This window comes from Strigops habroptila, chromosome 3 (genome assembly GCF_004027225.2).
Source record: "Strigops habroptila isolate Jane chromosome 3, bStrHab1.2.pri, whole genome shotgun sequence".
Classification (NCBI taxonomy): Eukaryota; Metazoa; Chordata; class Aves; order Psittaciformes; family Psittacidae; genus Strigops; species Strigops habroptila.
In genome coordinates this window covers 15,834,171-16,122,528 of record NC_044279.2, presented here as the reverse complement: position 1 = coordinate 16,122,528, position 288,358 = coordinate 15,834,171, and the positions used below count along the sequence as shown (strand labels likewise).

Below are 288,358 nucleotides of genomic sequence, written 5' to 3'. Positions count from 1 at the left end.
TAAATAAGCAAGACTTATTTAAGGAGCAGGGAGGAGAAAGAATAACCACAGACTCACACCAATTTTGGAAGCATGAATTATCCCCCAAAGTAACCACATCTCTAATAGCTGCTAGTGTTTCCAGAGGGAGGCAGCCACTAGCCCCTCTCTCTGCTTGAATTCCAGTCTTGTGCTGGCTCAGAGAAGGTGGGAAATTGGCTTAGGAGCTTCAAAGACGTGCTGGCTGGAAAGGATTTCTGGAGGCATCCAGCCCAGCCTCAAGAACAAGTGGGACAAGACACAGTCAGGCTTGCCAACTCTTTGTCTACCTGAATCTTGAGAACCTCCAGGGACAGTGTTTCCATAGCCTCACTGGGCAGCCACTCCATCACTCTTCTGTTGAGGAGAGTCCAGCCTTAACCACGGGTCATGTGCTGGGCAGTGGGGCTTGGTGTGTTGTCTGCTACCAGCGAGCAGCTTGTGCTGTTGCCAGGGTGGAGGTGGGGATTACTGCATGGAAGGACTTTGCTCCACTGCTTTCAATAGCAAACCACAGTTGGGTTTGATTGCTAAAAGCATTCTGCAAGGCTTTGAGAAGCACAGCTCCCAGAGATGGTCCAGAGATACTGCCTTTTTCCTTCTTAAAATCAGTAGAAGCTAAAGCTACAGTTATTACCATTAATTATCTGAATGTATCTCTTGTGCAGGTAGTTTAAGTTTTAATTTACCTCCTGCTGTGTCACTGAAATGTCAAGAAGAGAAAGTACATTATGAAGCATCACATAGAGCCAAGGTAGATATGGGAGGTCAGTTAGCAGTCCAGGTCCTTTTGCAATCTCTTAGGTTCCCTTTTCATAATTCAAATTAATATGGCTATTTCCATGGCTGCTTTTATTTTGTTTCAAATTAATATGGCTGTTTTCATAGCTGCTTTTATTATGTTGTTGTTTCCCTCCTAGAGTTCTTAAAGCATCATCGCTATGCAGCTAATAGGCTGATGTTAACTACTAGGGGACAGATTATTAAGTGTAACAATTCAGAAATAGAAAGTGGGACAACCAAACAAATAGAATTAAGTCCATTAGCTTCCAGAAACAGGTTTCAGTAACCAAAGAGAATAGATAGTAGTTTGTGAAAAAATAGTTTAAAAAGAAGAAATAGTTGAGGAGAATTGCCAGTTCCTTGTAGAAAATGATACTATGATACAACTGGAAACTCTACCGGCATGTAGGCAGCAGGAGATTGCAGCAGGAGACCACGTTCAATAAATTCCAGCTTTCAGTGAACTCATATAAGAAAGAAGGACAGAGAAAATGGGCATGAGGTCAAGTGACTAAGGATGAATATCAAAGGACAGCACACGCTGGAAGGGAGAAAATCAAATTCAAGTGAAAAAGAAATAAAAAATAGCAAAAAACACAGTCTATGGAGGCATTAGTGGAAAAAGAAATACCAGAGGACACTTTGGTCCACTACTCGCTGCAGAAGGAAAGCTAATGGCAAGTGATATCGAGGAGGTTGAACTTCAGAATGCTTTTTCTGACTCAGTTTTCCTAAAGGCATCAGTAGTGATCACACAGCTGATGTAACACTGGGGAAACAGTACAAATTCAGGCTAAAAGGAAAGAACAGGGTAATGAAAGATGTTAGAAAGTACAGCAATACATAAAATACTTTGAAATTGTTGGAGCCTGATTAAATTTGAAAGTTGGATGCTCTCCAAGGATACTTCAAGAACTTGCTGTACAATTTCAGAGTAGAAGTGAGGAACCAAAAAAGGTTCATAAAAGAAAATTGTATCTCTTGCTACAGAGAGGCAGAAGGAGACTCTGGTAAATGAACATCATTCAACTTAATTTTGATTCGCAGAAAAGTACTGGAACAAACAAGCATCCCATTTGTAAGTACTTCAAAAATAACAAACATACAAGTAATAGTCACTGTAGAATTGTCATATGCTAATAATGTGTATTGATGGCGTCGATAACATCTCACATGGGATTTTCATTAGTAAGATGGGTGGATAATACCTAGAAAAAGCTCAGGGTGAGCACAAGCCATCCAGACAAAGGGAAGGCATTTGAAAGGGCCAGTCAAATCTGGCAAATCAACAAATGGTTACAGGACTTGTGCCACAGCCAAGGGTTTGGCTACTTAGACCATGGGAAGAGCAACTGGCGTAATCTACCTGGATTTGTGCAAAGCATTTTACACTCTCCCACATGACATCCTTGTCTCTAAACTGGAGAGGCATGTATCTGATGGATACACCACCCAGTGAGTAAGGAATTGGCTGATCGCACTCATAATGTTGTGGTCAACAGCTTGATGTCCAAGTGGAGACCAGCAATAAATGGTGTTCCTCACAGTCGGTGTTGGGACCAGTATGGTTCAACATCTTTGTTGGTGATAAAGACAGTGGGATCAAGTGCACCCTCAACAAGTTTGCTGACAACACCAAGCTATGTGGTGTGGTTGACACCCTGGAGGGCAGTGATGCCATCCAGAGGGACCTGGACAGGCTTGAGAGGTGGGCCCATGCCAACCTCATGAAGTGCAACAAGGCCCAGTGCACATACATCCAAAGCACACATACAGGCTGGGAGAAGAAAGTCCCAGTTTCAGAGGAGTCCTGCTGGGACTGGGGTCTCCCATCAGCATTTTCACCCACAATTGGGCTCAATAAAGGGCTCATGTACTAGGTTTTCAAAATTTCATGGAGGCGGACATGCTACTGAAAGAAGGGAGTTGGGATTAGTGTTATGTGGACAGACTGTGAAAGTGACCTGAAATTTTGAATTCAGTTCAACAAAAGGGAAGAGGGAAGTCCAATGTCCAGATAGATCCAGTCAGCTGCACAAATAGATGGGGCATGATCGCAGGTATGTGGCCGTCCTTCAGAACACGCTGTAGGGTTTCACTGGAACAAGTGGAGCAAGGGCCAGCCTCAGCGTTCTGTCTGGGAAGGCTGCAGGGAAGTGGAGCCACCACTGTGTGAGGAGGGCAGTGGGAATGGGTCAGACCAACATCCCACCCTACTGCATACCCCAGCCTTCCCCAAGAGAGAGTGGGAAAGGTGCTTCCCTGCTAATGAGCCTGTGACAACCCAGATTCAGCTCCAGGCACCTCTCCTGCCCTATGGAGTGGGTATTACCAGGAGAGCAGCAAGGCCTGGTGGCAGCTCTTTGATGTCTTCGCCAGCTGATGCAGGATCAACTTCAAAGCGGTCAGTGCTGGTTCCCTGCTTGTGCTCTCTCTGCATGCGTATCCACAGGGATCCCCCTGCCCCAGTCTTGGCCACAGCAGGCATCCACCAGTTGTACCACCCCCTGCTCCAGCAGCCAAAGGACCTGCTTCCCCTCTCTGGTGTGGGGATGAATGGGATCACAGTTGCAGGTGACCTGAGCAGTTTTGTTCCTGGAGACACTAAAAAATCAGACAAGTAAAATAGGAGCAGTTCACTGTGGAAGTAGCTGACACTGAGCCAAAAGCTGTTGCAGGACATACAGGAATTAATTCAGATTATTGTCAAAAAATGTTGATAAAATGATGGAGGAGAAAATGGGTTACATGCATCCTGCTCTTACAGGTCCTAACACCTTGGCCTTTCCTTTCTAGCTGATTTTTTGAGACACACGCAAGTGATTTTAACCCTAGCTGGAGAGTACTAAACAATGTCCTTGAATTGATCTTAATTATCTTAAACACTGTCAGTGTTTTCCAAGTTTCATTACTCTGATGCAACAAGCAAAGACCGCTCCACAAAAAATCAGACTGCGCAATGTGAAAATTAATTCATGATCACTGTCACGGAACTTGGATATCATTAAGGAGGAAGAAAGTGTTTCTTGTAAACCTTTCTTTGCCTAATATTAAAACATGGTTCTTTTCTTCTGCAAAGAACGCTTTAATGGGACTCTGTAGGTGAAAAATGCATTCAAAGCAATTGTGTCTGCAATTACTATCTTGCTTCTCTTGACCTAAGAAAACACAACCTTGTGCTCACTGTTAGGGAATTATTCCTGGGGTAGATGCCCATGTAAATGGGATCAGATATGTGAGACATTTAAGACCAGTGGTTATCAGGAAAGCAGAGCAATCGGCATCAATGTGCATTTTTCCTCGCAGAGGAGTTGCGTGGAGGCTGAGCTCGCAGCATTTCTCACCCCTGCTGCTCTAAGCACTAACATAATCACCGTGTCTCTGGCTCTGAACGGCCAATATTGAGGCTATCTGATTGCAGCAGTATTCTGAACTGCTTCCAAACACTACATTATTTGCTTATGTTCCCACATACGATGATACCTGGCGCTTGGTAAAAAAATCCTGGCAATGGCCTTTGTGTCACAAGACAGATGACGAATCTCACCCCAGATTTGGTGTGCAAGCTGCACATTTCAATGGGAAACATATTTACAAAAGAAAAATATAGTTTCAGCCCACCTTATAAGTATAACAGGTTAACATTTGTGGTAATTGGCTAGTGGATTCAGGATTCATTCTCTAAACTGTCCTGTGCTGCTGGGGAAGGGCTCCCCAGTACATGGAAATGAGCCAGTTGAGTTAAAATGAAGGCTAGTAGCAGGGCTTCTCAAAAACCTATTCTTTCTCTGCCTTTGCACTGGGAAGTTAGGAAGTATCATCACGTTTATTTTATTTCCAGCCTTCTGGCCAGATGGCTTTCAGTGATGCTCAGCCACCCCATGATGCATCCCTGCTGCCTGCCACCTGCAGCAAGGTGGGGAGAGCCAGTGCTTGTGCAACTCCTCAGTGCACCCCTGAGTGTGTCAGGGCAGACGTGGCTCTGGTTGGGCTCGCTCAGCTGAAGCTGTCACAGCTGTCACACAGCCTGACACGAGTGTCAAGGGGTTGGTGGGAGCTGAGGAGGCTCCAGCACCATGCGGCTGTTGGAAGGGTGCAGCTGCTCAAATGCTCAGACCTAGAAGTTAGCATGAGCTATCCCCATCACAGCTGCAATTTTTAATCACTTCTACCGTTGCAATCAATTCAACAAGAGGGCCTATCCCATCATGCTCAGCTGTGGAATCTGGGCATGAAAAGCCACTTTTTTTCCCTGATAAAAAAATGTGGCTTGGGGAATCTCTTCCCACGTTTTTGCATAAGACAAATCATGTTTCTAGATCTTCTTTGTCATCAAGGCAAATACGGAGTACTCTGGAAAACATGCCATTGTTCCCCTTGAGTCTGCAGATAGCCAGAAGCACCAGCCTGGGGCTGTCCATCAGCCTAGGGGGTGTCCACCAGCCTGGGGCAGTGTTTACCACAATCACCTAGGTGGGACACTAAGTAAGTGTTAGGTTTTGTCATGTCACAAATTGCTAAGCTGAGTGAGCTGGAGAGGCTGTCCTGATCCTTCCTTAGAGGTAAGGGTATTAAACTGTTCCTAAAGTGCTGCAGCAGGCAAGACGGGGCACCTTGGGGAGAATTACAGCCCATTACACATGAGAAACCAGGGAACATGCAGGGAAAGAGGCATTCTTGGATTTATTTTTGACTTAAACTGAGGACAGATGATTGAAAACAGGATGTGCAGCAGGGTTTGTCTATAGGTATGATAGCTACCTGCAAGTAGATCTGTACTAGTGTGTCAGCCCAACACTACACAGTTACAGCAGTCTCCTCTCCATATAGCCAAGAGAAACTGCAAAGGAAATTATATACCTCCACAGATAACCTTGTTGTAAGCATCTCTTGGCAGGAGTTAATTTTAGCCTTGTCAGAGGGAAACTCCTGCTGCTGCTCCTCCTCAGGAGAAACCAGCTCCCAGCAGTGCCTGTGCTGCCTCTGGGTGATTCTCCTACTCCCAGGCAGGAGGGAATTAGGTGACCAAAGTTACTATTCCTGGGTCACAGCTGCAGAGAAGCTGCTCCGGATGGTGTCAAGGGAGTTTGCCAGCAACACAAAATGCAGATTTGAGATCAGAGTAAAAAATTCCCTCACTTGCTTCATCTGCTTAATCCATTTCTTTTGTCCTTGGTGACTCTTCCAGCTATCAGCAAGGACACAGGTTCTCTGGCATGCTGGATGCTGGAGCTGGAGACAGCATTCTCAGTTTTATTGGGTTGGTCTCACTCCTGAAAAACTCAAAAGGAACTATTATTTCATTTCTGGTTGCACTTTCAATGCCTCTTGAATCTAGAAATGTTTTTTCCTTCTCTCTGCTTGGCAGTGAAATAATCAGAATCTTTTTCACAGGCCCCTTTATACATTGAAATTGGTTTTACTAGCAGGTACCTTGCCAGTTATTCTGTTCTCTTGGAAAAGGATCAGACATATTTATTGTCCTTGTATTTGTAACCATGGCAAAGTATCTTACCTTATCTGTTCTGACGCTTGTGTGGCAATGCTGCAGTTTTCTACTGGAAGTATGTCAAATTGCCTCCCAGTGCTTTTAAGTGTATTAACATTTTCATAGGCCTCTTTCTTACAGATTTATAGGAGTCGAACTGTACAACATGCTCAGCAGATTTTGGGTTTTGTGTTTTGTAATGACATACATCCTGTGCTTGCATGATCAGGACTGGAGATCAGTGGTTTCGCTTGTGGATATAGAAGAGAAGGAGGAGTAACATTCACTTGCCCCAGAAATGTGAATGCCCCCAAGCAATGCTAAATCCCTGGGGCCCTTCTGCTGCAGAGAAAGACACGGTATCTTCTACAGAGACTTGCTAATCAAAAAGCAGAGCTTTTGGGGCTGAAAAACAACATCAAAGCACAGAAACATAGGGAAGTCCAGGTGCAAGGAAACTGTGTGAAAGACTGGGTAAGTCAAAGGATCATACGAGGAAAACAAAGTTCATAAGAAAAAGAGGAAACATTCCAGATTCATTGTCAGGCAGCAAGGACTAAAAGGAAATATATTGGAGGAATATTGCAAACTTCTGCCTCCTGTATTAAACAATTATATCCTATTAAAATCTTCCACACAGCCTATTTTCTTGCTTAATTTTGTGACCTCACTTTATTACAATTGATTAAACACAACTAAATCAATTAGGACATCTTTAAAGCTGGCCTGAAAAGGAAAGAAGCCATACCATTTCTGCTTTGTTACCAAGTAAGGGTCTTTTTTTAACGTCACACACAAGGGTATAATACTTCCTGTTGGTTTTGTTGTTAGTTCTTCATTGTCCTTTGGAGATTTCTAATTGATTTTCACAAGGCATTTGTTACTCTTAGGTGTGTACACGTAAAATCAGACCATACAATTTATTTTTCTGCAAGACTGGAGCGCAAATGAGTAGGTAATACAAAGAGAATGACGTTCGGACAACTGGGAGAGTTCTGTTATACTATTAAAAAGTTCTTATTTTTTTTTCAGTGCTTACTACCTCCAGATTCCCACAGAGCTGTTTGTATCAGCAATAGTGTGGCCAGCAGGACTAGGGCAATGACCATCCCCCTGTACTTGGCACTGGTGACACAGCACCTTGAATATCGTGTCCAGTTCTGGGCCCCTGAAAATGAACTGGGGTTGTTTAGCCTGGAGAAGAGAAGGCTCAGGGGGGACATTATCGCTCTCTATAACTACCTGAAAGGGGGTTGTAGCAAGGTGGGTGTCAGTCTCTTCTCCAAGTAATAAGCTACAGGACAAGAAGAAATGGCCTCAAGTTGCACCATGACAGATTTAGGTTGGATATTGGGAAAGACTTCTTCACAGAAAGGGTTGTCAAGCACTAGAACGGGCTGCCCAGGGAAGTGGCTGAGTCACTATCCCTGAAGGTATTAAAAAGACGTGTAGACATGGCCCCTAGGGACATGGTTTAGTGGTGGACTTGGCAATGCTCACTTACAGGTTGAACTTGATGATCTTAAGGGTCTTTTCCTTTATGGTTCTATGATTCTATAATACCACTGCCTTCAGGCAGAGGTAGAGCCCAGTGAGCTGTGCTATTAAAAGGTCCAGCATTGCAGGCAAAGGCAGCATCTCACTTTGTCCTGGGCCTTTTACCCTGCAACAGACCCCAAATCCTCATACACCTGTAGCAATGTTCAAGCCTGCCTTATCAGGATGATGGGTTTAGGAGTCACCATTTATTAACTAAAACTGGGGATGAAAGAGAATGACACAGGCTGTCTCAACTGGGATGAAAGTTCTGGAGGTGTCAAAGGGCAACCACCATCTGCATGTGCAAAAACCCACATCTGAGCTTGCCTTCCTTCATAATCACTAGAGAGAAACATGCACAGCCTGCGTGCAAACTCACTTCATCCTAATGAAGCTGCCTGAAATAGGCAGCTTAGCTGCCAGCTAAGTTGTACCCCGTAAGAGCCCATCTCTCACTCTTCACTAGAAAGGGAGCTCAGGGTGATAGGCTCATCTATAGATATTTGCACCACAGACATCTAACATTAAGGCAGATGAATTCTTTGATTCCTCTATAGCTGGCTTCAGTTCCAATGCCTCCTGCCTCTATGTGTATTTTTTCCTGTCTTCAGAAGTATTTCATGTCTTATAAGATAACCTTCCTCAGGAAAAGAACAAACAAAATTGATCAAAAATGAACCATACCCTCTTGACATAGCAAATAGACTTGGATAAAAACCTGACAATCTTTAAAGGCTTTGTAAATGGATAATTTTGACATGGTTGTGCTAATTTGCAGCCTGTGTGCTGCTGTAGAGCCCAGAAGTGCCCCCTTGCTCCTGTTATTAGCAGTCATTGATTTCTACCACGCTGCAGACATGCAAATTGCTTTGCCAAAGAAATTGATCTTTGGAGGAGTGCAAAGCCCAGAAAACCAGTTGACTGCCCTGAAAATTGAGGCTGCTCAAGCAGACGCTGAAGCAGGCTCCCGGTTTTGGTATTCAGAGCTCTCCTGGCAACATCCTTTCCCTGGAGGTTTGAGCTTCATGAACACTCGGGCTGGTATTAATCTTTTAAAAGTGCTCGCGCTCTGAATATTCGAGTCAACAGCTTATGTTTAAAAAGACAGTGGGCCAATACAGCAGAAAACCCTGTTCATACAAACTCTCCCCTATACTATTATTTTCTTCCACTGTCTGTTGGAGTTCATCTTTGTCCAGAAGCATGTGAGTTAAGGGCTTTGGTGGCCCTCCAGCAGCTCTGAGCTCTTTTCTCCCTGGATACTGGGCTGTTGGTGAGATTAGTTTGACATGATAGTACTGAGAGCTGAGAGAGTGAAAAAATATGTGGTGTGTGATCCAAGGTCTTTAGAAAACAGCTTAGCAGTTACTACTGAGAAGAAGTGGTCTGTGTTCCTTGGTCTGCTACAATCAGAAAGAAATCGGGCAGGGCTTTGGGATCACAGAAGACAGAATCAAAACATATTCAATCAGTAATTTAAAGACAGGCTTGAGAGATAGAAGAAAAGCCATGCTACCCATGGCTGACCACAAGATTGAAAACTGTGTTCAAAGTTGACTGGTGGCACAAAGGACAGGAATAGATCATTTAATGCAACACTCAGAGCCTGGCAGGATGCAGAATCTGAAAAAAAGTCCAAAAATTGCAGCCTGAAAAAAAGTCCAAGGTTAATGGAGTCCTCACACCAAAAGACCCCCATGCTTGGTGCCAGTGGCAGCTGGCAGGGCCTGAGGGACCATTGCCTGCTCCTGCAGTGGGGCCACGTGTGGTGGTGAGGGGGCAAGCAGGCATTACCCTGCTGGGGACAGCAGGGCTCCCAGGCTGCAGACAAAGTCTCGATAGCACTTTGGAACAGTGAGCAGCAAAGATTTATTTTCTAGCCTGTATGGCCTGTTTTCTGTTATCAGTTTTAATTTGGAGAGGGTTTGCTTTGTGCTCTTTCACCATATTGCCCTGTTCTTTAGCAAGAAGGCTCAGAGAAGCACCTGATTTATCTTCCTTCTAGCACTTATTGCTCTGTGCTTAGTGCTGCGTCACCTTCTCTGCGTAGCTAAAGCCTAATAGGTCCAACCTTCCTGGTGCCTTCACACAGCAGTCCCAAGATATTGCTAATGAGAATAAATTATATTTTGGCATTAAAATTTTTGAGATCCAGAGGGAGGCCTAAGGTACAGTAATCTAGAAGGCGTGTAATATCAATTTGTGCAATGACATTAAAATGGCGCTCTAGTGACTGGAAACTGATCCCAGATAAATTTAAGCTAGCAGCAAAATAAGGACTTTCTGCAGAGTAATTCGTCAGTAAAACGGCTGGGTTGGGATGATGGAATAAGATTCTGTCTATCGAAGATCAGATGTCCCCTTCCAGGGGTGTGAAATACTGGAATCTCTTTTCTGGTCTTTAAATCTATGCAGGAATTCTCCTTTACTGGTTTGGTTTTTTTTTCTTTTTCTCCAGGTTTGCATACTTTGGAAATGTTTTCTTATAGTTGAAACAGCAATTAGCACAGGGACATCCACAGGGAAGTACTGTGATGTGGGCCATGCTAAGGGGGTGACCAGCTACTGCCGTCCCAGACTTGTAGGGCTGATTTTGAGTCTATGCTCTTCTCTGCATCCACCCTGCTGTTCTGTTTGCAACCTCCTAGTGTTCCAAGTAATATCACAACTTCATGGCCTGGGTAAACTAGAGCTGGTACCTTGTGTTTCAGCAACTCCAGGGGCTTTAGGGAGTGTGTGATGAACCTGTAGCAGGCCTGGCTGATGGACATTTCTCACGCACTCTACCAAAGGACTCCTCCTCAAGCCTAAGGACCTGCTCTGTGCAAGGCACAGACAGGAAAGCAGAACAGCAGAGGGCTCTGCTCACTGTCAGAGGGAGCTGGACCAGCGTTTGGAAAGCTCTGGCCCTGAGCTGAAAACGCATGTAACATTGGGTGTCAGGATTTCAGGAGGCCATTGCTATACTTGGGAAGAGTGATGGAGCTCCTCTTCTTCATGCAAAGATTTTTAATCAGTCTTCTGAAGAATACAGCACACATCAGCCTTCACCTGTGAGATTGTTTTAGGCACCGCTATGAGAAGTTCCCTGGCCTATGCTAAAAAGAAATGAGGATCATGCAGGACATGTAGTGACAGGACAAGGAGTAATGGCCTCAAGCTGAAAGAAGGTAGGTTTAGTTTAAACATTAGGAAAAAATTCTTCTCTGTGAGGGTGCTGAGGCACTGGCACAGGGTCCCCAGAGGAGCTGTGGCTGCCCCATCCCTGGCAGTGTTCAAGGCCAGGTTGGACACAGGGGCTTGGAGCAGCCTGGTCTAGTGGAAGGTGTCCCTGCCTATGGCAGGGGGCTGGAACTGGATGAGCTTTATGTTCCCTTCCAGCTAAAATCATTCTATGATTTTATGATTCTATGATCATAAAGTCTCTTTTTCTTTTAAAAATGACATTACTATAGCTTAGAGCAGCTCCCGGAAGATGATTCTTTGGGTGGAAAAAAGATAAGAAAAGGCACCCTGTTCCAGCCAGGGTATTGGCAAACATCCATCAGGAGCCACTCTCTGTACAGTTGTGTCTGCAGCTGGGAGCTGGGGAAGGTCTCTCAGACACCACTCCCCAAGGCAGCCAAGCTGAGCAAGGTGCCCTTTCAGTGCCTAATATCACTGGTGAAGAAAAGTTAGCTTCCAGGTCCTTCCTAGCTGTCAGTGAGATTAAACCTGGCCTGGCACACAAGGCTCAGCAGCAAATGAGCCAAGAACCAACTGTCACCCAAAATGTATGGTGATGGCCAAAACCAATGCAACAAAGCGCAGTGTCTCACCTGAAATCTTTCCACTCCTGGCCAGCTCCTCGATCTCCAGACAGAGCCATGAGCTCTTGCACCTCCAGGAAATTGTTGGAAATTCAACATGGTTTATTACTCTTTGTTGCCTATTATGGCATTTATAAGCAAGGGGAAGGCCTATTCTTCTCTGACAGTAAATCTATGCCACAGAACAGAAGAAAAAGCTTGTTTTGACTTGTAATCTGAGTAAACCTGACAAGGAGGGAACAGAAAGGTGAAAGAACAAAAGGCCATTTTTATAGCATTAAAAAAAAAAAAGCAAGAACAAAGCTGAAGTAAGGCAGCTGAAACGTTTGACGTGCTGCTGTCAGAGAAGTTCCCTCTCTCAGTTTTTTTCCAAAGTCACTTTCTAAATAACTAATGCAACTATCATCTCTGTAACCATGTCAAAAACACTTTCACATTCCTCTGGAGGGTTATTGGCTTCAAACAAAGGGGTCAGAACAATGCTACCTATGCAGCACCAATAGCCAACATCCTCGTTATTTGCTTTGTTTACACCACCGGTGCTCAGATGCAAATGGTGCCTGAGACAAGCTCACTTTCCTGTCTCTGACTCGCGCTATGGAATGTAAGCGGTGTTTGAGAGAAGCTCAATGTCCAGGTTCTCACACGATCCTAGAAAGGGAGATCCTGACTCAGAACAAAAGAGAGAGAAATCAAGGGATGGCAGAGCTGTGAGCTGAAATAGGACATGACAGCAAGATGAAGCACAAGAGGGACAAGTACAAGAAGTGAAGGCAACATGGACAGTGAAGGTCACTCAAAGGACATTTATTTTCTTTCAACAACTATTTTAGGAGTGATAGAAGTTGTATGGACAAGGAGGACTTCGTTTGTACAGAAAGCTCTTGCAGAGTTACCTGAACAAGTCTTTGTCCTTGTTCCTCCAAACAGAAAGGGCTCTGCCTCCCCACACCAGGGAGAGACATGCTACAAAGGAGTAGACCTAAGTGGACATGGCAGCAGTGCTTCCTCCAGTGCTTCACTGAGGATGAAGAGGAAACTCTGAGACACAAAGAGCAGCCACAGACGTGTGAGGGATGTGGTTGTTATCAGTAACGTCTTCACAGCCATGTCTGAACCCTGCATCGACCTGCTCACAGCAGGGATTGCCCTGTTGTCCTTTTCTCTGAACAGGGAGGTCAGCTCAGCAGGAGGCAGGCAGTGAGTTACGGTGCTGCCCTTGCTGCTCCCATCCCTTCCGAAGAGCAGCCCCTGTGGCATGGAGGCCTCACTCCTGCCTAGAAGAGACAATTGCAAGTCCAAGTTTACGAGCAGATGCTTCACAGCCTTTTTGAGTGAAAAATCAAACAGAGCAGACTAAATCAATTACACTAATTAAGAGGTGCAATATCCAGAGAAGAATAAGACAGTATCTTCTTTGGGGGATATTAGCTGTTGCCCAGGTGAAAAATGAAGTTTTTCTTACTGATCTGTCCTGGCTAATGTCCTTGCAGACATGCTTTGGAATAAATTAAGCAATAGCAATAAATTGGCTAGGGTTTGTGTCCGCTCAGTTATCCCACACCTCCAAGGGTTTTCCTATTTAAGTTCAGACATTTAAAGAATGAACAAAAAATACACTTAGTAGCTGAAAGGAAGACTATTTTCCCAGCAGTTGGAAACACACGGCATGTCATGCATTCAGCTAGGTGAGAGCTAAGCCTTGTGTAATCGTAGTTGAGGAGGCTTTGTTCTGCACCCCTCTGGGTAGGAGGCTGCTGTGGCTGCCTTCAAATTCATCACTGTCCAATGTGATTCCTGCACTGCTGGCACAGACTGGGATTCAGCCCATCAGTCCTGAGCCTCTTGGTGCTGCAAAAGCCGACAGCTCTATCTGGAAGGTGACTGCTGGTAACAGTAACATCTGCCACCTCTTGTGCTTAAAAATGGAACAGCAGGACCCGAAAGCAGGGCAGGGATGGGAACCAGAGCTGGAAAATGAAACAGCACTATCAGGAACAGGGCGAAGGGCTTGCTTATTTGTCACTTCTGGGTGAATGGCAATGCAGTGTGTTGTGAGTGGGTAAAAATTACAGAGATCTTTGGTTTCTAAGGTTTAGTGCTTCTCTCCGGTGTGCTGTAAATCCCACTGCACTTGCCACAAACAAACACTACGCTAAGAGACAAATTAGCAGTGGAGGTCTCTTTTCTGACTGAAATCCAAATGAGTTTTATTGCTGTCATGTGAACTTCTCCAAACATTGCAAAACCAGACTTGGCCTTGGCAGATCATCCCTGTGGTGAAGGGCAGACGGACGTTGCTGTTGGCAGTCTCACTGCATGACTGTGAAGATGCAGAGTCTTCCCAAGTAGTGGTAGATTTTTGGCTACTTAGTAGATGTAGCCAGATGTAGCTACTAAACAAATGAGTCCTTTGTTTCTATGTTCACATTTTCTTCAGCCTGTTTGTTCAGCATCCAAGTGTTTAGTCAGTGATGGTGCTTAAGGAGAGGTTGCATTTTTATTACTTACTTAATCAGATGAAAGAAGGCTTTTTTCTCTTATTTATTCTCAATTAAGAAAATGCCTAGACTTGTTGCATAGAAGGAGCGCAGTCTTGCACCTCCTAGGCAGGAGCAAGCAATGCTACCAGGGAAAATGCTTTGTACACACTCTTCCTTTCAGATCTGGTTAAAAAAGATAACTGGCACTGACATGGTCGATATGATAAACACCAACTGCTGACCTAACTAAGCCCTCCACCAACCTTGGACAGCTGAAAATGTGCTTGCTAGAACAGCTTATCCCCATTTATTTTGATAGGTGAATATATAAACTAATATATGTAATTAATACATGGAGGCTTCTTTTCTTTGAGGCTAGTATTGATTTCAGCAAAGCATGAATATGCTGAAAGAGAGAGAGAGAGAGAGAAATAAAAATAAATATATGGTTAATTGAAATTTAAAATCCCTTTGAACAGTTCTCTGCTCTTCCCAAGCCATCTGCTTCTCAGCTGGTTGTCTCCTGCCCTTGCAGCAGGAACACATCCCTGGCCAGACACCAGGCACCTTAAGAAGGACCCAATTTTACAGCAGCTTCCCCCCCACTGGTTTTAGGTCAGCAGCAACTCATCAGTTTTCTCCCTTTAATATTCGCTTCACAGCTTTCTGTGTCATTGCTATTCCTTTTGGGAACTGGGGCTGTGCTCAATTCTTTTCCTTATTGCTACAAAGAATTAGACAGTAATACCTCCACTGGTTCCCCTCTCCCCTAAGGGAGCCCCCCTTAGCTGCTTGCTTTCCCGCCGGCTGGGGTCACTGGGCAATGGCATCACCAATGCTGGTCTCTGCAGGATCTGCTGTCACTGATGTTGTAGTGCCCACCTCCGATTGCAGTGGTGGGGCTGCTTCACTCTCCTTGTGCTGTGCTTGTTCCTGTATCTCCTACATCCCTGCCACAGCGCCCACCACCCTCCGACCATGTACCTGCCACTGCTCCAGCAGCTGGTCCTACCCAATGCCTGCCCGCTGGCTGTGGGGTTGCCTTCTGGTCTGGGAAAGGAGTGATGGGAGTGTTTGGGTCCCTTTGGAGGTGTGACTGTGTTTGCAAGTCCTCTTGTCCTCCTCTAAGCCCAAGACGGATTCTCATGTACACAGAAGTGCTAACACCTCTGCTCTGTTCTGCTTCTTCCACTGGAGCCCATGACAACAGCTGAACCGCTCTAAGACAACCCTTGCTTGCATTGCAGCCAACACTTCAGAAGGGATTTTCATCAGCTGCACAGAGCACTATTACAACATTACTTCAAGAGCCAAGTGCTTCTACTGAATTTAAACCTGGAGGCCTCCTTGGAGAGGCTCCTTGCAGGCCAGGGTCCCCTGTGCAATCACTCCTGCATCCTCCAGTGACAGTCGGATGTCAGTCTAGGCTCCAGGCAGAGACTCCTGTCACGGCCAGTGAAGAACATGGCTGCTGCTGAAATGCCCCAGAGCACCTCGCCCGGGGTGCAGAGCTCGGAGGTCCTGTCACTTGGCACAGGCTACCTTCACTCTTCCTGCCCCATCTCCTGCTCCAGGAACACAGGAATCACCTGTTCATGATTGTGGGAAGAGCTACCCAGGTATATTTGTCTCACTACTCACCCCAGCAAGCATGCCCATGCTTACATGGGATCAGCGCAGAGGTAGCTTTGATGTATGTCAGGATCCCAAAGGTCTCACCACATACCTGGAAGAGTCCAGGCATGGAGCAGCACCATGAGGGCCCAAGCCAAAAGGAAAATATGCATAAAACCTTGAGCTCACTGCCTTTTTGCACAGACCTTTGTGACAAAGTTGGCCACCTATTTTAATAATAAAAGAACAAATACTAAAGCAGTGATCCTACAGCAATGTGAAAATTAGTGGTGGAGAGGAGACAAGAAAATGTTATGGTCTTCAGGCACAATCCCATCAAAGATGGCTCAGTACAAGACAGTTTCCCACAGCTATTGTTACTATGTGCAGCCTCCTAATTGCAAGCATCTAATTGGTTAATCCCTTCCTTTTGGGGTGTTTGGTTTTTTTCCCTGTTTCCTTGTGAGGGCAAATGCCAGCCCCAGTGCTTTCTGGCAGCAGCTAAGACTTACCTTGCTGAATTTTACCAATTTCATGTCTTTGATCCTTGTGAAATTTGCCTCCCCCACTTTGACATGTCAGGACTGGGGGTTATTCTTGCTTCTCCTCCTACCTCCCACCAGCAGCTGGGAAAATGGTGATGTCCTTGTGAGAAAAGACCATCAAGGTTGTGATTCTGCCTTCATTCTGTTCAGGTTGTGCTTGGGTTTAGCTGAAGATTTGTCAGCAGCTGCACAGGTGTAAATCAGAAACAGCCTCATGCCTGACTCATTCGATACTCTGCCACATCTTATCCCATCCAGCAAGAGCTCCCGTTTGGCTGCTTCAATGCAGATGTCTTGCTCCCAGGATGCAGAGGCAGGGCCGGGGGGGCTGGGAGGTCAGAGACCCTTCAAAACCAAAATCTGAGAGGTTACTGCTCCTACTCCCTTATTTCCTGGGCTGCCTGCACCCACAGCTGAAGCAGACCTGCCCCATTCCCCTGGCTGATGAGGCTGTCCCAGCCACCCGGCTCACAGATATTCAGGTGTCAGCTTTCCTGCCTCTGCCAGATGGAAATAATGGAGGAAACAAATGTTTTCCCCAAAATAGTGCCTCCCTTTGTGGCTTTGAACAGCCGTGTGTCACTCATGCTCCTGCTGAGTCTGGCTTTAGGTACAGCTGGCTGCTCTGGGTAAAGAGGGCTATTACTTCTTCCCAGAACAGACTGTTCATGCGATGGGCAGATTTTGTATATAGTGACTTTTGCTATATATGTATAGTGACTCAATTGTCATAAAAACACCCCAGACCCAGGAAGGAGCTATTGAACCAACCTGCTGGGCTGGGGCAGAGGCAGCAGCATGAGGCTGCACCAGTCGGATGGAGTCCAGGATGGGGTCCCCACCCGCCGCACTCCCCTTGCCTGGAGCCCACCAAGCCCCCACTGGGGCTTGCTCCATGGAGTGCCTGCATGTGGGGAGATGCACTGAAGGGTGGTTGTCACAGCGATGTCCCCACGCTCCAGCCCTGCGCATGGGAGAAGGTGCTGGATGAGCCATGAGGGTGGAGGGATGGAAACCACAGCAGGGGGAAGTGTCACTGCTCTGAGTCTCCACTGAAGCTCTGATTTGAGGTTAAACACAGCACACAAAACAAGCAGGCGGGAGTTTTCAAATCATGCAGAGACTTTTCCCTCCTGCTTCACTCCTGTGAGATGTGCCCATGGACAGTGGGCATGGGCATGAACCCGTGTGGAAGGTGAAGCAGCGCATCCCCCCAGCCCTGCACTCCAGCTCCCAATGAAAGTGATGGAGATGCCTGTAGCTTCCTCCACCTGTCACTGGCTTGTTTCTAGTGGAAGCTGTAATGAGGTGCCTGGAAGACAGGATCATTTAGTTTTCTTTACAGTAATCACAATTTAGATGCTCTGTAATGTAATGAGAGCAAGAAGGGAATGGCAACTGGAGCGGCTCATCAGCTTCTCAGGCCTGACGAGCTGAACACAGCAGCCAGGCAAGCCTTGTCCTGCCATGGTGGGAATACAGCTTCGCAGTCCTATCTTGCAATAAAACCCTCCCATTGGAGCAAAAGAATATATTTAAGCTCCTACCGACTCAGCTGGGCCTCTCTGAGGACCCTCTGTTGCCTGAGTGTGTGTCCAGCACGGCCTGAGCATCCCCACAGCGCTGAAGCCGGAGTGCAGAGGCACATCTGCCCTTGGAAAGCCCTGACCTGCACCGCAGAGCGCTGCCTTCAAGCTGGAAATTTTACCTGCAGATTTTACAGTGAACATAGAGCTTGGTGCACCTGCTTATATAGTTCATACGTAGATTTACCTGCAGCTATGCCTGTGAAACAACTACTCCTGCGCTGTGCTGACCAGTGAGAACTCATTCAACTTCCATTACATCTGGGCAGGGCTGGTGTTCGTCACATGGGCAAGAGCTGCAGGCCAGATGCTGGCTCTCAGGGGTCACCACCATGGGGAGGTTTGGTGTCCATTGCCCCTCTGCTCCAGGGATGCACATCAGGTTGGAGGCTCATTGCCTCCAGCCCTGCAGGAAGTGAATCAGCTCAAGCACCAACACTGCTACCAGCTGTTCCTGGCAGGGGTTGTCACTGAACTGGTTTCACCTTCCCCTAATCCTCACATGTTTACAGCTTCACCAAAGAAGGGGGTTCAGTACCCTTTGACTCTGACTTCGGTTCCTCCAGGAGTAACTTCTAGTTCTGTACATGATTGAAAGCTAAAGGACTGTTACCAGGGATATCCTAAACTCTCGCCTATGACCATCTGCTGTCTCCAGAGGCTCCAAGTGTCCTTGGTGCAAGTTCAGCAGCATCCCTTGCCACACGCTGGCTGCGCAGGAGCTGCACAGGGCTGAGGAGCAGCTCTCCCTCCTTCCCATTGAAGCCTGTACCTCTCACAGCATGCTGCCCTGCCAGTCTCAGCCATTTCCTAAGAATCCGGTTATCATTTTGCAGGGTGGAACTCCAGCCAGCTGTGAAGCACAGCAGGAGCCAGGCTGCATACATCTAGCAGCATGCATGCGTGAAGGAAGAAGTGTGTCCGTTGATGAGAACATCCTGTGCTGGGAGATGTCCTGCAGGAGGATTAAGGCAAAGAGGCCCCTGCCTGGACATGAGCAGCCGTGGCCTTGGTGGCTCTGCAGCGGGTGGCTGTGGGGCTCTTGTCTGGGGTGTCAGCTCCACCAGCGGCATTGCAAAGGGAGACACTGCTCTCTGATGATACAAACATCACAAATACTTCTTTTGCTGTGTTCTCTTCAGCAGCTTTCTCAACTGCTATTCACATCCCTCTCCCCTATCACCCCAACAGCTCTCCATCGTCTCTCATCTGCCAGACACATTCAAGGTGCCTGCCAACAATCTCTTTCCATCCCTCAGTCCCTCCTGTGCTGTCCACAGCCCAGCACTGCTGCAGAGGATAGCTGGGCTCATGGCCTGTGGTCTCCGTTGCTGCCTCTAGAGCTGGGGCAGATGGTACCACAGGGCCTCAGCTCTGGTGTCTTTGATGCAATCAAGTTGCATTGGTTTCACGTGTCACTGCCCTCAGCTGCCCACACTCCCGGAGAAATGAACTTTCCATTACCTTTTCCCTCACTCCATTTTCTCTCTTTACAAACCTCAGGGACTACTTCATTCTCGGGTAATCACAGCTAGTCACTCTCATTTAGCTTCCACCCACAATACAAAAGCAAACCCTAAGTGCCGTATTTATCACCAAGATGTGCTTGCTGGTGATGGTGGATATTTTCCCTTTGCTTCCCAAAGCTTTCTTGATTCACTGGTGTCCCTGCTGCTCCCAGCTGGCCTTACAGGGCACTATTCCACAAGAAAATGATCCTAAATGGTTGGCTTTTACCTTATTTGCTGTGATGCTCATGCGAGTATCCTCAGGCCTGAGCACCATCCTCCCCTTCCCACAGCAGAGCTAGGGGAGCATCCAATCCCAGGGCACTGCAGAGCACAGCCGGCATGGGGTGCTCAGGGCATGTGTAGCGCGGGGCAAATGCTGTTCTTAACTTGACATCCAGCTTTTAGGACTCAACCTGGTGGCTCTGCTAGATGCAGCATGGTGTCGCCTGGGTGTCCGAGCTCATTTAGCCCCTCTCTGCCCATCTCTGCTTGGGCTGTGTGTTTTTCTGCCTTCACTGCTGGGCAAGTGGTGGAGAGCAGCTCCTGCCTCATGCCCTTGACCGCATGCAGCACTTCTGCAGCATCAGGAGTCCAACATCCATCTCGTGCTTTCTTCTTACCATCCCCAGGCACTGGTGTGAGGGGTGTCTGTGTGGGACCCCTGACTGGTGTGGGAAGGGGTAAATGCCCACACAGGGCAGGGGGGAAGGAGCTCACCTCTGCAGAACAGGCTTGGGGTGGAAGAGAAGGGAGGAAAGGGAGGGACAGAAGGGAGTACCTGCCCACAGAGTTCAGCAATGCTTTAAGTATCTTGGGGTTTATTTCCTATTTCAGACTAACAGGTTTTAAATAAAGCAACATTTCAGCTGGTTTTGAGGTTGTTAAAAAGAGGTTTTGGAAGTCTGGCACTTCTTGCATAGACAAGTAATAGACCGATCTATTGATAATGACACCATGCACATGTGAACGAGTATTTAAAATCTCTCTATAGTGTGAGGTATCTAACAGTGCCAGGAAAAAAACCCTGGGTGTGTGCTGAAATGTGTGTTTCTTTTCTTGCTAATTCTTCCAGGTCAGTGGGAAATGCTGCAGTGCTGCCGACAGCATCTCTCAAGTAATGAAACGCTGCAACTCAATGGTTTTCCACACTCACGATGGCATCACCTTCTTCCCATTCGTATTCCTCCAAGAGGGTTAGCAAGACGAGAAAAGCTACTTCAGAAGCAATTGCAGCGTGTCTGCAATTGATTTGTGGGTTTGGGGCTTTCTTTTGTTTTAGTGCTTTATCTGCTGTAACACCTCTTCTTATACTGGAGGGAATTTAGAAGGGCCAAGTAGCTAATTTCATTAGCAGATGTAATTTCTCCACAATCTGAGTTCTACTGATTGAATCACAGAGTGAAATGCTAAAAGGAGTTTCATTCTAAGCTTTTTGAAGGGCTACCAAAGTGGCACTTGCAGAGGAGATTTGTATAGGTCTGAGTTACAGATAGGTAAGAAGTTTTGAGGAGGTCTAGGTAGGAGAAAATGAGGATGACTCAGGTTCAAAAGCAGTGAGGTTTCTTTTATCAAATACTTGTCATAGTTGCAACAAAAGTGTCTGCAACTCCATCTGGAGGAGCAAACCATTAGCTCAACAGAAGGTCAGTGGAGGAGAGCATCATTAAACGACAGCTTGCATTGTAAAATGGTTTTCCCTCCCTACCAAGGAGGCATTTGTCTCTGAATTCTTACATGAAGAACATGCAAGCACAGATTTAAGGGCATCTGATAATATTAATCCAATTATAGTTCTATTCCAACATCCCTTAAACGTTTCTTCAATTCTTTTATCAGAGACTTAATCCTCTATTACGAGTGAGGGAACTAAAGATGTGAGGAAAATATCAGTTCTTGTTACTGAAGAAACAGTGTTTCAGTACATCCTGGTGCTATGAATCCCGAGGATCCAACAGCATATTCCAGGTCCCTCCCTGTAAAGGAATTGTAAGGAATATTTCTGTTGGGGTTTTTTTGTTTACCAGCCCACATGCTTAAAACGTGAGTTCTAGCTCCCAGGCTACTATGCATCAGCCACAGTCACACGTGTAATGTTCATTTACTAAATGACAAGGCTGACTGAGCACATCAAGCCAAGGCATCATGATTGTGGAATTGACTGTACTTAATTAGTGGGATTTGAGGGTCAGAGACATCAAGAGCTGAAGTACACAGAGACTTCCATGCCCAGTGTGCGATGCCAGTGACCTGGATTTCTGGACTGCCCAGCACTCTGGTGTAGCCCACACTAGACACAGAAATCCTTCTGGCTCCAGTCCTTCAAGCTCATTCCTGAGACGCCTTGAACTCTGTGGTCCCTCCTGAGCACGTGCTTTCGCATCCAGCTGGAGGCACTGGTGACAGCAGCGAGCTGGCCATGTGCTTGCCTTCTCCACTGCCCCTGCTCCGTGAGGCTCCGTGAACAGTCTGGTGCAGGGGAGATGTCTCGTGCTGCAGGTGAGTGAGGAAAACGGAACACCACAGAACTGAATTCACAGATATTGCAGAAAATAACCTGGTGTTGGCTCTTCATAAACTCATTTTCTCTTGGAAACAAGCCAGAATTACCACTGTGCCAACGCCTCATCTCGGTTGTTCATAGACACCTCAGCTGTGAAGGCAATGACTCCCATCTTGCTGTCCTCTTGTACCAACTCACTTGGCATGTCTTGCTCGCTACCTGATGTTCACCATCCTGGTGTGACCACCGTGACACTTTTCCCTACTCATAGCCTTTGCTCACATACAGGGGCTGGCCATCTCACCTGTCCACATAGCGGATATCTCCAAAGATCCTCTCCCTTCACCAGCCCATGGAGTCCATCACTTTGAAAACTGCTGACTGGAAGCATACCTGTATTCCAGATGAAATCTTACCAGAGCCTTCCCAGCCCTTCCTACCCATCCACTCCAGTCCTCCTCTTTTAGTGTTATTATCCTTGCCTCTATCTTATTTACATTTGCAGCACTGACAAATGGGTCTTTGGGAGGATATTTAACTATTTAATGTATTATTTCCCTGCTCGGAGGGAGGCCACACAACTAGACCATCCTTATCAGCTGTCCAGCCTGTCCTGAACAATTTCTAAGACAAAGATGATGCAATTTCCCCGAGATGCACTAGAAAGGGCCTCCAGTTAGTTAGGGAGGTTTGTCTATCAGCTCATATAAGCTTTCCTTGCTGCCAAAGATGATAACATCACCTGTCATCGCTGACCTTTGAGAATAGCTCATTACAGCACCCCTTTGCACAGACACAGAGTTAGCACACTCCCTCTGGTCTTTTGCATACAAAACATACCCAAGTGCTTCATCTGTTTGCTCACAGGTTAAAAACCATCTGCTTTTTTTTCTCTCCTGGGCTCTCTCAAAATTGTTTACTTCGCTTAAAGTGTGGCCCCATGGTCCAGATACAGTGCCCAGCTAAGGCTGTGCCTGCAGCAAGGATTGTCTCCCTGCCCATAAGAATACAACTGCTGTTTAACATCTTCCAGGGTGATCTTTGTTTTTTATGCAGCAGCATCACAATGTGATTCATATTCTGTTTGGAGCCCAGCTGTAATCTGCAGATTATTAAGTCCAGAAGTGCTGCTTAGCCAGGTATTTTTCATTTTCATTTCATTTGTGCTTATTTATTTCCCTGCTGAATGCAGTATTTTCCACTTTTTATTTTTCACAGCAGTTTATCTCACTGATTCCTGACATGTCCTCCAATTAATCTACACCAATTTTGCATTCTCATCAGGCTTCCCAGTCTGCAACCCTGGCAAGCCAATACATTCATTGGTTTTATATACATTAACTCTAATCTCTTTGTTAATTGCATTAATGACAATATTTGCCAGAAACAGCCATGAGAGACCTCTGCTGGGCTCCTTTCCTCCAGGTTTGACAACCTATTGGTATTTTCCGTCCCCCCCTGCTCACAGAAAGCAATCAATCAGGGCTGCGTGCTCACTCCTGTTCTTTCAGTGGTTGCCAGTGCCAGTGGAAGTATTTAATGACATTGTGAGGGGATTATTCACTCCCTTCTTCTCCACAGAGAAGTTCCCCGCTCTACAGCACTCCTGTGCTCAGGGAAACTGGCCAATTCACTTCCTTCTGAATTCCCTTTGGCTGGTGATTGCATCTTGATGGCCCACTCAGCTGAAGACACAGCGTTCAGCACTGATCACTTTGCACATGCAGTCAATTGCTTGATTTCATGACCAGCTGAAGCAAACCCAACTACAGCCTGCAGCATGGGCCATCCAGTTATTATGACAATCATGTTCCTCTCGAGGCTGGCCAGAGATTTTGCTCCCTAGGGAATGGACCAGTGCAGAAGTGATGGAATGGCTCAGTGCAGAGCCGCAGCCCACCACAGTGTGGGAAGGCTGTCCCACCACTGGTGGCACACGTGGTGCTAGAACCACGCCGCGTGTCTGTGGGGCAGATATCTCACAGCAGTCGTACACCTTCTGTAGTGTGGAATAGCTATAAGAAACCTCAGTCACTTCAATGCAAAATAAAACCATCAAACAAGAATCCTAATGATGGATTTGATTACTGTAAAATGTTTGGCTGTAGGCACACATTCAGGAATGTGGTACTCTATACACTTTGTTTAGTTGGCCAACTTGAAAATACCTGTCATCTGCAGTCATTTGCACTCTAATGGCAATGAACATAAATGCACAGTGCTGGCCTGAAATAAAACCTGAAATCATACCGTATCAGTTCAGTGGCAAAGAAGCAATAACGCACCATGAAGTGATGGAGAAAATTTGTACTATTGCCATAAAGCAGTTTGAAAGAAAGTAAGAGCGTATTTTCTATGGAAATAGTGAGCAGTACGGAACAACAACCTTACAATATGAACAGACATGGTCAGGCCTTCCTGAAAGTATTTCTGCCACGATGGCATCGACCTGTTTCCCCCCTGCATTCACATCAGCAGGGCTTTGTCTGATCTCAGACAGTGACTCCTGTTGTAGTAGCTCACTGTGGTCATCAGAAAGAGTTAGAGACAACCTCTGGCAGGGAGGCCAGCCCCACAGACACCTTCCCTAAACATCTGCCCAATTTATTCCACCAGTCCTAGGTGACCTAATAGTCCTCTGTCATTTCTTCCTGTTGACTCACATGTTATTTGAAGTCTCAAAACGACCTGGTACTCTAGCTAAAGCCTTATTATTGTGAGAACAATGAAAGGATTATTTCAGGTGGCTTACATTCAAAACTTTGACTTAGACACCTTCCCCTCAATGCCATTTTGTGATCCACTAGAACCTCAGACACTATTCTGCAGAACTGATATATAGCCAGAAACTACCTCAACCATGTGGTAGGTTTTTGTTACTTAAGTACTCTTACGTATTTGCCCTGATTTAATTTACTCTTCTTATAGGTATTTTTTCTAATTCATCAAAATAATTTAAGTTTTACCATCTTTGGAAGTGATTATCTCCAGTTGATATAATGCACTAATTTAATAACCATCTTTTGTATATTGCATCATCAATGGAAGTGACCAAATAATAGCAAAAGCAAGACAGATCCCTATGGAACATCAACTGCTGTATTTTTCCAGCTTGATAATGAAATACTGAAAGCATTTTTCTGAACAGTCTAACCAGTTTTGTAGTATTTCGTAACACTTCAAATGAGGCCACTAACTCCTGCTTTGCTTTTAAAATGCTTTTAAAGCAGCTGTTTCTCTCTTTTATCCTGAAGCTCATTATATTGCTTTTCAACATAATTGTTTCAAAAGCATGTATTATGAAAAAAAATTAGTCATAGATGTAAACCTAGGCCTAGGTTTATTTTTTAATTGACTATTTAATTCAATAATTATCCCTTTTCTGTAAAGTGTGAAGGAAAAAGACATCGAGCATTTCATTTTTCCCTAGATTTACTATTTGCTCGTTCTTTTGTTAAATAACAGACTCACCTTTCCTTCCCTTTACAGCATGGGTTTTACGAGGCTTTAGCAGTCACAACGGTTTAATGGTTTCATTGTTTAGCGGTGGACTGGGCAGTCCTGGGGTAATGGCTGGACTTGGTCTTAAAGGTCTTCCCCAACCTAGTTGATTCTATAATCTGCTTTGTGGTTTTCTGTCCTTTTTCACACATAGCTGTGCTATCTCTTACATTTATCCATAGCAACATACTCTTCCTTTCTATTCTTGTTGATTTTTCTGTTTAAAGAACTTCTGATACAGTCATAATAGCCTCTTACTAAGCTCCCTGGTTTCCCACTGCATTGGCATAATTTGTCACTGTGTGTCCTTTTATTAGTTCTCAAAGATGATAATCACTTATCATTCTGATTGTTTCAGCCATTTTATAAAGTATTCTGGAATGAATTTCATTCGTCCCTACTTAGGTGAGAATTTCCAGCTTTTCAGAATGTGTCTTTTCAGAGAATACCTGCTCTCCTGCACTCCATTCCTCTCCTTCAGATACCTCCATGGGTGTCCCCACTTAGCAATCCTTTTTGTGTACAGAGGCGAGCTGATTTGAAATCCATATAAATTCTGTTGTATAGGTTGCCATCTTTGCCTAGAATAACAAAATACTATTTCTCAACTAAGATCAAACCAGTTTCTTCTTCCAGATTAGCAAACAATTCCTCAGTAGTCAGAAACAAACCTAAACTAGTCACTCTCAAGTTATATTCTCCATGAGACCATGTCCTTCCTCATTTGTAGCAATATTTGGACAGCTTGCAAACTTTTTCTGCCTGTGCTACAGAGAAAACATCTATTCCAAGGTGGATACCAAATGAAGAGAGCTTTCATCAAGGCCAACAGCTTCCCTTTCTGGGCAACTCATCTGCCACCTTGTACATCACATTTTACTTTTCTTAAACATAAATACTCCCTGCTGCAATTCAGTCCCAGAAAATGAACAAATTTTGGTAGCAACTAGCATTTCTTGGGAAGGAATATGAGGTTTGTGTTCCATTATTCTTGCAAATAAAGCCAGAAGTAAAAATGGCTGCATTTGGTATTCTTGAGAAATTCAAGTTCTGACCATTTACTCTTGTCTCTAATACTGGAATGCCTGAGACTACTACATGAGTCTACTTAATGATTCTCATTCACATTACAGAATAAAGATGTCAAACATATATGGAATGTCACAGGTCTGGAAGAAGTCTCCTTTACCCATGAGAATACTTAGTCCACTGAACACATCTATTTCTTTCCAATTAAATAGGTTAGATTTAGAATTCAACCATAGAATCATAGAATAGTTTGGGTTGGAAAGGACCTTAAGATCATCTAATTCCAACCTGCAGCCATGGGCAGGGATGCCTCACACCAGACCATGTCGCCCAAAGCTCTGTCCAGCCTGACCTTGAACACTGCCAGGGATGGAGCATTTACCACTTCTTTGGGCAACCTGTTCCAGTGCCTCACCACCCTCACAGTAAAGAACTTCTTCCTTGTATCTAACCTGAACTTCCCCAAGTTTGAGCCCATCACCCCTTGTCCTATCACTACAGTCCCTGATGAAGAGTCCCTCTCCAGAATCCTTGTAGGCCCCCTTCAGATAGTGGAAGGCTGCTATGAGGCCTCCATGCAGCTTCTCTTCTCCAGGCTGAACAGCCCCAATACCAAACAGAAGAAAAAACAGCGGTGCAGAATATGCTGGATAGAAAAAATAATTTTGATTAAATAACATCAATTTTTAAAAGTTCCTTCACTTCTTAAATCAGTTGTCAAATTAGTTTTGAGACCGACCTTTGGAGTAATAAAAGGTGCTGGTTAAATGAGAGCTAATAAATTACCGTAAGCTGAATAAAAGACTTTTGTAGTTTTGGCCTTAGAATGAAAACCTGTTAAATGGATGGACTACTAGAAACCAATATAAAAGCTAGCATAAAATTTGTCTAACCAAATGAAACATCAGAAATCCAATATTATTTCAGTTATTTCTAAAGTGCCAACACAGTAAGTATGAAAAATAAATGCAGAAGATAGAACACCACCACCACCATCCAGTAGATTTAAAGTTATTCTTTATGATGCACTTTCATCAAAATTTGCAGTTGCAAGTATCAAATTTCATTCATGCAACATTAATCCACTAAGAAAGAAATACATATTTTGGTGAGAAAATTAAAGTCCATATTTATGTAAAAACTGTTTTGAAATAAAAATAAAACAAGATTTATCTAAAAAAAATCTTTTTTTGTTCATTTTTTTCTTTTTTCTTTACTAACAGAATAATTATCTGGAAAAAGTAATTTCCCACATGAGATACTTAAAGGAAGTTAAATATATTTAAAAATGGAAGAGTCTGCATTTACATAGTTATATGCCATTAATATTGAAGATATGCTTTCTGGCAAAAAACTTCTCATGCTTAAAAAATGCACCTCAATTTTATACTGTACATTACAACATACAGTAGTAAGAAACAGAAGTAGTAAACAGGTTATATGCAAAGGAGAAAAGTTACATTACAAGACACAACTGTGACACAAAAAAAGAAAAAAAGTTCCATTTTAACAGTATTTGAAGGCAATTCACAATCATTTCAGGAGTTTTGTGAAATTTAAGGCCATTAGTTCTAAATAAAACGTATTTGACACAAATTCACAAAACTGTATTTTGTAAAAACTATACATGCAAAACCATTTTATAAGTATATATGAACAGGCATATAATAAAAATCTTGGGTAGTTCAGTACACAAAATAGTGCACAAAGTAACACGGTTGTGCAATCTTTAAACCAGTTTATTAACATTATCATTCATGCATCCTGAATGGCAATGTGATTAAATGACAATATTAAACCCCAATATTAAGAGTCAGCATCACTTTGAATGGGCAATCTAGACAAAAAAGTTAAAATTTTAAATTAAAAGTTTAAAGCAGTCCATTATAAAACATCTGCTGTAATCACTCCAACAGACTTTTCTGATGCAGAATTTCCAGTGCTTTAAGGGATGCATGATAAGATTTAATGAGCTCAGTGAGTCAACTATAATACTCTGATAGTTCTGATTTGAGGTAATTTTCTTTAATTACTTATAGCAAGTAACTCTTTTAATTTGCTTCAGCAACTAGTTTAAAAAAAAACTAAGCTGAGATAAACTTAGAAATTGGAGAATCTGTGAAAAAATACACATACCTCCCCCTCAAAGTTTGGAGTTAGTCATAAGTCATATGCAATTATGTTATGCACATTTTAGAGGTTTATTCTCAAACTGGGAGATGAATGGATTACTGAGCACTGATTGAAGCAATTCAGGTGTTGGAAAACACAAACTTATTTGTCCTTAGCTTTCATTTGTATTTGTCTGGACAAACATTCAAAGAGATATTGCTTCCCTTGTTATCTTGTGACAAACTATTGCAAGCTAGAAGACACGTGAGTCAATATTCCAAACTTTTATTCTTAAGAATAGTTATAAAAGTACAGAAATTTAAAAATAGTAACATGTAAACATTGATATAGAGGAATAGCATTCCTATACACTTATATACACACAGTATTCAGAGAGGACAATATCTTCTGAGTTGAAATCCTGACTTGTGCTTTCCCCTCCAATAAATACATCAAAAAGTAGGGAGTTTTTGTAAAAAATAAAATAAAATAAAATAAGATCTAGAGAGAACTTCAGCATTTTGCTCCTAGCATTTAAAAGCTTTCCAGTTGCTTATGCAACCATAACAGAATTTTGGTATGTGAAGAGAATCTTTCTAGCTCCAAAAAGTTATCAGAAGCTACTGCTGTATCCAGAGACTCTTGACTTGTGAGAAATGCTAAGCACTTTGGAGCAGTCAAATCTGAGTTTGCAACACGTGACTCGGGGGTGTATAGGGTGGTGGTGCAGGTGATGGCTTTATTCCTCTGACTCTCATGTAGGACAGAAACTGCTCTGGGATCTCTGCTAAAACATCTTTAGCAAGCCTCGCCATGCTTAGCACATGGTTTCCACTTCGGTCAATGTAATCTCGGAATGGCACAAACTACAAAACAAAAGAGAGGTTCACACAGGTCATTATGCAGGCACAGAATATAACTTACAACACAAAAGTAAGACAATTTATCTAGGGAGAAAGAGTACATGCTTTATATATAATTTCTGTGTTTCACACTTTATATATATACACACACACATATTTTGTATTTTCTATTATATAATTGTTTTTATACATTTATATCTGTATTTCTATATGTAAAATATGTAGAAATACATTTTTTAAAGTACCAAAACATATTGCATATGTTTATTTTCATTTACATATAGAGTATTTTATATTTTTACATATAATAACACACACATGTGTTGAGAATTTAATTTAAAAGGCAAATATACAAAATTTTCAAGAGACACAAGAGATACGTTACTATGAGTAACTATTTTCCTAAAACGTCGTCAATAGAAAAAGGACAAAAAGGGAGCAGAAATTAAATAAACTGAGGTAGAATTGGTACAGACGTAACACAGAGTCCCTTCAGTACGTATGTATACTAGTGAGGAGGGAATAATGAGGGTCATGTCTTTACATGAATTGCAGTCAGCAGTGAATATAACAGATGCAGTGATGCACTACTAGCAGGCAAATATTTTTTTACCAATTTTACTGGAATGTTTTGCAATACTGCCTGTTATACTTAACAGTGAATTTCACTAGCTAATTTTAACTAACACACAAAAAAGATAAAACTTTTTCTATTTGAGTAGTTAATTTCATAAAAGCAAATCAGTTTTATCCTGCCAGATATAAAATACAGGTCACACCAAACCTAAAGGATTTGATGTTATCCCTTTTTATTTATTTAGCTAGCCTATAATGTATAGCTAGTTAATTTTATTTGATCAAGAAAATAATTATGAAATAAAGTCTGTCCAGTGGTGTAGGTATTCAGGAGGCAAGATGGGGTGCCTGGAGCATGGATGAAGTACATACATACTTTGAACAGTGTGTGGAGATCTAGAAATCTGCAGCTCTGAGGGGAAAGGAGATTATGGTGGGTGTGTATGTGCACACAAAACTGCTATACCATTCTGACAGTGATTGCATAGGTCTGAATGAAAACTATGAGGCTGACTGAATGACCATAGAGAGCAGGAACAGAACAAGAGTACTCTTGCAGTGAAATGGCAGTGGAATGCAGATGAGAGTAGCACTCTTAGGGCTTGGTTCAGTCACATAAACACAGATCATAGAATCACAGAATAGCTGCAGTGAGCAGGGACATCTTCAATTAGATCAGGTTGCTCAGAGTCCCAACCTGACCTTCAGTGCTTCCAGGGATGGGGCTTCTACCGCTTGTCTGGGCAACCTGTTCCAACTATCATCTGAGGTTCCTTAAAGCATGGGACATCTGCACGGTCATATGTGGCAGACACAACGTAAAAACTAGGAGACGCTCATGGTCTCCTGGACTGGCAGTTAGAGGCAAGACAAGATACCACAGGCAAATGCACTTGTCAGAAGTCTAGGTATTGCTGACTTCCACAAAAGTTGTAGTTTTTCTTTATGGAATCACAGTGAGATTGCAGTAGAGTCAACTAAATCTTTTCCCATGCCTCTATAGCCCTAACACTTTATAACAGTGTCCTGTCAGTTAGGGGTCATTTCCTAATGAATGCAAATCCACTGCTATGAGTTATATAAAGGCTTATAGGTATCACAGAGATTTTCTGAGCTTATTAGGAACACCCCAAAGTAAAGTATGTCAATGCTAAGGTAAAATGAAATCCAGTAATACAGATCGAGACAACAATTCAAAACAAATGGATCAGTAAAATCTAACTATTAAATTTTCTCTCCCACCTGCACAATGTCTCTTTCTGCAAACTTTCCTCTTGAAGAAATCCTCACTACATCACCATCCAGTTCTTCCATAGCTTAAAAAAAATTAAATAAACAAAATGAATTAATCTGTCAGTTTAGCTACAGAACAAAAACAATCTTACTGAGACAAACTGTAGTCAATTTACACTTTAGGGCAACAAACCCAACAATTGTTATTTAGGTAGCTCTTTAAGATCATTTGCATCATAAAATACATAATGTTTTGTAGTTATTTTGCACTTTTTCATGCGGACAATACATATTTTTTTGCCTTTATTGTAATCTTCAGGAAAAAAACATACCACGATAAAGTCCTTTCCCTTCCAGCTCTCAAACCAGTATGTGTACGTGTTTTAGTAAGGCTATACTTAATATGTTCATAAGTAGAGAAGAATTCATCTTCAGCAGTTAATCTTACAGAAGATATCATAGGATACAGCACAAAAAGGTAATAACTCACATTCATACTGGAAAAGTAATGACTGTTAATATATAGGAATGAGGAGTTCTTAAAAAAAATATTAAATTTACTGGGCAACTCTTCTTGTATCTTTCTGAGCAGGATCCAGGAGAACTTTAAAATTGTCCAGATACACAGAAGCCATTCTAGATAGAAAGGTATATCTGCTGTCAGTGTTGAAATGGATGGACTTGGCATCACAGATTACTGCCCAGCCGTTGGATCTGCAGTCCTACAATCCTTCTTTCAGCATATGCTATGAAAATCAAAGCCCTGCATCACTGAGCTTCTCAGGGGTTTACAAACTGGGCTGAGTTCACTGAAAGCAGCATTTCAAAACCTAGTTCTTTTCATGCAAGAACTACAAAGCATAAATTATGCTAGCAGGAGCCAAGTTCAAGCCAAACAAAAGAGCATGTTTGTTGAAAGAAAAAGCTAGTAGGTCTGCAAAGCACATTGCCAGATGATGCTGTTCATGCAAAAAAAAAGTGTACATGTGTTCAAACAGGAGACTGAACGAGAGACCCACTGAAAATTTCCAAAATAGACATAAAGCACATCCTCCACAGGAAATTCAAATCTAAAAGCTATATTCAGGGAAGTATCATGTTTGCTTATTCTGTTCTTCATGTTCTCCAGATAACCACCCCATGTCCACGTCAGATACAGAATACTGGGCAAAACGGACCCCTGACCTGACCTCCTGTACTCATCTGCACATCCTTAAATAAAAATCTGTCAAATGTATGTGCCATCTGTCTGAGCTCCAAACTTTTAGAAACCCCCCTGGTAACCCCCAGGGGCTGGGAGATCTAGTGGCAGTGATATAAAGAGAGGAGTAGCTTAGTCTCTCTATAGCAGAACTGAGGCTTGACTGGCATCTGAATTGTAAGTGTGCCTGGAAAACACACTCTCCTACGCACACACCTCTTCAGCATCCACATCAGATATAGAGTCTGTTGTTTTTTCCAGAAGAAATTTCTGCAGATGGAATAGTTATCTCTCTGCCCTCTTAGGCACTGAGGGACTACAGGTTGTGCATATATCTAACAGGTGAATTTCACTGAGGCAGCATACTCAATGAGTATGGGTCCAAAGATGGAAACTGTACCCTGCAGTACAAACAGAATCCTGCCTTAAGAAAAGCGACAGGGATGACACCCCAAGAACTCTGCAAAGACAACCTCCAGAAGTAAAAAGAAGGCAGAATCTACATGTCCTGACTGAATTAAGGGGAGTCCGGGCAAACCCAAGGACTGACAAACAGGGTGAAAGGGAAAAGGCAAAGGAGGGGTGGGAGAAAAGTAAGTAATGCACAACTAAAGTTGGAATTCTCAGGGGTAAAAATGAAGTTTGCACATTTCTCTCATGTACATTTATGAACATAAACTGTCTTTTCTCATTGATTGTGGCAAACAATCACCTGCAGTGTATGTATCCACCTGGACAACCTCTTCAAGGAATAAGATACTTAGGATTATCGCTAACACACCACTTGCCAAAAAGCCTAAGAAAGTCAACAGCCAATAATTTATTTTGTGTTATTTTTACCTCGTTTTCATGCTCTTGGAATATTTGTACAAAAATTAAAATGTACAGTCATTAGTGACTATTTACATTATACATCTGTGGTAGTACTAAGTATGTTTCATGTACAAAAGAAGCCATACTGTCTAACAAGAAGTACTAGAATTAAAAACAAAGTAAGTAGGACTTTGAGGAATAGATATACAAGGAATGTCTATACTCCATAATGCAGTGATATACATGATGGCACTTAATAAATTAGTCCAAATAATGGTGGCAACTCAGTGCTCAGTTATTGCAATAGAGAATGATGTTCCAGAAAATCACATGAAAGAGTATGCAAATATTCCTGGTAATTTCTCTCCTGCTGTAATATTCTCTTAATGCTGTTACACAGTAAGACTTGCTCCCACTATCTAGTGAAACCCAGTTTAACCTGGATCACCTCCTCAAATGTATTTATTTTTCTCAGTATTTTATTACTGCGGTAAGAACAAATGATCAATATTTCCAGTCAACTGACACTTCACGAGGCAACTACATATCCTCATTGAAGAAATTCAACATTACTTGAGCGTACTTACTTTACTGTGGGGGTTTTTTTCCACTCATCTTCTGGAGCTCTGTAAATGCTGAGCCCCCATATGGTTCTGTGACTTGAACAGAGAGCCTGAGGGGCTACACAGCTCCACATGGTAGCTTGTAATCACACTAAGTTATCAATCAATCCAGCTGGAAATGTCAACAGTGCTTACTGCTGGTTCCATATTATGCTCTTTTAAAGAACAATATTTGCTTGAAAAGCCACATATTACTAAAATGTAAACAAATCTAAAAAGTTCCAGGAAAAACACAGGAACACTTACCATCAAACTCTGCTGGTCCTACTCCCACTATAATTATTGACATTGGAAGCCTTGAAGCCTTCAAAAGAAGTAGAAAAAGAGGTTTAATGCATTACATAACCTCTGCCAAAATATGTGAGAACTGAGGACTCCGAATAAAACCATGCAGAGGTTATGTTTTAAAAAACATCTTTTTTCCACCTAAAAAGTTGAGGGGTGTGAACTGTCTGCTTAAGTGGTACAAAACATCTGGGATGAAGAGAGAAAGACAAATTATTATTTTATTTTTTCCTTATAAAGTCCTTGAATCATACAGGATTATAATTAAACACAACAAACTACATTAGGATTTAATACTGATACGACTACTAAGATGACGAATCTACCTTAGAAAATTCCGTAAGCTGACAATAATTGCAAATATGTACCTAATGACAGTTTGACATTTATTTAAATGTTCTTTGCTTTTCCTTGATATTATATAGCTTCTTGGAACTGTGTGACACTATCTTTTACATAGATCTTATGCCAGTTTTTCTCAAGAGAATAAATCACCTATTTGAGCAGTATGTATCTTATATTTCTTCCATGAATAAAATTTTATTCAAGTCAGTCATTTATGCTACAAATCTGACCAGCTTATGGTCAGATTTTTAATTTTACTTAATCATTTTCATTCAATGGAACAAGGCAAAGATGACATCTGGCTTTTCCTGAATAAACTCTCCGTAAAACCTTTGACATTATGAAGTCAGTATTATAAATATTGGATTCTCCTGCCCTGACAGTAGCACCAGATATCTGATAGTTGCCAGAAGTAATCTGCAACTGCCTCTGTTGAGGAGGCTAACAACAGAAAAAAAACCATCTGCCAAATGTCAGGGATGACAACCATTTTTTATTGAGATATTCTGATGAATTGTGAAATGTCTACGGGCATTTTAAACAGGAGTATACTCTGGCCAAAAATCATAGAGGTACACTGTCTGATAAACTAAACTCTGCTTCTCTGAAGTCAGGTGGTTTTATAACATAGTATTCTATTTTTATTTTTGAATGTAAAAAGTGTTTTTCTCCCTCATTTAAAAGATATTCTCATTTTAGATACATCATCACCATTTCCCATTTCTCATCTGTCACAATACTTCATCTAAAACTAACTTTAAGCAGAAGATTTACAGTTAATTATTGTAAACATGCTATTTAAAACAATGAAAATACACTAATGTGTCACTATTTAATGCTCTACACATACATTATACGCTATACACTATACTTTGACTGCAAATTCATCACAAATTGTTACTAGTCAATCTTCCAGTTAAAATTTTGTAACAGAGTAAAGAAAAATTAATAAACTCTTGTTAGTGAAATACTAATATGCTACTGAAGATAACAGTGAAAGCTGCCTGGCCATGGCCCTGGGCACTAGGTAGCCCTCTCGAGCATGAGGTTGGACAAGGTGTCATCCACAAGTCCCTTCTAACTTCAACCAGACTGTGATTCTGTGATTAAGGGCCATATATACAGTGTAACTCTAACTGAATTACAGTGCCCTGCATAAGTCAGTGAGTACAGAATATTTTCAAGACATGAAGGCATTTCTTGGAACAGAACACCTTCTGTTTTTCAGGTATTTTCTAGAATCTTATTGCTTGATTGTAAAGAAAACATTCTTTAAAGAGATTCCTTCTCACACAGACATGGTATTACGTGATATAATGTATATGAAACAGTAAATGTCAAGGACAGCATAAAGACAAAGAGTTAAATTTCTGCATGTAAGTGTTGGCATTTCCCAAATGACAGCATAACCTTTAAACAGTTTGGTAAAACAGAATGTGTCTGACATATATGTAATGAGATAGATGCCTAAAACCACAATTAGTGTTAAAAAATGAAATATAGTCTTCCTGAGTTTTATACATATCAGGCTGCATTGAACATCATTGCCCTTTTTATTATTTGGATATTATTAAGACTGAAAAAACTGAAATAACATTTAATTAGTTCTGTCATGGTATACTGTGCTCCCACTTCAAGAAGTACACAGAAAGACAAATGCATCTTCATAAAAAGACAGCAAATATTCCCAAACTTCAACTCATTCCAAGTTAACAACATATCTACTGTATTTCCAGACAGTTGCAGACTAATAGGTATTATTCCTGGAAATGAACTATTACTGGAAACATGTTTTTTCTGTATGCCTTAGTGGCAAATTACTTAACCTTACAAGATACCAGCAACCTGACTTGCTGGTCTCCTACTTAACAGACTTTGAATTGAGGGGGGAGTTAATTTAAGAGCTGCACTTTTTTCACCATGGAGCCTTTTTGTCACCTAACAGAAGCTCATCTAAAAGAAGCTATGTTCTAAACTTCTAGGCTAGACAAGAAGATGCACTTCTAAGCTTATCTCCTTCAAAAATGAAAGTCGGTTTATCCTATTTTAATACTGAAGGCTGGAAGAGAAGAGGAAGTAAACTGGTATTTTCAAACATAGTTATAGCTTTGGATGTGTGTATTTCCCAGGTGGGCTGCCAGAGCCCTTATTAACACGCAGACTGTCTGTGTGCTGCTGGCAAGAACCTGAGGGCATCTTGCTTGCCAGTGGAAGACAGAACATTTCAGTAATATTTTCACGTGCACTCTACAAACTGGAATGTATTGAATCTCTACAGGAGGTATGAAAGTGGGCCTTGAAAAATATGCTGCCTAATTCTACACTACTAATTTTGACATGATGCTTCATTATTTTAATGTAGGCTTTTCACCCACCACTTTTAACTAGATGCACTGCGGTATGTACCAAATTAATGGTAAAGATCTTTTCAAACCCTGTCTGGAAGTTTCTGTGCGTACTTCCATCTGACATTTCCCAGGGGCAAAAGCAAAATGGAACCTATTCATAATACAGAGTATTACTTATATAATTACATCCATAGCAGTTTTGAAGAGAAAAATATTTAAAATAATGCAGAAACTGAAAAACAATTAAGAATTAAGAAAATTCTAGGGGACTATTTAGAAGGAAATCATATTAGTGGTATGTTTGCCATTTGGGGTCAGAAAGTTTGGGGCAGTTTTTACAAAGTGGGGGGATCAAAGCTGTCTGCAGTTACTAGAAAGATAAAGAACAGTTCACTATGAAAAACTGCATGGTGGGGTTTGCATTAGGAAGGAGGGGCAAGAAGCAGACAAACATACAGTACTGGAGAGAATAGTATCATTTCCCACAGAATACTATTTAATTAAGCTGAGATTCAAGTTCTTTTTCTTTTTGTCTTTATGCATAATAAACTTCTGGTGTTTGGAAAAAAAATATTTATGGAACAAAGGTAGTGCCTGAAATATTAAATTATTTAGTTTATTTCCTGAAATATTAATTCATAGAAAAATAATCCTTTAAAATGTTAATACTTTTAGCATAACTTACGTTCACTATGGATTCTTTTGTCTGAGCCATATCAGAAATAACTCCATCTGTAATAATGAGAAGAACAAAATACTGGGAGCCATCTTTTACTGAAGCAGCATATCTAAGGGAAGAAAAACAACATTATAATAGTAAAAAAACCTTTATGCAAAGGAAATAAAATGAAAAGTAGCTGTATTTTAAAAATTTGACTACTAAGGACTAATAAGAAACTCCATGATACAGTGGATTTCACAAGTGAAGACATTCATGATTAAGATGGACATTGCACTTTTAAATAAGAACATTAGAAAAATGTAACTAATACAATATCGAAATTGATAATGTGCAAGCGTTGTATCAGTGAAAAGTGGCAACTTTATCACTACCAACAGAAGCATGGACAGAATGTCCTTTACAGAATCATGAGTCATTAGAAAGTCTAAGTTATTTAATAGTTATTACCTCTGGGGAGCATAGTTGGTATGAAAGGCATACATTAATACTGAAAGCTTGGTTTTACAGCACAAAAAAAATTTATCAGGAATCAGCACACTGCATAAATATTTCTTGTTTTGTTGTTGTTATAGAAAACCAGGTAATTTACTGTTGAGCATGCTTGCAGATATATAGTTCACATTTATGTGCGCACTTGTAAAATGGCTGAACATGCACCCTGCAACCCTGGCTTAGATATCCATATCTTTGCACTAGCCACAGATGTCCTTTCAAGACTCAAGCTTGTGTTTGTGCTGTACACAAATACAAGACAAAACACACCCAGTGCCTTCCAGTCCCACTTCAGCCAAAGGACCCAAGAAGCAACTGATCTTTGAAAAAGAGCAGCTTTTGAAGATTTGCAAAGTTCTGAAAACAGAGTCTGTAGCAGCCCCGCTGAACTCATTGGCCTTCAGACCAGAAACTAAGACTTCAGTTCACATATTTTCAACTCCCAAGGGTCAAAGCATCCTATATAGTTAGAGAAGAACTTTTTTTGTGTGTGGAGCAGGCTGCTCCACTCATTGCTTCACTTGACAGTAGCCAATACTCCTACATGTAGCCAATGTTCCTACATTCCATGGAGGCTCTTAGGGCTGTGATGGAGTCAGACAACACAACCTTGCAATAAAAGTAGCAATAAGTAGTATGGAGAGCAGTACAAAACCAAAAGCTTGTCTCTGTATGAATGCTGTGGAATATATGTCCAAGTTCAGAATAGGAGTGTCAAAGAACTCACTGCCTTATTGGTTGCTGAACATGAAAGGCCTGGGTCACTGAACAGGATATTTTCTAATGATGCTCATGATGACTGCATGTGCTTAAGAAAATTCTGCTGTGATGTTACATAATACATTTCCAAGCCAGTACTGCCAATAAATGATGTGGTAACCACAATATTTACAATAGTTTAGAGGAATCTGTGTGAAATGGAATCTACAACTCACAGAAAGACACATTTTTCTCCCTCCCTCCCGAAGATACAAATGGGTGGAGAAGCCACAAAGACAATGAACCTGTTCAACATTATCTATGCGCATGCTGGCAGTAGGGACTGATAGTTAAATATCTAGATTAGCAAGACCTACTGTGGAATACGTTTTCGCTACCAGGCAGACTCTTCTATCTTACTTTTTTCCACAATGCTTCCAATGATGACTGCAGTGACAAGGAATGATGAGAGTAAAATAAAAATTCATTATGCTTTCTGAGCACTTAACACTGTCTACATACCTACACTGAAGAAATGGAACAGAAATTTGGTTATTTCAAATCTTCCACAGAATAAAATATTCTAAAGTCTTTTGCAAGAAAGATCTATGCAGAGAGGAGATGACAGAAGACACAAGGTTGAATCTGGTGTAGTTTAGGTAACTTCCTAGCCAGGGAAAGGATAATATTATCTGCTTAAAGAGCTTCTGAAATGTTCTGAGATCACAACAGGATAGTAATATCTGACATTGTTTCCAGAGATATTATTAGAGGCGTATTTTTAAATAGGAGGGATGTGGGAAGAAGAAATTTCTTTGAAGCTGAAGGTAGGTTCAAAGAATAACTCCAGGCTAGATCATAATTTCTAGTACCATGTCCATGAGAGTCAATAGAATAGCCAAAAAACTACACCTTGAAGGAAAATGATGTTATTGAGAACTGGACTGGTACATGGATTGTATTAAGGATGATCACGCAGTAGAAACCCTCATGAAGATATTTAGCTTTTCACTATAATATAGTGTGATTTGCTACCAGGAGTTGTTCCCAAAGTTTGCAACAACTTGATATTCAGACAAACGTTCAGTGTAAGAACTACAGACGTGGGTGATAGGCTTCTGCAATTCTGCCAGAGTTGACAAATATTCCTGAGAAACAACTGGTGAGAAAAGGAACTCAATTTATGCCAATGCTTTGATGGTACTAGATCAAGATTTTCAATTTTAGCAATGAACAGGTGGCTTGAGGTTAATTGCTAAATTCCGAACCAGCTCAGCTGGTATGACCAGTTCTAGAGAAGAAGAAAGAGCCAGAAAAGCCAGGGGGTTAGATTTCCAGTTAACACTGCTAATGACAACACTCAGTGCCACATATATGGAATCCAGCTGTCATAACAATTGGCATATATCCTCACAGTCTGAAAACTGCTACTGGAGAGAGCCTGTCAAAGGAAAGATTAAAAGGAGAGAGCTTGTTGCTAAAGACAAGCAATGGAATATACATCTACATAATTTGAATGGTGTGATTCAAAGATGGAACAACTAATCCTAATGATAAACAACTTAAATGAGCTATCTGGCCATGCTGGGGTGCACAGAAAATTCTTTGCGCCATAGGATTTGCAAATTAGTTTTCATTGGGCTGTAGAATTAACAATTAATTTTATTTATGTTTTGGCCATTTGAGATTAAGGGAATCATACATGCCTAAAAAAAAATGCATTTTAAAATTTTTTGACAGATTTATGTCTTTTCTGTGAAGCAAAAATTCTGTGCCCCAAAAGGCAAAAATGGAACATGGCAGAGTGATCTCACAAAAATGGTCTTTCATTTTGATTTTAACATAGGGTGGATCAACTGGATCACTTGTATTTACTTTTAATCAGTGACGAAATTCTGCAAAACACTAGCACATGGTCTTCAAAGCTACTTAAAGATACAAGTTGATCATGTTAGACTGAACAAACAAAACAACTGTAAACACCTTTTTAAATGTTTAGCATCATGTAGCTGTTGTTAGCCTTTTATATGTGATAGTTAAACTGACAATAAAAAGTTTCTGCAAAGTACCTGTTGTAATGCTTACCTGGCTACATGATTAATGACAGGAGCAAAGTTTGTTGGTCCATAAAGCTGTACAGATTTTAGACTCCTGTAATATGCCTCCATTACACCATCAATTCCATGGCAGTACGGATTTTGAGGGTTTCCATTCTAATGAAAATAAGAGATGATTAATCACTAAAAGTAATTATGAAGCAAAAATTATGTAGGTTAGCGAACACTACCCAGTGTACCTTTTTAAAAGGCAAAGACCTAAGCATTCTAGGATCTATTCAGAGATTTTACTACAAATACCCAATATCACTGTCACGGGTGGTTGGGAGAGTTAACTGCCTAGGGAAGGAGGTTTTAGCAGCCTCATGTTATATGCAGTCTGAATCACTGGAACTGGTTCCTAGGCAGAAATACCATCTTAAGTGGAATTAAACAGTCTTTCTTACATGCAACAATGACAGGCATTTCCCTGTGCGCATTGAAGGTATGAATTACAGGGCAGATGTAAAACTGGAATATTGTTTAGAAACACAGTTCAGGCTCAAAGATTTCTTACTTCAAAAACGTCAAAAAAAAAAAAAAAAAAAAAGAAAAAAGAAAAAAGGTAGCCAGATCCTGATGTTCATACACTATGTGAGTATAAGTAAATGTCCTGGTTTCAGGTGGGATAGACTTAATTTTCTTCCTAGCTATAAACTCTTCATTGTTTTGGTACAATGTTTCTGCATTGGAAAATTGATTTTCGAGCTGGTATAAACAGATGAAGAAAGGAACTTATTCTTTGGGAACCCACTGACATGGCTGTAACTGTAAATTCTTGAGGTAGGCATTTTATTATCTATCTCCATAATGAATCTATAATGGGATACCTATTTACAGATGACAATACAAACATATAAACTAAATCCCAGATTAACAACCTATCTTGGGCCATAAAAATGATCCATGTAAGGCTTCAAAATCCTGACCTTCATGTGCCAACACCTCATTGGCTTAATGTGCCACTATCTTATTCTGAGGTACAGTATACCTCCCTGAGAATCTAGAAAAGCACAGGGGGATTTTCACTGAATTGATCTAAAACGTTAAAAGAGAGTACTGAGAACACTGCTTAGCATTAAATGTGAGACACCTATATATGTTTTTATATGAAGGAAGGAAATAAAGACTTTTTCCTCTGTAAAAGCACCACAATGCCTCATGAATTAATTAATTTTAGAAACACTTTTAAAAACTGCAAGTAGCCAGAAATAAGCCTGCTGTTTTAATAGCCTTAAGATTATATGGATCGATGTATTTGAAGTTGCTACACGAAAGTCCAAACAAAGTCTGTGAGTCAAATGAATGTCTGCAATTACACCTGTTTTAAATTGTTATCCATGTGGAAAATTACTATCCGCTGTTTTCTAGCACAGGCTGACTGAAGAAATACACATCTACAATCACCAGTCTTCTGCCATGTCTTTGCTGCTATCTAATTAAAACTTACCTGATATACCTACACTTGCTGTACTTCTGGCAACTTTATCCTACTCAGAGAAGAACAAAAACCTCAGAACAAGCAAGTAGATAAACTTCCACACTAATCACAAGCATCAGTTATAACACACTAACCTTTCTGGCAAATCCTGTTAAGATTTTAGCTTTGTAATTTAACTGGCACATGGACCAGTCTCAGATTTGTTCTTGTATCTCAGCTTATAGTCCACTTAGTTATCTCTATGCCTCTAAACTAGCAGTCTGTAAAAGATACAGAGATCCCAGAAAATTATAGAGAACAATAACAATAATAATGAAGGATTATCTTGGATCATGATTCGCTTGCTTCTTAAAATAGATTAGCTTCAATCTGAAGTCTTTCAAGCATCTGTTTCTCATGCTGCTACAGCTGAGGTTAAAGATGATTACTTTTCTTTATGACTATTTTTGGCCTACAGGGACTTCTTGGCTCTGGATTTCTCTCGGTATCTTCACCATGGTGAAAAATTTTGAAAGTCTTTTATACAGAAGAATTAGCACATTATCTGTTCTTTACTTGCCCAGTAACTGCTTAAGACTCCAACCTTAACTCCCAAAATTTTGTTGTAGTAAAGAAATTCAAACAATATATAGATATTTATTTACTTACCAGTGCAAATTCATGTGATACTCTTCCATCAGGAGGCAGTCTAGCTCCAAAACCTAGAGCTGGGAACATTTTATCACTGTCGTAGTCCTGAATTATTTCTCCTACTGCTTTCAGTGCCATGCCATAAGCATTCAGCTGATAAGGATTCATGTAGTGCAGTGAAGTAGGCTGTGAAGGGTTACCTGTCGGAGCAAGGACAAGATTTACTTTAAAACTGAATCACTTCAAAATTTTCTCTTTCAAAAATGATAGAAACCTAAGAAAGCAGAGACTGAAAAGATCATGAAAAGAAAATGAACTTATTTCGTATATGCATAACTGTGGTTGTTTAAGGTAAAAATGCAATGTTCTGAATGCATTTTTAATAGGTTAACAGTAGTATCTGTAAACTTTTTCAGCATGGAAAGGGCAGCAAGAAATTGTGATTAGATTCATAAATTTGTGTCTTTTTATAATATGATATACACTTTTAAGATGAAATTTACAAAAGTATTATCACATTCTGAAAGCAGCTTTGGAGGAAGGTCAAAACTTATCTCTGCTTCACCCCACTTCAGCCTCACTCCACCTGAAACTCTTTTCTTTTGCCCTCTCAATGGGGTCTGCTAAGTTAGACAGTTTTCTCCAAGCAAATAATAATAAAGAAAAAAAAACAACCAGAAAATACACAAAAGTTTTCAAACTGCTCCTACTTATTTAATTTTATATGTAGCAATAATACAACAAAGCAGAATACTGATATAGATACATATGCCTGCACATATGTACACTTAAAACTGAACACAGCACATATATACACAAGGTATTTCTTTTTACTCTTACCATTTGAGGCTGTGAAATCAATAGCTACTGTGAAATTGATTTGGGTTCTGTAGAAAAAGCAAATACAAATCTTATTAATAGTTGTACTGTTATGTGGAAAAATAAACAAGAGATCATAAGGTTGTTTGTGGACAAACTGTAGGACACTGACTTTCTAATACAGGAAATAAACACTGAGAAATCTCTTTTATAAGGTTCCAGCCAAGAGCTACACAACACTACTTTATTAGCACACTGAAAACAGTTACTTTATTCCACGCTTCCTTTTTCTTCACTGTTTGTGAAAAATCCTAAATCCTTAATAAGGTTATGAATGTCCATAAACATTATTAATTCAGTTTCAATAGAAATACTAATTATTCCTTGGACATATTTTAGCCCTAGTGATGGAAGAATTTGTCAAGGGAAGTAGGTTTTTACTAACCTGCTCCTTTTAGCATTAAGAAAACCTTGTCTTCAACCAGAACATTTTTCAAATCATGCTATGCATAAAATCTTTGGATATCATAGGTTTTGGCAGTGGATTTCTTCCATGTAAACATAGTCACTACGTCAGGTAAAGGTATCAAGGTAATTCTTGGAAGACAAAAGTAAAATCTGGAAGCAGGAATACAAAGATCTGTAGTTGGAGCAGTAGCTAAAACAAAGCCATTATTGTGGATGGATCAGTTGTTAGCATGGATTTATCGTCCAAAAAAAATAAATTATTAATGGACTTTTACAGAATGACAATACAATTAAACACAGTTCGGTTCTGCATCTTCCTTCAGGACAAAATACTGTCATTCTGGGGCTAATCTCTCAGCTAGTAAGATTCTGTCAGGAAAAAGTTTGCAGGCATTTGCTCAGACTGAATCTTTTACATCTTCCTTCAAATTTCTGCCTCTCAGTGTGTGCAACAATGAACTTAATGAGCAAAAATTAAAGCTCTTTGAAAGTTACTGAAGAGATTTAACTTCTGCACGTTTAGATTAAACAGCAACAGTCTGACACCTGGCCCTGCAGTCGTGGTTTTGCTGCTCAAATAACCCGACATGCCCAGAGAAAATACTGTTTATTTCAAAAAAAGCTGGGTATGAAAAAAGCAACTAACATGGAATCATTTTATCATACTGATCAAGGCTAAAACAAACTAAGCTAGGTTATGGGTGGACTGTCTCCTAAAAGTAGTAAAAGCCTACTAATGCTCACAGTATCAACATGGTCAGCCTGGAATATTTCTAAAAATGCTGTGGCCTCAATATGGACAATGGCAGAAGCTGCTGCAATCTCTGAGAAGACCTAAGGTTTATAAGAGAAGTTTACTGTCAATATTTCTGCATTATGCTTCATGCAGCTTCACCAAAAATTTTTTAATGGCATGACAAGTCAGATTTAATTTGTTCCATTCCCAAATGTCAGGCCCTGTGGCTTGTTAATCACAATATCTTTCTGCGCTGTCAGTTAGTTGTAAGAATAAAGATCCTAAGAAATGCACATCAACTAGTTTTCTACCACCATCACTATAGTGTGCAGAAAAATTGCCCTTGTTGGGTAAGAAGAGGTTAGGAAAAACAACAACAACAAAGTCTAATACAATACCACTTCTATATTTATGCTTAGACTCCCTGTTGGTACTGCTAAGCAAAACTGCTTTTGGGCCATAATCTGGCTGAACTTAAATTTTAAGGGCTTTGGTGTGGTGCAATGTTTGAAGAGTAAAACAAGACTCCTCCAAGCATTATATGTTAGGTACCTCAAGTACAAATATCTTCAGTGTGCTGAAGATTGTGCCAATGAGGAAAAAAACCCCCTCAAACAGCTTTTCCTCAGCGTAAGAACAGCAAAACTTATCTGTAAGCTCATTTCTTGGATCAGCTATTCTGATCCAATTGGTAAGAAGAAATAGAAAAAGATGAAAAGGAAAATAGCTAACAAAAGAAAAATGTTAAAACCACATCTAATGGCAAAAAAAGAAAAAAGTCCTGTGACCACAGGTAATAACAACATCAGTTTCTGAAGTATTTCTCAAAGTGGTATATCTGTATTATATTGCTCCAGATAACAGAAACCCTATTGGTAAACTAGAAAAACTCCCATTTACAACCCACTGTAATCTGGATGATTTTTGTCTAAGCAGAAGAATATATATATCACACTATCTGCAAGTTTGACAACTATAAAGATCATGATATAAAATAAGATCAAAACAGATGTCTACATCTCTAGAATTTGTTTCCATCTGCATGTACATCGATGATACCGCTACAGAAAAACATGCGAGAACTTCAACCAATTACTTGATGTCAACAATTTATAGATGACTGTACATAGATTAGATTTCAGTTTCCCAAATATAGCTTCCTAATGCTATTTTAAAGCCCCCAGTGTATTTACTACACCATGGAAATTTTTGGGAGTTTAAAATGGCATTAAATGCCTATATAGCTCAGGGAACCGGATCCCACTCTTAACAAAGCTGTCACTTTGCATTATGGACTCATGACCACAGAGAACATCATTTGTGCCTTACAGAGAACTATGAAATCCAGAACAAAACTCTGTCAGGGCAAATCTGCAAACCATGATCACCCTATGTTTTTAATGACCACTTTGCTTCATGTATCACACAACATATGCATGGAGAAAAGAAGGATCAAGGAAGACCTTATCGCTCTCTGTAACTACCTGAAAGGAGGTTGTAGCAAGGTGGGTGTCAGTCTCTTCTCCAAGTAACATGCCATAGGACAAGAGGAAATGGCCTCAAGTTGCACCGTGACAGATTTAGGTTATATATTAGCAAAAATTTCTTCACAGAAAGGGTTGTCAAGCACTAGAACAGGCTGCCCAGGGAAGTGGCTGAGTCACCATCCCTGGAGGTGTTTATAAGATGTGTAGACATGGCCCTTAGGGACAAGGTTTAGTGGTGGACTTGGCAGTGCTAGGTTAGTGTTGGACTTGATCATCTTAAGAGTCTTTTCCAACTTAAAGAATTCTGATTCTATATCAGAAACATCCCTCTGAACATGATCTCATGGAAAAGACACATGGAATCCTAAGTTACACAAGGCACCAGTGTCCTCTGAGGAAAGGAATAATAAATTGCAAAAAGGTATAAAACATAGGCCAACCCTTGTAGTCAAAATTATCAAAATGCAATTAAATCTTTTTTCAACACAAACCTGGGTCTTTCAAACAAACAATTTAACTTCAAATTAATACCACTAGAAAAATATTTTCAAAAGCAGCTGCCCCTCTACTCTGCTCTTGTGAGACCTCACTTGGAGTACTGCGTACAGTTCTGGTGTCCTCAACATAAAAAGGACATGGAGCTGTTGGAGCGAGTCCAGAGGAGGGCCACGAGGATGATAAGAGGGCTGGAGCACCTCCCGTATGAAGACAGGCTGAGAAAGTTGGGGCTGTTCAGCCTGGAGAAGAGAAGACTGCGTGGAGACCTCATAGCAGCCTTCCAGTATCTGAAGGGCATTTATAACGATGCTGGGGAGGGACTCTTCCTTAGGGACTGTAGTGGTAGGACAAGGGGTGATGGGTTCAAACTTAAACAGGTGAAGTTTACATTAGATATAAGGAAGAAGTTCTTTACAGTGAGGGTGGTGAAGCACTGGAATGGGTTGCCCAGAGAGGTTGTGGATGCTCCATCCCTGGCGGTGTTCAAGGCCAGGTTGGACAGAGCCTTGGACCACATGGTTTAGGGCAAGGTGTCCCTGCCCATGGCAGGGGGGTTGGAACTAGATGATCTTAAGGTCCTTTCCAACCCTTACTATTCTATGATTCTATAATATTGTGAATGTGTGTTTTATGTTAAAGATTAGTAAGAAAAGCTATTAATTTCTTTACCATTTCACCAGGACTGAAACAATTAACCAGCCATAATGAAAAAATTAATCCAGGAAGAGTAATTTAAAAGCTGCGTGTCATGAAAACCTCAGATACAACTACAATGGAAGCCAAATGGGATGGCTAGGAAATTAATCTGGATGACATTCCTAAAAGTGTTTTCATGGTAACACATATTATTCTAGAACCAAACTAAATGTAATGAATACAGCTGAAAGTTCACTGTCCTGTTTTTATTTCTACTAGATGTTCTATTTCGTTTTAATACACTAATTGTTAGGTTGTATCAACTACATATTATTAGGTTACTGTTATTATTAACCTGTTACCCTTCACCAACAATTACCTATATTTTAAATAGGATTCTTGATTACTGTATTTTGTTGAAGGGACATTAGCTGAAAAATCCTTAATTCAGAAAAAGACATTCAAAATTTAAAAAAGCTTGTAAAATTGAAGTCCTTGACACAAATTTCAGTGCCCGATTTAATGACACAGATATAAAAACACATCAAGAGAACAAAACTTCTGATGAGGAAAATACTTCGTCTAAGGCTGTGTCCTTGCTTTTCTAGCTGTGTAGTTCTCCAAGGAGCTACACTAAAAGCTCATGATACCTGTTACATAAGTGATATTGCGAGATCATGAGGTTTTGCACAAAAGCTGCTAAAACACTGACACCTGGCCAGGCAGGCTGAGCTGCTCAGTGTCCCATCCCAAAGGAGAACTTCGGTAGAATATCCAAGCAGAGCAATGTGCCTTATGGATTCAGAACCTGATAGAGCACCACTGCTCTGACAGCATTTAGTTAGTATAGAAAGACATGATCTATTTGCTACCTGAACAGGTGATTTTACGCTATACTACCATGAAAAATGAAGAAAGTATCTTAAAAGGAACAGTAATCTTCACCTCACAGTGACAGAGCAGCCATTTTGTGTGTTTCTTTGGGACAGCGAGACAAAACCTATCGTCTTTTAGTAAGAACTTTACCATTACTGATTTACATAAGGGAACAAACTAAGCCTGGATGTAGCTTTTGATTAGTCTTGATAACATTTGTAACAATTAGGGGTTTTTAAACAGTACATTGGAAGGAAATATGAATTTCCTCCTGTGGCTTCGGAGTGACATCCAGCTGGTCTGTTAGCAGCGGGAGCTGTTGAAGGTTTGAGGACCATTTACTGCGCAGACCTCTACAATGGAGCTAATGGAGTAACTAACACTACCAAGGGACTGCATCCTCTCCATGGCATTTAAGTCCCCAGTGACAGTTATTTTATGATTTCTCCTTTGCAGATGCTTGTTTGGCCAAATGCTGTATCAACTTAGGGAACATTTTTCTGGCAAAGGCTCTGCAAGACCTTGCTCTTATATAGTCTTATTACTCCTTACTATTCTCCAAGGATACAAGAATACATGGTAAAGCCTCCAAAATGTGTAGTTATGGCAGCCATTGCTTCATAACTGTATCTCACACCAGGTCTCCTCTGAACATCAAATATGCATGCCATTACATTATATGGTGTACTGGTTGGATGAAAATAGCTGCCATGAAAGGAGTTCTAAATTTCCATTTGATCATTAATGATTAAATACAGTTCAGTTAAAAATGTATGTCCAAAGCCCTTAGAATCCAAACAATGTGTGAGTGTCCATTTCCAAACACCTGGATGAAGGAAAGACTTTTAACAGGATGGGAAGAAAACATTTCTTCTTACCTTCCACTAATCTGGGACAGAAGAGATGACAATATTTTTGAGTTGTACAAGGATTCAGCTTATTGAATTTTATTGATTTAGAGATGCCTAGAGTAACTTGGTAATACACACCATATTCTAAGTCAAAGAGGCTAGGAACTTCTGCACAGAAATATCCTTTCTGTCTAATGAGTCTTGCAGCTTTTTGCCTCCTGGTTTCTCTTCCAGACAAAACCAGAGCAGACTATGAACTAACTGTTTGACAGTCATTCCTGTAAACCAGGATAATTTCAATTGCATTCCTCCCCAAGGCCTTACACCTTGCATTCCTGAGCTTATCCATATATTTGGAGGTATTTTGATAGGAATATGTTTTTCACTGGTAAGTGGCAGGAGAAATCAGATTTTGAAATATACATTAATTTTTAGCACAATGTACCAATTTTAAATGTGGGAAGGTCAGTGTGGCAAAATATGTGATTAAGTATCAAGATGTAAGCAAAAGCCAGCTACTAAGATGTAAGATTCTTAAGGTGTAAGGTGGATGCAAAAGAGACATAGAATCATAGAATAGTTAGGGTTGGAAAGGACCTTAAGATCATCTAGTTCTCACCTCTTTCCTGCTACACTGCTATAAAATCCAGTGTTATGTAGTAAAATGGAATTAGAATTTATGGACAAACTTCTATTTCATTCTTCAGAGCTTTTAAAAAAAACACCAACCAAGTCATATTTATGATACTGATAATGGAATATCCCAATTAAACAGATGCAGACTCAAACCATAAATGAAATTCAGACTATAGTCCCAATTTATCGCGGTGAAAGCTGTCAAGATTTCCATTAAATCAGTATTACTTCTAGACACCTCAAATCAATTACAATGAAAGTTCTGAACATGAAGTATTTCATAAGCGTCCATTTATTGAAGAGTCAATATTGTGCCTGTTGGAGAATCAGTGTTTTCTTACCCTTGCCTAACTAAATGTTAGAAAACCAGGGAACTAAAAAAAACAATTTTGAAGGACATGATGGGAAAACAGACTGATTAATGATGAAATCTTCTCTTCCCCCCTCCTTCATAATCTGCCAACTGGACTGCAACTGATATGTAGTAGTATTAAATGAGATAAATGAAGGAAGAGAGAAGCCAAGAGAATAAGTCTGAGTCTCAGCCTCCTGGTCATGTTTATAAAACTGTATAGGTTGCAGAAAGGCAACATTTTATACAAGTACTTCTACAGTATTCACTGGCATGTACATAGAAATAATGGTATGAACAACTAAACAAGATTCCGGATGAAACAATTAAACAATAAGTATTAATGCTCTGCTCATACTTTTAAGCACAGAATATTATGCTGAATTATACTCTATTTATATAAAAGAGCAGAAAAAATCTTAAACGGTAATTATCATCACAGCTCTTCTTTGACTTGCAGTTACAGAGATATATACAAAATATCAGTAAGAACAATAAAATATTATTTGTAATCAAAATTTCTATTATTTGTCTACAGAATGTAGATAATTAGGTTGATTAACTTGTATTGTAACATCTCAGTGAGAAATGTGTTAAACCACTCTAAAAAGATTACAAATGCACCCACCACATATTTTTCTTTCCAAATTTAGATATAAAACTTAATTCCTCAGTTCCTTATGCATACTCTTCTTATAGAGATGAATTTTGAATGAATGGGGATAAGATGGTTGCAGCATATATGTACAGCATGCTTCACAGAGCAGTAGGGGTAAAACTGTTTCTTCATGCATTTGTGCATACCTATACTTCATTCAATACAAACTTCGGGCAAACATGGATGGATGGCCATTTTCTGCTTCTGTTAAAGTCCACAACAGGAACATAGGATTGCCACTGTTGGGAACAAAGTCAAAGCCCTATATTGCTACTGTCAAAATACAACACAGAGTTCTTTTTCATTTCATTTGAAGCCTGGTTGAAGACTGGCACAAAAAATTAACTTCTTTCTTCACAGGTAATCAGTGCTCTAAAATAAATGTGGGATGTGTATTCAGACGGTACGCCTCAAAAATCCACAGTAAGTTCCTAGGAAAATGTAACAAAGTATTTTCATTTATCATAGAGAAGAATTGTGTTCTGGCAGGGAGGTTAAGAGCCTGAGGAATTCCTGAGATTCAGTCTAGGCATGTTCTAGGATAAACCTTGTGATGCTTCTGTCTCTACTTCCCTTTTGGGAAAATGACAATAAATGAGAAATTGAACATGTTACAAATTTTACATAATTAGTATTGAAAAAATGCCTTTGAAAGCGAAAGGCTCTAAATAAATGCCAATATTAAATACACCAAAGGTCAGTGTAATCAGAAGAAATAAACCAGCATTTTACTAATTTTATGGTATCTCAGTAATTCCCTTTCAGTTAACCCAACTTTCACTGGCTGATCAGAGGTCATTACTCAATCTCAGTTTTTTAGTACCAACACTGATTCCATTTTAAGCGAAGTTCCATAACTTAACTTACATCAGTAACTGTCTGCAGGTTTTATGTAGGCAAGGACAGCCTCTAAAATGAGGAAACAATACATCTCTTTACAGATACTACTCAGAGTCATCATATGCAAAGTACATACACAAATTGTTAGTGAATTACATTGAGATTGTGAAAACAAGAAAGGTTTGTTGCCAATCACATACCCGCCTTTAATATAGTCAAGGAATGAAACTTCTGTTTCAATTAGGAAGGAAAGCAATGTTACCTGAAAGCAAATAAAAGAGAGTCAGACATGAATTGTCATTTCCCAGTTGAACAAGTAGAGACATAAGCTTTGGAGCTCTGTCCTTAAGACAAAATTTCCTACAGTATTAGGGAAAAAAGAAGATTAAAAAAAATGAAACCATTTCAATAGGTAGTTCTTGAAAGACAAATTTGGAAGTCTACTACAATTGTTTGTTAGGGCGTTTTCAAGCAAAAGTTAAGGGACAGAAGATTGCATTCCAGGGCAGGTTACCACATGCACACCTTCTGATAACACGGACAGTAGGCTAAATGTGTTACTGGCATTTTCAGCACTTGAGTCCCAGAAGTATAAACTCAAGTGGAAAAGATCCAGCATTTAAGATCTTCATATACCGCACATCATTTATGAAGCAAAGAATTAAATCCAAATTATTTTTGTTTTATTTACAAAGTGACACAAAACTCACAACATAAACTCATCAGGCAGCCAGTGGAAACTGCCTAAGTAACTACTCAAAGCAAATTCACTGATAATGATACAAAGAATAAAAGGGGGTGGAAGTTTGTAATGAAATTTGATTTGCCTTCAACTACAGCAAAATACAAAGCCTGAAAATATTCCTATCTCGTAAACTTGGACTCAGAATGAGGTTACAGGTAGCAATTTTGCCTTGTGTTCTACTTCGTCACAGGTTCTCTGGAGTCTTAAACTGACTTCCAAAGTTTAAAACCATCAAACTACCCTTCTAGCTGAGAACAGACAACCATATATAGTTTTATATATATATATATATATATATAGTTCTACCAGACTATCAGTAGCATAGTCTTGTGTATAAGATTGAAATTTTTATGTGATTTCCCACTGGACACAGTCATTTTAATGGTTCATCTGTTATTACAGTTGGTCATCTTGTTTCTAACTAGTTAAAGCAAATGTTTTCAGTCAATCTGATTTTAAAAGGTAAAAAATGGAAACAGACAACACCCTTTCAAAGTGGCCAAAGTGTTTACTTCCATACAGACAATACCAATGTTCCAAGTTTTATATGGTGAATTTTACATTACACTACTTGGCATTGTTCAAAACTAATCATGTATTCTGAAACATTTCTGCTCAGTATGTCGTTCGGCTGTCTGAATTTAAAATGACCCCTTAAGTAATAATGAATTGATATGGCTACTGTATATATGTACACTGTCCTTAAAAGCAGCAGTGAGATAGCAGTCAATGATAGATATCCACTTTACTTAAAGTTCTCCAAAAGCCAACTCCTAATAGGGAGAATGATAATGATGGTCTTGGTGCCTGGTTCGAAAATTTAGAAAACTGTAGGATGAAGAATATATTGGGTTAATGACGGGGAGAAAAAAAACCCTGCAAGCAAATACATAGGAAAGTGACAATTTGGAGAAGCATAAGGGAAGCCTGAAGGACTAACAGAAGGAAGGGCAAATGGATGCAGAGAGGACTTGATAAAGAAAAGAAATTACAAAACCAATAGAACACTGATAGAGAAGAAAAGAGCAAAGAAAATTGCTAGTAACTGTTTATTGGAAATTTCCATGTAATTTGAGACAAAGGCTAACAAGACACAGTTGATTCTGTCTGTTCAAATGTGACTTAAAGATGTTCTTTCAAATGCAGGTACATGTGAAGGTGTTAAAATATTTCAAACCAAATTCAACAGGACAATTGAACATGTGAATGCATTTTTTGCTTTATTATACCCTAAGCCAGATTTCATACCATTTTGAGTACACTTACTTTTAGTATTGATTTAAAATAGTAATTTTTCATAAGTTTCTGACTCACTGATTTAGTGTAACAGAACTTTTACAAATTAAATTGTAGTAAAAGGAATATGGAAGAAAAAGTTTTCTAATGAATCAGATCTTGAATGGCAAATGTTCAAGGACAAGCTGCTTCTGCTTATTTTTTACAATTTAAAGCAGAGGTACAAAATAAGTGTTTATTTTCCTACTGATGAACAGACTTACACAAGAATGTGAGAGTGACAAAACATTCCTTCAAGGCTAGAGTTCAGAGTTAAAGTAGCCCTACTGACTTCAGCGGAACTGTTCATGTGGAAAAAACCCCACATGCTGGATGTTTCAAAAAACATATCTTACATCTGATTAGTTTTGCAATATACAATTCTTCAACATTCATCTTCATTTTTTTTTTTAAATGTTATTTTGAACATCATGGATGCCAGAACACGGAAGCTGAGAAATTGCTGAAGGAAATTATTTGTATTGCTAGCAAATGGTTCATAAAACAGACTATGCAATATGAACAACAGGACATTAAACTCTCATCCCAAACTGAAATAACAGATTTTTTAACATCAATCTACAAAAAACTGTTGGTAATAAAAAATGTGGACTCATTTTCGTTTAGCCATGATAAGTACACTAGCTTTTAATCATGCTAACTCAGCAGTTAAATTTAAGAAGAAAATTGACTTCTAAAAGTCCATCTATGTTTCAGATAAATAAAACATATTTATTGGACTATTATTAATAGTTCAATAATTTTAGTCCAATAATAGTCCAATAATTTCAGTAATTTGACTGAAATTTTGGTATAAATTCTTTTGGAATTCATTGCACACCTGGACAGAGCTTTTATCAGACTCTTCAATTTAAAAAAATCTGAAATGAATGCTGTATAACAGTAAATAATTTATTGTCGTGGCCTTCACAGAAGCTTTTGTTCTAATCCTGTTAAATTACAAGCCAATTACATTCTATTTCAAGATAAAAGCATCCAGTAACATAAAATATATTTACTTACTGTTCCAGAATTAACATATTTTTTCTTTTTTCCTTTTTTCTTTGGATTTATTACCTAGAAACACAGATACAAATATTAAAGCAGTATGATTTATGATTTAACATAAAGGTAAGTGTTAAGATACTTTCAAAGCAGAAAGCAGCCTATTTTTAGAGCATTCTAAATTCATTCAGCATACTGTTTACTTATGCACCTCAGTGCTGGGACACAGGCATATCTGAAAACCAGTGAATTTATCTTCATGGTACCTGCTGGGTAAGCCAGTGCTGTTATTGACAAATAGGGGACCTGCGAAACAGAGGTAAGAGTGTTCATTAAATCTGAGTACTCAGTGAAATACTTCTTTGAATTTTCACAAGATTCTGCATTTTTCTGCACTCCTGATTCCAGTGTTTCAGTGTACTGTGTCACAACTTCTTCATCTCACAATGCACCTCTTCACATTCCAGTTAATCTGCTTCCATCTTCTCAGTATTATCTGAGAAACACGAGAGTTGTTCTACTCCTTGTTTCTGTATTTGCTGTAACAGGATTTGGCTGACAGAAAGGGCAATTGCAGGGACAGATCATACTGTGCCTGAATGAAAACTAGTCAGTAAGTTCATGGAAACAGCACAGACTACCACATGACTGGTGTACAGGAGTTGTGGGGGCTCTGTGCACCCCCCATGCTCAAGCATCTTCACAGAACCCACACCTAAAAGATTTCTCACTGTAGCCACCAACAAAAAATTGTTTCCCTTCTGAACACCTACCCATTCAAAGGCAAGTCTCAGTCAGTTTTATTATATACATATTAAAATGTACTCCTGCTTTTTTCAAAATAGCACATGGAATTTGGAAGCAAAACATTATTTTGTTAATTACGTCGATCCATGATCTGCTATGAGATTTGAGGAAACTCAAATCCTTGTGGCTTACTGCCGAGTTTTGATGTAAGCTGCTCACAGATGTTCTGAGAATGACAAGGAATGAAAACATTCCCAACTGAAATTTCAGTCATTTAACTGCTATATTTCAAGAATTTGGCCTGAAAATGGGAAAAACTGTAATATATGTCTTCCAAAAATTCTCTCCCTCAAAGCAAAATGAAGTTACATTTAAAGATCATGTTCCCTGTGCAACACAGAACAGCTGTGAAACTTAAGGCAGAAAGAGGTAACTACCATTTGAGGTCTTCCCAAACAGGCTAAATGAAAGTGTCTCTCTCTTCCCCTCCAGTATGCCACACAGTTATCTATTAAGTGTTCATCACAGCTTTTACTGCCTTACATATACATAAACCCTTTAACACTTAAAAAAACCCCAGATAACCCTTGTTTCTCTTATTAACAGTATGACTGGTAAGCAATGGATTAAATCTATCTAATGGTGGTTTATTAACAATGCAGCAATTCTTGTTGAACCACAATCTTAGCCAGAAAGTGACTCCTGCTGACAACTGCCCAGCAGAGGAAGATGAAGGTAACAGACAGCCTGCCTGCCCTGTGGCCCTTCATTCACAGCTCTCCAGAAACCAGTGGTCAGGCCTAAATTAGCAGCATATTTCTTGCCAGCAGTCGGTAAATGCCAAAAGAAGATTCATCTGAACTTTCTACTTCGAGTAACTTGATAATTGGCTGCTTAGGAATTGCTAGGAAATGCACTAGAGCTTGGAGTGAAATATCATGGGAAACAAGGCATCTATTTGATCCAAGATGAATTAAATGACAGCTGATCTCTCTCATGTACTTCCAGGTACTATAATTACTATAATATTTATGTGGGGTTTGTGTGTTGTTTGGGGGTTTTTTATATATTTTATTTGTTTTGTTTTGTTTTCTCAAATTTCAGGTAACTATAAATAAACCAAAGTCTCACAACCCTGCAGTAACCTAGGAAGATACGTGAACTCTTACCTTTTAAAAAAAGGTCAATTGAAGAAAGCTTGTTATAGCAATGTTTCTTTTCTGAAAATATGGGATTCCCACAAATTTCTCTACCTTCCTTGGGTCAGTTTGTAAATGCAAAACAATTAAGAAAGAATTTTTCCAGTCTCTTTTGTTCTCATATTGCAAAGACAGATCAAGTAGAAGCAGTACCAAAGTACAGAGGATTGCAGTGTGGTGAGGCAAACATAAGATGCTCAAGAAATGGATGCTATTCATGGGAGTGAGATACTGATTCTATATTCAAGAAACTGCAAAATTAATTAAGATGTTATGACAGAATATTCCTGGTAGGGTAGATGTCATGTCAGAGATACAACAGGAGAGGACATTTTCACTGCACAGTAATCTGTGTTGTGACACTATCCATAGGAAACCACTGTAAATTACTGTAACTCTGGGTTGATCTTGGATCTAAATATGAAAAAACCCTGTGGCTTTCAGTTACCTTTGTCCTGCTTTGCACAGCAGCACCTCTGCTCATTTTTAAAATATAAGTGCAGTACATAATTGGAGCACCCTATTTCCCTATCTTGCGTTAGTGCTTGCCTAAACCACATCCTATGTGTGATCACCTGTATTAGGAACATGAAATTCTACAAAATACTGATGTTTAATGGCAGTAGTCCGAAACCAATTAAAGGATAGCTTAAGGACTAACAAAGATCTGTACACCATACAGGAAACACCCCCCCCAGGCTACAGCCATATAGGCTTGCCTTCTCATTGTTAGCAAGAATATCATTCCATGAGGAATAAAAACTATATTTCAGTTCAGAGAGGCACTGTGCATGCAAACTGAGTGATAATGGAACTCACGGTGCAAATAGAGAAGCTGACCTAAAACCTTCAAAAAGCATATTCAAAACCCAGAAGAAGGTCTGAAGTATTTATTCCAAGGGACATAAGAGGTCTTGAAATTAAGCTGTCTACCATGATGACCATGACTAATTAGCTGGATTTGTCCTACATCTGAATCACCCTTGGGAGAAGCAGAACTTGAAAGAAGTTCTGATCATGGGATTATGATTGTACTAATGAAGATCTTGCAGCCAGGTGGGTCAGGAGTTTCACCAACCTGGACACACATACGAGTCTAAGTTCAGGAATAGGCTCTCCTACCAGAATGGACGAAGAGGGAATAGAAGTACAGTCCTCAAGACAGCTAGTCATGGAACCACCCCAAAAGCAACTATAGCCCATATGAATCCACAAGTCACCAGGTGGCATCACATAGCAGAAGCACCTGTATAATTCGAAGGCAAATGAACTGCTAATTTGAAAGAGGAGTTGCTCATACTAACAAGACTATGTTAATGGGAGATTTGGTGCAAAAAGCTATTCCTGTTTTTTTGGACAGCACATATGACCATTGTTCATCTTGAGGAGCCTTAGATATTACTTTCTTCTGAGGAAGGTAGGGGTGAGAGGGATACGATCAAAATCTTCACCTCTGGTAACACTGGAGATCAAGGATAGAGTCACTAGAGAAATACCAAGAAAAATATCCCACACAATGTCCCAGGTAGAAGCTGGGAAGGAATACAAGAAAGAAGAAACACTTTTAGAGACTTCCTAAACAACAGTGGAAAAAAATACTAGGTGCCTTATTTTTTTCCTCAAGTACTATGTTTGGTCTGCATTACATAAGCCAAGGGTTGAAACTGCTGATGCAGTAAGAGGACCCGTTTCATGCTATCAGAACTCCTAGGGAGCAGGAGGGCTCTGTGTATGACGACATTTTTCAAGAGAGGGCTGCTTTTGACTAGAATAATCCTTCTGGTAATCAGACCTAGGAAGGAATGGGCATTTGTACTGTGGTATGATGACAGCAATCTGTTGCATGAGGATAAGAGTCAGGGTCTAAACCCAAAAGAGCGAGGTTCCAATAACCAAGGCAAAATGAAGGCAATTTCTAGTAGGATGCACTGTCACCTTTCCTATCTTTCCCTTAGGCACTCTGGCAGATGCTGTGTTTTCCTGGGTTATGTTCATTACTCAACTGATGTAAACATCTTACAAGTTCATTAGAGGAGACTATAACGTCTTCAAAGTGAAAGAAAGGAAAACCCATCTAAACTCCAAACGGACCATTCCTGTGTTTAATACTATTTATAAACTCTGAAAGGGACAAAAGAGCTCATCAAAGGATCTGTCAAACAGTTATGAGACAGATATACTGTCTGGAAATGGTAAAAAAAAAAAAAGCACATCACAATAGTCTACCTATAACACAGTTCTTTGGGTTCATGACTCTCTGATCTGAAGCACTGAATGTGAACTTCATACTCGGACTCTTCTGAAGTTCCCCTCTTCCTAGTAGGACAAGAAATAAAGCACAGACTGTACCTTGCCTGCACAGTAGTTTTCTTGTGTTGTATGAATGCTCATATCCAGAAATGAAAGACAGCAAAAATGAGAACAGAATTGATACGCTGGAGGGAAGGGATGCCATCCAGAGGGACCTTAACATGCTTGTGAGGTGGGCCGGTGCCAGCCCTATGAAGTTTAACCAAGACAAGTGTAAGGTCCTACACCTGGGTCGGGGCAATCCCAGGCACTGCTACAGGTTGGGCAGAGAAGAGATTCAGAGCAGCCCTGCAGAAAAGGACTTGGGGGTGTTGGTTGACGAGAAGCTTAACATGAGCCGGCAGTGTGCGCTTGCAGCCCAGAAAGCCAACCGTATCCTGGGCTGCATCAAAAGAAGCGTGACCAGCAGCTCGAAGGAGGTGGTCCTGCCCCTCTACTCTGCTCTCGTGAGACCTCACTTGGAGTACTGCGTACAGTTCTGGTGTCCTCAACATAAAAAGGACATGGAGCTGTTGGAGTGAGTCCAGAGGAGGGCCACGAGGATGATAAGAGGGCTGGAGCACCTCCCGTATGCAGATAGGCTAAGAAAGTTGGGGCTGTTCAGCCTGGAGAAGAGAATGCTGCGTGGAGACCTCATAGCAGCCTTCCAGTATCTGAAGGGGGTCTATAAGGACGCTGGGGAGGGACTCTTCCTTAGGGACTGTAGTAGTAGGACAAGGGGTAATGGCTTCAAACTTAAACAGGCGAAGTTTACATTAGATATAAGGAAGAAGTTCTTTACAGTGAGGGTGGTGAAGCACTGGAATGGGTTGCCCAGGGAGGTTGTGGATGCTCCATCCCTGGCGGTGTCCAAGGCCAGGTTGGACAGAGCCTTGGGCGACACGGTTTAGTGCGAGGTGTCCCTGCCCATGGCAGGGGGGTTGGAACTAGACGATCTTAAGGTCCTTTCCAACCCTTACTATTCTATGATTCTATGATTGAGAGATACAACAGAACAGTGAAGTTAAAAATAAAGACGACTCTTTGCAAATCTCAGTAAGTGAGGCTATAAAAGGCCTACAGAGCAAAACCTACAGATACAGCACTTCACCTTAGAGAAGTTGAAAGTATCTGGCACAATTCATACACTTTGTCTAGGAGCATGTGTGAGATGGAGGGTGCTAAAAACCTTTAACACACATGGCTGGACATGTGCAAATGCAATAGCAAGTATTTTCACACAGGGGAATAGAAAGGTTCCTGGAATACACACATTATGTCCATGTGAAATTGCTACTCATGAGCCCTTGCAGGGACTATCTCTTTATGGTGACACTGCTCTAATTAAGCAGACCACTGCTCCCAAACACCACCACTACATTGGTATGATGAGACAGCTGAGGGGTTTTGTGTAAATACATCAAGAATGTCTATCGTCAGAATGGTGAATTAGATGCTTAGATACTAAGCACTAGGTGTGTGCTAAGCACTAGGCTACTGCTGGGTGAAAAAGCAACAGTAAAGGGAAACACAGGGTTTTGTACACACACACAAAAAAGAGGTTCAACTTGAAATAATGCACATTGTTTTACCATGGGAAAGAAACCAATTCCTTTTACAGGAATTCTGGAAGATAACTCCAACTACACAATGCAATACAGTGCAGACGCTTGACACAGACCTAGATGAGCCAGTATGTGTACACAGCACAGTGTAGGTAGACTTCCTATCCTGGTCCTAAAAGAAGGCTAACCATTTCATGTCAGCACCAGAACTGATCATTAGTAAGACATTCTAGGCAGAACTTACTAGCTCAGATGTAGCATAACTCCAACTCACCTGTACTGCTTCTAGCTGGGGAGCACATTCACAGTATTTGAAGTTACAGTACTACACACTGCTACCTACTGAAGATATCGCTGAAGTTATGCATAAAAATAATGGGGACTCAAAGTGAAAATGAAATGTCTTGGATCTATAAAAACCATAAACTGGAGTTTAACACTGCAGAATGTAAATTGACACTTCTCAGCAACAAAATAAATTTTAAATCTCTTCTTCCTATTAGCTCTCCTTATTTAACACATTTTGAAAATTCATAACACTTTCTCATTCTAGACTAAGATTCTTGTGCAATATTAATTTAAAAATTAAGTTTTTAATGCAGGAGTCTTAATGGGGGTTTTTCAGTCAATTTTTTTGTGTCCAAATCTGGTGTATTTTTTAAAGGGATCTGTCCAAAAAAGAAAGATGCCAAAAATGAGTCCCTTTATGACACTTCAAGTTTATGCATCTCAATTTCTGTTTCCACAAACTCAGTGATTGCTTCTGAGAGTAAATTATAGCACATTTTGATGATTCGATAAGGTTTGATGTTGGAAAGTTTACTTTTTTGCAAAATCCCAATAATCTCAAATTAAGAAATCAGTCTTAAACTAGGGATTTATTAGATCCAAAATAAACAAGCCTACACAATAAAACTCTGTAACTGAATTGACAACTGCCCATCAATCCCAGTAGCTGGCAGATATATGAATCCTAAACCAGAAGAGTGATGCAAAGATGGTAACTGACCACAAGAAAAACGCTGCCAATAAATAAGATAAATTCTCTGTCACTTGTAAGCCCTGCATCAAAACTCTAAAGATTCTAAAGTCTGCACTTAAGATGAACGGCATGTGACTCTGCATCAGATGTAGGAATCACCAGATATTGCTTGTATAGGATAAAACAGCGTACAACACATGTAACAGTTGGCAAAAGAAATAAATGATGAATTGTTCATACACAAGTGGAGGTAACCCAGTATTTGCTCCAAGTGTACCAGTCCAGCTGCTTGAAGTGCTCTTCTTGCCCTATCACAGCCCAGTGTGCATACACACATATGCACATACCTACTTGTTTCTAAATCTTTTTATGAAGCAACACTTTTAGACTCTCTGTTCTTGTTTATAAAAAGGGAAATGTGAAAACACTTCAAAGTTTGATTTTTACCAGATTGTGCAGATTTAATCAGTTTGCCATGAAAACATTGGGAGTGTTCTCATTTATTTCCCGATGCTCACAATACTTACCTCATACACGTTGAACTGAGATTGCCCCCTCGACAATTCTCTGTAACTTGTTGTGAATTCTCCGATGAAATCATGGCTGTATAAAGAAAAAGTTTTCAAATCAAATGCACTGTAAAAATCGTGTATTACAGTTATTTACAAAAAAGAGAAGGACAGTCAATATGAACTGGCACCCAAGAAAGGAGCAATGGCAAAAGATACAATTTGCCTAAAAATCTTTATTTCTTCCTCTGTTGTGTGTTCACTCTGTTAGTAATAAAAATTTAGAGATGAAAAGCTTAAATCTTTCTGATGGCTTCTGCTTAACTTAGATGCACAATGAGGACTAGGTTGTAAATTAGTTACCTGACTCCAATACAAGCTTGCAGAATCTGAAAAACCAGAGCAGGCTATTGAAAACTATCACCATTTTCTCACTGGATGATCACTGGCACCACAGACTCTGAACTGCGTGTAAGACTATGTGAGAGAAAGGGAGGTATTAAGAATGTGAAAGGAGTAACCTGAACCAGGAAAGACCACCTCTACCAATCTGTGCAACGTGACACTCAATGGTACTTTTAAGGGGAAGACCCAAAGCTTATTTCAGCTGCTATGTCTTCCCATCTGGGAGGAGAAAAGCAATCCGCTGAGGCTCATCAACTTACAGCATTAGACACCATTGGAAAGCAGATCTTAAACTAAAGCAGTGGTTACTAAACTTCTCCTTTTTAAATTCTATTCCTTCTCCAAGAATACATTCAACACTCCTGTGCTGTCACCTGTATTTTGAAAACTGGTTTGTCAGCTCTTAATGAGGGGATGTCATGCTGCCAAAGACCCACAGTGAGCAGGGTGGCCAGGGCAAGTGTAGTGGATGAAGCATTGCTGAGTAAGGTGGCTGAGTAAGGGGTCAGGAAGCTGGGGCACAGAAACTACAGGGCTGCCAGAAGTGACTGAACTCTTATCTCAGACAGGTCCCTGGAATGGAAGCGACCGCAGGGGTGAGTGCCTAACAGATGGCTACACAACTCCCAGCAGTCACAAGACCTGTTCTCATTCTCCACTCTTCCAGATGAACTTTCCTCACTGCTGCTCCAACTCTCATTTCCCTCAATCCCATCTTACAATTTTATTACTTGTAAAATTTGTTTTTAGAAGTACACCACACTTCCAATTAAGCTAAAAATACTAGAAGCAAAATTAAATAAAAAAAGTATGCACAGACTGACAAGAACTGGTAGAAAGATGTAATTCCTCTGACTAATCATGGTAAAAAGGTATGGGCATATATAACCAGTCTCAGAGTTCTCTGCACTTCAAAGATCATCAACCTGGATCTTAACACTCAGTATTCAGGTAAATGTATGCCCCTGCACTAGGTTGGTGCTGAAAGATGGGTGCCTGTTAGACAGCATTTGCCTTTGCCAGAAGTGTAACTCATTAAGAGAAAAAGGCACCAACCCCTCCTGATAGTCATAATCACACTTCCCCAGATGGATCTCCTTATTAGTCTCTGGATTGAGAATCCAAAGAAGTTGTTCTCTTTGCCTTTCTAACACCAAATATTCCTAGACTTGAAGACTTTTGTCCATGAGTGGCATATCAGAATACTGAACCAGAGACTCTTCGCACATAAAATAATCACTTGAACCCCATCTCCCTAAATCTTCACATTTGACGCTGTGCTTTGAAGTGCTGAAAATCACTTTCAGAATTGCATTAACTTTTTTTTTTTTAATCATCTAAAAGAAAAGAAACAATGGAAGAAAGGCCAATAATCACCAAAAAGATGTCAATGAGTAGGGGAAAACTGTAATAATTTAAAAATTAACTATCTAGGTGGAGAACGAGGATCAAGAAAGTGAACAAGAAATAAGGTGAGAAAGCCTAGAATCTGAGATTTACAATCTCTCCTGCAGTGTTTAGATTCTCAGATGGATGTTTCGGTGGCCCCAGTTACACACTTCTGTGTAACAGATCATACACATCAAGTCTGCGACACGGCTTTTGCACCATGTATGTAAGTAGCAATTTCTCTGAAATTAAGTGAAAAAGCCTTCAGAGAGAAATAAAAACATCAGAGTACTGCCGACGTGCTGATGCAAAGTTGCACATCATCCTATTCTTTCCTTCTGCAAGACTTGACTGCAAGTACTTTCCTGATAAGTACACAAAAAAAAAGTCCCTCTGTTTCACACAAGTGGACTTGTCCAAAGTAACAGAAACAACTTTTGTGATTTCTTACAGCATCAAATATTTTGGGGCTTGTCACACCTCTTTGAAGCAATGAAAGGGATCATTTAGAACAAGTGGTTCACATTTTGACAATTTTTGTGCAAAAACTGTTTTGAGGCAAAGAAATGTTTACTAATTGTGTTAATGTTACAAAGGCCCTATATTACTATTACTCAAGAAAATTTTAGTGATGTTTGAATAAATGAGAGCTAGGAATATACAATTATTCTTAAAAATGTAATTCATGAACATGACAGTAAGAAGCTCAACACAAAGCACCCTGGCATCATTTTTTCAAAGCACAGATACCACAGAATGGGGAAAGAGCAAAAAACTCCTGCAAGTCAGGACTCGAGGTCAGAGTCAAGTCAAGATTCAGAAATCAAGTATATGCACAGTAATGTTGTCTTACTGATTGCAGAATAACCTGCAATACTCAGTATAAATTGCTTTGCTATCTAGCAGGCTCTCTGATGACTTTTCAAAGGTTGTTCCTGCCCACTCTGAACATCTCTGGAGCAAACAGATTCAGCATAACAAGATGATAAGCTAGTGCAACAACTGCTTATAAACAGTCCATCAAAAATGGAAATTAATATAAACTAAGTAACAGCAGCATTGTACAAAAAATTGATAGACTAATTCTTGAGAGGGATTCACTTCAGATACATTTGACAATGTCAAAGTTAAATTAGGCACTTAGGTTCTTGCTACGATCACTAGTAAGTCAGAGGCACCATGAACTGGCAATTTATTCCAGTTAGGATGGATTCAATCACACCATTTTTCCCTGTAAGCTACTGAAGTAGCTTAAATGATTAGTCCAGTCTAGTTGTCTGATTTTTACATTGTCTGAAGTTACATGAGACGAGTGCTGTCTCATCTTTCTGAGGAATTGAACATGTAAGATGTCAGTGCCCTGCCTGCTTCTAAATTCAAATAGGTAGAAAGAAAAAGGCAAAAAACCCCGCACAATTAGAATAAGGAGTACATGTGAATAAGTATCCTTCACTTTTTGTGTTTTTTTAGATATTAATGTTATAGGTATTCAGAGTGGGCTGTAAGCAAAAGCAGATAATACTTCAAACTGTTTGGGAGAGTGTAGAGGCTAACGGTTGCCTAAATTGCACAATATGTTGAAGATTTCACTAGAATTGCAGCTATACAACATTATTTGTCAGATTTCTTCATTTTCTTTTTAATCATACCTCAGATTGTGATTTTGGATGAAATGGGACAGCACATGGGATTTGATACCTTAATAATAAATAATGTTTGCTTTTTATTAAATTGGTAATATAATTTTTTATTGTTACGTTATTTTAAAAAAACATTGCAGTTTATACATAACAGTGTAAATATATCACATTTTTGAAGGATTTGGCAAATCTAAGTGAGGAATGAAGGATGTTAATAGAAATTCATCATTTTAATGATGCAGTGATTTTTTGCTAATATGGCTTTGTTAATTTAAATCCTTGTGTTTTTAATTGCCAAATACGTTATTTGTCTCTCCAGGGAATATCTAATCAAGAAGGATGAACTTGAACTAGAGGTATTTATAGAAAGTATAAATGTGAGAAGAATGCTTATAAATCAACAGGCTTCATGATGGAACCAAGAAGAGGAAGGTATAAGCTGAGAAGCCTGAAACTGGTTTTCGACCTTGTCAGCAAGGAAATATATGGCAGCACAGGATAAATTTGCCTATTATGATTACGAGATCTGTTGGGCCACAGAAGCACAATATCATTAGCTGTAACACAAGAAGCAAATTGCATTAGCAATAGTAAAGACATTACTGTATAATAAATAATATACTCTGAAAAATACAAACAGAAGTGCATATCCATATATTAAAAAATGTAAATTAAGATTAATAGGAAATATTTAAGACAGGCCAACTGAAAGATAAATAGAAATCAACATTTTCTTTTATTGCATACAAGTTCTAGTACCATGATTTACGAGTAAAGTTTCTAACCAAAGTATTAAGATACAAGCTCAAACATTTTTAAAAGAACAAATGGTATCAATCCAGTCTGATAAAAAAATAATTCTATCCAGTTTGTCAAAATAAAGGCAATTTGAAAGCCTAATTTCTTCAGAAAAAAAGGTATACTCAGTACAGATAGCAAGCTTGAATAACAGAGTGCCTTTCTTGAATTTAGCAACAGAAATGCCAAGTATATTCTACCATCCTCTTTCTAGCAATGGAGTGATTTAAAACCCAGGTCTTTCAACTTGAAAGTTTAGAACCACATTTTGATGAAGACAGGCATGGAAATGAACATTCAAACCCAATCTGAAATGATTATAATTAATAGGTAGTTTCCACATTGCAATATCTAGGCAACCATGAGAAGAGCAATTGCAGGCTTATGCATTTTATCATATTTTAAAAGCAATGCTTTATGAAGCACTGGTTTAAGCAAAAGAAAATAGATTATAAAATAGATTTTGCCTCTCTTCATATGCATGCATTAACTGATAACATGAGATTCACAAAACTGATTTTACAGATCACAAAGCATTCCATCTTGCTTGTTTCATGTATGAAGGGGGCCTATAAGAATGCTGGGGAGGGACTCTTCATTAGGGACTGTAGTGGTAGGACAAGGCGTAATGGCTTCAAACTTAAACAGGGGAAGTTGAGATTAGATATAAGGAAGAAGTTCTTTACAGTGAGGGTGGTGAGACACTGGAATGGGTTGCCCAGGGAGGTTGTGGATGCTCCATCCCTGGCGGTGTTCAAGGCCAGGTTGGACAGAGCCTTGGGCAACATGGTTTAGTGTGAGGTGTCCCTGCCCATGGCAGGGGGGTTGGAACTAGATGACGTTAAGGTCGTTTCCAACTCTAACTATTCTATGATTCTATATATCATGTTTGAAATAGGCTTACCACAACTGTAAAACAAAACAGAACTGTAGCACAGCAAAACTTTTTATCCAGTTCCTGTACCTCTAAATATCGATAAATACATTCTCTAGTCCTGTTCTGGCCACTATGTATTTATACATTTTAAAACATGTATAAATGTATAAATTTATACAGGCTAACCTTTTTATTAAGCATGGCTAATTCTACAGTTTAACAATAGAATTAATGTCTTACCTTCCATCTCTATCCCAATCATACACTTCTACTTTAATTGTCCTAAAAAAAAAAAATAAAAACCACAACCAATTAAAACATATATTAAAATATACCAGGATTATCTTTAATACTTGTACTTTAATAGCATACGGGTGTATCAACTGTGCCAAATCCAGAAGGCATAATTTTCTAGTCATTTCTCATGGGGTAGAAAATAGCAAATCACTCAGCTTACCCAACGTATCTTCATAAATTAACAGTAAAATACAGGGGAAACTAAAGGAACAATTCAAGTTTAACCAATATATTTTTACCTCCAGAAGCTCTGAATTTTCTGTGGGCTTGTTTTTTGGTTTTTTTTAAATAAATGATTCTTTAAACCTAAAGTATTATCAATGTCTTTAAGAACAGTAAAAATCTGGAACTTATTGTGAAGGTTTTTTTGGTATATGCTATTGCCTGGAAAAGGGATATCTACTGTGGGGTAATAACATCTTACAAAAAAAAGTAATATATCCACATCTGAGAAGTGTGCAGAGCTTGAGAGGGCTTTTATAACACAAAATCATTAAGCAGCAAAGTACAGATGAAAAGCAATGTTCACAATACAAAGTAAAGCACTTTAAAGCAAAAAGGAATTCTAATCTATATATTTTGGTTCCTAAATGAAAATAACTACTCCAGAACACAATAAAACTTCAATCTTGTAGACAGTATTAACCTCTTCTGAACACTGTGCAGTGATGGAAAACGAAAGCTGGTGAGATCCACCCAAACTTTTGTGAAGGCCTTGTCTGTCTGTGGCTGCAGATGAAAGAATTCATAGTTCTTTACAGACTGCACTTTTCCCCTCTTAAACTCCCCTCTAGCTCTCAATAGAGGAGGAGGCTGCTTGGCCAGCTGACCAAAGAGGACAGAAAAGCGCAGCATAATTTTCTTTTTTAATTCCTATAAATCCAACAGGATAGTTGTTTAGTTCTTTCATTGGACTACACTAGTTAACCATCAGATTATACGACATAACCATGACTCTGGCTCCTTAGAATGAAACGGGACAGGCAGACTGTGGGATGTGGGGAGAACACAACAGACACTGGGCACCAGTTCTTCCCAAACTGACAGATCACCCTGAACAGTGTGGGAATACTCATCCTCCTCTTAGTGAGTAAGGAACAGGCGGGCAAGCTGCAAATGGAAGATGAATGTGGAGATGAACTCTTTCCTTATGAGTGAAGTGAACCTCTGAGGACAGCTCTAACTATTTTTGCTTCAGGGATGACTGGGAAACACACAAAACGTAGAAAATGAAAATTTCCCATGTAAAGGATCAATTTTATTTTACAGACTTACTTGCAGAGCGGATTTCTTAAAATGCAAATACTATAGAGGATATTATCATCAACATCAGTAATGAAACAGGAAGCATATCAGGATGGAGACAGTTTATAGTTTTATTTATTTCCCTTTACTAGAGAAAGAGTATATATAAATTCAGCAATTAGAACTAATGAATCCTATCTGGCCTGAAGTGAACTGAACATGGGATAGAAAAATAACACCTCCAGACTTTCTATATTTTAAGCAACAGCTTGCTTACTTCTATTCTTCAGAACAGTTTCACATGAAGTGATTAGGTCTGTGGTATTAATAGATGGGACAGGAATCAAAGCAGTGACATTATAATTTGCTTCCACGGAAGCTGCTCCTCATTCTTCCTATGAAATACAGTTGAATACATGTTGAGTAATTTTCTTCACAAGGAAGGGACACTTTTGGGAAAAGGTTGTTCAACAGCTGATACTACGTGCACCAACAAATTCATGCCTAGATGTTTTTCACATTTTTTTATGATATTCCAGAAAAGGCAAAGGAGTTGCTCTGTCTGGATGTTCGTCTTTTGAATGCAAATTTAATGGTTCTGACCACACCATTTGCTACATTTTATCTCTCTTGTGGAATTTCAGTTTGGGGTTAAGTCACCTTAGAATGAAAACTGATTATTCTGTGGAATGAAGTCAAGATCAGCTCCAAACCTTCTCTATCCCACCAAGTATTTGACCCTTCAAAGGAAACTGTATTCAGAGAATACACATGCACAGGGACACCTAAATTCCAAATTAAAGGCACACTCATAGGAAAATTATCAATTTAAGCAAAGTCTTACTTAAATTCCCTACATACAGTAATATCTTTCAACAAAAGATTTGGCTTCTGCTGCTTGAAACATTAGTTCATGTTTGAAAGAATGCAATACTGAACCTCTTTTTATTCCAATCAAGAAGATAACATACCTTTTGCCTTTGAAGTACCCGGGCAAGTGCATTCTGTATCTCTCGTATCTTTCACACAGTCTACATAAAGGTGAATTGAACCTTAGCACACCTATCCATCTATCTACTACATTCAGCTTATGTATTATGCATAATTTTATTCTAGTCTTCAAACATTTTCTTCATGATTTTAAATTAAATATTACACTGTGGACTGCTAAAAGCATTATGACTAATTGATAAATTTGTACTTCCTCAAAGTCTTACTCAAAATAATTCCAGTATTCCAGATTTCCAGTAGCAGAGATAGATAAACCACCAGAAATTTAACTGAGTACTTACTAACAACACCAATATCTAAATTCATTTCAAAAATACGAATGGTGACAACAGAGCAAGAAGTCATCAACAGGCAGCTAAACATTTTTCTTGCTGATATTGCTATAAGTTAGCACGTCCACCTTTTAAAGAGCCTAAAAATATCCACCATTTCTCAGTTTAAATAATTTGCTTGTTACTGTTAGTAAAGGATTGATTAAAAACATGGTATTCTTATGATTATAACCATCCAAAAGTGGATCCTTTTGCATGGGATCACAGAAAACTTCAAATCTGAAGATGATGATTACCTTCTGTGTTTCTCATCTACTTACCTTATATATTTTAAAGGCTTTCATTTATCAGCATCCTCTGATATTACAATGTCACCGAAGGAAGACAGATCATCATTTTTCATTGAAACATTATTAAAAATACCGTGCACACTAGGAACAGTGGCCATTCTTCAAATTAGTCTTTTCTTTCTAACTCTTAATCACACCATAGAGAGCAAAGCATTTTTTTCCAGAAATCACGACTAACATTTCCTACAGAGTTACCATACTGGCTTTATTTTACTAAATTCTTTAATGTGATGAATGGCTTTAAACACATATTAGCCTTTCAAACTGTTGATTAAATAATCTTAATAGCATCAGGAACTGAATTGCATAGAAAAACTTACATATTAAAAAATACATGAGGTGGAGGGGTGGGAGGGGCTGGAAGAATTGTGTATGCTAAGAAAGTTTAACCTGTAGCTTACCGGTCATAGTCTCCATTACACAGTGCTCTGACAGAAATCTTGAATGCCTGCCACACGGGATTTAATGTATTTTTTATGACTTCTGTTTTGTGGCAGATTGTAAAACTGTAATAAATAATAAAAAAAGACATATTTTCTATTTATTTACTTCTTCTTTTGTGTCATCAAACATGGAATCTGTATTCATTTGTACAATATCCACATAGAATTTAAGATAAGAAAAAAAGAAATGCAGTGAAATCGGAGAGAAGGGAAAACTGAAGAGGACAGACACATCTGAGAGAGATTACACACCAGGGTGCTCAAGAACTCTAAACCTAAAATATTTTTACCCAAAACTTCAATGAGATTTACAACCATTCAGTGAGTTATTTCAGGGAAAATCAGCCTCCATCCCACCTGTTTAAACAGGCCTTGTACAGCCAGGAATCAGTCACAGATCCAGAAAGAAAGCGGCCTGGTACAGATTAAGAAACAGAGCCAAGGGAGTCATGGCTTTCTGATTCTTGTTCCCCGTTTTATGTCTATGATTTTTTAACCAGGGCTGTCTCAGGTAAAACCTATAAGGCTCTGTGAGAACCTATGATCACCTTCTCTCAGGTGAAATACAATTAATTGTTTTAATGTATTCAGCTTTCTTTAAATAATGCAAAATTAAAATATTTGTTTTAAATCCTTCTCTTGGGACTGAATTGTTCAAAAGAAAACAGGAGGCAAGATCACTGGTGAAATCACTACTGAAATTCTACATACAGATGTGACTAAAATTGTCCCTTAAGGGAATATCTTCCTTATGTTCCAAAGGCCTATGTTCTTATCCTGGCTATGGCTCGGAAGGCATGCCTGAAGTTGAGACAGAAAAGTGAGCATCCTTCTGACCACTGCTGGATTCAGGAGACCAATAAAGAATCAGTGGGTCAACACTCACCTCTTGGAAGGAAGTGGAGAAGCATGGCACTCAGGGCCCAGAGAAACTGCATATATCAGCACTTTCAGTGAATGCCCAGAGAAATTCCACTAATGACCTTAATGTCACTCACAAAAGAGCCCTAACCCCTCCAGGCTGGCAATTTAAGATATTCAGTGCTTATTAAGGAAGCTGTTCCCATAATCTGCCTCCAAGAGGGAAAGAGCAGGGAAAAGACACTCACGGACCCATACATATGTTAACATAGGTTTATGCTAACACCTGTTCCAGTTAAACTACTGAAATACATTAATATCTTATATGTCTAGCCTATGGTTTGATATGAGGTTATATGTGAGGACTATCAGCTTCCAAGAAAACTTAAACTGCCAGTAACCTCCCACGTAAGTAGTATGTTGACCAGAAGTTAGCACGTCAAGTCTTCGCAGCAGAACAAGAGACATTAACCTACTTTAACAAATTAAAGCATGAATGCAGCAGACAGCCACTTACTTGATAAAAAAAACCCCAAACAAATAAATATCTATTTAAGGTATTTTTGAATTCTATTTCATAGAAGTCTGTCAAAAGAGAAAAGATATTCCCAAATTTGCAATACAAAATGTTTTTATCTAAAACAATTTCTAAGGATTAGCATATTCTGCAGCTACAATTTTCTTTGAGAATTCTATTTAACTTAAAGGCATACTTTTCTTAGCAAAAGTAACGCTATTTTACTATTTTTATTATAATTAATTTTCATAGTGTTCTCTATTTATCGTACATTTAACTCTTAAAACCCTGAGCTGCAATATTTGATCTATTTGTAACAATACTTTTGTTCCTGTACTGCATAACACAATATACTTAAATCCAACAAACATGATAAAAGAAACAGCTTAATCTGACACATAAAAAATTAAAACTATATTACCATCTGCAAGTAAGTGACTTGCCTACTGTTTAGCAGCAGAAACACTTAACAGGCATGTACCTGCCATCTTCATTGCTTCGATGAAATACGAGAAAAGGATCAGATTTGCCAAAGAAGTCCTTCTTGTCTAGTTTGTTTGCACAAAACTGCATTAAAACTGAATCCTGAAATGGGTAACATAGAAAAATTACATACAGCATGCAGTTTATTACACTAAAATAAAATAGTAAAATTCACTAATGATCATGCAAAAAGAAAACAAAATAATGAGGGTATCTGTCTTCTAGATGTCCTCTACATATTTGCATTCCTGCCACATCCTTTTAGCGCAATTTGAACTGCTGGAACCAAGAATTCTTCTGTAGGGGCTGCAGAGGATGGGTAGATTTCGGTGCTAAATGCCTCAGGATTTTTCCATTATTTTCTGACATGCAAAATTGCAGTCTCAAGGAAATAGATGCATAGGCAAGGAAGGCACAGTAGAATTAACTTTAAAAACTCCAGTGAGACATGAGTAAGCCTTATTCCTTCAGTGATTGAAACCTGAAGTTGCCCGCTCCTGCTGCTTGTAAAGTAAGTGGTTTAGTAGCTTGCTATTAAGAGTTTAGAAGCTTCCAGAAAATGAGACTGGAACATACCAAATACATCCATTCTGATGACAAACAGGGAGAAAAGTTTCTTTGCTGTGGTCAGGCTAAGTGATAGTCACACATAGTTCATTTCTTTGGGCAGTCAAGAACGCGAGGATTATAAATGCAAAGATAAACCTGCAGGCTCACCAGCTAGCTGGAGCAGGGTCTGCTGGAAGACTGGTCTACAGGTGTAGCAGCAGCCAGAGGAAGTCTAGTGAAAATGTGGGATCAGCACTGAGTGTGGCAGGGGACTAGGTGACAAAGGACATGGAAAAGTACATGTTTCTCATAGCCTTTACGCCTTAGCCAGAAAAACAAACCAACTTGAACCTCACAGGGTTCCACAGAGGGAAATGCCAAGTACTGCACTTGGAGACGAATAACCCCATGCACCAGCACAGGCTGTAGGCCAAACAGCTGGAAAGCAGCTTTACAGGAAAGGACTGGGGAGGTCTTGGTGGACACCAAGTTGACCAATATGCCTTTGGCAACAAAAGCGGCAAATAGGCTCCTGGACTGCATTGGGAAGAGTGCCAACAGAAAGCTGAAGGAAGTGACATAGCACTGGTGAGGCCACTCTAAGGTGTTGGACTATCTTTCATATGGCGAGAGGCTGAGAGACCTAGAATTATTTAGCTTGAAAAAGAGAAGGGATCTTATCAATCTGTATAAACAGCTGATGGAAAGGAGTAAACAGACTCTGCTTAGCAATATCAAGCGGAAGAACAAGTGCTAATAAGTACAAATTGAAATACAGGAAATTCCATTTAAATACAAGAAAAAACGTTTTTGCTGTGAATGTGGCAAAACACTGAAACAGAGAGACTATGGAGCCTGTTTGGACACACTCAAACCTGACTGCACAGAGCCCGGAGTAACCTGCTCTACAAAGCGCAGGAAGGCTGGACTAAGCAATCTCCCAAGGTTTCTTCCAATTTCAGCAATTCAGTGATTCTAAAAATCTTTGCTATTCTGAATATGAGCTATAAATGTTCGGTAAAAAAACTCAGAAGATCAGATAAGAATTATTCCAAATACTGAATAAACCTAGGTAGGAAAATATCTCAGAGAAAGTATATGACAGATGGTGAGACGGTGCAAGAGATTGCATGAGAGGGTGTGCACATGAAGGAGCATGACAGAGAATGCAAAAGAGACTGCAAGAGAGGGAGACTGAGTCCCAAATTCTTTGCAAGTTCACTTCAGTGATTTTGAACTAGTCATCATGTATGTAAAATTTGAGTGGGGTGAATCTGGAAGAACATGAGGGCTTTGGAAGGCACCTAGTATTTGTCTTCATTAAAAGGGAAAGAAAAAAAAACCCTGTTCTGATTAGGGATTTTATGACATATTTGTGATTTTTAAATAGTTTGTTATAACTGGCATAAAAATGCTCATCTTGGAGGATAAACCCAGAATGTCAGGAAAAAAGTGCCTCACCATGTCTGTCCCCTTAACCAGCCAAATTTCCCACTGCCTTTTAATTATAAGGTTAAAAATCCCAAATTTTACTTTGATGTTCATGTAATGTCAATATTCCATAATGGAAAAATAATTCCATGGCTGAAACAAATAGATCTTTGTTAAAAATTGGACACTAAGAGATTAAAATGTGACTGATTACTTGGGGAAATAAAGATTCATCTAAGAATCAAAACCTTGATGCTGCTTCTTTTTTCTGCTGCTTCCATCTAAAACTAAGAGTAACTCATAGGAAAAAAGTACTCTAAATTCCGTATGTCATATAATGCAAATTTCTACATCATACCTTTGAGAATCTGGTACTGTGTAAATCACAAAACCATTATCATTTAATTTTTCAAAAAGGAATGAACACACACTTACTCGGCAACAGCCTAGTTCCTCTGCTGTTACTATGACTGTCCCACATTTCTTCCCAGGAATTCCTCTGCAAGAAAACACAACTACATCACCTCAGTTCCTTGATATCATTTATGAAAGTTACAGCTGACACAGATAAACACAAGGGAAGCTTTCAAGTCACAAAACTGCTGACATCCTATACAATTTCCCTTTTTGTCACTTGTCTTGTGTAAAAAAGTTGATTTATCCTAAGTGAATTGGTACATGAGTTGCATATTTATTCTAACTAGCAAGAAACAAATCACTTTCATTTTTAAAGGAAACAGCATAAAAAGCTTAATGTGATGAAATGACAATATCAGAATTCTATTTTCTGCCCTCTCACTGATAATTTATTTAAAGATGATTCTACAGCTTACTGATTTGTGAAAAGCATCCTTTTGCAAATTTTCTTTAAACAAAATACCTAAAATATATTTAAAACTATACACCAGCCCAAAATGTTTGTGAAGACACATAATAATCTCACCATCATATCAGATATAGTACTTGCAACATAAATTATAATTCACCCAGCCAGCCATTAAAAACATGCTGCTGCAACACCAGAAAGCACAAAACAGATCCTTACCATAAAGAACAATACAGGAAAAGCCTCACATAATCTGATAATATTCAGTGCCAGCAGCCTTTTTTAGAGGAGGGAGGGGAGTGACAGTGGGAAATACAAATATTGAGATGCAACTTTTTGCATGACGCTCTATTATAAATGAGAAGTTTGCAATATCCTAATGTCTATTAGTGAGTCCGTTAGCACACACATTGGGGATTATTTGTAGATCATTTTTTTCGAAGCTAATGCTATTTCTTATGCTCATTTTTAGTTCTGAGTTTTAGTTTAGATCTTGAACGTAATTAATGATTTGAATAAAATTACTTTCCAAGAAGACATTAAGGTAAAATTATATTTTAAAATTGATTGTATTTCTTTTTTTCTAAAAGAACTAGAGGGCACTCCTGTTCTTCTTTTATGACAAAACATTAATACAAACATTTATTATTGTTCTTATTTTGCTTATTATTTTCTTTAATCCTTTTGAAATTTTGTACAATGCTTTACAACTCTGAGTTAGGCTTAGTTAGACTTACCATGACTGTGGTATAAAATAGAACTGGTGGGAAAATAGTTCTTAGAAGCAGATAAAAGTTTAGAAATTATGAATACAGCAGCAAATCCTGATGCAAATTTCCGCAAGCTCACTGAAACTTGCGTTTAGAAGTTGATGTTCAAGCCTATAAGGAACACACAAGGGAATGCTGCTCCTTTACTGCTGCAATCATTTGCCAGTAATGAGAGGTACACATGACTGCTCTCCTGGACCTCCTCAGTGCTACATGGTAAGTCTGAATTTCACACAGAAAACAGCGAATAGGGAAACTATTCACAGTTTTGTTGTGAAATTTTAAATGACTATTCATATACATACTAAACTTATGGCACTCTTCTATTTAATGCGGTATGACGTAGAGTACAATGCTTTCAGACCAAATCAGAGAACTTTCTTCAAATAACAGGAAAAATAATCTGGTCATTCCAAATGTTACACGGTACAATTCACAGTTTTATCAGCTTCTTCAAGTCATAAAGTTTTATATCTGCCACTCTTCCACAGCTCAAGAGTGAAAATTACCCATTTTAGCCTCTGTAAAAATAGGATATTGAAACTGAAATCTCAGATTTTCAAAAGATGAAAAAGCTGCCGCTTTTCTTTTGAACAGTATTGCTTGAAGCTTCAAAAACTTCTGAAATGTTGTAGTAACAGCAGTATAGAAACCACTTAATTGGTGATATTGCCCAACCACAAGAGATACATATGTCTGGAATTATCACTCTGAAGGACTAGGGAAACTGGAGAGCCAATCCCCTGAAGATATTTGGATGGGTACGGGTATGTAAAAAAAAAAAAGAAATTTTTGGTTGTTGAGTAGATGTGAAAAGTAAACACAGTATAGTAGTATCTAAAAGTACCTGGGGTAAGCTTTGGCTTCATGTATCACCAAGGTTCTTAAGGACACATGCCTTATAAAGGAAGGATAATACTACCATGATGGCTGGCACAGAGGTGAAATGCTTAATTGAGATTAGCACAGAATTTCTCTACAGAACAAAAAGTTCTCATTATTCAGGAACTAAAAACTACCAAATGACCTCTACAGATTATGACACCATTAAGTATGATCTTGAATGCTTGTCTCGAGACTACAAGCATAAAAAAAGTGCTGGACCATTTGCAGACACTAAAGAGTTTGTTCTCTTATGAATTCCCTTACAAACCATTCATTAAGGAAAAAATCCTTAAGTACAAAGTCAGAACCCAGAAAAAACCTTCACTGGTCACAGATCAGCCAAATGGCAAGACCTTTAAATAGCAATAATGCCTTCTGAGAAAATAACAAAATAATTTTAAACTGGTCTTATCACTGTATGAAAATACATTGCTTAGAGATTCAGCATTACAGAATCTCTAAGCACGGAAATACTGACTAGTATTGCCTTGAAAATGAGCATGTAAGAGTTCTACCTGTTTAAATCAAGAATGCAGTGCCACTGCCTGTCTTCTTTCACTTTAAGGAATAACTGATACTGAGCTGCCATGGAATTGGTTCTACAGCACAGAAGTGACAATACAGAATTTATGTTTAGGCAACCAGTTTCTCGGGGTAAATTTCTGTGGAAATCCTGAGGGTTTGTGGGGTAATAGCAAGGCAATTTGTATTGCATAACCACTGTCAACTCCAATACTCAGTGTTAGTTATCTGACACTCAGATGTAGAAAATGTGCCAGTCTAAGTGTGAATAGGGTGCAAACTGAATAAAAGAAGGTAAAATGTGAGGAAAATCTACCTGTCAGTGGATCCTACTGGTTTGAGAGCTAGAACCTGCAGGTGTTCTACAATAATCACCTCTTTTTGGACAGTATTTGAAGGAGCAAGTAATTTGACTGTTAGAGAAACCAAACAGAAAACCATCAAATGAAAAGTCCTCATCAATACATGCATGTCTCTAGATAAGATACAGTCTTGAGAGTAATTATTGTCTTAGAACAAATGATTCCACAATTGAGACTCCACACCTGCAGCACCTAGTGAAGTTTGAAAGGACACTCTGAAGACCATTTGGGCTTTAACAAGGATGGAAAGGAATTGGTGATAAAGTTGGAGAAAGATGAGAACTTACCTAGGAATTCAAACCTGAGAGGTTAAACAGAGCCTCCAATTTTGCAAGCTGAAATGGCAATGAGGCAGAGGAAGGAACATCTTTCAGATCATTAAAACATTTAGTCTTATCCCTGAATTTACAGAACCTAGCCCGCTGGCAGTCACAACCACAGATAAGAGGACAGGACAAATGTACAGGAAGTCCCAGTTTCAGGGTTCAAATTTTTTTCTATCAATTATGTTCACAGGAAGATGACAGGAAAATGAACTTCCCAAAATAGGCCAGCTGGCTCCAGTACAGCCTCATTAGCAGGCAATAGCACTCAGATGTGAATAACTAGCAAGAATGCTCATTAAGCTTTGCAATGTCTCTGCCTCCTCATTAAAGGGAATCCCTACAGGAATGCACTTAGTAGATCCTGAAAGAAGCATTGCTCAGAGTTACAAATGTGGCTAGTACCTTCTCTCTAGGAAGACAGAACATGAAAATATCTAATTCTGAATAATGCCTGGGAAGATGATGCTTTATTGGGAGAAAAATAACACTGTGTCATTTCTGGAAGTAGATACATCTGTACCTTGTCCTTCCATGCTAACACAACTGAGGCATACAAGGCCAGGCTGAATAAATCTTACACATGGAGTTTGTCTTGCGAACCCATTTAATGAATCTAGTAACCCAATAGGTAAAGAGAGTAAACATTACTGTTAAAATGTCAGGTTCTCCATTTCACCTGCTTTGTATGACTGGATTTATTTTCCAAGTGAAATAATCCCAAGCAAACGTTCATCTCTGTACCTGGCCAGTCTTTAAAATAAAGTGCAATGCTGAAGTATGTTCTTGAACAAAACCGCTCATAGTCACAAGGATAACAGGCCAGCACACTTTTATTCTGGGAACAAGAGTCTTCTGTGGGAGACTGCATTGAATTCAAAGCCCTTAACAGTGTCAGAAACAAAGGGATATCCAGGACACATCTGCATACCTGCCAAGACCAAATAATATTAGGTTCATGCCCCAGAGGCGTAATCTGCTGGTGCTTGCAAGACCAATGAAACTGCAAGTCACGGTCATGAAGGCAAAGAAGAAAAATGTGTGTGCACATCTTCACTTCTGTACTCACCATGAAGGTTAGTAGCAAGGTATTTTTCAGTCTGCCTGACAGACCACTGGCAAACCCTCTAGGCTTGAGATGACTTACCTTTGTTTTAATGAAGAACAAGAGCATCCTAAGGGAATTTTACCTGGTGATATACAATCTGACTTAGAGTTGGCCAGCTCATGGCAGCCATGGAGCCTTGAAACTCATGAGTCTTTTGTAAATGTCCAAAGTGGATAGATCTGAAGTTAAAACTTTGAGTCTTTATAATTTTCATTTTCAAGGAACATCACAGCTTTCTTGAATGACAATCAGAGAATGGAATTCAAGCTTCTCAAGCTGCTTAAGTACAAAAAGTGCTACTTCAGTAGAGTAGCTGATTGGGACTAAAACAGCACTGGGCATTCTCCATACATCCGCTGGCAGAGAATAGAAAAGGCAGGATGATAATGAACTTCAGAAATACTGTGAAGAGAAAAAGCTCTCTGATCTCAAGTCTCAAACATCGAAATCATGTGAATGTGGACTTGACTTTGTAAAAAGAAGGGTAAATTCAAAGTAGGAAACATCCTTAAGAACAGAGGACATGCAATATTGTCAATTGAATTATTGTTATATGAATATTAAGAGACATTAAACACATGCCTATAAGCACACAATACTGAAATGCAATGCAATGGTTTACTGAATAAAGTAAGACAACAAACGTCTCCTAGTCACCAAGGTATCCAGACCTCAGAGTGAACAGTCAACCAGGCACAGTTGTCTAGCCACAGCACTGTCATGGACAGTGGACAAGCATCAATGACAAAACAAAACCTGACAAAATAAAACTGGAAAGAGCTGATAAAAAGTCATGAACACTTTCTCATTAACGTTAACAAATACCTACCCACATCACATATACAAAAAGGAAGTCATATTTCAAAATCTTTCAGGAGGACAACTGATTTGGGTCCATTTAGTAACTGCCATAAAACATATCAGAAGCCAGACCTGAACAATGGTTGTTTACCCCCCCAAAAAAATGTATCAGACAGGCCCACACAACCGTGAAATAATTATAAGACCTTTTTTCCATAGAATCTTCACTGATATCTTTTCCTTTCCTGTTACTCACGTCAGACTTCACTTAACCTGTACCAAGTGATAACAAACTGCTCAATGGATGATATTTAATTCATACATTTAAAACAAATTTCAGGAATTTTCTCAGAAAAAAAAAAAAGTGTAGTATGCTGAATAATTTACCACTTTTCAGAAAGAAAAAAACTATAAAAGACCTTTAAGAAGTCAGCAAGATTCGTCTTACTAAATATGACTGGCTAAGAAAATTGGGGCTGTTCAGCCTGGAGAAGAGAAGGCTGCGTGGAGACCCCATAGCAGCCTTCCAGTACCTGAAGGGGGACTACAAGGATGCCAGAGATGGATTATTCATCAGGGACTGTATTGATAGGACAAGGGGTAATGGGTTCAAACTGAAACAAGGGAAATTTAGGTTGGATATAAGGAAGAAATTCTTTACTGTAAGAGTGGTGAGGCACTGGAACAGGCTGCCCAAGAAAGTTGTGAATGCTTCATCCCTGGCAGCATTCAAGACCAGGTTGGACAGAGCCTTGGGCAACATGGTCTAGTGTGAGGATCCCCTGCTCATGGCAGGGGGGTTGGAACTAGATGATCTTAAGGTCCTTTCCAACCCAAACCATTCTATGATTCTAAGATTCTGTAATATGGGTGTCTTTAAAGTTGGCACCTTTCTCTGAGCAATTTACCACAGGCTTCCAGCAGAGTCACCTGACAACTAATCAAAACAGCCAGTGTAGTTGCAGTTCACTGTGCGGTTAGCCTACATTAGGCCTAGACAGTGAAAAGTTAGTGAACTTTTGTTTTAGTAGAAGTAAAAAAAATAGGGCCAACCTCTTGTCCCAGTCGATGGGATAGCGTTTGTGTGCTGAATAGACAAACTATGCAACTAACCTGCTTACCATCAAAAAACTAAAAATATATCCAGAACAAGCAGAGAGTGTGTCCCCCATCCCATGGTGCTGAGGTTCTCCCAGGAGTGGGAGGGGCTGCTTCTCTAATTAGGTTACCAAAGTCCCACCTGCTTTGTACCTCTATGCTCCTTTATGGGTGTGGAGATGGGACATCAATGAGTTGATGGCTCTCCTGGGATGGGAAGTAGCAAGGGCAAGGTATTATTTGGGCTCCCCCACCTGCCATTGTGCCTCTCTTCTCCTTTGTTTGCAGAAAAGCTTTTTAGTCACGTAATCTAAAACACTTCTTCTATTATACCACTCAACTATACTTATCCTCAAGGCTATTTCCTAGACAGGCTTTTAAAAGTTTAATATGCAGAATGGAATTAAGAGGAGAATTGCAAAATACTGTTGTCCAATAACCACACTATTTTCAGAAGTTAACCATTTTGTATAATTGTATGAGAAATATGATCAGCTGAGTCTTCATCGTTTGTTTGTGTGGGGATTATTGCAGGAGCTAGATTACAATTAGAAGTTTCATACGGTTCCACAGTAGCCATAATCTATTAAACAGTAATTTAACACTAATAAAACTGATGCAATCAATCTTAGGGTTTTAGAGGGTTGTTGTGGTTTGAGTTTTGGGGGTTTGGTTTTTGGGGGGGAGGTGTTGCCTTTTTTTAGTGTTGAGTTTTATACAATATTTATTTTATTGCAGACAACTTGTCATTAGCTATTGAAACTGAAGGACATTTTAAAAGTTAAAGTTCATCTGCAAACCTTGATGACAACAAGAAAATTACAGAATTTTAAAGTACCTTTTTTGGGTAGCTTTTCATGTTATTTAAGGAAGTGATACGGTGAAGCAGTATTACTTCTCAGATATGTTAATGTGTGCATAGACGTGTTTTTAAGTTTAAATAGTGTGTTTCTAAGAGTTTTCCTGAATTATGCTACAGATACTGAAACCTGCCTCATCTGAAGAGTGAAATACCCTTAAAATGAAGCAGTTCCCAGGGTGCACAGTCCCACCAAATACAGAGAAGGGAACATGTAGCGATATTAATAGACCTGTTTATATATAGGACAATTAAGCCCCAAAAGGTACTGGTGTGGCCCTTGGGAAGAGAGGGTGAGCAGGGCAGGAAAGGTTGTGGAGGGGGCAGGGAGCATTACTAAGGAATTGCCATGAAGACCGAGTCTGTAAATACAGTGATCAGGTGACTGAACTATATTTGGAACTCGCACAAATTCAGCAAAAATGCTTTTATTACCAACTTCAATTATGAATACAAAGAGCATATGAATCATATTGTTAAAGGATATCACGGCAGTAATGATCACAGCCCTGTACTGGTTCTGCATGGCAAGGTTTTGGTAGCACAAGGGTTGCTTCCGTGAGCAGCTGCTAGAAGCTTCCCCCTTGTCCCATAGAACCAATGCAGCTGGCTCCAAGACAGACCTGCCCCATGGCAAGGCTGAGCCCATCAGCAATGGTGGTAGCGCCTCTGGGATAGCAAAGTTAAAAAGGGGAAAATGTTACTGGGCAGGAGCAATTGCAGCTGGAGAGAGGAGTGAGAATACGTGAAACAGCCCAACAGACACCAAAGTCAGTGCAGAAGGAGGGCAGGAGGTGCTCCAGGCACCGGAGCAGAGATTCCCCTGCAGCCCATGGCGCAGCCCACGGTGAGGCAGGCTGTGCCCCTGCAGCCCATAGAGGTCCAAGCTGGAGCAGATCTACACCTGCAGCCCATGGAGGACCCCAAGCTGGACCAGGGGGATGCCTGAAGGAGGCTGTAACCCCGTGGGAAGCTCACGCTGGAGCAGGCTCCTGGCAGGAGCTGTGGCCCCATGGAGAGAGAAGCCCGCGCTGGAGCAGGTTTGCTGCAGGACTTGTGACCCTGAGGGGGATCCACACTGGAGCAGGCTGTTCCTGAAGGACTGCACCCCATGGAAAGGACCCACGCTGGAGCAGTTCATGAAGAACTGCAGACTGTGGGAAGGACTCATATTGGAGAAGTCCATGGAGGACTGTCTGCTGTTGGAGGAACCCCACACTGGAGCAGGGAAGAGTGTGAGGAGTCCTCCCTCCTGAGGAGGAAGGAGCGTCAGAGACAACATGTGATGAACTGACCACAACCTCCACTCCCCGTCCCTCTGTGCTGCTGGTGGGAGGAAGTAGAGAAATCAGAAGTTAAGCCCAGGAAGAAGGGACGAGGAGGAGGAAGCTGTTTTTAAGATTTGGTTTTATTTCTCATTACTCTACTCTGATTTGATTGGTAATAAATTAAATTATTTTTTCCCTTGAGTTGTCTGTTTTGCCCATGACAGTATTTGCTGAGTGATCTCTCCCTGTCCTCATCTCAACCCATGACCCTTTTGTTATATTTTCTCTCCTGTGTCCAGTTGAGGAGGGGAAGTGATAGAGCAGCTCTGGTGGGACCCTGGTGTTCAGCCAGGGTCAACCCACCACAAGCACCCATGGAATTCAGCAAGAGAGCTAACAGCTTAGATTTGTTACAAATCAATATGGATCATCTGCTGTTGGCTGTAAATTCAGAAAACTAAATCAAAGGCTTATTTTGATAAAACACCATGTGAAAATGTTTTGCAAAGACTTTTCAAGTTTTTCATGTTACTCTATTTTTCAGCATGAACTGTACAATAAATGAGTCCTGCTGAATAGCTGAAATGCGCCTTTGTACAAAACCCAAACAACTGGAAGACATTTACAGATAGAATTTAGTCAAGGCTAATGGACTGGAAGGGCATAATTACATGAATGCCTCCCCACAAAGCAGTGCTAGCCAACTCCTGATATTTATGATTCAAAAGGATTTGTTTCAGGTATGCACAAGTCTCAAATTCAAGTAGATTAAATCCCATTAAAATATTTTCTAAACTTAAAATATAATTAAAGTTTGCCATAATTTTTGTAAGGGAAATATTTCTTTTACTTTATAAGTTTTTATTTCATAAGGATCCTTAGATTAAAGGAAAACCATGTAAATTCTCTTTTAGTTTATCAATTTAAATGGTGTGTTCTGAACTGCTGTTTCATCCAGAAAGAGTTCTAGAGACAACCTGAAATTACTTTTGGCATGGAAATAAGAAATTTCAGACGCTTTTCCAAGCTTATGCTTGCATAGGAATTATAAAAATTTACAAATTTAATTGAATTCAAGTATTGAGTTTTTAGCATTTTGTCTGAAAAACAACAAAAATTCCAAATCAAAAGTTGTTACCATCACATGAAATGTCCAGCTGAACCTTTAAATGTTTGCTTTTAATGTCATAGGTGAATTTGTAGCATACGTTTAGATAAAAATTGTAAAATATTTTCAAATACTCAAACATTCAGGAATAGAAAATGAAGATTGTTCAAGTAATTCTTATTTTAAATGCCTGTACATCCCTATAAACAATGGCTTGTAAACATCAAAATACTCCCAGTGGGAGAAAAATCCATTGATTCTAGGAAAGTTTTTGATAAATTTAGGAGGATAAATAGAAAACATTTGATACTCTACACTGCCTCATTGTTTGGGAATTGTATTATTGGGAACAATAGAAATACATGTTTGGATTTGAAACACTGAGGGGTTTCTTCCTTGATGCTTGAACAAAAGGCAATAAAGATTTATGATGTGCTAATTTGCAAGCTAGGAAGAAAAAACATTTTTAAGATTAGTTTACTCAAACTATTCCTAATGCAAGTTGTAATGAAGTTGACAAAAATCTTAGATGAGTCGATTCTTCTGCTAATTGTCTAAATTGAAACTTAAATTATCTTAGTCTATAAAGAAAGATTTCTATTGCACCCAACAATTTATTCTCTCTTAGAAGCCATATCTGTTGATTCCAAGTATCTAGATACCTCACAGTAAAAAACCCCCGCAACTCTCACCCCATGAAGCAGTACATATTCATTCACGTTCAACAATGACATACTTACACAATTGATTTTTCCAATCTGCTCCCCTGTGATCCAACTATTTCTCCCAGCGTACAAAACATTTGTCCCAAAAAATCCTGAAAAGCAGTAACAGAAAACTCAGAATTCATATTTCACATTGAAACAAATTTGGTTTCCCATTTATCTGGGCTGTTCATTACTGCAGAACACATTCTGCTGAACATCACATCTAAATAATAAATATGCAATAATGAATCATAAAACAGACCCGCTATTATATATTTCACATAACATTGGTTTATATTTACAGAAGTAACTCTAATGCACTTCACTTACTGTTTTTTTATTGCCTGTTTCATCGACAAAAATTAAATTGAGATGGAAAAAATTAAAAGCATTAGAAACATAACTATTTCTTTACCTTTTTTAACTGAAGCTTTTTAATAAATTTGTCTTTTATGAAGAGATTCAACACTGATTCTATGAATTTCTTCGAAGTTAATTATGTTGGCAAGATTCAAGCCTGTGCAGGATCTGTATGAGCATCCTGGATTGCCAATTATACACAAACACTGCTTTAATGACAGACTTTATTTTCCTGTTTTATACTTTACTACTAAAAATTTTCATATTATGTTTCCCTGTAACATAAGTAGTATAAAAATATGAATGGATTTTCAAACTGTTGTATACAATGATTTTGTGATTTTATGCTGCAGACCCACTCCTTATGTTTCAAGTGAAAAGAGCTTGCTAGCTCTGTTTTTTCCAGCATCCCTGGCAGTAGTGGTAGCAGTAGCTTGTAAGATTTGTTCATCAACAGTAATGACCGAGACACTATGACATCTATACAGCAAACCATAACTTTATTATACTGTGTATAGTAGTTCTTACTCTTCTCTCAGCCTAGGTCATTCATTACCATCTCTGAGCTGTGTTAGTTATGGCTCCATATAGTGAATTGGTTCTGAGAACTAATGCCACCAAAGAAGACAACAACTGCAAAAAATACTTTTTTTAACTATATCCTTTAACTGATCTGACAACTCAACACTGTTTCCACAAACATTAAGTCTTTTAACATGGCTAAAATTAACCCAAAAAGCCTCATCTCCTCATTAATTTTTAAAAACATCTGGCATGACATATTCTAAAATAACACCATTTTCTACACTGAAACCACAATTTTCTCCCCCCCGCCTTTTTTTTTTTTGTGTGTGTGGCATTTCAATTATTAATTCCTATTAGTTCCACAGTCTGTTATTAATGACAATTGTCCATTACTCTGTTCTTTCCTTAAATCAGGAAGTTACCGTTAACATAAAAGTCTAATTTCAGGTAGCCAGTTTTATAAACATTATTACAGACAGCTAAAATGGCAGCACTGTCTGGTCTGGTTACTTCATACATCCATTATAAAACTTGGCCAAATGAGAAGCAAATGAAGCAAAACTCAGTCGCTGAAATTGAAATTCTTCAAGTTGACTTTTTCATCTCCCAAACTGTTCAACTAGGAAATGACACTTCCCAAAGGAATGGGTCTACAGCTATTTTTAGGAAAAAGGAAGATTTTACTCCACGAGGTGACTACAACATATAAGCAGTCTAGCTATGCAAATGCTATTGACAGACTTCAGAAACTCTGCCAGTGCATGGATATGAGCAAAGCTCTGCTCACTTACTACCTACTCACTGCCTAAATTCTTAAGAGCTACTGGAAAGAGACACAGGAACCTGGCAGCAAAAAGAACAATCCAGACCAACCTTGAGCACTTCAGAAATGATAGAAATTATTAGCTGCGGTTAAGAAACACGTTTCTAGCTACCATATTTCATAGCGTTCTCAGAACCATCTTCTTTGTGTGCATGTATTCTCTAGCATAGTTTGGATGTCTTCAGCACAAGTCTACACCAGCTTATGCAGATTTCCTCTTGAAGACAGTGGAGGAAAATAGATATTTCTGATATTAATGTTAATGTGCAAAGAATAAAGTTTCCCTCCATAACTGAAGATTCCAGGAAATTGGCTCTGTTTAAAAAACAGGACCTAATGCATCCCAATATGCTTAGCCTATACTAACTGAAACGTTGCAGGCACATATGTAATTCAGGAGCTACTTGAACAGTCTTCAGAAGAACAGTGATTTGTTTTCTCATTGTTTTGTTCTGTTTTTCCATGGGCTCAGCAAGATATTCAAAGCTGAGTTCCAATTCTAGTAATCAAACAAACAATGAAATCTAGGCTGTATATATCTTTGCTTGCACTTCATTAGTGACTAACTTATATTGTGTCTTATCTTTTTCTTAGAGCCTAATTACAAGTTTTTTTGTACAGTTTTTTCCCTTGTTAGTTTCAGGGAAAAAAAGAAAAGAATTCAGATAAACAAGGTATCACAGAAGCGCAAACAATCTTGAGCAGAAGCCCAGGATGAGCCTTTATCTTTGCTGAAGACAGTATAGGGAAGACTTTTCTGCATCTTCCCAGCTAGCACTGCAGTTATTCAGGCCACCTTTCCAAGATGACAGATGAAAAACAGTTTGCCAGGATCTTTAAATCATTACACAGGGGATCTAACCAGAGATCAATGGATGAAAATCTTATATTTTCACTGTGAAGCACACACACACAACATTGCTTCCATTTTCTTTTCCTTTGCTCTAGATTCTAAAAGGTTCACTTATCGAAGCTATCCTGTACTTATTTAAAAAAAGTCACTCAGAAGCCTCTGAATTCTACTACTACATCTCTAAATTTTAAAGTTACTATTTAATCCTTTCCACTTCAGGATGACATGAGCATAAAAGGTTTCTACTAATATTAATTGGGACACAATCAAAACATGTTTACACTTTTTAGGACCCAGAAAAGTAACAACAAAATGCAGCATGTCACATATCTGAAAAGGTATATATGGGTGCTTAAATATTCTCTCTCCAGGATGAATGTCCCATTAACCTTATAACACAGAACAATCACTGTATTTTTCTCTATGCATCTGGTATGACTTACAGTCAAAACAAAATAAACATATTTAGGAAAGCATAAGCATTTCAGCAGGAGAAAGCATAAATGATGAAAAACTTACATGTTTTGATAGGTTCGGGCTCTTTGAGTCAACATCGTAGCTTAAAAAGAAAAAAAAAGTTATATCAGAGTTGCCAGATGACAGATCCGAGATAAATGTAAAGAGACAGAACCCAAACAATTCTTCCACCTATTTCAGTGTGTGGAATTTACACAGATACATGAATGGAAGTCTCACCAGTAAGAATGGCAAACTGAATCATCACAGATTATAGGATTAGGTTCATTAGCTATTTTAAATGAAACAGTTTTCAACAAAGTGCAGCCTTCTAAGAGAAATTATTTTGATATTCTTGTTTGAAAAATGAAATCTGCCAAAGAACAGAACAAAAATTAAAAAATAATCTCAGAAAACAAACTTGTGGATTATTTTCTTAGATAATTCTTCAGTCATTTGACTACTTAAATAGAAATAACTGACAATAAACTGAATTGCTTCTAAAGAGTTTGACTCGTTCTTTTCAGTTTATCAAGAGATATACTTAGGGCTTTCTTCCTGTTGCAAAAAATATGAATCATATGTGGAGTTTATTTCTTTGAAAAATAACATTAAAAACAGATACTCAGTTTCGAGTTCAGAATAGATTTGTGTCCAGTGGAAAAGGCAGCCAAATCAACATTCCTACAGAGCCCCACCTGTGTCTTTATTTCAGCAATGCCTTACCTACTTGGAAGAGAATCCTTTATTTCACAAAGTGACTGTTAGTTAAAGTTATTTTAAATAGCATGCAATAGTTATACTCAGCAGATTTAATGGCATTAAATCCAACTTCTAAAATAAAAAAATAGACTCTGCACCAGGCTTCCATGGTGAAGATGAGAGAATTTGTACCTGGCCATCTAGAAGCACCCTGTAGTCTATCTTGGCATTGATTATTTCCCTTCACTCCTTGAAACAGTTGAAGTCTAGATGGAAACAGCTGGCTGCTACTTATGTTTTGAACACAATGGAACCTTTTTCCTCATTTATCCCTCTAATACTTCTGTTAACCTTAGGAAGCATTCTGACCTGCTATAAAAAGACATTTACAGCTAAAGAAAAATCAGACATTTTTTGTTTGTTTGTTTCCACGGTACAGGAAATGCGGCCATTCAAAAGTATTTCAGTACACCAAAAGCATTTCAGTAAAACTTGATTATCACGAAGACTGAAGTGATAAGAACGGGATGAAATGTAACAGATGACATGCAAGGTGGCCTGGTGACTAGAATCTTAATTCTATTTTCCAAAGAATAAAGTGAAATTCAAACCAATCCCACAAGTGGAACTGAATTAGTACATCCAGAATAACGTCAAAAGCCATCTACTTCTAGAACGACGGCTGTCATTTTAAAATCTTACAATTTAGCATACTTAGATGCATACGCATTTATTTCAGTAAAGAAAATTTTGGCTGTGTACTACCTGTACAATAGTATATTTCTGGACAGTATGTCCATACCTGTCTTTTTGGCTATGCTGCAAGAATATTTTAACATTTGGACATCCTTAGCTTTTTAACTATTTCTAAAAGTAACAATTGTGAGTAGGATTGTACATCGACCAGTTAACACCAGCCAATTTCTTAAAAGTTGGTGATTGTTATGTTACACATTTATTTCTGAGGAAGCAATACTAAATCAATCATGTTTATTAATGTATTCCATGTCAATAGATACTAGCTCAAGTTAATTTTATGGTTCACAAAACTTAGTATGTTTACAGAGCCTGCAACATTAGAATCAGAGATTTTAAACTTACAAATCAAATCGCAGATTCTCTCTTTCTTCAAAGAAGTAGTCCATTATAAATTTTCTTACAAAATCTGGATTTAAAGTATTATCAATTACTTCTGTTCTTCCAAACTGTAAAAGAAAAGTGGAATTTTAAGCCACATACTATAATGAAGTATAATTAAGTAGACTGCCAATACCAGCAATATGTGAGATGTGAGAGTGCCTGTAAAAATTCTTTGGAACAGATGCCATGAAAGAAAATGACTCTGTTTACATGAACAGATCAGTTATCTGTGGATAAAGATAAACTGGCAGAAGACCTCATATTTCAATATAAAGCGGTGCATACCTTCTATTGTATGACCTAAAGTTTATAAACATCAGGTCCCAAAGCCAAGCAGAATCCACAAAATTTTGTGGAAGAAATTCAGTAACATAAAAATCCACTGTTTCCTAAAAAAAAAAAAAACCAAAACCCCAAAAAAACAGCAAGCAAAAGTTTGCATATATTGCTTATTTCAGATAGCTTTAAATATTAGGAAACACAGCCCTTCTGTTAGAAGTGTGTAAGTTTTGCATCACCTAGCTCCTACGTCACCTCAGTTCAGCTCTCTCTTTCTCTCTCCTCTCTAATGTTTCTGCAAAACGCCTTTTCTTTCTTGGTGTTTACAGGAAGAGCCTTGGCTCTTGTCAACATGAAAATATTTTAAATAAATAAATAAAACCCCAACCCACCAGAACCAAAAGACTTCAGTTCCTATACATCACAAATATAAATGACTGATCATAAAATATCAATGTGATACTTTCATTCTTGTTTTAGCTGTTCTTTCAAGATACTCAGGAAACAAAATAAAAAAGTGGCTACTGAAATGAGCATTTCATTTTGTCCTACATATTGTACGTACCAAGACATGTTTGAATATAGCCTACTGAAAAGCTTCTTGACAATCTGCTGAAAGATCATCATTAAGGAGTCCTCAAAACTGCAATTTGGGACTAGAAACTTCTGAATGACTCAAAGACTGCCAACCTCTTCATTGATAGGACTTAGCTAAATCAATAAACATGGATAAAGAAAGAATAAACCTGATTGCAACTGAAGGTTTTCGAGATGAATTTCCTAAAAAGGTTTTCACATCACGGAAGTGAATCTAACCACTATAACCTGCACAGAGCCCCTCAGCCTCCAAGAGGAGCCTCTGTATCCCGGCCCCTGCATACTTAACATATATGTGGTATGAAAGCACAGAGCATACTCCACTTTCTTCTCCTCTCAAAATAAAGCAATTTCTTTCATTGCTTTATTCTTCTTAAAATAAAACAGTAAAGAACTCCAGCCACATTATTTGAGTGCTTTAAAGAAACTCCATTACAGTCAGCAATTCTTTTTTCTCCTTTGAATGACCAAGCATGCATGCATTCAAATGGCAGGGGACTGACTGCAAGCCCTTCATTCACACAGGTCATCTAGACAAGTGGGCCTATAGCTAAGAGGATGACTGATTTGCAAAAAGCAACTACCCATCCAAAGGTCTCAGGTACAATAAAATGCTCAAAAAAAGTTAATACATCTTCAAGACACAGCTCTATAAAGTCTCAGGAAAAGGAACAATCCTCAGGAGTGACACAGCGGTGATTTGTGTCTTTACAGAGTGTGCTTGAATGCTGTTAGGTACCTTCTGCTTTTGCTATGCTGCGAGATGTTCAACTGGGACAGTCTTATTCAGAGATGTCCATATTCCAGCACTTCCTATAAAAGACAGAGAAGCAAAACTACCTTCCCAATGAACAATACCATCTCCAAATAAAAAGGCAAAGAATATTTAACATATAGTGTCAGTTAGCATACTCCTTTGCCAAGACTTTACACCATTTCTTAAAACCTAGGTGGAATGATTTCCTGGTGTCATTGGAACCTTGATACTCCCTGCAAGAAGGCTTCTGAGTATGTCCTAAGACACAAATTATTTAGAAAGCAAGCTTACTCATTAGCAATCACTGTGTTTCTTCAACTCTCTTAAGCCAAAGCAGTAACTATGAAAGGGGTAAGCATTATACAGACACAGGCAGGAGAAATCTCCAGAAGCTCTCCAGAGTGATGAAGATACTCATTCAAAATGAGATCCCGGACTCTCTTAAGAGAGGAGTAGCACAGGATGCATGTGATCCTGGAAAGAGATCAGAACAACAACAAATAGTTTGATCCTTACTGCTTGTTTTAGATGAAAAAAGTCAGTCTCTTGAGAAATGATTCAAGGTATTCTCTGAAACGTTGTGGTAAATTTGACAGGTGTACTGCTGTAAAAAACACTTTCTTGAACCAACACTGGTGACTACGATGGCCAAATAGTCATCAATGAGAAACAATAGTAGTAGTAGTAGTAAGTTGGCATTTCTAAGACAATAAGTATGGCTGGAACATTTGCCTGGGCTAAAGGGCCCTTCTTTCCCCTGTGAACACTAAGGCTCAAATTCTATGTACATTCAAAGTCTCCAATCAGTTTTCAGGTCAAATAAATCTCAGTGTTTAAAAATAAAATCTTCCCCTGTCAGCTGCATGCTTTATACATTCAACAGTATTGGATCCAGGAAAAAATGAAAGCTGGAATGGCCGATAAAATGAAATATGCAGCAATATCTAAACATTTAGTAGTGTGTGAAGGTATGCACTGAAAATGAGAAGCTGCTTTCTGACACAAGCCAGTAAACAGCAGTTCATCACACCAGGGATGAGAAGTGAAAACAGTGGGGTCATAAGGACCATTCATTTTGCAGTTCTGAACAGGAATATATCTCCTGTATTTTCCCCCCCCTCAAGGGTCCTGTTTCTTCCATTTGCACTCTTACAGCAAACTGTCCAAATTCTCTCAAAGCTGCATAAAGACAAGATTTATTCTTAGTACTGAAATCCAATAAATCCTGGCCTACTCTAGAAGCAAAAGACTCCAGGCCTTCAAAAAAGAAGATCCAAGGATGACTGCATTGCAACTGGCAAAGCTACCAGAGGCAGAGCAAGTAAGCAAAGAACACATACTAAGTTCTAGTCTTTCATGCTATATCCAACAGAATCAGACAGACATATACAAAGATATAAATGAAAATATCTCCCAGCCTTGTCCAGATTCAAGTAGCAAATTGTCCTGGGAGACTCCTTAATCACCAGGCAGGAAAACAAAGGTTACTGAAGTTCTTAAAATCCTCGAATTAGGACAAGCTTGAAAGAGAGCAAGAGGATCTTCAATCATGTGGAACCTACAGTTATATATACATGGAAGACAGAGGGAAACAAAGAACATGGAGCTGTAGCCTAAGAAAGTTTACTTTCTGCTGCCAAAGCCATTGTCTAAATTCAAAGGCACAAACCCAAAATAACTGAGTGAGCTCAGAGGATAACTTGTCAAAAGAGTCCATTTAGGTGCACTAATACCTCTCAACAAACCTCTGGCTTGACACCTTCATAAACAGATCATTTTGTGACAGTATGATCCTTCTTGAAATAGTAAAGGCAGTTTGCACAACAGGAGGATACCCTCGACTTTGGAAAAGACATTCAGAGGAAAATAAAGTTTGTGGCTAAGGAAAACAGACAAGAATCATAGAATACTTGAGGTTGGAAGGGGTCTCAGGAGATTCTCCAGTTCCACCTTCCTGCTCAAAACAGGATTAGCTAGAACAGGTTGCCCAGTCAGGTTTTGAGTATGTTCAAGGACAAAGACTCCACAATGTCTCTGGGCAACCTGTTCCAGTGCAAGATCACCTTCACAGTGAAAAGGGTTTTTTCTAATGTTTAAATAGAATTTTCTGTATTTCAATGTTTACCCATTGACTCCTGTCCTTCCACTGGATACAGCTGAGAATAGTCTGCCTCTGCCTTCTGTACTGCCTCACATCAGGTATTTATAAACATGGAAAACATACAAGCCTCCTCTTCTTCAGACTGAACAATCTCAGCTCTCTCTGCCCCTCCTCATATGAGAGATGCTCCAGTATCTTTAACATCTTAGTGGCCCTTTGCCAGGCCCGCTCTAGTATGCCCATATCTTTCTCATAGAGAGAAGCTCAACGCTGGACACAGCACTCCAGCTATGGTCTCACAGGTGCTGAGGGCAAGGATCACCTCCTTGCACACTCAGAAACTCTCTCCATTTCACTCAGATGGAAGGTACTAAGGGACTGGGAGCATGACAACCTCTACAAGTACATGAAAAAGCAAGACGCAGGCACATAGCAAGGTAAAGGAAAGCACTGTTTCCTTTTGTTACTACATACCATAAAATGACTGTGACTGGAGGGGGTCACAAACACTCAGACAAAAAAACCCAGCTTATTTATACAGCCTTGTAGACTCTCTCATGAAGTTTAACAGAGACAGATTCGAAGTCCTGTGCTGGTGCTGGGGACTGAGTGGTGGGGTATGAGCCACAACGGTTTAACAACACGTTGAGTTGTATTAGTGTCAGCACAGCCTGCAGATCAAGGGCAACAATTATTCCCCCTCTATTCAACATGTGCGGGAAAACTGGGTACAGTTTGGGGCTCTAAATACAACTGAATCAACAGGCTGGAGGCAGTAAGTTAAATAGACCCTAAATAAATAAATAAATAAATAAATAAATAAATATAAAAACAATCATCAGGCTGGAGCACATAACTTGAAGAAAAGCCAATGGAGCTCGGTTTGTTCTGCTTGGAGAAGAGAAGGTTTAGGAAAGATCTGCTTCCACTATCATCCTCCACTACCTAAACAGCATGATAGAAGAGAGACCCAGACGGTTCACAAAGAGCACAACAAAAGGACAAGATGCAACAGTCAAAAGTTGCAGCAAATGAAATTATGAAGGGATACAGAGAAACGCTCTTCCAGAATGAGGGATTAAGCACTAGAATGGGTCACCCAGACAGCTGTGCAGTCTCTGCTCTTAGACAACATCAAACCTTAGCTGGGAAAGGCCATGAGCAACCTGGCCTAACTTTGAAGGTGGCTTTGCATGGATCAGGTGATCAACCAGGCACAGCAGATGAGTATGAGGCTGGATAACACAAAGGTTGCTCTCACCTAAATTATTCCATGAATACATCATACTTTATATCTTGGGGTTTTATAGTTCCATTAGAAAACAGAGCTATGTATGAATTAGAAGTATGTATGAATCGTACGAATTAGAAAGAAAAGTTAATTCAGAAGGAAAAAAAAGTTATAAAGTAGCAGCTAAGTGTCAGTTTTCATTTTTTTAAAACAGTAAAATATCATAACTGTGTAAGTACTTTTCCTCCCATCAAACCTGTGTTTTTTTTCAGTAAACAATATTTCGCTTTACACTATAACCATGTTACACTTGGGAAATCTTTTGGACTTGATTTTAAAATGCATGACAGAATTGTATCAGTAAAAGAAGATAAATGTGCAATATGGTGATGATTAAATCCCACTGAGGCCAGAGAAGGCCTAATAGAATGCCTGTTACATTCCTGCCTTTATCTCTCATCAGCTAGACTGAAATTGTTACAAAACTCAAGAGATTCAGTGGCACTGCTAGCTTTTCTTTAAATTATTTTAAATTACTTTTCTTTTAATTGAGGCTTGTTTTTTTGGTCTGTTTACTTCTTTCCAATGGCTATACAAATCATTCCTTTGCATTAAATATAACTAATTACTTAACTGAAAAATCACTATTAAAATTTATCTTATAGATGACATTAAAATGCTGGCCTCTAAGAATCACCAGTCTACACTTTTCAACTAAATGAAGCACCGTCTTTTAAAACCTGTTTTCCCAATTACCTACCGCCTTTTTAAGCAGAATAGGTTATTTCTATAATCCAGTCACAACTAACAACATAGCTGCTAATTAATTAGTTCTCCACATGGCCTAATTTCCCCACTAACAGTTGTGTTAAGCTAAAATCTTCATATGGCCAACAAGCAAATAACTTCAGAGTCATCATTTAGGAGAGTAAGAGAATCAATCCTTCTCTGGACCCACTCTAGCAACTCAGTATCTCTTGTAGTGAGGAGCCCAGAACTGAACACAGGATTCGAGATGCAGCATCACCAGTGTCAGGCACAGCTACTAGTATTACTTCCCTAAAAAAAAAAAAAAAAATAAAATAAAAGAAAAAGAAAGCTACAAAACAAATAGATTTTTACAGAATTAAACAGGATAAATATATAAAAGGTAACTATAAAGATTTGGCAGAACAGCGTTAGTCATACTGAGTGATCAGACGGTAAAATGGCAGATGAAACTCCATATGGATGAATGAAACATGCACATGAGGAAAAAACATAACAGCTAAATTAATACATCAGTTAGGATGGCTGAATAAGCAGTGTGAGCACATAAAGAGAGAAGTCTTTCTGTTGATAAACTGTACAGGGACTAGGTTTTGCTCATGACAGTATTTTTTGATTTTCTTACAAACTGGTCACTTTTGCTATCTTGGGATTCCAGTATAACTTCCCTAACTGCCTTCTCTCTCAATGTAACTGCACAATCAAAAAAGATGCCCTTTTTTTTTTTTTTTTTGTCTCCAGCATATTTGCTTCAGATTAAAAAAAGTGAACAGAATTAATGAAATGGAAGACCTTAAGAATGGGAAGCCATGAGCAATTATTGTAGAAGACACAATGGAAATTTACTGAAGACATAAAACTACATTTGGCAGCTCATGAAGTCATGTCTGAATTCCAGACAGGTACACAAATGTAATTTGCATCCAATGTGTTGCTACAGTAGATGGACCAGAGTCTCAGAGCCTCGCTTCATAGGCAGTTCCTTAACACTTACCGATTGCTGAATATTGCCAGTAAAACTGCAGTTGGTTGCATATTTTACAATGCCTGTTATTTATTGAACATTCACCTTTGAAATGCTCCCTCTTGTTTTCAGAATTAACACCCTCTTCGAAATGAAGAAATTCTTTTCATATGTCATTTAAGGCTTCTGTAGATAACAGTAAGTTATACTGAGCCGTATTTCAAATGTGTCCTCACAAAGTAAGAGGAAGCAAACATTTTAAAACCAAGCTCCAATTCTGATGATGCATTTGTTGCCAACTATATCAATTGAAATACCTGATGATCACACTGTAAGTGAAACCAGGGAAACTGTTTTGAAAAACACCCCCCTATTAAACTGAAAACAAAACATTTTAATTCTTTGCTTAAGATTTGGTGCACAAGAATAACATTGGGTAAAAACACTAGAATCTGTACCACAGGCAAATAGACAGTGCCCAGAAACCATCTACCCTTCATTAAATGAACGGTTTGATTTAACCATTGTCTTGAATCCATCTGAATAGCTTAGCTGAAGGGAGAAAAAAAAGCACAATGCGACAATAGTGTTAGGAAAATTATGGAGATTATTAAATGATTTACTGTGTTTATGATCCCCAAGTATTTTCTGCAGTGTTCAAAAGAAAATAATTAGGCAAAAGAAGGAAGAGAAATATGCAAAAAAGGATAAACAAGGTAAAGTGTGTTGCCATGACTGAACATCATTAACATCTACACATATTATCAGGGGCTTGTTATTGTCTCAGTTTTGTCTTCTCCAAACAGTTCCAGGTGAAATCCACCTATACAAGCTAGTAAATTATTAAGTAAGTGTTTAAATGCAACAAAATGGACACATATACAGAATTTTATTGAAAACACACAGTATTAGTGCATTCACCACTGCAGGCATAAAAAGCATAAAAATAAAGATATTTTATATAAGATTACCCATCTAATGTATGTATTAACAAATTTTCTATCTACCACTTTATTCTTTTACCACTGGTATAAATATAATACACCACAACATGTAAAATGCAATCCTGACTCAGTCCCTCTATCATGCCAACCTCTGAATTTTTACTGTCATAACAGCTAGTAGGAATGGGATTCTACTCACCTAACTTTACATCTGACATAGTTCAAAGTGTAGGCTTTTGATCATCACTTGGAGGAATTTCTAAAGAATGATTCATCTGAGATAAGGCAGACATCTAAATTAGGTCTGATGAACTGCCCTCAGGATGTTATCTTTTTCCCTTAACTATAAATAGTTTAAATAGTCAATTGAGTTGTAAATACCTGTACCTAGACCTCCTCCTGATAGACAACATAGAAATGATTATGTCTTAAAAGAAAAAACAAAACCAAACCAAACAAACAGAGAAAACTAATCACCAAGCCTCAGATTTTCTAGAAATTGACATGTCAAAAGTCTGGTTTTACCCCTGTAGTTCCTAAATTGGCATATAATAATGCTATAACCACATGCCAAAGTGCATCATGCAGCCAAGATACTCTAAGCAGTGTCAAAATGCAATCCAAGCAATAATGTTGCACACTGCCCTGTTCAGGTGGTTTTGTTCTGGTCAAGGAGATAAAATGGCAAAAGACAATACAAAGCTATAAAGAGGTGACACGCTGCAACCATTACAAACTTGGACCTGTTAAAATCACGAGCAGATGGAACCTTTCCATCGACAATTTCCTAAATCACCTCAAAATGAGCACATGCAACAGTTTCTAAGGTGATAATGTTACAATTTTTCCATCAGGACAATTATATTAAAAATGGTTAATACTTCTTTTAACAGTTACACCAGAGAAGCATGAAAATTCCACAGAATTACAGATGAACCTTAGACAACAATAAACACCAGAATTTCTGACAGAATCCTCTTAACCCTAGCCCAAAAGAGGACACGAATGCTTTAGTAATGATCAAAGGCTTGACTGCCAAACCACACCAAGTCACCCGAATGCCTGAAGACTCCTATTTTTTAGAATTAGATATCCAGACATTTAGAACTCTGTGTATGTCCACTACTTCTGCCAATTTAATTGATTAATGAATTCCAACTTAGGGTTCTCAAACTGACATTTCTTAACACAAATCAGAGGAACGTGATCCAGTAGGTACACTAAGAGGATGTCTAGGGCACAGTTGAGAACAGAGAGCAGCAATTTCACTAAACCCAGCAAATTTAATAGGTACAATGTTTCATGTACTGCTCAGTTACATGAGTTTTTTTTTCAAGCAGGCGACCAATTCAATTCTCTTATCTCATAAAGACTGAAACCCACATCCACCATGTTTCAGCAAAGCAGAAAATATGTTTCTCCAGGCAACTGCCTAGTATAAGGCAAGACGTCTAGCTTCTGTGCCCCTGGCCCCTCCACTGGAATGTTTAAATAGTACTAATAACATAAAATATCAATTCTGAAAACACAAACATCAGTCCTCCTCTCTTTCACAGGGAAAATAGTAAGATAGTTCATTCCTCTCTTGGCTCTATTCTTAGAACACATCACCACACAGTGGACCACCTACAGTGAAGAACAGTTCCATCAATCCCCCCTCTGTAAGGCAGCTAAATAGAACATTTTATTTGTAGAGAGGTGACCGCCCTTTCCCCAACACTGTCAACTCATTCAAAGAATAATATTAATGGAGAAAAATTAGATTACTAAGTAGAGGGAGACAGTTCCAGGCTATAAATGTTGAACTGATGTAGATAATTAATTTAGAGGTACTTGATTTTGTTTCTTAAAACATGTCTGTCCAGTATTTACAGGTTAAGATGACATAGTCCAAGCTATGCATAATCCCCTTCCTCCCGTGTTGCCTGGTGTATACACTATTCAGCAGCACCTAACTTCTCCTTAACACTACATGGGAAAAGTAGATCTCTATCACAACTAGAAGGTTGGTGTTTTGCTGACACCAACCACCACCACAGCTGAATCCTTCAATAGAACTTGTACTGATCAAGTGCCTTCCTCTCTTGATACGCACAAACCTTGTCCAGAGTGAAAGCTAAGTTCGATTTCATTTATCTCAAGGAGATTGTAAAACAGGAAACTCATGTATTTTCCATAACTTTGTTTTCCCTTTTGATGGAAATATATGATAAAGACATAGCAATTGAGATTAATGTGATTAGGTTTTAAGTGTTTACTGGTACATAGGACTCCCATTGTTTAGCATGGCGTTAAAGAGGCTATGACATGCCCTCTGCTGCTAGGGCAAATAACCAGCCTTAACTATACTCAAAAGGCTTATACATCTGTGAATGCACATCTTACCTCTCTCCATTCTTTGTTTCCAATGGCTTGTGTGTACAAAACACAGACTGTGAAAATAAAAAGAAAAAAAGAAAAAGGTAGGTCATTTTCAGCATTTGACATATTTTAAGTGAACCAATGTCGTAGTGTGTTGTGCTGTTGTAATTATTAACTAGAACAATAAAATAGTAATTTGTTTTCCCTCAGTTTTCAGTATGGTCTAGTTGTTGCAGCACTGACCTAACAAATAGGGTGGTTCTGAAACAGGAAGGAACACTTACGCTTGACCTCCAGCAAATCACTTGACAGTAAAATTGGATAAAAGCAGGTCTTCATTAAATATGGATGGTCTGGCTACCCTAGTTAAGTGAATGCAAAATTACCCTAAATTATGCTTCTTTCAAGAGATAAGAGAATTAAAATAAAAACAAATGAGGACCCTACTGGAAAAAGAGATAGGTGAAATAAAAGTGGAAAGAGGAAAAAAGGAAGTTCTCATGTTTTCTTCCTTAAGTCTGCTTTATATATTTATATATATTTAAGTATCTTGCATATGCATCCTTTTTTTAAAAAAACCAAAAAAACCCAACAAACAAAAAAAAAAAAACCAACCCCAACCCCCCCAAAGAAAACAACTAAAACCTAATAAAAAATAGAATTAATTAAGTTCATCAACGTAGGCTTTTTTTTGAAAGACCAAGCAACATACTTCAACAAGCATCACTCTCCTTACAGATATGGTTTTCCATTACAGAACCCACCACGCATTAATCTGCAGCATCCATCACAGGGACTGGTGATGGAGGTATAGTGATTATAATCAGATCTTGTAAACACTGTTATAAGTATAAATAATTTGCACTGAAGTTGTACTGTAAACTTTTTTTTCCACAGTCTTGAACTAGTTGCAGCTAAGAACCATAAAGCAACTTTTACCTGAAACTCCATTACAATCCTTTTCTAAGCAACAGAAATACAGATATTTGAACACTTTTTTCCTGACAAAATCTTCTCCTGTGCCAATCATTATTTTTTCAACAGAAAGTTAAAAATAATATTGTTTTGGGGTGCAGCCTTTAACACTAAAGATAGAAGCCTGGCTTTGTTTTCAATAAAGTTAGAATCATCAACAGACCAAAGCAGAAATGAAGTCAAGCTTCAAATTACATTTTCTTCTTACTTGAAAGGTATTTGCTCCACATACACACAAAAAACCCCATCTAAACAACAACAACAAAAAAATCCCATTAGGCAGTAGCAAACAAGAAGCAGCCAGAAAAAAAGCAAGCTCAATATTTTAGCTTACACAGAAGTTAAAAGTTAACACAATTCAACTTTTTCTCAAGGAAGATATTTTTGTAGAAGAAAAAAGCTTACAAAAAAATTCAAAATCATTCTCTTGAGATGTCCGTCTTTCTCCTTTTACTCTAAATGAAACCTTGGACAATCATTCTCTGAGCTTTGGTTCCTGCTTAAAGTAGGATGATTCCAAACCAACAAACCTATTTTTACAGCACAGTCTGAAGTAGACTGCTATTATGTGAAGAATGAAATCAAATGAGAAAATGTGAGAAAACGGTGAAATGGAAGCTATGAAATCAGCTATGGAAGTTTCTGAAGGTTACTGAACTTCTCACTAACCTTTGCATCTAGTAAGATCTGTGCCAAGGTAACCCTGAGAGAAGAAGGAAATGCCAAAGGAAATTCCCATAGATACCAAAAAAGCAAAAAAAGAATTCTCTGGAAATACCCTTCCTGTTAACACAGAATGTGCTCTTCCAAGTGAAGATACAGCCATACCTATGATCAGAAATATTAACATTTCTAACTCTTAACTCTGGACACTGATACCACAGTGTCAAATTCAAGGTAAACTTAAGGAAATCTTGCAATAAAGAAGAGGGTGGAAGTGTCAACAGTTATCACTCAGTTGTAGATAGTTTCCAAAATATTACAGTCTGCACCTTCTTATTTTCCCAGATTGTTGGAGTTTCCCTTACCCTGCTTTGGTGTTTTCCCATTCAATGTATAAATTCTTTTCCTTTAGCCTGGGAACTACTGTTACACCCAAACCGCCCACTTCAGTTTTCCCAAACATAACAACACATCTATTCCTTCCAAAGAATTATGAGCCACAATGAAGTTGGTCTTTCCTCCATGCTACCTAAATCTTTCCATGATTCTACAGCCAGATGTAACAGGGGCTCCCCATTACTCTTCACTGACCAGCTTCTATGCTTTCTAGGCAGAGCTTCCTGAAGGTCCCTTTGTCCCAATTGTCATGAGATTCTTCTCATTGAAACTATCTTTTATGGGGAGCGTCTCCAGGGGAAGAGTTTTTACCTCTCCATTCTTTCATATCAGACTCTTTCTATCGGCATAACCAGGAGTCACAGGGCTCCACATTAGGACATTCCATCCTGACCATGGTGCTGCCACCACAGCTGCACAGTAGTTCAGTTTGGCTAGCCAGTGCATGGAAAGAAAATGAATCTGCCCAACTCTCATTAGGCAAAGAAACATACCAAATTCATTAATCTATATTTCCTTTGAAGGTCTTATCCCTGCCTCATGAGGAAAGCACTGCTTTAGCTCATTCTCTCTGAGAGGGGAAAAAAAAAAAGTTGTCCCAAAAATACTCCTAGAAAAAAAAAAGGTCTCCAAAATCAAAGAATAGAATGGTCCCAATGCTGCAGTAAATCAATATATATGAGCTGCAGTAAATCAGTATGACTTGCTTTGACTCCACTGAGGAGAAAGCACTGCCAGTAAGAGACCTCAGTACTGTTTAAAATACTTCATGAAAAGGGCTATCCAAGTCTGTCCCATCTATACCTAATATCTCTATGTTATTTCTGTAACTTGCCTTGAGGGAGGCAAAGTGCCAGCTTTCTCTTGGCATGAATATTCTAGATTGCAGGGAACTGGTCAGAATTGGAATAAATACTGAGTAGCAATTACAGTATCAAAACATGGCTAAGCAAACCTCCCAAGAGAACTGGAAAAATCACAAGTTCCTTTTTAATTTCAGAAGACTGTTTATGTTGACATGGGAGTCAACTATATTTATGTGTGTCCTTCTCCCAGAAAAAGACCAAGAGGATGAAATCAGATTTTCACTATCAATATGATCTCTAGATAACTGCATTGGAGTTTGAAAAGCATATTAGAATTGGCCTAGTCAAATCCAACAAGACCTCAACATACAGAGTGATGCTACATGGTTCTATCTTATATGAGATCTAATGGTTGTAAGTTCAGTAGATCTAAAAGTGCATCTTGTGACGGTACGATGCTGGTTTTGACACCTTTTTTAGCTAACGGGATAAAGTTACTGTATACAGACTAGCCTAAGAATGGTCTTTATCCGTTATCTCTGTGCTCAACTAAAGGACACGAGGAGCAAACAAACTAAATTGGCGAATAAAAAACCCTATAGAATACTAAAACTAAGTGTACACTGTTCGGAGAGCACCCACAATCAAAGCTGCTTTGCCAAGTAATTTCTCTAGTGCAAATACAGTTTGAGCACTTCCAGAGCCCAGGCTTCTCCCTTCTCTCTTTGCCAAGGATAGTATTACTGTACTCCACATTTCTGTACTGCTAACCTGTACAGACAGGCCTGATTGGCAGCATAAGTGGCTACTCACAACTTGAGACCAGATCTCTATAGCACTGCACCAATTTGAGTGCTTTAAATAAGCTATTTACCAGAAACAGGAAAGCAGTGTGTTTTGAACTGACAGGTGAGGTTATGACACTTTAAAAAATATTTCCATATACTTTGAATCCATCAAAAAGCACCACCAGTTTACTTCTCAGAAATATTTTAAAGATATATATTAGGATTCCCTTAGGTCTTCCTGCTACTGTTTCCTTGTGTCCCTTCCCCAGCTTGGGCCACCTAACCAGCCACAATCACTTGGTTTGCCCACCTGCTCTGTGTTGGGCTGCCCGGAGGCCACAGATCCTTCAGAGGTGCACTGACTTTTACATGGAGTGTCTCCTTTCAAGAATGCATCGCCAGCAGCGTATCTTTGGAAGTGTGGCTGCAGTAGTATCTTCAGCTCTAGCTCATAGCTGCTGCTGCTGCTTTTCTTGCCAAATAGGTTTGAGCAGGGGCCCTGTGTGCTCCCCTGGCTGGCAGAAGTTCTGGCAGGCAATTTACTCACATGGCTTTTAGAGCTGACTGGAATCTGCTGTGACAGCACATGGTGGTTCATGGCCTCCTGCCACACAGGTCACACTGCAGTCCCCTGCTACTCAAATCCTGCAATTTATGCCTGACACAGCTCCCTGTCTGGTAAAAACTTGAAGCACTTGTCCCTAATAATATATGAGCTTAAAAACTAGACAGCTCATCACTTTTGTAAAGGTGCCTTGATTCAATAAAGAGATCTCTGAATTCTATCAGCGGCAGTAGGTCACTGACCACTCTTCAAGATTGCTTAACCTGAACAAATAAGTTTTTATTAGCCAATTAAAGAACAGGTAGTAATATGCAAAACACTCAGATCTGCTTCTGCATGATCTCCCTACACCAGGGGCATGGTATTGCTAATGTCTCCTTTTTAAAAATAAAAGGTATTGTAGGTTAGGAATGTCAAAGGTACACCTAACTTCATGCAGCTTTTCCCCAGGAAGTAGAAGCTTTTCCCATCAAAAGTCTATTGTGGAATCTCTCTCAAGAAACTCTGTGTTAAGAATGGACAAACACACTCTCACAAAAGCACTCAAATCTTCCATACTGTTACATGATTTAGTACTCAAGCGTATCCCACCAGGACATGCTAACATGTCCAGACACTTGATAGAAGTATATGTGTCTCAGGTTATTTCCAATGTCAGTAAGCGCAATACACTGTATTCTAAGGAAGAAAACACCAGGCTTAAAAAACCCCTTATGGACAAAATATATATGGAGAGATAACATGACCCATCCCTGGCAGTGTCCAAGGCCAGGCTGGATGGGGTTTTGAGCAACCTGGTCTAGTGGAAGGTGTCCCTGCCCATGGCAGGAGGTTGGAACTGGATGATCTTTAAGGTCCCTTCCAGCCCAAACCATTCTATGATATGGTAAGACACCATAATCTAAGGACTAGTAATTTAAAACTATAGCAGTACTTTGATTAAACACTATCACAAAAAAAGAAATTTTTTTGTGGTCTCAGTTCTATGATAAACATATCATAAAGTGTCTGTTACACGAATATAATAATGGATTTTAAATCAAAAGTCCTGTCATAAACAAATACATAGGCATGAGAATTTTTGTGGGATCCAGTCATACATTAACAAAACTCACAAGGAAAGTGGTTTCACTACCTGACATATCTGAAAACATTAAGTGATAAACCATGATATAATTATTGATCAGGAAAGGTTATGTTTCTCAGAGACAATTTAACTTAATTTTATTTTTCAGCATTTGGCTCTAAGATTAGTGGACACTATGTACTAGCAGCAACAAGTGCTTCTAGTTTATTTAGAAGTTTGCTTGCTAGCTTTGAAAGAGATCCAGAACAACAGATTAAAAAAAAATACTTTTCTGCATTTATTAATTTTCAGAAAATGTAGGTTGACTTCTAAATAAGGAACCATGTAGCTCAAGAAAGCAATATTGAATACAGATTCTTTAAAATTCCAGTTCATATAAAAGCATATCTTATTTAAGTATAACTTAATTACTTTAAATAATTGTCACAAAGACAACATAAACCTGAGACTGAATAAAATCACCCACCTAACTTTTCATCCAGCATTTACACATTTGGAAGATGTGATGAAAAGAAAGAAAATGCTAGATACTTACTTGGATCAGATTTAGAAAATGTATCTCTGTCCAAAAGATTTCTGTTAAAAAAAAAAAAAAAGGCGATAAAATAATCTTATTTATAAAAAATGGTGAAAGATGCAAATAACATACCAATGCATATGTTTTTAACAATTTTGATAGTCAGCTTAGTTTTATACCCTTCCAATATGCAAGATTTACTAGAAGTCAGTCAGCGCTAACACTTGAGTTATTTTAATTTTATTATACGTTTTGGATTTGAGCAAACTGTGGTTCATATACTCCAATACCATGAAGTGAAAAGCAACACGACAAGCATATTAAAAATATATTTTGTATATATATATAAAAAATGGGCATCAGGAACAGAAATACTTTTAAATCACAAACATCTAGCAGAGATGAACTTGGTAGTTGAACCCAAAAAACTTTAGAGTTTACTTAAAAGAATGGCTATGACATCTCAGAGCCATCAGGAAATATCTGTAAGAATCTGTCATGGATGAGTAAGGTAAAGAGAACGAAAGCATACACAGAACACACCAAAATTAGGAATTTTCCAAATATCTACAAAATACCTAGGAATAAGTAGTAAGAACTAATTTCTTTGTTGTGCAGTGTAGTGGTCTCAGTATTGTAGCCACACTTCAGCCAACTGAGAATCATACATAGATGAGGAGGCTCAAATTAACATTAAGCCTAGAGAACTAGGACTGACCAGAAAACCGTTCTTAGAACAGTTACCAACATTTCATAATCCAAAATTAGAAATAAATAATAATAAAAAAATTATCTGGACAAACTAGAAAAAAGGTGTGAAAACAGGATGCCATTGAACAGAGACAAGACAGGTAGTTTAAGTTAGGTATTAAACTTAATCCACAGCAAAAATGCAGTTTAGCTGTATATACCTAGATATACAGCAGTTATACCAAAATTATTCTAGACCAGCAGACCAAAAATTGAATGCAAGACAGGAATCTTGTGCTTTTGGGAAAAAGACATACTGGAATACATAAACAAAAAAGCAACTTTATAGAGTAATTTTTCTGGTCGTCATAATACTAGTAAACAACTCAAGCAATAATGTTTTGAGCAAACTGATTTCTTGCAATCTAAGACAGACATGGAGCCACCCGAGTCCAGTGGAAGCAGAAGTAATAAGAAGTCTACAGAACATATCTAGGAAGAAAACGTTGCTGCAAATTGAAGCTGATCTCCGTATAGACAGAGCAAGTAGGAACAGGTTTAACCCCAAACTGAATCTTCTGCACTGCAAGTGCAGACGTTGAACTTTAGTCCACTGTTTTACCACCTTTCATTGTTACAGGTGGCCAGATATGATGTGAAATCTCCACCACTGACAGTCTTTAAGAACATGTTAGGTAGCTACAAGTACTAATAAGTTCTTTGGTCCTACCCTGGAGCAAGATGAAGGATTAAATAACCAGTTTACATCACTTACAGCTTATTATTTTTAAGAATTAGTACAGCCTCTTCAAAGGTCACCGTTTATTACTCTTGGATCTAAATCACATTATTTTTGTACTACTGAACAGTGCTTAAAAGTGTATTAATACATTGTTCAATACAGGTGTTCCAAGTGTTCTACTTAAACTTCAACAAGGAAAAAATACTGTATTCCTAATCTAGGTACTGCCAAGTCCACATTTCAGAACAAGCAATATGAACAAAAGATAGCTTTAAAAGAATGTTGGGTGCATCTGTTTTATTTAGCCAAAGTAGGCACTAGGATTAAAATTAGTATTTGTGAATGAACCTGACGTCTGCACATAATGCTTCTTCAGAACTTCTCTAATCCATTCAGAAGTGGGATTTTTATATACGCATTTAATGACACTGAGAGAGACTGTATTCTACCTTACCCAAAAAGATACAAATTGAAATATTAACAAACCCAGGAAAATGAGTGATTACAAGTCTGTATTGGACAACGACCACTACAACCTGCTTTAAAAGACTGTACGGCAAGTTCTACAATATCAGAATTGCCAATTCAAAATGAAAATTGCCTCCTATTCCTCTTTAGTTACACATATCTAGATATGCCATTAATTTATGGTAACTAGAATTGGTTTTATAGCAATCCACCTGGGCATAATAAAAGCCTGGACATAGGGTTATGAGAAAGAGACAGTACATTAGGTTTTGGGATAGGCCTCCCATGCTCACTATTAGGATTCCAAGCAATTTTAATTCCTCTGCATAAATCTCTGCAATGACTTTATAATTGGTATATTAGCATTTGTGACTGCAGATTAAGATTAAACCATTTTAATGACTCATACTGAGTGAGCCAAGATGCTTTGAGGTTTTTTAATATTTCCTACTCTTACTTTGTTTCTTTTTAAGTTTTCTTCCTTTATTTTCCCATATACATAAAAACATGAAGACTGCCCATACCAGTAGCTCAGTCTATCCTGATGCTCTTATTCCAGCAGTTGCAAAAAGTAGCCACTACGGGAACAGAGTGAGAACAAGGTAATTATCTGTAACACTTCCTGAGATGTTCCTGGTCATCAACCATTAGCTGCTCGAGGACTTCTTGAATTCAGAGTACTTCTACACAGTCAGTATCCCTGGAAGGGCTGAGATACCAAAGGTTAACATTGCAGCTCGGGTCAGTAAGTGTTTTGAACTAATACAGCTTGCAATATCCTCAATTCAACCCTTCACACATTTTACCATACATAAAAAACATCTTCAGCAAAGTCTGCAGATATGCCTGATCTTCCAGATCATTAATAACCAGCCAAAATGGTAACACAAGAACTTAACAAGCTGTTCAAGCAATGCAGCCAGTTTCAGAAGGAACGTAAAGAATAGCGCAAACAGGGGGCAGGGAAGTCTGATTTGTCCACTAAATCACTTAACAGTTCCAGCAGCTGCTCAATTTCCTCTGTACATTTTCATTTTAGGAGTAAAACAATCAATGTGCTCCTTTAAATACATGTAAACTGCATGGCATATAAGCAGATATCAATCTACAACCAAAAGAAATGCTAAAAGTAAAAGAAGAAAGACTGGATGTATTTCTGGAACTTCATGTTGTCTTTTTCCTCTTAATAGTCAATGGCACTTTCTGCACCAGCTGAGCAATACAGGGTGCATTTCTTTCCCTTTTTCTTGAGAAAAACATTCTCTTTGGTAGTACACTATTTTGTCCCAGGAAGCATTCCTAGGAAAGCTCACAAACTCAGAAACCAGAAATATCTGAAACTTCCATTTCTTCCTCCTAATCAAAGCATCAAGAGAAACAGACTTCTATTTTGACTGAACATGAGGAGTATATTTTTTTTCTATGCGCATTCAGCCTTTCAAATAAAGAATGCAAGAAGAAAAGAGAAGGAACTGCTATCAAGTATGAAGAAGGAAAAAAAAAAAGAAAAGGAGAAATATGCTTTTACCTGGAGAAACACACACATCAAATACCTACAGCAAAAAAGTCTAGGAACATCTGTGCAGAAAGCAGCATTCTACCAGCACAGATTCTGAAGGAATTCATTCCATACTTGCCCGTTCTGGAGTGGGACTTCCAGAATGGTTGCAATAGAACAGATGACTAAGGGAAAAAATAAATAGGAGCCACAGCAATAATGCCTACTTGTCTAAACTGGAAAGCACAAGACTGATTACAAATGCTGGGATAAAGGTTTCTTTTTCTGTATCATGAGATCTATTTCTCGGAGGGGGGAGGGGGGGGGGAAATGTAATCAATACACAAGAAAAGTTAAAATCTATTTAGCTATGCCTTGCAGAATCACTTTGTTCACACAGTTTCATCAGCTCCATGAAGGTTTGTCAAAATAACAGTTTCTGTGCTGTGGTGCTTTGCTTGAAAAATTGTTTAAGAATAAAAGAGAATATTTCTATTGAAAGGAACCTACGACTGACATCTGTCCAACTGCTTGACTACTTCAGGGCTGGCCAGGAGTTAAAGCATGTTATTAACAGCATTGTCCAAATGTCTTTAAAACACTATGTTGCTTTGTACAGTCTCACACACTCTATGGATTATACATACATTGACAAAGATTGGCCTGTGTTAAAAAATAACATTTACTCACCTTGTTCACATACTTTGCCTCAAATTTGACTATATTTTAATGACCAATATGTGAACTTTCTGCTCTGCAGGTTTTGTTTTAAATTTAACCCTTTGTTAAATCCAACTGTTAAGCAGAAGTAAATCCAATTCCCCCTTCAGAAATGGCAGAATTCTGGCACTAAAGAACAGAAGCACACAAAAAAATCCCCAACTGTGTTCATATGACTGGAAAAATACTTATTTATACATTGCTTTCAACAGCTCCGAAATCCTTTATGCTAAAAATACAGTTTGCTTCAGATGAATTTGTCACAATCTCTCCAGCTGTTAAGGGTTTATGTTTCTCTTCATCTTTAGATTACATTTAAGTGCAGGCAAAGATTCCTTGGTTGTGAAATAAAGCCCTCGGCAGTTTGCAAACACAGAAGTTAGTTACCCGTGCACAATTATTTTTAATTTTTTGAAAATATACGTTTTCAAGATACCAGATTCTCATATAAGCGTACACTACTTTTCTCACAGTACACTTTGGTCATTACATGGGAAGAGCAACTGTACCTAGTTCATTAAACAGTTCATTAAACAAATACATTTCTGTTTCCCTCACTTAATGTTGGGCCCACGTGCCTTTTTCAAGGAAGACCCAGAGAAAAAAAAAAGAAGCATCTCCTCACTTTTTACTGTGCAGAATGGTATCCATTCTACTACTGATTTTAACATAACTGTATGACATCCTAGCAGACACTGTCCCTCAGCCTTAACTGATATTACTGGACTTGCAATGGACAGTCCTATGTAAGATGATGTATGATCCAAAGAGCCTACTTGAGTGAAGAATCCACTTGACTTCTTGCAGAGTAATTGCACAAACAACTTTTCTGTTGTAGCGCTAGCTTAAGTAGCCACCTTTCCCTAGCTATTTACCCTCTCCTCCTGTATTCTGTCAGAACACAATAAAAAGGAAGCTATTAGCCTCCAGATCTCTAGATTCAAAATGCCCTGGACCTAAAAGCAGATTAGACAATTTCTCAGAATTTTATCTTCTTGTCAAAATAACTGGCTCTCTTGGGAAAGGCTCACAGGTGAGAAAATGGTGGCTCTCCTGACCAAGAGGCAATTAGGATGACCCCTTCCTTCTGGTTTTACATTGTCTCCACTCTTTGGGGCACTAGAAGTACCAAGAAGAAAGCAAACATACCTCTGATATGCAAGCGTAAGCAAGCATCTACAATACCTCTTCATAACCTGTGGAGAACTAATTGGCTCTGCTTGTTCACAAGGTGACCAAGAAGTAGTTTTCAGCCTCCCAGTAACTTTCCTTGTCAATTTAAACAGATACTGGTTCGGCAGCCAATCTCTTAAGGGAGAAAGGGAGAAGCAACGAGAAGGGTTAGACCAGCAGGGCTTCCATGATTTTTTGACAACCCCCAGTCTTCTCTGGCTAGATGTACACAAAGTTTTAGGTTGAAACCTCTATTAAGGCTGCTGACTACTCCTGGGTGTAAAAAAAAAAACAACACCCAAAGGAAGTGTCAAGTTTATTTACTTAAACATAGCAATAGTTTTGCAGGAATACTGTGGAAACAGACAGAAAGTACTGGATTATGAAAATCTGGGCAAGATACTCTTGTTAATGGGTGAAGCACTGCCCAGATGGGCAAAGAAAGAGAAAGAGGAAAATAATACTACTACAGAAAGTCTTCATAATAATACATTTAAAGTCGTTTCACACTTCCTAGTACCTCTCTCTTTTCCTGCTGTCAGGGTTTCCTCTATAGCACCCTTCTGAGGGCTAAGATTGTTGATGTCAGCTGTGGGAGGGTGTTACAGTGAGCCATCCCTCAGTGTCCCACGTCCTGTCTGAGGAGAAGCATGAAGTTTAGCGGCAGCAGGAGTGGAGCAGGTGGTCTCAGGAGGAGTATGATGTTGATGGCTTCCTCCTCCCCACTCTGAGAATCCCCATCTGGGTTATTTTCCCAACATGCTCTTACACCTCGCTCCTGCTTCATTGGTCTGCAACTCCATTTTACATCCAAATTTACTGCGTATGGTGTGTATCACATCCGCTTGAGACTTGCTCTCTCAGCGCCTCATTATTCCAGAAAACAGGTTTGCCCAGCTCCCCACCTGCACTTTTTACCAATCACTGGTGATCTCTTTACAGCACTGGGGTCCCCACAGCTGTCCCTCTTCTCCGCTTCTGCTCCCCCACCTGTGTCCTGTGTCCCCACTTGCAAGGCCTCTGCTATCACACCATGCCAATGCTCCTCTGCATTACACTGTCCTTTGAGAGTCACAAATACATCAATATACACAGAATAACTACTTGTTACCACTATCTGTAGAAAGAAATATGGTTGTACCACACAAAAACAAGCCAAAGAGAAACTGACTAAGCAGTAGCCATCTGGTTATTAAAAAAACACTGGGTTTGGGTTTGCAGCTAAGCTCCATACAGGCAAAGACAAGTGGGCAAATCCCGAGAATTGCAGAGTTAGTGTGAAACCTGAGGCCTAGGAATCACAATACTGAATTTACAGGGCAACAGATCTGCCTTAAATTCTGTAAGTCACATGGTTGCATGCTTGAAGTTCAACTAACATAGACACACAGGTGAAAGCCAAACCATGTAAGCTATCAGGAATGCATCTCCACGACTACCTTGATGGACACTGTCACCCATTTATAGTTTTTCCCCCAACACACTCATTTTTCTCAGCTGGAGCCGCTGGTTGTCCAGGCAGTTTCATTTCAAAGCAAAAACATGCAGGATCAACTTTCTGTTGTTGGCCACACGCAGCCATTCCGCAGACTTTCAATCCAACCTGGACACGTGTACATAAAGAAAGCAGGAAAATTAAAACCAGACATACAACCAGGATGAATTTTATATTCTATATTTTGTACTACACAGAGCTACAACAACAAATAATCTGTTATGGATATCTCTTTTATCATTGCACCTTTCAGTGACAGGGATTTCTAACGAATGATTGGTATTTCCAAAATACAGGAGGTAACTACGCTGGCTGGAGAGAAGTGATCTTGCCAGAAATCAATGCCTAGGACAATCAAATATATAATTAAACATACTTTTGGGTGCCGCAACCACTAGAAAGTGGCTGGTTAAGACATTCAGACTGCCAAACAAAAGGAAAGGCAAAAAATCTGAAGTAGTAATTTTTGTTCCTCTGTGCAAGAAGCTTGAAATTAAATTATCTTCATTACTGAGAATAGGAGTTGCTTAGTTCCATTCAGCCTATTCATTAATATTACATTTCTGTACAAATTGTGAAGTGGCATAGAACTGATGCAAACCAGGCATGGGCAACCAGTTGTATTTCTGTTGAATTAATCATGATAAGGCATTTATGCGGCCTTTACACACATTATGCCTGGTGTGGGAATACAGCCAGTGTAGAGCCTACCCAGCATAAATCCAGAACACTGAGGACAGACTGCTTGGCTGAGCATAAAGCCTCGCAGACCAATACTATCATAACAAACTTTCTGAATTAGCAAAGTGACCCTACACGGTGTCAGTATGTTACAACACTTTTACTATCTTTCAGATAACCACTAGAAGTCATACACTTTCAGATTCACTACTAGAAGTCATAAAGTGACAGCTTCAATTTAGATATTAAAAATTACTCTCAAGAAGATAATTCGGATAACTCCTAATTCAGTAAGTAAATAACCATTAACGTGAGGCTTAATGAAACTCTTGGCCTTTCTTGTAAGATAAGGTTTCATAAAGGCTGTGGCTCAATCATGAAACAACAGGAAAACACCTGGGTTTGTCCACACAGTTACCATGAGAAGCAGAAATCACTGTTATACAGATCACAACAAAAAGTGAAAAACTTGAGAGCCCGTTGAACTTTGTATGTTCACACATAGCACAAACTTTAAGATACGTGACAACCATTATCTACCTGTGTTCTCAACATGAAATATGCTAAGTTCAGTCAACTACATCATAACTGCACTGATAGTAGGGAAGATGGGAACAGAATATGAAGCTTTTTGAGATTTAACTAGATTGGAATTGGTGAAGAACATCACCACAGGGGGAGATAACGGTGACAGACACATGGCCTGAAGCTTACATGAGACCACAAGTTTACACAGCTAGTAAGTGAAGATTCAAGTCTAGGCACAGGCCTATAAGCAGCATGCAGTGCAAATATGCCCTCAGAGGAAGAGGAACCTTTGGACTGGAAAACAGTAGTGGAGTAAAAGATAAAGAGCAGCCTATATTCTCTCTTCCACACCAAGTGGAGAGCCAAGGTCCTGCTCCTTCACCACATGACAATCGTGCAAAATTATGCCAGGTGGCAACAATTAAAGATCGCAGAGCAGGTGACAGTGAAATTTTCATCAAACCATGGATGTCCTTCAGGCATATGATGAAGGAAGCTACAGGGCACAGAGGGAGATGGCTACTAGAACAATTGATCTAGGCAATAGTGGACTGTTACCAACAGCAGAGGATCCTCTGTGATGACACATTTACGTTGTTCTGCCACATTACATCTGGCTCTTGAGCCAAAGAACACAGATTTTTGATTAAAAAAAACCCAAACAACTCAGAAGGTTGTAAATCTACATCTTCCAAGAATCAGAAAAGAATCGTCAACATTTTGCTTGGTAGGCACTGACTAGCAATAACTAGAAAGAATTAAATTCATTTCTTGTTCTTCTAGCATTTGTAAAACTGCAGCCAAATGCTGCCATTCTATCAGCCATGAGAATCATATGAAAAGTTTTTAGTCATACCCCAGAAAGAATCATAGAATAGTTAGGATTGGAAAGGACCTTAAGATCATTTAGTTCCAACCCCCTGCCATGGGCAGGGACACGTCTCACTAAACCATGTCGCCCAAGGCTCTGTCCAGCCTTGAACACCGCCAGAGATGGAGCATTCACAACTTCCTTGGGCAACCCATTCCAGTGCTTCACCACCCTCACTGTAAAGAACTTCTTCCTTATATCTAATCTAAACTTCCCCTGTTTAAAGATCATCACCTGATATCCAAAACATATCTGGATTTTATAATTTTCATAGACAATTTCTCATCCCATGAGATGCACTTCTCCTGAAGGTTACCTGATGTGCCCCTGAAGCTGGAACAGCCTGGCATGCAGAATAAGAAGTAGTGCAATGCCATCTGCATAGTACTGGAACCTGGCTAACTTGGTAACACTGACAGTACCAGCATGCAGGACAAATTAACTTGGGAAATGCTGACAGACAAACCATACAGAATTAAAAGCTTAAATGAACAGAAGCTGTTTCCTTATTGAATAAGAAGGAGGAAAGAAAGAGGAAAAATAAATAAATAAACAGACGTAAGGAAACTGTCTACAGTAACAAGTTTATTTTGTGACACAAATAGCTTGTACTGCTTCACTGTCCACCAAGGTACACCACCTGTACAAACGGAAGAAGCTCCCAGACTTCCTATAATGAAAACAAGCAAAAAAAGGGGAAAAAAAAAAAAATCTAGGAAGAAAGGATAGTTATCATCTGACAATTGTTGATGGAAAGTAGTGATCAAATTGCCTCTATAACTCCAGCTACCAAGGGAAAATTTATGTCATGACCCAAACTATTTTAAAAGCGTTTCTCTTCAGGTGTTAAGGAATACACAACTGCTAATTATTAAAGAATTTTCAGCATTCTCTGAACTTTGCAGTTTGCTCTCTCTGTATTTCACAATTTCATTTAGCACTACTTTCCGAAAGCCTGAGCCAATGAACGTTTACAGATGAATCACAAATGTGTTAATCGTTAATCTCTGTCCCAATGTCACTCATTCTACACTCAATTTTGAAGCATGACTTTGTAATCCAAAGATGTCATCCCAGAACATTAAGAAGAAAGGAATCACCATGGAAATCCCCATCCTCTGCACTTGACATCAAGACATGTTGGGATGGCAGACCATTTTTTTAAACAAGAAAAAAAGCAGTTTTAACAAAACAGACATGGCTTTTAAAGATACCTATGCAGAAATAAACATTGAAGCTATATACTGAAATTAGTTACCAGAAAGGTAGCTAAGGTCAGAATTCATTGACTATGTCATATACCTACATTTCCTTGTAAGTATCTGATGGATTCTTAAATCGCTACAGAACTAGGGTTTGAAGAAAACATTGCAGGTATATATACAAACAATACCTGGAATGAAAGAAACTCCCATTATAAGGGAACAGGCTCAAATCCAGCATGAATGCTCTGGTATTATTTGTGACAGGTTACTTGAGGAACCCAGCAGTAATACTAGAAGTCCTGGACTGCTTTTACATGTAGCAGCCCACCCTTCAGGGGACCAGGGCTTTCTGAGGTTGTTGCCAGTGAACTTTGCGGAGACAGGCAGTAAATACATCAGGGCGTTCATATGTCAGCCTGGTGACTAGTTTAGTATTCCAAATTCAATCTTATTCTACTTCTCATTGTCTCAGACTTCTTTTGAAATGCACCCTTCATAAAACATCAAATCGTACTTTATTTACTAAGGAAAGAGAGGGAGTGGTCTGAATTGAAGTTCAGAACACTGCAGTTCTCTCCTCGTAGAAACAGTGTTAACAGCAGCAGCTCCCTAGCAGGAGCTAGGAAAATAGAGCAACGGACTGTAGCACAAACTTTGCTTCATTTCCCAACAGGAAACAACACTAGCAGTTCAAATTATCCACTAGAAGCTGCCAGCTCTGCCGGCGAAAGGAACCGCCCTGCAACTTCTAGGGAATACCGAAGGAAGCTGCGAAATGTGAACGAACACATAAATATAAAAGCCCACAAATAAAAACACTTTCAGACCTCTAATGGAAAACTCTATGTGCTTCAAGGGAGAATGCCGATAAACAAACGATTGTCCGGGAACAAATCTGCACACCCTAGGTGTGGTGTTACGGGCTGTCATTTTTGTAATTTATCGGCAGCAGCGCTACTAAAAACGTGACGAGTAACACGCCCGGTTTCGTAATAGTTTTGCAAGAGGGTGCCTTAAACACGCTGCGAAAGGATTGCTCCGGATGGGAGTTTTCTCCGTCCCCACCGCGGCACTTGGGACAGCTCCAGAAGTTAAATACCCGCTGGAGGAGGCTCGGCGCACGGCGAGGCGGCTCCCGCGCCCTCCGCCGGCTTCCCCCGTGCCGGCAGCAGTGACCAGCCCGCAGCCGCTCCTCCGTCGGGTCCGCCGGCGGCACCACGGCTGGTGCGCGGCAGCGGGCGGGCAGCCGACTCTGGGCTGCTCCCAGGCTCTGCCCGAGGCGGGGGATTCACAACTTCCCCGCGCTGGGCAGCGCTCCTCGGGGCTGGGGGGAGCGCCCCGCACAGCACCGGGCATGTGGAGGGCAACCCCGCGCCCGGCCGCTGCCCCACACCACTGACAACACCCAGGCGGGGGTCCCCGGCCCCGGCACACCGTGGGGCCGGCCCCTCGCCTGTCTGCTCTCCCTCCGACGCCCCGGGGCGAGCGGGCAGCGCGCCCCTGAGCCGCCGCCGCCGCCGTTACCTGCAGGACACGGAGAGCTCCACCTTGGTGGCGGGGATGCTGGAGCTGAGCACGTTAAAATCCCCCACGGACGCCATGATCGGAAACCCACCACTTCTGCCCGTCGCCGGCTGCCCCGCCGGCTTCTCCAGCGCGAACATGGGGCAGCGCTGGAGGCAGGCAGGGACGAGAGCAGGGAGGGAGGGAAGGCGGAGGCCGGCCGGCGGAGAGGGAGGGCAGGAGGCGGTGCCAAGCGGCCCCGCACCGCGCGGAGCAGCACCCGCACCGCCCGGGGGCTGCCACCGCTGGCTGAGGCGGGAGCGGGGCGGTGACGTCACCGCGAGCGGGAGCCGCGCGTGACTGCCCCAGCGCGGGGCCCCCGACGGCCCGGCGAGAGGGGCGGGCTCCGGCACCCCAGCGGGACCCAGCAGTACCGGGGCCGGAGCCACCCCAGAGCGTGTGCGGCGCGGAAGGGCTCCGGTAGGAGCCAGCCCGAGGGGCGGACCGAGCGCCTTCGCTCCCGCGTCTCCGCGATGGTTTCCCCCTCGGCCCCTGCACGGAAACTCCCGCCCCGCCCCGTCCCACGGGCTGGCTGGGGAATCCCCTCCTGTCCCGTTTGTGAGTGAGCCGGGCGACAGGGGAGCCGGCCGGTAACGTGCCAAACTTCACCGCCCGGCAGTGAGGCGGACCCGCTCTGCCGGGCCGGCGAAGGAGGCACAGCCCAGCCGCAAGCGCCAGGGACGCTCCGGGGCGCGGCCGAGCAGGGCCGGCGGGCGGTCCCCATGCCGCCAGGGGGCGCGGCGGGAGCGGTGCGCCTGGCGAGGGGCGTTGTGCGCAGTGGGGTCGTGAAACACACCGAGGCTGATTAGCGCTGATTGCCCCTGTAAAAACAGCGGTCATTGTTATTACAAGAAACTCGAGGGAAAAGCTGTGGGCTTACCGCAGTTATAACATGCGTTGGCACTTTGCAAAATGGGAATTTCACTTTCTCACACTTGTGTACACCTCTTTTTAAAGACCACTGATCCAGTCTACTCTGAATCTGTTCAGGATAATTCACAGTAATCACAACAGTTCCATCATCTCACCTCTCATATGTTTAATTTGTATCCATCATCATGGCATCTAAGTAGCCCCCGACGTTCATGTCTCATCATAGGCAGTTTGATGGGAGATGGAAGTGCTAATGTCCCCATATCACAGGTGGGAAGGTGAGGCACAGGTAAATTAAATACCATGTCTGTAGTCCCGCAGTATATAGGACAGGTCAAAGCACATAAAATATCAGCCCAAATCCTGTACAGAAGTCCTCTACTCGTCTGGGTGTTACGGTTTTACATGTAAAAAGAAAAGTTTATTGCGTTTATTTCTAAAAGACAATTGTGGCTCTAAAGTCACAAACATTCATAGAATCATAGAATGGTTTGGGTTGGAAGGGACCTTGAAGATCATTCAGTTCCAACCCAGCATACAGTTTGCTTTCTGGGCTGCAGGCACACACTGCTGGGTCATGTTCAACTTTCTGCCAATCAACTCCCCAAGTCCTTCTTCTCCAGGCTGCTCTCAGTCCATTCTCTGCCCAGCCTGTATTTGTGCCGACCCTGTATTTGTGCTGCCCCGACCCAGGTGCAGGACCTTTTATATCATATCATCTATATCATACCTTATCAGAATACATTCATTTTAAATTTAATTTCTGGATTCTTGTTGGTGTAATTCAAGTTCAATGCATGATGTCCATCAAAATAATGATGGATGGAGAAATTGCATACCTGGTTAGCTCAGATTAAGCAGTGGGAATACAGAAGACAGCAACATGGTCTTATGTACAGGATGTATACTCCCTTTGCACAGCACACATCTGAAACATAACTTCAGTGGCAGAAACTCAGGGAAGATATAACTGATATTTTTATTCAGAAACTTCTGACTTCACACCCTACTTCTAATCATGAAGTTATCACCTGAACTCTCTTTTCTTTCTTTTTCTTCTCTTGACTAGTTTTTGCACACAAAGCAATTTCTCATCAGGTATTGCCAAAGCGTTTCCTCTTAAGACAGCCTGTTTGACGTTTTCAGTACAGGCAAGAAACCACGTACCTTCACAAGAATTCTAGGTGTGTCTGCAGGCAGCCAACCTACAGCTGAAATTGCTAAAAATAACAAAGTCAAATTTAGTTCACTATTATCTTTGTCAAAACAGTAGTGTGAAAGGATGGGTGAAGGACCACTGGTGTCTTGGGAGGCATACAGGTAGGGTTCTAGATGACTAAAAACTTTAAAAAAAATGATTTTATGGTAACAAAACTTTTTTAGCATTATAATACTGTTCATCTACTGTAAAAATCTAAACATAATCAGTGAATCCCACAGGGCATGGCATGAATAACTTTAAAGGCATGAATAGTTATAATAATAACAATAATATATTGCTATCTAATATGTAACATTCTAATAACTATAGGCATGGGTAACTTAAAAGTATACCCTTATAAGTGTGATATGTTCTTATATTCTTTCCTACTAATGCAATTTAGATCACTGCTTTGGGTCAGGTCAGGGGTTGGTTGGATCATTTTTATATTCTCTGACCGTAATGCTTTATTCTGCTTAGAAAAATGAAATAGTTGGTTATTGGTGATTTCATAAATAGAGCATCCTATGAAAGAAATCAGTTAAGGAAATTCAAGTGTTTTGGGGATCAAGAGATTACGAATGGAGAACTTAAGCCACACACACAAAATAAGCAAAAGATGGTTTATTACCCTATTATACATTAGCTAAAAAACAATTATAGAGATATAACACTATAGACAGAGATTTAGACAGGTACAGCTAAAAGAGTGAAACACAGATTCTTAGGGACCCACACAGCTGTCCAGTGACCAAGAGGCCAGCTCTGAGGTGCATTGTGATGAGAGGGGGTGGCAGGCACTACCTTAGCAGGTGTCCCCACGGAGGCAACGTTGACCTAGGTGGTAGTTAGATCCGCCTCCCTGTCTCTCCCGAACCCTGGGCTTTTTATCTGTTAAAACGTGCACACTCATTCTGATGTGGGGGGCCAGCCCATGCCAGAAGGGGTGGCCTGGGTGGCTCCTTGCCATGTCCACGCCGTTAGGCGCAGGGGGCTTGTGGGGTCTCTTACATCTGCTTTCTTTCTCCCCTTCCTTCATCATCTTCACCTTCAGTTGCCCTTGGCTACCATTTATGGGCAAAAAACGAGATGGTACAATCCAAACCGTACCCACCTCCAAAAAGTGAGCAGGCTGAGGAAGTTAGCAGGGCTTTGGGGGCGGGCCACCACAGACCAGTTCCCATTTGTCAGACTCATCTGACACATTAAGTCTTCAATGTTGCTGGGGAGATACCCATCTTCTCTCAGGATTATAAAGGCACAGCTATTTTGTCTTCTAATGCTCCAGCTTAGAATACATACATAGCTCTCAAGCACTGAGAGTGATTTATATGGGAAAGAGAAAAAATAAAAACTAAACTGAGGGCTAGTTGAAAGATATGCAACAATGGGGCTAAGTACACATTATTGTAACTCCAGAGAGGCACCTTATGTTTACTCATTCTTAAACGGCACTGAGGCGTGGGGACCAGAACAATACCTAAGTATTAGGACAGTATCTGGAACTTACGTATGAAATAGCTATCAGGTTGCAGTGCGAAAGAGCCATCAGGGCTGTGTGTTGTATATGCTATGCTGACATTTGAATGCAATCACTGAGTCTGTGACAATTTTGCAGCAGAAAGCAGGACATATTTTCCTTGCTTTCTTTTGTGATTGTTACTTTATTATTATCAGCAGTTGCTAATTATCAGATATCTACATAACTTGCTTCAATATGTGCAACCTAATTTAAGGAATGAAGGATATACTTGCAGTAATTATAGCATAAACTATGAACAAACTACAGATTCCAGAATAGTTGTAATGTGTAACACTGAGTGATTGCTTTAAAACATCACTGTTTCCAGGTTTCAGCAGTATAATTGAACCCGAATGCCGCAGGATGCAAACATTGATTACTCTCTTCCACCCCCTCAGCTTTCTGCCTCGTAGATCATTATTAGACATCTCAAGAAAAGTTTTATGATTCAATCTTTGCACTCCTAAAAAAAAGCCAACCACACACACAAAACTAACACAGACTAATCTGTAGGAAGTTAAGAAACTGGAAACGGCAGTTGTTCTATAGATGTGAAAGAATTTGTGGATGAGTATAGGTGAGAGCTTAGAAGTGAGATTTAGTGTTACTGGAACAAACCAACTGCGACTATAACCCAATACCATTTTCATGACAACCAAAATCCTGCTCACTAAGTCTGAATCTGTGATGAATATACCATATTGTCTGGTTCCTCCTCAAGTGCTTGTTGGGTAATTCCCCTAATTAACATCTAACAAACACCAGCTTTTCATCCTGGTTGCTGTCAAACTTTTTCTTTCAAGACCCTGAAGAATGGAATGAACTTAGCCATTACTTGGTCCTTGCTGGTAGCTGAACAGAGCACTGAAACAATGCCAATATCCTAATACACGCTGCAGTTTCAGAATTGTTCTCTTTCTTTCCTGCTTTTGATTACCATACTTGGCTTCCTTTTTCTCCACTACTGCTGATTTTTTTAATCCATTGACCAAAGACATAACATTTGCTAGTGCGTTTGGAACCGTCAGCACCACCATCATTACTGGAACCATCAGCAAGCACAGTGAGTGAATCCAGACCACATGCTTTAAAAGCCATCAGTAATACAACATGCTGAAGGATATGTTCAGTGCCTTTATTCTCCTAGTATGAATTATATCCTATAATTCTATGATTTCATAATCCGCTTTGAAAACACAAATGGATTGAGCTCTATTTTTATGACAGTGAAGTCTAAAGGAGATGTCTGACTCAGAGGTTAGACATAAAGAAGAAATCTCCACTCCTTCAAGATTTTCACTTTAAATACTAGTTTTTCAAGGGCTTACGTCTGCAGTCTCACAAGTGTCAAGGAGAATACATTCTTCAGTAAAAAGTATCTAGGCCTGTGTTTCAAAGCCTTTGAAATCTATCCTTGCTGTCTGCAGGAGAAAAGATCACCTTGTCATCATGGCATGAGCATAAGGAAGTTAGTGAGTCATCAGTGCAGAGACAGCTAATGATTTCACCATTTCTCTATCACAACAAGTTAGTGATGCATTTGTTTGTATACTTCTTCACTGATTCTGTGTAGAATAAAGTCACAAAATATAAATACCATTTCCCCTCTCGAAAGACACAAAGAATAGTTATCCAACAAATACTCTCATCTCACTATGTTATGCTTACTGGCTACGTTATCTGTCAACGTACCTTTAGCTCTAGATAAAAGTTTCCTGGATTGTTTTGAACTTTCTTCCAGTTTGATCCAGGCCAGAAGAGACAGATCATCATCAGCACAACCATAAGGCTACTTCCTTCCACATCCTTAGGAAAGCATTCTTCCATAGCATCAGTACAGCCATTCCAGGCTAAATAGCACAAGTTCCTGACACAGTTTGTTCAAGAGGTCTTCAAAATGGCAAAAAGACCCCTGAACCGCTCTCAGAGTCATTCAGGATGTGTCATCCAATCCATTTCATGTCTTAACAGTACTGCACAGTAAGGTCTCTACATCTATGCTTGGAGGAATTTCAGATCTACTGGGCGCTTTTTCTGGCTCTCATTTCTAGAGTGAAGCATGTAGCATGGATCTCAAGTTCTAAAAATGTGACTTGGGAGTATTTTGAGTACAAGATTTTAGCAGTTAACAAAGTCAGATTAGGGTTCAGATTTCAATTTAAAGGGCAAGAAATCAAACTGATGAGGTCTTTATACATCTTCAGCTGAGCCATGGGCCAGACGGATTTAATTTCTGGACAGGTTGCCTGCAAAACGTAAAGATGCATTTAAAGCCATTTTTCTAGAAAGACAACTAACTCATGGCACCAGACATTTTCAGGTGCTGCTAAAGTAAAAGTGATTAATATGGCAGCAAGGGATGGTGACAAAAAGATTGTCTGCATACAGTATATCTCAAAAAGTCTGAATAACAGTGTTCTCTTCAATGAGCATAAGATCAGACAGCACCAAAATGAAACTTCAACATATTCATCACAAGATCAGATGAGTATTTTAAGTTCAGAAGAGGAAATCTACTTCTTCCTCTTCAATCACTTCCATGTTTTTGGACTTCTCTTGATGATATTGGAATTATTGGTTTCTGTCGTTCCCTGCCATGCCCACTCACCTCTAGGTCTTTCGTATTTCTAAGAAATATCAGTTGATTTGCGGAAAATATGTGAGTGTTACAAATCACTTAGGAATAATGATGTACTTCATAGTTTCTTTTTCTGCCTAATGTCTACCCACATCTTCTCCCTCTGCCTGTTTCCAGAGTGTTCCTAAAATCTCTACCACTGTTAGCAACACATCTTTGGAGACAAAGTGTTCATGTGTGAAATTTGCTTTGTGAATTGGCTAATGCAGAAAAAATCAGCACACTTGGCCTCCACAGCTAATAGGTATGTTCTACATTTCTTTATTGCAACTGGAATCAAACTCAGTTCTTTTAGGAAAAAAACCTTTACAGCAGTTCCGAAGCCAAGAGCAGCACAATCCAAACTACTATATTTGAGCCATCCCTTTGCATCAGTGGGGTTGTGCCTTTTGTTACTCATGCACAAGACTTCATGTTAGTTCCTAATAACATAGAGGAGACATCAGCTCACACAGTTTCGGGCATGGAAGAATTCAGTGTCTCTGCCAAAATAGGCACAGATTTAATCTTCGAGAGTAGGCTCTGGGACAGATTCCATCAGGTAGCACCACCTGCTGATCTGTTATCTACCCTTAATTAGTCAGACAAATGTGAGGGTGAGTGGGGGTGAGGTTGGTAACCTGGACTGGTCTGGGTAAGCGTTGGATACACTGCCTGTCAATAGTCACACACTTGAACTCACAAAAATATATATTCTGGATGATATATCAGGTTCACATATTATATTAGCTTCCCAGAAAGTTCCCAGTGGAGCCAGGGTAACACTACATATTCTAAATATATATTCTAAATAGCAAGAAGCGAACCCTAACATTTCTGTCAGTTGCTTTGTAACAGTTTCTTTCACAACTTTCTCAGTGTAAGCTGAGATAGCAGAATTTTAGAAAACCTGTCACCATATGTGCCCATACTATGCCTATTGCTTCATCATTTTGAAAAATAAAAAGTGGTGGGTGCTTTTGTATTCCTTCAAGGATAAATGAAATCCCAGCATATTGCCAGGTCCCTGACATGTACTATGTTTGGGGCAGTCAGGCTTACAGTGAAGCTCTGTCCCTAATTTATTTTGAAAGCTGGTTTTGATTTTAAGTTAATTAATTTATTAATTTACTGATTCTTTTTTTTCCCAAGCTTACATTTGTTTTGTGGAAGAAACCAGCAAATGCTTTTTGGGCATGAAGAGAACATGGCTTTACTTTCATAGAGGAAAAACTGTATGGCTTCTTAAGGTTCTCTGTCATATTTGCTAACCCACTGTTAGACATGGGACCATAAAGCGTAAGCTTTCCCCACAGAATGGGGTCCTGGAATATTATCTGGATTCCGGGAAGAGAAAAAATTGTGTCTGGAAGTATTGGTGAAATTGTGAGAGGATATGAAACACTCTGTTTTCCAGCTGAAATACTTTCTGAGTGCATAACAGACTACCAGTACCATCTGTGATGTGATGTGATTTGGCTTCTGCAATTGATTTTATGTCTCAACCTACAAGGTTTCAAGCAACAATAACTGAAATACTAGGAACACTATTAAAAACCTCCACTCCCACAATTATCAATCACTATTCTTCAATAGGAGCTTTAAGGTCAGATGCTCAGTCTGTCAAAGCAGACTTTAATCCGCTAAATCACTCTTGCTTTCACCTCCAGGAAAGGCCTCCAGCACTAAGATCTTTCTCTTCAGATACTCAAAGAAAGTTTATCATTTTAGAGTAAATGTAATTTTCTGAGCCACTCCACATAGTTGGGTTCTGCAGAGCCCATAGTTTACTCCTAGCACCAGGTTTCTGGGCAGGGAAGGAGCTGTGCAGTGGTCTGGGTTCCTCTGCCGCTTGGTGTGGGGTGAAAACCTGGCTACCATATATACAGTTGGAGATCTCTGCACCAAAAGTGAGGTCCTTGTACACAAGATGTTTTGAAGAATTATAGTTACTGTGGGGCAAAGTCTTCTTTTTCTGCCCATTTACCAGAAGGAAGCTCCAAAATGAATACACTAACTCTCAGAGAAGCTGATTTTAACCACTTGTGACTCATTTATATGAACTGAATTTTCCAACTTTACAGCACTTATTTTGATTGCATTTTATAATGACAGTTCTAGTCTCAGTTAGCAAGCATTTATGACATGGGTTGATTTTATGATAATATTAATGAACTATCAAAAAGGCAGTCTGACTTCTAGTAATGACATGTAGCAACACTAAAATATCTACAGAAGAAATGAGAACTTCAGAGAGTTGTTTCACTTTCTTTTATGGAAACAGAGAAGGACTTCAGATGGGAAAGTGAATTAAAACAAATATTTCCTCTTTTTTCCATTCTCATTTATTCTATCTTTCATGAATTTTAATTCTATATTATTTTCCATGACATTAAAATAACTTTAAACAAACAGTTGACAGCATGTGGATTGTCTTTCAGGAGCACTGTCCATCAGATTTTCCTCATTTCATGGTGACATTTAAGCAATTAGGGTTTTAATGAGGCTGAAAATTTGAAGCCCAAATAATGTAATGAGTTTGACTGTCTTCCAGAATGACTGTGGCACTAATGCAGGAATGCATTTAACCATATGCTTGAACTCATAACTGTGTTGTTGGGCAGCAGCAGTCTGCCTGACTGAAGTGAGGTATAACCCCACACTTAACATTGGCTGAGTTTGGAGGATTTATTGTACTATTGCTTTACCTGTGTGAAAAGTACAAGTACAGTATTTCTGTTTTCTCACTTGTCACATTCTGCCGTCTCAATGTACTTGTTCATATCCACAAATTATTCAAATCAGACCTGATCCATGTAAGTGGTATTTTCACTTTTAAAATACCACTTAGAATTCCACAGTGTATCATCTCAAACGGGAGGTAAATTAGATTCTGATGCTTAACAGGATATGAAAAATTAAACTGTATCAGTACCATAGACTGAACTGTGCTGATGGCTGCCAGGACTTCTAATTCTGGATCTGTGATAAATGAGAACCTTTTGTTTCTTCTTCTTTAGAGAAAGGTCTTCCATCGTGATGAAATATTTTTTCCCCTAAAGCGACTTCATACACATTATTTATCCAACTGTGGAATAAACATTTATCCTCAAAAATAAAGAACTAATTTGCCTGGGGCAATTGCCAGATACCAGCAGCAAACATTCCAAAGTCACAGTAGTAAGAATTCTATGAAAATTATCTTACTATTTAGGTAACCATAGCACAGTTGTGTTAAAGTTATTCTGCAAAAAAGATGCTGGCTAGCTGCCAGTGCAACAGGCATTTGTCAAAGCTGAGAAAGTAACTTCATGAACACTTTGTTCTTTTTTGTGGGAAAAAACCCCCCAACAAACCACAAAAAACCCAAACTCAAAACAAAACAAACCACCAAAAAAGGCCAAAACAAATGCAAAGCAAAAGTAAATGGTGGATTTTAAAACAGTCACATGGATTGCATTCTGAATTTTCCTCAGAGGTAAACAAAAACCTCCCTGAAATAAAAAAAATTAAAAAGATCATTTATTCGAATAGCACTTCCCCATTTCATATTTACATATTCAATTTAAAATTTACGTATAAACATGTATGTAATACATAAAATACATAAAAAAATTTAGATTTGCTAGTTCAGTAGCTTTAAAAATGGTAAATTTATCTTACTTTGCATGAATAAGAGAAAAAATAGAAAAAGAATGATTCTTAAACATATTGGATATCCAGATCATAGCAAAAAATTAAATAACCTCAAACAAACTCAACAGAACAGAAACGAACAATGAACTAATTAAGCTGCTTGACTTTAACAGATAATTTAGTACAAATTAACATTAGACTTTAAATATTAACTTCAGTTCCTCAGTCATTTACAGTTTTGATGTGTCTTTTCATAGAGATATAATTAGCATAGCTATGTTTGATATATTTGATTACAAAATATATTTTTAATCCAGTTTGTATGTTTCCCAAGAAACATAAATAACCCTTTAAAAGGGCAAGGCTCTTCAAAAGTTTGTACTTTTTAAAAGCCTTTTGGAAAAAATATTATACATGCTTCAGTATTAGTCTTTATAAAGAAGCAGCTTGGGTTCCTAACACAAGGATAAAATCCTTATACATATGTAGGAGAGGATGGAAGCTATTTGATTATTGCCAAAGAGAAGTAACTGCTTGGCTGGAGAAGAAAGAGTTAAAGAAGAAGCGAAGTACACTGTGTGATTAAGCAGAGCAACCCAGCTGGACAGGAGCAGGAGAAGAGAAAGATAAGGAACTGGTTATTTTGGGACTGTTTGTGAAATGAAGAATGTTGAAAAAACAAAACTGTAAATGAGGAACTAAACATGATGTGCTAAAACTAGCTTGGTATAAAAGGTAGAGCCATAAGCTAAAAATATCTTTTGCTAGAATGGTATAAAAGCTAGAGCAATAGGCAATAAAGTGATTCACTGCATGAAGATGCTCTGAGTCCGTGCCTTTCATACGCCACATACATAATTGCTGAAGATGTACTAATCCTAACTCTCAGTCCAGGTTTAACCTTGCAGCATACCTAATTCCAAGATCCAGCCCATGAATTCAAGACAGAATTAAACTCCTCTACTACCTGGCATCTTGTAGAAGCAGACTCCCAACACAAAAGTTCTCCTCAGTGCCATCTAGATCCCATGAACTGGATCATGAACTGTGTGTCAGAAAGAGTCACTTCAGCTGTGGTTGAACTGTAACTCAGTTTTTTTCTCAGCTCCGTCAGTAATCTTGAATTTACCTTCTTCAAGACTAACCCTTGCCTTGGCTGTAGCATTGCCTGAGAGGCCTCTCACACTGCAGAACCACAGTATGGCAAGGAAATTTTAGCAGTCATGTTTCAAAACCCATTTTATCATCCCTTTTCAAATTAAAAACATGTTTTACTTGGTTATTCTATGATTCTAACATTCTAACATCTATATTTAGACTTAATAGTCCTTCCAGGTGGAGAATCTTAATGCTGCAAATTAGTTATTCTTCATTATTATCTAAAGCTTAATTTAATCCAACTTTTTAAACTCGGTAACTTTCATTTTACTTATTGCTGTAGATGTCTGTCCAACTATAAATCTAACATGAACCTTGAATGCAGCTTTGCATCATGAGGCCATCTCAGCATGGTAGCTAATGTAGCATGGAAAGCACTATTTCACGTTGTCCAAAACGTGGAAACCTGCTGTTCTCATCAAAGAGCAGTAGGATCACTGAGGTTGGAAGTGACCTCCATGTTTCATCTAGTCCCCCTGCTCTGAACATGGCCAGCTTCAAAGCTAGGTCAAGTTGCTCAGGGCCTTGTTCAGCTGGGGTTTGAAACTCGCTAGGCAGAGATTGTGCAGCTTCGCTGGGTGACCCTTTCCACTGTTTAACCACTTGTAAAATTTTCTGCTGTATCCAATTAGGATTTCCCTTGCTTCAGCTTATGACTGTTGCCTCTTGTCCTGTTTTTTGTGCACCTTAGAGGCAACCCTCATGCTATCAGCTAGCTTCACTCAGGTAATGAATGGCAGCAGTTAGACAACTCCTTGTCCTCATCTCCAGGATATACAAAGAGATCTCCTTTAGTTCTTCTTGTTTATTATGTTCTATTCATCAGCTCCCTAATCATCTTAATAATCTTGCACTGGCATCTTTTTCAGCTCGACTGTCTTATCGCAGGGGTCCCAATGCTGTACCCAGATGTGACCTGACAGAAACAATCACTGGCATTGCCTGCTGGCTATGCTATTACTTATGCACCCGGGGTGTTGTTAACCTTCACGACTGCCAGGGTACCCTGCTTACTTATGTTCAGTTGGTTGTATGCCAAGACCTTTGCTGCAGAGCTGCTATCAAGCCCCCCAGACGCCATTCTGTGCCCATGCCTGGGCTTATCCGTCCCGAATGCAGGGGTTTGCATTTGTCTGCCTCGTCAGAGGCTCCTGTTAGCGTGGTTCTTCAGGCTGCAGAGCAGATCAGTGCCGTAGATGCTGAAGCCCTACCGCTAACCCTACCTGTGGCACAGGAGCCTCTCTCTGCACAGCAAATCAATGTGGAAAAAGTCTTTATTGGTTATTCTCTCAAACCTGGTTGTATTTTTTTGTTTATGGTAGTAATTTCTCATAGCATAACATAATATGGTAAAGAAAGAAATAAACATTAGTCATGGTACAAAAATTAGCTCAATTTGTTCTTTTAGACTAAAGCATTAATTTTTATTTCATTTAGAAGAAGCCCAAACCATGGGCAGATTGTAGCATTGGTCCTAATATCGGTCTTGGTGCAACTTTCCGAGCAATCTGTGAACTTAATATACTAAAAGAGACTCTCAGGTTGTAGAAGCCAAGCCATAACTACCTTCTGCACCATTGCCTTACGTCTGCCCCATGGCTTTCCTATAAAATGAATACAGCACAAGGGTCTATTTGAATTACTTTCCAAAACTTAGTTCTATCCTTCACTGTGCAATGAATCTTTGCACTTTGCATTTACCCTCTTCTTTATATTGTCTGAAGCTGAATTCCTAATATTACCCTTTCAGCTTACCTTTGAAAAGCTCTATTAAAATATGCTATTCTTTTTATAGTTGCTTTCCAAAATAAGCTTCTTACAGACATTTGCTATCTAGATTTTATTAATTAAATTGATTCTTCTTTTGTAGTAAAGGAAGACAAATAGGGTGAGAAATGCAAATACGAACACATTTCATATATCCACCAACGGCTTTTTACCCCAGTATGCTATCTGGGAAATTGTATCTGTAATGCAAATGAAAAATAGTAACAGTAGTTGTATTAAACAGATAGAAGGTACACAGGTTTCTTCAACTCTTACTTTTTGATGTTTAAAACATTTCTAAATACCCTTTCCCCTTTGAGGAGAGAGACCTTTGAAACATAAATATATCATTTTACAGCTGCAAAATAGTTAATATTTTAACTAATTGTGTCCTATTTCTTCAATCCTTTTTCTTGATGTCAATGGAATGCACATGCTTTATTTAAAACCACACTGAAAGTGTGATGTTTGCCATATTGAGGCACAAATTAGATATGTAAATACGACATTGCAATAACAAGGGACAGCTCCTATTTTATAAGAATCATTTTTACCGCAGAGGTTAGGATTGCAGAAGTTATTTAGCTAAATATGTGTAACTATAACTACAGAAAAAATACCTTTTAAAAATTATGTGCTCAGATAAAAATAAAAACTTAATAGAATTAAACTATACTATGGTGATTGTTTATGTTGCCACTGCTCCTTACCATGGTTATTTCATGACAGTGAATTCTGAGACCATTGTTGCACTCATGAACTTGTTATGGGCAGGAAAGAAAATGCACCTTACATGGGAAGCCAAGAATTTATTGTTAGTCTAATGAAAATCTTAAGACTAATTACAATACAACAGACAGTTATTAAGATTATCTAGTCACAATAATACTACCTGCCACAGTACAAATTATCTGATTAATACAGAATGACATTACTAATAGAGTTAAAACTGTTGTACAAAACCTTCGTAGGATCTATCTTTGCTGTTGGGCTGTTCCTTAGACTTCCATTGTTGGTCCTACATTTGATGGCATCAATATTGCTAGAGATGATGGGAGAATCCTGTAATATGGACACTTCAAGATGTAACTTGTAGGTACCAAAGTCCTTTTCTGGACTTGGTACTTCATGTTCTGTCCTAACTGAAGTAGTGCAATTAATGTGAAACAACTAGATCCCAGCACAGAGCTGAAGAATAGTCAGCATACGGTTATTATTAGTAGTTCTCTGAATTCTCTTTGTGCTCTGCACCATCTTAACGTTGGAATTGTTACTCCCTCAAAGAGACTAAATTAGGCTAAGGTTCAATATGTGGATTTTGAAGATAACTGCAAAGGATGGGCAACAGAGAGCACACAGAAAACAAAGAATGCCAGATAATTAATTCTATTGATAAAATCAGTGAATGGAGGCAGTGCAATGTAATACATCTAGATTTTACTAAAGGATTTGATATAATTTCTCAACAAATGATGTGCTGATTAAAAATTATCACTATACAAAATGAAGGCCATACGTGCTAGAAAGATTATGACTCAGAAAGTAATTCTAGAACACATTTATAATGGCGTGTTGTAGGATCAATTCTATTCAAGGCATTTATCATTTACTGGGAAACTTCACAGATAAAACATAATGGAGATCATTAATAAGAAATAAAAGTAGTTCTATTAGGTGGCTGGAATTTCATAGTAAACTGGGTTCCCTGGAATAATGGTGCAGCATAGTTCAATGCAAACACATGTCTATAAGATGCAAAGATATAGATCATACATATAATATACAGAGCCCTGTTTTAGAGAGGAGTATGTCCAGCATCGAATTGGAGATGAGATGGATAACAGCAGTAAAGAGTTTATAGTGCTCTAGAATAGGAGAAGGTGAGTTGTAGCCTTTTCCCCAAGGATGGGCTGGCCACAGACACTGGATATTGTTTCCAAGGGGCCTTAGGAAATACAGGAGTCTGAGTGTCAGCTTGAAACTCATTAATTAGATTAATGAGCCTAAGACAGGAAAATTTTGACACACCATATTTTGTACTCATGAGTTTAAATAATAGAAACTTTTAAGGGATTGGGTAAGAAACAATTTACAGCAAGGAAAACTCAGAAGTGCAGGCTGCAGCCCTGACCTGGTGCACCCCCGAGAGCGAAGAAAACATCAGCCAGAACTGTCCTCCTTTAATCATCCCCCACCTTTCATCATATAATCCTCCTGATCAGGGGTCGAGCTGTTGTCCCAAAAAACAGAGCTTGGCTGGTGCTGTATCAGCTTAACATGTCACCACTCTGCTTTTGTGCAGAGGAGCCGGACAGGACCCAGTTGCTCTAAAGCTGAACTTGGCAGCTCCACTGGGCTGCTCACCAGTCCTGGCCGCCGGGCTGGCTGGGAGCTGCTCTGCCAGCTGTGCTCTGAGCCAGTTGTCCCCATCAGCTGTGTCTGCTGCTCCGCAGTGTCACTAGCAGGCAGAGTGGCTGCTCAGCTCTCCCCGTTGCAGGCTGCTCGGGTGTTCTGCTGGGTTATTTCACACAGCAGTGCCAGGGGTGTTGCAGCTCTCAGGGAAGGTTCAGTGATGCGCAGGAATGTGATGAAGTCATCGCCATAGAAAGGAGAGTTCCTAGATATTTTCTCTTAAAGATCGTTTCAGTCACTCTCTCCCTTCAGGGTTTCTTTGTCAAGTCTTCCTGCTTCAGCAGTTACCTACTGTAAATTTGTAGTATTGTCCAGGCTTTTCCCATCCCTGTACATTAGCTGATTTTAACAGACATGCTGTCAATGTTACAAAATACCTATGAACTTTAAATCTGTTAAGGTCTGATATGTTGCCTGTTTTAGTCAGCAGCTCCCACTCTCCTACAGGTGCCCAAAGTGGGTGCATCCTACAGAACAGCCTGCTGATCCCAAGGAATGTCCGCTGGTCTGTCCACAGCTCAGGCCTACCTGAGCAGAGAAAAAAGCGCAGCAGATAAGGTGACCCTGTACTTGTATTTAACACAACAAACAGCAAAAGTATCCTTGTAAAATAATGCTTCAGATTGTGTTGGGGTTTTTGTTTATTTGTTTGTTTTTCCACATGGAGTGTTTTTCTGAAAGCAATAGTCCTAGTTCTGTGATTTTCCTACAGTTTCAACTACATAGTTGAAACATCCAACTTTTTCTGTCTATTGCAATTGCTGCAGTACTGAAGCAATAGTACTTGTTAAGTAACATTAGTAAGACTGATCATTTGCCTATTTTTGGCTGGTTGTCAGAGTAAGATTAAGGAACCAGTTATCCCACAAAACATTAGAGCTAACCTTTAATCAGTACCCTGCAGTGGTCTTATAGTTCACTTAGCTGAGCCAAACCAGTTAGACTGTCATTGCTGCCATACATACGGTATGCAAATATCTCCCGGACTTTATGCCTAAACTGTTAGCCTTGTGCTTCACTTCTTCAGTTTTATTTAAAAAAATAAAAGTTCCTTCTCAAAGGAACTTCAAAAAGTGGAGATGACTCTAAGCCTAGTGTAATGGATTATGTGCTAGGTTCCCCACCACAGGCAAGGCTGGAAGCAGAACCCCAGGTTGAATGGGGAAGAGAGGAAAAACTATAAAACTACTGCTATGAAACCAGCTGTGCTGTTCCCAACAGTGCTAATAGGAAAACTGTAGCCCCTTTGGATGTCTCATAAGCCCACCCTCACTCATAATCCTTCTGCTCCTCACAATCATTGTCTCCATTCCTATCCGTTGGCAAAACCTTTATAATATGAGTAGTATAAACTGCATTATCCTTGTGATTGCTTTGTCAGTGTTTTGATTAACATTATTTTTCTGCAGCACCATACATTTCTTGCCGAAGGACAGTACATGGAAGACTATGGACCTCTCACCTGTTGTGTAAAGCTGGCTCTCCTGGGAACCTGTAGGGATCAGTTCTTGGGAAGCGACAAACCATCTCAAGAAGGAGCTCTCCCTCCTATACTCTGTTCAGGATTCATCTAGGGGAAAAAAAATACCATGGTGAGATTTGCAGTGCATTTCCAATCTGGTGCCTGACAATCTGAATAGCTGCAATTTAGAAGCAGTTGAATTCTTAGAAGCAGATGATTCCTTGGATGGAAATCATCTCATCTAGTATTAGAGTCTACGGAGTAGGTGTGTATGTGGGGGTAGGTGTCTAGACCTCTAATGTGATCGGTGAGATCTGGTAAATGCTAGCAATGGGATTCAGGGTGGGATGCACCCAGCCAGAAGTAGTAGCCTGCTTCAGAAGAGGGTGAGACACTGTGGAGGTGCCATTTTCTGCACTGATGGCGAGGGGCACCCCACTCACCTCCAAGTCTGGGCTGCAGATAGATACCTACATTTAAGGAGAAGGAATCTAACTCCGTATTTTTTTGTTCCCTGTGTTCAGTAACACCAAAGAAAGCATAGTGCATACCAAGAAGCCCATAGCAATTTCTAGTCCTAAATAGCACAGAACAAGTAGCGTTAATAAAAGGAACTGTGTTAGGTTTGATTTGTTGAACATATGCAAGTATTGGTTGCATAGGAACTAACGTATAAAACCCATTGTAATTATGCCAGTGATAATAACAACTACAGGGAAGATTAATTTCATACTGTCTCTAAATTAGCATCTTCTATTTTCTAGAGGTGGGAAAAGAAAAAAATGTGAAGAAAGCATTTGTGCTTGAAGGGGTGGATTTGAGATCTACTTGTAATAAGCTAATCGTTGCTTTTTAAGGTTCATGCTTAGTAATAAGTATAATAAGCTCTATTAAGAATACAGAGCCAAATAATCAACAGTTGTCCTGCCTCATAAGATTTACAGTTAAAGGATGTCATATGAAGCAGTAAAAGGAAGAACAGCGAAGTAAACAAAGTGAGAGATATACTGCTCTGCTCGGAAACTGAACACAGCAAAAAGCTGTTAAAGGGTATCTGAAGTAGGTTAATAAAAATACTATGTCACCAGTACCTGTAATGTCTACAGTAGAGTGTATTTGCTAAACATGTGAGTATCATTAAAACATAAATTGAAGTCATATTTAAAAGGATGGCTTTCATAAAACAGCATTTTGGCAACTGCTGATTTGACCTCTGCACCTCAAAACAGGGTATTCTTACAGTATTACAGATGTAACATTAGGAGTCATGAAAGTTGATTGTCCCAGAAAAGTTAGCAGTAGCAGGCTAAACTGATAAAGCAGAAAGAGGAGCAGTAAGAGTATTTCAATGCTGCTGGGAGTGCTGCGATCACACTGTCTCTCCAGCAATTAGGCTAAAAGTTTGTCAAATTTCTGTTATGGATGAAGTTTCAGAGGGAAGAAGGCACAGCATGTGCATCTTACCCCTCCTCTCTGATGTGTAAGGATGAGCTCAAACACAACCAAAATGCCCAAACTTCTCTGTAAATTTTTTTTTTCTGATTTCTTTCTGTCCCCCCCACCAGTTCTATCAATCTTTAGGGAAGCTTCAAACAATTTTCAAGCTATTTAGCCCAACTACTGGGCTAAATTTAGCCTTGAAGCCAATGCCTACCTCAGAAAGTCATACAGTGCAATAGGACCAAACTGCAGAGTGGAAGGCTAGGTGCTGAAAAGCCAGCCCTACCCTATACACATTATGGATTATTTACTTCACATAGCCTGAATGCTTCTTGATGGTTGGAGTGCACCGCATGTTGTCCTGGAGAACCTGTTCTAGTTCAGCTTATGTGAAAGAAATTCATTTCACATGCTTCCTGATCCAAGTGCAGTAAATGGAGACAGTCAGGAGCTTCACTTCAAAAGTCTGCTCATCTGAATTAAAATGCTATAATATAAGGGGCACCTTTGCCATATACATCACTTGCAGAAAAGCCAGTAGGAATTCTGTACATCACCCAAAAGATTAAATTTACCCTCAGACAATTTAAAATTAAAAATGTGTGCAAATATTTTATATAACGGCAGTTTCATAAACTCCTCTAAAATCCTAAATAAAACATCCTTGTATTCTATTTTTATTGCCAACTTGACATGAACATTTAATGTGCAAGTGTATTTTATGAATATATAAATAGCTGCTTTTTCAAAACAGGGCTCAAGTGTATAGCTGCAGGTGATTCACTAAGAAAGAAGTACTTGTAATACACACAAAAATACAGTTGTCTGGTAAATGTACACAAAAGAAGGTCCATCCACATACAAAAGAGCTCTTGAAGACAAAACAGTCTTCAAATTGTTGTTTCATGGTTTGAATTCTGAAAAACAGGAAGCATCTATTTCAGACAGGCAAACAGACTCTTGGCATCTCCCAGTAAACACTGGTTTTACTTCCATTGCTTTCCAGCTACATGTTCATTCCAGACATTATAAGTTGGAGTTTCTCAAACACCTTGTCTTTTTCTAGCTTCTAAACCTCTATGATCAAATGAAACAGATTAAGATATAATGAAATGCTGCATAGTTTGTGCACTATATTATTTTCTTCTGTGTTACTAAAAAATCTGTTTCTTTTCTGCCATAAAGTACAGAACTTCCAGCTGCTTGGTCTAAAACCGCGTCAGTATTAAGGAAGTGTTCTTTTGTCTTTACCAACTTGGCAACGGCTCATAACAGTTTTCCCTGCAGACTTTGCCCATGGAAGGAAAAAGAGAGGAACATTGCTTGTATCTTCAAAATTATTGTGTAAAGTTTTATGTATATGAACATATGCATATATATAGATCCAGTAATTGCCATGCTTTTTATCTCGGCTTTCTCAGAGTTATTCTCCAGAAAGCATAATCAGGTGGTTAAAAAAACACCCTTTCAAAGAGCAGAGAACAGGGTTGCTTTCCTTTTTGCTTGCTCTGAATTTCTATTGAAATTTCTATATTTTATCTGGGTTTAAAATTTGATTTTTAAAGTAGAAGTTTAGAGACCTTTTATGCATAATTGGAAAACTATTACGACATCATGGTCTACCAAAGAATTATTACAAATCTGTGATCTGGACTCTTGATATAGTGGGAAAATACCCCCAAATGGTGTTATTACTTCTTGGAAAAGGCATTGGGACCAACATTAAAAGGAAAAGGCTCAGACAGGCCTAAAGCAGGAAACCATGGCAGACCTGAGAGAAACTTCATAACCAACTGTCACCAATGGATGAAGACAGGATGTGGAGAAGGCAGCTAGCAACTTAGAGGATATTTCTCATTACAGTCTTAGTATTGGTTATTCAGAGATCACAGATGTCCTGTGAAGTAAATGTCTCACTTGGCAGACACAATGTAGTCTAACAGTCTAACAATGACATCTGACTGTTCCTATGTCCATCCCCAGTCACCTCAGCATGTGTGGATATCACACTCACCTTCCTGTGTCATACCAGCAGCCAAGCATCTTTCGCAAATCTGCCCACGGGCAAGGGCTAAGGCCGGGGAAAGGAGTCACTGCTCCACACAGCCAGTCCTGCTGCAGGGCTATCAAGTTCTCTATTTCATGCTCATCATAGACCCAGTGATATTCTTCTTCTTTGTTCTAGACACATTGGCAACCTGAGTCGCGAATAGTCCCTGTATGAGAATCTCAATGAATTGCTTTAACTCTCAAGGAGATTACACCTGGGGACTGGAAAAAGTAGTTACAGAACCTTTGCAAGAAATAAAACATTTTAAATACGTAACACATCAAAACTTACGAAAAACCTGATTATGCCAATGACATTTTGTATCTTTGTAGCTATGTGGAGGCCTCCAAAAGCACTGACTTGTCACAGAAATCTAAATATGTTTTGCAAAAAAACTACAAAACACCGCTTCCATTATTCATAACTGCAAACCCAAGAGGGACTGCTGTGATCAATTGGTATGATACAAGCTAGGGATACAGTTCCAAAGAGAAAGAGAATTTCTTTAAGAAACACATTCACTTCTCATTGAAAAATACTGACTTCGGGAGATTTCACCGCACGCTTGACAAGATATTAGCCTTTGAATTTGCCTAGTTTCATTAACAGACACTGAATCTTACCTTTGCTAGTTTAAAGAGCTTCTGCCACTGTATTTTTGCCCCATAATTATACCAAGACTGTCATGGGACTGGGCTTTCTCTTGGCCGTTAGAGACAGGTTTAGCTCCTTTGTGCTCTCACTGGAAGACACATTTTTCTAGTGCTTCAGACATTTTTGTGGCTTTTCTTTATAGCCAGCTTCTTTTTCAGTATATTCCACAAATTTCTGACACCAGAATGGGACAAAGTGTTCCAGCAAGAAGGTACCAGTATATCAAACAGATGAATCGTAACATCTTTGCCTTTAATTGTCTGTATATCTGAGGTTGCTCTACCTCTTTGATTAAACCTTTCACTGGGAACTCATGCCAGGTGGTTGTCCAACAAGATCCCAAATCTCCTCCAGTTTCTCCTTGCTCTAGCAGTATCCCATCTTCTTTTGTCCATTCTTTGTTTCAAGACATACAATACTACATTTAGCCATATCAAAATGTGGGGTCTATGTCCAGCTTACTGAGCATGGTAGAACCCTTTGCGCATGTTCTCTTCATCTAATTTGTGCTACTTCCCTCAGAGTAACTGATACGGGCTACCATCATCTTTTCATGTTATACAAAACCAGAATGAACATTTCACAAGAATGGGCAGCAGGATCCTTTGAGATTAAACCTAAAATCACCCATTTTAGATTAAAATAAAAATCAAAGTGTACCTGGAGTAGCATGGAGAATGTTTACTTTTTCTTTCTCTGTAGAAGTGAAGCCTAATGGCATATTCTTCATGGTCAGTGTACATTGGCTGGTAATTTTTCTGTGTTCCCTTTATGGCTTTGTAAGGCAGGAACCTAGAATTAATGGGGTTTTGAAATGCAAAGTAAGACTTTTGCCTTTACATTTCAACTCCTTCAGGTTCTGAAGGACTCAGCTGGTGGGTTTTATGTCTAACAAAGGCAGGCTGGAGAAAGGAGTTGACTACAGACACAGCCTGAGAAGTTCTCTCTCCACTGAGGATCTGTATCTCCAATAAATTTAATCCATGACAAGACTTGAGGAAGTTCATATTTAATCTAATCTAATCTTAAAAAACAGTAAAATATTTGGCTGTAGATTCTTGGATGTAGCTCGTATCACTTGTAACACACATTCTGTATTTTTTGTTGAAGTTTTTATCCTTTTCTCGAAAACAAAAAAAGGAAGAAATTGTTGGGGTGGGACCAGATCTTCAAAAAAGGGTAAAGGGTCTAAAATTACACATACAGTCCAATGCTCAGAGAGGATAAATAACCAGATACACACACACACATAAATTCCATTTTTCTTTGATGTCCCTAATATAAATGCCAAGCAAGGGCTGTCTTGCTTACTTTCATGCAGTAGACATGTGAAATCAGAGCCCAAGGCAGATGTATTACTGACTAGTGATTTCCTGTTGTGTTCACTGAAGCTACAAGGAGCAAGATAACAAGAAAGGAACAAAATCCAGGTTGTAATACAAGCCTGAACAGCATATTGATTCTAGTAGGAGGGTATTTTTCTGCTCTTATTTTATTAAACTATATATGAAATTGCTAGGTTAGTCACTGATTTCACAGAAAACCAGTGAGCACTGTCTGGCTCCACATGTTATCCAGCCAAGGGCTCTTTACAGAGGTGATATCTCCCCTCTTTCCAGTCACATCTGTGCTGTGACTTCCACACCAGTCTCCTCTTTCATCATTTGTCAGCAGATTTACCACTTTCCTTCTCATCTCTCACTCCCGCTTTTGCCCACTCTGTGAGGCAGATTGGAGACAAACCCTCTGCACCAAAAACCCATCCCTCCCCCCAAACAAACCAAAACATCACATCCCCCCAATCCCAGTCAGGGTGTTTACAAATTTTTCTCTGACCTGGTGCTCAGATTTCTCTCTCTTTGCTCTTTTGCCATGATGAGGAGCTAACATACTCACTTTGGGAGGAAAACTGAGAGCAGGTACCTCTTTGATGCCACCTAACATGCTACTCTAACACTGAGAACAGTCTCCAGAAAGCACCAGATTCTTGAAAGAAATCCCATGGGTTTTCAACAAATTTTCTGTGATCACTAGATCCCAAGACATGTCCGGGCTGTGTTTATTACAGTTCAGGAGCATGGAAAAGGAGACAAAAGCAAGTGATCACTACAGTTGCAGATTTTATAGTCTAGTACTATTCCCTGATTTATATCAGCTCTTTATAGATCTCATACAATATTATATTAATATTTATAATACTATATTAATATTTATCATATGTATGCATTATATATTGTCTTAATGGCTGATTATGTATTATATTATTAATATAACAGTGACTCCTTAGAGCCATTTCCGTGGGCTGGAGCTTCTTATGTTCTTGGGAGATCATTCTGCAGCCAGAAATAGCTGAAGAATAAAGTAGATCTAGGTATCCCCAACCTTTGATTAGCTGTGTTTCCCAAGCATTCATTCTCCTGACAGACTCACATTGCCTCCCTCAGAACAGGGTTATGTGAATTAAGCTGCCTTGCTGGTTGTTCCTTATTTTTTTGCCACCATAGGTTTGAAAAAAACCCCACCCTACAAAACCCAGTGTATGTTATCCAGAATATGGTCTCATTGAGGGTATTTCCAAATATTATCTCTGTCTGCAGTGAGAGAGAACTTTCAGGATGATTTCTTCTATGATATTTTGAACACACATCAGTTTATGGTAATACCATTAACTACTATTGAAAATTTTATTTGAAGAACACTGATTTACAAATACTACATACGAAAAGATGAGTCATCAGGTGCATAAGTAATGTTTCAATGGCTAAATATGTTTTTTTACATTAAAATCAAAGTAAAATCAGTATCTGAGAGCCAAGGATGCTAAAGGACATAATCAGTGTTTTCTGACCATTCTAGTAAATCACAATGTTGAGTTCCTGAGTAAGTGGGGCAGAAATCCATAAAGTGAGTTTCTGTGAAAAAAAAATAAAACACAAAAATAATGAACAACCTTATGTTAACTTCAAAAAAGACCAGCTCAAAACACAGAATAAGAAAGGGAAACTTGAGCTTAGACCTTCATGATTCCCTTTACCTCAGCTGCTAGGCAAGACTGACGTGGTGGCAGTGTGCAACTCTCTACTGCTGTATCTAATTTAACATCCTTTTAGAAATTCAGGAATAGTTTAAAATTAATTAATAACATGAATTAAATATGAAATTATAAATACAATACCTGTCCTTCTCTATCTCTATTCAATGTTGAATTTGATGTATTTTATGCTACTCACATAATTTCAATTTTCAGTACTTCGCCAGTTTAATCTTTAGATTTCAGAATTTATAATCTCTTAAAATGCATGATATCAATTCACATCTCTTAGCTATTTCTTTGCCCACCCACAAATTCATGTTAACATTACTCTAACAGTCTATGCTTAGATCACTTCTTCAAAGTATGTAATATTTTCATCTTACATCGGAAACACTTCTTTACCACTACTTGGTAAGTAGGAATTCACTTCTTGAATAATTTGCCTTTTATTCAAATACAGGGCCAGATCCAGACAAAAATACTGCAACCCCATCCAAACATTAACCCAAAAGCACCAGGAAGCCAGAAGGGCCACTCCACACTGCACTGCTGCACAGACATTGGGAACTATGGACACTGGGCATCTCCCTGCACTTCCCAGCAGAGGATGCATGTGGAAGAAAAAGGAGAACCTTCCTATGCCCGGGTCACTTTGTTGTCGGCCCAAGCCTGGTCAACGGAACTGCCTTTCCAACGTCTCAGCTGCTGTTGCAGTACAATTCCTGTGGCTCTTAGAGTACAGTACTCTGGGAGGGGGGAGGTCGATAAGAGATTCCTAGTAATAGGAAGATTCTATGATATTACAAATGTCAGATCAGAGTAGCACTGCATGAATCAGAGAGAAAAAAGTGGCTTCTTACTAAGCAAACTGCTTCTATTTATATACAAATAACTGTGGCTCAATTATGCACTTAAGCACTGCTTTAAATTTGCTTTCTGCAAAGCAAAAGCAATATGGTAGCAGTTACTTTCTACTCTGTCCCTTCAAACGGTATGGTCTTTGTGCTTGTTAAACTATTATACAGTACGTAATCTCATTAAGCCCATGAGAAAGTGGCAAATTTGCCCTTTAGATTTTGTTGATTTTTTAATTACATGGACTGTAAGTTTTCAAGATCTAAACCCAAGCTGCTAGTGCTTTTTGTTAATAGAGAGTCAAATATGAGAGGATTATAGGTAATGGCATTACAATATCTGTACAGAGATAGTGGGAGAGGTTTGACTGAATTGTGAAAGGAATACATTTAGCTGGGTTTAAATAATGTAATTTTTATGCAGTTTTGGACTTGCCCTTCTACAGCCACTTGTTTTTTTTTCTCTGTTATTTGAAGTAGTTCTTAAGTCACTGAGATTGTCTTTTGCACTTAAGTAAAATTTTAAACGATACTTTCATGACAAGCATTTTAGCCTTTCCTCATCATCTTTTTACGTGATGCTGTGGTATGCACTTATCTTCTGGATTTCTGTGATTGGTGCCTTCAAGCGCACCTCAGTGGAGTGTTTTCATTACCCTCCCCCCTGCCACATTTACATTGCTTTCAACTTGCTTAAAGGCAGTTTGTCTGTTAATTTCTTCCCTTGAGGCAATACTGATTACACTCATTTATGACATCGCTTCTGAAAGTGAGGTTTTTTACGATTCTCCAAGGCAGAAATTTATTCTCAGCAATTTTATTCCTTTACAGATTCCTTCAATAAAACAAATGTTAGAACCAGGTGTGTATAATGGGGATCACACTTTGGTTACAAATAAACTTCAATCATTACGCCAAGTGGGTAGAGTAACATAGGATGTGACATCCATTGCTTGTTGCCCCAGCTGTTATTGGTTGAATGATGAGTTACTGGCATCTTAAAGTGTTAGTACCCTTGATGCAGACCAGTGCTGAGACATGAGTACCACATCTCAAACAAAGTGTGCATGACCCACTTCGGCTTGGTGGCTGATGACAGATAATGGGACAAGTGACCAGAGCAAAGAAAGTTTACATTGTGTTGCTCCTTTTGTCTGTGTTCCCGTGGAAAAGGAAACTAGGACCACAGAGGCAGTTGCAGCTGTTTATTAGGGTTATTCAGTCTGTCCCCTCTGTCTGTCCCCTCTGGGCTCTCCCCTTGTTGGTGCTAGAGGAGCACTGCAAAAGCAAGTCATGTATTTTGATCTGAGACCCTGAGGTGGGGCACTTTAAGATGCTAAAACTGTAAATGTTCTCTCACTGTAGTGGTAGTTTCCTTAGGAACACAAAGGTACAGCAGAGATTTGCCCTTTCCTCCTCCAAAGATAGGGAGACACTGATTGGAGCCAGCTATGCTATAATCATTTTTGGACATGAAGTAATTGTGAGAAAAGATCTCCACCACTTCTGTTCAGCAGCTGATAAACAACTTTGACAAGTTTTCTTATTTATCAGAATAATAATAATGCCCATGAAACCGCTAACATTTCTCCCAGTTTATGGAGCTGTATCTTCTTTTCAAGCTTTGTGCAAGTGGCAGACATTGAGTAAAAGAGACTGCATGTGTAATAGCAAAATAGCAAAGATCAAAGTTTCCTGAAACATTTCTTGCTTTTGCTTCCCACCCCTCCCAAAAAAACCCCAAACAACTCAGACTGTTGTACCAAGAGTTGGTGTCTGGTTATACTTGGAAATGTAAAGGGGTGTGAATGAGAAACTGCTCCTGCTATTCACTGACTATCCCCCTTTTCTCTAAGGTTTTTCATAACTGCCCAGCGCAGCTCTTACCCCACTCAGCTCATAAGAGGAAGCATATCCACGGACGGCTCTTCCATTCAGAGAAACAATGTAAGGTCTCCGTTTCAGGCCAAGAATTGTAATTTTCTTGAATTCCAGAGAGTCAGCCCCTTGGTATCCATTTTTAAGTATTTCTGTCTTCAGGTGTCCCTGGAAAAAGGCACAGAAAATTTCAGGACCACAACTCTTTAGAGGTGACTTACTGCATTCTGTTGCTGTTGTGGTCTCATCTTTGCCAATGAACATACAGAATGTCTTCCAATGTAGATATCAATGTCTGAGATTGTAAAGGAAAAACAAGTCACATCATTAATTTTCACATATGAAAGGTTTTACATAGGATTCTAAACTAACAAAGTAAGAAATAAAATAGCATTTACAACATTCACTTGGAATCATCTTGGACATGTTTTTTCTACTTGTAATCAATGCAAATTTGGTTCTTGTACCCATTTAAAGGGTACAGTGGCATATGCAAAGCCAAAATCCAGATAGGGAGATTCAATTAGTGACCTTAAGGCAGATTTAATTAACATGCACAACTGCTTTAAGATGTTAGCATTTTCCACAAACATCAGTTGCTAGATATTTTGCCTCTGTTTTATGTCCCACATCTCCACATCTCCTGTAAGAAATCTCTGTTATATATGTTCAGCTTTAAGGATGCGAAGGAACAGTGTGTGTCCACAGAGCTTTGTTTGTTGTACTTCTTATCTACTATATATCTCATATTTAGGGATATACCAAGAGGACATACAAAGTCATTAAACAAATTCATTTGGATCACCAGTGACAGTAATTTCCCATACAGGCAATGAAGAGGAATCATTGCATTTGTTATGTGATCAAAGTTGTTAAGGAAATAAAGATGAATTACACTGCTCAGGAAATGATGAATTGCTATGCAATCATGACTTTTTAAAAATATGCCAAGGAGAAACCCATGATGAAACCTTTTGCATAAATTAGCTTATGTTATTTCAACGGTGCATGGTGGAGGGGAGCAGAAGCTGGATCACAGTATTTGTGACTTAGGGCTGTGCTTAGACTGCTTATTGCAGGTATCCACACTAAAAATTAGTGCTAATCCCCAGCACAGTGACTTAAACTGCCTAAATAAGTGATTATAGAGCAAATGAGGAGAGGCCTCTAAAAGCTTCTGGTGAATTTTTTAGGTTACTTATAGGTGGTGTCTTCTTCCCATTGGAAGAGTCCCAACATAGATGGAGGTTCAGCAGAGAGAAGCCATCTCCCTGTGGTGATTTGTTGCTGTCTCAGGCATGGCTAAGCAGGACAGCTAGCTCAAGGTGGCCAGTAAGCTCAGTGTGATGCTGAACTTGTGATTACAACTGTGTTAATAAATAAGGTTGCACTCAAGTTCTGAGGCCCTGAGCTAGGACTGCAGTAGACACCATTGTCCTTCAGACCAAGGTCTAGAACTGAAGGTCTTGGGGAGACAGAGAGGTAATGGTCCAGGGGAATGAGTGACCCCCTCCTCCCCAAGCATCTCATGGTAAAGCAATTGCCCGGGAAGGTCCTGAGTTCTCTGCAGAGGGAGGGAGTTTACAGTTATTACTCAAAGCACCATAAAAGCAAAGCAAAAGAAAGTCCTGGATCCAAGACCAGAAGCCAGGACTTCCTCCTGCACTTCTTAGCAGCAGAGTCACAATTTTTCTTTCCTACGGTCTTGCTCTGGTCCTATGAAGTTCATATTTCCCCCTGCCCCATTTTGCCCCTGAAAACTGGACCAGTTTTAGGAGGAACTTGTTTCAGGTTATTTAGTTACCTAGGGGCTAGCATATCCTTTTATAAGCTCCTGCTTCCTTTGGAAAAAAAGTCTTCTTGTCACCATCCCTTTAGTGTGATCTGGACTCACTTGGTACAGTCTGAGCACATCTGCCTTATCTGCAACCTCTGGGGATGAAGGCAGAGTTTACTGCTTTCTGTGCTCATCCTTGGAGTACAGCAGATCTTACACATCTAGGTGATGTATTTTCCTAAATTGGTAGGCTTAACATATGGGGCACGTTGACTTGGGGCACTTTGGCTTAGGCCACTTAGCCATTATGCGTGAGGAAATGAAGGTGTCAAGTGAATTAAAATACCAACCTCAGAGAAACAGTACCAGAGAGCAGGCAGCTTGAATTGTTCCCTGAGACTTAAGTGCCTGCACTAGTCTGGGATTCTTCTTTGTACTTCTGGGTTGCTTAAATGAAAATATAAATAAGAGGGTCTAATCCTGCAGCCATTACTTGCATTTACTCTGTGCTGCGTTCAGAGTAAATGCTGTGATGTCAGAACTTACCAGTAAATCTCTTAGGGAACAAAACTTGGGTATTCTCTGAAAATTAGGTGTGATTATTCATCCACAATTTTTAAGAATATAGAAATATGCAACAAATACCAAGACTCTCATACATTTCTCATACCTTTATAATTTGCAATTTGAGATGGATTGTTTTCTTTATAAACACATAATAAAAAATTGACATTAGAGATTATTGGAATGCAGATAGGAACTTCAGTCATGGATTTACAGGCAGAAGTCAAATACGAGCAATGAGAAATGGAACTGCCAGTGAATCAACAATGTAATTTACACAGATCAGAATTTAATATAAAACTGGATATTGTTTTTCTGTAGCCTTCCTAGAATAAATTACTATACACAGACTACAGAAAGCCAAAGTTATTTTTCTTCATTTTTGCTTTTGAAATATCCTTTTTTTGAAGAAGATTTTTTTTTTTCCTTGGTAAATCAAGAAGAAAACAAATTAAAAATTAAATTTAAAGTCTAGATATGCGATATTAGTTCCGGGAAAATATCTCACAAATACACAAGACTACATAATAAAACCCATCATCTTGCCCTGGCTTTCTCTTGCTCCTTGAAGACATAAATTCTAAGAGCAGTATCACAATAAGGGTTAACATGATTTTATTCTTTTGAATTTTTTCTGTAGACTACTTTGGGGCTTTTAGGAATACACAGCTTGAAAACCATACAATCATTTAGGCTGGAAAACACCTTTAAGATCATGGAGTCCAACCGCTAACGAATCACTGCCAAGTTCACCACTAAACCGTGTCCCTAAACATCACATCTACCCATCTTTTAAATACCTCCAGGGATGGCAACTCAACCACTTCCCTGAGGACCCTGTGCCAGTGCTTGACAACCCTTTTTGTGAAGAAACTTTTCCTAATATCCAATCTAAACCTCCCCTGGTGCAACCAGAGACCATTTCCTCTTGTCCTATCACTTGTTGTCTGGGAGAAGAGACCAACCCTCATCTCACCACAACCTCCGTTCAGGTAGTTGTACAGAGCGATAGGGTCTCCCCTGAGCCTCCTTTTCTCCAGGCTAAACAACCCCAGTTCCCTCAGCCACTACTCATAAGACTTGTGCTCCAGGCCCTTCAGCAGTTTTGTTGCCCTTCTCTGGACCTGCTCCAGCACCTCAATGTCTCCTGTAGTGAGGTGCCCAGAACTCAACACAGGATTTGAGGTGCAGTCTGCCCAGTGCAGGGGATGATCACTGTCCTGGTCCTGCTGGCCACACTATTGCTGATACAGGCCAGGATGCTGTTGACATTCTTGGCCACCTGGGCACAAGCTGGCTCATGTTCAGCTGGCTCTCAACCATGCCACAGTCTACATACAACATTCCATTTCTTACCAAATGCTAGAATTGTAGATGAAATGCGATCTGTATACATTATTGAAGTAGGTTAAGGTTTTTTTTACAATAACTCCCACAAATTACTATCATACACTTAATGAGCTTCTAGTAGATTTATTTTATAGAATATTTTTCTCAATTGAAGCCCAGAATGTTGAGTTTTTCTATTGAGCTTTCTCAGGACGTGTCTGCGCAGAAGTGAGCGCAGCATGAAAGGCATTAGTGCACTGACCCTGAGCTAATCTAGTCCTGTGCTGTGTGGAGCATCTGATCAGCACGGTGGGTTGCCAGTAGCATGCTGAATTGCTCCATGGGAGACCGACCATGGGAGCAATCTCTGTACTGTCAGACAAGGAAACACAAGCTAAAGAATTGAGACTACTTAATTCTCTGGACCACAAAATAAAAACTTCAAGGGATCAAAGTTAAAAAGTTGCTGGGATATCTTGAAGAGAGGAACATAGCCTTCTCCTACTCATCAGACCAAAAGTGATCACAGGAGGAAGACCAGGAAAATGGTCCCCTGTTCCCCAGAAGCTGTGACTCAGATAAAAGAAAATCTGAGCTGAAAAAGTGGATTTTCAGATTCACATCACAGCAGGGACATTAATGATGTGCCGCTATGATACTTAATGAAGGAAACACAAAACTGCAGCATCATGTTTGGATTATTCTGTAGTTGTCTGTAAATGAAAACATTAGGCAGCTTACAAGGTTTAAAGGCTGAGCTATAGGAAAAAAGCTTTACAGAGACAAGTTAGACATCAGCACTGCACAACAGCTACACTAAAACACAGCTATGTGTACGTATGTAGGTACTTTGTATGTTGCTACTTACTTTGCTGTATGTATATTTAGCCAAGAAGTAGTTCTCCTTTTCAATAGTATCTGTGAAAACACAGAGGAAGACGAATTGATATCAAAATCCATAAGCATTTCACATTAATTATGGTGAGTGGCTAATGTCAGACTAAGATGATTTGTGGGCCATTTAAACTCTTCCTCTAGTCTTCCTAGGGTGATTTTAGGGGAACACAACATGAGTAATTGCGCTCTCTAGCAGATCAGCTGTCCCCGGTGTCACACCTTTCTCATATCAAAACACTGACTTCAAGAGCAGTCTGCTTTTCACCTCTGTAACCTTCAACTTAGGGTCAGTTCTCCAGCTATTTCTAGCAGGAATCAGTGTCATTACACTGCTGAAAAGGCAGCCCTATATGCAGACACATACCCCCCCACCTCACAGTGGGGGACCAGGCTTACCAATTGAATCACCATCATCCCAGAAGAGAGACCCAGAAGCTTTTCCTTGTTCATCCAGGGCAATAATGAGCCCGAATGGGTTCAGACGGCTGTTGACAAACACATTGAGAAGTGTCAGTACACACTTGTAGGCACTGTCATTCCAAGTTATTTAACAAAAACTTCAGAATACAGTTAACTCCAATTTTATGGTTACAAAAAAAGGCCACAACAGAAGGATGACAGTCATGATCACCAAATGGGCTCCTGAAATGAGGATGAAAACTTTGCCTTGCCTTGTCCCATAGAAGTGTAAAATTCCCACCTTTTGAGTGCTTGTGTGGACAAGTTTCCCCTTCTTTAGTAGCCTTAAAGTAGGATAACTGGGCAGTTTGGGAAGCAACTGGTCAACAGTGCTGCCTTACTATGGTTTGGATTGGTTGCTGCACAGTGCTGTTCCCATCCTTCCCTACTCACGTTAGCTTCTGAACATGGTTCAAACCTGAGACCAGTATATTACCCATTGGCACAGGGAAATTATTTTCCTTAAAGAGATTTGAGCTTCTTCACCTTGTCCATGGCGTTTGATAAATTCATTTGAGGAGAAGAATTTTGCATTTTCGCCTTGCATATGTTTACTTTGGATGACTGACAGCAAGTCAGCATGGCAGTAAGAGGTGCAAAAGCTTTTCTGAGCATAACCACATAGCCAGGAGTAGGTTTCAGCTGTGCAAATGGTGACGTGGGTCATCTCTGGGGTGACTTATCCTAATGCAATGGAGCGAACAGTGGGATAAAAATACTGTGCTTATCACCTGGGGTGCAGCTGGGAGCTGCAGATAGCCTCTCTTCTGCACTTTCTTTTGATTGCTTTTTTGGCTGTCTGTGGGTCTGACCTGCATCCTGGCCATTTGGGGACAGATATAGATGACATATTACCTCTTAGCAGTGGTTGTGGCTGGTGCCTGTTCAGGCAGAATGTAGCCTCCACGGATAAACAGAGGGATCTTGCTCAATGGAGCAGGCACAGTAGCATAGTTCTTGTTCCAGGTACTCGGCAGTTTATGACCCTACCACAAAAATAAATGCAGTTAAAGAAATGCAAATCTGGGCACTGTACATGGTGGCCATATACCATTGAAAAACAGAGCAAGGGGTACATTTTCATCTCAATTACATCAGTGAAAATCCAAAGAAAAAAGCGTATTTCAGGGATTTTATTCCAGTTCCTTTTTTTAACATAAAAGAGGATCTAGCCTTTGCAGATATGCATATGCATGAGATGGAAGCATCATGAATGAAAGACAGCAAATCGTCTTTAAAAATGGTATCATTATTCCATATGCTGTGAAAAAAACCCAACCCTCCTCAAGACACTGAGCAAAAAGCAAAAGAAACTTTTGCTTCCTCTTTTTATGCATATGAAGCCTGTCACATTTCAGTTTAAGGTAAGTGATTCATAATCATTTGGGAACGTAAACTGTAGATTTTCTTCTCTTTTAAGGACAAATCTTTCCCTTTCAAAAAGTAATTACAGCATTTGGTGAGTGAAATTCTTCTGTGTATAGACAACCAGCATTAGGTTCTCTGCATCATTCCTTCCTGGTTTATGACCTCAACACTAGATGTAGGCATGGCTTACGTACAGAGTAGATAACAGGTGGCTTTGCTCTTGCTGTCTGTAAATGGCAACTATAACTTACCGTAAGTACCCAGCCTTGGTTTTGGATAATCATCATGTGTATGGCAACTATCTGCCAAATGCTGGAAGATGAGCTTGGCCAATGCTGTGGACATGCCCCACAGGCAGGGGACACTGGGGCTGCTGTCCCCATACCCAGACCAGCAAAGGGGGCTCAGAGCGAACCGCAATAAGAAGAGCTTAATGAAATGCTCAACCTTGCAGTGCCTCAGTCTTACAGAAAGAGTAAAGGGCTGGGTGAACATCCATCTGAGGACACCAGCCAAGCGCTGACAACAACCAAACTTCTTTAAAAATCAGTCTTCATCTCCTCTGAGAGCATTTCTGTCCTGCCCGCTCCTCTGCCAGTGTCACTCCGGGTAGTTAACAACAGCCTGATGCTCCTGGGCTCACATTTCCGAAAGCTCTTAGCATCAGCCTAACTACTCCTGCTGAAGCCAGGGCTGGTCTTATCCTGCAGATTGCAACAGAGTGTAGTTAGGTTGAAAGTGAGCACTTTTGGAAATGCAGTACTGGGGATGGTGTCCGAAAGGTCAAAACTCGTAGTGCCTCAAACTAGGAGAGGCTGGCATTTGCTATAGAGCAGATTGCTCTGCATCTCTTGGAAGCATCTTCTAGAGAGGAGCCCCACCCTGCTCTCTAAATATGCCTTGTGTCAAAAGTGATGCGTATGCAAAATTGCATGGACAAAGTGGTTTACAGCATGTTCTCAGGAGCACGACTCAGGTTTCTGTCTGTTTCTGTGCAGGGAAGTATATCAGTACAAGAAAACATGCAGGGTGGGCAGAAGAAATCTTGACAGCCTCATGAATTTCTAGACTGCATTTGAAAATTCAATTCTCTGTGTCTTAGAGCTTTACAACCTAAAAATAGAAAATAAAATGCTACGGAAAGCTGTGCAATTTACTCTCCCAGCTACCCTGGTGTAGAGGTTTTGTGCTCTAGTTTTCTTAAACACAGATGCTGAGGTAAAAATACTGCTGAACATTGCTAAAAGTTATTTTGCTGGAATCATACCATTTAAAATTCTGTAAAAAAAGGTAAGAAACTGAATCTTAAAAGTACATACGGTATAGTAGTCAAACCATTGTGCTTCAGGGAAGTATACATCCACGGATCTTGCTCCCTGTAATTGTTATAAAGTGATTAGTCTTTTATCCTTTTGCATTCTGATATTACATTAGCTTTATTATATTTGCGCATGGAGAGATGTATGCTGAATATTCTAATAACATCAAATCTTGGATATTATGGCTGAGTTATTATCATAGCAGTGACTAGTGCTGGCTAATCTGTAATGCTACGCAGACGAGCCTATCCTATTTGGGGGATTTTACTGCCATTCCATGGGATGAGTCAATGTTATATGATTATTTCAGTCTAGTATCTAGCTCTGTGTCTCGTAATGTAACTGGGTTAGGTACACGCCTTTAAAATCAGAGCAGTGAGGTCTCAGCAACCTTTGCAAAACACGACTTCACATTTGATGATGGAGTGGGGACACTCAGTGCCCTTTGCACCATTCCTGTTGTGGAAACAGGCAGAGAATAAGATCTGGTAAGGAGGATACACAGATATTTGTCTTCTTTGAAACAATTTAAAGTTGCAGATGATGTTGAATAATATGCTGCTAATTGCATGATTGGTGTACTTTGTTTTGCAGCATGCATTGTATCATACTGATACAGGGATGAAATCATGCTTAAGGCACTTTGAATTAATAATTACAGGAAAAGTTGGAATCAAAACATACTTTCTTCTTTGTCACAAGTTGCTTATTCTCACAAACAGATTAATTTTTATTCTCATCATAGGTGTGTGCTTCTTTGCAGAATAATGGTTTACCCCCAAGTTCTACCCCAGGGAGCATGTGGACCATGAGAAGAAAAGGTGGAGGAGTTACCGTTTGACATTTTAGGGATTTTACATACATACATATATATATACACACAACACAACAGAAAGTGTAAGAAATTACTGGTTTATCAAAGTATGCAAATCTCAGATTAGAATACAAGAATTGCTAAACTGGAAATTTGTCTTGTCCTTCAGCCTGTCGCCCACAGTGGGCAGTGCTAGCTGTTTCAGGAAGTGTCCTAGCGCTGCAGTAAGGAAGGCTGGGGTAGTTTGTTCTGTCTATTTAGATCTTACTAACTGTTTAACAAAGGTAGGCTTAACCTATAAAGCACCTTGAAAACTTGTATGAAAACCCTTATAAAGTCAAGATGCCTCTCTCCATTTTTTCTCTGCATTATTATGACAATCCTGGATATTCTGCTCTACAGAAAAGTGTAACCACCGTGATGAGCCTTGCCTTCATGATTCCCTAAATAACAAGCCAGTGTGTAAGGCAGTTCCCCACTTTAATGTTGATGAATGTCTCACTCGCTCATGCTTTAGGACTCAAGGAGGGAAGGGAAAGCTGTCCCTGACCCAGCTTCTCTAGATAATTGAGTGCCATGCTACAGTTTGACACAGCCACTGCTGGCCTACAATGCCATGGTGAGGGGCTTATAGCTCACCTCTGCCTCTGCCCTGCTAGCTGGCACAAACCCTGGCTGCCACCTCTCTCCCACAGCAAGAACCTCAAAAGCTCTGCTTCCCCCATCAGGCCACAGGCACACAGGCTTTATTTTGGCTGCAGTCCCCCCAAAAATATTAGGAACCCTTTAGCTAGACTCTCTATCATTTTATATCCTTACAGTGTTCCCTTTCATTAACTGTTTTGCAGGAAGCCACCCCTGGCTTGTTACCGTGTATTCATGAGAAGGTTTCTCTCACATCTTTCATCTTCTCGCTGGCTTGAGACCCTGTAAAATCTCCTTGTTAGTCGTCAGCTATCGGAAACCTGGGGGAGTCTGAAGATGAAGGGCTGACGAATGAAGTACCTCAGTGGAGTCAGAATGGCTTTAGATGCAGGAATAAGAATTTCCTTTTAAATTCACAGAGGCACAAAGGCTGGTTAAAGAAAGGCGACTAACAGTGGCCTGTTTATATGTTTGATCATTGGCAACAACCAGAAAATGTATCAGATAGTCTGGCAGCATGCTGATCACATACAGCTCTAGGGTACATCACATGGAAATATTTAGCTCAGCTCAGACATACCTTTCTGGTGCTGTCAGCAGTCAGCGGTGGGGCAAGGAGAGAAAGCCCTCCTTGCTCCAGCCAAGCAGTGAGAGCCCTGACCCCAGCACAATGCCCAGCTCAGCTGTAGAAAAATGCTGCTTTTTAAAACCTGCTATATTAGCAGCTAACGTTATCATTTCCGTAATGACGGCGATGCTGGGAAACTCCTATCACAGCCCTTGAGATGTTGAGGTTCCAAAACACTGTGGGTGAGTGGTAATATGGAAACCAGTTTGCTTTAATATCTGCGTGTTTCTTCCTAGCTTGACAATTACTGCTCTGTGTGTGTCCTTGGAGGGAGCTGTTGGCACAGTAACAGGAGCACGCAAGGGACAGCATCCAGCCTGTTTACATCCATTCAGCACAGGGAGCAGCAGGGAAATGCCGTGCCCTCACTTTCATCCTCCCACTTCAAGCACTGAGCAGCTCTGTACTGACTGCGCTGCTCAGAAATGTGTTCTGCAAGCTTTGACAGCAGAGAGAAGAAATGGGTGGATATGAGCAAACATGCCCTGAATGTCATCCAATGCCCTAAGCACAGTTCATTTCTTTTATTGCAGTATGATGGCATTTTTTAATTACAGTACTTGCCTCTTGAAGAACAGGAGCAATCATAAAAGCAGGTCCCCAAAGGAAGGCAGTATCTATTCCATGAGTTTGTTGATCAGAAGTGAATCTAGTGTTGAAAGTGAGATACGCAATGTTAATTCACATTTTTATAGAACGTGCAGAATGTTTTTATATTACTCACTGCAACAAGAAATCTGCTTCCTCTAGGCAGTCTTCAACACCGCCAAATATTTTTCCTGGTTGAGAGAATGCCAAAGCAGGACAGAGATTTAGCAATCACAGTAGCACCTGCCATGCTGGAGCAGAACAGAATCCTCACAAAATGCTGGAGCTGATTTCAGAATAGCAGCGGTGGGAAAACAAACTTAATTTCTGTCCTGCGAGTTTAGACTTCATTGAGGGAGCCAAAGAGCAGGACAGGGGCCAGGACCAGGAGAAGGAATATAGAGGAATAACAGTGTGCTCTAGGATCTAAAGCATTTTTTAAAATCCTTGTATTTGGCTTCCTGCAGCTTTCACAGATTTACATTAGAAATCTTTTGCAGGAAAAGACAAAACCACCTTCATAAATATCGTGCTTTTCAGCTGCCTTTCCTGAATGGATGAAGCGTCTGGAATTCAGTCCATTTTATTCAATGCATTAAAATCATTTTGGATCCCGATCATGTCCTCCAGAGTGCTTACAGTCCGGTTCGCCTGGCATCATCCGCCAGCTTGGGAAGAGATCTCTTTCCACCATGCATCAGCTAATGAAAATAATGAATAGCACCTGGCAAAGAAGACTGACCCTCCCCATCTCAGGAACCTCCACTCATCTGGCATAAAATCCTTGAGAATTTAAATAGGCTTTCAATCATTTGTAAGCCTATCTCTGAGGAAATTCACCGTGAATCCTGATCCCCTAGTTAGCTTCTAAGAACGTAATGTGGAGTGTGTCCCAAGCTCTCCTAAAATCAAAGTACTTTGTGCCTCCTGCCTTCTCCTGCTCCTCTGCCTCCTTTCCTATTCAACAGCCCTGCTGCTTTGTCAAAGGTGTTAACTGGGCTGGTTTACCATCATTCATTTTTGACCAACTCACACTGGCTGTTGCATATTAACATGTTATTCTCTAAAAACTTACAAATTATTTGTTAAGAAAAATATTGACTGTGTCTGTTTAACTGACTTTGCAGCTTCCCCTGTCTAAAGACAAGTTTCTGTTGTACGCTGAGGAGGGTGGCTCAGTGTCAGTGACATCCCTGACATCCTCTGTCAGGCTCTGCCTGCTCAGGGCATAGGCAATCACTGTGCCCAGCACAGATTAACAGAAAGTACCCCAAATGAGCAAAACCTCCTTGGCAGTAAAAAAACATATACTCAGTGCTTGGATTTCTGAAGTACTGCAAGTTTAGGGGAGCATGGAACTCAGGAAACAATGCTCTTGAAGGCATGCCTTGGGCTCTGCCTGAAAGAAACCTCGATTTATTCAGAGTTTCTTTTTCTGTCAAAACAGTAGCTCTTTTGGACACCTTAATCTTGCTGACAATTGCATTTTGACATGTAATCTGTAAGTATTTGAAGTGGGGTGTGGTTTTTGATGAATTACCTTGTTTTAAAGTTTTTGAAATATAAAACATTAGTTTTTCTTTTCATCTCAAAAGCTTCTCTCTATTTTTAATTTTGCTGTAATAAAATTATAATCTGATTCAATATACTTTGTTGTGGGAAATTTCAGGAGAAAAAGTTGATCAAGAAATTATGACAAAAGAGAAGTCAATCTTATTTGCATATGGAAACAAGTGTCTCACCATCTAACAGCACTGTTTTCTCTTGCAATTATAGCAACCATGAGCACAAATTCAGCAAACAAATGAACTTTCCCATCTTGAAACTATAAGCCGTTAAGCCATATCTGGGATCTATGAAAGGTGCTTAATTCCACCTACATGCTTCCTACAGTTAGATGCTGGCCCCTCTTTTGTCTTACTTTTCTCCTGCTCAGCCATTGAGCAGAGCTTTCCCTTCCGGTAATGGATTGGCACTTCCCAGTCTTATGGGGCAGATGAGCTGCTAGTGCCTCTGTTTCATTAAGTGAAAGTCTCAGAGACACCTAAAATGCTTATAGGAATTTCCTGAGATGTTTTTCTTGTTATTTGAAATAAGCACAGAAATATTTGAAATTAAATGAAAACTCTGAAATGACCGCATGCAATAGCTATTGCTTGGAGACTCCCTGCCCAGGCGTGATTGTTCTCACGGTAAGAACACACCTTTTGGCTCAGTTTCACCTGACAGAAGTCTCTGTTGGCGCTTCTGAGACTCCTCTACAATTCAAATAAAATCAAATTTGGAAATTGTCTGATGTAGATATGGCCCCAATAGAGTAAAAGTATGCTGGGAATGATCAGAAAGGCATCTTTAGTATCACTAAAGTAATTCTGTATTAGCAGAGATTAGCTAATATTAATGCCAAAATGAATTCGGTCATTTACAATATTAACCCAAATCTCATTAAGCAAAAATAGGGCTAAAACAAATACTTGAAATAGCATATCACCCCTTGTAAGAAATGAGTACATATAAAACTTCTTGTTAATGTAACCCAGTTAAATAAGGTAGCAGAGTAGGAAGGGGAAGGATACTGCTTTTAAAATTTATCAGTTAGTCATTACACTGAGTAGGTGAAACAGGTTTTGTGCATATCCTTTCCATACTTGAATGGTCTGCACTTTAGCGTAATCTCAGTCCAATTTGCAAAATATGCCTTACCCTTTAGCCAGAATGTTTTTAACCTGAAGGGAAAAAGAACATTAAACAGTCCAGGATATGGCCTGCCCCAATGAGACTAAATTGGGTCTGAGCTTTGGGCAGTAGCTTTTCGTATGTATTTGCACTCCTTTTGCTCAAGTCTTTGCATAAAACATTCCAAAGTAGAAAATTTACCAAGAGCAGGTAAAAAGCTAATTAAAAGATGCTGAGAGAGAAACTAAACCTCACTTTGATTCCTGCTTCTTCCAAACAGAAAAAAATGAGTTGTTCCAAATCTGAGTCACATTTTCCGAGGTGTTTTTCAGTCTGTGTTTATTAATCTTGGGTTTGCACCTGCTTCTACACTCAAACATCTCTGTTTCGTCTGTGCAATTTGTGGACACAGATGTACATTTCATACATCGCATCCAGATGCAAGTGCTAAATTGGAAAATGCAAATGCTGTGGGTGATTGGAAAATGGAGATTTCTCTATGTGAGGCCCTCTTGGCATTCTGGACCTGAATACAGATAGCACAGATTTCATTCAAATACAGAAAATACAGGTACATGATTCCTATTTTTAAAATAAAAAGAACTGCATATTTGCCTAAGAAATTTTCAGAATTCTCCTTATTTAGTTTTTTTCTTTTTCCCATTGGAAGAAAATACAGGTTATATTTTAATGAAAATCTGTTGCATATATGAAGAGTTATTTTGAGCATATAATTTGAGTAGATTTTGTTGTAAAACTGTTCTTTTTAAGAGGGAGCAAGCAGTAATATTAGTGTGACTTTTCTCAAGCAGATGCCAACTAGTTTATACGTAGAAGCTCAATTACTTCTGTAAAATATGATAAAAAAGAGAGACTCCAAACTCACTCGTGCATCAGTGACCGCACCACCGTGTTTCCATGAACATGAGACTCAAAGAACAAGGTATATAAGTATGGCAGCAGGGAGTATCTGATCCGAAGTGTAGCACGAGCTATCTTGGCAAACTTTCTTCCAAATACCGCTGGGTCTTGTGCCTGTTAAGGAAAAGCTCTGATTTATACTGAGCATTATAACTAGGGACTGCAAATTCAACAGAGAACCTGTGTGCAGTATAAGGAGAGCTGTGGCTGGCACAATGCTGCAAAAGTGAAGTTTTAAATAAGAAAAATCACCAAAGTAATATTTGTATCAAATTTTTCAGCATGAAAAATTCCAGTGAGTTCAGAGAGATCAGGCCCCACCACGGTGTATGTGAGCTGTCTGCAACTCATTACGGGCAGGGAGCTGAGGTTTCATGTCTGTGCTCAGAAACAGACACCCTGTCTCTAGAAATTAATTTATCCTGGAGATGCAAGCCCTTTGGGACACAGAAGGTGAAACACAGGAAGAAGGGAAGACTGATAATCTGCAAAACAAAGGCAACAGTATAATGAGTTTGGCCAAGAACATAAAGACAAATCTATTTAAAAGTACAAGTAAATTCATGGCCCTGCTGAAGCCAACAGGAGTAACCAAAGTCACTGTGCGCAGCAGGGAAAACACTTCACCCACACAAAGAAATGAGATTTCTCCTCCTGTGCCCACCGTTTTAGGATGCCCTGACCTAAAGGGACACCCATGCATCAGCAGTGCTCCTTGCCTCCTCACTGCCAGCAATGCTCTCCTGGGAGAGAGGGCATGCACACTGGGTCCCACCATCAAGAAGGCAGATTTAAGCAATCTTTCTACACTCTTTGGCTGCTTCTGATTTACTTCAAGGCAACTTTGGCTTTCCCCTGTGATGGCATGCAGGGCATGCGGCCCAGGGCAGTGCAGATATAGCAAAGGGTTACATCTACTTAAATTCCTCCTGTCCAACCTTCCCCAGTGCTAAACTGAGCCAGCTAACAAGTCACACAGCTCCCTTCCTCCTTCACAAAAATTTCCCATAATACTCAGTTTTCTCATTAAAATTGAACAATGTATGATGAATTCCAAGGATAATGAAACATAAAAGGAACAGAAGTAACAAAGCTTTTTATATTATCTAGTGCTTTTCAGACAAGAAAAGTATTAATTAAACCATTTGAAATCCCAATGAATTAGGCAAAGTGGATATTTCAGATTTTATTTTAACACTAACTTAATATTAAGCTCAATATGTAAGTTGAATTTCTCCATTATTACGTTTACATCAGAATTAGCCATTGATAATATTCCCTGCTGGCTCTGAGCTTCAGAGCATCCTTCTATTATTTCAAAAATTGCAGTATATTCTTACCAGTATTCTGACACTGTACAAATATTGCCTAAGTTCACAAAAAACCAGTCAGACTTCTAGGTGATGCTGAGTCACCCAAAATGCCTTGTTCATTTCTTTCAGGGAACACAGTGTTTTAAACGTATTTAAGAAATAAACCAAATGTAACTTCTGTTACTGCTGTCATTCACTCAACTCCTGTCACGTAGACCCATTGCTCTTTCCCTGGTTATTAACTTGTGCATATGTGATTACTACCCACTTGCCCAGGTCAGACCCCATCTGCATCCTCAAAGAGCCAAGCAAAGAAAAATGAAGATTAGCTAATAACGTGTGCTCCAGCATTGCATGGAGCAGTTTACAGAAGGAAAAAAAGAAGATATTTATTGAACTAGCAGAACCATTTCATCGTTGCAGATAAACACAGAGTACTTACAAAGGCCGTAAGACCTTCAAGCTGTTCATAGTTAGAAACAACCTGATACTTGCAACAAATCTTCAGAGGAATTTATGATAAACTGAAGCCAGGGCATGGGTCTCAACTGACACTGCACTTTTCCATCCTTCTCATTGGCCTTTTTTAGTCTTCGTTGCTTCCTGGCTGATAATGCTGCTGCTATTGCTGGCTATCCTTGGAGTTCTCATGTGTTTGTCTGGAGTTTCTAACTGTGGCATTTGTCTAAAACTTGCTTTTAAACAGCAAGGATGGTGTACAATGCCCTCTCTCCCCTTCCTGCAGTACCCATTTTTGTTACAGAAGTACTGAAACAAAAAAAAAAGGAAGCAAAGACAGGAGCAGGAAGATGTCCTGACACTTACTGGCTCTTAGATAAAACCTGAGCTTCGGTAAATAAAAGACGGAGGAGGTGAACCTTACCAACAGCCAGGGAAGACCATTTTCTGTCATTCAAAGTACATGGTACACATTTCTGCATGGCTTTTAGATGGCAGATACTGCTTTTTTTTTCAGTGTTTCTATGTCATCTTTAGATGACGGATGGGAAAAATTTACACTTCACCATGTAATTCCAACCCTCAGTGCAGCACCTCTTCACCTGCCACTCCAGCTCCCCTGAGAAAGGCAGGTACATTTCTGAGGAGGCAATATAAATCATCGTTGCCATTACTGTAAGCCTAGGCTACAGCTTGTGTAACTTTATTTACTTACACTATTTCCCTCTGAATTGTGGTTTCTGGAAAATGGGTAGAAAGAGCCAAGCTGCATCCAGCGTAAGCAGAGCTCATAGGTAGTGTTCTCGTTAAACCCACAGATATCAGCACCAACCTGAGGAAAAAATAACATCATTGGATAGGTGTTTGTGATTGTAACTGAGGCCTCACATGAGAAGCTTGTTAATAAAAACATTTTTTGGTAAGAGATACCTATTTTTGGCAGCTTTATAAGAATGTTCCATAATGATATGAATTTTTCTGGGACTGAGATTGTGCTGGCTCCTGGAGCATTAACATCACTGTGGAAGATCTGAACATATTTCAGTAATTCTACAAATTCTCCAGCCCAGCTTGCAAAATCAGAAATATATGGAGGGAACTCAATGATAGAATACATAATATAAAGAGATCTGGTTTGGATGGCCTGTAGTGATTTAAACCAAATCTTTCAGTGCTGTTTTTCATTCTCTTCAGCCAGCCAAGATTGATGAAGTTAGCTTTTTTTAATCTGCAGTTCCTTATGCTGTGGAGGCCATTACTGCTGGCCATCTCCAGCAGCTTGTTTCAGAAAACATTTGAATTAAAGTGATATTACGTATGAGCCAGCAACTGCCTGAAGGACACCAGACTTACAAAGGGGATGCCAAAGAGGTTGAATTCCAGGATTCCAATGATTGACTGGTGCATGTCTTTCCACCTAGAGAAGTTGTCGCCCAGCCAGTGAGCCCCATACTTCCCACTGCCAACGAACGTAGACCGAGTCAGGACAAACGCTCGCTTTCCAGTTGCCTGCTGGACAACACTGTGAAGAAATGCAACAAGATTATTAAAATAAGAATGGTAACTGAAAGAGTCGTATGATTAACCTGAGCTTTCCAGCAGTTTTATCTGAAAGGGTGTTATTTGTGGAACAATTATTATTGTGATCCCAAGTCAAATGAAAATGTGGCTGTAAAACTGCAAACAATGGTAAATTTTACTCAGTGGCCAAAATAAAAAACTAAAATCTATCTGAGCCACAAAACAATTTGGTTGGGTATTTTTTGTCTTTCTAAAAATAATTCAGGTTTAATTTATTCTTGATAGTGTCTCAAATTGAAAAACAGAAACATCATTTCCTTTCTGTATTAGTATTAGTACAGTTAATTTAGTGTCCTACAGGTTCTAAAAAACAGTATAATGTGTATTTTTTCCAGTAAAGGATTGGTTTAGAGAATTGTATTGGCAAATAAAGTTCTAATATCCTGGAATTAAAAGTAAAAACAAACAAACAAACCCAAAATCTGAACACCATAAAAAAAAAATAATCAATATAGAACACAAAACTGTAGTTATTCAAAATGTCACCCCATGCCTGTAGTATTTCCTTTGGTTTCTTGTCATGGTTTGATATATGAGGTTTTATTACAGAATTAGTGGTGTAATGAAGTTTGCCCTGCCCTTTGAAAAGAATTTTGGTGTATCTCTAGAAAATAAATGAAGTGCAACATGCCTTATTAACAAATCTGCTATGAAATTCCTCAACATAGGATAATCTCTGTATGTAAGTACATATTGCAATATTATATATTGCAGGAACTCAAATTCAGCTGTGCTTTAAGCCATTTTGGACAATGCAACTTAGATTCTTCAGGAAATCCTACCATGAAATATTAATCATGTTGTTCACCATCCACCTCCTTCCCTGTTTCCTTAATGAGATTTGATCAAGAGCTCTTTCATCTGTACTTGTAATGGCCAATATTTTTTATTGGTTCTGTAATGATGCAGAGCCTTTAAAATGCTTCAACATTTTTTTCTGAAGCAAAACACCCAACAGGTTTCATGCAAGCCTAAACACATTAACCTTACGGGCCATATGCAGCAAGAGGTACAATACTTAAACCATGAAGGACCTGATGGTTCTGGGTTGTTGGTACTCTGCTGGGCCCAATAACCCCACAATACACCATGTGCTTTGTATAAACAGCATTTTGGAGCCATTTCATGGATGTCCTGAGTATGAGTCCTCTCCTCCGTCTGTGCAGCACAAGTCCTTAGCTCCATTTGCAAATGCAGGTGCTAATGAGGGCAACACGGGATCAACTCAACTATGACCCAGATCTGCATAAACAATTTGCAACAAGTAATTTATTGAATGAATTTCAGTCTGGTGTGAACCATTGCTGAACAGGCCCTGATGTTGTCATATGTATTTGCTGATTGAAGTTATTTACAGAATATCACGTGCAAACAGCTCTTCGCGTTAAGCTATGCACAAGCTGATTGCTGCTAGTACATGTACCCAAATTCAAGCCATTTGACATGGGTCAGAAGACACATTTCCTATTCTCTGGCCACATTAGAATAATTCCTTATGTGATTATGAACTTGTCATTTGTTTTCAACTAATATCCTGCAGTTGAGGCTGGTTTGTTAAATATTCCTGTCAGTAATTTAATTTAGTATATTATTCATGAAGAGCAAATGCAGAAAGCGTTTACAACCAGCCTTGAAAAGAAATGTGTTTGAGAAACCCAAATGAATTTGTATGAAAACTTCTTCATCGAATTTTCCCAGCTTTGCAGCGAATCCAGCCTCTGCTTATGTTTTCAGTGGAGTTCTCCAGCCTTGAAGGACTCTCTACATTTGGCTGAGCAAAATATTTCTTCTAGAAGGAGCTCTGGAAGCAAGTGCTGCAGGAATGGGGAAGGTTCACAGCCCTGTGGGAGGCTGCAAGGAGCCATGCAGCAGTAATCATCCCAATGGCATTGGTCTGGGTTAGGACAGCTGGGACAGTGTGCACGCTGTCAGATGTGCCAGCACATGGAGTTTTTCCTGCTAAATTCACAAGGTTTGTCCCAGACAATTGGCTTTGCTGGCACAGAGCCTGAATAAAACTAAAAAAACCCCAACAGCTCAAAAAGAGAGCCTCTATTCGAACAGTTTTACCAAGACAGTGTATGGTTATGTGGACCCCAGCACACAGAGGGCAAATCCCAGTGGAGAGACCAGCGATGGGAGGATCTTTGCTGAAATGGGGGCTTAGGGGCCAAAAAACCATGCTAAGTCCCATGCATCCTAGCTGGGCTGGGTGGCCAGCGAGGTCCAGGGTTCGAGGGCTTTCTTGCTCCTTCTCTTGAAAGCTGGACTGCTCTTCAGCCAGGCCCACAGGAGCTGGCAAACTGCTCCTGGTTTTCACCCAGTGCTTCTCTTCCCTGTAGGCTTGGCATATAAAATACAAGTGCATCAGCACCATAAGTAGACTCACTTAGCCATGTCCTCTGGATGCTATCACAATACAACTGCTGAAAACGAGTGCTAAATACTGAAATAAGCCAGCACAAGTACCCCTGCTTTGGCACTTACATTGTGGTACCAAACTTATGCATGGTTTAGCTCAGTCTCTGCTGGAAAAAGCATGAATTGCCCATTTGATTTAATCCAGCAGCTAGCTTTCCACTGTCACTCCAGTTTCACAGCAATAGTCTGCCTGCATAAACTAGTTCTGAGTGCTTCCCAGATGCAAAATGAGTTTTACAGTAGCTGACAGCAACTGTGCTGCAATGCAGCTGTGCCCTCCTGGACTGACTGAGCCCCAAGCCAAAAGGCAGAGCGTTGCCTGCCAGGAACCAGGGGCAGCTGGGGAAGCTGCACCATTGAGATCCTTCACTGGCAGTGATAGAAACTCCTCTGCTTGGGCCACAGAGTGGAGGGATGGAAAGATTCCCCTGACTCCACACAGGGCTGCTTCTGCAGCAGCTGCACACGAGCATCTCTAATGGAAGATAGGAACATCTTGCTCTAGTTATACAAAAGCAGCAGCTGAAGAGTTAGGCCTTACAAGTAGATCCTTATTTCAGCTAAGAAAAGTAAAATTGGAAAAGATTTTATTCCTTCTTTGAAGATTCTCTTTTCTTGAAACTTCTTACTAAATGACAAACAGTAAAATGAAGCATGGGGCTGTTTGTTTCTTATTAGATGCTATTACAGATTTGCCAGGTATCATTAGCAGCTTTTAAAATGTATTTCAATCACTTGAAATCTGCTTAAAATGCTTAGAAAACTTACTTGAAAGTTGGTGCTGTCTGTGACCAGCCGAAGAGAGAGTGTGTGTTATAATGCTCCCCAAGGTAGGTCTTGGAATCGGGACACAATGTCTTCTGTGCCAGGGAATTATTAGAAACACCTGAGAATGGTACAAAACACTAAAATTGCATACATCAATCATAGAATAGCAGGTTGGAAAGGACCTCAAGGATCAAGACCAAATCTCTTTTTACTCATTTAGGGGTGAAAACTCCAAAGGATTTGGGAAGAGGAAAAGCTGAAGAAGTGCCAGATCTGCGCTGATTAGAGGTTAGCATGTAGCCATGAACAGCTGCTTGCAGACAGGCACGTGTCCTCAGGGTGGTGAGAGGACTGACTAAACACTGCTCATTATTTGCAAGTTCTATGTCCAATAATTCCAAACCTCTGTACAGATATCATGTATTCAGTAAGTAATAGCCAGAAAGAAAACTTCTGCACTGCTGAATTAAGAGCACACCTGCATATTCTTTTACATAGCGACAAATATTACTGAAGAGCAAAAATGTTGCAAGAAAAACAAAACAAAACAAACCCAGAAATTCAGGCACCCAGGGAACTTGTATGATTGTGTGGAATGATGGGACCTCTGTGTATCACTCAGTTGCAGATGTAGGTAGGCAGCACGATTCTGCCCTACCATGGCAAAATTCACACCTAAACTCAGCTCCAGCCCCTCTCTTCCCCTGAAGCATCTAGGACTAAAAGACAGGAAAAATAAAAGGACCAGAGGCCCCAGACGGCATTGTAAGTGATGAGTGGGGAGCGTCATAGGTGTGCAGGGGAGGAAAAAGCATGAAGTGCAGCAGTCCACAGGCTGTCATCTGCTACGGCCTGATAGGCTGCACAGGAGAGCAAGAACAGATTATGATGAGCATATTCACATGCGGATGATTATCCAGTAACTCTTTCTATCAGGAGGTCACAGGCAGTGGAGGCAGCGGTGGCTTTCCGCTGTCAGTATTAGTCAGGGATAGCCCTGATGTCGCTGGCACAGCACTGTTTTAGCTGAGCCAAGGGGAAGCAATATGAGGCACAAATTGGCTGCACAGATGCTGGCTGTTCTTTGATCCCATATTAAGGAGATGCTGGCAAAGCCCTTTTGGTGCAGAGAATGTGATTCTCATCCTCTGCAGGTAACCTCCATGAAAATGCCATGTGAATTCAGCAGGAATTGGACAGATCAGATGTCTGGTTTGCCCCATGTATTAATTTCTAGAGATGGAGTTGAAAATGTTATAAAATCTTCTCAAAAAAAGAAGGTAGATTCTCAAATATTCTTCTTTTGCATGCTTAATTAGGTGCAGGCAGCATTGTAACTATTTCTCTGTGAGCAAGCAATCTCACTGCCTAATCGCACTTCACTGTATGTTTGCAGTTCATTACTACAAAATGCATTTCTCTGTACCTCAAACCCCATTAGCCTCTCTGCTCTGCTGTGCCACCACAGCAGGAATCCTTGTGTTTGGATCTTTAGACACAAAGACTCCAGTGTGCCTGATCTGCATCAGAAATAAATTAATTTGTAGGCAATTTCCAGGTAACTTTGGCTGACATGGCTTTGAAGAAGACACTAAGATTCTGGGGAAAGTCACACTTCATGTTCCAGCAGCACTTAATTATTAACCCCATAAAGTTAAAATGGGATATGAAAAAAAAAATACTGCTAAATGAGTCATATTTTCATGTTTTATTCTTATTCTGAGTATTTTGTGTTCTGCCTCAGTAATACTGGTTATTTTACAACTGCATATTATCTTCAGTATAAAGTGTTTTATAGAAAATTGATTTGAAGGACATCTGTTTTTAGAAGTTCAAACCACAGTTACATGTAATCGTGGTTATAATTTAGATAAGGAAGCTGAAGGCTATGATGACAAAAAGCCTGAGGCACTGAGACTGGGACTTGACAGATTTGGTCACCTAAGAGAATAGTGAGCCCCCAAAACCCTGCCAAGCCCAGGAAGGTCCTAAAGTCTTGTTGGACTAAGCAGCTTAGGTCCCACCTCACACGTACACCAGTCAAGGTCTTGAACAGCCAAGGGCATATATAGTGTTGGCATAAAGTGGAATGTAAAAGAAAGCACTTAAACACTGCTTGAAAACAGATCTTCTATACCTTGGGAAAAATGCCTTAAGCTCTTGTCTGCATAACGGAGACCAACACCAGGGAGCTCTCCAGAGAGATGTTATAACAGTGTTCCAGTATCTAAAAGGGGTCTACAGGAAAGCTGGAGAGGGATTTCTCACCAGGGCATGTAGTGATAGGACAAGGGGGAATGGCTTTAAGCTGAAAGAGGGTAGATTTAGGTTAGACATTAGGAAGAAATTCTTTACTATAAGGGTGGTGAGGCACTGGCACAGGGTGCCCAGAGAAGTTGTGGCTGCCCCATCCCTGGCAGTGTTCAAGGCCAGGTTGGACGGGGCTTGGAGCAACCTGGTCTAGTGGAAGGTGTCCCTGCCCATGGCAGGAGGGTTGGAATTAGATGATCTTTAAGGTCCCTTCCAACCCAAACCATTCTATGATTCTATGATATGATTCTAACACTGTGAGTCACGAGCAGAAGTAGGTGCATACATGCACAAGAAAGAGCAAGTCAGAGAGAGAAGCTGGGCTCAGAACACGCCTGTCTTCAGCATCTCTCACTGTTCTTACATGTCATGTCGCTATCTAGGTCTCTAGGTCTGACTCCTCTATAATGGCTCAGACTATCAACACTAGTTGTCATAAAACTCAGTTTCATCGCTCAGAAGCTTCTTTAGGGGTCCACGCCTCAGTCCTTTATTTGTGAGGATAAAGGGAGCTCTGCTCTTTCAGCCATCTTGCCCAAAGTCTCACACCTTTTTTTGCAGCTCCATTGACAAAAATGGAGGTAACTTAAGGCAAAGGTGGAAATCTCTCATCAGTTGCCAGGCTTTGGCCAGTGACAAGATGCACAGAGCCAGTATACAACTGTTACAATCAGCGGTTTCCCCAAAAAGAGAGCAAACACCAAACCACAATTAAAAGCTTGGCTTCTGGTTTCAATAATTTACAATATTTTTATAATATTTTGTCATGCTTTTGTTATGTTGATGTTTCTCTTGTATCCAGACTGAAAAGAAATGAGATTTAATAAATAAAATGAAGAATTCACATGACAGTACAACAGCCTGAAGAGAAAAGAGGGACATTTTCAGTACTTCACTGTCAATAACTCATTTATCTATCAACTTCCTGCTGCATATTAGCATTGCTCAGGCAGCTGGGCTTTCCTGGGGAAATGTTGACTGGATTAATTGCCAGGACCACTGGCACTAATTGTAAGTACTTATGGCTTCCTGGGGAAGAATGAGCATGTCATTAACTTGGTTGCTGGAAGAGGCGCTCTCACTCCCATCAGTCTCCCATAGGCCTGGGCATTTTTAAACTTATTTTTAGCCCATTTCTAGTAAGGCAATGAAAACTCCTTTCCTAAGAGTAAGAAAAGATATTGAATCAGGGAATGCCACCTTACTTGCCATGGTTTGTGGAAAAGGCAGAGACTGTTCATCCCTGGGACTAGTTGTGGTGATGGCAAGGCAGAAGGGTTACTCCTTCCATAACTGTGTAACTTTGTTATTGTGAATAGGTATCTTGCCCTTTCTCTGATGTAGACCAGTTGAGAACAGAAGGGGAGGCCACTGTTCTAGTCCTGTTACAAGGCAGCCCTACTGACAGAGGAAAGTGGCCTCTGTTTGATACTCCACCAAAACGGAGCCAGTGAAATCTTGAACAAGTATGTAACTGAATGCACAAGAACGGGCTTGGAAAAATGGAAAACAAGAAGATGGATTTCTTTTTTCTAAGAAATAGCTAATCCAGGGTTATAAAAAAAGATTGTGAAGGAAACTTTACTTACTAGGAACATAAGGAGGGTTATTGATATCATTAACAGCACATCCAGGATACTGGCCTTCTAAGAAATTGGATGGTTCATTCATATCCTTTAATAAAGAGAGTAAGACACATGTCAAAAGCCTCATTTTCTCTTTTTAAAAGAAGGGAGGGCAAATATAAGGAGACATACAATCCAGATCCCATCGTAGTCAAGGACATCCTTAAACTCCAGACACATCTGGGTCCACCATTCCACTGTCCTGGGGTTAGTGTAGTCAGGAAACACCGAATCTCCGGGGGGCAAGGCCTAGAGTTCACAGGTATGACACCTGGTTATCTTCTCATTTCTGTTACACAGATGCTTTATCACTTTGAAGCAGCACTAGACCAAATACATGAGACAATATAATAAACCAACCTTGCCGACAGCAGGAGTTACGCCATCAGAGTTGTTCACCCAGACTCCCATTTCCTCTCCAAGGTCATAAGGCCTGTAAGTGCCTGGTTCTTCATCCTTAGTTATGAAAGGGTCCTGAAAACAGTGATTACATTTCCATTATCAAAATCCCAAAGGTAACAATTACTTTTCTATTTGTTGGAAAAATCTGGATTATGTTCTCAATGCAGATTGCAATAAAATTGGAAGAAAACAGCATTAAAATTTAATAAGAGTGGAGAGCACATAATTTAGGAAAAGCCATTAAAGATACGTCACGAGTATTTGTTGTATAAGGCAAAAGTAATGTGAAGTTATTAAATACCCTAATTTTTATTCTTTATGAGACATTTTATGTTGAAATGATTTTAGAGAGGCACTGGCTTTTTACTTTCCCCCTTGCCGAGGTCTCTGCTACGCTGGGCATTCTCACACTTGGACACCTCTGGGTTTCCTCCAAGACAATCCTCATTCCATCTGCCCTGGCATCAGCAGCTCAGTGCCAAAGGAACAAATTTCTCAAAGGGCTTGAAGTTGGGACACAACCTCAAAAGGACCTTGTTAGTCCTCCCTTCCTCCCTTTGGATATGATGTCAGATGAAGTTGTTTTATACCAGTCTGGTGCAGAGCAACCCAACTAACACATGCCTGTGGAGCCAAATGTTTTCCCCAGGTGTGAATACCACAGGATTTTATATCCCATAGCTCATCCTTGCTGCCACTTTAAATCTTGGGGTCATCACCACCTCCTATTTCTGCCAGTGGCATTGACACCACCAGCTTCTCTGCCTCAGGATGGCCATTGGAGGCCACCAAGCTCATTGAAAGGGAGCCTAATCTTCCCTTGGGAAAGAGGGTGGCCCGCCATGCCAGTAAATAATAAAGTTAGGAGTACTCTGAAATGCCAGTGAATGAAGAGATACTATTCAACTTTGCTCATCACAGTCAACTGGGATGAAAGAAGATAAGTGCACTTTGCAATATGTCCCTAATTGGGAGCAGCGATCCGCTTTGTGTTATTTAGAACAGAGGAAGACTGCAGACATTTCAGAGTAAGGGAATTCTTTACTTTTTTTCTCAGGAAATGTTATTGCCTCAGGTTCTGCTTAAGGCAGAACCTTTCGGTTATGGAACAAAATGGAAAAAAACACTGAAACAGTTCTTCCATTCACTTAAAGCTTGTGCAGTAACTTAAGTGAATTTCAATGAAAATGTATAGCAGTCTAACAAATAAACTTCTTTCAACCAAAAAAATTACCCAAATGGCCAATTTCTTTAAAGGCATGTTTAAGCTCATTTAAACCTGAATTTGTTGCCTGATTTACTTGTAAGCCCTCTGATAGCTATAGTGCTGGTGAAAAAAACATATTCTTCCATGCCTCATAAACAAAAGTCCCTGCTAAATCCCTACCTTAAAAGCAAAGTTCTGTTCAACTTTATCTAGCTCCAGCATCACCTCCATTAAGAGTTATAAGTGTCCATTATATTTTTAACTTGTTTAATAGTTCAGCTTTGGAAAAGAGAAAACTGTCCATCTGCAATAATTATCTTATAATTGTGGAAAAGATGTCTCTCCAGGGACATGAAGGCTGGAAGGTCATCTTAATTAGCTACTCCTAATCCAAACTTCTGCTTTTGTTCATCTGAAAGGTTATTCCAGTGCATAAATCTATTATATTATGCAGGTTTAGTATCATTCTAAAGAGAACAAAACCCTCCAGTGAATTTATGGGTTGTTTGTGGGGGAGGAAGTTCATGCCTGTTAGCAGCTCTTGGAAAAGAGGTGCTGAGTACCCTTAACTCCGACTGCCCTGAGACTTGGGGGCAACCAGCCTTATCCAGACCAATGTAATTCTACCTATGGCCCCGAACATAGATTTTGATGCACATCCATAAAAACTCATCTCTGGAAATTTTAGCCTCTACAGCTAACAGAGCTGGAATTTAAAATGTTAAAGATATCAAGTATTATATTGAATCATAAGCATGTTGCTATTGACTTTTAAGTGATTTGTCACTCATGTCATTCCTAGCTGTTTCTATTTTTAGTGTGTTTTAATGGAAGGTATACAAGGTCTTTCATTAAAGCTCCTCTTCAGTAATAATGTTTATAATTTCACATTGTAGTCATTGTTACTTTTAGAATTTCTTTCGTTTCTAAAGAACATATTTCTTCTGACTCAGCTGAAGCATGCACATTATTCAACATTATAATGATGACCAAGTACTGACACTCTTAGTCAAAATTTCCTGTAAATGGGGGTGGCCTCTGAAAGAGATCAGGAGAGAGAAGTGCTGAGGGACTACATTTAGAGACTCTGATAATGGGTCCATGTTACTAGCAAGGTGGCCATAGACATGGAGGGCTCTCAGCACTGGATGCCAGTGTGGGGACTGGACTTCCCAACGGTGAGGAACCAGCCATCCCACAACCAAGTTCAAGGTCCCATCCTCAGGCAGGTTACTGCTGTTAGTATGCTGGCTGTCACGATCTGCACTTTGCTTGTGACCAGAGTGGTCTGAGATGAGGAGGACTGAACTCTCTTCCCTGAATCCATTTCCTAGAGGTTCTGCATGACACTAAGTGACTGCAATCAGAGCCCATTTCCTGAACTCATCACAAGAGAGGCAGCAATGTGCTGCTGCACTTGGGGAACTCACTCATTACTGTCACTACCCAAAGGGAATCTAAATAGAAAAATGTTCTTTTGTTATCAAACTGGATTACACTTGCCTTGATTGCAGTTAGCATGGCTTTGCTGTCACTTGGGAATGAAACCTTTTATACTGTTTCAGCTCCTGACTCAACTTACGGGAACGCTAACAGTTAGAGTTTGACAAAAATATCAGCAACTGTAATAAAGTGAAACTAGAAAACTTCACTGCCAGTGCAACTTGTACTTTCCATCGGCTTTTACAAAATGAAGGAAAAACTGGATCAGTTTTTGCTCTTTTTCAGAAGCTTATCTAAAGAACTAGAGCAGAATACAGTTCTTGGTTATGGGTTAATTGGAAGGAGAAAAGAAGGGCTTCCTATCTGGATTCCCATTAGCTCATTGCATGGATTAAAGTTGTTGTTATTATACGCCTTGCATCTACCCAACAGTTGAATTTAGATTTATATAGCAACACCTCCTTGCACTGCTCTAGATGTGTCACCTGAGAAACTGAAGGGGCTTTCAAAAATGTTGTTGAAGTTAAACACACAAGTAAGAAGATAATGTAGTTCACGCACCAACCCGCGACTGCTTGCCTGTAGCTTCTTACCCAGAAGCAAGTACAAAACAACTGGAAGCATCCTAAGTCTGATGAAAGAGAGGTGGCTACTGTGGATTTACTGAAAGGCCAACGTGTGCACAGGAAGACCTACCCCAGACTCATAGTATTTTACTGATATATTAATGTCTAGCAAACATTTTTGAGATAAACCAATAAATAGGCAGGTGGTACTTAATGTTAGAGCCCATAGAGATTAGGTAATTTTTAGAGCAGTATTGAGGATATAGGGAACCTAAACTGTCTAATACTTGGAAAGAGCACTCAGTCCTGACAGCACATGTGCTCATCTATCACTGTTAATTATTTACAACGATGCATCCAGTTAATTTTGGACTACTTTTGTCTTGAAGTTGCTCTCCATCAGAGTGGCTTAGTAGTCTGTTATTGTTTAAACTCTGTGCCTTGGACCTCCACTGATGGAAACTGTTTTCATTGCTGCACCCTGGAGCTTCTCATGAGTTTACAGCTGCAAAAGAACTGGGACATTCATGGGAATGTATCTTTGCGGACAAAATGCTGGCTAACAGCACTCACTATATAAGCTGCTATTTCCATTATCAGTATGTAATTAATCACTTGGGCTGTGTGGTTTTGTTTGAGATTCCTAGCAGTGAATGTAATTATAGTACAATGACAAAGTGCAGATTAGGCCAATAATAAATTCAGAGCAGGTACTTTTAATGAAACCATAAAAAGAACACCCGCAGCTCAAAGAACAGCAAACCTCATAACTGTCTTAAACAGAAAACACTGATATGGGTATCCGTGGTGCTGACTAGTCCATCCTTAGTCATATACTAAACTTTACAACAAACTGTGGCATTAAACACAAGGACAAGGAGGCACTTCTGACTTTATCTGTTTTACAAGATAATGTGATTTTTAGATGAGGACCCTGTGCTGGGGAGTGCAGCCCTCCTACTACCATGCTGCTGGGGGACCCTGGAGAGCAAGGTCTGTGCATCTGTCAAGGATGTTTCTAAAATTTCTTAATTTCTTTATTTCTTTCTTTAAATGTCAATTTAATTGGTCCCTGATTTGCTTGACACCATTGGCACTCACTTAGCTACCGTGACAAAGAGTAATTTTAGCACAAGGACATATATGGGGACCTGCTGGAGAGAAACAGCAAACTTTTTTGGCAAAATTGGGGGCGAAGATGGAAAACTCTGATTTTCAATTTGGTCATACGTGAATTTTGGTTACAGGTTCAACATACATTTTCCACAAATTTTCATGCAAACAAGTATCTCTTATATTAATCCAGAAGAAAAGTAAATATGAGGCAACATGAATTGTAGTTACTAGCTTTCCAGAATAACTATGAATAGATTTTTTCCACTATTCAACTATTTATGTGTGCATATTGAACTCATTTGTTCATTTCTAGGAAAAAAGAATGGCATGAAACCAATCCTACTTCAACTCAACCCTTAACAGAGGCAAAATTTCTCATAACTGAGTGAGACAAAGTGAAAGAGAATTAATGTTACAGTATAGGGATGGTGCTGGTACACAGACATCTGATAAATGCAACAATTATTTAAATATGAAATCTGTAAGAAATTGTTCTTCAGCTCTTCTCAACAAATGATAAAAATAGAAAATCTGGTATAACAGCATGTGTGCATTAGCACCTAGATACTGCTATGAACACTATGCTGAAAATAGCTCTTATAAATAGAGAAATAATTAGCAACATCATTAATTTACCAGAATTATGACATTGTGCATTCCTTCCTTCTTCAGCTGTTGGAGGTACTGTGGCAGACCTGCATAGTTCACTTTGTCATAGGTAAAGTCCAGGCGACGCTCCATGTAGTCAATATCAAAATGTTGGACATCCTAAACATTTTTAAAATAAACATTACATTAGTACTTCATCCAGCTCTGGAGTCCTCAGAACAGGAAAGACATGGACCTGTTGGAGCGAGTCCAGAGAAGGGCCCCAGAAATGTTCAGAGGGCTGGAGCACCTCTTCTATGAGGGAGGGCTGAGAAAGTTGGGGTTGTTCAGCCTGGAGAGGAGAAGGCTCTGGGGTGACCTTATTGCACCCTTCTAATGCTTGAATAGGGCTTATAAGAAGAATGGGGACAGACTCTTTAGTAGGGCCTAGTGTGATAGGACAAGGGGTATTGGCTTTAAACTAAAAGAGAGTAGATTCAGACTAGATATAAGGAAGAAATTTTTAATAGTGTGGGTGGTGAAACCCCAAAACAGGTTGCCCAGGGAGGTGATAGATGCCCCATCCCTGAAAACATTAAAGGTCAGGTTGGACAGGGCTCTGAGCAACATGATCTAGTTGAAGATGTCCCTGCTCATTGCAGGGTGGCTCATTGCAGTCCCTTCCAACCCAAACTATTCTATGATTCTCTTATTCTATGACTGAAGTATCTGATACAGAAAATTAGAATGTATGCAACTGCAATTCTAAAGGTAATTAACATATGAAATGAAACCTAAGAGATTGGCTATAAAAATTGTAAATAATTGTCAGGCCAGATTCAGGTCCAAAAAACTGACATGGTATCAATGGACAAAATAGAAATGTAGGAGTCCTAGTTTAGCAACTGTTTGGCAGTGATATGCATCAGAAGTACCATAATTTATTTTTAAAATGCTAGCACCTCATACTGCATAGCAGTAAATCCGCACCAGAATCACCAGCTATGCAGCCAAGAGCGGCACTTAAACCTCATGTTCAAAGCCTGCTTTAAATGTTCTTTTAAGCATTGTGAAGATATTACAAGCAAAACCACTACATAAGATTATGAACAGTCTTTTATTCTACAATTCTCTTTGTAGGATAAATCACTTTTCTTCTATCACAATTTTATTCCTCTCACTTTGCATTGTAGAATTAGTATACACAGTGAAAAATTCATACTTACGTATGGGATATCATAGTAGTGCATACGATCAACGGTTTTCTTTAAAACATCAATGCTGCCATAATCCCATCGGGAGAGGTGAAATCCCAGAGACCAGTAGGCAGGCATGTGTGGGCGTCCAATGGCCTACAGCAGGGATAGGAATACAGAAGTGCAAAGGGTGAGACAAAGAGAAATTATTCTGAAACACCAGGAGTGGCTCTCAGCTCATTTAAGCCATGAAGATCAGGGCACAGGTATCACACATCCATGAAATACCCTTTGCTTTCTCAGAACAGCTCACTGTATAGTATGCTTGCTTCAAAAAAGTGCTTCTCCTGGTGGATCCTTGTCCTTAGCAGAGGTTCAGAGTGACACCCACACTGTGCATCACTTCTAAGAACACCCCAGTGGAAGACAGTGTCTAAAGCCCATGGTAATATTAAATGAGGGTCTCTCTGAGGTCTCAGCCTCCACACAGTAGCACATGCCTTCTCTTATGTGACACAGTCTGGCAGAAACCCAGTGAGGAGCCTTGCACAGCCTGACCCATGCCAAGTCCACAAACCCTTTGGTCAACAGCAGGCAAATCTCTGACGCGATGCAGCAACAGCAGCTTTGCTAATTTCTCTTGCCACATCCAGCTGAACTAACTCATCAAGAGTCTGATGTTTATTTGAGCTCTCTGAAGTTTTAATTATATTTACACACCACCCTGATGAAATGCAGTTACTTATGACTGACTGGCCTCACTGCTTGCCCACAGCACTGTGCTGCCAGGCATTCACAAACCTCTTCAAGGTCAGAGTTACTGTTTGGTCCCAAAATTCTCAAGTGAAACAGGAGGTAATGAGCTACGTATGATTTTATAAATATTTAATTTCCAGTGGCTCCACATAATCCAGATGTAAATTGCATGAGGAAACTCAATTGAGAGCATAGGGGAGTGAAGCATCCTGCTCTGCTTCCCCCGGTGAGAGCTGCTCTGGCAACCTGGGACAAGCAACCACAATGTGTCTGTTCTAGAAATAAGCTGAAATCTGGCATTGCCTCATTAGCACACACTGCTGTTTTCTGGGAGACATCTCTTGAAATCCTTACTCCAGTTCTAAGAGTTAGATTCCACAAAATTAACCTTTGTTCAGTATTTCTAACATCCTTTCAGGCAATACATGAAAATGAAGTAGCTAGTAAGCACCCGTGACTTATTAATCAGTTGCATCTATTGACTTCCTTTGGCTAAATAACTGTTCCTCCCTTATTTCCTTGTGGATCTTTATAGTTAGGTAATCACACTAAGAAGTGAAAAAGAATAAAACTTGCATATTGGCAGCTAAACCCCACCAACTTTAATTAAATAAACCAAGGCACTCCTGGCACTCTGTATCTATTGCATTGCTAAGCTCTCTAGAAATCGCAACACATAAAGGCACATCTTCCTATGGGATTTTCTGCAGTACAAGCCTGCCCTGGGAAAGCAATGCTGAAGTTGAAATTGCTCTAAAATGTGCCAGAGATGCTAGAGCTGGCGAGATGTGCAAACTGCACTGGACAGAGAAACAGGTACAGGAGAGAAGTGGGGAAAAGCAGAGGATGTTTCAATGCACCTGAGCTGGGAGAGCACATGGGGTAAATTGCTTCCAAACAAGAATGGGTTGCAGTCAGACAGGCAAACTTTAAGCATTAAGCATTACAAATTTGGCTACCAGTGCACTTTTGCTTGTTGGGATGCTGCTATCTCACCTAAGAAAAAGCAGGAGGAGGCCAGAACAAGTGGTGAGGCTAATGGTTTGAGTCGCTCTGTGAGAAATACGCTGGCTGAGCAGCACAGCTGCACCGTTCGCCTGCTACCCATCCCATTCTACCAGACTTAACTCCCTTCACTCTTCTCAATGCCTACTTCACCTCCAACTTCGCTGGGGCTAAGATCTGCAGAGGAAACAAGATAGCTATGAGGAGCATGCTCCAGACGCAGCTGCACTCAGCCTTTGCTGCATGTCACTGCATGCCTGTGGGAGAGGCCCTGGAGAGATGAAGGTGGCCCCTACCATGTAGGGGAAGACTGGTGGGCAAGGACATGCCATTGCCACCACGGTGCAGTCTCATTTGGTCACTAGTTGTTTCCAGCTTGTGTGGACACACCTGATCGCCCAGACCATCTTTCAAGCTCTGCTGGGGTTTTCCTGCAGAGAGCTGAGTGGGGCAGGATGGCTCAGAACCATCTCTTGGACACCCCGTGAGCTAGCACCGAGGTGTCCAGCAGAGAACAGCAAGCCTCAGGGCAAGTAGTCTGCTTCTCTGTCACAACCACACTAGCCATACTCAGGATAAATTAATCTGAGAAGGCAGCAGAGCTTGTTTTAGACCAGCCAAGGCTGCAAGAAGAGCTCTGTGAACACCACCACTTTGTGCTCCTGAAGCAGATGCACATTTCCTGTGCTTTCTCTGCTGTAAATACAAAGTGACCTCTACAAACAAGGTTAAAAAGACAGAGCAAAACAAAATAACTCCCTAATGAAATAAAATGGTTTGTGCATAGGCTTCTCCCCTTTGACAAAAGGAAGAGGGAAAACCAACTGATAAATATTAATCCTGCAGCTGAACTCAGATCCCAGTGCCCTGGTAGTGTGTCTATGTAGCATCCACTGCCTCTCCCCCAGCAAACCAGGAAACAGGAACCACCATGGGGGTGACCAGCCTGGGCAGCCCTGCTCCAGGTCCTGCAATACCCCAGGTCACTATTGGCTGGGGAGGACACCAGCCAGGACATCACCAGTACAATGTGCTTCAAGAGCCGGATGGGGATTTGCGTCTGTCCCCGTGTCCTATCAAACACCCAGGTAGACCACCAGCAGGGCTGGAGGTGGAGCCGTGGCCACCGTTGTGCTTCCCAAAGGGCACAGCCCCAGCGCTGGGGTTTGCTCAGCCCTACATGACAGGGCTGTCTTGCCTGTGGGCACCAGAGCTGCCTCACAGCTCTGCGAGGCAGTTTTTGTAACAGCATCCTTTGAGGCGCTTGGGATTACATCTGAACCAGCTGAAGAAAATCCACCTTGCAAGGAAGATATTAAGTTTTAAAGGAATTAGTTCCCCAGGTTCACCAGGATGGCACATCTATGGTGAGCTTAATTGAAATCAGCAGAACATTTGAAGAGGAAAGATGAAAACAGGGCAGCTGGGAAAACAAATGTTCTTTTTTCTAATTATGCTGTGGACTCTCTTTAATGGATCCCCCTGAAGCTTCCATATAAAGTAACTGACATATGGTACCTACGAGCAGATGGATCAGCAGAGGCAGGAATGTAATTTCGCAAACCTGAAAATGCATGTTGGAATTGATATATATTTAGGATCTAGTTAATTCATATAGATTGCATTCTGCATACAAATGATCATAAAATGCAGTAGACAGAGAAAGCCTGCTTGGCAAAACTGACTTCCATAGAATCAGAAAAGGTAAACGAGGTATGTCAGGGGAACTGAGAGAAGAAAACATGAGAAATGCAGAAACAGCAAATATACGGAGTATCCAAACTGAGGAATGAAAAAGGGGAAAGTATGGTAGTGCAGAAGCAGAAAAAGAAATAGCTCCTATTTTCTGTTCTACAATTCCTCCTGCACTTGGGTCTTAAATAACTCCTGGAGTTGTTAACAAGTTCTCTGTTGTTTTTTCCACATTTACATAACTTGGCATTATGTAATTTTATTTTTTTTTTTTTTAGATGCACCTGAGAGCTGATGAATGTGGGGGATACCCTGGGAGCATCGTGCAGTGAGAGAAAAGTTCAGTGAAAACATGTACATCTCACTAAAGTCCATGCCCAGGGAGCAGGTGACCTGTATTCACTTTCCCTGTGTTGAGTAACTGGACAAATAACATTATTACTATGAGCACCAAGGATATAAACAAAGTTACAAATGCCATACAGTATGTCAGGATCCTGTTCTATTAACACTATGACCAAAGACTTTGATGCAAGAGAAATGGGTGAAGAGTTATGTCCTATGTATCATAGAAGCCATAAAGAGAGATATTCTTTCCTGTGCTTACAAAGGAGATGAGCTCTCCAGCAACACAAGCACATTTAAAATTGCTAAACTTGCAGCCTAATTAGTCATATAAAATTACTTTTGAAGCTTGATATTTGTTTAAACTTCCTTTCTTTAAGGAAGAGCTGTAGGAGGAAACTATAAAAATCCAAGTGGGCTAATGCTCTGGATTTAGACACAGAAACAGTGTGTTTGGGTAGTCACACAATAGCTAAATGGCATAGGTGCTCCTATGGCCCAGATATCTGTATCCAGCTCATCTGCTGCGGTTGAGGCAGGCAAGTGAGCACTGTGGGCATCTAGTGAGGCAGGGGGTAACCTCCACTCAAAGCCTATGCACAGAATTATAGAATCATAGAAGGTTGGAAAAGACCTTTAAAATCATCAAGTCCAACCATTAAGTTGAACTTTGTTTTAGAAGAGCAAGGAGAAAGGCCCTGCAAGCTGCTGAACCCTTAATAAGATGCTCACAACCACAGGGGCCTAAAAGTTTCAATGCCAAAGTCTTCAAACCTTCTTCTTTGCTGCACAAACACTTATCAGCTGCTTATTCTTTTTTTGGGAGACCCATGAAATCAACTGTGAAACTCTCACTGAATCATCTGGGATAAACTGTAAGTTCAAGCAGGTTCCCCATGTTACCTCTCAAATAGGAGGCTGGACTAAAGACCTCACGAGGTCCCTTCTGCCCAGAACTATGCTATGTTTCTCTAAGGAGGAAGTAAACCAGCAATTTGTTCTTAAAACAGAATTAGGAGACATGCAACGTGCTCTCTTGAAGCTTGTCATTGGATAATTTCTGATAAAATAACAAATTTGTTATTAACAAATTCTCTCCACCCAAAAGATGTTAAATGCCCATTTGTTGGGCTATAACTTTGCTGAGTGTCTTGTTATGGAGCTTATATTCTACTGCTATGCACTGCTACTCTCTCCTGAAAGGCCACCAGTGGACTTTGCAATGGTGGACTGGTACCAGGTCAGGCTGTAGAGCCTTAGCTAGGCTCAGCTCAGTTGCTGAGCTCTTTAGTTTATTACTGCTTTTTCCCGTCCTTCTGCAAACTGAGGCATTTGCTGTTAGAAGTGAGATTTGGGTTATATAACTGTTCCGCACACTGGACCTCTTCTGTAGTAGGACAAAACTGTGATTATTGTCAAACACACATAGAATCATAAAATAGTAAGGGTTGGAAAGGACCTTAAGATCATCTAGTCCAAGCTCCTGTCATGGGCAGGGACACCACACACTAAACCATGTCACCCAGGGCTCTGTCCAGCCTGGCCTTGAACACTGCCCGGGATGGAGCATTCACAACTTCCTTGGGCAACTACAATAAACAACTATAACTACAATATGTAATACATAAAGCTGTAGCAGGACCATCTCTGATGTGCCCAGTGCAGTGCTCCTCATGGCCATGTTTAGGGACATTAGGGAGCAGAAGGATCAGGATGGAGGTTTCTCCTTCCCTTTGCACGATGCCCACCACATGCTCTGTTGCTGCCATCACTGCTGCAGTGCTGTGGTGTCACTGGCAGGATGCATCCAACAGCCAACCTCAGCTCCACACAAGACACAGCACAGGGGACAGAGGCACTGGCATTCAGCCCTCTGCTCCCTTCCCACTCCGTGCATTGCTCTTGGAGCCCATTTAAAGCAGATCACCTTGGGCCAGGAGGACACCCAGGGTCACCATGGGTTTCTCTGCCACCTGTCCTCACCCCGAGGATGCACAGAGAGGCTGGTGGCCCTGGCAGAGCAGCCACCATCACCCCTGACCACCACACAGGGAGCCTCACTCTTACACAGCCCATCTGTCCCCCCCTGGCCACGCAGCAGTGGCTCTGGGCAAGAGCCCATGAGCCACTCCAGGGTGCTGGCAGCAAGCTGCAGAGGTGCATGGGGAAAGCTTGCATAATCCAGAAACCCAGTAAAGAGCTTCATCACAAGGCTGTCCTAACTCATTGTTTTGGAGGGAGCTGCATAAAAGCACTGAGCAGAGCTAAGCTCCTAAATCATTCACAGAAACTAGTACAGCAGGGGCCAGGGGAGTCGCTCAGGTCTTGAAGCGGCATGCTGAAGGCAACAGCACAAAATATTTCTGTAAGCTGGGGGGCACTTTGCTCTGGACATGGCTCCCTTGCTCTGGACACAGCTCCCTTGCTCTCAACAGCCAGGCACTGTCTGGCTCCTGGCCACCCTGCCATACCACTAGGACCCTGCTGGAGAAGATGCAATGGGTGGTCCCCCGCAAAACACCCCACGCAGTGATTTTGGGCAGATGTTTGCATAGGCAGGAGGTGGGTGCCAATTCCCCAAGGAGCTTGATGCAGCAGAGCAGCGTGGTCCCACCAGGATACCCTGCAGCTGTGAGCTCCCAGAACACACTTTCCAGAGGAGACCCATGCAAACAGCCAAGAGAGCTGAGGGATGCTGCTGAGCAGTGCCTTGCCGACATCAGTCACACTGCTTATTTCCACCCCCTCTGCTTCCCTGGAGTATGACAATGACCATGCAGGAGAGTCCTCTCAGTGTGACAGAAAATACAATTGAAAAATAAAGTCTTTTCTGTCTCCTTCACATTCCCACAGATCTTGTACATAAAAGCCAAATCATTACCCAGAGACTAATAATAAGGTAATTGTAACATTTGCGATCCCAGAATTTCAGGATGTTTACTGAAGAAGTTATTATTTCACTATGAAATTGCTACCATGCGTTCTTTAAGATTCCCTAGAGAGCTGAGTGCAAGCTCGGAGAATACAGAGTAGGGGATTTTTTGTCCTGGCATGTGACATGTCTAGTTAGGAGACACCCACTGGCTCCCCTTTACCTTGTTTTCTTCACTCCAGCTCCATTTCCAGAGAGGCAGGGGTGGAAAGTGAGCTGCCAGTACCCATCAGTTGAGGAGTGAGAACTCTTTCATTTTATTTTCAGCTGCCAGCCACCTGCTAAACCACTGAAATGCTGCCTTCGAACACCAGCAAAAGGCTTTGAAAAGAAGCAGGGATGGCTCTAATCTCCATCACACTGCCACAGCGACTCCCGTGAAATAGGTGCTTTCATTGCAGGGGTCAAAGCTGCGGCTACATGGAGAGTCACTTGGCTTGTTCTTTCTTTATTTGTTGGGGGTTTTGGGGAGGGGGGTTGTTTGGGTTTGTTTTGCTTTGTTTGACTGTTGATGTGTAAGTTCAAAACCCAGTTTGCTGGTTGGTCTGTGGCACCAGGGTCAGAGGTGGCTGGTGGGGAGGACCCACCAATACTTTCTTTTTGGGCTAAACCTTCTTTTTCCCTTGGTCCAAACCACAATATTTCTGTTTCCATTTCAGGCACTTTAAAAGAAGGCATGCATATGATATGGAGGCTTTGAAAAGTGAAGAAAGACAAAATGTTTGCTGAAAATCGGAGCTCGAGTCCCTTGCTGGGGCAGCAGAGGGCAAGGCAAAACACGTGCACACCTCACTGTGAGCTCCAGCTGCCTAGCTACAGGATGCCCTACCGCAGGCTGCTTGGCACCTCCTGTTGCAGCTTAAACCTCAGGGTCTGCACACATGCATCCCCCTTCTTACAGAGACATGCCCCTTCTCAACTTTGCTCCACACTCTTTAGGCTTGGCACCAGTTTCTTTATGTACAGAGCTTGATCTTGAAGTGGCAATTTTCTGTGCAGGGGCCCAGCTAATGGGCACCTGGCACTTGGTGACCAGGAGGAACATGTTACCTGCTACTTTTTTCTGGGCAGCCCTCACTGGGTAATAACTGAATGTACATCTCCAAAACAGCTATTTGTATGTGTACTCTCAGTTCTTTGGAAAACACTGGGCAATTGGAAAGCAAGTAGTTATGCTCTGTGAGACCAGCAGTAAGAATGTTTTTTCACATCTGTGCTCTCCAATGCAATTACATGGGTTTTCATTAGTAAAAAACAGGGTGACAACTCCAAAACTAACAGGCAATTCCAGTAGCAAACAAAGGTATGAAGCCTTTGAAATTCATTCAACACCTCTGAAGTCTGGCAGATGTAAAGTTCCCAACATTCCCATCTGTGCTCTACCTACTTTGTTTCCTCCATGCACAGTGTCAGAACACCATTACAGCCATGTAGTGAAGACTGTAAAACCACCGTGGCCCAGAAAAAAGTAAGCTTGGACAAATTTCTTTCTAGTCATTGCATCCCTTAATGCACTCCTCTCAATAGTGAAATGCTGCAGGAAAGGCTGGAGATGTGCACTGAACACCCAGCCAGTCTGCTACGCTTAGACAGACTGCTTGCAGATGCTTGAGCATACACCATGTTGCCCATAGACCTGAAGCTATGGCTTTGTATGAACAAGTCAGGACAAAGCTTTGGCTGTGCTACCTGCTGATACTACAGCAGTGTTCGTTACAAGGTACTGCCCTGTGTGCCGTATACACTTTTCTACTAACCTCTGTGTATTGTTGAATTACGTTTTCAGGAGTTGGTCCAAGGAAGACATAGAAGTCAAGGATCCCTCCAATAGTGCGGAAAGTTAAAGATGGGTTTGGACTCAGAGTAACATCTGAAAAGAGAAAAACAGGTTCTCAGTACAAACCAGTTCTGCATTATACATGGGAATGGTTCAAAGCTGCATCAGGGAAAGATCAGACTTGACATTACGAAACATTTCGTTACCGAGAGGGTAGTCAAACCTTGGAACAGGCTTCCTAGAGATGTGGTCGATGCTCCAAGCCTGGCAGTGTTTAAGAGGTATTTGGACAATACCCTTAATAACATTCTTAAGCTTTTGTTCAGCCCTGAAGTGGTCAGGACTAGATGATCACTGTTGGTCCTTTCCAACTGAAATATTTTACTGCATCCTATCCTATATATATATACATGCTGGGCTCTTCTGTACATAAGTGTATCCTGAGGCAGAGGTGGCTACACATTCAAGTCACTACCTGACACCTTGTGGGTATGATTGGATGAGCAAACAGGACCCATATGTAGGCTAGCAGTTGTCCAGTGTTTCTGTAATCTTCTCTTTCAGATTGGCATTGTGCAACAATAAATCACAGAAACTCACACAGAGTAGATTGCACAGATCCATTTGTCTCAGTTTCATTTATATATAAAAAGGAACCACAAGCTTGTGTTTAGGGTTCCTTTATGCTATTTTAATCTTCTTATTGGACGTCATTGGCTTCCAGGAAAAACTGATTTTATAAACTGAGTGAAGATTCCCCTTTTCTGAAATTATAGCAGTGGATTAATACAGTAAGGTGACCATGGCAACGCACAAAACTATTCTCCACAGGCAGAATATAGGGCTAAACTAAATTGATTATGCCAATCCCAGAGGAAATTTCTTCCACCTTCTCCTTTCCTTGTCTGTGCATCTGTTTTTTAAAAAGAACAAAAAAAACACCCCAAAAACCAAAAACCAAAAAACAAAACCAAACCCAAAACTTAATAATAAATTTTTCCTGAAAATACCTCGCCTTATTAAGCAGTCCTTCTAATGAAATCGCTTTGAAAACTTTATAGCAATTCCTGGGACCTCAGTCATGGAACAGTCACTCTTGTTTATACCACATTGAAAAAGCAATCAGTAAAACAGCTTCTTATATTTACTAATTTATCATCTTTCTATATGCAGTCTATATAGGGAATCCATGTATCTATTTACCTTGTGCATTGGAGTTCAGCAGGAGAACACCATGGGCATTGGAGTCAGCTTCTACACACATATAGAAAGGGTGAACTCCATAGAGGTTGGCAAATGGCTGAAATACAAACAGCACATTAGATATGGCTTGACTTTGCTATTTTTCATATTTTCTGTTAGCTAGGTATATATGGAAAAACAAGGAAATAAATTCATTCATAGAGACTTGTTTTGAAAGGTTGGGGATTTTTTCATCTAAATTGCTATGAAGTCAAATTGATAGAAAAGAGTTATTTTTTTTCTGCCTCATCATGATGATACTTTTTAGTCTCCCCTAAAAAGTTAAACCTTCCATACTCTTCCAAAACCCTCAAAATGACAGGGGTAAGAACTGCTTTGCCAGTTAAAATAGACTCATCAACCACTGACTCCAGTTTAGCCAAACATCTAACGGGTCCTGCTGAAGTCCAGCTTGTTTGGATGATCAGGGATTGAACCAAACATGAAATTAAATGCTTTCCTGAACCAGGATCTTGGCACACAAAATACTTTTTTTCTGAAAACTAGCTGCATCGTGAGAAAGCTTCTGATAAAAGGTTTCAAAGTCCCCTCAAAATGACTCAGGGTTTTGTCATTTAATTAAAACTTAAGACACCTGTGAAATGTATGACATTCCGTGTTTGGCACTGATTCACGTTAGCTCAGTGCTACCATATAGAGAGAGGTGCCCCCTCAGCAAACCTCACCACTTCCTTTTGGTGATACAACTTAGGACAAAAGGTGTTGTACAAAGCAAATTACCTCTGGTGCCTGATCTCTGCTGAACATGCCATAGGTAACGAAGTCCATGCTGTGTTTGAAGGATGGGTGCTCATGTTCACCAAACCCATACACCGAAGTGGATGGCACAGTAGTTGCAATCTGAAGATACTGGTTGGAGAAAATCAGATCAGCGAGGGGACTGTCCCACCTGCAGCAAACAGAGGGAGACACGATTAGTTTGCTTCTCTTTGGTATGCATCATTTGAAGTTCACATATGCCTATTTATTCGTTTGTATTTTGGAGACTAACAATATTAAAAAAACCCCACAACATTAAATTCTGTGCAAGCCTCTTACATGCTTAACCTAACACACACTGAATTCACCTTGCAATGGCTGCAGCTATCTCGTCTACGGATACAATAAAATGCATCAGTATAATTTTGAAAGGAACAACTAAAATAAGAGAAGACACTATCTATAATCTTATTACCAAAATAAGTGGTTGCTTGTGGTATTTCTATGACAACCAACAGGGCAGGCTAAAAATTGTTATTACGCAGTGGGGTTCAGAATCCTTAATGGGAACAACAGACATTTTGTGCTACCAGTTTTTACTTTCTAATCTTTTGCTGGATCAGGACCCAAATATTCGTTACCCTGACTTTATGCAGGTGCCTGAAGCAGAGGGATAGCTTCCTCCGGACTGCTTGAATGAGATGTTTTTCATGTGATGACTCTCTTACCTCTCTCACCAGTTTAGTGCCTTGCTTTCTACCGAATCATCTGTGGACACAAGCTCACATTTTAATTAGGTGTTACATTCTGTTTCCTATCCCTCGTGCTATAATGAGCTGCAAGCTAGATGGGGGAGAATATAGTCAAGCTGTGGAGAAGTGTTTTGTTAATGGTATTGTGTATGCCATGAGTACCACATTTAGATAGCACCCTCTCGAGCCTTGTTTAACCATGAATTTGTTACAGCTAATTAAAATAAATGAGCCAAAGCCATAGAGGATAGAAGTGGCATAACTCTCCTTTTAATGGTCTTTTGTCAATGATTTTGACAAAATTAAATAGTTGATCAAATTGACCAGTAAATTAGAGCAGTGGAAGATGGGCTCTGTTATCAGGGAGCAGCGCTACCCTACAAGAGATGCGCTCCCTGATGAGCCCTGGCTGCCACCCGTGCCACCAGCACCCCTGCTTGGGGACAAGTCCCCATTGCTGGGGGACTGGGAGGACATGGCCACTCCCACCACACTAGCCTCTACGAGGAAGCAAGGATAGCCACACACAGGGATGCCCAGAGGTGGATCCAAGGCACCCTCCTGCCTCTCCATGCAAAGCAGGCACAATCTATCCCTAAAGTGTCCTAGTTTTAAGTCACGCACACATAGTGAAGGGTCTGTGTTATTTTAAAAAGGCCTATTTGGCATTTCTCACAAGCAGGAAAAGTAAGAATTTGTATTTAAGTCTTGATTTAGTCGTTTGCCAACAGCAACCCTCCCTCCCTTCCATCATCTCGTCCACCTACATGTGGTACTGAATAAGGTTATTTTTTATATAGGAAGGTTAATGCACGCAAAACATCCCTGAGAATCAGATCCAGCCCTTGGCAAACAGAGGCCTTTCTGCAAGAGGCTGCTGCTGTGTAGGAACACGGATGGACTCTGTGGAGCTATATTCCTGTCCAAAGGAGCGCCGCCACGTAGCTCTGCTCTATGCCAAGGCAGGCATGGTCATTGCTCTGAGCAGACCATGGTGTTATGCAAAAAGCAAAGGATGCCGGAGGGGACATGCTCTGGGAAGAGCTTAAATATCTGTCCTAACTCATTGAGCACTCTCCATGATGTCTGTTGAGAGGACATGAGGCTTTGTACATTCATGGTACCCACATTACAGCACTGACATTTCCCATCATGACAGCAATTACTGTTACCATGGCATCAAAAATGCTCCTTCCACTCAGCAGAGGAGGGTCACTGGGGCGGAGCAAACTCCAACCCTAGGAACAACCCCTCTGCCCCACCATGTCTTTCAATAGCACAGAGAAACTGTTTTATACCTCATGCATTCCCTCAGGCCACTGTTACATGCTCAGCTTCTGCATGGCATCACCAAAACAGTGCCCTGCTCTTCTTCCCTCGATCACTCATCTCCCCAGGGGCTGACATTCCCAACAGTGCAGCTCCCCATGCTGTGCTGCCACTGCCATCGCCCTCCATCAGCCTCATCTTCCCTTACATCTCTGCTTACCACAACAATATATAGAAATAAGTATGACATAAGAAGACTGGTAATGACTCTTTCCTTTCCCTGGGCACCATTTTGTCTTCCCCATCTGAAGGAAAGCACTGACAGGTTTTCCCCTGGCACCTCTCTCTGCCTCCACTCCCAAGTGGCTGCCCTTGTGCTCTGCAGCACACTGTGGTAAGCTGTTGTGTTACTCTATGGGTTTGCTTGTGTTATGTTGGCAAAAAGCAATCTTTTAAATGAAAAAAAGAGATGTCTGAAACACTTGGAGACAATAAAAAAAAGTTATATTTCTCCCACCTCTCCTTCTGATGGCTTAAAGCAGAGAGAAGGAATCAAACAGAAGGGAGCAGAAGATGACATTATGCACGTGGTTCTCTGGCAGTTCTACAGCCCATAACAGTGCTGTGATGGACAACAGAAGGGATCTAAAAAAATCTAAAAATACAGCTGAGAAGTTGTTCACTGTCAAAAAATCAAGCCCTACCAGCAGTTAGACATGGCAAAGCCTGTGAAGAGGAGAAACCTTTCCCGTGCACAAGGGGTAGTAGCTGCACTCAGGTTCATGGCTGAAAGTCCTAACCTTTTAGTGCCTCTGTGGTGGGAATGCTCCTGCCTGTAGAAATACACCCCACATGTCTGCCTGGCCCATTGCCTGCAAACAGCTGCCTGCTGCCTGCCCGGGAAGTCTGCCTTCCCAGCTATTGTTTTCTTCCAAACACCATGCACTGTACTCAAGAGTAATGTACCTTAGTAATATGAACTGGCCATGACAATTGGCTTGGTTGAATGACTTTGCTCTGTTTATGTTTAGTGGAGACCAACAGCTGTGGTGTGTGCAATGTCTCAGAGCATGGACCCACCTGCTGTGAGCAAGCAGCTGGTGGCACTCAAGAAGGAGACTTGGGACACATGTATGATACATCATTAGGACATGCATCATGAATTATCTGGACACTCAAAAATCATTTTAGGTTGGGAGAGGGTTTTTTTTCTTTTCCCTTCTTGTTGCAACGAATCCTGGAGAAACAAGCTCATTTCTCTAAGGTGTGAACACCTGTCCCACTCAGATGCTTGAAGAAAATGTCTTCTCTAACATCTGCTTTTCTTGGCCTCCAGACCCTTTGGAAACTGCAGCCTTGTGAAAGGGAGCACCCTGTATATATTATCTGTGTGCAAATTCAGGTGGAAACTTCACATGGCTATCAATCATGGGCCTAAGCCTCTTGGCAGAGCTTGGACATACCTTTTCAGAGGGCACAGACTATTGCTCTATAAGCAGGCTGCGTATAAAACAGAAAAGTACCATAGGGGCTGAGGAGTATAGGCCCTACTTTTAGGTTAATTTCAGATATATTTTGCTGCTGTCTGAGAACTGGCTGGCTATCAGTCGATTGATGATGAACAATTGTTTTCATTTGCATCACTCATCTTTCTTGGGTTTATTTATTTTATTTTTATCTTTATTATTATTGTTATTATTATCATATTTTAATTCTTAACCTGTTTATCTCAACCTATGAGTTTTCTCACTTTTGCCCTTCCAATTCTTTTCCCATCCATCCTGCTGGAGGGGGCAGTGAGCAAGTGGCTGTGTGGGGCTCAGTACACATCAGGGGTTAAACCATGACACAGTCTCACAACAGCCATATCCCTTATTAGCTGTAAGTCTTGGGGCACCACTGGACTGCCGAAGGCACATAAAAATGAATTTTTATATGCTTATCTTTCTTTTAAGGTGACTTCTCAAATAGGCAGAGAAAGTCAGCATGAGTAACCAACAGATTTTCCACAAACATGACATTTTAAAAGAAAGAATTGCAGGTATATTTACAGTTATTGACACAGTTCTGCTCTACTTCTACTGTATTCTTCGTCATGGTATCAGCACATCTCCTATAAGTGGCTGGATATATAACAAACACTTCATTTTTGTTCTGAAAAACACTTGGATAAGTGATATACCTACAATATTTCTTGCCTGCGTAACATAAATCTTAATGATTAGAAGACTAAAACAATGGCTTTTACAAACTAGAAGCAAACCCAAGTTACCCATGATGCACACAATTTGCTCCTGTTGCTTTCAGCAAAATTGCAGTTTAAGACAATAGTGTTATAAATCATTCTAATAGCCTTGCCTATGTAAAAATATCTTCATGGTAAGTGGTGCCTGTGCTTACTACCACAATCAATAAAAAAGGCAGCTGAACTCTGCAGCAGCCTTTTTGGAAATTGGGGAAAATCTTGATTAGATTGTGGTTATTTGTGCTGTATCTTCCCAAGTGTCATAGCAAACGAGGTATTCCAAACTCTTAATAGAGAGAAAGGAGCACTTATCTGGCTTGGAAAAAAAGTTCTGCCTTCCATTATTCATATGACATCATGAAGGAAAAGTCAGATGGAGAACGGATATTAAAGTGGAGAATCAAATCAATAGTCCATCCCTCTGCAGCCTGTCTCCAGCAACAGCCCAGGCCAGATATCACAGAGGAAGGCATAAGATGTCACTCAGAGCCAGTCTTGCAATAATTTGCTTATGGAGGAAGTTTCTGGCTGTTTTCATAGAATTAGCTTTATGTTGTGAAACAAGGAGACAAAAATAGTTGTTTTGGTGTTTTTTCTACAGATGATTTTTTTATTATGCGTGAATGTGCATCCTGCTAAGCCTACCATGTCAGTATGCCCTGGGGCAATGAGTCCCACAGAGTAATCACGCACTGCAAAATGAGGATGTCTTTGTTATTTATCGCTGCCTTAAAGCAAACAGTTCCCAGCCTTTTACTCTCTGTTCTTGAGGAAATCTATGCTTTCTTGAAGCCTCCATGCTTATACTTGATACTACGTCCTCCAGGGGTTGCTGCTTTTAGTGGCAGGAGCAGAAAGGAGAGTAGGACTCAACCTGAGATCACATGCCATGAAATAACTCAGAAGCTGTTTTGCTCCCTCACCTGCCTTACTACAACCCAATATTTTCTCTCCTATTTTTATTGCTGTAGGTTCCTTCAGAACCCCATCTAATTTTCACCCGATGCAGATGAAGCAGCAGCTGTCACCTGGTTACCTTGGATCAATGCAGTGGGACTTCACCTTTCTTCCTTGCTGCTGGCTCTGCATGTTTGCAGTCAGCTGTTAATATCTCTCCCCTGACATAATTCATTCCTCTCCCCCGTTACTGTGGTTACATGCAGCCCCCAGTTTGTCCTGCCCTCCTTGAGCTGGCACTTGGGTACCTCAGCTGCAGAAACAGCTCCTCGCATGCAGCAAGCAGAAGTGCCTGTGAAGCACATTCAGGAACACCTCAAAGTCTCCGCTGTCTCTCCCCTGCATCGTTTCCAGCGTGGTACTAAATCACTCTACACAAGGAGGAGGCTTTGTGCATGCGAGTGGCAGAGCTGGGATGGGGTTTTAAATCAAGTAGACAGATGTGGATCCTGGTGTCGGCTCCCCCATCACTGCAAAGTCTGTGGCACAAAGACGCTAACAATAGGATAGACTGCACCATGGAAAGGAGGAGAGGCAAATATAAGCATGGACTTGGAAAGAACAACCCAAACCTATACCATGTTTCTGTTTGGGACATGCTGCTCCCTTCCCATGTGGACTGCCAGCTATGCCAGGGCACGCTGAAGATCAGGAGGGATTTTAGGTATTTTTGGGACTTGGTCATCCAGGAGTTCAAAGCTGCTGGTGGGAGATAATAAGGAACATAAAAGAGATTTCTGAGGATCTGGGATTGCTTTACAATAAAAAAGCCTTCCTCAGAGATGTTAGAAAGGTCTAGCAAAGCCCCATGACCTGGTTTGGTGTAGACATGAGTTATGATCCACCCACACCCAGGGAGTGCAACTACAGCACCTGTGCGGAGGCTTTGTTTGCCCACATCAACTGTTCTGAGCAGTGTTTTTGTTCATACGAAGATTAACGACTGGTTCAGCTGTTCATTGAGACAGCAAGGCCGTGGCCATTCTCATCTTAAAATAGGAGACTGGAGTCTCTCCAGGTGTTAGGTGCTCACCTCTTTCTCAGGAACACTTGCCTACACAGCCTGCTCTAAGCTGGCACAGCCACAGAGGCACCTGCGTGCAGTTCTGAGCCGGAACACAGGCATTCTGAGTGCTCTGGAACAGCAGCTCCCACCTGTGCAGGGAGCTCAGAGGAAAAAATTTGGGGGTTAGCATCTTCTCTGCAGACTGCACTTGGGACAGGGGGCAAGACAATGGTGAAGATGCTCTGCAGCAGTTCCTGCTGAACCCTTGCCACAGCATGCTGAGACCCACCTCCCAGGCGTCCAAACCTGCCTTTGGGCATGCTGAACTAACATGAAAATCTACCTAACATGCCAGATGCCACCAGTGCTCCCCTGGACCCAGCCAGCTACTGCAGTCACTGGTGGGGATGCTCTTGTAACACTGCTTGCTGAGGGTTCATCTTCCCCAGCCAAGCAAATGCAGCCGCCCCTGGCTTTTAGGTCAGGATATATAACCTGCCTTTCTGTTTTGAAAGATTTCCATCTGCACAGCTATTCTGGTGGCTAAGGAGGTTGCAAAGCCCTCCAAGTCAGGCTGTGGAGGCATCCCTGAACATCTGCATTCGCTCATCCTGACAGGACGGACAGGCAAGCAAAAGAAAGGGAAGTATTTCTGCTTCTCACACAAGGAACTTAACTCCAAAAATGATTCAGCTGTGAGAGGAATGGCTCCCTGCCGAGATGCGATCTTTCAGTCTATAGTACTGGCTGTGCCATTTCACACGAAACAAAAAATCCCAGGAACTCATAATTTCCTTTTCTATATGCAAAATCCCGTGTCTCTGCGGATGAGAATCTTCTAGTAGCAGCCCTGCCATTGTTTGCAGGATAAAACCCTACTAACTGCCCATTATATTCGCCCACAATTTCCTCTTTTGGGGGCCGGCTGGGATTCAGGAGAACTCCTTTACCTGTCTGGAGACAGCACATGCTTTTCCAGTTGCAACGCTCGATAGCAGAGCATCGCTGCGAGTGCTGCGCCGATGCTACTAACCAAGACTGCCCTCTACCTCCCCGGGCTCTGAAGCGCATCGCTGCTGCACCCCACACCTGCGCCGCTGCTGAGCACAGATTCTGGGGGACAAAAAGGGTGCCTCACTCACTGCCGGCCTATGGAGGAAGCTTCCCCGGGCCCGTGGTAGGCCAGTGAATGTGCCCTCCTGGAAACCTGCTCAGCAGGGACCGACTTGTGCTCCTCTGCCTCTTGCTGCGTGTTTGGCAGCTCAGCAGATCACACCTGTGCCCGCTTCATGGCAGGCCCCTTCCTTTAACTGGGATGCCCGAAGTTTGAGGATGCCTTGACTAACCGAGACTAAGCCCTTGGGGTTTGGGTGAAGCTGTGGAGGGCTGTGTGGGAACAGGCTATGAGCTAGCTGCTCACCTTGTCTTGTTATGCATTCCCCTCTTGCATCACCATCCCAACTAATGAGCCTTTACCAAAAAAAACTCTTCTTACAAAGAGAAGAAAACTGGGCTTTTAATGTAAGCCCACTGTTTTCACAAAGCTGTTAAGTTTTATGAGGAGTTGAATTATTTTTGTTATCAGAGTAATGTATATTACATCCATGTACAATAGCGTGGGGAAAAAAACCAAAAAACTTCACAGAATTGACTGCAACATGTATAAAAAGAGATGCCATGAGATTGTAGTTTAAAAGGATGAGCAGCTAATTAAAAACCTGGTGTGGTAGTTCTACCTGCAGACTCGAACCATTCTAGAGGTTGTATTGTCTTGCATCACACGTGTTAAGGCATCCTTACACTGCTCACAAAGATAGTGCTTGTATTTTAAATCTGTTTAACAAAAAGTTTTTTGGGGGGGTGGAATCTGAGCTAATTTTTTAATTACTCGATCGCAATGATCAGGGAATGTGCTTACACTAGTGGTGGGTGCAAGACAGGCAGAGCTGGTGCTGATCACGCAGCAGCCACACACATGTTGGGGCTTGCTCTGAAGTAGGCTGATAACAGCCGTATCACAGTGCGTGCTCCCAGAGCACACCTGACCGGTAAGGCCACATGGAAGGACTTAATCCATGCTCCTCAGAACCACTACAAGGTCAGCCAGTGCACAAGAGCTGGGTATAACCAGGAGTTTCACATCTAAAGGTGCTGCTGAATTAAAATGCTAATATAGACACAAACACAGCCTGATGTGAACGGTACCCATATCTCTATGTTCTGTGCATCTCCTTCACCTGCCTGAGTCAAGCAGTGATAACCCAGAGCACTCTGTAACACTGTCATTTGTCACCACAGCCAGCCAGAGGCTGCTGTTGATGTCACACTGTAGCACCCCTGAATGCAGCTGGCAGGAGTGCGCCTTGATTGGGACTCTCTTGCCAAGTACTATTACACACTAGAGATGCGTTGGTGGAAGCCAAGAAAATGGGAAATTATGACACCTGGTGACCTTTGCTAGTGGAGGAGCTTTTGCTGGAGTTAAACTGACAGTGCCAGCTTGAGAATACAACTGTATTTTTGTAGTGACAAACTAGACCCACAAATGCCATTCGCTGAAGACAGTGGAAGTTATGGACGTATGGCCTCCATGGCTTTGAGCTTTAATGTCCTAGACCTACCTCTTGGAGAGTGAGAGGAGATTTAGTGCTCAAATTCTGACATATTAAAACATCCCAAATTTCAGAAATCTTCAGTGCTTTCACGAGTTGAGTCCACCAGTGTCCCAAGCACTGAAAGCATAACCTCAAAATTTGGCTTGCTGAATAACCTTTCATACACGCACATAGATAATTGTCTGTTACACAGGCACATACTCCTATTAATAATGAGTATTTTCCAGGGACATAAATCTGTGTTTATGACACATCCTGTTTGTGCTTGAGCCTGTGTCACACAGACCCAAGCAATCAGGTATGAGGAACTGGTGCTTAATTTCTGCAAAGAGCAATGTGAATGACATCTGGTACTCACAGCACAGTGCCAGTGCTTTTCCTCCTGATCCTGAACTGTGAGGAGTCATCCGTGAGCTCCACATCATAGCTGGCCTCATCGGCTGTAACCCCGGGGGAGCTGATCTCGAGTGGGACTTCAAACCGCTGACTGTTGGGGTCATAGAGCTACAACAAGGTGAGGAGGAGGCAGGTTAGCTCATTCATTAGCATGTATTGCCTTGGTTAATTAGCACACATCCCCCAGATACTCACCCTGAACCGGAGTCTGTCCGTTGTCTGGAACTCCACTTCCAAGACGACCGGGGAAATGTCATTTCCGAAGAGGGACAAGGCCTGGTGCTTGCTCAGTGTTACCCTGTGATAGAAACATGTGCTGATGCCCAGTGCAACCGCTCGCTACCTGCAACGCAGGTATCCTACATCAACGCAGCTATCCTACATCAGCTTTTTCTAAATAACTCATTGACTTATCGAGAGAAATAATCTCTGAGGTTAGTTTAGGCTCTCCTTGCCGTTAATGGATAAAATAGGTACTACCGCTCTCCTGGGACACAGATCCCAGAGCAGGAGGGACCATGCTGTACCACCACTCAGTTTCCTCACCAGCAGCGTGGTATGAGCAGAGGACCCCAGCTCTGCATGGCTCATATGCAGGGAACTACGTCCATTATCCTTGTTGTTGCAAGCTGAGCGTGCAGGAGAGAATTAGATATTAGGAAGAAGTTCTTGACTTCAGGTTGCCCAGAGATGCTGTGGCTGCCCCATCTCTGGCACTGTTCAAGGCCAGGTTGGACGAGGCTCTGAACAACCTGGTCTAGTGGAAGGTGTCCCTGCCCATAGCAGGGGGTTGGAACTGAATGATCTTTAAGGTCCCTTCCAAGCCAAACCATTCCAGGACAAGATCCTAGAATGTGGGGAGCTGCCCTGGGGTGGCAGCAGTGGTCACGGTGCAGTGCAGGACTGCAGCGCCGAAGGAGCCGCGCACACTTACCTCCAGCCTTTGGTTGTCTTCTCAGTGCTCCCACCCAGCGAGTAGCCATAGGGACTGTCCTCAGGGAAGAAGCACGAGGGAGCGCTGGCCACGTCGGTGGCACACCATGTGCAGCCCCGCGCCTCGCAGGCCTCGCGGGACACGCCAGACTGCGGGTGGCAGTTGCTGCGCCTCTGCACCGCCGCTGCCCCTGAGCACTGTGGGTCCTGGGCTGAGCCGAGGCACCCGCCGGCGGCTGGCACCGGGAAACAGCGTTCAGAGTTAAATAACAAACAACAATGCAAACTTCTTTAGTTATTCTTTTTTGTTGTGCATTCCCCCCCCCCCCATTTTGAGGCTTATACACATGATTCTTCTGACTAAGATGATGGCAGAGCACCCTGCCTGCTCGTGGCTGAGGCAAGAGCAACCGGCTTCTTTTACAAGCCAAGGCAATGGGTCTGTGTTGTTCAGTGCTCAGAGCTGCTGGTGCTCAGCTGAAGCACGACTTGCTTGAAATACTCATAGAAAGTTAAATACAGATTAATGAAACTGCTGTCGAGGTGGGAGAGCAGAACTTCAGGTTCCCTGAACAGGAGGTGTATGTACTTCAGTAAGGACTAAAACTGCTGTCAATAATTAGAAGGCTATATTTTCAGTGTACTTACTCTCTCACGTTATACTTAGAGGTTACCTATATATATACACACAACTATGTGAAATGAGCATGCACCTGTATGATAAAAATATAAAAATACTGATTATGTGTATGTTTTCATTGGGTTTCATTTCCATACTCTGACAACTACATATACGTAATATTAGGAGCTTGTTTTAATACAAGTATGGTTATGAGTAAAGGGAAGGTGTTAAAGAAAAGGCACAAATTAGTCATTTGCAGAATCATCCTGACAAAGCCTTAGTAAGGTGCTAAATCTTCTCCTTTTTGCAGCTGCAGATCGAGCCCTGTGGTTTCCCCTGCACTGAGCAAGCCCCCTGAGAGCAGGGGCACTGTGAGACTGGCTCCCTGCCGTGCTGACAAAACACCCTGTTATCAAGTATCCATAAAGAGAGGAGGAGTACTGCAGGCAGCATACTTATTTTGAAGTTAACTTATGTCATTTTAGTCATTACAGCAGTACTCAAAGATTAAATCTACTTGAATGATAATTGCTCTTTTCCATGAAATGACTAATACCTCTGCCTTAATTATTTTTTTCTTTTAATGTGGACTGTTGTGTGCTTGAAAGCTTAAAGCATGATTGCTGATGCAGTCTGGGCTTCTCCATAGAAAGAACTTTACAAGCAGATGTGCACAAGCAATAATTATGTATACTGGGAAAATTTACAGAATAGAACTGTAGCTTCACTAGAAAATGCCATCATGCAGCTATGCCAGAGTTCATTTCCAAATAGGGGATGGGAATGCAGAAAAGTTGGAGCCGAGTGCCATCTATATTTGTCTTTTGAGAAAGCTCTCATCTCCCTGTTGATGCAGGAGCACCTGATGCTCAGGTCTGAGGCTCCTGGGATGCACAGCAGAGCTCACTCCTTGCTGTCACAAGGCATCATATCCCCTTCTATAGGCAGGTATTTACACATGAAACCCTGTTACCCTTCCCCAGCTGCCAGACAGGCAGGCTTGGCTTCGACCTTTGTTTTCTGGAGTGGACGGTCATGCCTCAAATGCTGGCTGCTTTCCATGCAGCATTCATCCCCTGTGATCTGTCACATAGGTAAGGCCTTAATTCGGATCCTCTTTTTCACACAGAGTGCAACAGGAATATGAAGATCCCTCTATAATTCTGAGATTATTGCTTCTTGGAGCAGAAATCAGGGAGGATTCAATGTTCTAATGGCACACTGAAGACACTGGGCTGGGTGGGTAAACTCTTGCCTTTTTGTACTGTGTCCCTGCTGCACATGCGGGAAAGATAGTGTGCAAGTCCCATGGAAATAACTGCCCTGCCTTGTATCACTATGCACTGACTAATCCTACTTATTGAGGGAGGTGGAAGGATTTCAAAGGCTTCCTGCAGCCCTCTGGATCCTGATGTCCTTGAACTGTGCAACTGCAGAGGGTAAAATAGTGCAGTACCAAGGACCACTTCTATAGTCAGTGCATGGCTTCTGTGTCCAGCAGCTTTGCACTGTTCTGCCTTGTGCACTTGAGTTAACACCTTAGCAGGAAACGCACAAAATAGAGTGAACCCATCACAGTTTATTTAGGTTCATTTGTTGTTTGCTTGTTTTTTCTATATTTGAGTTAAACACTGCATCAGAGCTTCCATTGCTGAAATCAAAGAATCTTACTGAACATACTACAGCAGATTATTAACTTGGTGACATTTTATATAGCATAGGTCTATGGGAGACTTATCAATTCATTTGTATAATAAAATACCTTTGAAATACTTCACAAGAGGGATATTATAATGAAAAATCTAGTTCAAGGGAAAAAAAATTCCCTGCAGGAACCAAGAAATTTCTTTAGTTCCCTCTCCCCCCACCAATGTGAAGCTTAAATTTTCCAATAAATTTTGAAAACAAGCATTTGCAGGTATGAGGAGCTGAACAAAGCTGCAACCTTGTTCATCCCTGGATTCCTGGATTTACTTCTGTTAATAGCACAAATGGGGTAGCAGCAAGTGGGAAAAAGCAATTTTCCTTCCCTGCTTTTGAAAACATCTTGATTTTAAAATCTCCGCACCATTTTCACTGTATTTATGGCCTATGTCTGTAATCATACATAGAAGATGAAATGCAAACGAGCAGTTGAATATAGCAACAGCTATGGCTACTTGCTGCTTTTCCACAATAATTTCCATGGGAACAGAAGCTAAAGAGAGGTAGTTTGAAAGATATATGTGATAAACTATCCCCACTTATGTTTAAAAACCTTGACTTCAACTTTTTGAGATTGGATTAGAAACTGCTGCAGTAAGGCATAAGCAAGGAATTAAACTATTACCACAGACCTTTTAATTTAACAGCATTAGTCTTTACATTTCAGGTTCATCCATATGTTTCAAAGGCAGTTGCTGCAGAGGTTCTCTCTTCCTTTATCTAGCAGCATAAGATTTTTCTCCCTTTACTAGACTCTGGACCAAATTAACCTCTGGTATGCTGGGAGAAAGAAGAGCACCAAAAACAAACTAGCAAAGCACAGAGTAACAGTCCCATTGACTCCAGTGTATCTGTGCTGTGCCCTGGAGCTAAACATGCTGTTGGACTGGGGTATGTTTCTGAACAAGCCAGTCCTGGTGCCCTGCCACAGATTCACCTCGGGTGGAGTTAAAGCCACACTGGTTCTCTCCTTTCCCATGTAAAAGGACCACCTCCTCTAACAGCTCTTCTACTGCTATCACATTTATATCCTGGTTTTGAAGCCTACAGCAAAATACAGGTGCTATATGTTTACCTGCCAGCACAAGAGCCAAGCAGCACAGGCTCCTGATCCGCTCCATGGTTGAAGGGCGATTTCTGCAGGCCGCATGGAGCCTTTTATACAAGGCAGGGGCACAATAAGCACTTGTTCTGATACATCATAGGAAACACTGCAAATATTTTCTCACCAGCTGTAACTTACATGAGATTAATTGTACACATGACCCTGTATTTAAGAACATGTCTAAGCAGATAAGATGAGATACAGTCGGCAATTTGTCCACAAGCTTTGCTCAACTTCTGAAATCCGACTTTTAGAACGATTTTCCCATGACTTTTTAGAATTCATAGAAAAGAGTTTCAGAGACTGACCACATTTTTAAACAAACATCACATCTTCAGACAATCATAGGCCAGTACCTACCTTTATCTGATTTCATATTATCTTTTGTTACATGTGTAGTTTTATAGTACAAATGAAAAGTTTGGAGAAAAACAAACAGTTGAAGAGTTCTTCATTAAAACAAGACACTGATAGTGTGACCTTTACAAAATGACAAATTTCTTCCAATTACTTAATAGCAAGAACTTTCAGAGTAAAGCTGTGTTCTATGGTAAGATCTGGTTTAGGTGGAATGTCTTCCTGGAGGAAAATACCCAAAATTTTTCTATACACACATTCTTTAAGTTATATGGGTGCCTCCATGAAACAAGATGGCTGTGCTGTCAAGCATCACCAGAGAAGCATCTGCAAGCCAGACTACCTGACAGCAGGCAGCCATTTCCTAAGGTTTGTAAGGACTTTTGTCCCGCAGTTGCAAAGCACAACATTCTTATGAATCTTACACACACTAAACACACACACTAAAACCCCACAATTACCCAGGGTTCCCAGATGACAGCTGTGAGTGTTCAGCTCAAAATCAGGGGTCACCAACCTGTTGGCATCACTTGTTGGTGGCCTTTACCTGCTGGGCCAGGCAGAACAGGGACCCTTCCACCAGGTACACAAAGTCTTTCATACAAGTCTTGTATGTAAATCCAATCTCCATTGGCAGTTTTGCTCAAAGTTGCGCTATGGTCCCAATTCCTGTGTATGCACATCCCTTGAGTAGTGAAAAAGCATGATAAACATTAACTGGTATGGCTGCTGTTTATTTTAACTAACCTATACATAGTTCCTTAACAATATGTATCTTTACTTGTTTGTGCCAAAACTTGGAAGAAACCAGTAACCTCAGATCACAAGCAGTTTTTATTTTCATCTCCTTTCAAGCTAAGCTGAGAAGGAAATGATTTCCCTAAGATCAGTAAGAGGCATCACAACTATTTTTTGTTTGACAGATCATATGTAATAAGGTAAGAACTGTCATCTCTTAGGAACAGGAGCCATCTGCTTCATTTTAATGCTGTACTGTACTTAGTATGAGGGAATCCTACCAGGATTCCCAACTACCATCAAAACGCAAATAATAGCCAACAAGAACACAAACATAGGATACCAGAATAACCTATTGGCTATATTACTCAGCAAGCTAATCCACTGCACTATGTAAAGTTGTGCATTCTATATTCGGGGCTTTTGCAATGGAAGTGAATTTTTTATAAGGAAGCGTGATGGAAAAGGCAAAACCAAGAAGTAGTTCACAGTCACATCTTTATTTAAGCGTTACCTACACAAGCTATAATTTACAGACCTATATTTTCCTGGAAAACAAACAAACCAAAACAAACACCAACCAAAAACCTCAATATCCAAACAGTGTATCTAAATCTACATAAGTTTTTAAAATCTGCAGAATTTACAAATTAATATTCAAAACAGCTGCGTAAATTATACATCCTCCCTCAATATCCACACTCTAAGGGCTTTAAAAGTCATACAGGCACAAGATAAGATATTTTCTTTGTACAACCATCTATTTACATAGCTTTATCCAGCACAGGTGGTTCAGTTCTCAAAGCCAAGGTTTGCAAAACAGTGTATTTAAAATACGTTTAGCAGCATATAAAATTAGATAAAAAGGAAAGACATTTTGCTTTAGAAAAGAAAATGTGAGATGATAGAAACAAATCTGTAAGAAAAATAGATTAAGATATATTTGTCATGACATTGAGAACACCCAGTCATTACAGAATACAGGCAAAACACTAATAAAACATACCAGTTTATGAGCATTTGAGTTCTAGTCCTGAGCACAGAGTATACATAGCTGCACAACTTTGGTCAACAAGGATTCTACGCTAACATTAACACAAATCATACGGCATTCTGTTAGCAGGATACAGCTGTGTCAGATAGAGGTGTCATTAACAGCTTCTTCCCATCTTTTATTCACTCCACTTCTCTAACAACAGTGTAAGTGACCTTTAGAATCTTGAAACTGCCTGTCATAATCAAAGGCTTATTACTGGGATATCATCACTCCCCTGCTACCCTAAAATGCAAACCAGCTAATCATACTGGTGAGTGAAATACAGCAGAGCACTTGTTATATATTCCAGGTTATAATTTTGAGACGGTCATTAGACTGATTGCCAGTTAATTTAAACAACAAGTATTACATATGCACACAATTTCAGCCATAATACATAGACATATATGTGACCACTGAGACACAAGCTGGTTACCAAGAGGTTATTTTTTTCTTAAATACAGTACACATTTTAAGGACAGCAGGTCTAGTGGAAGAGTTCACTCTTAATTGTCAGTTCATTCCAGTCATCAGTGTTTACCTAATAAGCATGCAGCAAACTGCATAGAGTGCACCTCAAATTCAACAATGTACTCCTTTATCCCCATCACTTCAATTACTGGCAAGATCTTCACTTGCATCTCCTGTATCTGAGATCTGTCCATCTATGAGGCTTCGAGCTTTCCAGATCCTCACAGTCCGGTCACTGAAAACCAAACCAAAGCAGTATTAGAGTGCTAGATAATTAAACTGATGAGGGAGAGGTATTGGAGAGGGAAGGGGGAAGAAGGGGATGAGACGGAAGCTTTCTTAAAAGCTTGGGTAATTTATTCAGAACGGCATTGTTGGCAAAATAATATTTCCTTAATGGATATGAAAGGGTCATTCCACCTCCAGGAAACTTTGTAATCGAACATGTACAACATTTAAGATTCCCTAACCTTGCCACAGCACTGGCTACTACCTTTAAGCATCTAGACAAATATTAAGATCATATGTCTAAGGAAAGTAAAATCCTACTGTGCTGTTACTTAGTTTTTAAAACACAGCTAATGGTAATAGGCTTAAGTAGACTAACAGAGAACAGCTTCTAGCATGTAACTGTTTGCAACTCAGCAGACCACAGGCAAACAGTCAGTGTACTACAAAATTAGAGAGATAGACTCAACAGGATGAGGCTACTTTCTGACATTAAAAAAAGCGTAAAAAGTTATAACAGGTTAAATTAAACAGGACCTGAAATGTGCTCTGTTTGCACACGAGATGTCAGTCTATGATAAGGTAAAAAAGCACAGAACCACAAGATGATACAAAGTCCTAATTCCCCCCTCCACAAAGAACCCTTTGACTGATGCTGGGAAACATACACCTGTGAGATGGTGTTCAGAAACCCAGGAGAAGCAAGCCATAATTCTGTACTTTTGGCAATAATCATTATTTACACAATTTTAAAGGATGTGTAAGTAAAGTGTCACATGGAATATGTTAAAAACTCTATTAACATAATTAAAAAGTAAAATAGTCTTGTTAAATAGCAATTAATCCTGTGGAAAAAGGAGTAAAAGTTATGAATGTCTCAAACATTGAGTTGTGTGATGAGCAAACATTGACTCACGCTTTCCCTATAACCCCCTCAAAACCAGCCAGGAGGCAGCAGCCAGGACAGACTTTATCACAGTACAGAGGTTTTCTGACTTGTGCCTTCACTTCACTGTAAATTGTGAAGAATACCCTAAGGTCTGTAGACCTTCACCACAAGGTTACAAGTGCCAAAAGGTTGTGATTTTCTTTTGCTGGTAATAAAGAATACATTTCAGGTGCTTGCATGTTCTAAACTTATTTGCCTTATCTTTAGGCAAACAGAGACACAAGCTTTGATGTCTTTACCCCATCTATTAATGCTTAAGCATAAAAATTGCCCACCAAAGGTGGCCACTTTGAAATCCTGCTTTGACTGAGAAAGACTTGTTCTCAATTCAGAAGGCCAGAAGCTTCTGCAGTTGGCACTAGAGGGTAACACAACAGCTTTCTCAGCTCCTGTGCTCAGACTACACCACTAAGTGCAGGAGGCAGCACCAGAGCTAGCTTTCTCCAGAATGAGCCGTTTTTCCTAGTCAAGTCCCCTGAGGTTTCAGCTACTCAATTTGCTCACTTTTAGTGAGGAAGCAAATATTCCAATCAGGGTGTTTAAAGGACAACAGGAAGACTTGCAAAGCTTCTGCTGTATGCCAGCACTTAAAACCAAACAAAAAACCCAACCAAACAAAACCCAACCACATAGCTTTCAGAAAAATTCCCACAGGCCAGGGATCAGTCCTAGCAGTAAACAGCCCAGCTGCAGAGAGAAGCTGGTAAAGTTCTCAGCTATTGCCTAATTCTCCCTGCCATCCAGTGGTCTCCAAACTTCGATCATGCACCCCTACCACTAAAAATTTTTTTGAGCACACACCTCTATGCATATTTATTCACTTGTAAATTACATAAAAGTACTGTTGAATTTCTCATATTTTCTTCCTGCACCTCAATGGATCATATTGCAAATCCCCTGGGGTGCGGGCACCCCACCTTGGAGATCACTGCAGTAGATTAACCACATTTAGGGGCACGGACCGGGTCTCACCATGCTTGCAATAAAGTGACTTACATAACTGAAGCTCTCCTAAGTGCGTTTGTGTAGACAGAATTCTAGCAGAAGCAATGGAAAAGAAAGATTAATGGAGAAGAAAAACTCACTCTGCAGCTGTGAAAATCTGGCTGGAGTTGGTGCAGATTGCATTGATAGGGCTGTCATGTCCCTTCATCTCCCCAATGGGTGCGAAGGTGTCCACATTCCAGAGCTTGAGGGTGCCTCCTCTGCAGCCGCTGAGCAGAACGGGAGCACCAGGTACCAGGCCAAGAGCACACACCCAGTCTTTATGAGCATTAGGAACTTGCTGAAAAAGAGAAGGCAGGCGAGTCTCACAGGGCTGCAAAAGCTTCTAGAGGAATGAGTGCAGAAATGGTAAAATCCCAAATTCCAAGACTGATTCCTGTCCTGCAGCAGATTTGCTACATGACTCTGGGTATATCCCAGGCGTGCCGCTTCTCCTCCTTTAGAGCAAGGAGGGTGCTATCTTCCGTAAGGCTAACTCTGCACCATAAGTTTGTTTCTCTTTATGAAATAGTACTGCAAAACAAGAAGAAAATCCAATATGCACAGCTACCCATGTGGAACAGAAATTAATTTAGGATGATGCTAAATCTGCATATGTTCAAATGCATGTTTGAACATATGGTCTCTGTTTCACGTCTGTCTGTAAACTAACTATAAAACACACAAAAAGAAAATCCAGTACACTGCTCAAAAATACAGCAGGGAGACAGGAACTATAGAAGTATTTGCCTTCCTCCTTTCTTCTTTTCCCATTACACATTATAAATTGATGTTGTGATGTAGCACTTAACAATACATTAATCTTTATCGAGGAAAGACACTCACTGGCATTTTACTATTAATTCAGAAAGCGAAATGCTGCACAGACCAGCTGAGAATAACATCCATTTGGTACCACCACTGGGAAATAATAGCCCAAGTTTGCTGTCTTTTAAGGGGACCAGGAATGACTCTTCTCCAGTTTATTTTGGTAGGAACTGCTTTGCTGCATTTCTCATATTAGGGAGTACACTCAGCTTTCTAGGATCATCATGACATTTTATCTATAACATACACTGCTATCACAACACTGGTGGTCTGGTCCTGCAACACTTCATGAAACTGGGAGGAGGAATGGGTCTTACAAATCTTAATTTTGTCACAGCAGTGTTTTGTGGCTTGGGATGTATTACAGCAAGCGAAGTAAACGATCTCCAAATTCTTCTGAATAGCATGTTAAGCGATTTTCACTAATTACAGAGGATCAGACTTGTTTAACACATGTATGCCAAACCGGAACCTCTGTTGAAATGTTAGCATTTATACTTTCAAGCAGCTCAGCTGTTTCAGGTTTATTTTCCCTCATTCAAAACACTCAAATGTACAGGCCAAAAGAAAGTTGCAACAACAGAAATTCTGTCTGGATATGAGTGTAGGGGGGAATTCATAGAAGAGTAGTTTAAGGAGTGCAATGGGTCACCCAGGGCAGCTCTGCAATCTGCAACCTTGGAGATTTTGAAGACTCAGCTGGGCAAGGCCTTGAGTAACCAGACCTAACTACAGAGTCAGCCTTGCTTGGACCAGCTTTGCACTGTGACCTCCAGTGGACCCATTCATCCTGAATTACCCCCAAAAGTAACCACTTCTCTTCATTTCCTAGAAAGACAGTGAATAAAAATTATATTGTTTTGTCAAATGCTTTAGTCTCTCCACCCTGAAAAACATGCACTTTGTAGAAATAAGAAGGAAGCTTGAGATCATTTTTGTTAAGCTCTACTTTTAAAACCAACAAACAGGGGAACATGAAGTATAGAACTCATGAAATGCACATACACCAAAAGAAAAATAAGGAATACAGCTAGTCCACTGATACATACTACTTCACCCCACCCCTGTATTCTTTCTGGTGTTAAATTAACTGCAATGGCAAAAGTGCATATTGCATAAAATTTTAATGAGCCTAAAATGCAAGAGTGAAGACACTTCTTAAAACTTCAATAAAGTCATTCTGAGAATACAAAATGTTTCCTGTTTCTATGCTCCTGCTGTTTTTTCTAACAAGCTGCTTAATACATTTCCCTAGACATGTAAGGGGGAAGATGTCCCAATACGACCGAGTGAACATTTTCTGCAAGAAGCTGGATTTCTGAATCCTTATTTTAAATGTGAAGTCTTAGTAGTATTCTGAAAAGGAACTGACACTTGATTGGGCAATTCTGAAAGAAGGTCCAGAAAGTCTTGTGTATTTATGGAATACTAAGTATGCCCATAAAGAACTTATATAAGGTGACCAGTCCATTATTCTCTCATGTCTCAAAACTTTAATATTCTATTTGTTTCCTTGCTATCAGTCTGTACATTAAATGCACAAAAAGACATGCTCTTCCTCCCTCCAGAAATTATTAAATGATTGGTATCTAATCAAACCTTTGCAAAAACAACAGTATTTTCTGGTATTTGTTTTCTGCCTTCCATTTCTCAGACAGTCTCACATAACTGTCTCTCTACCTCAACCACCTCCCACAAGACCTAAAATAAGAGACTGGCTTATAGCAAGTAGCCAAAAAAAATCAAAGTTCTCCATGTCAAACAAATTACAATGAACTTTGAAGTTTCCCTGGATGTGAGGTCCTTCTTGCCACACATCCCTCTTTTATTTCCCCAGTGAAAGCTTACAGCAAATATGTTCTAACAGCAAACATTGTTTTGTGCATGTTCTATACACTACATAGCAAAAGGCTGGGTGGAGTGAGGTAGGTTGTAAACCCACTTCACAAGAAAACATTGTCAAGCATTGTTTGTCATTAATGAGTTCCCAGTCCAAAATTCACCAACTTGTCAACGACAAGGATGACACCCAATGGTTCCAATCACAGGGGAGGCAAAGTGCTGGCTGCATTCCAAAGCAAAAAAACCAAAACCCACAGCCCTCCACTTGAGCTCTGAATATAACCACTTCATGAGAATTTCCTCATGCTACATATACTGAAAATAAAAGCAACTGCATTCTACTGTAAAGATCAAGTACGTTATTGATTTCTTTCTTAGTGCTCTGTGCCTTTCCTATTAAAAACATCAGTACCTAAAGCGAACAGTCATTACACAGCCTGAAAACAGTTGTACAGCAGGACTGTCACATTAGCCGCATGATTTTTTTGCATTACCTGAAGAAGGTCTTTTTGAGCCAAATCCCATTTCTTAATGCCATTATCTCTGGATCCACTAAAAAGGTTGTCTCCCATAATAGCAAGCGCCTCAATGCCATCATAATGAGGAGGTTCAAAATTGTGTGTAGGACTTACGCTTCCAAGAGCCCCTTCGGTCACATCAAACATCTAAAATAAATAAATACAAGATCAAATATGTTAAGCAAACTTATCTGCCATCTAACCAGCTTGGAAATCATGCAGTGAATAACTTCTGGGGGAAAACTTCTTACAGACCACTGTATCATGATGTATATTTGACAGAACTTATCTATAAGAACCACTCCTTTCTCATCTTCTACCTCTTGTCTGAAGCAGGAATTCTTCACTGACTTCAGAAAAGACTGCACTGGGAAGAACTGCTACTATTTGATTATTAAATCTTCACAATATCTTCACAAGGAAGAGCCTATATATACATTGTGTGGTGGGCTAGAGAAACAAAGCTCGTGTGGTTGTGGGAAACATGACTTACTCTGGGAGAATTGCACAGGCAGCTGCGGGAAGAGGGATTAATATATTTTTCTGGACAAGGTGTTCTGGCAAGGGTTACATACCATTACATGCTGATACTTTCCATGGACTAGATATACCTCTCTCCTTGCATGTGCTCCAAGAATGGAGTCAAGTGAGGCCATTTTAACTATTTAAGGAATGATCAGGTCTTTGTCCCTAGGGCAGCAGTGTAAGCAACCCTGTTTCATTTTGCATTGTAGGGAGCCAGAACACCACCAGTTAGACTGAGCTGAGAAGGAAAAGGTGAGCAGTAACTTATTAAACCACTACCTCTGTTTCACAAGCAAATGTCAGACTTCATCCCCTATTATTTGCTCTTCATTGACCTTTTAAAATGTATAAGCTTGGCAGTAAAAAAGGGACAGCTTGGTAGTGTAAAAGAATACCTTAGGTGAGTTAAAGGTATTTGAAAAGTTACTGCAGTCAATTAACATGCATCAGTTCCAGTTGTAAGAAAAATCTTCAATGATGCATCAGAAAAATCAAGCACTTTGACAGAGCAAATGAATATTCCTGGCTCAGGTGACATGAGAGTAGCTTCCCGTGGCAGGGGAAAGTATCTGTGACCAGACCTACTACCTGCAGTGGACCTACCCATGTGGAGAAGTACTAAGAATTCCCCAACTGCTGCTCTGACCACGCACATACAGATCTTTTGTGCTACCCAAAGTGGCCTGACAATTCTGGAGGCATTCACCTTGCGGAACAACCATTACTGTGCCACACATACACATGGATAGAATATCTGTGGATATTCTAGTGGTGTTAGTCAAGAGGCAGATGGCCTCATGAAGATTTCTGTAGCCTGCCGACAGTGAGGGAGCAAGAATGGCAGATAAACCCCTCTGCTGACAGCTACGTTTTCCAAAAGCCCCTCTACCTATTGCTTGTCACATGAGCTGGTAGCATGACAAACTTGCATTTTGTGATCACATCATGTGCCCCCACTGAAGGCCTACACTCATTACTGTGCCAGGATAGCAGCTCTTACCTAACCCAATATTCTGAACTGTGCAGGGAAGTAATTATTAGAGTGCCTCATCAGACACATTGGCTGGATATACTGACCTCTCTCTCCTTCCCCACTTAAGCAAGAGCCTGGGCTAGACCCTCAGACCCTCTTCTGCGGGGAGCAGTGTCTCTGCTGAAGAAATTAGGTCTGTACTCCAAAACAGAGGCATTGACTTAAAATACTTTCAAGAGCTAAATGTTGCTTAAAAGTAGATGTTATGAATATTTTTACAAAACTTAATATACCTGATGTCCAACTTACTGGGGATTAAGAAAAAGTTTAACTACAGACAAGCATCTACCCATGTTCCACCATGAAAGAAAAGCAGCACTGAAGTGGTAAGCATTTAGGAAGTCTGAACATTATTCATAATCTCTAACTGATGAAAGAATTTCCATCTTGGCTATCATATTTCAGATATGGAGATGTGAGTCACTTCTGCTGAGGTCTGCATCCCATGCTGATGTGAAGACTTAAAATAAATAAGTAAATGCTAATGGTTTACCTTTATATAATGATCCTTTGAACCAGTGACAATAAGATCTTGTCCATTGGAAATTCGATCTACAGTAAGGCACATAACAGGACCCTGGTGACCAGTTAGCTTTCCTGTAGACTGAAATCTTCGAGGATAAGGGGAAGAAATGAGGATTTGTTATTTTTTTCCCATATATCCAATACAGTCTATAGCATGGTTTCTACCAGAAAGGATCTGTTTTTCCTTATGTCTTCTGCTCATTCTCTGGTTTACATACCCCCTATTGCTCATACCTATGGGTGTTAAATTTAATGTTAAATGTAAACAAAAGCTTCTACTTATGTAAAATAATAATTACAAAATTTACTTTTAAAGATAAATCACACCCCTCAAAGTATTTTCTGTATTCTGAACGCACCCTTCGGGTGCGGGTTCTGCTTGGAAAACTGCTGTTATAGTGTGGCTATCATAGCCCCACATTATATTACATTACATCAATTGGCTTTCATCATTTCATCAACAATTACTAGCCAGGATTCATGCATCCATCACCTTACAAGAGCCCGTTTAACAAAATTGTGGTTTTCCAATAATTTTTCTGAAACAATTCACCATAACCTTAATGCATGAGGAAATCATGAGCACCTCCATTATCTCAGTAACCATGATGGCATGGATTAGTTGATCCATGTCTTGACCATATTTTGCCAAGGTTACAGACATTACCATAAACAGGAAACACTTCATTCGCTGTTTCACATGCACTAATTTTGTTTCATATGTACATGTAACCACCTCCAGAACAGTCTCTTCTGCTTGTATTCAGTACCTTTTCAGGTCCCACATCCTCACTGAGTTCCCAGCAGCTGCATAGAGGAATGTGCCAGTTGGATTTAGTGCAATCTGATTGATCTGGTTCTCTCCAGCTGGGATAGTGACTGTTCTGTTAGTACTTCCTGAACACACATCACCAGGCATTGCTTGGCCTGAAGACCTGAGTACGGGGAGGAATGACGAAATGAAAAACAAAACCCCTATATTTTGTCCTCCCTGCTTCACATACTGTTTAAAAACAAACCTATTTACCTGAGCAAAAACGCTGTAAGCCAATTATGAATACTGAACATTTGATAAAACACTATATGCATGAATGTAAATTGGCTTGTGTTTCCATATATTACCAATGCACCATACAGACTAAGGCTGAACATGCAAAGAAAGCTTCTAGCCCCAACAAACAGTGTATTTAAATTACACTGTGCTGCACTATTAAATTAAATCTAATATTTATCTAAAATTAAGACTCATTTGAACTCTTTGCATTTGAGGTGTAGCATACTCACGTCAATGTCCGAATGCACTTAGCAGAATCTCTGATGTCCCACACCTTGATATAGGAGGTTGAGACTGTGAAGACGAGGCTAGTGTAGTTGCAATATTTTATAGAAACAACATTATTTGGATGACCCCCTAGAGACATAATCTCTTGTCCAGTTACCAAATTCCAGACTTTACAGGTACGATCTATTAAGAGACAAACAAGGGGAAAAAAAAAAAATAAATTCCATCTCAAGGAAAGTGAAGATACAGACAGTTTAGAGGCTGTGAAGTTTGGATGATGACAGATCAGGAGAAGAACCCAATTTTTAGAAGAATTCTTCATCAATAGCATAGCTGAGGAGGGTTTTTGAGGCTTAGCATGACAGTACTAACTGCCACAACAAAACTACGACGGTGAGAAGTGATCCGAACTATTTGGTGCTTTAGGAGCCTCTGAAAATACCAGAAAAAGTGCTTTAGTCACAGTACTCATTCACTAGCAAAGGAATTTAAATACTGCAACCTTTTGTGTACCAAAATCCCAAATGCATGGAAGTTTTCAAGAATTTTGCAACACGAAGAGCACAGGAAACTCGCCTTCTACCATATCTGCACCACTCCACATGTTTTAGAAGTACATTTTTACTGGAATAATTACTAGGAGGATGAAGAGAAAAATCAACTAAGCAACATTTACTGAAATTAAATATACATGTCCTTTTTTGCATTTGTATACACTTGCACAAATGCTGAAATGTTGGCTTCAAACTTGCAAGACCAAAAGTTTTCCAACATTATAAGAGTGCGTCTTGGTATTTTTAACAGCCAACTAGCAGAATAACCACAGAGAGAGTACCTAAATATTAGCAGTGGAAAACCCACATCTGATGGGGTTATCTCTATGTTAATACAGGGATAAAAAGGATACCCTGAAATTTCAGAGTTTATCCATTATGTGAACTAGTGAAAAGGAGAGTCTCCCTATCAGTAGGTGTTAACTTCTCCCCAGCCACAATTCCACCTTAGCTTTGATACTTCAGGAAAGAAAAAAAAAAAGAAACCAAACAAGTAATCTCAGATTACCACACAGGTTCTATTTGGGAGAAAATGAGTCTGCTATAGTTTCAGCTGCATGATTAACAATACAGCAAGTCTTTTACCATAAGTCCCTTATATGAAAAGGCCCAGAGAAAAAGAAGAGAACACAAAAATCACTTTTTGGGTGATATGAAAAGTAACTATTGATGTCTGGTTATGTTATCTTCAAGCCAAACTGAGTGATTACAAAAGAAAGCCTCCAAAGACAGGAGGAAAATGTTTTTTTCCAAAACACTCTTTCTAGTAGCTGGAAGAGTTCATAGATTGGTTGATCCATTCAGTAACGAATTTAGCGACTACTAAAAATCCAGTCCCTCCCATAACAGCCAGTTACATCCACAAGAGACAGGCAACGAGATGCACAAGAGAAGCAGATAACATCCTTAGCTCTGCTTGAAGAAACTATGCCATGAAGACTATTCAAGCTCCATAGGTAGCACAGCCAAAGATGTGCTAATTCCAACCTCTAACCCTACCCTGAGGCTATTACTTTGCATTGCATGTCATGTGTGCATGTGTTACCACAATTGGTTTTCATCATATCACTCAACAAATGTTAATGTTACTCTTGACAATTACTTTTTCCATTACAACTAAACAGCCAAATACTACACATTGGAATTAAAAACCTGTAGGTAATTACTGTAAATCCTTCTTCAGCTTATGTTGCAAAACAGATCCTCACAATTTTTCACTGTGTTTACAGCCTAAGCACAAACTGAGAATTTCAAAATACCCCAAGCTGTCAAAGCAACTTTTGAAGCCAGTATGGATGCATACAGCTTGCCTAACCTTTAGATCCAGTGAAGAGAAGATCATCAGTTGCGTCAACACAAAGCACAGCCTTGGTATGTCCTTCAGCTGTATAGATACATTGAAGTGGGGATGATCGGATGCATTTTGAGGCAGGGAATGGGTTAATTACCCCCCTAAAGAAAAAAAAGAGAATGTGAATTTGGTATGGTAACAGACACAGATAAAATTAATTTACTTAAATGTAGGGGGGAAAAAAAAAAAAATCTAATTTTCTTACATGTGAGAGCGGGACAGCTGAATGCATTTCATGAATTAAGTAAGGATTTTTACTGTTTAGCTTCAACAAGTATCAACTCTGGACTATCAGTGAAAGGAAATCACATACAAAAATGAACAAATGAAAAGACAAGATGCTGAATGCTGGGTATATAGGAAACTGTTATGCTGAAAAATCCAGGATGCCTAAAGCTCCTGGATGCCTAGGACCACCCTTAAGACTGCAGATTGCATAAAGACATCTTAGTCTAAATAGCACGTTGAAAAATGAAGCAAATATGATGTATGCTGCTAATTCCAAACTCAGCAGTCACATCACATCAACTGCCTTCTGTGGGCAGGCTTGGAGAACTGCTGCTGATTTGTGTGCCTGAGAGAGGTTCCTACTGCACCCCATACACAACTTCACATTTGTACTCAAATGGCTGAAAGAGAGTATGGCTGGAGTACAGATACCCCAGAGGAATCATTCTGAGGATTTGCAGCTAGTTCTGCGGTGATGACAAAAGACCAACTCAGCCTGAAAAAATTAATCACAGTTCATCACCAAACAGGAATTATTAGCAGTCTAAAATCTCATGCATACAACTGCACACACAGAGACCCCATTAATTTCTGTGAAGTGTAGAAAAGCCTCAGGGTAATGCCCAAAACATGCAACGCAATGCTGTGACCTGACCAGCTTGCAGTTAAGACTCACTGTCATGCTCTTCTGGGGATTACACACACAACTATGAAGAAAAAGATCTAAGTCATAGCCCTATGTCAAAAAAAAAATGAGTGTCAGATGCTTTAGGAAAATGTAAAACATCCATAATATTGCCCCGAAGCTTGCTATAGGAAGGAAAATGCCCTTCATGATACTAACTCTGTCACAATTAGCTAGTTTGTCTAGTAGTCTTAGAAATTATTATTTTACACATTTTTACTGCTCAGGAGATCTTCATTCATATAATTCATTACTCCTCTGCAATCCTTTTATAGCTTTTGTTAATATTAACATTGCCTTAAATTGTTTGACATTAACTTCCTCATTTTGGAAAGGTATTCACCTTTCGATCTGCACCTTTTTATGTTTTCAAGAGTACAGGTACAATTTAATTTAGGTCTCTATACTTTGTTTTCTAACATCACACAAAACTAATATGTTTTTCTCTGTAATACTCCCCAGTGGACCATGCTGCCTGTACAGTGAGTTATTCCTACTGCTGTCCTCACCCACTCATTCCCTTGACAAGCCACGTAAAACACATGTTCCGGAGCTTTTTATCTACCTATGTGCAGTGCTCTGAAATTCACAGAGAAAAAATCCTATGACTGCTACGATGACCAGAAAAAGCCACCATCACATTACTATTAGCCCTTTCACTGTCCTTCTCTTGATAAACTGATTTTTCACTGAGTACCAAAATCCTAAACCACAGTTAAGGAACACGGGTGGGGATATTTCTCTTAAGCCACTGTGCATTCTGTCAGAAAGACATAATGAGAAACCTACTCATTTTTATTTACACTGGGATTTAATTTTGAGTGACTAAAGCATAGAACTGAACAACAAAAAGAAAGAGAGAAGCATATAAAATCTAAGAAAATGTCTGCTCCTCTTATTTTAAGAAAACAAAGAAAGAATATGTCAAAGGAAAGGTTTACACTATACTTCATTTAAAAAGAAAAAAACCTGACATGCTCACAGCGATAATAAACACCCTAAAAAAAGGAGAGGGGGAAGACATGCTTGACCAAAACGACAAATTGTTAAACTTCTGGGAAAAGCAAAAAGAGATACAATGCACAAGGATCAGGAAAAATCATGCAGCAAAATGAAATTTTCTAAGAACTGGAATAACTTCAATGAGAGATGCCAAGAAAACAGAAAAGAGAAAGAGAGAGTACCTGTGTACCTCCGACAGAGAGGAATCACTTTCATCAGACCTACAATCAACAGTGGTGGAATTGTGAGGAGAAAGAATATAGGTATCAGCAAAGTAACGCCTCCATATGAGAAGAACAAACAGCAGCATGGCCAATTCAGAAAAGCAATGCAAATCCACAAACAGTATGCAGCATTGCTCAGGGTATACCTTAAACCCATGATAATATGGAAAGGGCGGAATAATAATGTTAAAATAGCACTCTCAGCAGTAAGTTGCACTGGCAGACTGGCAGACCCCAAGATAAGCAACACCAGCTGAGCCATTTCTTATTTTCCCAACGTTTTCTTACAAAAGGAAAGGCAACGAAGTAAAAGGAGAAGACAAATCCATAATTTAACCTCCATAACATAGTGCTTGTTGAAAATATCAAAAGGAAAAAAATTCTGAACATCAATGCCTGTTAAATGTAGAAGAAACATTTAAAATGTTAATAATAAAAATATAAGTATACATATTAATAGCCCACTGGAATAAGATGAGTGACTTGCAAACATTCCTTCGTTCAAAGTCCTTCACCTCTCATTTTCAAAACCATTTAAAAATAAGAACCAAGAAAACATGCAACACGGAAAAATTCCCCCCCAGACATGAACATTTGCAGTATGTCTCAAGATGTCCTTCCCTTCCAACGCAAATCAAACAGATTCAGCAGTTTCAATTTGACTTCAAAGTCAGTCCAGAGAAAATGAAAAGGGTTAGGTGGGAGTTAGCGATAAGAAAGGTGTCATAGCTAAGATAAAGAAGTTACAAGCACAGTTAAACCACTGAAAGCCTTGCAAGCTACTGCTGGGTATGTGGTGACTCTGTAGACCACTGGAAAATAACAAAGTTTTATAAAAAACAATGGAAGACAAGATCAATGACTTGTCTTGCCATGGTCAGAACTACAGGTTTATTCTGTCTGAGTTGCAGTTCACAAGTGCCGCATGACACCAGTATCAGTACTGAAACCTGTAATAAGGATTTTGCTGCAGTCAAGTCCACTGCAATTTGGGGTAAGATTCCTAATAGATGCCTAACACGCAAGAAAAGTGAGCTGCTCTTCTTCTAAACAAGATATGACCTCCTCAAGTCAATCTGTTCAATAATTTGGATAATTTCTAAACAATTGTGTTCTAGCCATTTCAACGTCCCATCCTCCAGGTGCTGTTGTGACAGCACTTGGAGCAATGCTGGAGTAACTGAGTAACTCTCAAAAGCACCATTTCATAAATGGTCAGCTAAATCCTGTTTCGAAGTGTAAACACAGAAATACACATACAGCTAAGAATTCTACTGTTCTTTTCTATTTGGGATTTAAAACTACAACTATCAGGTGTAGCCTAGAAAACAGGAAACAAGGTTCAGCAGGAAATTGCTTTTCTTGAATTTTTACAATGGTTCCATGGAAGTTTAAAGTATTTTCTTTGAAAGCTACACAAAACCACAAGAAATGTCTCCTCCTGTCTTGCAGAAGAAGGGCAATTCCCTGGTTGGGGGCTGAGGCTTCCCTCTTGACTTACTTATCCTGCTGAACTGATGTGTTTCCCTGAGAAACAGTAAGACGACTAAAAACATTCATTTCATTACGGGGCCGGCTTGGTGGGGAAGTAGGAGGTGACAGACTAGCCTCTGGGGCTCCAGAATCTGAGCTACAAGAAAAAAAGAACATCTTCTTTAACAGGTTATGAATCGTTAGAGAAGTTAAATGCAACATGCCCCAAAAGTTAGATGCTTTTAAGCAGATAAATAAAATTATAATGCTAGCTACAGACATTTCCCAGAGAAGGCAATAAACTTAAAGACTACAAACTGCTGCAGAGTGCAAGGTGGCACAATGTTCAAAGTTTAAGTGCTAACAGTGATAGCTCCAGGCAGAAAACACACGTGACACATATGTAAAATGAATTCTTATAAAACTGCAGTTTCTTGGAGAAATTGATGAGTCTCATTTAAAGGGGGGAAAAAAAAAGTCATTTGCAAATGCTCCAAAGGACAATTTCACAGGGCTCTGCTCCTGAGCTATTCTGTACAGAAAAATATTCTTGGAAAATAAAACCCAAAAAACATGCAAACAAAACAAAACAACAACCACCAAAAAAAAAAAAAAGCCACCAAAAAGAAAAAAAACCAAACCACAAACGAAACCAAAAACCCAAAACCACACAGAAGTTGGGCAGTAATTTCACTGCCAACAATAAAAACTGTTCAAAACTAAATAAATAAAAAAATAGAGATTTCAATAAAATATACCCAAGGCTTAAATTATGTCAGAGAAAATAAGTTTAAAAGAATCTTACAGTTTTTGTTCTTTTGTCTTTGTCTTTTCCATTGTTTTTTCATAGGCTTTTCTCTTTGCTAAAGGTGAAGGCTCAGGCATCTTCTTCTCTGACAGAGATGGCTGCCTAGAACTAAAGTAAGAGTAATCATTAACTTACTTCAAAGCCCTTTACAAACTTGCTTTTCTTACGTTAGCTGTCATTCTGACATTTGAAATCTTGCAGAATGTGCTTAACCTATTATTGTCTCTCTTGAATCTGTGGACTCTAAAGTTGTTTTCACATTTTAACATAACAATACACCAAGTTTATTAATGTTCACAGTTCATCCACATACTGAATATGAAAAGAAGATCTACTAGTTTAATAATAAGAGAGACCAACTAGAAGAAACAGCAGAAATGCATCTCAAATTAAGACCACAGAGAAAGGAAGATCTGACTAAGATCTAAAATTTCAGATTCTGTCACTTTCATCTACAATAGACCACTTAGAGTCATGAAGAACACAGAAATCACAATGACTCTTACATATGGACTGGGCTTTGAGGAACCTGCTCTAGTGAAAGGTGTCCCTGACGATAGCAGGGGGATTGGAACTACTTGATCTCTAAGGTCCCTTCCAACCCAAACTATTCTATGATTTTATGATATGAATTAAACCTTGCATTAACATATTCATGTTTCAATATCAAATTCTAAATTAGGAACTGAGAAAAAGCATTTCCTATTGACAGCCTGACTGTTATAACATTGCTTCTCTTTGTTTCCTGTTCCCTTCTTTCTTGCTTTGCATCCCCTCCTTTGTCTCCTGTTCCCTTCTTCCTTGCTTTGCATCCCCTCCTTTGTCTCTCTAGTTCTTGCCCTGATATAATTCCAGTTCACAGTCACTGTGTTCTTTCTCACAACCTGTTACTCCCCATTAAAAACAGCAAAAAGGTCAAGAGTGCAATATTAATGCTGACACCCAAATGTAATCATTTCACCACAGTCAGATTTAAAAATAATAATAAGGGAATCTGGATGGTCTCTACTGTTCTGAACTCCTGCTTCTCACTAGTGGGCAATTCAAAAAGCAGTATTTCCTTTTGGGTTTTTTTTGTTTTTATTTTCATGTTCTTAGAAGGTGTTTCCATAAAGATAAGGTCCATATAAGGACCAGAAAGCGCTTTTGTGCCACATAACCTTATTAAACAAAGTTTAGTTGGTAGGCCACCTGCCTAATGCAGTCGCCAGGATCTGGTCTCAGAGCGTTACTGGCTTTGGATGTACATAGCTGCATCGTCTCTACATGCATAAAGCTGTACCAGTTTCCCTGGAGAGGAAGTCTGTGCTATAAAAAATCCACCTGGGGACTGGCATGCAAAATAACATGATTTAACAAGGACAGCACAACCAAGAACAGCTATTTGAGTCAAGCAGCTGACACTGACTGTCTCAAGCTATCACACACACACTGAACACAAACTGTAGTTTGAAGGTGAAGGTCCTACCTGTAAGGACTGGTGCCAAGAATTGTACCCAAGTGCAGACCCTAGAGCTCCCTCTGGGTCTTTTAAGACACAGGAAAAGGAGGACAAGCAATAACCTGTCTGGTTTTGCACAAAAGCCTGGCAGTTAAACTACACAAAAAGAAGAGAAGGTGGGTTCAATTCCCTCCTCAAGGTCAGAGCACCAATTTCTGTGCAGGGGTCCCTCACCGCTAGGCAAATTCTGCAAAGACAAAAAGAGGTGGCACATGACACACTCCCTCCCTCTCTTTATGCTGGACCAGTATGCATTTAAGAATGCAAAAGTCCTGGGGTCACAAGGCAAATCCTATGATGAGCCTGATAGCTAGACCTTTCAGTAAGGATGACAAACGGGTTACAGTCTCCACTGCCATGGTTGCCTATGTGACTACTGCGTAGCTACTAGATTAAATAAACCACACCAGAAATCAGAACCCAAGTTCCTCTGCCTCACACCAACATCCTGCATACTGAGACATGGACCCAGCTCCCTCTTGCTCCCTTTCCATCTGCCTGTTGAGTCTTCCATCTTTGATTCCACAGTGGCACATCCTCAGAAGAAGGTATAAAGAGCATATTTGTATTAGGAATTCTATTTGAAAGCCTGGAAATGCAGGTATTATAAAAATGCAGCAGTCTTGCTGGAACGAACTTCCTAAACATACGTTTAAGACACAGATCTAATTAAAAGCTTCCATGCCCTTTTAGATTTCCCAGGATATCAGACATCTGAACAGAGCTGGCACAAGACCTGCAGGAGACCACTCTACTTTGAAAAGGATGTTGTAAATGAGTTGAGCATATCAAAGAACAGCATTAGCCAGCTTTGTAAAGAGAATTCCAACCAAACTACCTGTTGCCCACAGGCATTTCTGAATCACCACAGATCTGAGAAAACTGAGGGGTTTCCAGAGTAGAGTAGTTTGTACGTATTGTGACACCTAGATTTGCACCTAAGCATATCATTAATTTGGAGCTTTAAGAATACGTATTTTGGATCACTGTTACTGCTTCTACATCCCCAAATGCCACTCAAGTGGCACAAGGCAGATAATGTTTATGGCAGATAAGACCACAATCAGCTCCAGAAGAACGTATTTCATTACAAGAGAGATGATGGCACTACAGGCCCGAAGAGGAAGGCCAGATGGCTCACGAAGAAAACATTTCTTCCAACAATGACCAGTGAACAGCAAAAATGGCAGTACTGTAAGAGGTATACCGAGTTCTAGTTTTGAAAAAGGATCTTAGTTACAGGGAGGAAGTCACTGCAGACTGATTGTGGGAATTTTTGATGGCTTATCTGCTAAAACGTGATCAGTAACAAGCCAAAATATGTGAGGCTTACTGCTGACTGATTTATTGACAGTGTGTAACTCTCTAATGCTCACAGAATACAGCTTTGGGAAAATCCTGGTTTGCCTCATTACTGGCTAACTTTCATAAACGGATACATTCTAGAAGACAGAGTGAGGCAAAAGTTCGTATTACCTGAGTCTTGGACGCCAGGTCAAAACACTTGATGTTTTAAATCTTGAAGCTTCAAAAGTCTCTAGCAATCTTACACTAACTGCTAAAACAAGCAGATCTCTCCACCTATCCTCACCCCCAGGAGCATTCTTTCCAAGCAGATTCTACGTGTAAAATGCACTGAAGCCATCAGCATGGGTTAATATTGCTGTCAGCAGTGTTTTACAGTTCATGATTGCCACCTCAAGCACATGCTAGAAATACATAGTAAAAATAATATGAATTGCAAACATATATTAGATGGAGACTGCTATAAAAATATTATGCAAGTAGGACAGATGGACAGTAAAAGATGCCTAATTCCAGAATCTGTAACATGAAGATAGCTATGGGATACAATTTTTCCACATCACTGAATGTGGAAAGCACATTCAGTTTACACAAGAGTTTGTGCAATATAGGAACTAGTACCTAAAAAGCCAAGAAAAAGGTTTTTAGCAGTGAATGGCTAATAACCAACAATGATCTTGGCAGAAAGAACAGCAAGAGTAAGTGAAAAAAGAGAGCACATGTGAGTGAGACCTACTGCCCCCAAATATAGAAAAATAATATTTTCATTCTATTTGTCATCAAGTAATACTTTTAATTAGTAAACTGTTCTGCAGGCAAAAGTGCAACCTGCAAGTAGAAAGGATTTTTGAGGATTCATAATATCCAACATGTTTCTTTCAAGTTTACACTTGTATGCTCTATTGTTGTATAGACTTCTTCAATTTAAGCATGGTCCACATAAGATGACCCACCGGAAGATTTTGCCTAATAGTTAGGACCATATACAGATATTATTACTACATTATATAAAGCTTTGAGTTTGGAGAGGAGGTGTTGGGTTTGATTTTTTTTTTTCCCTTATCTCTCTACTGTTCTAATCAGATTCTCACTACCTCCCTCAAGTGTGCATTTCTCAATAGCACTAATAAAGCAACATATCCAAAGTACTAGGTGGGGTTTTCCCACTACTTAGAAACAGGGCTACAACAATTTTACTATGACAAAGCAACTTAACAGAAAGCGTATCTTCAGTAAGAAGCATGTTGCAACAGTGCAGTTATGCTTTCTAGAGCAGTGATGGTAGAAAAGAAGGAGGAGCTTTGTGAGTATTATTTAGTTAGCTTCAAGAATATCAACCTCCTTTGTAAAGTTAAAATAATAGATTACAAGAAATTGGCAACATGCTTTTTTTTTTTTTAAAGCAAAGAATAATTAGTACAGCATGGCCAGACTTACATGCTGCCTATCTTAGAAGGTAAGCCAGATGGCGGGGGAATAGATTCTCTGTCCCTAGCAGAAGTATCATTTGTGTCAGCAGCCATTCCACTTTCTTGGTTTTCTGCAACTGATGCAAGAGGGCCAGCCGAAGTAGAGTCTGCAGCACTGATGTCAGAGACTAGATCACTGCTGTCTGCATACAGCAACTCCATCTGCGTTGTGGTCCTCCGACGGGCCTGGAGACAAATAAAAACCAAGTTGCAACTTGAACATTTCATGGTATGTGTCAAGAGTGCTACATTTAAGCTTAATCATTAGCTGGTAATGAGCATCCCTCTCAATCACCTGGCAACTACCTTTGGAAATTAAATCAAGGAGCTCACTTCTACTCTTTGGCAACAATTTCATAGGAGGCAAGTCAAATTCAACAGCACTAAACACTGATTTGACAACTGGTTTCCCAGAATATCCTTTCGACCAGCTACAAGTGCAGGTCAATACTACAGGAGTACAATATTATTTTACTATTTATCCAAATGAATTTTGAATTAAAGGTTTATCCAAGTGAAGTGTAATATAATAGGAATAACGCAAAATGTAAATTTAAATAGCTACCATTATATTGGTGTAACTTTTCAACCCAAAGCTGCTTCTGATATATAAACTCTGCTTCTTAGTTAATTTATATCACTTCAAAAGTAGTTTAAGCCAACATGAATTAAGGCTTGCTCAGCATTTCAACAATTTTAAAACACAAAACCCTCACAAAAGAGCCATGCTTTGTGCAACACAGTCATTCTTAACAAACTGATCATACATGTTAGGTGTGAAGATGCTGTGAAATTAAGATCTATTCCTCAGAGAAAGAACAATCTTTGGGGAAGACAAAGGTCTAGTTTGAACAGAACCATTACAAAAATGACACTTTTATTTTATGCCAGCATTTTCAGACCAAACTCAATTTATCAGCCCAAAGAGCTGCACACTAATAAGCGCTACCAGTAACGCAACAGCCACCTAGAGATAGTACTCCAAAGCCAACTACAGTTAGAAGAGTGGAGGCTAAGCTCCCATGTACTTTGCAAACTTGGTTTATGCTCCTGTGAGCAGAGAAACAAAAAAATCATAGTGAGTGGAAGAATGTGTCTCTTTCCAAAACTGTAAAAATTCAACCACAAAATACTGGAAAAGTGTATTTTTATCATTGCTTCTCAGAGAGCATATTACAGACAGATCACATGAACTGTATGTCAAGTTCACCTTTTACATGTCTTCATTAATGTCTCTAGAGCAAAGCAAGAGCACTCTCCAGAAGATGCCATAAAAGTCAATTGCTATAGAATCACAGAATCTTTTAAAAGCAGCGTAGATGAATCATCATCATCCAGCCTACCTTGCTTTTGGGTTTGACTTCACCGCAAAGCTTCAAAAGATCTGAAGATAGTGAGCTAAAAGAAAAATTGCATCACAGTTAGAAAGGAAATAATCACAGTTTTGCAGAATGTGTATGTTATTTGATTCTTCTTTACTGAAATTGTGGGTAAAGTGTAATGAAACAATTTCAGAGGTATCTTGTAGTGGATACATGTTGTGTTACAAAGACAGTAATTTTTCTAGAACCAGACTCAGTATCTTGTTAACAGAGATTGCTCACCTTCCTTCTGTCCCAGGACTATGCAATGGGGCATCCTCATCAGTACTATCTTCCAAATTTTCTAGAAAATTTCCAAAAGAGTTATGTTAGCCTGTCCATCTAAAAGCGGACGTGCAGCTTTTAAGTGCTATACAAAACAGCTCGGACAATGTTGAATGTCAATGAATATATACATCAAAAGCATAAAAAAGGTAGGGATTTTCAAAGTATCTTGACTATTTGCTACCCAGTCCCTACTGAATTTTCCTGATGTCTAAACTAAGTTTTTCATACAAGCTAAATAAATCATACACCTAGGCATACTGTGCCAAATGTGGTCCTCTATCTGTTGTAGCAGAGCAACAGGGATGACAGAAAACCAGAGATAAATTCTAGAAGCAAATCTGGAAGAAAAAAGATACAGCAAAGGAAATTAACTGCAAGACATGGAAGAGACAGGATGTAAATCTATGGACAAGTAAGGATGTCTTTCCCTCCTCTTTTTCTGTAATCTTCTTGCTCTAAGGCAGAATCAGCCTGGTTATAATGAAAAAAATCTGTTTTTTTAACTAGCTAGCAAGATGGGGCTCAGCCTCAGCTTATATTGAATGGCACCATTTGAGCTGACAAGAAGCAAGAACTTCATTAGTATATAAGCATTTAGGTTTCAAAACAAGATGATGCCATCACTTAATACTATAGAACTGCTTCCTAAGGAGAGATTAAGTGTACTGAAGTTAAAATAAAGCTGTTCAGTGGAAATGCTCCTGAAGTAAAACGGGTACACAGACCTGTCCACAAAAGACAAAACCAGCATGCATGTCACACTAACACTGTCAAACATCAGATCAACATGTCTGCATGCAAACAATGCAAAACATTAAGCTGCGACAACCAGTCCAGGGCATATGTACAATCAGTTCCAAACTGCTGGGAAACCAAATGCTCTAATTTGCATATTATTATTTTAAGCATAGTTTAAGGACATAGGTAACATATTCCTGCAAGTGAACTCCCTTATTTTTGAACAGACTCACGAAATTTTAATGATTAAATAATCTTCTAATGACATTCCATTACATCTCTTCTTTATTATTAGAGATGCTTTAAGTTTATTTACTTAATTTCTGCAAGAAAGCATATGCCATTTGTAATGCACAGAACTAATACATTTGGCACCCATATTAAAATAGGTTTGTCCATGTGTATGTTTTAAGTGCAAGTGCATGCTTTGCAGAAAGGGAGGAAAAATACATAGTTGCCAGTTGAACTCTGAGAAGGAATAAAGAAAAGGAAAATATTGCCTTCCTAGTATGCTATATCTAAAAATGTTTCCTGGAAAAGTCAAACCCATACATCAATCTAGCACCAGCACCAACAATGCACTTCTAGGTACTCAACTGCTGTATCAGTTTCAGCAACGTAACCTTAATGACAAAAAATACAATAATATTATAAAGAAAGCAGGGTCACAGGAATAGCATTCTGAATTTTCTTTTTTGTTCTATCCTAGATCTGAACCCACATTAAACCTTTTCTATACATGTTATTATTCTATGTCTCCTGCAGAAGTGGGGATCTAGACTACTGCTCCTTTTAGCAAGGCACAATAAAAGCATCAATAAAATAAATGTATTTTTTAAATATAGGATTCATATTATGGTGGTTTTACTTCATCCCCTTCTCATACAGAATTTGCGATCAGCTTTAACAGGTAACAAAGCCGAAACTGTGGGATTGCCACAAAAGATGGGATTTTATTTGTAGGCTCAGACTTATGTGACCTGACATGTATTGATATTTTTCTTCAGTTAGTCTGCAGTTCAGCACAGGAAGACTGCACAAAATCCCCAGGTAGAAGCCAGCACACAGAATCAACAAAACGAAATCAGAAGAGGCAGAAGAGCAAGATTCTGCAAGAAGTCCAAGCGAGAAAAGATGAAAGGAGCAATACAGTTAGTAAAGGCAGTACTGCTTCTAAGGAGCAGCAGAGATGCCTGCTGATACATCACTGACTGAAGAACAGTGGGGAGCTTTTCTGATTATTTGTCTTCATCCTCCTGCAGAGGTAACTGGACGGTACCAGTACAATGCAGTATGCCAGCACAGTCCTTCCAGAGATCTGCACATAGATGGTTGTGAGTTACATCCATGAGTGTCCATATGTCACAAGTGAGAGGGAAAAGCATCTCCTACAATTCTTTGGAAAGGAGTCCCTCCAGCAACACTCAGGACTCAATTTCATGGTCATTTTAACTCTTCACAAGAGCAGATAGGATAGCGAATGGCAGCTAGTTCATTGACAAACAAGATAGGTGTGCAATCAAAGCCCATTCTGAGGGTCTACACCTGACCACGTAATGTACTTTCCTGCAGACTGAAGCCCTTTAAGTCTATGCTTGAATGCAGGTGCACTACAGTAGGGAATATTCAAACTTTTTCAAGCCAAGTGTATTCAAATGGCTAAGAAGTTCTGAAGGTATCAGAGCTGAAAGCAGGTATCAAGGGAGGGGTTCACAAGCACCCTGGAAATTGAACCCGTCTGCTTGGGATGGGGCTGGCTTGGTACTGCCACTGAGCTCTCAAGCATCCTGGTGAAAGTGGTCTCAGGATCTGCTGCTTCCCACACTTCCACCTCTGGGAATCATGTCAGGTTACCAGGGAGCCCCTGCACCAGCATACCTGCTAACCTGCTGGCAGTCCCAGCCTTAAAGCCTCACTGTAACTGTGTCTGAACTCCCTGCAGCTCAAAAAGTACAGCTATTAGTGACCTACAAAACAGAGGCTATCAACAGTTTGGATTTCAGTGTGGACTGAGGTTAGTACAGCATATTCAGCCAAGATACACCCACAGTGAAATTTCCTTCCTATAAAGTGTTAGCATAGTCCTGAGTGGCTTAGAAAGTTTAAAAGCCTTGGTTCATGCTTGCAAAATGTTAAAAAGCTTCTTTAATGAGATATACTCTGCAAAATCTTTGATGAAGCTACTGTTTCAATGCACGTAAGTGTCTTTTCACTGTTCCAGGTGCTGATAATAAGTAAAAGCCCGCCCAAAGCTAAAGTAAAACCAATGCTAAGTTCCTGGCTGGAGAAATATTGCTCTCACCCCAACAGGGTGAACACACACACATGCACACATATTAAGGGTCTATTTTAGATATTGTGATACTGTGATATTAACCACTGAGGTTCCCGAATAAATACTGGCTGTATGCAGCAAGATGCCCTGACATGGATCTTCAAGAAGCTGGAAAGCTCTCACCAGCTTACACTAGATGATCTATACACTTTCAGGCAGTCTTGTGCTTTTGAAATGTTTCACATGCCTATGCATAGGCAGAGGACAGCATAATGGGATTAGAAGTAACACAAGACAATACAACAGGAATTGTTGCCTACATCAGAATTTTTTTTTTTTTTTCCAGGTTTCAAACACAACTAATTTTGTGGAGGTGAGAAAATAAGCTTAATTTGGTTGGGAATCATTTGAAAGCAACAAGAAGAGACATCTCAAAAATCAGTAACTAAACCAAATTGAAAAAGTGAGATATAATCTGCATTCTGTACCATATTTACATTACAAAATGAGCTATCTGCAAAAGGTTAAAAGTCACCTGCATGTTAAGAATTACTTTATTTTCAGACCTAAAAAGATGAGCAGGATTTGTCACAACTACAGCACTAGGAATCACAAAATAGCTTTATGTAGTCTGAACATACTATAGATTCATAAGCAGCAAGTCACAAACTTCAAGTATAATTCTGCTTACTGTGGTCACTTATCTGACAAATCTAACTTGAGGGCTGTGGGTGGTTTCAGAAAGGAAGAAATGCTCTGTAATCTCATGATAATGAGCACATTTACAGAATAGTTCATGCAAACTTCACATACTCACAAATTCTAAGATGCACCAGTTAGTGAACATGAATGAATTAGTAACTCATGCAGCTGTACAGTACACAGAAAGCTAAACATACTTACCCAGCTGTATGCTATCTAGGTCTGTGTAAATAACAGCAACAAGGAAACAAAAGCAACATTCCAATCAAAACATATCCACTTATAAAAAATAAAACACAAGTACCCAAATGTATTCTATATTTCTCTTAACATCATTTCATAAGAAGTAGAATAGATGCCGTAATAGACATATGATGCCACTTGAACAGGATTGAACAGGACCGCATATTTAGAATTTCATATTCAGAAGTTAAAAACATACCAAATTGTAAATGCAAAGTCTTTTGTAAAAACAAGTATATTATTTGAATTTAAAAATCTCAATAATAAAAAACCCTCTTTATTTCCTACGTTTTACTGCCAAAGGGATATAACAAAAAATAACATACATGCACATCAATTGTGAAATAGAGTTTAAGATGTTAAAATACAGCATCTATTCAGAAAAGAAATAGCCTAGAATGCCCAGTACAGCATGCATGAGAGGCAAACATGACATGCAGCTGACTACTCCAAATACAAGATGACAGAATTACCTTGCAAAGCATGGCCCAGCAAAGCATCGAGTTCAGGATTTAACTCAGCTTTTTCTTTTAGCATATGAAAGAGCAGCTGGTTTTGAGTAGCACTAGTAATTTCTGTCTGCTTAAGGCGTCCCTCAAGAACTTTGATCTGAGCTTCTTTCTGAGCTGCTTGGAGACCCTGGGAGAGACGAAGAAAGAAAAAGATGACAAATGCTTTAACACCACTCTTTCCTTACTCTTTTAAGAAACTACACGCACTTTGTAACCTTCCTCTCACAGCCTTAAGAGGGGGTGTCAACTAAAGGTCTTTTTCTTTTTGTTAGAGAGTCATTAAACATTCATTTACCTCGTGTTCCTCAGACTCTGCCTTGCAAATATGCATTTAGTGGCCAAGTTGGACATAACTCCCAAGTACAATTCACAGACTCTGCATTTATTTAAGAGTAGCAAACATCTGAAAAATCAACACCTCTATTTTCAAAAATAAGTACTTTTAATTATTACCTATCATACTCTAGAACAAACGGGGGAGGGAGGGGGAAACACACCACAAAAAAAAAACCCCACCACCACCCAGAACCATAACCTTTCCTATAGAATCACGCAGTGAACTTTAAGCTGCATATGACAGATCTCATGGCCTAACTTAAGAGAGAATCCATTCTAAGGGAACTTCCCTAGATGCATGCATTGGTGGGAGTACTTTAGTTGTAGAAAACGTAGGCAAGGAAATTTACCGAAAATGGTTTCCAAAAAGAAGAAACAGTAGGGAAAAATGAAAGTGCAACATTTCTTTCTCAAGTGCTAGCGCTCAAAGTTTTCTGTGTTTCTACAAGCCTTTGAGTGCTAGCACTTCAGAAATGTAGTAATATGGACTTACACATTAGGTTCTGATTTTATCATGAACTAAACCAACATATAAACAAACTCATTTTGCATGGAAACAATAGGATAGATAGCAGGCATGATCAATTTTGGAAAAAACCTTTAGTGTTTCTACACGCTAATTACTTATCAGAAAGAGGAGAAACACCTTCACATAATGGAGCTTTTGTATCATGATAAGGAGAAATTGTTAACATAGTAAGTCAGAGGCACTTCCCTCATTTTAACTCTGGGTGTTGGGTATCCATTTGAGCCACCCAGGGGCTGAAGAAAAGAATAAATTAAAAGACCAAAATTTGCATAAGCCAATGTGCTTGATTTCAATAGCCCTGAAATCTTTCATTTGATTCGATCATATTAAGTATGGCCTCCAAACAGAAGAAAAGAAAAGAGGCAGCAACAAGTACCTGTGTGCACTGGGTTATAAGCCACCAAACACTCATTTCAAAAATAGAACTCCCCAAGGCTTTCAGAAAGAACCTCTATTGTTCTACTCAAATGTAGAAGTCTGACTGAAGTATGCCATGTATCAATATACACCTTAAACCACATTTTTTAAAAGCTCCTATTTCTAAGTAAGTGGCTGAGCCAATCTTTAAAAAAGAAAACTCCTGAGCATTCTTTAGGAGCTTGTTGAAAAACACAGGAAGAGACTGATTTGATTACAAAAAGCTAGTGCTCTTATAGGAACAGCATGAGGTAATTGATGCAGTGAAGTAGGCTCTACCAGGGCTTGAAAAACAGGCAACAGGTTGAAGGAGACAATGGATCTCAAGGGCCTTCACATTGAGAACCCCTGTGATTCTGTAGCATTGACCAGCTTTGCTATGTCAGCACAGCTCTGCTCCTGGTACAGGGCATAGTCCCGGCACATACTTCTTTTCACTTAATACATTACCTTATTGATACCCATTGTGAGGAAGTGATCAAGTAAATATCGAGCTTCTGTCAAAGTGCAAGCATTAATCACTGCAGTTACATCCAGGGTCTCTCCTTCTTCCTATGTGTGCAACAGTAAAAATGGTGAGGGTGTGAAAATCATTACAGTAATCACAGAAAACATAAGCAGTGAAAATGCTGCAGCATCATCCAGTTCATCCTTTAGTACGTCTAAACCACACCTGAAAGATTTCTTTTCCAAAGCACCACACAGTACAGACTCTCCTGCCTTCCCAGACTCTTCCAGTGCTGCAGTTCCTCTCCTAGTTACCAACCTCCAACTCAGACTCCTTCTTTCTACAAGTTAAGCTAGTCACAGTGGATGCAGAAATAAGTGCAGTTCTTCACCCTCTGAAGCCTTCATACATTTGAAGGCTTCTCCTCCTAGTCTTTTCCTCATTTTTCTTAAGATTATTCTCAGTCAGTATTAAGCACTCTGGTACCCTTTAGAATTATTAAGTCTTTCATGTTCACTACTTCTTTACTGGTTAAGTCCTATAACCTTGCACTATACTGTACAAAATTCAAGAAACCCTGATGTGAGCAAAATAATAGAAGCTGCTGTCAATGTAACATGCATTAAAGCACAGATTAGCCCAAAGTGGGAAAGGGCTGCCACATAAATATATGGCTAAGTATTACAGTTCAGATAACTATGTGCCAAGATACCTAGGAGATTGTATGTGGTGGTTTCCTTTTGCTGGATCATGTAAGGTATGCACATTGTAAGAGTTTTCACATTTGGATTTCACCACTTTTGGTAATACTGAGATTCCTTTTTCAATTATAATAGACAATTACTATTTGAAAAGTCACCCCTAAACACTGTACAGAAAGCCCCTGTTCCATAATTGAAAATATACTAAAATGCAATATAAAGAATTCACATAAATTCTCATATATAAAAGCATTTACATGTATTTAAAGTATACAAAACAATAGAAGGGAGTGGAAGCATATCAACAGATGCAGGAAGAGGATACAAGCTGTTAGCCTCCAGCCCCAAGATTATATTAATTTAATGCCAGCAGAATAGAAAGCATCAGCTTTGACATGTAAATGCTTTGCAATCTTAACTTGCATTACCCTGTCAACACTAAAACTCAGATCTGAAAGTTCAGTTAAATAAACATTCTTCATTTCAAACTTCACCCAAGTCTTCACCAATTTTCACTTCCTGGTTCAATAATTATACAGCCAAAGCAAAACCAATTTCTAAATGAGAACATCTTCAAAGCTAACAGTTGTCTTGGCTCCATTTTATCATTTTTGCATTAATATTTGACCTACCTTTGCTTCTTCCATTTGCATAATGTTTGCTTGGCAGTCAGAAATGCTGTCATTAATGTAGTCTATATTCGCAGTTAGTGATTCCATCTCTTCACTTATGTTTTGGACATTTCTATCTGCTTCACTGCCACCCCCATCCTTGATCAGCTTCTCCCTTTTCTTCGAAAGCTTTTCTCTTCTTTTTGTAAGTTCTTCACGTTGCTGTTTTCCCCAAAGATGTAATTTCACATAAAAAGGAATTAGTAAACAGTTAGGATACTTAAGTGCCTTTTTTTGTTTTACTTTCCTTGTTATACTTTAACTAACATATCATGATTTCTAGAGGAAGTTACGCAGGTAAATATATTAATATATTTGTACATAATCCCTTTAATGTGCTTATAATTCTTACTAAGCACAATAACTACATGGTCCAAATGGTTACTGGAGTTGTTAAGAGCATATTCATTGACTGCAATGGATTCCTAATCACTTGGTCTGTGCCACCATCACAGCAGTTAATTTACAGCAAACATAACTGCACTGCTCTCTATTTAGTATGTTGATACAGCCAACAGTGAATAGTGGATCACGCACCGTAAGTAACCTGTTCATATCTGCCTCCATATTGGAAATGGTCATCCTCTGCATAATGATATCAGTCACTCTGCGTTCGAGTAACTGCCACTTCATCCTGGCTGCCTTTGAGGAATAAACTCTGCTTGTCACTGCTTTCCGCTGATATTTCTTTCTGTGATAAATTCAAGAGAAACAGCTAAGTCTAAAGTAGTCCAGTTACACATTTGACTGTGGAAATGATCAGGCCAGAATACTTTTCATGGACAACTTAAATTTCTTGCACCTTTTCATTGCACCAGACAGATACCTGCACCCAGCCCTGAACTCTACTGCACTCTAATATACTGCACTTGAAAAAAAGGTATAAAACACTGGCATCTTGTATGACGCACCATAAAATCAAATGTCACCTAACAGTTTTCCCCTATTTAAAAAAGAGATTGGCTTCAAACTATAGTGGTTGATATATTGGATTGTTTTTTCTGACAATCTTTCTTTGTACTTAAGAACACTGCAGGCATTGGACCACCAAGGAGAGTTCTCTTTAAGAACAGATTAACTGGATCTTGAAATTTTGGGGTTTCTTAAATGTCACTTGTCCTTTAATGCCATTATATATTATTCCACATAGTCTTAAGCCCACAAAACTCAAATTGCATTTGACAATGGTAAACTGCCCATTTTATAAACATTACATGACAGTAGTTTGAAAAATAAGTACTGCAATATGTGTTATCATCACAACATTATCTTCTAGAAACTGAATGCAATTTTCATGTCTCATAAGAGAGTACTAAACCATTTTAGCCCTTACCCTGTTCCATTTGTTGCAGTTACAGATAATGCTTGAACCCTTGCAACAGGAATTCTCATTTTCTGCTGCATTGCTGTTCTTGAACCATCGTGCTCAACTGATGAGCTAGAACTTGCTTCCTGCATAGGATGCTCAGGCAGACTCAGCTTTCGACTTACTTTTCCGGCCACTTTGTCAGACAGAGGCCTTACCTGCCGACGAAGGGCTGTGACCTGAAATGGAGTGCAAGACACCATTACCTCTCCCCAAAGCTGTGTTCTAACTTACAGCAATACAATATCATTCTGGTTTCAAAGATGAATTATTGGGGTTTTTTCTACCACAATACCTCTTCAGTTTTGCGACGTAAGATAACTTCTTGATTTCTCTTCTGAGCTTCTAGAAGCTTGAGCTGATGCTGTGAAAAAATACAAACAGCACATGATACTTTTTCTACTATCTGACACAAAGACTGTATTGCATAAGAAAGAGATGTTTACACACTAATAAAAGTTTGCAAAACTGTTGTGACATGAAGTGGTCAAGTCACAATTGTTTATTGCTTTTTCTAGTGCAGAATGGAAATAAGTGTTTCACTGTTCCAATTCCCCATCAGAAAGAATACTTGCATGCAAGCAAGGTGGTAGCAATAGTTTTGTAAAGATTCATTAATAATACTGATATACATATTCATAATCAATAAGCCTTCTATTTTCTCTTGTACTTATCACAAGACAGTAGTAACCGAGTTACAGAAGTTAAACTGAATTATGTGCATTTTGACTGGTGAAAATATATATGGGTACATGTCTGCCTTAGTGAGTGCATATACACATGGTGTGTGCCTGCAAGCAGATGAACATCAATGATAGAGGTTTATTCCAAATGAAAGTTGTTATCTGTCAAATCACCTCTCGTTTGCGTTGCTCCTTTTTAAGCTGTGCAATTTCTCTATTTCTTCTAGATTCAGTCATTCTAGCTTTCTCCTGCTCTTCTTTCATTTGTTTCATCAAGCGAACCTGTAAAGAGGTCATCACTTAGAAAAGCTTCTTACATACAAGTGCTGCTCCCTGCCCCCATTCCTATAGAGCTGCTTCTTCAAACTGCCATCTTCCAGTATATTACATGCTTTTAGCAATCTACTTCCTCCATTTAATGTCTTCTTCACTCAGTGCTGAGGAACAGCTAAAAAGCAGTACAAGCTTCCCTATGTTTGATACTGTAATTTCTGGTCATTAAACTTAAAAGCCACTCCTCTCCCCCAGGAATAGCCTAGTCTTCATATCGTATCTTTTCTGTTCTCAGATTTTCAAGCAGCTGACAGCAAGAACAGTTACCTGGCAGATAAATGCACAGGAGATTTCAACCCATTTTTCAGTAAACTCAGTGTACAACACTTCAATATACTGAACTATACCTTGGTTTTCTTCATCTCTGTCACCTCCTGCTGCAGTTTCTTCAGTTGCTTTTCATATTGAGACTGATTTTTAAGCAATCGTGCATGTTCCTTTTGTGCTGTTTGAAGTCTCTGCAGTTCTTTATTCATTGCTTGAAGTTTCTTTTCATATTCTGACTTGATTTTTTTTGCCTTTTCTTCTGAATAGGTCTCTACAGAACCTAGAGTAAAAGGGAATTCTTAATATGCTTTTGTTCACGATATTTTCCCTTTACCAGCCACAGCAGATGACTGCTTCCTCTGCTTTTAGCATTACCTGCAATATCTTTGAAAAAATTAATTTGTCTCTAGCTCCTGTCACCTGCACTGCTTCGTACTTTTCACCTTGTATGTGTTCTTGGATAACAGATCAAGTGTTAACACTCTCCTGATTTCTTTGCACTAGACAACAAATACCTGAGCACCTGAAGACACAGATATATACATGCTTGTTCACACATACGCGCACAAGATCATAACAAAAGTCTCAAGAGTCACCAAGCCTAGTATACCTTTTCTGTCACTAATCAAAAAGGAAGGTCTAAGGAAGAATAAAGGAACAGCAAAAGCATATAAAGTATAACTATGAAGCATATATATTACATTTTTGAAAAGAAAGAAGAACCCAAACCACTTCCCCCAGGACTCTCCCAAAATTCAACTATTTGTGGCATGAGACTTCCCAACTCAGAGTTAGTTTTCCATCTCAATACTATTACATATTCAAAAATGTTTGGTCAGTAAAACATCTCTGAAAGGCCACTGATCCTAGTTCTTATTTTTATGCAAATCAAAAGAAAGGAGGGAGGGAAGAACAGGAAAGAAAACTGAAAATGCTTATTGAATCAAATCAAATACCTGTCAATAGCAGTACGTTTTAAAATAAATCACTCTCAATTCTTGTAGAAAGTAGAAAGAGTAAAGTCTGAGTCACTGGCATTGTGTGTACAAATCTATTTCTGTTTTCTGCAACTTCTTACCACATTTGAAAAAGGAAGTGAGGTAAGTAGCAAAAAAGTCAACTTGAATATCTTATGCAACACCTAAATTTAAATGATTTTGTCTTTCTTACCTAAGTTTTGAAGAACCTGATCTCTTTCAAGCTGAGTGTCTCGAATTTTATGCTGTAGCATCATTAGTTTCTCTTCATATTGTTTCTTCAGTGTTTGCAACCTTCGCTGGCTGTTCTCTAGCTCATCTATCAGTTTCTGCTTAATGGCTATTTCACAGGTGATGTTTGCCAAGTCAGCTTGATAATTTTCTAAAATAAAAAAAAATTTGAGTTATTAAAAATTAAGACTTTTGTTAAAATAACAGCAAGGATCACATACAGATACACCCTATGTTAGGGTCATTTCCCGACATGTAAATTGCATATAGGAGAATTCTACGCAAAAGACAATACAGCAAACAAAACTTGTCTGCAAGTCATGGTAAAGTCTTCTCCTTAAACACTTTCCATCCTAGAACTAGGAAAGAGGTAGGGAAAGGCATCTCTCATTGGATCGCAGTTGCCAACTACTGCCAACATAATTACACATGTTGTAATTAACTCACATTTAAATCTCAACATCAGCAATCTGTCATTTCCTGTTCAAAAGGCTGTGACACTTCAGTTACACATCAGGGCTGCAGAATAACCCAGCAAGTTATAAAAGGAAAATTTAACTGCCGGCAGACTGCAAGGGGAGACTTTCCCTTATTTAGCTCTTGGAAAGATACAGCCAAAATTCTGAGGAGAGAAGGGCCACCTCAATCATGGAGTGGTGAAGGGAATGAGAAAAGCAGGAAGAAAAAGTAAGGACTAACCCATATGCTAAATTTTTAAAACTTTAATTTCTTTAGTCAGGTACCTTTTTGGCTTAAGATTATGTGCTCTAGAATAGAGATGTCAGTTGATTTTTTTTCCAGGTTCTGCAACTCCTCCTAATGGTTCGTGTGACTCTCAGACAAGAAAGAATCATCAGACTTAGCTTGCCCATTTGGCCCAGCTCATGTGAAAGAATTGCTGGTGATGCCATCTCTGATTCTAGCAGTCCTAACTTGCATGCTACACAAAAATGAGGAAGACTGATGGACTTCCAGTCTTTCAAAACTAAAGTCCACCCATTTCCAAATCAGCTGAATGGGAGCTACATAAAAATAATGCAGTACTTAAATCTTACACTTGGAATATTCTAACCAAGAAATAAATGTGTTAACAAACACCTGATGGCCTCTGGTTAATTTTAAAGCCAATATGGGGGAGACATTTGATCTTGAATTTTTATTACATGCTTTAGCACCATGAAAAAAAAAAAAAGAAAATTCACTGGACATCCAATCCACAGAGAATGATGGACAGTGGGTTGGCAACATGCTGTCTTGCCTACCAAAACCCAAGGAATGACAACCAGTATTTGTAAAATCCCACAGAATATTGCACTGACATCACCTTTTTCATCAGAGTCAGAATCTGATTCATCTGAGCTTTCAACAACTTCCATGTCATCTTCATCCTCATCATCTTCCTCTTCTTCATCCTCATGATCACTTACTTCTTGAATTTCCTCCTGCAAAATGTACGGAACAGGAAGATGAAGCACATGCACTTTTCCATCCCCCTAACCCTTGTAAGTCTTTAAAAAGACAGACAATGAACAAATAAACCAAAAACTTCTAAATACTTACTGCTTCCAATTCGTTATTCTCTCTTTCTGAAGTACCTTTTTCGTCTCTCTTCTCCTGCTCGTTATCTGTGTTATCCTCTTTAACACTAGCAGAAGAGGCATAGACAAAACATTCATAATCTGAAATGGCATGTGCTTCCCATCCCCCAAACCAGTAAGTTGCAGTTCCAAATAAAGATGAAAACCAAAGTTTAGTTAGACAAAGGTTGGGCACAGGTAAAATACAACTTCCAAACCCCCACAGATAATAAAATAATGCTTAATTACTCTTAATCTTAGTTTGCAAAATAATATTAATGATTGGTTTAGGGCATATTGCACAAATGGGAGAATCAGAATATATATCTTCATATACTACAGCAGTACTCATTTTGCATGGAAGTTGCAGTGTACCCACAATAGCTTTTACAAAAAAAAAAAACCAACCAAACACCACTGTGTGCAGGTACAGGTTGTGTTACAGGTATTACTACACTCAAGCGATAACAGAGCCTACTGTGCTTACAGTCATTTGAAAGTTTATGTATAAACCTTAAACAACGTCAGACAGTTATCTCACATCAAGGAAATGCTCAAAATAGGTATTGCTACAACAAAAAGAGCTGAGAAATTCTGAATGTTTGCAATAAGACTGTCTCAAATAATTTCCCCAACAATGAAGTTTACATTTTAGTCTATTTCCATGCTGGGTTTTTTTCAGACTATGGTTCTAAACCTAAAGTCAAGTATCTGTATATTCTTTCCACTCTTGGCAACTTGAACTGTAGTGATGGCTTGTGCGAATTACACTAGGGTTCTTTTTTGATTTGTTTTAAAGGTTTGGTGCATTAGCCATTAGGGTAAGTTTTGAGGTTTTAAATGCACATTTGAGACATCACAATTCAAATTCAAAAATCAATAGCACTCTGCAAATTGTCACAGATCAAATGCCAGTCCCTTTAGTGCTACATGCACAAACCCAAAATCATCCCCAGTAGATGGGAAATCATGACTGGACGGGGCTAGACACCATAAGGGTAATAATGAAAAATTATGGTTAGGATTGCATAATGTGGAATCCAGGGAACTCTGAGCCAAACAATCCCATTTCCACACATTCTCAGCAGCTCTTCCAGGCAGAATTGTACTGCTTAATTTGTGTGCTATTGATCTGTGGATTCACATCATCTGCATGAATTCGGTGGGGATTTTTTGGATCAAAGTAGACAGCTGAAAAATAAGAGATCCCTTCTTTCCCTTTTTAGAGCCCTCACTGCTCTATGACCAACTACTTTATGTACTGCTTTGTCTGAAACTGAACAGAAGGAACGGTTAAGGCTTCAGTCACATTCTTTCAAAAATAAAAGCAGCAAACTTAACTGAGGTGTGAAGGTCCAAGACCTTCTTGATCTCACACACCATCATTATTATTGTCATACACTGCCTGCTATACATTTCATATGATATGAACTCCTGCACCTTCCTCCCACCTTTCATTCCATACAGGCCATGCAAGAAAGGAATCTATTTTATCCTGTAGTACCTCCCAAAGGCATCACCTCCCCACAAAACATTTGCTCAACACTGTGAAATCCTAGAGTCAACCTCAATTCCACAACAGAGGTTTCTTCCAGTTAACACACTTGTTGCAAGTCAAAACACAGGGAAGAATTTTGAAAAGCCAAACGAACTACTCTTGAAGTACTTATGAATCTGCCCAACTTCTTTTCATGTATGACAACCAGTTAATTGAAATGACAGGTAATTAAAAACCTGGGAAATATTCCAACCTTCTTTCTTCTTGACTGCTTTCCTCAAGTTTCTGTAGCCTTCAAAAGCACGAGGTACAGTATTGGAAGGCCAAGCCAATGAAGGACAAACCAGACAGTGAAAAGCAAAAGTGATAAGGTAAAAAAATGATATATGAGCTTGTGGAGTTTAAAATGAAATTTTAAAAGAGACAACAAGTAGTAAAAAGGCAATACATTTTGCACAGTTGGAAAGTAAATAGAAAACAAAGAAGAAGCATTTGTAGGATAACTAATCTTTCACTGTCAACAGTTGTAAATTCAAGTTACATTAAGGAAGAAGTTTTAGATATAGACAATATATTTCACTTTAAGAATTATTTCTAATATGGTTTCAAAAAAATCTCTTGGTTCTAAAAAAAAAGCTTATTCCTCTTTTGCCACTTCAAATTGGCAGGTAAAATTGCAAGAAGTACTGCCATTGAACCAAAGTTATATATCCTTAGGAACATATCAGAAAAAAAACCAAGCACTAGGTTTATATATGCAGATTACATTGCAATATAAAATAGTAATGAGAAAATTTTAATACTAATCTTCTAAATCATATATTCTGAATATAATTCACATAAAAATCTTCAAGCTGCATTTATTTTTTTCTGTTTGGGGTTTTACTTGTTTTAAAATAAAAAGCAGAAAACTGCAGTTAATTTTTTCTGGGGTTCAAAAAGTACATGCCAATGATGCTTGTTATTTTCTAATAAATTAACAAAAATAGGCATCGTAAGCAGTGAGATGGAAAAAGTGTTAGTATTTCTGCTTGCACTTTTTCCTCTTGAGCAAATGTGGATGTATCAGTACGGAAATGTCTGCATGACTTATGTAAGTGTAGAGATGGCTTAAATTCCAGCAACTACTGAAATTCCTCATAAAGACTAGGCTGTTCCTGGGGGAATTATGAGCAAGTTTTGAGCAAGAGCTTTTGCTTCCTTTTCACCTCATACTGCCTGCCATCCTCCTTCAGGATCAGCTCAGAGACAACACGCTGAACCCCATGTAACTTTATCACTAATTCAGTTTAATACAGATTAGGGGAGTCAAAAGACAGCAGCCAAAGAAGGTTACCAGGTATGTAAGGCTGTCTAACAATTGAAAGGGACGTGGGAGGTTTGCTCAGGGGCTTCTGGTGAGTAGGTCACACTTTGAGACACTCCAATCAAGCACGTCAGTATTTCAGTAGCCAAAACATTACTGACGTATAAACTGTTTCTGATAAATTTTGAGACATGCTTGTTAAAGGCTACAGATATATAGCAGTACATACCTGCTGCTCATTCAGAAACTGGCTCTTAGATCTTCAGGCTACCTCACGGAAGTTTAGATAAATTGCATGTATTTAGAATTATGCACCTTTCATCATCCTGACCCATAACCAGGAAACAAAGAGACCAAGAAAGGTAGCAGATGGGCAGAACTAGTAACTAGGCTTACCAATCCCATTTTAATAGGACAATGCTAGTTAAACAACTTTAAAAAGAACAGTGACCCTAAAAAGAAAAAGCAAAAATAGAAGCAGCTAAATGCCTGTAGAAGACAGAAGTAGAGCAAAGAATCCCTACGAAACTGCAGGATAAATGGTCCCTTTGCAATATATCAGCATATCCATTACCAATTCCTTAAATTTCAATAGAATAAAAATTCAGTGATATATCCTGAACACAGACTTTGAGCTTCACTAATTAGCACCCCGCTGTAGGTAGCAAGTATGACAAGCTATTTGCATAATCCCTCAAATTCTAACCTTTCTCAGCTTCTAAGGATCTTTTTCTCCTAACATATGCACCTCAAATATGTAAGTATTTATTACAAAGCAGTCTGAAGATAGGCTGGTAGATAGATTCAAACCTTATCAGCAATTTGAAGAGTGTGGTCCATTCTATAGAACACAAGATCCGCAAAAGGTCTTTTTCAACTTTATTTTTTCTATGGTCTCCTATTCTGTAACACTGGGATAGAAAACTGATCTCAAAAATAGTTTATGGTAAGTAATCCCTACTTCTGGATCAGACCGCTTTGCTGTCCCAGTCACAAGATTATTGGCCTGGTGTCAGCAAGTGTGACTGGACATTGAAGCTTCTTTCAGAAAAGAAAATGAAAAACCAAAACCACCAACCACTACACCCCAGAATGAACCACCACTTTTACTACTGTATGTAGGGTAAAACTACCATCTTTTTTTTTCCAAGTGATCATCTCCAACAATAAGATATTACGCAACATACGTAGTAACCTTTATCTTGTTTTCTGGTCACAATCCTGTCTTCCGCCTAATACTCAGGCCTCAACCTAATAGCTGGGGTTCTATCTAAGCATGCATTTAAATGCATGTTCAATTCTAAAATTTGTTGAAACATACAAAATCAAATCTCTCTGTTCATGCATTTACAGTTACAGAGTATACTGAAGTGTTTCAGCTGAAGAAAGGCCAGAACATTCTGCTGCTTTCATTTAAAACTTCTTCCCTCAAGTTCCTACAAACATGAGACATAAAAATTTATCAAAATTCCCACAGAAGTGTAAGAGTTTCCTGAAAAATGATAGGCAAATGAAGAATTAGTTCGTTCTTAAAATGAGTGTTCTCTACAAGTATCAGACATTCATGCCATGAATGGATTTATATAGGACCTCAAATTACTAACTCAAATCTACTTTATACTTCAGCTATATTTTAGACTTACACCATTTTAGTTTTACTCTTAACTTGAAGACTGAAGGGTCATTAATAGAAAGATGAATGGATTAGAAGTGTGGAAAATCTCAAAGAAAAGGGTAAGATCTCTAATGGAATCAAAGTCTCTAGAGTACACAAACAGATCTTTGCTGTTCTAACTGCTGTCTGAACAGGCATTTATATCAGTGTTGATGAGCATTTTAGTAGATGAGAAGTTGGATGGCAAAGACCAGCAAAGCATGACGTTGCAGAGGATTAGAAAACCTCAAACTAAAGACATTCATAAAAGAAGGAAATAAAGAAAAGAAGCAGTTCCAAGAGCTACCACAGAACTCCCAGCTATTCAGAATATCTTTTCTTCAGAAAGCTGTTTCAGTTTTGACATATGGTAGAAAAAGCTTATATTTTTTGTTTTCTAAGACTTCTGGAATTTCAGATGTGTTTTTTAAAAAAATTAAAAATATCAAAATCAATGGAGAGCACCTGTGCTTTTACCACTGTGCATAAGGAAAATTCATTACAGAGACATCCTTCTACAAATATTGCATACTTCCCTGGAAGAAAAGATGCAAAAGAAAAGCACCTATAACTTCAATGTGTAAAAGGGTTTGAAGGAACAGTGGTTTAGGATCCAAACCCACACAGCAACAACTACTAATAAAGAGAAAACAAAAAGCATCATAACTCATACACCACCTCTTTTTCTTTTTCCTTTCTTTTTTTTTCAGCTTTTCTAGATCTTTCTTGGCTATATCTAGAATTTCCATTGTCTCTTTCTCAGAAGAAAGCATAGAAGCAGAAAATGGGCCACCAAAGTACGTGGATCTTGTTGAAGCTCTTGACAAGTTGCGTCGAAGATTTTCATTCACTGCTTCACTTTCTAATAATTTTGCTCTTAAAGAGAAGAAAAAAGGAAGAATTGTAGACCATGAATCACAACTATTGCTAGTGCACTAGATGCATACTCTTTAGCATCTGTGACTGCAATGCATCACCTTCAGTTTAAAAAGAAACTGCAAATCAAGGTAAAGCCTCAGCAAATACAAGTGTAGTAAACCCCTTGAGAACATTTTACAGTGGTTATGTATATTTTACATATATCATATACCCCAGACAGAATACATATATCTGTGTGTATATTTATGTACACATTTATAGGTACAGATATATATCTGCATACACTACATATCTGCACACATTACATGAAAGTTACACAAAAGCTCTAACTGGGAATATGCCAGATGATATGGTTTTTTTGTATGATACACCTCCAAGAAATACAGAAATAAGAGTATCTAAAATATTTAATACTTTAACTTGGAAAGCAGGTGTGGGGGTTTTTTTTAAACACTAAGTCATAACAAGTAATTTCTCAGCACTATCATTTATATATGAGAGTATGAAGTTATAACAATCATTCCAAGTTTTGCTGCCCTTTGTGCAGCAATATCAAGTCATCATCATTATTTAGGCAACATCTTCTTTTCTATTGTCAGTCTCATTTTTAACATTTTAATTATTTTGTGGCCAAGAGCAACACCAGAAGGACCACTGCCCTAAAGTAATCCCCACACAGGAAAGCAGCTGAAGTATCTACTTCCTAACACTTCCGGAGGCTTTTTGGTGCAGCATTTTTTGCTTGGTTTGGGGTTTTTCTGTTAATAAAAATTGCTCAAATACATGTTATGCAAATACCTGAGATCTTCAATTTCCTTGATATAATTATGAATCATGTTGCCAATTTCTTCATTTCCTTCTCCTTTGAAGGACAGAGAGAAAGGGGGAGCGGGGGAAGAGAAAGACTGAGAAAGGACGGTAACAATATAAATATCTGAGTACAGCTACTAGGCACAAGGTATCAGCAAAGAGAAACAGTCATGTGCACTACATGTTCAGATTTACCTAGTTTGTTAAATATATTTCTCCTTAAACTGCACTAAGTTTTTGATTCCTCTGTCTCATATGACCAGGATTATTACAAGTAACTGTTTCTACTTAATTTGTTTTCCATTTTAGCACCTTTTAAAAATGCATAGACATAAATCAAAAGTAACCTAATAGTGCATAAAAAGAATAATACAGTCATGGCAAGTCAATGTGTTGATTATTCTGTGAGGTGAAAAGCAAGCCAACATTTACCCATCTCTGTTCAGGTCCTCACCCAACGCAGAATATTTAATTCTGTGTATAGCTAAGCATGCAAGTAATTCCTGACCAAATGTGTTATTTCACATTTCATGTTGCTCAGAGTCTTAAATGAATCCATCAAATCAGGGTACCAAACTATTTCTACTAATAGAAGTCTCCAGAAACAGAAGAATCAATCAGATGGGAGCTTATCCCTGCCAAAGCAGGTCTTTCATTACAGTTACAAAGGCATCACCTCATTCCAAGGGACCCGTGCAGCAAGAACATACAACTGATTTAAGTTCATGAACTTATGAAGCAGTTTATACACAATGCACCCACAGCATACCTGCTCTGGCTAGGACTTGGTTGGCCTGATCGCTCATAAGTTGTGTTATTCTGGCTCTCAGCGCATCAATAGTCTCTTGCATTGCTTTAATTCTAACACGCAGGTTGTTGTTTTCTGTTTGCAGCATTGCATTTTCATGGAACATGTCATTGATGCTTTCAACACCATCTTCATCTATAATCCTTTTACCCTTATGAAAGTAAATATATTTGATTATTAATAAAAGCTGACCTACACACAAAAAATTTTTATCTTAACAAAAGCAATCAACAGATTACTTGAAATTGCAAATAGACACTCATAGCAAAAGATAATTTTCTCTCAAAAAAGTTTAAAACAATGGATATGCAGATAGTTTCCAGAACACTGATGTTTGGCCAACACCTTAACATTTGGATCCTGTCTTAGTCTGAAATACAAGTTCTTGAAAACATTAAGAAATTAGATGTCAATTCTTTATCAAATCAGGATACTTATCTTAAGGATAGCAAAGGAGGAGGACACTGTTTCGTAACCACATTTATTGCTGAGGATATTATTTGTTTAAAATTTCAGGAGGTAGTATGAGTATCTGCACCAATCTAAACTGTGGTCAATTCTGCTTTGGAAGTGACTATTTCTCATTACTGAGCATGACAAAGTCACTTTTTGCTTTTCAAAGGGCAAATACCATGCAGCATCTGTTGACATCACTGGCATTCATTGGTCTACCTTTTCTTTGCAGATGCAACCTAAGTTTTCTAAAAACATCTGGTGATCAAAGGAATTCAAAGTGTTGTTTAAGTTAGGGTTGCTATTCAGATTTTTTTAGTGTATGAAGTAAAAGTAGCCAACAGAAAAACAAGCTGTAGAGCTATAAGCATTTTGAAGCAGAAGAATTCCTAATAGGATAAACTTACTGTTTTGTATTCCATGAGTTCCATCTGTAGCCGTGTAATCTCACTGCGCAAAGCATTTATTTGTTGACTAGCTCTATCCTGATTAACCATCACCTTGTTCTTGATGTTCCGTGCCCGATTGGCATACTTTAATGTGTTTAAGGTTTCCATGAAGTCTCGATCTGAAGGGCTCACACATGCTATCATGAGTGTTTGACTGGAAATTAGAAACATAGATCTGCATTACACATCAGAAACTAAAGGAGTAGAGAGAGGCTAACAGGTCTCCAGGTAGAAGGTGAAACAAGAATAGTGACTTCATAACATTTGTGAAAATATTCCTCAATATAACTCACAGTAGAAGACTGTCAACCTCAGAGTTCAGCACTGCTACATCTTTTATCACCCTAGCATAGAAGATGCTAGATCGTTAGTTGTTCTACATGTAAAGTTGTAAATGCAATTAATTCATGTTCCTAGAAATGTTTTCAAATTGTATTCAGTTTACTTAATCATACATAAACTGATATTTAGGAGTACCAACCTAAAATCCTAGACAGTGATTTGGATCACGCAGGTGTCAGAGCTGCCTACTCTAGTACCTGAGGTGCTTACCTACTTAATCTGAAAGCTGCCTAAATGCTCATCTTAGCTGTCTATGCATGTGCAAACTGCGCCTGAGGTGCCTGTTGTCTACTTCGGGTTCTGCCAGGGTCCAAACTGCCTGAATCATCCACCGCAAATTATCTCCTATTCTCCAACAGAAACTCAAAAGCTAGTACTTCTCCTTAGAAAATCTGGATTTAACTGTATTTATTCCACATTTCACAACACCACAGCTTAGAGCACTTCCACAAGAAGCCACAGGACCTGAGCTCTAGACCCAAGAGAGCTATGAACCACCATCTTGCTTTCAGGTTCCTACAACACCCTCTAACCATCCCATCATGGGATATGCAGGGTGAGAACATGCTCCAAATGAAAGACTGAGCAGACAGACCAGCAAGAACCAGTGTGATGAAAGCAGAAAAAGGCAAAAGAGTTTTCATTCCAACAAAGTGGTTTCAGCATTTAACAGACAGACGGAGGAACCAGGGGCCCTTCCCTCACTCCCTAGAGCACACTCAATTCCACATCAGATGAGAATAGCCTAGAGGGGTCAGAACCAGAGTTCCAGCCGTAGATCATACTCTGAATGTGCCTACATGGCCTTAATTGTCAACAGGCAGGGGAAAACATTAGATGGACTTAGTACCCTCCTCCAGGTTTCAGGGGAATTTGCTTCTTTATGTTAAAGTTTAGGTTGTTGCTGTAGGAAGAGTGCATTGTCTCCAGGGCAGTGGAGCAGTATCTGCATTAGGTAGACTGGATTCTGATCCTCACTTTCTGCAATTTCAGACTGAGGGAAACATTTTAATCCCTGCAATCCGTTGTGAGGCAATTACCTTCACCATCCACCCTGGAAACTAAACTGGAAAGAGTAATTAGCCTGAGGATACAAGGAAGATTCTGTTTCAGCGTATCTTCCTCAGACCTCCAGCATACTTGCATCAATTCTCCAAACTGAGTTTAGTTCAAGATAAGAATATGCAAGATTAAGAACAAATCTTTAATTCTGACACCAGGACTACTTGTGCTTTCAGTTGAGAATGTGATTACTTTCCTAAGCCTCAGGGGACTGGTTCTGTTAGGTGTCTGTCTTTAAAACTGAGGAACTTCAAATCTACCTATCTGAATTGCATAATAAACTAGGGTTAGAAGTTATGAAAGTTTTAATTTTTCCAAAACCACCAATACTCCATATTCTCACTTGAATAATTCAAGAAACTTTAACATTTAAATGCTGCTTCAGAACAGTTTCAGCATTATATTTAAAATCAGGATTATGGTGATAATAGGGCAGTGATACAATGCATCATCGTTAACTTGGGACACGCTGCAATGTGACCTGCATCTCATCAGGAAAACCTTTTTAAGGATTTGCAAAGAAACAGTGTGGACTGTAATACCTAGGGTGGAATTCAGAAAGCTGAGGAACAAGCTAACAGAAATCTAATAATCTGATTTCCCAGAAGAAAAAAAAAAAAAAAAATGCATATTTATTAAAATTTAGCTTTCTTACACTTTTTGGTTGCCAAAGCATGGCTAAGAAATTATGTTACAATGAATAACTCTTTCCCTAATAGTGAAGTGCTCATTTGACATGTCTCAGCATGTCTATCACAAAAATAAAAATGGGTGTGGGGGTCCCACAGATTTAGCATCAGTCAGAACATGCTGTATGGGGCTAAACTCCAACACTAAACTATGTGATTTCTCCAGGTGGGGGAGCAGTGGAGCTGCAAGATAGGGAAATATTTTCAAGGCAAAATGATATTTCAACAAAAGTGCAATTTTAGAAGTGGCTTGGAAAAAAAAAAAAAAAATACCATTGATATAAAATTTAGTCAAGAAGGGCTATTCGTAGTTATTTCCAGCAAGAGCCAAGAAAGCAGCTATGCTCCTGATTTCTCCCCTTTTTTTTCATTAACTCTTGAGTTTTTTCCTCCCTTAGGGACTTCTGAAAATTCTAGCCTTTATTTTACTTGTTTTGTCTGGCTCTGTGCTTTCCCTCACACTGCAGTGCTGCAAGGTCTTATTAAAGGTCTCTCTGAAGAGCACAGCAACAATTGAAGAATTCTCTTCCACTTTTCCCTGTTCCTTTGTGAAATGCCCAGAAAACTTCCTGCACTCCCAAAAAATAAGAGTCAGCTGCACTTGATTAAATAGAGGAAGGAGAGTACTACCTTGTGAAAACACACTCAATTATGCTCCCTCTTGTATTCGTACATGGTAACATTACAAATATAACATTTGTATTTTAATAGATTTGTTAATGTTTGCTTAGACAAAGCTTCGGGAGGCCAAAGACCCTGTTCCTTGTATGTGCAGTAGGTATACAGAACAAGTTCAATACAAACAATTCTGGTGAAACACTTGTTTTATTAGGCTCTAATCCAACATCAGAGAAACGGACAGATGCAACATACCCTGAGGTAGATGATCTTTACCAAAAGTTAGCAGTGCCTGTGGTAAGCCAACTCTAAGCTCCTGTGCATGGCAATCAGAGCAAACGATTCAGTACCATTAAAAACAAGTAACTGAAACAATGGAGAAACTCATCACACCTTTAAACTACACTGTAATTAGCAAGGCTGTAACAAAGTAACAAAATTTACCATTTATGCTATCTACAATCTAAAGATGTCTTCATGGGAAGGACCTGTCCTGCAAATGGTAACTTATAAATAACTTGAAGACTCATGTCTAGTAAAGCTACAGCAGCACTGAAAAAGAACAACGCAAAAATCATCTTTATAAATTTTTTTCCCCTGCATTGCCTGTGTTTTCTACCATGAAAGTAATTATCTTTGGAACCTTCTCCCAGAAAAGAGTGGCTATTTTTATCATTGTTTAATGTTTATTTTACTTTCTGAAGATAATGTACTCATTCACAATGAAATGCATAAAATGTACTAGTTTTCATACCTGTTTCCCCCAAGAGAGTCCTGAAGTAGCCTTGTAAGCTTTGAATCTCTGTATGGTACATGAGTTGCCTTCTTACTTTTATCTCCCAGCGCACTTATTACATTGCCAAGTGCCAGCTATAAAACACCAAATCATGTAACACAAGTTAGAATCAATTCCTGAACAGTTTTATTTTAAAAACAGCTAAGACAGCTAAATTTTCACAATTTTCACATTGTGAAAAAATGAATATACTCATTAAACTTGAAAAATTTCTCAGGATTTTTACATTTTATGGTAGACATTTATAAACTTTTGTGCTATCAACAGTGAATCAGATGACTTGCAGCCTGGTATCTGCAAGTGCTAAGTGCACAATTTGGTTGCACTGTCTACTGATATCTCATGTCACTCACAAACTTAAGTTAGAATTACTTCATGTAACAATGTTACTTTCAATGATTATTAAAGCTGATCTCCGCTTCTAGCAGTAGCTATATTCATTTTAAAATTAATGTTATCATCTGCTTTATGCTAGATTTAGAATGAAGTATAGGCATTCACATTGAAAATACAGTTTACTACCCTACTACATACCAGACATACTGGTATGAAATGAGGAATGTCTGGTGAAGATTTAAGCATTTAAGGCTTCAAATTGTGATGGTCATGGCTATCCTATTTCATTGCTCAAAGGGTCTAACTCAAGTTTATAAACAACCTAACATTTGGCTGTAAAACTATTTCTAAAGTGCAACTGCATGTACTTCAATTATATGCCAAATTAAAGAGCATTCCTCTAGATGGCACCCTGTACAGCCAGTTCTTAGGTCTTGAAAATGGTCTTACTGCATCCAGCAGCTGAAGGACTGCGTATACACTGTGACTGCTTTGAAGTGTTTAAATCCCTTTCAATCTGTTTCCCAATGCTGAGGCCTGAAATTAACTGTAAATGAAAATTTTGTGATCAGATATTACTTCTATTACACTGATTTTCACCTTCGTGCATTCTGTATCCTATTTGTTAAGGATACCTCTATATCATCTAAAGTTTCTGTTGTTCTTACATCAATGATGAAATTGGACTAAATTCTCTTCCACGACATGTTTTCACATAGAAAATGTATTTTTGTGTCTGTAAAAGTGAATTGCATAGAGCCTCCACTCAGCCAAGTAGCTCAAAACAAAGGCATGAAACTACAATCTCCACTGATAATCACCAGCTCTACTTTCAATGGAGATAAGTAAATGTTAAGTAAAACATTTAATAAAGTTAATTAAAAGCTACATGGAGACTCAGTACGCAAACAAAATAAGCAGTGATGCTATAAATTTAAAATTTGATTTCTAGTTACAAGTGTTTTGCCTGGGGTTGTTTCACATTGTGCTTCATAACTGTAATAAAACCCAAGCATTTACGGATCAATTAAGCTTATTCATTGTCCATGTTTCACATGCCTGTATTCCTTTGCAGACTGCTTGTAATGTTCTCCAATTGTTTGGGTCTTGACACAATAAAAAATAAAAGTTAAAAAAATGAAAGGTACTCTGCACTATCTTTTAGAAGTTAAAGTAACTAACTACATTTCATAAGCTATAAGCACTATAATTTGCTAGTTAGGGTCTAGTACAACTGAGAAAATACTAGCAAGCCAGGACCCAGTAAGAATCAATGTGCACTGTCACATCTCGTGTGACAGTCTTTGTTCACTCAATGCTTTTCTACTTTAGGAATTACTGAAAACAAGTGATCCAAAATAGGAAGAGAAGATGGTACCAACAACCTATGGGAACAAGTTGTACAGTCTTACTAGTCCACAGTTGATGGAAATGCCTTCTTTTGCCCTTTCTCCTGTAGCTCCTGTTCGCTTTAACCTTTCAGATCCCGCTAAATCAACAAAATGGAACTTGGCAGTAAGAGTTTCAAATTCATTCATCTCAGAAGATTCTGATATTATCCTGTTATCGGTGGTATTATCCTGAAATAAAGAATAACCCATAAAGCTTGGTAAGATCTTTCACATTAACATTTATCTACTGCAAAGTTCAATCAACAATTACTTACAAGACTACCTATTCATCATGTCATTCTTTTATAACAAAAACAGTCTCTCTCCAAAAACTACCACCATTTTAATATGTACTAACATGTTCTTGAAGACCAAGCTCCAGATGTATGGAAATACCAGTTACTTTAAATATAAGCTACAATTGTTTCTTGATGGAAGAAGGGGGGGAATACATACATTAAAATATACAAGTCTTCAGCAAGCTGGACAACAAAATTTGTACCTCTCCTGGAAGGCAAGTCTTAAATCAATTGAAGGAAATTGATTAAAAAATACCAAACTTAATGATATTATTTCCTGACCCACTTAGTTCATAAACCTCCCAAATAACTGAAAGCTATTTTGTTTTTATAACTCTAATCCCCATCACCAGCATCCCTGTGGCATGATTCTTCAATTTTATTGAAGGAATTAATTTTTAAGACAGTTTCCTAGCAGCCAGTACTCCACCAGTACCTCTGACTTGACCAGAAAATGGGGACAGCGGAAGCAACAAGAGAGATGAGATTCCTTACCCACCTCCCACATAAGCTGTAAAAACTGGCACTTGACACATACCTCTGTCAGTGTGGGGAGCCACACTGCACTACAGGGAGCTACCATAGCCTCAGCCATGCTTTCCACTTCATGTCCCAAAGCACAGCAGCAAAATCATACTGGTTCATTAGATAACCCCAAGCTTTTTTCTGTCAATTAGCGTAGCTGTACTATAAATCACTGCTTCTGATATTTTGTCATTTACACTGCTGTTTGCCCTCACGCTCTTTCGCAGCCTTCAAAGCATGTTTTCACTCTTGCTTATTTACTAAGTCAAATGTACAACCAGAAACTCCCAAGAAGCATGAATAGTGTGAACACAGCCTGAGGAGTGGTGTGTCTGTGCTGCAGCCCTGGCTGCCTGCCCCAGAGGAGACGCAGCCAATGCTGTCATCTGAGCAGGAGAAACTGCGTTGCCCTAGTAACAAAGGTCTCCCAAAACTGTTGTCTACAGAAACTTGAGCTGCATCTCTCCTGGCCACCCAATAATAGCTCATATTAATTTATATTCCAGGAGCATTCAGAGGCCAATGTCAGGTCTAACCTCTACTCTCCTAAACACTGCAGGGAAAGAAGAGAGTGCTGTCTTCACAGATGAAGGATCTAGCAATGCCCAGCTCCAGTCCATCAAATTATCTTGCTCATATTTCCCAAGAAAAAGGAGAGACAAACCAGTTTGACATAAGGCAGAAGGAAGCCACCTACTCCTCTAACACAAGCCTCTGTTCAAAGCCAGGCAGAGCCAGGCAAGAGTCCTGAATGTGGCTCAGCTGGTGGGGAAGGCTACAAGTGCACCAGCACAGGCAGACTGCAGTGCTGACAGCCTGAGGGAAATGGGGCTCCCAGATGAGTTCCCTCACTCCCCAGCTAAACGGACAGTTTTCAACAAAACCTCTGAGCAGACAGTGTCACCACACAGTGACTGAGGTGCCCTGTCTGGGCTTCGAGCGTGATGCTGGTCCCTCCCAAGTGAAGACAGACAGCTGCCCACACCACCAGATTCAGAGTGGAAAGCAGGAAAAAGTGTTTTTAACAGATGTATAAAGCAGGTCTACATACCGCAAAGGACCAGGGAGTGACTCTCATTTTGCCTGCAAATGATTATTTGTAGCATTACAAAAAAAAGCAACCTCCCAAAAAAGCACTACAACTACAAATCCTGTTCCACGTGCTTGAAAGCTTGATACCTATGTGTAAAATGCTAGTCAGATACTTAGGAGTTCACCAAAATACTTAAAAATTTTGATACCTTTGGAATAATCAAATCAAGTCTTCCTGAAGCTACTGTAGTATTAAAATATGATTTACTCAGAACTCCCCTCTTTACATGATACACCAACAGCAACTAACAACTGAACATGAAAAAAAAAAATCTACAGAACAGCTCCATGTACATTCTTAGTTTAAATTTCTGGTTACAATTGAATCCCAAATATATATATTTTTAAAATAAATACACTAAGCTTCAGAATCGAATGCTTTACTACTTGCTCCTTGTTGGATATCAACATTTAATTTGGCATATCCAAGCGTCTTCAGTTTGCTGACTGCAAGCTTAAACCCACTAAACACTAAGACAGTTTGAAACGCTTTCCCAATTAAAGACAAATTACATTTTAACTTTCTTACTTGTGTATGTTGCAACAAAATACTGAAGAAAATGCTAGAGGAGAATGGGCTGGTTCATGTAAGAGGCTGCAGTTTATGGTTGCCTCTGGCTAGAGGATGGTTACATAGGCACAGATTAAATCAAATCGTTATAATGCTTAGTGAATTCATTGAGCATGATGATGACTGTAGCATCTTCACTAAGTGCAATTCAGATAGCAGTGGCTGCCAACATAACATTCACCTTTTGAAAAATGGTTACTAAAGTGATGATTTAAACTAGCAAAGATACATACAGTGTTAAATGCAGGACAGACTCTGGTTTGACATAAGTGTATAGTAAAGATAGCGTGAGACCGTGAGCTCTGAACATTCATCTGTGTGCTGGCAGTGGTTCGAGACAAAGCCCCCAGCTTCAGGCACTGCATCATCTAGAAAAATAGACAAGAAGTACATTGCATTACTTGCAGTTTAAATAAAAAGTGCTCCTGTAACACTTAGTGCTTTGGATATAAATAAACTTCTTCTCTTTGCTATGATTTCAGTTCCTATATATCAAAAAGTACAAAGACACTTAAATAAGCAAAAGTATTTTTTATGGTTTCTGAAAGAAAATGCTTTAATCTTTATATCCATCTTTTTGCTGTCCCCTGGTAGTAACACAGCAATCTTACTTTCATTCACCTGTGGCAAAAAGGTACAATTTTTGTACTTTTTGTACAAAAACATACAGTAAAATAACATTTGTGTTCAGATTTGCAATGCACATGAATGGCAATTTACCTCACATCAGTCATAATGCAAAGCTTTCCTGTCACAGGAATAAATAACATGTATAGGATTTGGGAGATCAGATTTACACACATGCCAAAATTTTCTCTCTCAGCAGAACTACATTATTAGCAAAAATGTGTTTCTAGCAAGTTCAAGTGGTAGGCACATACAGAAAACATTTTTAGAATGTATTTGGTATACTACAGAGTAATTTATCTTATATATAATTTATCTTCAGTGATCACCTCTGATTCTCCATTCACAGTTCGGGTTGTAACACCCACTGTATAAATTCCTCCCGCTGAATCTTCATGTATTTTAATATTTGACTTTTTATTCTTTGCATCAATATCACGTGTGGTATCAAACAGATCAAGAATTTCTTCATTGTAAAGCTGAGGGGGGAAAAAAGAAGACAAAAACCATATTACTTTAGGAACGAATGCCTCTAAAAACTAATAAAACTGTGCATGTACAGAAAGTTCTAAAAATTCAAATCCCAGTGCTCTCAGAAGAGATGCTATGAAACATCCCGACTCACAAGGACGATATGATGATAGAGCAGCTGCAAATTAAGTCACCTTCACACTTCACTATTATGCCACCCAAAGCTGCCATAACTTCCCCCAGATTGCCAAACCTGGGAGAAGATTCTTTGGTTGGAGCAGGGAAGTGGAGGCACTAGATACCAGCAGAACCACCACAGCAGAGGTTTCTGTGGCAGGCACCTGCTCTCTTCAGGTTTGACCTTGGGCTTTTCTTTTGCTGTGTTGATTCAGCAGGCTGCACCCTCCTCCAAGCACTTCAAACTCACTCCACTTGCTCTCCCTGCCAGCACACCTTTTCTCATCTCCACCCTCACACCTTAATAATTCTATGTCTCTCCTTGATTTAGATAAACTGTTCCTGCCCTGGAAGGGATTTAACCTGTACTAGTTTTTGTGGAAACTGCTTATTAAATGACACCTACAATAGGCCAAAAATACTATGGCATGGTTTCTTGAGCAAGGCTTTTGTACTTTCCTCCATACACTTTAGTGCCCCAGATTGAGTCACAACTTTTAGGCACAATCACACAAGCAACAGCAACTATTTATCGCATGTTTCAGGCTGCTTAGTGTTTACTGCCTGTTTCACTGGGTCTCCTGAAGGCAAGTACATGTACATTTAGTGGTCTTTCAATTCAGTATCATTATGCACATCAGACCTTTAGGTCAGTAAATGATATCAGAACAAGACAAGACACCAGAAATCACTACGTGGTTATCTGTGTTACAGGAGATGGATTATCATTTTATAAGAATGCTCTGAGTTTCAGGAAGCATTTAAATCCAACTGAATACATCAGGGAAAACAAAATAAAGAAAGAAGTAACAACAAACAGAAAAAGCAGGTTTCTGTGATACACACTGGAACATTTCCATTGTCTTTAATGTGGTTATACCAACTCACTTCAGCAGAGCTTAAGCCAGACTGATTAAATTCCTGATCAAAGTCCCTAGGTAAAAGGCAAAGAACCACTGCAGTGGATCTGTATTCACCCAATGTACTTTCTCATATACTGAAAGCAAAAGGCTTCCTCCTCTCACAAGTGAAAATCTATCCCCAAGAAGAAAAGGCTCAGCATTTGTGAATGTGATGCTTTTAATTTTTAACATATTAAAAATGAATTATATGTAATTATTAGGTATAAATATTCTAAGTAGGAGCCCTCTTTCTAATATTTTACCTTGCTAAGTGCAAGCAAACACATGCCACAATTTAGAGAGGATCCTGACAAGGCACCTACAATTGCATGGGACTGCATACGTCTATTTTTATGAAAACTTAACAGGGAAGCAAAGAGTTAAGAGAAGAAGACTGCAGCAAGCTAAAGAAAAGCAAGAAAGTAGCAAACAGAAGTCACTGTTCCCAACAGTTACCCAGCTGTCAGACTTCAAAGTTATTCCAAAATAAAACCTTGCTTCAACTTGTTCAGTAACTAAATTATTGTTTATGTAATCCAGCTCTAATGGTAGATAGCATGGGAGGAAGAAGACACTTTCTGATACAAGAGTAGGGTATAATATGTAATTTCAGAAAAAGCTCTTTCTGGGAAAGCCCCAATCGAGCCTTAAAACAATTTAAAAAAAAAAAAAAATCTACTAAAAAAGTGACATTTTGTTAAGGAAGAAATTATTATATTCATCATTTAATCTTTCTCTAAATTAGATAAACAAGAGAGGTTTTAGTATGTAGATTTCATCTGAAATATGTCGTAACGGCTGCAATTCCGCATACCATCATCACTGTAACATTCAATTACTGCTCTGTATGTGGGACTCTTGAAGTCATGTTCCTAATGTTACATAAAAAACAGAAGGAATTCAGAAATTACACTGGTTACTACTCCTTACACTAGTGTTGCAGCTGCCTAAGCAGAAGTGAAGCTGCAGCTCCCCGATGTTCAGAGAACAGGGCAGTGCAGCATTCCCGTGGCCCATGCTCAAGCCTAGACACTCTCTAGGCAAACATTAGTCAGAGCAACAAAAAGCTCTGCTTAAGGTTAGCAGTGACAAACCTATACTAGCGGAAAACCAGTGCCAGCTTGTTAATCTTTAAAACAATTGTAGGAATATATGACTAAAGGACCTAGTTTACTTCAGCAGTAATAGAAACAGTTTTTTTCTCTTCAGTAATACAAAAGTGGGGTTTCTTTCCCCCCTGAAGTAGATAAAGTTGCAGATGCTGAACCAAGTAATACACATTTACACCTGCTCTTCCTTAAATTGATTCTTCCTCTCTGTGTGCTTAAAGTATCAGCTTTTGCAGCTTGGTAGTCAATGTAAATACATTATGCCCAAATCAGTTTAACAAATAGTTCCACAGGCAGGAGAGACAGCATAAAATCTGCAAGACTTAAACCAACAGCTGTTGCAGGTCGGAAAGATCACAGATGTTACGGCCTCTCTTACCAGTAACTGTGTCTACAAGAAAACACAAAGGGAATGTTTTTTCCTCAGCACTGACCCAGGTTTTATCTGGGTCTAATGAAAGCAGGAACAGTGACACAGATCCCCAATCTTAAACCACTGCGATCGCATAAAGAAGTATTTTTATGCTAGGTTTCCTCTTTGGTGAAAGGAATATAACGTCTCCTGAACAGATTTTAATAGCTAAAGTAATCTATGGCAAAGTGACAAAAGCAAGCAAAGCATGGCAACTATTCAAAGGCACAAAGTACAATTGATTTTTTTTTTATACATATACACTTTCTTGCTTTAAGGTTTGGTAAAGAATTAGACAAGAGCAACAGGCCCCACAAAATGTGTGCTGCAGAAAGGGGTAAATAATGACTAACATGACTCCTTCTGCACTTCAAAATAACTCTGTGAAGGAAACTACTAAAATAATTGGAATAAGACAAAAAGGCTTTTTTTCATAATTTCAAGAGCTGAAGTAAACTCCCTAAAATGTCCTTTTGAAATCTTGAGGATTAATTCAAAACATCTTGTGGGAAAAGAAGTAAAAGTAACAACCAGAAAAGATGATTAATTGGCTTAAAAAAACCCCATGAAGTTACACACAAAAAACCACAGATCGTATTTACCTCTAGGAACTGTGCATTCACTTTAAAATCTGGAGGTGGAAGTCCTTGTTTAACAGCAGCTTGTTTTTTCTCTTCAATACATCTGAAAAGATGTTTAACAGCACGGGATATAATGCCTTGTTCCTCTTCTGTTATGTTGACATCAAACCCAGTGCCCATGGTGTATGTTTTGCCAGCACCTGTCTAAATTGAAAAAGGATTAGTCACTAGAACAACTAATAGTACATAGAGAAATGCAGTTTGTGAACATTAATGCTAGATAGTGACTACTAAGACAGTCTGTCATCTTTACAATATTAACATGCACAACAATAGGTCATTTTGGGGGGAAAAGGATTAACAACAGAAGTTGGACAAACTCTACCGTTTATCCACAGATCACATACAAGAAGGCAGGAACCAGCAAAATCTTTCATAGCCTTTCCCCTACAAAAAACTTCTAAGCTGCTTACATCACCCTTGAGCTATCATGTCCGAGGTCAGAAGAAGAGTTAATGTTTTCAACCAAGACTGTTAATTAAAGCATATATTTTGAAGGTAGAAGCAGCATTTGCAATTGCAATTTGCAATTTGAAGTAGATCAAATGACTCCCTTAATTATGATGTCTGAATATCTCAGGTAGAATATTACCATTGTTTTCAATTTATAAGACAGCACTGAAGAACACAAGCTGTACCCTTCACTATGAAGGTAACTTAATTAAATGTCAAGTCCTATAGAAAACAAGGCAGTGTTGTGTTTTCACTCAATTAGTGGGTAAAGTCAAAGACAAAGATAAAATCCTGCAGAGCATAATCTAAACTGGATCTGCACACTGCTTTGTTTCACTAAAGTTAGCTAGATGAAGTCTAGTTTGAGCTATGACATTTAACGATGGTGAAATTCAGCATCTAAAACCAAATTTTATGCAATCAATTCCTAAAGGAATATTCAGAAGACAATAATGCATTCTCTACATTGTACTCAATGGTATTTCAGCTTTAAGGAGTACGTGCCCAGTGCACTGGGAGGGTGTGTTCTCTATGAAAAGTCATTTTGCCCACAAACAATGTGGCCTGAAGCTCCCCTAAGATCTATTTTAAAAAAACCTCCTCTTCCCAAAAGCGTCTGAAAGCGCAGAGGGATGGATAGTTGCTCAGAAAAGAACCTCAGTACAACCTATCTCTATGTAACAACTGATTTAGTCACTAATCGACTTATTGGTATTGCTGCATTTGGGGTGAATTAAGAAATTATATGGACTCATGCTATTGTCAGCGTTACTATTAATTCTACTGCCTATATATCATTGCGTTTCAACTGCCACTCTGCACAGAATCTATACAAACTCCTAAACACTCTCCTACAGGATACATCATTTAAAATAAATCCAAGATGCTAAAAACCAGGTTCATGCATTCCACAATTTAAGAGAAAGATCAGTCACAGGAAATGGTTTATGCCAAAATAAATACTTTAAAATAAAGCTTACTTGGCCATAAGCAAACACAGTGGCATTATAGCCTTCAAAACAACCTTCAATCAGTTTTTCTATACATTGTATATAGATCTCTTCTTGCTGCGAGTCAATGTTAAAGACGTAATCAAAAGTGAAGGCCTTATCTTTTCCCAAGAACACTTGAGGTTCTCCAGGTGTGACAGAGGTACAAATATGGCATCCTTCAATCTTCTCTTTGGCTAGCTGTGGTCTAATTCTGGTTTGGAAGAGACAAAAAGAACTATTAGAAATTCTCATCATCAGGAAGAGGAACATATGAACAATGTAAAGAAGAGATCTGAAAAGAATTCCTGGCTGAAAAATAAGAAATTTTCATCAAGCCAGGAAGCTTCCAGTTGTCCCAGCCACCAAATTGACTGTATTAGAGCCCTACTCCTACAATCGTTCATGCAAATGACGTTATCTTCCCTGAAAGTTCACCTACCAACTTGATGACCTGCTAGAACTCTGAACATTTCTGTGCGTATATGATGCATTACTGAACAGTAACTTCCATGAGCCTTTACAGACTTTAAAATTGTATCAGACTTCTTCATGCTTTCATTGTAAAAATGGGTTTTAATAGCAACAGAAATATGAAAAAATTGCATGATAGTTTAAGTAGTATTTTGGGAGTAAGGATCCCCAAAATTTACATATCAACTTAAACGAAGGCCTGCTTGGTACAAGAGCAGGCAGAAGGCTCACAGTTGTTCTTTTCCTTTGGCAGGAAAGGAGCTTTGTCACAGCCAGAACACTTTTGTTACATGTTTGGTTTCAGTGAAGCAGCATAACTCCAAAGGAAAGAAAGAAAATATCTAATAAGTTCTAAAGAGGAGAGCGTCTCATTCCTCCTTATTTCCCCGCTGAGACAAAGTTCAGGTTTTATTTCAGTTTGTTCCATTTCTGACAAACTACTTTATAGAATACAACTATCTTTTTATATTCTATCATTTTATCAGTTCTTCTGCATTCTCAATACTCTTGCAATCTTGTCAAAACTGAATTAATGCGCTGGCTTTGTGACTGAAGAACACCATGGAAGTTTGTGATTCAACTGGTTTAATGGTTAACTATCAGGAAGAAAAACTCTGGCCAACATAACATACTATTCCATCTGTAATTAACTAATAATTTGTTTACAAAATTACCTTTTTTCTTTTTTTTTTTGTTTTAAAGAAAAAGTATTACCAACTTCTCAAAGCAGCTCCAAATTTATAAACAAAAAAAGTGTGCAGCTTAAAAGACAAGGCCATATATATATATACACACACACACATATAAGGGTGATAAATCATCAGCAGTACGGCTACATATAAAATTATGGAATATTTCATATTGATTTTCCACTTACATCAAACTTTAAGTACTTATATTTATCTCAGTGTGGCTACTTTCGGTTACACATGTCAAAGTTGAAGATCTGTATACACAGAGTATACTTTAAAAGCACATATTCATTTTGTATTCCGCGTATTAAGGGCCATGTCTATATAAGCATTTGATTTGGGGTAGCTGTGCTGTCTTGCAGCAAATTCCCCCAGCATCTTCACTTACTACATGCTACTTTGCATCACAGAGCAGTTTCAGTGTGCACAGATCATACCCTTTTCAGAGGAAACTAAGCCAAAACGCTCCATTCCAAACACAAAACTTGTTCCAAAATCTAATGGAAACATAAGGGCACAAAGGTACCTACCGCTCTACTTCAACAATGCCAATGCTTGCTGATGCATAGAGACAGTCTCCAACACCCCTAAGTGGACTGCTGCAGACTAATCCAAATTATATCAGCACACACTTCAGTTCAAGTTAGAAATATGGGGGTGGGAGAGAATCATATGGAACATGATGCATCTTCGTTTTATTGCCGATTGCAAATTGTTCATCCAGGGATGTGCATTGCTACCAGGAGTATTTTTCAGAAGTTTTATTCTAAAAGCTTCATTACATCCCACTGCGTGGCACTAGGGAATAACCATCATTTATTCGTAAGGATTTCTGCACATTAACTCCTTTATGGAAAGTTCATTAAAGATCAGGCAGTACCTCCCTTGTCAGCATACCCTCTAGTGTGGAGTGGAAATTAAGCAAACCTTTGAAAAATACCATTAAAAGGAAGAGTATATGATATGTAAAACAGGCATAAAAATTCTACAAATAGTATTTGCATTTAAGGACAGTGTGTAATATAGGTCACAGATATTCTCTCTAATAACATAATCATTATCATAAGGATTTTTTCCCTTTAAATAATAAGAACGCTAAAAATAATTTAGGATTTACATAGCTCCTTCACTAACAAACAACTTGATCCACTAGCACCTGTGTCCACTAAACACAAACCTGACAAATAGAGTCTTTAAAGGGAAATTAATCGTACGCCTTTCTTAAAAGCATTCTATACAACTAGAAAGTTGAGCAAACAAAACATTGTAGCATGCAGTCTATAACACTTAATATTTAGAAAATGCCAACTCAGCAGATTATTCAAGGCATTAAAATAAGGCAGTAGAAGTCAGTCAGAGGGCAAGCTTCTTTTTCAGACTAAGCACTCTTATTCTTTCGCTAATCCAGTGCAGACAGCACAAAGACAATCAATTGTTCTTACAAGCATGAACTCTGAGGGCTCCTCAAGCTCCAGAGGTACTTGTCACATTGTTTTCTGGTATAAGAAAAGCCTAGAAAGACCTTTTCTAAAAACTGAGAACACATTTTCAAAACCAAGTAACCTTCTGTGCATCACAAACCCAATTCCCAACCAGTTCTGAAAGGCTTTTAGCACTAACTTGTAGAATGAAAGTTGATAACTTGAAAAAGGAGGGGTTTTCCATACTTAATTTTTTTTTAGTACAAAATTAATTTTCTGTGCTGAATAACTGATGCAATTATAACAGGTGCCAAATAAAACTTTCTCCTTTCTACTACTAAGTAAAAGCTCAGAGTGACCACAAAGAGGAACAGCATGCCTAAAAATACCAATGATTTGCATGATAATTATTACAGTGATGACAGGACTGTAAAGTGAGAAGTTTCGATGTCGGCTTGCAGAGACTTCCCATGAGGATCCTCCCAGCTAGCTCCCTGCCTTGCAGCCAGGCAGCATCTCTGAGCACTCTGCTGCTCAGCACAGCAGCGAGCTGCAGCGCATTCCGTGCAACCATAATCAGGCCACAGCAAGATACCATTCCAGAGACCAGCTGAGCTGATGGAAACCTGTGTCACTACTAGCAGCTTGCTGCCATCATACAACATCCAGAGACCCAGGAGCAATAGCACTGTTCTTCCTCCCTAATTTACCACTAAATCTGAAGGCAGAGCTAAGAGAAAAAGCAGTGTTTCACCAGCACATATGCAGCACAAAGGGAAAACAAAGCAAGACTCACCACATCAGTAAAGATTTACCCCAAAGACAGACTCCTTTCTCATTTTGTAACTGCCTTTACACAATGTCCCGCTCCGCCACAGAGCTGGGAGGTAGCAACAAGAGAGAGATCACAGCTGTGCCAGGTTTGAAAGACATCTTCCCTAAAAAGGATGTGCAGATGGGAGATCTTCATCACCCAACCTAAGGTCTGCTGAAGGGATACTTCATGCTCCAAAATCTATATAGCTCTCTTGACAAATTCAGCACCAAGCTAATATGATGACTTTAATAAGTAAAGCAACAAATGCCTCACCTCCAACCTGATTTCTGGCTGCTTATGAACAGCGAGTGGATTATGTGAACCTCATGGCTCTTGAAGTCTTACTATTTGCACTCAATGTGTGGTCTGGCAAGTAACAGTCCTCATGCAAGTCAGATTCTGCTCCACCACTGGCTATAGGTACATTTCCTCCTCCTCCACCCCACACATCAGTTGGGAAAGTGATTTTTCCTTCTGCTTACAGCCAAACCTTTCCCACTTTCATGTCTTAATGTGGTCACTTCTGTCAGCAAAGCAGGCAGCACCCATGCTTTAAAATGTGAAAGAGTTCATTTTGATCATCTCTCTCTGCAGTTCCCAGCCTAGTAGTATGCCACTGGGATTTTTCTCCAGGACAGGTTTGACTTCACCCATTTTGTCATCCATGCAGCCCCCCATCTCACCTGTTTTTCAGGCTATTCTCTTGTGTACAATCAGGTGTTTTCTACCTATTTCCAATCACATCTCCTTAGATGTGGCAACCACCCAAACACCACCTTGGCTTGCATCCTTCCCTCTCCTCCCCTCCAAAGCATGAACACACCCAAGCCTTGTTTACATGTACTTTGCAGAGCCTCCAGGCCACACACATGAAACTTAATCCCCTAAATCTATTCCGCCTCAGCACAGGGACAAGCTGTCTAATTAGGAAGGCTAAAATAGCCAGTGGTGGCACAGTAATGCACTATATTGTACTCATCTCTCAGTAGAATAGGTGTACAGTGTCTCTGCTAAAAATATTGTCAGCTACAACAGACTCCAATAATACAGTTCAGGGACTACAGCAATCATTGGGTCAATACCGTGTGTTACGCAAGACATCACAGTTCCCAGAAGTGATTCTTCTTCGAACAAAAAAATATCATAATATCCCTCTGAAAAGCATCCTGTCTATTTCTAGACATGGAAAATTGTCCCAGTGATGTAAGTATATATTATTTCTATATGGTTTTATAAGGATATAAATAGAATACATACACACATCTTTCAGCTACTGAACAATTTTATCTGTCCATTTAAGAACCTCCCTGTCATCTAGCTTTTCCCCAATCTCCACACATCTATGATTAAGCCATTTCTTAATCTCATTCCATATACTAAATGAAACAAGACCAGTGAATTTATTTTGCATCTCCATGTGAAGTACTGCAAATACTACTCTTACAAAAGGTATTTATCACAACATTTACCACATACCTTCTCAGCGCCTGTACAGAATAGTAATAAGCAAACTAGTACTTCTAAGGGTAGCCAATAAAGGGCAAAGCATCAAATTATTCTCATTTTACAGAAAGAAAAGAAAAAAAAAAATGCATCAGAGATTAATCTTGCAGACAGCAATAACGAGCCAGAAGCTGTGTGTTGGAAAGAAGATGATGATGAAGTCCCACAAAGTTGTTCTTCACTAAAACATTCTGCTGTGGGGAAAGGACTGTCTTCACGTTGCTCAGAAAAGCATACATTCAAACACCACTCAAACCATGTGCAGTGCTGAGCAGCAAACAAGTTACCCTGTAAACCCAACTCTCTCTTCCTACAGCAAGCCTCTTAAATTTTGCACAACTAAGTTTCACATGTGGGTATATGAAATATTAAATCCAAGAGCACCTAATAAAACATTTAATGAAGTGTAGCAGGCAACATAAACCAGGAAACAAACAAAAGCTCTCCAATACCTGAAAAAAAGAGAAAGCAGCTTCCTGCCTGTACTTTGGCATCCCAATTCCTTTTTTCCATTCAATTTACACTCAATCCACTCCCACTAAATATAGTCCTTCTCAACAAAGAGGGAGGTAAAGAAAGCTAGACAGACTTCGTCCCACAGACAACTAATACTTCTGCTTGCATAAGCTTTTCAGTATTTTTGCTAGCACACACCAGAAACTTGCTTGCTTCTATGATTATCAGCACCTCCAAATGAGACTTCAGCTATAGCATCTGAATGCATTATGTGAACTAGATGACTGGAATATTATTTCTTTACCCTGAATGAGGTGTAGGGATATGAAAAAGCCTGGCATATGACAAATGCATGAAGAATGCCAGGTCTACTGCTTGTTAGCACAGCAATAAAGACGCAGGAACAAATCTTCTGGCTTGTGCCAGCAATGATCAACCACGGTAAAGAGTTTGTGTTCTGTTGCCAGCACGTCTGGGCACAATGGCCCCTGCACCTCCATTGCCTGTGGCAACCATCTGTGGTGCTAAGTAACACCAGCAGGTAAAAAAAATGCTCATATTTGGTGAGTTAACATTCAGAACCTTTAGTACTGATGTGCTTCTGTAACGTCCCTCTCAGTATTTCCAAAGAGGTGTTTGGTGACCAGTGAAACAAACATGAGAAGTCTGAGAACTGTTTTAGTGTGCTTTTACCCTGCTTTTTTCCTCCAGAAATAAACACAAGTTCAGAGAAAGTATAAAAGTACTACAAGCCAATACCTCAACTTCCAGCCCACTTCCTTTTGAAGAAATATCACAATGATTTATTTTAAATCCTCTTCAGAATAACACAAAACACACATTAAATTCAAACCCATACCACATGGCACTCCTTCCCAATGTTAGCATCAAAATAATCCCCTACACTGTTATGGTAAGCTGCAGTTAAAGTCCAGGTCATTCGTCTTCTGCTTTTCTTTTTAAATGCCAGCAAGGCAGTTGACTTCGAGCAAGCCACAAATATACTGTAATACCAGTAGCCCTTGATGGCCTTCAGGATGGAATCCATTAGTTTCAGGTGCCTTCAACAGCAAAAAACCCCTCAAACCTTCGTAAAGTACTTTCGACGACTGAATGAATAATGAAATAAAAGCCATCTTTATAAAGCAAACAACATGCAAGACAAATTCAGGGTACCTTTGTAACAGTGCCACTGCTACAGAAAGACTAACTCAGTTGCTGGATGCTTTATCGTTCAGCATGTACCCTGTGGTATCAGTTAATGGTACAGTTTTGTATTAATGATATCCATCACTAGTATTACACCTACTAGTATTCAGATGTGAAAAGGATGTGTTATTCCAGATATGCATGTTACCATGATTACACGAAACGCTGCTCAGCAGCCACGCTGTGGCAACCGGCCACCCAGCACATTGCCAAGTCTCTCCCCTCGCCATGGGTCAGCTCCCATCCTGTGAGCCCTGGTTGCCTGCGGGAGGCAGGGGCACACGCAGTCACCCAGCCAGGGCAGCGAGCACTAGCCTGCTGCGACTGCAGCTCAATCGCTCTCACGTAAGATTCGGGCACTGCTCCCATCAATGTTTCCCTAAAGTCACCATGGCTGCCATCGTCCAGACTAAGCCCAGCACCGTCAGAAGGCACTGTGTGTGCCCAGAGCCCACAGAAGCTAGGCAGAGCTCAGGAGTTACTCAGCCTAAGCTTACACCAGCTCCCTGGGGAAGTACAAGTGAGGCAGATGTTATGCACATGCACCAGTGCTCACCTTGAGACACCAGGAAACTCAGGCACATCAAGCAGGTATCACAATGCAAGTTTGGCAACACCAGAGAATAAAATTTCACAGATAGCTCTTGGACATAAAATGTATTAAGGAGTGTGGCAAAGCTAAAGCAGGTTCTGTGTGGTCCAGATTTTACTCCAAAGTCCTAGTAAGATACTGATAGAAAGGTATTAGCATCCCTTCAATCCATGTATAGCCACTAAACATGAGCATTAAGCCCTTAGCTTAAAGCATCCAGCAAAATCAGACACTAAATAACCAACTGGGTTCCAAGATACTATGTTTTCAATAGCTAACTTATTTTACTGCAAACAAACAAAAAAAAAAAAAACTATAAAAAAAAATACACTCACAGAGTATTTTGTTTTAGTGCTGCAGAAATGTCACTTCCAATTTGCACATAACGAGAAAGCAGCAAATGGAAAACTGGAATTGAATTAAATTAAATTGAGGAAATGTACCGCTGCTGTAACTAGATTTGTCCAGTTCTCCTTCTCTACCCTCAACCTCTACCTCTTCAGCTATTTTTTATTTTTGAAAACCAAATTTAATTTCATAAAACAATTACCCTTTTCAGCAGCCTGTGTCTGGTCAGCTCGTCTGCCCACTAACTGCTTGTGCTGGGGATTACATTTGCAGTGCCAGGCTGAGGCAGTTTCGAAGGCTGCTGCTTTCACGCGGTTCCTGAAGCACTGTACAATAGCTGCATCTCCAGGCAACCACTGCAGCTAGCCAGAAAACAGTTTAGCAGTATGATTTCAGAGTAATTCTTGTGCAATTCCGTAACAGCCAAGCAGGCTGTGCAACACAGATGGCATCCTCACACTGACAGGCACAGTCCTGTGCTTTTGCCAGGAAAAGCAAACACAGGGAGGGGAAAGGCCCAAGCCTGCCCTCCCACAGACCTCCTACTGCCCAGCACACTCATTCCTCATCCTCACCTCCCACAGAATGGCTAAAAGATCCTCCAGTAGATCTAGACAATCCCAGACATCTTTCCTTATAATATGAAGCAATGCTTTCACCTAAACCTCTTTCTTGCTGTTTCTCGTGGACTAATTTACTCTCTCTAGTGAGTGAAGAAATCCACAGCTTTTGAGAACAATTTGACTTTTGAGAGAGAGAAGGGGGGACTGTTGCAAGATTTGTAAAGGCCTTGATTATTTCTAGTTCAAGACAAGGTCAGCTGCAATGGAAAAGCAGCACTACCATAAGCTTCCACGTGCCTGCCAAGCACAGAACTGGCACACCTCCAAACTCAAGCACAGTTTGAGTAGAACTAAACTAATATTGGAAACAGCATTTCTAAGGCAAACAGATTTTTTTTTTCTTTTTTTAACTGATCTACTGTGCTACTGGCCTTTTTTTTAATGAACATCTAGTGTTATGTGTCTTGCCACTCAAAAAGCTAGCGGAGAAATAATAATATCTTAGAGAAAACAAGATCTATAAAGCAATGCAGCAAAGTTTAATTTATGAATTAAGACCTGAAGTATTTATGGTTTATTAGCAACGCCTTCCTAAAACTAAAGTTCAAAATTAATTTCATACCATACAGAATGCATGCACACCTGTATCATGCAATAAAGCGGCAGAATACAGACCCTGGTCCCAGTAATAGATCAAATGTACTCCAGTGCTGAAAGGGACTATAGACATCTAATCTCCATGTAGCTCATAAGCCTGGAGCTACTGGACTGCCTCTCCTCATCAAGGAGCGTGAACAAGTAACATTAGAGAGTAAGAAGCATAAGTATCTGCTGTTACAGTGCAGCGGGCACAATGCTCAGCTGTACTACTAACATGGTCAGCATTAGCTCAAGGTCTGGACACCATGTTGTAGCAAATATGTGAATATACACTGAAATATTCAAGTCACTCACAGTCTACTCCTCTTGTAAGGATTAACCCTGAAAACATAAATCTCTGGGAATCTTTTTTATCTTTAAAAGAACAAAAAGGATCTCCAGAAGATGCTGGCTCATTTAAGTTCTTATTTTGGGAGGTAGCTTCTAGTCCTTTAAGAATCTCTATGTACACTTTTAGATTGTTACTGTGCTTACACTGCACTTCTGGACATCATCCCCCAGTCGGTAGAGCAGCAGACACATCCCAAATACCTTGTTCAGGCATGAAGGGCATGTCTCTTTCGCAGGTGTTCTGGGAAACTTAACATCCCCAAAAGGCCTGTCAGAAATCAAAGAAACGCCTTCAGAGCCAACATAGGAAGTGCACAAACAAGAGAAACATGTAACCCAAAAATTTACCACAAGGAAGTAGAGCCATCTGTGCCTCTGGCTCTGGATGACTGCTCCATGTCACCAAAACTGTAGTTTCCCCAGACAGTTCAACCAGTCTGCAATTTGATGGCTGTGCTCTGGATATATTTATGCACCAAGACAAATATCCAAAAAGCAAACCAAGGACAAAAGGACTGCCTTAAACTGCACATTAAATCTGTCTCACATAAGTACACTTGCTTCTTGTAAATTTAAGATTTCTATTAATAAATATGTTTCAGTTTATATGACCTATAAGCTCAGGCATAGAAGCATGAAACACCATCTACAGTACATTGGTGTGGTTTCATATTAATCATTAGCACTGACAATACTGAAGACCAGTAAAGATTACTATTGTGAAAAGTTTATGGTAATAGCACCTGATAGTCACACTGCTTAAAGAATGTAGAGATCACAAATTCCAAAGGAAAGAGGAAAGAAAGGCCTTTTGGTGTGTCCCCCAGACCAGTATCAACAACTACTGCACTCAAGAGACAATCAAATGTATTTTTCTGTGGATAAGTATTGATGGAGAAAACAATTCTATATGCAAAAGAAAGAGCATGATTTCTTTTGTAAATTATGTGGGATTTTTTCCTCCAACATTTAGCAGTAACACACAAGTTAGTAGCCTTCATCATTCCTGCTCTGGAGCATAAAGCTGTCAGGAGTGGCTGAGTCACGCCACTGGTAAAGCTTACCAGAGCCTGGTATTAATTATGTAATTAGGGCAGCATCAGGAAAATGAATGTACTTTCTGTAGCAGCTTTCTGCTATATGACTGAACGCTTAACAGAGATTAAATCTGCTAAACAAATGTCATTTTTTCATCTTAAGTTATGTATAACTTAAAAGAGAGTTTAAGGAAAGCTTGTTGAAGAGTGCACAGCCCAGCAGCCTAGTAATGAGTCATGACAAGCGCTGCCAGTATTCGAGACACTGTCTCCAGAAATTATAGTGTGAGAATTTACCTGAGATAAAACAGTACTGTCAAAAGTAATGTGGTGAACATAAATTGACTGGGCCCTGGCTTACAAGAGATATCCGAATTACCTCAGAATCCCTGAATTCTAAATGTGACAGTTTAGGTTTGCAGGTACTCAGACTATGGTTTTGTGGGGTTCGTTTGTTTGGTTTTCCCATTTTTTCCACTTACACCTAAATAAATGTTATTCTGCAGCTTGGTAAAGCAGTAGTGACTACAGTATTTTGGGGGATTGGATAGCCTAACACACCCAAATACACCAAGCCCATAAAAAGTACATCACCCACAGCACAAACATCGATGGTGTCAACTCTTTAGAAAAGCACACTTGGAACTACTGTATCATTACCAGAGTCAAACTTCACTAAAAACACAGTTTTGTGAGACAGCTGGTTTCAAAAACATTGCCCACAGCATCACAGTACACCAACAAATAAACTAATGATACCCACATGGTATTTTCAATTAAAGGCACAGAACTGACAGTGACTTTCTGGTTCAAAAGCTGAACACTCCCAGTTGCAGAGCAATGACACTATTTCGGCAGACCCTCGCAAAAAAAGAAAAATACCTGTTTTACCTGTAAAGTCAAAGGGATAACTTTAAAGTAAAATTATTTCATATATATAAGCGAAATATTTTAAGAATACATACATACATTCAGGAACTTCTCCACATTCCAAGTCACCAACACATTTAGGGAAATCAAGTACCACAACTAATATACAAATAAGCAAATAAAACAATGTTTATTTGCTCCAGGAATATAATTTTTTTGAATGGGAGAGAAACTGATGCAATACACATTTACCCAAATAACCAAAAGCACCCAGTCAGGCATGCCAGCACAAGGCTTCATCCAATTTCTTCCTCTTAGCAGTTAAATGTATTCTATTCTAGAAGCTCACGTCAAAATAGCCTAATTTTTAAAAAGAGGTATTCTGTTATTTTTAAACAAAGTTAAAAGGGTTTCTTATGTCTGCAAAGAACTCTTAATTATTGCCTCCCTAACCCAGATTCCCCTTTCCTTTTCACCAGCACCCACACACCCACCTACCCACACACATACACTTACACTCCCAGTCTTTAGAGCTCCAGAAATCACTACATGTTCACACCAAGACTACTGTAGCTCTAAAACTGTCTTAATTTCTTTCACCTCCATACAAAGAATTTATCTTCCCAGTTTTCTATTCCCAAGTCTAGGGCAGTTGGTTGCTTTACACTTATGAGCCAGAGGTCCAAGAACTACATTTCACCAACTAAAAACAAACACAAAGTTACCAACATGTTTATTACAGCTAAAGCTACAAGCCACTTCCCAAGTAATTACAGTCAAATAATACAACAAAAGAAAAGGAGGATCAGGTCAGTTAAAAGAAAATTACAGTTGTCATTAATCATTACCAAAATGACTTCTTAGCCAACACTACTAAAACAACAACCAGACACTTCAGAATGGGACAAGACAGCTAAAAACTGTTTTCATAATCTGCTCTGAACAGTGCCTTCACTCTTAGTTTTCAGTGCAACGTTCTTGGAACAAAAACCACTGTATGACTTTTCTGCCACTCCTTGTAAAGAAAAAAAAATTATTGTATCCATAACACCTGATACACCGAGTTCCAAAGCAAACTGCAGAAAATTTCTTCATATTTATTGTTGACTGTTTCTAACGAACAGAAGTTGCTGTGTTTCAAAACAGAAGGTAGACTGTTCAAGCAGTGACTGAAAGCTCTGAGCTGGTAAATCCTAACTGTGCAGTAAGGGAAAATAACTCACTTGCTTTATTTAGCACTGTTTTAAAACTTGCAAAACAGAAAGGAACAATATTATCCAACTTACTCAGTCCTGCTGGTTCAGCTACACATTTTTATATGTCAGAATGTCAATCCCAAATTTCCCCAATTTTAATTCTTTCCTGTCTATTAATGCTATTTGCAAGGCTGCAAAAACATCCACATTAGTAGCAACAGCACTGAACATTAAAGATAATTTTTTCCATCCTTCTGTTCCCATGTAGTGACACTGTATTAGCTGCCCTTGATCACCTTGCTGCTTTGTTGGCTTCAGATGATGCTTTAAAAGAAGGCCTCTGAAAAGTTAAAGTCAGGGCAATTCAAGAAACTACACTACCAATCCAGTAGGTAGCATTTTCCCATATTGAGCCATGCTCCAAAATTGGTTGCTCAGTATGATGCCCTTTTGCTGCAAGCAAGTATTTTGGGCAAATATAAACTGTCAGTCCCCAAACTCCCCCCCTCCCATTCTCCAATCCACCCCAACAGTTGAGATGTTGGCAAGTCTCTTGGTACCGATTCTAACAACAATCCCATAAGGTTTCAACCAGGTGCAAAACCTGGATTATCTACAGGCCATAATCTTTTGCTGATTTTCAGATGTGGTAGAGGGGGGATGGGGAGGAGGGGCGTAGGGGAAGTGTTGTTAATAAGAGAATATTCAGCATTTATATAAAAATACCAGTGGAAAACTGAAATAATCAGAGCTTAAATAACAAAAGAAATAAAAAAAAAACGGGACTGGTCACAGTTGACTAGTGAAACAAGTTTGCAGTTGGCACTTCCATACAGTCTATCAATCATGGCCTTGCTCAACACCATCTGTGCAAGAAATCCACCAGAAGCTGGAACTTCACAGGAAAGCCAGTTTCCACACACAAATTCACATCCCAAGGCTAGAAAGAAGAGCTCTCCACTGCAGCAACATCTGCACCAAGAGGCAAGCTGCCACCATTTCACATCCTCAGCCTTTTTCCAGTCCAAGGGAAGTGATACAGAACGACTTACAAAGACATCATGTACATGGGAATACATAAGTGCAGGGTAGTAGCTTCTCACAGACAAATCCAATTATCTTCATTTATACACCTTCAGTTCTCATAGAAGAAAACCCCTATAGCACACACTCAGATTACCCTGAAGAAAGGCAAGAAACAAGCATGATGAAAAGCTTTAATAGAACAGTTCTGACAGAAAACTGGGAATTCGATTAAAATGAAGACCTGTATCTAAATGTGGATACTGCCTGGAAAATAACTTCATGACTGATAAACCAGAAACTTTTTCTAAACATTTTCATATTTTACTAAATATATGAATAATTGGAGTATTTCAACTTCTCATTTGTTTAATTTGGGCAAAGATACCTACATTGGACAAAAAACCTGCAGCCATTGTGGCTTCTTCCACAGTGGCTTCTTCTTGCCTACGGTATTCAGTTTCCCAACTGCCAGTAGAGAAGAACATCCTTTACATAAAGATGGAGAAACGAATTAGAGAACGCCTTAGGTCAAAGATGACATTTAAAAAAAATAGATGACTAATGCTTTGCATCTGACTAAGCTTAAAGATGTGATGCTTCAATATTACTTCTACTAGCTCTCCATAAAAACTACCCAAACAACTTATTGACTATAATAGCCAACGTACCACTGGAGTTTTTAACCTTACAACATGGAAGAGTATACTCTGCTACTCATCAGAAAAGTCACAAAATTTCATGTTTATGACTTTTGATAACATAAAAGATAGAAAAGGCTGCTTGATTTTCTAATATTTTAGCTTCCGCTCCAGGCAGGTAGAAAGTCCTTGTTGGCTAGGCTGAACAAATTCAGTGTGGAAATCATTGTGGAAATACAGTCATTCTGGTTTAATTGTTACGAGCATGCAGGCCTCACTGCACTAGCAAGCCTGCAGTTTGGAATTACCATTAATAAAAATAATACTGGTACATTTCAGTAAATTTTTTAGCTCCAGGACAGAGTACATCCATTAAATAAGTGCACTCTGGTAATGCACTACAATGTAAACTGACAGGTTCATAGGACTCCTGACACAAACACTGTGAATACAATCTAGAAAGAACTAACTACCTCCTTGCTACTTGTATCTGCTTTAAACAACTAATATCTATACTGGTATAAAAGCGAGGGTAAGCACTTTCTGCTCTGTGTTCTAGCTGTGGGCTTAATCTTTCATTAGGGCTCAGGTTCCCTGATTAGATTACAAATCCAACCAGAACTCCAAATCTATTAATGCAGAGTCACTTTAAAAAGAAGATAAATCGTGCAGGAAGGTAGCTCACACAGATTAAGAGCAGTTCTCTCAATTTTACTTGACAGGAGACTCTCTCTCTGTTTCTGGAACAATCCTCCTCTTCTGGGCACAGCTGCTAGTCTGGGCACTGCTCTGCCAGGCTCCCTCAGCTCCAGCACACACAGGGCAGCAACACCTGATCCCGGATCAGTTCTGCCTGCTGAACGCTCCACTGCAGCTCCTTAGAGGCAGAAAGAAAAGGCTGTCCTGACAAGCTTCTTCAGGGTCAAAAACCCATTTCTTTGTCTTGACTAAATGAAATCAGCTCTTCTCAGCGTGTAATACTTCCAAACCAGCCATTTCCCAGCTGCTCTCAGAAATCATCAATGCAAATCACTTGTAGCACAGATGCTTTCAAAACAAGTATTTCTAGACAAAATACTGTTTCAATTTTAAGCTTACAGTAACTGTTTAGATATCAGGACTCCAGTAAAATTGAGATGGCTGCAGCCCCTGCCACAAAATTTATGAGCAAATACGTCACTCCTCAGAGCACTTAGCAGCAGACAAGGTAGGAGTTCCTTTGGCTTAAATGAGACTTAAAAGGAGAGTGCATGAAGGTAGGTGCACACAAGGTTTTCCAGGATCAATTCCTATTAAGAAACTTTGCTGGGAAATGGAAAACTCAGTTCACACAAAGTAACACAGCAATGGCATAGTGGAGTGCCTAAAGGCCAGGACGATCTTATGCTAAGGTTTATATAAAGCTTTCGCAAAGGGCCATACATTTATTAAAAGCTATAGACAGAGCTATCTACATATCAAGAACTTTAAAGCTGTTTCAGACTGTTTTCCTCCAGCACCAATACTTCCTCACCATAACCACTGCTTTCACAATAATGCCCCCCCCAAAAAAAGGCAAAAGCACCAAACAGCAATAACAAAGCTCTAGTATTTTGGCCAACCCTGCTTTCACTTCAAATAATTTCTTTTAACACTAGAAGCAACATTTGAGGGATGGAGAAGAGGCAAAAGGCTGTTTCTTCCAGCATGTGCTAAGGTAGCAGATATTTAGAAAGAAAAATTAACTATTTAGACAAAGCTTTTCAAGCTAACTGGTGTTCCACACAAATTGTCAGGAAGTATTAAGTAAGGTCTTAAAAGAGTGTTAGTAGATCAATACTATTTATTTTTTCCAGAATCTCCAGATTTCTCGGAAACAGGTACTTATTCTTCAAAACAGTCTGCTTTTACAATTTCAGTGTCAAAGCTAGAGAAAAGTCCCTGTGCTAAGTTTTAGTCTTTTGCTAACTCATGCTACCCAATTTTAATTGTACAATTTAACTGATTTCACCACTGAATCTAAAGAAACACTAAAGCAAGAAACAATGGTAGCAATGAAGGCTCTTACAGTTCTTCTTTTTAAATAAAATACTGCCAGGGTTTTTTCCTTTTTTTTTTTTCTAAAGGAACATGACAGTCAAGCAGATACTACCACCTTAAGATCCTCCCAGAAAAGTTTGTTTTCTCCCTCGTTTCAGTCATAGACTTTGCTTGCCCATGCCTTATCACTTGACTTTTGTTTACACAGAAATACAGAACTCTGTCATCAAATGAAGTGCAACTGCAATGCAGCCCTTATGTAAGCCTTATCACATGAATAATTAGCAGGGGCCCATGGAAACTACAAATAGCTTATTTCCCAACTAAACTTAGAGTTAACCATTTCTAGACCACTGAATTAAGAGCCAGTGGTTGAAGAATGGCAAAAGGACAACTTGAAACTGTTAGTGAGTGACAGATCTGGGGCAGGGACTGGGATTACCTGGAACTGAGGAAAGAAGAGGATTTCCCAGCCTTTTGAAGTTTGAGCTCAGCACTAGTTGCACCTCACATACAATCATGTTTTTAACTAAACACATAATTGGATTTTCAATCAAATCCAGTTGACTGGTGTTACACAGTATGTCAGATAATCTTACCAGTGTCAGAATGGATCAAAAGCATATACAAACTCTTGTGTCTTTTTTATACTACCCATCATCATCCTACTCTGGAGGTATCACAAACACTTTTCAGTTCAGAGTAACAAGCCTTCAGCCCTGTATTCCCAAGCAGCCATTGTATTTATGTTGTTGATCTCTAACCTACAGCAGCAGTGTTGGCAGAGGGGTCATGCAAAGGCAGAAAAAAAAAAAAATGGAGCAACACAAACTCAGCAGCTGGAAAATAGTACAGCAGTGACCCTCTGCCTGGAACTTGCTGTCACAGCAGGAACTGCTAAAGCACCTCTAGAAATTCTTGCTTGAACCATGGCTTTTTTGAAAAACAATGAAGTCTGTTAGTTGAAGTCCTTTGTCATCTACCTTAGCTAACAATTTAAAGCAAACAAACCAAGCAGGAACCAAGCAAGTGACTGAAACCTGGCAAAAAACAAAACAAACCCCCAAAAAAACCCAAAAAACCCCCCAAAAAACAAAAACATTAAAAAAACCCAAACCCACCATAAAATAAAATTCCTTTTTAAAAAGCAAAACCTCACACAAAAAACCCCACTCGTCGTAAGAAAGGTCCTTGTGTAATCTGTAGTTCTCCTGGGATTTCTGCATCAGTCACAAGCACACTGAACTGAACAAGTCCGGTATGTAATGACACATAATAAGGATATCCAGAAAGACTTGGGGTTTGGAAGGAAAAAAGCTCTGGTTGTCTTTGAATCTTCATATTTCAAAGTAAAACTGGGAAGTCCCTGGCTCTACACCCTTTTATCTTTCCTACCTAGCCGGGGGGAAAAGGAGATCTTTCTTTCCCCCCATTCCATTTCCTGTGACAACAAAACTTTTCAGCTATTTCCAAAGTAATTGAGGATATACCCTACCTTTTTGCTCCAATTGTACCTAGATCAATAAGCAGTAGGAGTCTCCCCTGAACAAATACTCAGAAGATGGGGTCATTGATACTCCAGTACCAGAGTTGACCCTATAAACAGCAGCAAATGTCGAAGACTTTGTAGCTTAACCCTGGCACTGAAGAAAAATACCAAAAATAAGTCACACAGATTACTTATTTCCAACTTTGGAAGTGAGATACACAGTGTCCCTTAACCAGGCATTTGCTCACACTGGCACACAGAAGTGAGGACACTGGTGTACATAGGGTATACGGCATCACCCACATGGACAGGTAGTAATATGTCCAAGGAATTCCCAGTACTGGAAACAGCTGTAGCAAAAAAAACCTTTCAGCTATTTCTCCCATCAGTACCTTGTAAGTTATGCACCCAGTACCACTTTACATCAGCCAGCACTAGTGCTCACATATTAATATATCCACGTCTTCATTTTAACCTAGCAGTTTTCCTTCTGGCGTTTCCCTCATCTGCTTTTAAGATCTCCAGAGACAGAGCTTTCAGCCTCAAAAGACAAAGAGATAGTCAAAATAAGGCTCAATAATCTAATTTGTATATTGCACTTTAAAACTAAAGTGATTGAGGGAAAAGGCCTTAATGTATTGAATGCATTAATATCAGAAACCCTGGGTTATGACATAACTTAAAATCATGCCTTAAACTGATTTGTTTTGAATATTTGAATGCCAACCCCTAAAGCAATTCTGAAGGATCTGATATTCAGAAGGATCTGATATTCAGAAGCTGGAGGCAGATCTTGCAGAAATGTGAGACAACTAAATGGCCAATGCATCATTAGCTAACGAGGAAGAACCAAACAAAAAACCCTAAGCCCTACAGAAAACAGCGAGTGACTCTAGAAAAACAAGCTTACAAATTTAGTATTTGAAATACAATTACTATAACTATTTAATGCAGTAATACACTACATTCAAATCGTATTTTGAATAGAAAGCAGGTTAACACTCAAGATCCTACAGTTTATTTTTTATCATCAGAATGGGAAAATAACACAATGCCAATTCATGTAACTTCTGAGCAAAGGAGAGGACCTCTCACACACATTGCTGTGCTGGAGTGACCATCCCCCTCTATAGCATGGAGGCAGCAAAACTGGAGAGCAATTTTCACTAAAAGCAAAGTACATTACAAGCATTCTGCCCCACTGGGTATGCATTCCTTAGTTAGACATATAGCCTTGCACAAAAGAAGTTTCATCTTAAAATGAAAAGTGATAAATAAATTACAGAATACACATCTAAAACATGCAGTCAGTCATCCAACTAGACTACTATTAGTCAGGTTTCCCTGACATATCTGATAAAACCTGGAAGTCAGTAGCATTTCCTAGCTGCAATCTGAGAAATCAAAAACATATCTTCAAGGGATGCAGATATCATGAGCTTTGAAGCACTTTCTTCAGTCTACCAATACATTCCTCTGGTTTAAACAGATTGAACTTCAACCAGACAACTCTTACACTGCTTCTAGGCAGACATCCAACAATACAAACCAAGCTGAATGTTAACTTTTCCCAGTGCTCCGTACACGATATGAATACACAAACCCAAATAAATAAATCAAATTTTAAAATCCATTTTTCATAGGCAAGACAAAAATTGATAATGCACAAATTGTAATTAATTTCCCAAGAGTCATAAGAAACTGTTTCAAGATAAGTAACTGATGTTTGAGTTGTATTCACAAGATTTCACATGCTTCTGGAACAAAACATCAACTATTGCATGCATTTCTTTCTGACTTACAGAAGATACTGTTTGAACAAGCCAGAAGAACTGAAAGAATTAAACGAACTGTCACAGTGGGGGACAGGGGAAGAGACGCAATTATTCTACAAGATGGCTGAAGAGAGCATGAACATCTGAAAAGTAAAGAAACATTAAACAGTGATGGAGGCTAATTATTCTCACTACTCAGCTTGGCCAAAAGAACAAGTGAGCTTAAACTGCGGCAGAAGAAATGCAGGCCGAAGGTGATGATCACGTATTCATGCTAGAAGAGGAAAACAGACTGTTCACCGTAACTGAATCGCACTCCAAATGCCTTCACAGTGGCAATATCACATCTACCATGAAATAGTCTTCAAGACAAGCAGGGGAGGGTTGGATGAAGGGAAAGAATAGACTTTAGAACACATAGAATATAGAAACCATGCAAACATACACAAAGCCTCCAGTAGTTTATGCTGTGTATGCCTACACCATGCTACCTTTTCATAGCAGCCACTTCACCAGCACCACTGGATGACTGTCAGTCCCTCAAGAATCTGCTCCACCATATTCAGAATTCATCTGGAGAAGAGACTGCACCCCTTTACTGAAGCTGTCACCCATATCTTACCTTTTCCAATAGATCATAGGCGCAGAGCTCTTCAATATCTTCCTGGCTTTTAGACCCTGCCTGCTCTCTTCCAATACAGAAAAAAAGATTACAAAAACAACAGACCTGAGCTCCTTACTAAGGTTCACACTGGGGGAAAAAGAGGCAGTGGTCATAAACCAAAGCAAGACACTTCCCAACGTGGCATAAAGAAATAATTTTGCCCATTAGTACAGTCAAGCATTGGTTGCCCAAAGTGATGGAGGAATCTCCATCCTCAGAAGTTTTTCCAAGACTTAACTTGATAGAGCCTTGAGCAACCTCGCCTGAATTTAGTTTTGACCTTGCTTTGAGCAGGAGGTTGGCTCAGATGACCTCCTGAGGTCCCTTCAAACCTGAATTAGTTTAAGATTACCCTTCCAAATCTGTAAAGCTTTATGGTTCATGTGGTCACTGTCACACCCCTGTAAACATATTCTGACATCTGAATGGGATCATTCAACTGTGCTGAATTTGGGTCCTGGCACTCAACATGCAGCTTCACAGAATTAGAGATAATTGGGATAGAAAAGCACTGGAAAGGTCATAGAGTTTATTCACACACTCCACCATTCTGGACCAAGGTAGTATCTGCTGTGTCCAAAATGTTCCCAGCTATTATCCGTTTGAACTATTTTAAAGTTTCCTATATGGACAATTCCATGTCTCCACAGACAAATTGTTCCAGGACACCTACTCTTACAACAGAAAAAAAAATTTTCTTCCTTTTACTTTTCTTACTGCAGCTTAAGCCTGCATCCACTTCAACTTGAGCATGAACAATTTACTCTGTTCTACTTTGTATTTCACTCTAGCTGTTTCAAAACGTGCCTCTTAGCAATTTTCCCTCCTCATATCTCACACTATAGACTGGTCATATTTTCTAGGCAGTCATTTCCCTTCTTTTTTCAAAATTCCCTCTCAGTTCACACTTATCTTGAACTGCAGCACCCAAAACCTAACACTGGGCATCAGCCAAGACATTAGCAGCCAAGACATATGTATCCTGTAAAAAAGGATACAGATTACTCTGCACCTTACATAAAAACTGATTTCTATATACTAATTTTCTTCTTTTGCCACAATGCAACACTGCTGCTTCATGCTTCATTTTTACACATCACTCAATCACCTGAATTCTTGCCTGCAGTAGCAGCAGAGCACACACTGGCCTTTTATTTTCAGTCAAGCATCAAAGATGTAGGCTACAACCATTTTATGCAAGTCCCCTCTTCCCAAAGGAACAGCTCAGCATCGAGCAGTCATGAGAGTTAAAAATCAACAGAAGCCTTGGCCTGGCATGGGACAGCTCTGCTTTTAGGGCTGCAAGCACAGAACAACGCACTCATCTGAAGCTTTTAGCTGTACAATGTTTCTTCCTCTTTGGCACCTACCAAGGCTTTACTTGTTGACATTTAAGAACAATGAAAAGTCCATCTGTTCCTCAAAGGCTTTGTTAGCAATGATAATGAGATATATCTACTGCTACGCTTTAAAATGCGGCACCAAGCCAGCGGATTGACTAGATGACCAGCCAATGTAGATCACTGGTGACTGTGTGGGGAAGAAGAAACAAAGAAAACAAAGATACCCACAAAACAAAACCAAACAAATTCAAAACCATAAGCCTGAAGATTCTGGAAGTACAAAAGAAGAAAAAGGCATTTAATTGTACTGATGTTTAATTGACAAATATTTTACCTATCAATACCAGTTCAGCCCTGTCTCATCTCAAGTTTTAGAGTGCACTGAATACCAATCCACTTTTGCTGAACTCAGAGTTCTCCTAGTGAAGGTCAAAATGGCAATTTTATTGTTCCTGAGTGATTAGAATAGACAGAAGCATAAGCCACGCTCTAAGTGATATAGATTGAACAGGTGGCCTTCTTTCTGACCTACTACCTCTTCAAACACTGTTAAAAGTAGAATCCTTCTCTTTTCTATCATGTCTAGAAAATATATATTTGGATATTTAGTCCCCCTTAACCCAGCATGAAAATATTTTTCTGGTCTTTAACATGTTTCAAACAGTTTGCTCATAAAACAAATCAACCTTTCCCAAATATACCAGTTATTCACACACAATATAATTGTAGGCAGTAAAAGAAAATACAGGAGATGTTTAGATGTTATCAACATCCCTGGTCTGCAAAGTAATGGGCATAGACAAGGCTTCCAAAAAAACCCAAATTTCAAAGGCATCACATTACAGAGTCTAAAAATAATTTAAGTACATATGAAGTCATTAAAGACCAGACTTCAAAAGGAATACATGAGACCATGAGTGAAATAAACCTTACCTGGACAACTTCTGTAGAGTGACAACTGAAGCTTAGTTTGCTTAGCAGGTTAAAAAGGAAATTAGCAGTCAGCTATTCCTACAGATCAAAGTGTCTGGTACAGGCCTAATTTTTCTGCTCTTCACACAGAAACAAATAATGGGGGGAAGAAGAAACAAAGCTAAATATGTACTTCAGCAGAATATAAATTTTTAATCGTAACACTTTTCATAGAAGGTAATGATTAACTTGGGTGTTTCGGTAGCAGTTGCTTTTCTCATGATACTACGTCATGTATTATTTATATCGCACCATAAGCATTTACTATGAAGTTACATCTTTGGCCTGAAGAGCTTATGACATAATTCTGAGATGACAATACACAAAATGCCAGTGGAGCATGGGAAGGGAAAGGCAGGAAAACAAGATTTAAAAAAAAGACAAAAGACGGTACCTACACTCATAGTCCTCTCAGTCTCTTTTAGGTAGCGATGGGAACAGAGATTGTGACCTAGGACAGTATCAAGCACAGTAAGACAGAGGCACTGCTGCAGTTGGCAAGTACTTTTAATCAATACTACGGAAAGAGAGATTAGTAATTTCAAGACCTTGGGATAATGAACTACTCAGAGTGACATAAAACGTCTCAGGACTTATCTCCCAATTCGTCTCATGCTAAGGAGAAGTGTCCAATAAAATGAATACTAAGAATTACTGGCTTTGAAAACCAAAGTTAATTATACAACTTCTTAATCTTTACTATAAGCAGCCATCTTGAGTCAGTCTACCTTCCCATGACTTTATTTCAAGAAGATGCAGTCTCACAGGCAATGCAGTACCAAATGCTTCAAAGAAAGTTCTACACAATACTAAGGGTTATATTGTATATGGGACATTTCTTAGCAAGCTTGCTAGTGACCCCAGAATTATGCAAGACTATATTTCATTATTGGCAATATTCTTCTAGATGATACTTTTTCATGATCTAAACTTGCATAACCTTAAATCAACATTGCTAACAAATCACATGCTTCAACAGAGTCTCTTGACCAACATTAATTCTCCACATCCATACTGCTTTTCAGCTTAAGATGTCCCCCTAACTTCATTTTAGCAGTGTTAAGCAAAGGACAGCTAACATGGTTAGAAATGGAAGGAAAAAATAGTGAATTTAAATAATGAAAAAATACACAGGCTTAAACAAATACAATAACAAAGTGGTTGGAGCACTGACCTAAGATGCAGAAAATGTTTGTTCAAGACCCCAAATGAGATTAGACCAGGTAAACAGAGAAGTCTGTTTAATCAAACTCTTCCATTATCAAAAGAAACCAGAACAGAAAAGATAAAGTGCCAGATTGAGATGTCTCACAAAATAAAACCATTTTCTTTCCAGTCCTATTAGCTATAACCTTGCATGTATGCAGCTGTGGTAGTTGAACCGTCATGCTATAGCATACTACCATCCTTTAACTCCTACCCACCTTGAGAATCCTGTTTATTTAGGTTTTTAAATGAACAATTATGTTGAACATAAATGAAAGGGAAAGTAAGTGTCCTTCTAAGCTACCGTATGCAAGAGAAAGCATTTCAAGAAACCAGGAGTATTTAAGAGTGAGTATGGAAAAACTACATTGAATCCAACATGTCCTGCAAAGACTTCAGTATTTATAGAATCATAGAACTGAACTATGCAGAGTTCCTGTAACAGCATGAATGATAGAACCAGCAGTGAGACGCTGAACATTACTTAGACAACAAATCCTTTAATCCATTTTTAAATCCAACAGTGGAAGTGAACTATTCAACTTGAATGTATATAAATTGCTGTGTATAGTAGAACAGTGATATAACTTTTCACTAAGGTTTTGTTGGTCTCACTTTTCTGTGTTGAAACTCCACTTTTCTGTGTTGAAACTCCACAGTAAACAGGCTCAAGGGATACGTCAATCATTTTTGTTAGGTAGACTTAAAGACCTAAAGATGCTTAAAGGGTGCGTTGTCCCAAACAGCAAACCAGCATCTGTCAGCTGATTAGAAAACAGTTCTTTAAACAGAAATAAATTATTCCATCAATGGCTAACTTTACCAAATCTGCTGAGGATACTAACAAACATTCAGGACCAGATGGTACCCCCTCCTCACTCCTTATTTACACACAGAGTCTATCCAGGAAATGTTTTATGCTAATCAATTGTTAGCTCTGAATCAGTTGTGCACATTTTAAAATACATACTGAACAGACCTTCTCTATACATCAAACTTATTGAGCCACTGACCTTAAAATCCTCTCACCACTCTCCATTTGCATCTCGTTGCTATGGCAAAGACAAACAGGAGAATATGTTTGAAAAGGAAGGCTGCGTTTCCCCCTTGAGTTACACTGGAGCAGACATATCTATTCCAGAAATGTTTCACCAGGGAAAAGTGGAACTAACATGGAGAACTACAAAAAAGGAGAAAGGACGAGAAGAAAATGAACAAAGATTTAAAACTACTTTAGAGGAGAAAAGAAAGCAAGCACAAGAAAAAGGCACAGCTCATGTAGTTACTCTTGCTGGACTTGTTCAGATCTGGTTTGATTTCTAATTAAACTTTCTTGTTCACCAGTTCAAATGATACTTTTAACTTCTTGCAACTATTTGACATAGGAATAACATTAGCATAACAGAAAATTCTCTGCTTCAGCAGTGGCAGATACTGGATCTTTTCCTTTAACGGAAAAAAAAAAAAATATTGCCCCTAAAATGGCTTTATTTTCCCAGCAGTAATCAGGCAACAGAACATGAAAGCAAGAATTCCAGCAGCCATCTCTGAGTGGGCAGCAAGGGCAATCCATAAAACGCTTAAAGCAAATAAAGGGAAAGCAGAGGGAGGGAGCAAAGCTCCCATGATCCCAAGCACAAGGGACATTCAACTCCTGTAGAAGCATTTACAGAAGTCACAAAGAAAAACTGCAAATGTGAAGTCTTGAGTTCAGTAATAAAGGAATGCCTAGGCCAACAATATAAATCCTAACTCTTCATAGAGCATAAGTAGTAAAGAGAACACCATTAAATGAAATTTGGTGGCTAACTTGAGAGTTTACTTTGCTTTGAAAATCCATCAAGTCTTCTACAAAGTTTGGGGAGTGCCAAGATAGAAACATAATTCACCCACAAGCACGAACAGACCACTCATGCACCACATCCATTGCTTTGTCATCTTCCCACATTCAAGATATATCCACCCTTTTGCAAGGAATACATGACATCAAGGGAAACGTCTGGCAAGGACTTCTTCAGAGAATGAGTTTGTGTTTACATCGCATGAGTGGTGGAAAGGAAGTTTACTTCCTAGAAAGCAAGATCACAGATTTCAGCCTGCCCCAAGCAATATCAGTTACGGATGATCAAGTCAGATGATGAAACCAGAATTAATTCAGCAGCAGATGGTGTTGGGTCTTTTTTTTTTTCCAGCTAAAATGCAAAACATATGGATGAGGTAGAGTAAAGTTTCAGTGAAGGACAAGGGAATGTTTGTTTAAGTCAGGGAGCAAGGAGAAACATCAAAACTAACAAAAGAGATGCAACTTGAGCTTTCAAAAAAAACAGGATTTCTTTTGTGGCTTTCCATTAACAGACTCTCTCTCCAAGAGGGGTATTTACCAACATCTCAGATGTCCCCAGAAAATACTACATAATACTGTTGAACTTTTTTTTTTTTTTTTTCTTTTTTTTTTTTGGTCTTTGGTGGGGCATCCCCACATACTGATAGGGTGCTGAACTTCATTAATACTATTAATACAGTTACTTTAAGATATTTTCCCCAAAAACACTTTCACAGCTTCACATGATTACAAATGGGTAATAACTCTTATCTAATAAAGAGAAAACTTTGGTTCATTTTAAGGAGCTAACGGTCAGTACTGTAATCTATGCTGTTGCATATCTAGTTACAGAATGATTTATGAGCACTGTATGGGAAACGTGAAATAAGTACCTCTGCCCTCCAGAGCTGATGATATATACCACAGCATACATGGCCATTCATCTGACATTTGAGGATCTATTCATGGTAGGAAGCTTAAACACAGCTGTAAGTTTTTGCAGAACAGCAGGCCAAGAAAGAAAAATCAATTTCAACAGCCAAAGTGCTTCAAAACACACCTATCAAAAGAGACAGGTTCCTTCCATTCAGCTGCTTCTTTCCTAGTGTGTTTAACAGTACCTGGGTCTAGCACAGAGAAGAACTTCAGTATAAAACCTATACCAAAAAAAGTACTGAAAAAGAATGCAAAAAAAAAAAAAAAGGTAAAGGGAGGTATGACAACAACCAACAGATTCTGTATGGGGGGGAGGGGGAAACCACACATAAACTAGCAAAGGAAGGGAAAAAAGTAAAAAAGGATTAGAGGTCCAACTGGTCACATAGTTCAAGAATTGGGGGTATGAAAAGAAGAAAATCAGTGTTCCCCAAACAAATCTCTGCAGTGGAAGGCTAAGGTTACAAGGGATACCATTTGTCTTATCAAAAGTTAACACTGTGTCCTGATTTCATGCCACAAGCAGCTTGATTAGTTACAAAAATCTCTGTTCCTAAATTGAATTAGTAATCACTACATTTTTCTAGGGTTCGTTAACTCCCTTTTGGAACACCAGAAACAGAAGCTGGGTGGTTTTAATTCATCAGCTACTCTTATTACTCCCGCTGTTATTAGAAGAGTTTCCAGGTAGATCCATTACATTTTGCACACAATTTCCTACTTGACAAACATCAACATTTAATCTTTATGAAGCAGTGCAATATTTGTATTGCAGACACTCAGGGCAGGTATGAGAAGGAAACTTTTTAGATGGTTCAGGGAAAAGCACAGTGGCCAGATCTGCAGCTTCTCCACACGTGAGGAGGAAGGCAGCAACACCCCACTTCCTTGCTTGATGAATGAAACACAGAGCAGATGTCAGTCACATCAGATGAAGCACTAGCAGCGAAGTACTCTTGTCAAAGTAAGGAAGAAGGCACACACTGTTCACACACATACTTCTTTTCACACTGTTCTTCATTACTTCTGTTTTCATACAGCATCTTAAAAGGCAGTATTAGGTATCTACACTGAAGCTTACCATCTGTATGTCTGAAGCCTCCAGACTTTGAATGAATAAAGGCCATCTTCCTCCTTTGGAGGACTAAAACATAGGTGTTTACTTCCATGTTCTACATTGTTAGGTCTTCTCCATAACAGGATCCAAATAACAGACATCATTTTGTGCTTTATCAGATAGTAGTCCTCCATGTAAACTTTCTGGTGAGCTCTATCCAAATATTACTGCTCTTCAGAAGTTCCCTCGTTTAGCATTAGTATTAGTATTCAAAAATGCAAAGGAACAAAGTCCAACTTTGTCTTCTTAGATCATCATTGCTAGGATGTTCTAACCCTACAGCTCCAAGCCACATGGATTGAGGACAGGCACTAACTGTTACCTCCCCTGCTGGAGATATTCCAATTCCTATGACACAGCTCAGGTAGGGTTGGTAAAAGTAAGCCTAACTCTGACCTAATGGCATTGGTGACCCCATCCAGCCCCTGAATACTCATACAATGACTCTCTAAAACACAACGCTGACGTAGGCCACTTGCTGTTGAGCATCTCAGTCTTAGGCGATAACATGAAAGAAGCCCACACACTGTATTTTGGCTGTGGGCACCACTAAAGTGGGAAGACAGGCAACAAGTAGGAACTACAATCTGTATCTTTTTGCAGACTTGGGTCCAGAAAAAGTAGCCCATGATGTTTATACAATCTCATAGCCTTCTCATAGAAAGTTAGTTTTCATGTACTGAAGAGACATTTACAAAAGCAAGACAGCAATTTCAGATTTACAAAAAGGATAGCTTTTCACATGTAAAAGACAAAACAGCCACCTGATTAGATAACGGGGGGGAGAGGCTGTGATTTTATCTGAAAACAGAGACTATGCACAGTCACACAGAGCGCAAAGCTCTTTGTTGAAGCTGTACACCATCATCAAAATTGTAAGTCCATAGGCCTTTCAGTGGTGGATGACAATAGAGAAAGAATTTTCTTAATTAGGGAATTTAACATTAGTTACTGGATTATCTGCCAAACTATTTTCAGCTTTCATGCTTCACTAAACTGGAGTATTTAGCTCATCATTCACAAACCCATTATTACACAGCACAAAATGGGGAGCAATTAGCATACAAGATGATAGCGTAGAGGTGCTGCTAATTGGAAAGAATGAAGTATTATTGAATCCTGCTGTATACAATTAAGTGAGATAACCAAGTTCTGGAAAAACAATTTGCTGAACAATTTCAGTGATGCCTATTCTGTTACCTGTGTTTGAAGTCTAACCAAATTCAGTTTTGTAGTAAGTTCAATGCAATGACTTTGCAGTATCTTACTTCAGTTTGCAAACTAAAAGCTGGTCCTGCTGTAGAACAAGCCTTGTTCAGAAACATACATACTAAAACAATGACTAATTCATCACAGCAGATGATCAGGAGATCATCACTGAACTAAGCTCCCCAAAAGAACTGAGAACAAAACCAACAAGGAAACAGACTGTAATATTCATAATGCACGGCACAGCATGGCTCTGATATACAGAAAGTTGCAAGACCAGTTGAATTATAGGACTGTGCAAAATATTCAGAAATAATAAGAAATCATCTACAAAGAGGTACTGGTGGGGAAAAAAGAAATAATTGTGCATGCTTTTGTTCATGGTTGTTAAACATGGAGGGAGAAATCTTGTACATGAATAGTTGGTCTGCCAAAAGGAAGAAAGCAGACAGGAGGAAAGACACAATTCTTCATTACTAGTGAACTGCATTCAGACATAAGATCTTAGTTAGACAATTATAGTACAAAAATCTGCCTTATAACATTAGGGATCTGTTTTCTAGAGCAACAGCTGGGTGATCTTAATTCAGTTTTACAAATTCTTTGCTATTTATTATTTCTAATCTATTTATTACACACCTACAACTATAAACATATTTGCACCAGTTGGTTTTATTCAATTTCTAACTGCAACAAACCCCTGGTTGTAAATGAACTACATCACTATTTTTTTTTGGCTAGGAACATATTTAATATTTTCTTCAAATGACAGAGCAGCTGTAAACCTGTAACACGCCCTATTTTTAGGATCACACCTATCTCATATTTTCCTTTTTAAAAATACAGCCTAATTATGCTTTGGAATCATACCTCCCTCTACTTCGTGTGAAAAATGCTTCAACAGATAACAGCATTCACAAAAGCATCTCTCCCCATAGAAAATGCTACTGCAGCCAGCAACCAGGCTAGAATGAACAACTGCAGCACACACCCCATGTTATCATGCAGGGGCGGTGTTTCTCTGTTTACTGAAAATGTTATTGAACCGTTCCCCCCACACGCACAGACCAAGAGCAGCTTGCACTAACACCGCTTATTCCTATGCCCTCCAGAGAAAGAAACCACCCACCCTCTTTGCCTCCCCGTACAACCTTTGAAATCTCTAAGAAGGTGAGATGTATGTAGTGGTTCCAAGGACCCACTGGTTAGAAACAAACCTTCCCCTCAAGTCTGATTTCTTATGGCGTAATACCCCAAGTGTGCCAGCATATAACATAAACCTTTTTAAAGGAAAGAAATAAATCAACAGTCAGTACCACGATTAAACCCCAAATATTGACATGCCTATACATAGACATATATACACACGCATATACATATATTTCTCCTCATGCTTGAATTATGTAAAGACATCTTGAAATTCAAGGCATCCGTGGGCTAACCTGGAACTTCTTCAAACAATTAAATAATTTCTTAGAAAACCAAGAAGAGCCAAGAGTTCACTGATGAACACCAGATTTTTACCTCTGATAAAAAGAGTAATTTGAATTAGCTGATGTTTTAAAATGATTTAAGCTCCACTCCCCTTCTACACACACCTATCGCTATTTGCTGCTGCGAGCAGCCTCATGGCAGCCCACCCCTCCCGGTTAGACACAGCCTCCGTGGGATAAAGCCTTTTATCTTTCTAAAATCCACCCGCCTGCCAGGATCCGCTCTCGCAAAGCTCCGAGATGCAAACGGCAACGCTACCGTCCGGGGGCTGCTACGCTCCCATGAGTAAGCACTTGCAGCGCCGGGCTATAATTAGTTGGAGTATTTTTAGGGTCACTGGTGAAAATTAGAGAGAAATGACTGAGAAAAAAACCAGGACGGTTTATTTTCCTCTCCCTCGGCTATTTCCAACCGCTGTAAGGAAAAAAGAGGTTCGGCAGAGGCCGAGGTGATGCACTCGCTCCGCGGGGAACACGTCCCTCGCTGCTGCTCGCGGCTGGGGCTCAGCCCCGCTCCGCGCACCGCCCGCAGACGGCCGCGGTCACCCGTGGCGTGAGAGCCGTGGGGAGCGCCCCGCCCCGCTCCGCTCCCCCGCCGCTTACCTGACCGCCACCCGCACCGAGCTCTCGTCCTGGCCGGCCGACATGGTGCCGAGGGGCAGCGGCGAGCCTCGCCGGCAGCGGGGGGGGCTCTGCCAGGCCGGGAGGAGGTAGGAGCACCGCTGCGGCTCCCCCCTCACCTCCTCCTCCTGCTCCGCCACCTCTTCTCTCCAGCCATTTTAGGTGCCTGAATGAATAGGTAGGAGCCGCGGCAGTGCAGGGCGGCTCGCGCCGCTCCTCCTCCCAGCCCCCGCCCCGCTCCGGCCCTTCCAGTGCCTGGGCCGGGAGCGCTGTCACTCACTCTCGCTCGCTCAGTGAGCCCCAGCCCGCCGCGGGCGGAGGGACGGGCCCGGCCCCCGGGGTCCGGCTCCCCCCCGCCCCGCGCCCGCCGCAGTGCGTCAGCAGGCCCCGCCCCCCCCGGCGCACGCACGTGCAGGGCGCTGGGCGCGCCGCGAGCGGGGACGCCCCGTGGGGACAAGGCGCGAAACCCCCCGTCGGGGCGCGCGGTCCGGCTCCGCCACCGTCCTCCCGCTCCTCAGCGGGAATGCCGTGTCCCGATCCCACCCGGTCCGCACGGATCCCCCCGCCCGGGCACCCTGCGGCCATCAAGCCACTCATCTCCCGCCCGCGGCCGCACGCAGCTCTCCCATCTTCCCGTCCGTACTGGGCAGGGGGCTTCGCCGCAGCCGCCCCATCCGGGCATGGCTGTCCTCACCTCGCTGCTGAAGTGCCTGGTTCTTAGCTGGAAACCGAGTGGGCGGGTGACATTAATTTTCGATGCAAATAGCATCCCTGCCAGGAAACGAGCCCGGTTATTTTGCCCCA

General features: G+C 39.8%; 3 protein-coding genes across 17 annotated transcripts; all 3 read right to left on the bottom strand.

Moving 5' to 3' along the window:
• Positions 1-28,787: 28,787 nt before the first annotated feature.
• CPNE8 (copine 8) lies at positions 28,788-117,768 on the bottom strand. Of its 3 annotated transcripts, XM_030479828.1 has the most exons (20): positions 117,477-117,768; positions 105,900-105,940; positions 100,109-100,155; positions 90,044-90,147; positions 88,304-88,343; positions 85,257-85,333; positions 75,022-75,085; positions 72,605-72,708; positions 70,704-70,808; positions 67,368-67,409; positions 62,037-62,112; positions 54,746-54,799; positions 51,903-51,964; positions 43,686-43,732; positions 42,864-43,045; positions 40,764-40,891; positions 37,491-37,593; positions 34,074-34,131; positions 31,200-31,273; positions 28,788-29,384 (listed from the first exon to the last, which is right to left on the bottom strand). In XM_030479828.1, the coding sequence occupies exons 1-20, from the start codon at positions 117,614-117,616 to the stop codon at positions 29,196-29,198; spliced, it is 1,737 nt and encodes a 578-aa protein (XP_030335688.1). In that variant the 5' UTR covers positions 117,617-117,768; the 3' UTR covers positions 28,788-29,195. The 3 variants fall into 3 exon arrangements, 2 of the variants coding, with proteins under 2 accessions (XP_030335688.1, XP_030335689.1); XR_003990594.1 differs by lacking the exon at positions 51,903-51,964 and having other exon boundaries at positions 29,091-29,384; XM_030479829.1 differs by lacking the exons at positions 28,788-29,384; positions 31,200-31,273; positions 34,074-34,131; ... (2 more) ...; positions 42,864-43,045; positions 43,686-43,732 and adding an exon at positions 49,852-51,293.
• A 23,282-nt stretch (positions 117,769-141,050) lies between these two features.
• On the bottom strand, positions 141,051-199,142 carry LOC115604806 (sucrase-isomaltase, intestinal-like). Its single transcript, XM_030478229.1, has 23 exons — positions 199,097-199,142; positions 195,697-195,931; positions 194,958-195,060; positions 194,725-194,870; positions 185,544-185,712; positions 184,764-184,860; positions 183,541-183,653; positions 175,084-175,209; positions 173,906-174,037; positions 168,896-169,009; positions 168,668-168,784; positions 168,500-168,584; positions 164,601-164,718; positions 161,184-161,352; positions 160,546-160,662; positions 158,024-158,172; positions 154,438-154,522; positions 151,787-151,843; positions 149,955-150,085; positions 149,037-149,125; positions 148,612-148,661; positions 144,083-144,241; positions 141,051-141,219 (listed from the first exon to the last, which is right to left on the bottom strand). Exons 1-23 carry the CDS (start codon positions 199,140-199,142, stop codon positions 141,160-141,162), a joined length of 2,667 nt encoding a protein of 888 aa, XP_030334089.1. The 3' UTR covers positions 141,051-141,159.
• Positions 199,143-200,702: 1,560 nt separating this feature from the next.
• On the bottom strand, positions 200,703-287,943 carry KIF21A (kinesin family member 21A). 13 transcript variants are annotated; one of them, XM_030478669.1, is made up of 38 exons: positions 287,537-287,798; positions 281,370-281,536; positions 257,048-257,270; positions 255,576-255,758; positions 252,232-252,381; positions 251,509-251,643; positions 248,810-248,977; positions 247,020-247,135; positions 243,513-243,708; positions 242,614-242,803; positions 241,833-241,896; positions 240,834-241,031; positions 237,449-237,487; positions 235,681-235,765; positions 235,445-235,562; positions 234,083-234,271; positions 232,993-233,192; positions 232,487-232,594; positions 231,925-231,993; positions 231,597-231,808; positions 230,801-230,954; positions 230,225-230,425; positions 228,894-228,995; positions 227,123-227,288; positions 226,608-226,628; positions 222,647-222,707; positions 222,386-222,440; positions 221,011-221,228; positions 216,765-216,875; positions 215,988-216,116; positions 214,445-214,483; positions 212,312-212,448; positions 210,445-210,625; positions 209,931-210,095; positions 209,129-209,246; positions 207,054-207,224; positions 203,991-204,190; positions 200,703-201,963 (listed from the first exon to the last, which is right to left on the bottom strand). In XM_030478669.1, exons 2-38 carry the CDS (start codon positions 281,399-281,401, stop codon positions 201,870-201,872), a joined length of 4,998 nt encoding a protein of 1,665 aa, XP_030334529.1. In that variant the 5' UTR covers positions 281,402-281,536; positions 287,537-287,798; the 3' UTR covers positions 200,703-201,869. The 13 variants fall into 13 exon arrangements, with proteins under 13 accessions (XP_030334529.1, XP_030334528.1, XP_030334540.1 ...); XM_030478668.1 differs by lacking the exon at positions 281,370-281,536 and having other exon boundaries at positions 287,537-287,943; XM_030478680.1 differs by lacking the exons at positions 281,370-281,536; positions 287,537-287,798 and adding an exon at positions 264,771-264,810.
• Positions 287,944-288,358: the final 415 nt, after the last annotated feature.

Excerpts from the sequence above, each read along its gene's own strand:
- CPNE8 (XM_030479828.1), bottom strand. The coding sequence starts at position 117,616 with ATGTTCGCGCTGGAGAAGCCGGCGGGGCAGCCGGCGACGGGCAGAAGT. Across the intron at positions 75,086-85,256 it reads AGATTGGAAAAATCAATTGT|AGGAATTCCTGGGAAGAAAT; the intron begins GTAAGTATGTCA and ends GTTTTCTTGCAG. Across the intron at positions 40,892-42,863 it reads TATCACATGAATTTGCACTG|AATGGAAACCCTCAAAATCC; the intron begins GTAAGTAAATAA and ends TATTTTCATTAG.
- LOC115604806 (XM_030478229.1), bottom strand. The coding sequence starts at position 199,142 with ATGGAGCGGATCAGGAGCCTGTGCTGCTTGGCTCTTGTGCTGGCAG. Across the intron at positions 154,523-158,023 it reads GTGCGGTCACTGATGCACGA|ATTCACTTCTGATCAACAAA; the intron begins GTGAGTTTGGAG and ends TTTCAACACTAG. Across the intron at positions 141,220-144,082 it reads CCTCTTATGAGCTGAGTGGG|AAACTCACTTTATGGATTTC; the intron begins GTAAGAGCTGCG and ends TTTTTTTCACAG.
- KIF21A (XM_030478668.1), bottom strand. The coding sequence starts at position 287,580 with ATGTCGGCCGGCCAGGACGAGAGCTCGGTGCGGGTGGCGGTCAG. Across the intron at positions 243,709-247,019 it reads GACTCTCTTGGGGGAAACAG|TCAAACACTCATGATAGCAT; the intron begins GTATGAAAACTA and ends TCTAATTTCCAG. Across the intron at positions 216,876-221,010 it reads CCTTCTAAGATAGGCAGCAT|TTCTAGGCAGCCATCTCTGT; the intron begins GTAAGTCTGGCC and ends CTCTTACTTTAG.